At 41.5% G+C, this 288358-nt stretch overlaps 2 protein-coding genes across 2 annotated transcripts; both read right to left on the reverse strand.

Moving 5' to 3' along the window:
- Positions 1-26399: 26399 nt before the first annotated feature.
- Positions 26400-123953, reverse strand: GLI1 (GLI family zinc finger 1). The gene is made up of 12 exons (XM_075265732.1): positions 123395-123953; positions 38113-38254; positions 37659-37757; positions 35393-35588; positions 34948-35101; positions 34046-34153; positions 33117-33257; positions 32882-33031; positions 32303-32467; positions 31947-32207; positions 30678-30960; positions 26400-28964 (listed from the first exon to the last, which is right to left on the reverse strand). The coding sequence occupies exons 2-12, from the start codon at positions 38216-38218 to the stop codon at positions 26524-26526; spliced, it is 4104 nt and encodes a 1367-aa protein (XP_075121833.1). The 5' UTR covers positions 38219-38254; positions 123395-123953; the 3' UTR covers positions 26400-26523.
- Positions 123954-240956: 117003 nt separating this feature from the next.
- On the reverse strand, positions 240957-244405 carry LOC142195732 (inhibin beta B chain-like). Its single transcript, XM_075265749.1, has 2 exons — positions 243698-244405; positions 240957-242473 (listed from the first exon to the last, which is right to left on the reverse strand). The coding sequence occupies exons 1-2, from the start codon at positions 244053-244055 to the stop codon at positions 241728-241730; spliced, it is 1104 nt and encodes a 367-aa protein (XP_075121850.1). The 5' UTR covers positions 244056-244405; the 3' UTR covers positions 240957-241727.
- Between the last annotated feature and the right edge of the window lie 43953 nt (positions 244406-288358).

Genomic DNA, 288358 nt, shown 5'->3' on the forward strand with positions numbered 1-288358 from the left:
GTGAGTCATATCCCTGCACTTACCATCAAAGGCACTCCAACCACCATCAGGCTTAACACTACCATGGGGATCATACACCCTGGGGATCATACACCCTGCAAGCCCCCTAAGCAATGCACAAGGTTCTTAGTAGTACTGTAGCATTTGATAGAGATCCTTGCTGCCATGACCACTACTACGTTACTACAAATCCCTAGCTCCTGACCTTCCTCCCAAAGCAGTGCTGCAATTGCAGTATTACAGAGAGTCGACCTACCAATTTGATATTAATTTCCTATCTTAAAGCTGCACTCCCATCAGTTTTTTGAATCCCTAGTAGTAAAGAGCATAATGTAGTATAGTGAAGCGTGAGATCAGTCACCCAACATGCCCTTCATTTCCACACCTCCCAACTTTTGAAGAAAAGAAAGAGAGACAAAATGTGCGGCGTGGCAAACTTAGCTCCACCCACTTTTACATTGTCTCCTCCCATTCTCAGTCATTTTTTATGTGCCCCCACACAGTATAATACTCCTACAGTCACCTGTACATTATATCACCCCACGTTATAATGTTCCCTTCCAACCCTCTCCTGGCGCCCCAGTTTAAATTGGGGGAAACTAGAGGGGGATATGAAACTGGGACAGCTGGAGGGGGACAATAAATTAATGGCAGCTGAAGTGGGACATTAAACTGGGGGCAACTAGAGGGGAACATTAAACCATAGGGGTAGCTGGAGTGTGACATTAAACTGGGGGCAACTAGAGGAGGACAGGTCCCCCTCCAGCTACTCCCATGGTTTAATGTCTCCCTCCAGTTGTCTCCAGTTTAATGTCCCCCTTAATATTCACCCCAGTTTGACTGCCCCCCCCCTTCATCTATCCCCAGTTTCATGTTCCCCCTCCATCTGTGCCCCAAGTTTCATGTCACCCCCTCCTCATCATGTTCCCTCTCAATGTTTAACATAAAAAAGACTTACAGTGTTGGCCAAAACTATTGGCACCCCTGCAATTCTGTCAGATAATACTCAGTTTCGTCCAGAAAATGATTGCAAGCACAAACTCTTTGGTATTAATATCTTCATTTATTTTGCTTGCAATGAAAAAACACAAAAGAAAATGAAAAAAAAAACTCAAATCATTGATCATTTTAAACAAAACTCCAAAAATGGGCCGGACAAAAGTATTGTCACCCTCAGCCTAATACTTGGTAGCACAACCTTTAGACAAAATAACTGCGAACAACCGCTTCTGGTAACCATCAATGAGTTTCTTACAATGCCCTGAGATTTGAAGGGGGCTTTCTCCAAACTGCCATTTTGAGATCTCTCCACAGGTGTTCTATGGGATTCAGGTCTGGACTCATTGCTGGCCACTTTACAAGTCTCCAGGGCTTTCTCTCAAACCATTTCTAGTGCTTTTTGAAGTGTGTTTTGGGTCATTGTCCTGCTAGAAGACCCATGACCTCTGAGGCAGACCCAGCTTTCTCACACTGGGCCCTACATTATGCTGCAAAATTTGTTGATAGTCTTCAGACTTCATAATGCCATGCACACGGTCAAGCAGTTCGGTGCCAGAGGCAGCAAAGCAACCCCAAAACATCAGGGAACCTCCGCCATGTTTGACTGTAGGGACCGTGTTCTTTTCTTTGAAGGCCTCTTTTTTTTTTTTCCTGTAAACTCTATGTTGATGCCTTTTCCCAAAAAGCTCTACTTTTGTCTCATCTGAGCAGAGAACATTCTTCCAAAACGTTTTTGGCTTTCTCAGGTAAGTTTTGGCAAACTCCAGCCTGGCTTTTTTATGTCTCTGGGTAAGAAGTGGGGTCTTCCTGGGTATCCTACCATACAGTCCCTTCTCATTCAGACGCCGATGGATAGTACGGGTTGACACTGTTGTACCCTCGGACTGCAGGCAGGGTCGGACTGGCCCGCCGGAGCACCGGGGGATCCCCCGGTGGGCCCCCGGGCCCCGACTATACTACTAATCATCTTAGCATAGGCAGGGGCCCGATCGGGCCCCTAACCACCCCATTGATGATCGGACCCCTGCCTATGCTAAAATGATTTCAATCGGGCCCCTGCCCATGTCAGAGGAGGATTAGGGGAGGCGCTTAGGGCGCCTCCCCTAATCCTAAGAACCAGCGCAAGGAGAGCTACCGATCTCCTTGCGCTTGTTCAGCCATCTACGTATCAGCGTAGGCGGCGTCATCACGCCGCCTACGCTGATACACAGACGTCTGAGAGAAGATCATGCGGCAGCAGCAGCGCGCGGTCGGTCGGTAAGTATAATAACTTTTTTTTTGTTTTATAATAGGCCGCTGCCTTCTGGAGTATCTACCAGCAGGCAGCGGCCTATTTACCAACCCGGACCTGCTCACTGCCGCCCCCGCTTCCCCTTGTACTTTAGGCCGCGGTGGGCGGTAGTGAATAGGCCCGGGCCAGGCCGCGATCCCACTGCCGCTAATATTATACTCAGGGGTCTTTTCAGACCCCCGAGTATAATAATCGGGGCTCCAGTGGAGGTGAGAGAACATAATAAACAGTGTTACTCACCTCTCCGGGATCCGGTGTTACTCCTAGCTGGCTTCGGGGCTATATGGTAATGCCCAGACGTCACGTGGTCTGGAATATTACCATATAGGCCCGAAGCCTGTTCTAGCAGTAACATAGGCCCGAAACCTATGGGATTTAGTTATTGCCACCACCTGTTAGGTGCCTCAGGTAAGTAGCAGGTGCTGTTAATTACACAAATTAGAGAAGCATCACATGATTTTTCAAACAGTACCAATACTTTTGTCCACCCCCTTTTTTATGTTTGGTGTGGAATTATATACAATTTGGCTTTTTGACAATTCATTTTGTGGTTTTCCTTCGAAGACAAATTAAATGAGGATAATAATACCAAAGAATTTGTGATTGCAATCATTTTCTGGAAGAAAATGAGTATTATCTGACAGAATTGCAGGGGTGCCAATACTTTTGGCCAACCCTGTATGTTTAGTGTAATATGATGTTTGGGAGTATTACACTATAGGCCTGTAAGATGTATCAGTAATACTGTATCATATTCACCATTGCTATATAGAATACAGGAAACCCATCACAGAGAACCGAAAGCAGTTAGTATATAATGTGCACATACAACACACATTAAAAACACTCTCATTATGACTGTAGAATCCTCAAGATGTTTAGGTTTACTTTTTATTAAGATCTTTGAGTAGAACATTGAATTTAATGTTCAGTTCCGCCTTTTCTTGCTTCCATCTAAATGTGCCTAGTCAGAATATAGATTGTTGGAAAATTGTCCATAGAAAGTGACCATCAAAGCTGACTGTGGGTTATTACGTTCCGACACTGGCAGTGACAGTCTTACAGGTGACTGCTGTAGGCCAAGCACGTGCTGGATACTGGTGACATCATTGCTAATACATCACTGGCACCCATGTGACTACTGAGGCCAGTGATTGGCCACAGCGGTCACATGAGCCACTTTACTTCTAGAGTTGGTATGGAATGGGGAACCTGATGGTGGAAGGCTGGGGTTAAGAGAGTACGGCTTTTTTAAATTTTACTCCACCAATGCCCCCCTCCCTTCCAAAATCCATATTTTGTTTATTACTCTGCTTACAGAGCCACGTGAGGACTGATTCTACATCCTAATGGCAACATTTACTATTCGGTGTAATGTACTGGGAAGCTAATGTGGTGGGAATGGAAATAAAATGGGATTGCCCCATTTTATTATGTGATTTGTTTTTATGGTGTTAAAAATTACATATTCTCTGGGTCGGTATCACAGCGATACCAAACTCATATAACTTTTTTCCAGTTTTAATACCTGTAAAAAAATTAACAACTTTGAAAGAAACTATTTCTTTGCATCGTCGAATTGTGACACCTATACATTTTTTATGTTTTCATTTTTTTGAATGACAAGATGCAGTTTTTACTGATACCAGAAGTTTTGATCACTTTGTGGTACATTTTTGCAGGCAGCAAAACAGTGGGAAAAAAAAAAAAAAATAGTACAAGGATTTTTCGGACACATTGCTATCCACTATGTTTTTTTTGTTTTTTTTTATGTAGATTGTGAGCCCCACATAGAGCTCACAATGTACATTTTTCCCTATCAGTATGTCTTTTTTTGGAATATGGGATGGAAATCCATGCAAACACGGGGAGAACATAAAAACTCCTTGCAGATGTTTTTTTTGCCCATGGCGGGATTTGAACACCAGGACTCCAGTGCTGCAAGGCTGTAGTGCTAACCACTGAGCCACTGTGTGGCCCCCAATTATCCACTATGTTTATATCTTATGTATTAATTAATTTATTTTTATTTTTTATTAATTTTTATTTTTTTCTATCAGTTTTTATTTTTTTCTATCAGTATGTCTTTGTAGTATTGGAGGAAATCCACGCAAACACAGGGAGAGCATACAAACTCTTTGCAGATGTTGTTCATGGCAGGATTCAAACTCAGGACTCCAGCACTGCAAGGCTGCAGTGTTAACCACTGAGCCACCGTGTTGCCCCCTTATGTATTAATTTTTATGTTGATTTTTTACCATTTTTTATAGTTTACATGGCCCTGTACAAAGATTGTCCATGTACCTGAATAATGTATGGTACTCTTTGATATTTGTATTGTGGAAAGTGACATTAGTATTATTGGTATTGCATTTTGTGACCTATTTGTAATTAGTGTTCATTTCAATGTGAACACTGTTCTATCTTCCTGCCAGAGGTGTAACATGAAGCTTCTGGCCCCTGATGCAAAATCTGTACCAGATCCCCCAACTATACTGTATATAATTTATAGCACTGGTATAGTATGTCTAAATTTATAGTACTAGTCTCCTCATATTGACAACTTATGGACCCCTAAGAATCCTGGTCCCAGGTGTACCCTCTGCAGCCCGTCAGGTTATACCCTTGCTTGCTGCCCAATGAGAATACATCTGCAGATTCTCTGTACGGTAAAGTGATCTGTCCGTAACAGAGGGTCATTTCACTTTTGGATAACCTGTGATTATAGTGTTCAAGGTTTATTTGTTGGTATTATACAGTTTTATATAATAATATAACATTTCCTTACGTACATGGGAAAAGATCTTACAATTGATGCTTTTAACCAACTGACATTAGAATACAGACATAAAATAAAAATCAATGGAAATTAAATGACATGAATAGAAATCTCAATGTGCATATATTGGAAAATGGATATTGATTTTGAATCTACAGGTTACTGTATGGAGATACTGCTTTAGTCAATTGTTATACGGGCCCATACACATAGAATTTACCTATACCCATCACTGCAGGAACTATGCTATGGATACTGTGATATTGTTGGCAATGGTGTGTCGCCTCTGTATTCTAACCATGTAGCAATGCTTTCTATATCATACATCATACCATGGACCATGCCGCAATCTTTTTTGTCTTTTAGTCTCGGATGGGCATGGAGATTTGTAAAATCTGAGATGCCGTATGAGTCCATGGATCCTCAATACAGATGCATGCATGTGCAAATTTGTGTGTGTATAGATATATACGTATTATACTATATACATTCTAGAATACTATAGGCTTATTGAAGATCATTAAATATATTAATTAAATAATGTGAACCTTTTAAAAGACTGAAATTTATTTTGCTTAACCACAAAGACTTCACTACCCCGGACATATCTATGTTTGGCAGTCTGAGCGAATTATACTATGGTAACATCGATGATAGATAACCACAAACATACAAGAAGCTGTGAACTTTTGCTTTACTGCAGTTCATGGAAAAAAATGTGAATGTCACAAAAGCAGTGAAGAGCGTGTTACATGCAGAGCAGAGCGCCGGCGCTTTGTGGTCAGTTATGTGGTAGACAGGTGGGACTGCTCACCTTGACTTCTCTTAGGCTGGGCTTGTTTTCTGCGCTTCTCCTTCAGATCCTCGGACATGGTACATGTGTTTTAGACAGTAACTCATCCAATATGAGCTGAAGTTTCTGCAGCTTTCTGTTTCTGACTCTGACACACACATGCTAGGGAGTACCCCACAACTCCCTGTATGATGTCACATGTGGAGGGGCTGTCCTCCGACAAATGAAAAGCCCAAAATGAATTGCTGCCCAATATGCATTAACCCTTTTCATAAAACTGAGGCTAACCATGTGTTCTTGTGGATTTTGTGTATTACTAATTTGTACACTCATGACTTGTCAGAAGAAATTACAGATGGTTTGCTGGTGTGATAAAATCCTGTAAGTTATCTGTGTGCAGTGATATCAGCGTTTCTTACTATATGTAGATCTGTTACCCCCTTCCTGTATATGATAATACATCTCATGCAATGCTTATATCAGCCAAGTATGGGAGAATTCTGCAAAACCACGTGTACTTATAGGAGATAAGAAGATTAACAAGAATGTACGAGATATTCTAACAGATGTGCGGAGTTACTCCTTACTCATAGGCACTGCTAAACTGAACTATGGAGACATATGTATATGTTTTGCAGTACACCATGCTTCTTATGATGAGAACCTGTGTACATGTATTCCCCATGAAATTCCCATTCTACAGTATCTATTCATATAAGGGCTCGTTCACATCTGCGGCCCGGCACTCCGTACTTAGGTTTCCGTTTCCTGCCTAAAACACAGGCAGGATACGGAAACCTGCAGGAGTCTCTCTCACCCATTCATTTGAATGGGTGAGAGAGATGTCCGGCCGTGCGCGGCGGTGAGCGTTTTAGGCTCTCCGCCGCGAAACCGGGTTATATAATCCGGACACAGAGTCGGACATGCAGTACTCTGTGTCCGGATAAAAAAATCCGGGTTCGTGGCGGAGAGCCTAAAACGCTCACCGCCGCGCACGGCCGGACCCGGTCTATGGTTTCCGTCTTCTGGCATGCAGAAGACGGAAACCATAGAATGGAGACCCCAAACGCAGGTGTGAACCCAGCGTAACTTTTTACAGTACTGTTCCTTTTGTTATACCTCCTAAAAATGTATTTTGAATAAATTGTAAAATGGGTTATCAGTCAGGGTGGGGGGATGATGGAGGGCCAAATACTGACAGTCAAACACTGTCCAATGTGAGCTTACAGCAGGGGTGAACCTAGCCTCTCTGCTGCCTGAGGCAAACTATAAAAAGGTGTCCCCTTCAAAAAAGATACCCAACCCGGCTATCTTTGGTTGCATGATGGAGCCGTCCTAATTAAAATTGTAGAACAAGCCCCCCTATTTGCTGATCAAAAAATCCCAATTTGGCCCCTACACAGTACACAACCACCACATAGTATATGTCCCTCTTTTTTGCCCACCCCCACAATATCTGATCCCCTTTTTTGCCCCCCTCCCACAGTATATGACCCTCTTTTACAGTCCCCCACACAGTATGTGCCCCCTCCACAATATATGACCCCTTTATACTGCACCCACTGTATATGACCTCCTCTTTTGGCTTTATGGTTAACGCTCAGTATGTTGCTGTAATGCCATAGGCACAGGAGCTGTAAAACAGCTGAGGACCGGGACCTGCAATAGTGATCATGGCATCCAGAGGTCCGGAGGCAAGATCGCCTCCCTTGTTGCCCCTCAGTCCCCAACGATAAAAATGGAGGGTTTTGAGGGGTTGCCATGGCAGAAAGGAGGCCAGGCCAAGGCCTTCTGTCTGCCTATGCATAGTAATGGGAACAACTGTGCAATGTTCTGCGATACTATTAGAGATGAGCGAGTACTGTTCGGATCAGCCGATCCAAACAGCACGCTCCATAGAAATGAATTGATGCACCTGGTACTTCCGCTTTGACGGTGGCCGGCCGCTTAACCCCCCGCGTGCTGGCTACGTCCATTCATTTCTATGCGTGCATGCTGTTTGGATCGGCTGATCCGAACAGTACTCTCTCATCTCTAGATACTATGTATTGCAGTACATTGCACAGGGGATTTGGGATCCCAGCTTCAAGTCCCCTTGTGATGATTGTAAAAAGTGAAAAAAATCCCACATAAACAAGCAGTAAAACTACACACAAATAAATAATAAAAAGTTTATATTTAAAAAATATATAATGTAAGCAACATAAATAAACATGTTAGGTATCCCCACATGCTTATAAGGCCCCACTATACAAAAATAGCATTAATTATACAGTATGGTGAACATCGTAAATAAATATTGCGCAATGCACAATGTGCAATGCAATTAACATATTTTGGTCACTTTGCTTTCCCCAAAACATAATAATAAAAGTGATCAGAAAGTCATATATACCAAACATTGGTGCTACTAAAAAGCATGACTTGCCCTGCAAATAAAGAACTCTGACATATCTCCATCAACAGTACAGTAAAAAAGTTATAGGAGTCAGAATACGGTGACCGCAGGAAAATCGTTTTTTTCAAAAAGCGAAGTTTTATTTGTAAAAGTGGTAAACCATAATAAAAACCAATATAACTATGATATCGCCACTATTGCAAATTGCACTATTGTCATTTTTAATACAGAGTACACTGTAAAAACAAAAAGCAAAAAATTTTGACCAAATTGTGTGTTATTTTACATTACAATAAAAACAATCCTTTTCTGTTTGAACCTTTAAACTTTCTCTAAGGATATTGATGCTAGAGGAGGAATGACCATGTCTCCACTACTTGGCTTTTCTTTCTGTCTTAGCCTTTATGCACTCCTTTTGTTCTCATAGTTACCAGTTGTCCTAAATTTGCCTTTCAGGACAGTCCCCAATTTTCAGAAAGAGTCCCAGAAACTGTAGCCGTGTCCAGTGGTGTAACTAGGAATGGCGGGGCCTCAAGGCAAACATATGACATGGGGGCCCCCCAGCACCCTGAGCTCCCCCTACACACAAACCGCATTCCTGCACACACTATTATGTCCCATAGTGGCCCCTGCACACAGTATTATGCCCCATAGTGGCCCCAGCACCGCACCTCCCATGAAGCGACCTGAAGCGATCGTTTCAGGCGGCACTATGCCAGGGCCACAGGGAGGACAGCATTTTTGCTTACCTAAGCCAGTCCAGGACAAGCTGTCCTGGACTGGCTTAGCACCGAGCGGTGGTTTGGGGAGGCCTCTGGAGCAGCGCTGCTCCAGCAGCCTCCTCTCACGCTCAGGCAGAGAGCAGGTCCTCTCCGTGCCTGCTCTCTGCCTGCGAACGGTGCTAAGCCCCACCCCCTCCGAGGGGGCCGGCACTAAGCCCTGCCCCCTTTGTGCTGCCACGCCCCCGTCAAACTGCCATGCCCCCTCGGCTCCACCCCCTCCTCATGGGGGGGCAGCTTTCTGTAGTTTGCCTCGGGCGGCGAAAGGGGTAGGTTCACCCCTGAGTGGCCCCTACACACAGTATTATGCCCCATAGTGGCCCCTACACACAGTATTATGTCCCATAGTGACCCCTACACACAGTATTATGCCCCATAGTGGCCCCTATACACAGTATTATGTCCCATAGTGGCCCCTTCACACTGTAATATGCCCCATTGTGGACCACCCATGAACAATTATTATACTCTGAGGACTTTTCAGACCTCAGAATATAACGATCAGAGACCCAGGGGAGGATACAAACATAAAAAACACTGTTACTTTCCTCTCCCTGGCTCCGGCGCACTTCCTGCAGATCTCTTCTTTGCTGGACCAGACGTCACCTGACCCAGGCTGGTGTCGTGATACATAATGATGCTGGCCTGGGCCATGTGAGATCTGTGACGTCACCAAACAGGCTCAAAGATTGCCCAGGAGTCGTAAGTAATACTGTTTTTTAAGTTCCCTCACCTCCCCTGGCCCAACGATCATTATACTCTGGGGTCTGAAAAGACCCCAGAGTATAATGATAGCAGCATGTGTGGGTTTCGCGAGCCCGCGGCCTCACTTACCTCGCTCCTATTCACAGCTGCATCCACAGAAGGGAAAGGTGTCTGTGAGCAGGAGTGAGGATCGGTAAGTAAATAGAGCCCGTTATTTGCTGGGGTTACTCCTAACGTCCCGGGCCCTGTGGCAGCCACTACCCCGGTAGTTACGCCCCTGGCCAAGTTAAAAATGAAGCATGGCTTACAAAAACTCTCTAAAATGGTTGTATTTTTTTAATCTGAGGGCAGTCTGAGGGATCAGTACTCAAATGGGTTCTCCAGTGACTGTTATAAATAACTAATAAATGAATGCTGCAATGCTATGAGGCTAGTTTTCCCTCTATTTGTAATTTTTGTTTTCCATGTCCCTGTTGTTCTGGCTGCACTGCCACTGGACTTCCTAGTATGGACTTTTTCCCCTACCAAGTCCCAGCATTTTCAATTTACCCAGGTTCCTGTGCTGTATCCATCTAGTTCTCCTCTGCCATCTTCTCTAGCTCTGATGCTTCATTGTACTGGCCCACATTATTTATTTGATTCCTTCTCAAAGCATTTCTATTCGGCCCGCTGCTTCTCTAGCCCTGCAATGCTGGTCAAGCCCCACTGTGTCTGATGTTTCGCTTCAAGCTACCTCTTTTATTCTGCCTTCTTTCTCTTCTGTTCCACCCCCTGTATTCTGTATTACTCCTCATTTTTCAGCTTGAGGAAAAAAGAAGTGTCATGATTTGAGATGAGTGAACAGTAAAATGTCTGAGGTTCGATATTCGTTTCGAGTAGCTCCTCAATATTCGACTACTCGAATCGAATATTGAACCCTATTACAGTCTGTGGGGGGAAAATGCTCGTTTCAGGGGTAGGCAACGTTCGATCAAATTATACCTACTTACCAAGTCCACGAGTGAGGGTCGGGCTGGATCCTCTGTGCAGTCTTCTCCTTGCAGCGTCCCCGCGGCGTCTTCCGGCTCTTCATTCACTCTGCCAGGCATCGGGCCTGGGCAAAGCCGACTGCGCATGCCTGCACTACAAGCGGACATGCGCAGTCGGCTCTGCCCAGGCCCAATGCCTGGTCGAGTGAATTAAGAGCCGGAAGACGCTGCGGGGAAGCTGCACGGAGAAGACTTCTAAAGGTAGGAGAAGAACCAGCGTTGATTGGCCGACTCTATAGCATTCGGCCAATCAATGCTGGTTCTGCATCGAACTTTTACATTCGAATAGCCAGTGGTACTCGATCGAGTACGAGTATTTCGAATACCGTAGTATTCGATTGAATACCTACTCGATTGAGTACTACTCGCTCATCTCTAGTCATGATCAATCTTTAGGCAGGTTCTGCCTTGCAAACCCCATTGAAATTAATGAGAGGCATTAAAAACCTTAGCACTTTTTTGGGGCATTTTTTATTTTGTAAAAACCATTGCATAAAACCCCTGCTAAAAAAATTAATGGGATAGTTGGGAGGTGATTTGAGGCAGAAATTTGAAGTTCAAAAATCTTCCAGCAAAAAACTGTGTGAACGTACCCTTAGCGAGTGCAAGGGACTGGCTGTTTTTACCAGCGCTTTGCAAATGTCAACCACCGGATCATAATATACTTGCAGGGCTTAGCCAACCCTGTGCAATTACAAGCAGCTGCTGGCTATTCTGGGATTGGCTCATTTAAATGTAATGCTAAAGCACCTGCTTTGGCACTAAATTCAAATGGACCAATCACAGGAGATAACAGGACTACCACTGGTAATTGTGCCAGTGGTCCCACCATTATGTATCCCTGTGCTGTGACAATGATGTCACAGAACAGGGATAGCAAATAAAATTGGTGATAGTCTTTAATCCCTTCCCAACATCTGCCATAATAGTAAGTAAGGGGTCTGAAGCAGAGCGGCTGCCATAGCCATCGGGTCTCTGTTGTATTGCACAGTGTAGACCTGGAGCTAATGTCCACAAAATTTATATCATCCCTTCTTTCCATAGATTTGAAATACAATTAAAATAAAATAAAAAATAATAAATAACAAACATAAACCAATTATTCAACTTGTGTCGGAAAATGGGCAGTCTATATAAAGATATCGTTCCAATACGACAAATGTAGTAGTGCCTCCCATAAAAATTTGAATAAAAAGAGATCAATGCATCAGACAAAAAAAGACGTCTTATACAGCCCCGTACACGTAAATATTAAAAGTTACGGGTGTTAGACTATGCCAACTACAAGAAATTTTTATATGTTCGCAAAGTTTTGTGTTTTTTTTAAAGGGCTTACAACATAAAAAAAACCTGTATAAATGTGGTATCCCTGGAATCGTATGGACGGCTAGAATACAGGTGACATGTAATTTTGGCTGCACAATGAACGTTGTAAAAACAAAGCCAAACATTAAGTATTCATATAGCTCTGTGAAAGGAAAAATAAGGCAGGGACCACTGCTGACAATAGTGGTGGTAGTCCCACTTTCTGTTGCTTCCATGTGAGTCATCCATTTGAATTTAACCCCAAAGTGGGTGCTTTAGCGATAAATTCGAATGGGCCAACCACAGGAGAGCTGGCAAATGCTATTTATTTCAATAGCTGAAGTTGTTCTTCTTTAATTGGTCCATCTAAATTTAGCACCAAAGCTCCAAACCTCAGAGGTGTAACAAGTGTCTTTTGGGCCCGGGTGCAAACTTTTATCCAAGGCCCCATCAGCACCCTTCCTCCACCACAGCACCCCCATGCCCACAGCGGTGGCCCCAACTGGGATTATATGCCCAGCAGTGCACCCCACACAATATTACATACCTCCCAACTATCTCAATTTCCGCGGGACATTCACGATTTGGGTGACATGTCCCGCGGTCCCAGTTGGTGGGAGGCATGTCCCGATTTCAACTCAGATCTGCGTCCAGAGGACGCAGATCTGAGTTGGACACATATGCGGCTGAAGCAAGGAGCTGACACAGGTCCGCTCCTTGCTTCGCCGCTGCACGCCGCCTAGTGGCTTGTAGATGCGATGTGATGACGTCACATCGCGTCTACAACTGTGCGCCAGTGAAAGAGAGAGGCGCGCAGAGAGCAGCGGGGGAACGAAGGAGAAGGTAAGTGTAAGTGGAGGTGGAACGTGTAACTGGGGGCAGATGAAGGAGAGGACGGCATGACACTGGGGGCAGAGATGTGGGAACATGACTCTGGGGGCAGAGATGGAGGGGACATGAATCTGGGGGCAGAGATGGAGGGGACATGAATCTGGGGGCAGAGATGGGGGGGACATGAATCTGGGGGCAGAGATGGAGGGACATGAATCTGGGGCAGAGATGGAGGGGACATGAATCTGGGGGCAGAGATGGAGGGGACATGAATCTGGGGGCAGAGATGGAGGGACATGTATCTGGGGCAGAGATGGAGGGGACATGAATCTGGGGGCAGAGATGGAGGGACATGTATCTGGGGCAGAGATGGAGAGGACATGAATCTGGGGGCAGAGATGGAGGGGACATGAATCTGGGGGCAGAGATGGAGGGGACATGAATCTGGGGGCAGAGATGGAGAGGACATGAATCTGGGGGCAGAGATGGGGGGAACATGAATCTGGGGGCAGAGATGGAGGGACATGAATCTGGGGGCAGAGATGGAGGGGACATGAATCTGGGGGCAGAGATGGGGGGACATGAATCTGGGGACAGAGATGGAGGGACATGAATCTGGGGGCAGAGATGGAGGGGACATGAATCTGGGGACAGAGATGGAGGGGACATGAAACTGGGGGCAGAGATGGAGGGGACATGAAACTGGGGGCAGATGAAGGGTGTATATGAAACTGGGGGCGAGATAGAGGGGGAACATATAATTTACGGGTGATTGTAGGAGGATTATACTGTGTGCAGGCACATGAAAAATTAATGAGTGGGCGGAGTCAACACAAAAGTGGGCGGGGCGGTCCCGCTTTCTGTTCTTCAAAAGTTGGGAGGGATGATATTGTATGCCCAGCAGTGTCCCCCATACAGTATATGCCCAGCAGTGTTTCGCCACACAGTATTATAGGCCCAGCAGTGTCCCCCCACAGTTTTATATACTCCCAACAGACCCCTCTGCTCTGGTGCTATTATTTTACTCTGGGGTCTCTTCAGACCCCAGAGTATAATAATCAGAGGCCCAGGGAAGGAGAATAAAAATAACAAACACTGATACTCACTTTGCCTCCCCTTTCCTGGGCATCCTGGGGCTCAGACTGTCTGCAGCATCTTCAACATCTTCGGCCATCTTCCCGACGTCTCTGCTGAGGCCTGTGATTGGTCCTCAGAGGTCACGTGGGGTTGCACTGACGTCATTATGCCGCTGCACTCCATGGGACCACTGGGGCCTGATCACAGGCCTCTGTCATGTGACGGAAAATCGCCGGAGAGGTGAGTATATGTGTTTATTATTTTCAGTCACTTCCCCTGGCTAGTACCTATTGAAAAGGGGCCCGGCGAAATGCCAGGGCCTCTTTTCATTTACAATATGTATAGCGTTTGGGGAACCAGGCTTAGTGGTACCGAGCACCGGCCATCTGCAGCTGGCCGCGAGCCCTGTACCTTGCCGGGCCCAGTCACGGTCACACTCCCTGTGACCACAATCGTTACACCCCTGCCAAAGCTCCTGTTTTGGTGCTAAACTCAAAGACTTAAAGGGCCAAATTGTAGTGGGGCTACCGCCAATGTTTCCTTTACTATCCCCGTACTGTGTCACAATACAGGGATAGATCATAGCAGGACCGCCACCACTATTACAGGCAATAGAAGAGCTTTCATAGAAGGGCTGCTTCCCCTATTGAATTCAATAAGGGCAACAGCTCTTCTGTGATTCATCCATTTGAATTTAGAGTCAAAGCTCCTGTTTTGGCATTAAATTCAAATGGCCATGGTGTCTATTCATAGCGGGGTGGGTTTTTTTTAACCCCTTCTTGCTGCAGGCACTTTTCGATTTTCATTCTTGACTCTTCGCCTTTTGACTTTCTCCGACTGCTTTGGCGCTAAATTCAAATGTCGAATCAAAGGAGAGACGTTACCACTATTTAATTCAATAGGGGCAGTGGCTCTTCTGTGATAGTGGGACCACTGCTGGTAATAGTGTTGGTGGTCCTGCTATAATCATCCTTGTGCAGTTGACACAATGATTTCCTTGGTGGCAGTGGCTGAAAAACATCTACCACTTAATTCAAATGTCCAAAGCATGTATACATAGCGGTGCCGCCACTGGTGATAGCAGTGGCAGTTCCATTATTCTACTGTCACTATTGCTATTTACTATCCCTGTACTGTAAGATCATATTGTCACAACACAAGGAGAGATCATAGTGGGGCCACTGCTGCTATACAGCAGAAGGATAGATTATAATGGGATCACCGCTGCTATTACCAATGGTGGCCCCACTATCACATAAGACATATCTCCATAGTTCTCCATAGTTCTATTTATCCCCATGTGACATCTTCTCTGAGCATAGATCTCTTTCCTTTTCTTCTCCATTAGGTCCAGATCAACATGATGTCTTGTCCTTCCGATAGTGGAATTTGCTGCAGAGAGATCTTTTTTCTGCTGCTAATCCCAGTTTCTTCGGTAATTGAAATTCAGTCAGTAGACTGGACATATACAGTAAATAACCGGGTCAGATAATAGACTGGACTTCAGAAAATATAAACACCAATTATTGGAGAGGGGTCAAGGCTATCATGGAAAATCTATTTTTGCAGCCAGTTCCACTGGACCCCATGCTTTACTTGCTCAACTTGCTGCTAAAGAAGTTAGGAAAGAAATCATCTAAGCTCTTTCTCTGTACTGTGGCTTAGGTCCTCATAACCTTCCACTGGAAATGAGTCTCAGACCTTGTTCACATCTACATTTATCTGCGGTGTGCAGTGAAATCACATGGACCCCATATACTATAATGGGGTCTGTGTGCTTTCAGCACGGTCTCCGCACGAGTCATGCAGACAGGAAAGTAGATCGTGAACTACTTTTCTGTTCTGTGCGGACACCATGCGGAAAGCACATGGACCCCATTATAGTCTATGGGGTCTGTGTACTTTCACTGCACACCGCTTGCCAACACGTTCGGTAGTCCATTTGGGGGGTCTCCATGCGGAATTCCCCAAACGTATTACCGACTCAGATGTGAACCAGGCCTCACCCTTTCCTATTCCATTCCGTTCTTCCCTTTTGCCTGTTTTCCCCATAGACTATTTGTTTATTTAATCCCTTTTGTTACTTTGGTTTACTTTTGTGGTTTACCTTGTTACTATAGATCTCTCTTTATGGGCATGACCTGAGCTATGAAGTAGTTCTGCCATTATACTTTGTTATGGGATTTGTTTCCCCTCCTTTGTTATATATATCGAACAATTTAATAAACACACAGTTAAAAATTAATAAAAGGAGGGGATTGAATACTTGGGATTTCCTCTGTGGACTTTTTGTCCCTATTATACCTATACAGAAAACTGGCGATAAGCACTTGTGTCTTCCTGTATCAATTGGCTTTAAACATCTTACAAATTAACATTGAATTCTTGTTTCACAACACTCTTGGATCTAACAGAGCAGGAGACATTCTTGTACAGCATCTTCTGGATCATAAGCGGAATCTTGGGCAGGGAGCTTCTTCTATGACTTCTATGTGTCTTGAAATAGCTTATAGGCAGGTGGTGTTTCTATGAAATAGGGGTATGCTTTCAACATAGAGTTAACAAGAATTAACAAGTTGCCCAACCAGTGTCTAAACCAATATATGTACTTCTAAACCTAAAATAATCTATTAGATCTGACCAACGCAAGGGCTCATACCACAAACAGCCACATGTAGTGAGGGTGTCATTTTTTTGTGTTAGATTCTATTCACACTTGAGTCATGGTTCCGCATTACTATGTTTCCATTGTTTATTATAATAGATATTATGCAGTTCATATCTATCTATCTATCTATCTATCTATCTATCTATCTATCTATCTATCTATCATCTATCTATCTATCTATCTATCTATCTATCTATCTATTTATCTCCTATCTATCTATCTATCTATCTATCTATCTATCTATCTATCTATCTATCTATCTATCATATAAAAGAAAAAAAATTCCTTTCCTAGATTTACAGATAATATGAAGTTTGTGTACTTGAGACTTGTATAGTAACTAGTCCTGTAATTTGCTGCCTATATTTGCTTACTACAGAGGGCACTATTGGGGGCTTCATAAGAATTTTTCATGGTGTTAGTGAGAGTTCTGCGCTCTCGTGTGCTGAGATGGCTGCACATTATTATACTTTGGTGTCACCTAGTGGTATAAAGTAAAATCCATGAAATAAGACATGCACACAACAGAGCCATACTGTATGTGGGCCATATGCTTGTTTTCTACTGTAGGCACAATACCTTACATATAGCATACAACACGGGATATGTCAGTATGATTTTCTGTTGGATTTGTACAGAATCCAACACAAAAATATATAAAATCAGAGGTATCCAGAAGAGAAGAGTCCTTTAGCTACTGAATGAGAGTCCTAATAAGACCCTATATGAAACAGAGCAGTAATAAAGCAATCCGCTTGCTGAAAACTTTACAGGGGTCTCTTGGATGTTTGGCTGCAGCCATATTTTAGTTTTTCTATTTTCATTTTTTTTGTCCCCGCTTTCCAAAAGCCTTAGCACATTTACTTATTCATTCACAGAGCTGTATCAGTTTTTTTTTTTTTCCAGAAAATTTGTCATAGTAATAGCATTTACATACCTCCCAACTTTTGAAGAAGTGAAAGAGGGACAAAGTGTGTGGCATGCGTAGCACGCCGAGGTAAATTTAGCTCCACCAACTTTTATGTTGCCTCCGCCCATTCTCTTTCATTTTTCATGTGCTCCCACACAGTATAATCCTCCTACAGTCAACCGTAAACTATATGTCCCCCCTCCATCTCTCCCCCAGTTTCATGTCCCCCCATCTCTGCCCCAGATTCATGTCCCCCCATCTCTGCCCCCAGATTCATGTCCCCCATCTCTGCCCATAGTTTCATGTGCTCCCATCTCTGCCCCCAGAATCATATCCCCCCTTCTCTTCCCCCAGATTCATGTCCTCCCCATCTCTGTCCCCAGTTTCATGCCCCCCCCCATCTCTGCCCCCTGTTTCATGTCCCCCATCTCTGCCCCCAGATTCATGTCCATCTCTGCCCCCAGATTCATGTCCTCCCCATCTCTGTCCCCAGTTTCATGTCCCCCCCATCTCTGCCCCCTGTTTCATGTCCCCCATCTCTGCCCCAGATTCATGTCCATCTCTGCCCCCAGATTCATGTCCCCCATCTCTGCCCCCAGATTCATGTATACCCATCTCTGCCCCCAGATTCATGTCCACCATCTTTTCCCCCAGATTCATGTCCCCCAATCTCTGCCCACAGTTTCATGTCCCCCCATCTCTGCCCCCAGATTCATGTCCCCCCATCTCTGCCCCCAGATTTGTCCCCTCTATCTCTGCACAGTTTCATGCTGTTCTCCCCCCCCCCCTTCATTATGTTCCACCTCAGTGTTTAACACAAAAAACTACTTATACTCACCTTTCAACACTCCCCCGCCACTCTCTCCGCAGTCTCACTAAGGGCGGGTTCACATTAGCGCTTGTCTCCAGAAGGAGTCCGCAGGAGGACCCCCCCGAACTGAATACCAGCGCAACTGCGCTAGACAGTTAAACACGGACCCCATAGCATATAATGGGCTCCGTGTGCTTGCCGCGCACTGCCTGCACGCAGATCTGAGTTGAAATTGGGACATACCTCCTGCTGACCGGGACTGCGGGACAGGACACCGAAATCGTGAATGTCCTGCGGAAATCAGGACGGTTGGGAGGTATGCATTTAATGTTCCATACAATGTACTGGGAAGCTACAAAAAAAAAATTCTTAAAGGGGCTCTATCATTGGGAAAAGTCATTTTTAGATAAGCACATCTTTTCATAGCCTTTAGAAAAGATAGTTCACACCTACCTTTTGTATGTAAATTGCCTCAGTGGTCTTTGAATAAGTCTGGTTTTATTCATATGCTAATTAGCCTTCTCCATGCACCCCGGATGTCTCACTGTGCACTCCTCTCTGCTATTCTTTATGTGTATGTAACACCCCCTTTGGCCACACCCCGGGTAGTGGGGCGTTTGGATAAGTATGAGTTGCCGTTTTACCTTGCTTAGCGCAGTGCCTCCACCCTTGTCGGTGATATGCTGGTGCTTCCAGGTTGCCAGTGCCTTTCTTCAGATCTTTGCCCGAGGCTTGACAAGCGAAAGCCCTGCCCACACCAGCACACTAGAGAGTATTGTGGTATAAACAAAGAAACTTTTATATGGAACTTAATAAAAGTAATGGTGAAGTACAATATGTAATAACATTCACAGCATCAATAAGAGGTTGTAATTTAAGCAATAAACCTATCTAGAAAATGGCAAGTCTATGTGGCAAAGCCCTAGGACAATGTATAACAATCAAAAAGCTCAGTCTTATTACAAGGCCTGTTGCCGCGGTTCTGGGAAAATCTTCGTTTGTTGATGCACATGAGGTATGTCAGAAATTAACAATGCTTCTTTAATTCCTAGCAGCGTAATATTCCTTGGTTCAGAAGATTTAGTACACTGCAGAAAATCCAGTACTGTCTACAATCATCTATCAGCAGCAGCAGGCTCTATCCCTTGTAATATGACATGGTAGCACAGCAGATGTATGTATGCAACAAGTCTCTTTTACTCCTTCTGCAGTGCTTCAGTTTAAGCAGTTATACTAGTCAAGGACAATTTACTCCTGGATCATAGGATGCAGTCCAAATAAGAATGCTGATGGTACACTTACAGTCCCAGCGGGATTAACCCCGTCCCGTCCAACAGGCTGCCAAAGGGTTAAGTCTGGAAGAGCAGAGCCCAAACAGCACATGGCCTTGTGTTACACACACAAACTCCTACCGCGCTGTCTCAGCTCTGCTACATCTGGCAATTTGGTTTACAGGGGTTGTCTTGTGTGAGAGTGGAAAAAATCAGTGGTACCGCACACTATTTTTGTCTTATGTGGTCCTAACAAAAAAGGTCCTTCGACCCCTTAGTATCAGTAAAGAATAAATTTGTTGCACACACTATTTGGATTCGTGAAAAGAATAGTGTTTTATTTTAATGTCTTGACATTACTCCTGTCCTCCTGCTATGCTAGCTCCATCATACTAGATCGCACCCACCCCGTGCTTTTGCCTGAAATTCTACCTCTACAACATATAGATAATTTCTGAGGAAGGTCTAGGGACCGAAACGTCAAATAAGATTGCGGATCTAGTTCATTATCAGCATTCTTTTGCAATGTGTCAATGGCGTTAACAATTTTTGTATAAATAAAACACTATTCTTTTCACGAATCCAAATAGTGTGTGCAACAAATTTATTCTTTACTGTCTTGTGTGAGAGTGTCTAAGCAGCTTCTATGTTACAAACAGCTGAACGGATGTTGCTGAAATGTGCCACAGTTCTCCCCCCTCCCCCATCAGAGGTAGAACAACACATTCCCCGTCGTACTCACTGAAACTCTACACCCAATATACTCCTCTTGTCCAGACACAGCCTACATGTTCGGTAGTCTCCTGATCTTCCATGAGACTCCATTTTTTTCAGCTTTCACACTGCCCAGCTTCATCTAATATAGCTCTGCCCACAAATTAGTGTGTAGCTCCGCCTACCACATAGCCTGATCCTATCAGAGAATGGTTCAAGGACCTGTGATGATATCACCACAGGTCCTTTAGTGTTGTGTGAACCTAAATTCCTTCATAGTAGTTATATAGGGAAGTCATTTACTGGGATAAAAAGTAGCCTATGTTTTAATTGGGTTTCCTATCTATGTATGTGGCAAATTTCAGGCAAATCCATTCGTTTTTGAGTGATTGAGGAACAAACATCCAAACATCCAAACACACAAACATCCAAACACACAAACTTTCACATTTATTGTATCAGTAGGATAGGATAAAGTATCCTCTCTTTTTTCACCATATTTTTGGGAGCACTATCTGATTTTCTTTTCTTATTTGATAGTGCCAGTAGCCTGTACCCTTAGGCTGGCGCCCACTGCTTGATACTAGAGCTGTCTTTCTTACTTATCATACTGGTTATATCAGCTATACTGCTGAGCATCCTACTTGCCTTCCCTGTTGTGATCCAAAGCTCCTTTGTCTTCTGATGTCCTTGCCAAAGGCGATTTAACAACGCTTGTTCAATTGTTCATTCCTGACAATTAACTTGTCACTTGTCCATTAATGCTGACAGTCACCCGAAGAACAAGCGTTTGCTCTTCATTTTGAGATCGGCTTATTTCAGCACTGCAAAAAAATCTTCGTCCAAAGCATCATCATACTGTCTAATATGGGCTCTGATGATGATGGACATTGAAACTATATGCTGGGGAACGATCCTTGTAGTGATTCTTCCCCCTCCAAGGCATCTGCATTAGCCTGGGTAATATCTTTAGGTCTAAAAGAACCTTTATACAGAGCAGCCAATATGAGGCTCATATTGGGGTTCATATTAATGTTCATATTACATTTGGAAATATTGAACTTCAGTTTTCATAGTTTGGATCATTCATGCAGTAAAGCTAGATCTTTTTCCAATGTAAAAAACGATCTGGGAGTATCAACCCTATTACACAGCTTTGTATCATAGACAAACAGGCCAATCTGTCTCCTCTGTTACCTGTAAAATAATAAACGGAATAGGATCCAAGATGGACAGACCTCTGAGGTAACCATTTGTGACTCCTCTGTCCTCTGCTCTCCATTGACAACAATACTTTGGTCTATTTCTCAGCCAATTGCAAATCCAAAGAGCTGTCCAGGGATTAAGTTCAGTCTTCAATGACTTATCTATCAATTCTTTATGCGAAACCCTGCCAAAGGCCTTGCTGAAATCCAGGTAGGCGATATCCTCGCAGCACATTCAGTCAAGACTTTTTGTGACATAGTCAAAGAAATCAACAATAATTCATTTAACATGATTTACTGTTTGTGTATTGACTTGTGGTTTTGGGTCCAGCAAAGTTTTGGTTTTCACTTGGTCAATTATCTATTTTTTGGTCAACAAACTCCAGTCCAAACCCTCTAAATGAATACCAACCTCCACCCATTTCCATCCAGTATATCACTAGGGGAAGTACACATGGCATATGGTGGCTGTGGCAGGGGACATTCCAGTAGGTCCATTCATACATGGCTTTTAATGTAGACTGACATTATTGGAGGTATACATGAGGAACATTAACTTCCAACAGAATTGGGATTGAGAACTATATGTGGAGCTCATCGCAAGGGCCAAATTTATGAATGTATTTTGTAAATGGTGCAGTCATTCCACAATCTAATGTAAACCTTCCTACCATTCAGTCCATACTATCGTGTAAATGCTGCCACCAGTCAGTGCACTGGGTACTATAAACACAGAATATTAAAGGAAAGCAATATGTGGGCTGGGGTCCTGGGGAGGAGATAGTGGTTTACGGGAACTCTGTAGGAGAATTCAGGGGAGCACATACAAAATCTGACCCTATCTATAGGACAGACAGACTGTATCATGCTGTCCTATAGAGTCAGATTTTTTATGAGACTACTTCTTTTCCTCAGATCTTGCAGAGCAGGGAAAGTGTAGAACTCCAGGGGCTGCATGTACCCGATTGGTAAACTGGCCTTTAGGTAACATGAGAGGTTTCAAGGTACCTGCATATTCAGGGTGGGCCATAAGTATGGATGCACCCAGATAAAATGGAAGTGGTTGCTGTGTTGTGACACTCATGGTGGCCATCTGCAAAGCCGCCATTTTGGATTCAACTTTACTTTTTTTCAATGGGAAGGGGGTCATGTGACACATCAAACACATGGAGAATTGCACAATGCTGTGCTAATTTTTAACATAGCTTTATTTATTATCATTAGAGATGAGCGAACACTGTTTGGATCAGCCGATCCGAACAGCACGCTCCTATAGAAATGAATGGAAGCACCTGTGACGCTGACTTTGCTGGCGTCTGGCCGGCGTCACAGGTGCTTCCATTTTTTTCTGTGTGAGCGTGCTGTTCGGATCGGCTGATCCGAACAGTGTTCGCTCATCTCTAATTATCATTGTATCTTGTATGCGTTGTTTCAGGTGCCCCACATCCTGGATCTTCACAGAGTACACCATAGCCTTCAAATGGCCCCAGAGATAGAACTCCAAGGGAGTGAGATCCGGAGACCTTGGGTATATCCATATCTGGGTGTCCACACTTATGGCCCACCTGGGTGTATCCATACTTATGGCCCACCGTGTAAGTATGTACCGTATATGTTACATACATCTCACTAATGGCTTTTTTGTGAGTTGTTTTCAGATATAAAAGGTCTGTAGTAGGATTGAAAAGCAGCCACTCTATCTCTGTCTTTGACATCCATTGTAAAATAACATATAACGCACAATATACAGTTTTTAGTGTGACCCTTTGCATAGGTAAGCATTGTAGTTATTCAGTTGCAAATCTCACACAACTTTTAAATAAAACACAGCTGTCAAAAAAGACATTTTATTGTCTCATGAAAAAGGCTAGTAAAATGAATTTACAAGTACAAAAATACACACTGTACAAAACAGGCAAGGGATTTACAACCTTCCCTCAAACTGTTAAAAATATATTTTTGTTTTATTTTTACATAAAACATTCTTTTTTAAAAAAAAAAACCTTGAATGTGAAATTAGAAAGTTCTAGTGTCTGCAATAGTTACTTCCATTGTCTACATTATATTTATATAATTTTTTTTCCCAAATACAGTACAATAAAATATACAGTAACATAGAGACAAATTGTGAATTTTTAGGAAATATTTTCTTTGGTTTTAAGTTATTATATTTTTTAAATTTTAAATGGTAAAAATGGAATTCAAATAAAAATATCTGAGCAGAAAAAAAAACACTGTTTTTTTTACTTCATTATTTTACTTCTTTTTTTCATGAATAGGCACAAACCAAAGAGTTGGCATTGTATATGACTGTGATATTGTCCTTCAAAATCAGGGACAGCCTTATCTTTCAACTAGATAATGCTTTGGAACTGGGTCAACATGGAAACTTGTGATTCATAAAGTATTAGCAGTCATTCTGTGGACTGGCCCTGTGTTTATGGAATTTGGCCCATTTTTTGCAGAACCCATGACATCACATATGTCCTTAACATGCTCGAGATCATAGTGTCTTCTTCTAAAAATCTAATCCCCTAGAATATTGTACATAATCACAGAGAATACCTGCAAAATAGTTACTGTCTAAAACCATAACTATTAGAGATGAGCGAGTAGTATTCGATCGAATACCTTGCTCCCATAGGAATGCGTGTAAGCGGCCGAACACCAAGGGGTTAAGCCCAGTCGCTTCCATAGGAATGCGTGTAAGCGGCCGAACACCAAGGAGTTAAGCGCAGTGAATATTCAATGCGCTTAACCCCTTGGTGTTTGGCCGCTTACACGCATTCCTATGGGAGCGAGGTATTCGTTGGAATACTACTCGCTCATCTCTAATAGCTATAGGTTTATGCAAAAGTTTACTTTGGCGGGGGGGAGCTGCAAAGTAAGAACGCTTTAAAAAAAGTGTTAATATTTAATTTTTGTCAAACAACAAAATAAAGTGAATGAACAAAAGAGAAATATAAATCACATCAATATTCGGTGTGACCGCCCTTTCCTTCAAACCAGCATCAACTCTTCTAGATACACTTGCACACAATTTTTGAAGGAACTCGACAGGGAGGTTGTTCCAAACATCTTGCAAAATTATCTACAGATCTTTTGTGGTTGTAGGTGTTATCAAATCCTTCTGTCTCCTCATGTAATCCCAGACAGACTGGATACCGTTGCGATCAGGGCTCCGTAGGGGCCATATCATCATTTCCAGGACTCCTCCTCTAAAGGGCGATCGCAGCAAATATTGATGTGATTTAGATTCCTGAATTTATATTGTGAATTGACAAGAACAAACAATTAACACGTCTGTCTTTGAAAGCATTTATACTTTGCAGCATCTTTCCCACACATGCCTATAACTTTTACACAGGCATAACTTTGATTCCTATTTTAGACATCTTTCCCTTTACAAAGGTTAAATTATGCAGCTTTTTTTTTGCAACAATATAAATAAAGAACTCTATAGCACTAGTCTGAATAGAGTCCTCCAAGAGTGGAGGTTTATATTACTATGAGCCCCATCTATTGGTAATGATGTAGATATTGCCCCGCTACCCACCCTTCCTAGTGAAGGAATGGTGAAAGAGAAAGGCGGAAGGATGGTTTTCAGTATGTGTGAGGTGCTTTTGGAAAAGATAGACCTTAGGGCGCTACATGGTGGCTCAGTGGTTAGCAGTGCTGGGTCCTGGTGTTCAAATCCCGCCAAGGGCAAAAAACCATCTGCAAGGAGTTGGTATGTTCTCCCTGTGTTTGCATGGATTTCCATCCCATATCCCAAAAGACATACTGATAGGGAAAAATGTACATTGTGATCCCTATATGGGGCTCACAATCTACATTTAAAAAAAAAAAAAAAAGATAGACCTTGTATGGATCTACATCACCTGGAGAACTTGAGTCCAGTTGCGGTGTCTTCTCTACATTCACCAGGTACTAAGGTTGACTGTATGGCATTCGTTTCTTACTAGATTTCATTTAGAACCTCAAGAAATATATCCCCCTTGTAACAAGTTTTTTTTTTAATCAAAAGGCACTTAAAATTGCTGAATGGTGAATGGCATATAGTAATTTTTTATACTGGACATGGCATGATTTATTACAACTATACATTCTCAAATGGTCCAAAAAACTAAGGTACTGACCACTGGAGAACACCTAGAACCAGTGGATGATAAATGGAGTCAATTTGTAGGCTGAAACATTAATCCAAATGTGTATCTTGCATAGTATGATGCAGAGTCAGTACTAGGGCCACCCTAGGGCTACAGTAAACCATCCTCATGTGTGGCAGAGGTGAAAGGGCCAAATACTTGCGTAGAAAGCCACTTATTGTATGGGCCAAATTTGTGCTGGATTTGTTAAAGCCCTTGGGTACCTGAGTCCCGGGTTAGACAACAACCTCTATAATCTCTAATATTATACCTTTTACTATCTTTATAGTAGTAATAATTATGCATACAAATATCTCCTAATCTTTTAGTTGGGTTACTCAGTAAGGCTATTTGAAATACTCTGAATCCCATTACCAGGATGTCAAACTGGTAAACTGGAGAGTCATAGGTAATAATGCGATGAAACCGGATAGCAAATTGAAACCGAAATGTGTCAGCTAAACTAGTTAGCAGGTCTATGCTTTGTGTTTAATAACTAGGTAACAAAAGACTATCCTATATTGTACAGTCATAATACAAAAATAGCTGTAGGATATGTGCAAATTTGTCACACTAAAAGGTCCATGATAAAATAAAAAGAATATTTGGAGAAAGTTTTAATGAAAAATATATCAAGTGATCTTTTCTGTGTCAGCAAAACGTAAGACTTGCATTTTTTAAGCACACGGTATAATAAAGTCCCAGCATCTGAAGAAAGGAGGCAGGATTATGAACAAGCGCTGCACCATGTGTGATCGGCTTGATCTGGGCAGTTGTCATACAGGTCCATTGTACTAAAGCTTTATGGTACTCAGGAAATAGTGTTGAGGAACTTATTTTCTCCTGCTAAGGAGGACAGCATAGAGTTCAGGTCTGACACGGCCATATTTGGAACCATGGCAGCTGGATTACGGGGTGTGCTCAAATGGGAGGAAGGTTGAGATGATCCTGATAGACCACTTTCAGTTAAACTATGTGGCATCAGAGATGTGTGGTCAGTGTCATCGATGATGGCCGCAAAATCAATCTGAGTGTTTTCCAAATCCAAACTGTCTAAGGTATTAGATGCTGGACATGAGCTACTATATGGTATGGTGTCTGGTTTCACGAAACCCAGGTTGGAACCATACTGTCCATGCTGATGTCCATCACAACTGCCTTGGGGGTGATTTAGTGTTGTGGCAATCTTTTGGCTTCCTGTTTTCCCATGATGCATTTCAACTTGACCTGAGTAGTACATCATGCCAGTGGTGTCATTGGTGTCAGACTGAGAGTGAATAGGAGGCAGAGCAGGCATTCTCCTAGGGCTAGATTCTGCTGAATGGTAAGATGGACTAAGCTGAGAAGGGCTGCCCATGTATGTTGACTGGCTGGTCATGCTGTGCTGTCGGCTTAAAGGTTTTGGGCCACAAGGAGGATGTGGCATCATATCTGCACCATAACTCTGATTTCCCGGGCTCCTCATGATTTTAGAGTGGTTTGACTGGCTATCATGTGGGTTTGGACTCAATAAGCTGTTTTGAGGGTTCCTGTTCTGATAATTCATGTATTTGGGGCTCATATATGCCGATGCATGAGGTGTATTTCTGTGCTGGTTCTGCCCAGTATCGACATCCTCCCCAGGGCTGTTGACCATAGGCACATTTTTGGGCTGCTGCTGCTCCCACATTAGTGCTTGCTGGGATTGAACATAATTTCTGACCATCATTTCTTTGACTTGCATCATTGGTGTCTGTGACCTTCGTCCCTGAGGGCTTAGCATGTTTGGGTTAAGGCCGGCATTGTAGCAAAGGTTTGGTTGATTTTCCTGATGTCCTTGGTAGTCGCAGTTAGGATTCCCAGGAGATAAGGCCACTGTATTTGACTGGTTATAAGTATGCGGCTGCATTGTATGCGGCTTCATGTTCTGACAGGACATCATTGGGGGCATGGACTGATGAAATTGTTGTTCTGGTTTGATCTGAACTTGACCCAAGTGGTTATACCTTTCATTATTTACATACATACCCTGCTGTTGACAGGAATTGCTGTTTCCAAGGGAAGCTTGTTTGGTTGTTTCAGAAGCTGGACTTGAGTATTGGTTATGACACTGATTCCCTGGTGACATATTTGGTGATACCACCTGATGGTTTGCACTCTGGCCATCAGACATGTCCATGGTCGCTGAACTTACCTCGTGCCACTGCACAGGTAAATTGGAGCTGCCAGTAATTTGCCTTGTATTCTGGAAAGATGGATTATGAGCTGTCATTTGACATTGGTTTAATTCTGAATGACTCAATACATTGCTCTGACAGGAATGGTTATTCGTATTCATGTGTATACTGCCTACTGTTCTCTGAGGACTGGCGTATGCATTTTGATTTTGCATGTCTAACCCATGAAGTTGATGGTTAAAATTCATGTGGTTATTGGTAGTCATTTGAGGTCCTTGGCCTTGATAGTTCATATAGTGCTGCATTTCAGTACCAAGCATCATATGTTCCTTATTTTGAGATGTTGAATCGGTGCTTGCTGTCTCCATGAACACATTCTCGCTGATGCTGGGTGGACGGGGTGAAAAAATATGTCTTTGTAAATTCACATCAGATCCTCCATATGGTTGTTGATGTCCAAGAGTCTGCCGACCCATCATTGATGTGTTCATGTTTGACATACTCTTGAACCGCTGTACCTTGGGTATTACTTGAGGATCTCCACTAGGTCTTGCTGGGTCACTGGCCCTTCTTATTCCAGCTCCTGGTGCCTGAGAGGGATGAATAATTCCTGCACCATAACTATGATATTCATTGTTGCTGTGTCTTCTTTGGATGTTATTAGATAATGCTGAAGAGACAGAAGATCCACGGTAGTCACTGACTGCGAAAGCCATACGATTATTAGCACTCATTCTCTCCATGTTAGGAAGAGGAGTAGGTGGAGGTCCTCCAATAGCAGCAGCATACTTTGCCTTAAGTCTGTACTGCTGAGCTGGGGTAAGGCCTGGAAGGCCATTCATATTGGAATGTCTTGAGGTATCAGATGCAGTTTGGTCATATGTGTCCACCATGTTCCCTACCTCACCTTGCCTCTGATTGGAAAGATATGGCGACACCACTGAAGATCTACGACTCACTGTATAAGCTGAGCTCACTGTACTAGTTGTGCTGTTACGTCTGTCATTCATTTGGCTTATATGTTCGCTAGATGTCATCTCCATGATGTTATTATTGTGGGGCACACCACAAATACTAGGCAATTCTCCCTGAGAAACTGAAAAAAAAGACAAAAAAATACTCAAATTAATTCCAAGAAAGCTGTACATAGATATAGAGTTTGCAAGAATGATTTTTGATAAGATGTTGTACATATTAAAGACAACTTTGGTTCGTCAGGCAATAACCACTGAAGGACTTTGTTTGTTAGAAGAAATGCCCTGAATTATGAATTTATTCCCGTCTCTTTTTGTAAATAATATACATATACAATGAAGAATATATTTTTTAAATTGTTTAATGCTGGGACATGGCATAAACACCGCGCGCAGTTTGGACTTACAGTCACTGCAAAGTGGATGGGATTCTAGTGAATCCCATCCACACCTTGCAGAAAAATATATGTGCTGCGATTTCCAAAAATGTTGCGAGTTTGGGTATTACAGCATGTCAATTACACCTATGGAAACGCTGGCGGTTTTTCTATAGGTATACTGGAAGCATAAAGTCGACTGTCTGTGAAAAGTGCTGTGGGAAAAACTGTGTTGCCTTGCCTTGCTTTTTTGCTGCGACCCAATACATGGGGCCTTAGCCTAAACTGGTATTGCTTGATATCCTGTTGGTTTTAAGTTGCTTCCAATTGTTCACTGAATTCGTTTGGACATTCAGATTCCGAGGTTTAACAGATTATAGACTATAATCTAGATTGCAATCACAGATGTAATATAGCCATATAAATTAGAATATAGCTTGCCTTTGCTTGTCTGAAATGAACTGTGGTTGTTGTTCACATGGCTGACTGTTCCAAACACATGAACAACCACGAACCTTTCAGCGAACATTTGACCACCTCAAACACTTGGAAATTTAACAGATGAAAGACATTCAATGTTAATGAAGTGGTGACAGCAGAAAATGACGTACACTTTGTGAGTGTGTATTGGTAGTACAGCAACATGCCCACAATAAAAAAATCACCAACAGGTAAGTTTAGACCTTATACTCTGTCTACCAATAAGTATTTGGATACCCGGTAAAGTTCGGCGGAGGTTGAGATATGGAGTTATGGTCTGGGGGTGTTTCTCCTGGTATGGACTGGGACCCTTGATCCCAGTGCATGGTAAACGCAATGCAGACATCTATTGCACTATTTTAGATAACAGTGTGCTTCCTACATTATGGCAATTCTATGGGTCGGACGAATGTTACTTCTAGGATGACAATGCCAGCTATCATGTAGCGAGGTCTACCATGGCTTGGTACAGTGACAATCTGGTTAACTGACTGGACTGGCCTGCCCAGAGCCAGATTTGAACCCAGCAAGGACCTCTGGGACGAGTTGGATCGCCAAATACTTGTTGGTAGACAGTGTACAACAGATTACACAACATATTTTGGTTGTGACCGACTTTAGTTGCTGGTTGGCTGTAATAGATGAATTTTCAATGGATTATGCACAAACAACCATCAATGTGTATATGAACAACAATATAATGTGTGTATAGCCGGCTTAAAGACAGTTCAAGATAGCAGAAATAGAAAAATACAGGGAACTGGAGGTGAAATTGAAGTTAAATTATCCTACAATACAAATTCTTCACACATCTTCTCTGTACCACATGACTCCTGTATTTGCATTACCAACTGTGATATATTGCACATGTACATGTTTTTGGAATAATCCAATAAGAATGATAGATAAAAGAAACATTTAAGTTAGTGATATAACCTTATATTTTGTAGCTACTTAAACTGAATTAAATGTATTTACCTGCATTGTGGATTGCAGGCAGTTTTACAGACTTTCCAGAAGATGGCCCTTTTCGCATTTGATTCAACTTGTCGATCCTAAGGTTCTCTAGTTTCCTTAGAGCTGAAGCTCCTGCAGTGCCAATAGACTCCACTGAAGGAATATCATCCAGGTTGGAAAGGTCCTCAAAACTGCCTCCTGTGTTGGCATTCATTTCGACTCCACTGTCATTGTTGTTGGTGCTTCCCAAGGGCGACCTCTCGCTACTGCAAGATGACTGTCCACCAGGGCTCGCTTGGGACTTCTGCACAAAATAAAACCAAAATAGGCACAAGAATCAATGAAAATGTTAATTTTGTTAAGGGATGTGTATTTACAGGACTTTGAGATTGATAGCCTGTCCTTAGGAAAGGTCAATGTCAGATTGGTAGGGGTTGAACTACTGGCACTCTCACTGATCAGGTGATTGAAGATGATGCAGCTCCTGCATTGTCTACCAGGCAGACCTGTACATTTTGTAATGGCGGGGCCAGGTATTGCAACTCAACCCATTCACTACAATGGGATTGAGTGGTATTGAGCTGTATTATCAGGGTCTCACCTGCTAAAAATAAAGGTGCAAAGCTTTGTCTGCTAAAAGATGACGTCGAGAATCGGAATCCTGTTGATCTGATATTGATGACTGTTAGGGCCCCTTCACACGGCGGATACGCTCACTGCTTTGGAGCGTGTAAACGTTCCGTAGCAGCGGCGTCTAAAGCAGTTCCCATTGTTTTCTATGGGAGCCGGCATACGTGTGCTCCCCATAGAAATGAATGGAAAAAGCAGCCCATTCATTTTTATGGCGAGCGCGCGTCTGCCGGCTCCCATAGAAAACAATGCGATCTGCTTTTAGACGCCGCTGCTACGGAACGTTTACATGCTCCAAAGCAGTGAGCGTATCCGCCGTGTGAAGGGGCCCTTAAAGGGGCTTTCTGGGACTTTTAATTGATGATCTATGACCTTAGGATAGGTCATAAGTTGAAGATCCATGGGTTTTCAAAACCCAGGAGCCGCATGGATCAGCTTTTGCCATGTGATATAATGTTCATTGGTCACATGGCCTGATCGCAGTTTTGTCCCATTCAAGTGGATGGGCTGAGCTGTGATACCAAGCATACCTGTTCGATTCGGGTCCTGGGTGTTGGACTCTTGATGATCTTTAATTGATAGTGTATCCCAAGTATACAGTAGGTCATCCTTTATTTAGACTGGAAAACCTTTTAAATACTCACAAGAAAGATTTCTTACCAAGGACATATCTGGCACAGTCAGTCTTCCTTCCTCTTTTCGGACCTGAGAAGAGCTTGATTCCAAATCTTGCGGGATATCGCTCTTAATTCCTTGGGCCATGCCACCTTCATGTGGTGCATGACTCCTAGGCTGCCCATCACCTCGGTGTTTCTTTGTAATGTGCGCCTCAGGACCATGAACTGTCTTCACATGCTTTCTGAGCGAACTAGGATCTGTGTATCTCTTGGTACATCCTGGGATCTTGCAGACATAGGGTTTCTAAATATAAGGTAAAGATTGTTGAGCTGTGCTTACATGAGTTACAATATTAACATCTGGGCATGTTTAACATTGTCATAGACAATCCATCATACCTCATTAGAGTGAGTGCGATTCTGGTGCTTGGCCCGGTCAGAGGCATTAGAAAAGGCCTTGTTACAGCCTTCATGTTCACATACATAAGGCTTCTCCCCAGTGTGGGACCGTAGGTGTGTTTTCAGGTTCTCAAGGCGTGAGTAAGCTTTGTTGCAACCCTCAAACTTCAAGAACAAAACAACAGACAAAGATTTGTTTAGTTTCCATTGCTTATATAATATAGTGCCACATTTCATTTCTCTTTCTTAGGTATGTGCATGTCTCAAATGTCTCTCTTAGTTGTTGGGTGTACTTGGAGCTGGACCGGGGACAATACACTGCTGTATTATCAAAGGGTCGTTCGCGACAAGACAACCCCTTTAAACTAAAAGCAGTAAATGAATGTATAGGAGGCAAGTAATGCAAGTATGAACACCAAGCAGGATCATTGTCTGAGATCACTTTGTATAAATTTCCATAACAAAAACCGTATCAAGCTAACTAATGTCTGCCACCTTATCTGCGTTTTAACCCATATTTGAAGCACATGTTCTCACAGCTCAGGGCATGTTGCACTTGTCTATTTCCAGATGACTTACGGTGCACTTGTGAGGTTTCTCTCCAGTATGTCTCCTCATGTGGACCACTAACATGTATTGGGCCTTGAATGGTCTGAGTTCCCGAGAACAGTCCTGCCAGTGACATACAAACTCTTTCTTCTCCCCGTGGATATGTTCATTGTTTATGTGCTGTTAGAGAGTCATGGCATTAGTTTAATGATACAGATTTATCTTTAATCTGGTAATGTATGAGAGGTATCTGTAGCTGCCTTACATGGACAAGATGTTCCTGGGTATCAAACTCTTTTGTGCAGCTCTCCCAATGGCAGTTTGTCTCATAAACAGTTTCAGGCTCGTGTTTCCCATCTTCTTTTTCCAAGTCATCCCGTCCATCCAGCAGTCCTAATAATGGATCCTTTTTTTATATTGAAAAAAAAAAAAAAAAGACTTAAAGGGGTTGTCTGGATTTCCAAATGCATTATCAGTGAATACATTAGCATCTTTTTGTCTTAGCAGTAACAGTGGCTGTAGGGTCTCTCTCGGCTTTGCACGGACAGACAATTGATTTTAGTGGGTCGCTTCATTTTCCCATTAGTAGTGTTATAATGAAATACTTGCTAGGTTTCCCCATACATCAGAACTGATCACTGGGGGCTTCCAGTACTAGGACTCCCTGTGATCAGCTTCTAATAAAAACTATTTCTGGACAACCCTCTTTAAGATGGTCTTGGACTATACTCCCAAACACTTGAATCCTTGTATTTTTGTATCCTTCCCAGTAGAGATCTTAAGAGTTATTCTAGCAGTACTGACAGGCCATTTATTATAGTATCATGTGGCCAATCCATATAGAGTTGCAGCGCACCTCTGGTGGCATTTATGTCCCAGCAAAACAAAGGATAGGTCATAATTAACCTGTTGTTCACCTAATGGCATACTTTGAGGGCCATGGGGCCAGCACCGTAGACACAAGCTCCTCTGAGAGTAAGCTCATGTCTATTTTCAGCTTCATAGTGGTACAAAGTAATTTTTTGTGTCCATTTATTAACCTTCAATTTTTTGCAAAAATGTACCTAAGCACAACCTAGTTTCTAAGTAATATCATGCTTGCTGTTTTACTTTCTTTCAAAATATCAGTTTGCTTGTGACTGTTGATAAATTGTCAGTAGGTTATTGAAGAGAATACTGCTAATATCAACCTACCTGTGTCCCAGTAGAAGCTGGACTTGAGATGTCACCCTCTGATCCATCTTCTAGGCGTTTACTATTCATAGCTTCTAAGCCTGTACTAGATAGTGGCTCTGACTTCAGCTACAACAAGAAACAAATCTTATAAAGTTATCCATCCAATATGTGATATACTAAAAAGTATTAACTAGATGTTTACAATGTGTAAAAACAATACATTTATGCAGTGTTTTTTTAATAAATATTTTCTGTAAAAATGTACAATTTACTAAGCTGTCTTTAAAGGTTTGTCTCCTTTTGCATCCATTTTTCCAATGCGTTTTTATTATGCATAGTGAATACTAAAATAAATCAAGTCCTGTTGCCTTGGTTAACAATATCCAGACATTTTGTCTATATACCTTATATGCATACCTATGTATCATTGAGGTTACACAGGTGACAAACTCCTTGTAATCTGATTCTACAGTCATGTTACAGTCTTCATGTTAGTAGATGACGCTAGGTTCACACCCCATGCAGACCTGAATGATGGAGAGCCTGTCCGCTTAAAAAGTGGTTACCCGAGGACATCGGCGGGCCCCATATAAAGCCAGCAGAGAGAATAGTCCTCCTTGCAGTCTCCTATGGAGACTCCAACGCAGATGTGAACCTATTCTGAGGAATAAGAGGTGGTAGAACATAGTCTGATCTAGCACATGACTGCAAAGAGTTCATTTGTAGTCTGTGACCAAGGAGACACATCAGTTATAGATACTAAATGGTTGTTTTTTTTTAATTCTCAGTTTTTATTGAATTTTTTTTTAAATAAAGACTTTATGTGCTTGATTTTTCAGTTCAGCTACACAGGAGAAAAACAATTTTTTTTACATACATGTGTGCAAAGTACTCTAAAAAGCTAGGCAATAGATACCAACCTGACAGTGCTTGATAGAGGAGCGAGACTGCAGAACTCCCATTCCTCTGCTGGACAAGTGCTCATGTGAATTGTAAGACATTAAAGGGTTTGATCCATAAGCTACCCCTTGTGGTCTCTGATGATTAAGGCAATTTGGATAGCCAAGTGAAGGGCTGCAAAACAATACAATACAATATAAGCACCAGAGTAGTCATTCAATAACTTACATAGACAACACATTCTAAGCAACACAGGGATATGCTAAAATTGCTTAATATATGAACATCCACATATACAGAAACAATGTAAGCAGAAATAAAGACAATACATAATAGATATAATGGCATGTTTCCTTGGGATTATCAGCATATTCTTTGCTCAGACCATATCAGATGTCCATCATGAAGTAGATACTATGTTAGCTGTGGTAAGTTATTTTACAGAATAATTTTGTACTTTTATACCTGATTGTTCCTATTGACAAGTGACCGTAGGAACCATTGGCTGAGGAACATCTGGAGTTGATAAATGCCACCAATGAGTTAGGAGAAGTACGGATCATGGTCTGCAGGTCAATACTGGCATCTGATAGTGGAGATATAGACATCGCTCTCTTCTTGCTGAGCTTCACTGAACTTCTAGGGGTGGAGAAACGAGATCCTGAACAGAGAAAAACACCAAGTTTAAGTTTTTGTTGGGACCGAGTGGCACTTCTAAGACTATACCATAGTATTTTACACCAGAAAATTGATGCTAAAAAAAAAAAAAAAGAATTTTATATGCCATTTGTGCAAAACCTCTAAGTCTGTACCAACGGTATTTTTTACTCCTTTCTCACCACTTCTCAAAAAGAGGTTGTGGTGATGGTGTCCCGTGGATGGATTTATCATCATCATCTATGCCGTCTGGCCTAAATAATATCAGAAATCTATGCCAGCTACATAGAATTCAGTCTAAGCACATGGAGTGCTGGAAGAGGCCCTTGATTTATCATGACGTCCACAGCATCTGCCATCAGGGACACATTAGTAGGCCCCATCAGATAGTTGGTCTGTCCTGAACAACTATAAAGCTAATGTTTATAGCCAGCTTAAAGGTTTTTCTCTGGCTAAAGATGACCTATCCTAAGGTAAATGTAATTGTAATCTAAAGGATCTTTCTAGAACCTGCTCTATTCTCTGTGCATCAGCTAATGAGAACCGAACATAGATAGGGTACCGGATGTTGGACTCCCATTGATCTGATATAAATTACCTATCCTTAGTATAAATCATGAATATTTTTAGTTTGTAAAACTCTTTGAAGTGCTAGTCTGTAAGCTAAAGAGCTTGGACTCCAGGTTGATATGTTGTATTTAAACTGGTACCTAAAACAAAATTGTCAAGAGATGTATGCTACAGATTAGTATTATTAGAGGATTTCATAGGCTGCGCCTGCGCACAATCCTTAACTATGAGTATAAGCAGTGGCGTAACTACAGGGCCCGGGACATTAGGGGCCAGGTGACAGCTGCTAGCACTGCTATCATTATACTCGGGGGTCTTTTCCGACCCCGAGTATAATGATTGGCAGACCGGGAGAGGTAAGAAACATAAAAAAACACTGTTACTTACCTCTCCACGATCCTGCCAGGCCTCTTTCCTGATGTCCCTTCTGACGTCTCTGACATCACATGAACCCAGCCTGCGTCCCGGGTCATGTGACGTTCAACGTCATTGAAGAAGGACCGCAGCAGAGGCGTAGGAGCATAGGAGCTGGGGGACAGGTAAGAAACAGTAGTTTTTTATGTTTTTATTCCCCCGGGTGTCCGATTATTATACTCTGGGGTCTGAAAAGAGTATAATAATTGTTTATGGGTGTCCACTATGGGGTATAATACTGTGTGCAGGGGCCACTATGGGGGATAATACTGTGTGCAGGGGCCACTATGGGGTATAATACTGTGTGCAGGGGCCACTATGGGGTATAATACTGTGTGCAGGGGCCACTATGGGGGATAATACTGTGTGCAGGGGCCACTATGGCGGATAATACTGTGTGCAGGGGCCACTATGGGGGATAATGCTGTGGGCAGGAGCCACTATGGAGGATAATACTGTGTGCAGGGGCCACTAAGGGACATAATACTGTGTGCAGGGGCCACTATGGGGGATAATACGGTGTGCAGGGGTCACTATGGGGGATAATACTGTGTGCAGGGGCAACTATGGGGGATAATATTGTGTGCAGGGGCAACTATGGGGCATAATAGAATGCACAGGAATGTGTAGGAGGGGGTCGGTCGAGGTCTTCGGTGTCGGTCGGGGGGTGGGGGGGCCATGTCAAAAGTTCGCCACGGGGCCCCGCCTTTCCTAGTTATGCCACTGAGTATAAGGAAAAAGTATGTTTTTGTACTATGTTAGTCAGTGGGTATGAAATATAAAAAACAAAAAGCTTGAGAGTCTTCAGTAGTTGATAAATTTTTTAATGGCTCACTAATAATGATGACAGATTATAAGCTTTCGGGATAAATCTGATCCCTTTCTCAGGGATCAGAGTTTCTGAAGACTCTCAAGTTTTTGGTTTTTTATATAACTATGAGTAGTATTAGGTCTATACAGGGGTTTCAGGCTATGTTGTGAAAATTGTGCAAAGATTTGTCATAGAATTTGCATTGCGGCCCAAGGACGTCAAGTTCACCTCTTCATTATTTAACCATACATCTTAAATATTTTCCAGGAAGATACTCACCATCTCCTGAAGCCATCTGCTCATTGCTTTGTGCAAGACTAAAACCATGTTGGCTGGTCATGAGGTTGTTCTGATGGCAGTAGGGGATCTCATTCATCCCTGGAAGTCACATTACACAGAGATGAAGACACAACAGTTCTCTAGTCATAGTGCACATTATGCGCACAACAATAATGATAATTGATAAAACAACATTTCAGATCAGAGTTTACATGACATTTATAGCCAGACAGTATAAGAGCAGCATTAGAACATGAGCGCCTTGTTTGATGCTAATCCAGAAGAACAGTAATTACCAGACAATGGAAAGCTCTCAACGCAACGTCTATTTACTGAATCATCCCATGGCTGGCTGCCGTCAGGCTTGTCTTAAGAAGTGGGAAAACTATGACCTTTGTGTGACCTTTACTCCCATAATCTGCACCTAGCTGTCTCATCATGACCAGATACTGACCTTCAGCCATGACATTGGGTGACCTCAGGTAGCAATGTTCAACATAACTGTTCATAGGAGGGTTCATGGCATTGAACATCGCAGGCGGGCACTGGCGGGACGCCATTATGAGAGCAATCTCTAGTCAGTGGTACATTTATCTCTACAAAACAAAAACAAAAAGCAAAACATGTCATACAAAAGTGCAGCAAACTGTATAATATACACAAAGCTTCAGCAGACGGTTATAAATCATGTGCTGCTGAGGGGAAGATGGGGTCACCAAATAATGTGGTCATCTCCTTCATTGATGACCATATATGAACATAGGATATTTTCTGCAGCTAGTTCCATTTTCTTGCTAGAGATCATGACACATGTAACAATGCTAAAGGGGTTTCCCATAAATATAAATTTGTAGATAATTAGAAAATAATAAACATTTTTGCAACTATAAATAATTATTAAGAATTTTTCATAGGTTTAACAATGTTTTCTAATCCTCTCAGTGGTGACATCTTTTGTCTTGATCAGTTGTCAATGGCTATGACCATGAACAAAGGAACATTCTCTGGTCTGAGAGGAACTTTCTTCCAGTTGTGGTTTCCTTATTGTGGCCAAGTTATCTTTTTATTCATATAGTGTCCCTGCCTGATAACCCGTCCAACCAGAGGAAATCATGGCTGGATTTTTGACAAGTCTCTGACCATAGAAAGTTTCTGCAGTCATGCTTGTATCCACTAGCCACTGATAAAGACTGTCACCATTAAGATGGATAGAGAAAATATTTAGAGGGATGATCCACTTTCTAATATTGATGGTGGAACTTTAATGATTTAAGCATTACTGGGAACTGTAGCCGATCTGCGGTGGTCCTGGGTGTCGGACATTCGCAGATCTAAAATTGATTATCTATTCTAAAGAATATTATAAAATGGATCACAACTTTAAAACTCTGCAAACTTCTTACTTATACTTGCAAAAATGTTTACCTTAGAATTGTCTACACATTGTTACGTTCATGGGGAAATCTTTCCACTATACATACACCAGTAAGACATAATGATCCAACCATGGACAGATAACATTAATAACATTGATTATCATATTACAATGGCACCTCTCAAATGATTGGATATATTAGTTATAATGGATATATTAGACAGTAAATCAATACTTTAAGTTGATGTGTAGGAAGCCAGAAATATGGGCAAGTGTAAGGATCTGAGCAACTTTGACAAGAACCTAATTGTGATGACAAGATGACCAAAGAATCTCCAAAAGAAGATCAAGCAAGACAACCTGTGAACCAGTGATGGCTCAATGAAGTAGATAAGGAAACCCAGGATAGCTATCTAGTCCAAGCTTACAAAAGAGATACTGTAGCACAGTGGTCCCCAGCCTTTTTTACATCGGGGACTGGCTTCAAGCAAACCCATTTTTACATGTCCCAGTGGGGTGGGGCTTCAGTCATATGGGGCGGAGTTATAGGCGGGCTCCACCGTGTGGACGGGAAGGCTCTCGGCTGTAATGCTCTGCGGGGCAGGCGGGCGTGACAAGAGCATCTGAGTGGACGTGGCGAATCGCTAGACACCGAGGCTGGATACTTTGTGCTAGGCCACGTTGCGCGCATTCTTAGCATCTACAGGACGCTGCACTACCCGATAGCTTACACGTTACCATAGCAATGTGGCCTAGTATGAAGTATCCAGCAAAAACTGAGGTCAGCCCACTGCTCTGCCCTGCGGACCGGCAAAAAATCCATGGCCCGGTCCCGGTCCGCAGACCGATGGTTGCTTTAGCACACACAGCTGAAAAGCTCACTACTGGCTTTAATAGAAAGGAGTCAGAACATACATAGTACATCAATCCTACTGGCTCCACATAGGACCCTGTAGCTGCAGACCCCTCACAGTGACCATGCTGACTTCTGTTGTCTGCTGAAAGTGCTTACAATAGACACATGAATATCAGGACTAAATCATGGACAATGGAAGGAGATGGCGTATTCTGATGCATCTGGTTTACTTCCAATATCATATGGATGGTTTGGCGCAATTGCATTGCTTAAACGGGAAAGAGAGAGCACCATAATGCACTATGGGAACTTTTTGGCATTCATTTGGATGTTACTTTAATACACACTCCGCACCCAAAGATGATTCTAAACCTAGTATATACCTTCATCCATCGAGGGTCCATCGAGGGTCCACATAGCAACTTATGAGATAGAATTCTGCTGCTGCTAACAAATTGCCCTATAGTGTCAGACTATCCAGTGCTATCTGCAATTACACCAGTAGGTGGCAGTACAATAGTACATGTACTTAGTTGGCAAAGTAAGTGAAAGGAAAGTAGCAGAAAATGTTCTTAACTAATGTAACATCTGTAACAAGATGGAATTATTGAACCCGTCCTGATGATACTTGGAATATTCAGTCCATGAAATGTAGGTGGTCTATGTAAAACTAGACAGTAGCTGGAGATGTTAATGTCAATTGAAACTTTTAATTCTTTAGTATTAAATATATAAACCATAGAAGTAATACTAATGGAAGTAACAGCAAAAAAGCAGAAAACACACAGATCATAATTTACTCAGACACTACACTCATATGAGATCTACCAGACAGCAATATGATGGATGGGTTATTGTTACTGCTCTTCAATAGGAGAGACACCAGGTCTTTTCTAGCCACCCACACACACTGTGCAGCTTTTCTTGTCTATGTTCTATTTTTAACCCTTAATGGCACTTGCATGCACGCAAACTGCTTTAATTTTGGATTTTACTTAGTAGGTATCATAAAGGTTTGGCTGAGTTTACATATATAAATGTTTATGTAGTTTCTTAATCTAAAACCAAGAGTGGAGTTAAAATAAAAAGAAATACCATCTGTGCTTAGATTCTCTGCCTTTATGTTCCACATCTATTTTTAGCTTAAGGGTGAGGACATACAATGTGGCCAGCACCACATTCATTGCCTTGTACCCGCTCAAACACAGTGGCCAATGGCCAAATAATGTAGTGAGTAAATCTAATGCCACCCAGCTGTCCTAGATTCAGTCACAGATTTCAGGTGCTCTCTTGCAGTACCACGCAGTGGAAGATATGTCCTGGCTTCAACCCTATCTGTATCCGAGGGAGTTGTATACAGTGGTGAAGCCATCTGCACCCTGCTTCATCATACATCCGGCATTATATTGTAGAGCCACAATTAGGGTAACATGACACTGTATTGGGGTCACTAAAGGGGCATTTTACTGTGTGGAGGCACAACAATACATGGCTAGGAATGGGAAGGACCAGGGACAAGGTTGGAGGCATGGCTTATGTTACCCAGATTCTGTTGGGAAGTATGTTAACTTGCCACAACATGTGCCCATTGGTGATTGCAGGCGGTCAAGGCTTCAGATGCAGTGTTGTCCACAACTAACCTTAAAAAACCTTATCGTGTAAGAGAACTTGAAGCAATGGATACCATGTGTCACACTGGATACAACTGTGCAAATCTGTTCCATCAGCTGTAACTTGTGTGAGCTGAGCTTTAACATGTTTCTCGGTCACTAGTAGTTCTTACCACCATGGTAGAATTGAACAACAATTGTCAGATCTTTTCTTAAGCCTGAGCAATTTTTCATGGCAAAAGTATAGCAAAATATCTCTGCACGTCTGTTGTACAAGAATGAATTCTTCAATAATGAGAAAATATGGGAAGACTCGTCTATTCGGAATTCTTTGTACCTTCGGCCAGCATAAGTCATGGTTTACAGTTGGCGCCTTTTATATCATTTCGAATAAGCTGATGTTCCTCAGGCTTTTTTTGTGAGAAGCCCGTATACATATGGCACACACCAGTGTCAGATAGTAACATGAGATTACCACGGCTGGCTTAATGTACGTCAGCCAAATAATACGCTGAAATTAAACAGGCTGCCTGAAAACTGTGGAATGTACTTTCCCTGCGTTTTTATAGGGTGTTGTAAGTTATTGAAGGAATGGAAAGCAGTTTGGCTTTGGTTACCACATCATACAACAACTCGACAAAGCTGAGACTAACTGACTAGAACCCAGTGCAAGCAGCAAACTCCACATATGGCAGCCCGGGCGGCAGATCTCTGCATGGTGAACACGTATCCGTCTGTGGGCAATTACTGTATTTACAGGAACTATTTGGCTAGGTCAAAGGAGGTCAAAGAGGGACAGTTATGTTGCAGGCTTGAGCTGTTCAACAGCTGAGATGCTTCATAATGAGGAACAGGTCAGCTGACATTTCTACTACGCTCCTCTTTCTACTTGGGTGGTAGAAGGGAAGACTGAGAGAAGCCAGGCATCCAGTCAGCCAGCATAACAATGGACAAGCTGCATTCAGCAGCTCCCTGAAGGGATCTCTCACTTCCTGACAAGCTGGAATCGGAGAGTCCTAGATGATGTTATTCTTTTTCCACTAGTCCTCCCAGCTGGACTGCTCCTACATATTCTGACTTGTATGCCCACCTGACGTCACCCATACCTTCCAATATCACCCTGTAATACTATTGTGGACCCTCATTGTCTAATCCTCTGGACATGACCAGGACGGTTTTATATACTATTTCTAAATCCTGCGAGTCAGTGGTGTAACTAAAGTCTTGTAGGCCCCGGTGCAGTCTTTTGTCCGAGGCCCCCTATCTCATCCCTACAGAGAATTCTTGATAGTGAAGGTTACAAGTGCTAAGGAGTTTAACCATACTTAGTGTGGTTAGGGTAATCTGTAGGTCTCCTTGGCTTATGGGTCAGATGGAAGCTGCAATCTCAATACTGATGCCAGTGCTTATGGGCCCCCTAAGGCTCCTGGGCGCTTGTGTGACTGCACCCTCTGCACGCCCTCAAGTTATCCCCCTGCTGTGAGGTATGGATGGTGATGTCTGCTTCTACAGTTAGTATTTGGGACCCACATGCTTATAAATCTTATCCATTACCCTATCCTTTATTATGTTTAGTGGAAAATTAGGCAGTCACTAAGAAGGAAGTCAACCTTTCATAAAACCTCTTAAAGGGGTTTTCCAAAAGTTATATATTGATGATCTCAATATCTGATTATTGGTCCAATAACCCGGACTCTCACAGATCAGCAACTAAATGCTTCTGCTTTACAGGCCTGTAACGTCACATTCATTTGTCACATGCCCTGTTTGTAACTAAGTAAATGGGACTGAACCCAAGCACAGCCCCTATGCAATGTACAGCACTGTGCTTGATATTCGGTAAAGAGGCCTCAGCACTCATCCAAATGCTGCAGTCTTTTCAAACAGCTGATTGATGGGGATCCAGGGTGTGAGACCCCTAACCAATCTGTTATCGATAATCTATCCTATGGGTAGGCAACATGGTGGCTCAGTGGTTGACCGTGATGCTTTGCAGTGCTAGAGTTCTGGGTTTGAGTCCAGCCAAGGACAACATCTACAAGGAGTTTGTATGATTTCCTGGTGTTTGTGTGGTTTCCTCCCACGCTCCAAAGACATACTGATAAGGAGTTTTGATCATACACCCTACTTGGGGTAATGTTAACAGTATTTCTGTGAAGTACTGCGGAATATGATGGCGCTATAAAGTAATAAAAATAAATATTTAACATCCAAAACCCACTTTTACATTCAACTCCAACATTAACCAATCTTTATCTTTTACCTAAAAAGGGAAAGTCTTAAACCTATTCCTATGGCAAGTTTCATGATGAACCTTCATTGTCACTGAGACATCTGTATGAACTAATTCAAAGGGAGCCCATCATGTTTAATCAATGGGCACCATGCTATAGAGAAGTGGTTTTCAATCTGTGATATTTACACACGGCATAGCAGGGAAGCACTACTCTAGATGTGGCGGATTTAGTGAGTGCCCAGGTGCTAAGTCTCCTGGGGGGCTAGTGCCACCCAAACTGCCCACCACCCTCAAATACAGAGCCACAGTGACTTCAAAACTGAGGCAGATGTCGGGTGAGGGTTAAGGGAGCGGGTGCAGTGGGTAGTCTGTGCTGAATAGGCAGATAGCTTCTGAGTGATAAACTGTGACATCACTGTGTGTATTATGGCTGTACTGTGACATCACTGTGTGTATTATGGCTGTACTGTGACATCACTGTGTGTATTATGGCTGTACTGTGACATCACTGTGTGTATTATGGCTGTACTGTGAGTTCACTGTTTCTATAATCCTGCACTGTAATATCACTGTTTTCATTATCCCTGTGTGCTATGTCCATTACCTGTACTGTAAAATCACGATATGAATTGTCCCAGTGTTTAATGGACACCAAACAAATTATACACTTTTCAAGTTCTGAACTTGAAGTTTAAGGTGTCATGATAGAGTGGGACCCCATTACAAGTTTTGCTATGGGCCCCTTAGTTACTTGTCATGCCTATGACTGCGGATCCTCATTCTGTTAGTTATCTGAAGCCCCAAGGGCTGGACATTGTCAGGCAAAACATTGATCATATGTTCCAGAGCTCGGCCACCATATTTTATCCCTTTTAAATATTACTTTATGAAATACCTGAAATACAGGACATTAGCGCACAAGATCAGGTGTTAAAGAGAATCCATGACATTCCACAGGAGGATCAGGGTTAATTTTCATCTACCCTGGATCTTCCTCTAATGCTTGTGTCTTGTGTTTTCTATAGGAACCAGACACAGACTATTCTGATGAGGTCTGTTCACCATATGATGAAGAATACAACTGTAGTGTCACCATACACCGCCTTGTCCATCCTATAATCGTTAGCTATAAAACCTTCAAAACTGGTGATCATTGTTAGGAGGCTTATGTTATATATAAATGACGGGGGAACTATATATTATACAATGATTTAGCTGTCAGTCATGCTAAAAATATAACTAAAAGGATCATTACACTCTTGTGTCTATGGGAAGGGTTCGAGTGAAAGCCAAAAAACTTCCTTACATGGATCCACTTCTGTTCTGAGTTATGCTGATACCTGAATACACGACTATATATCTATTCTGCGAGGCTCTATTACTTTCCAGGATACAAAATATGCATCTTTGACTGTATAACATGCAATATTACTTTAACAGGACTGTAATATGGCTGCATTTTCAGTATAATAAATGATACAAAAAACAGTGGGTCAGTCATTTTTAGTGTGATAGAGATATTAATTATTGTTAATGATAATTATTTTCCTTTTTATGTCAATGTCCTCCTTTAGTGAGCTACCTTATGATATCCAATGTTCAGTTTGTCCCTAGACAGTTGACTAGATTGCTTATATTGGATTTAAAGAATTCTTATAAACTGTGACAATGACACATTACCGCATAAGAAAATTTTCTTTACTGGTTAGGTTTACATGGTGACATAAGATCGTAATGTTGCACTACTACTTCACACCTAATGATAGTGAATGGGATCACGTTGTAAACTGCATGTTGCTATGACTATACCCCAACAGTCACCAGAAATCGAATTCTTCTGGATTTCTGTACAACCACATTCATAATAATTATTTTCAAGTGCCCCCTATAGATCCTGGTACTGTACTAATAAAAATCTGATTTATTTAAGCATAACCACGGTCTGGAGTACGGTTCTATATTGTATAATTGAAGTTTCCTATGGTGGAGAGGTGGTCAGCCCCTCTCGGAACCAGCACCCGTGTGTTAGGATTGGGTCCCGCAGGGTCCACTCTCAGCGCACAGCGCCACCTGCGGGTCAATCTAACCCTCGCCCTCGGTCTCATGGAGTGAGGTGTCTGGAGTGTAAGTCCAGATTTTGGCCCACTGAGCATGCTCAGGCCTATTGGAGTCGCTCACAGGCTAAGTGCCACTTCTTGCCTACTGAGCATGAGCAGTGAGGTCATAGCCACCGCCCTGTTGGGAGGGGACTCCCCTTTAAAAAGTGTGAGCCGACGCCCGCCCGGCGCTCACAATTTGTATCTGAAAGACTGAATGACAGTTGTTGCAGGGAAAGGCTCCAGTGTCCAGGCAGGATTCCAGACTAGGCCTCAGTGTGGGGTTCCTCTGCTGTTATCTGGGTACTGGGTAGTTAGGACTGGTAAATCCTGAATTTCTGTCAGCTCTACACCAAGGCTAGGAGCAGTAGAGACTGTTCCAGCCTGTAGAGTTGCAGCAGGTTGGTCTCAGGAGATAGCCTTACTGCACTGTCACACTTCAGTGTTTAAACTCCTAGCTGTTGCAGGAACATTTGTGTTGCTGACCAGGGGTGGCGTTAACCCTTGGCGGCCTTGTTACTTCCGCAGTACAGGTGCACCTGGCCAGTGAGTTTAACTGGCAGGTTTTGGTTGCACCCTGTACACATTCGGAGCTGCACCGTCGCTTCTGCTCAGTGAACTTAACTGGCGTTTGTGTGTTGCTCCTTGTGCACACTGTGCTGTACTGCCATATTGTTGCACTCAGGCAGACGGCCGCCCATCATAGGGCCTGTGGACCTCGCTGCAGTGCCTTGCAGCCCAGAGGTTCTGTTGTTTAAAAATTATTTTATTTATATACACAGAACCGTAACACCGTGAAGCTCGCCCTATATATGCTGCCTCTATACACTGTTGTGACTCCTATAGATCCAGTCTTAGTATTGTGTGGCCACAAGTTACTATGTAATCCTAGTCTAAGGCGTACATGCACAACCTGTACCCAAGGATCATATGCAGCTTATAGTGGTATTCAGTTGTGCTCCTCGTGGGAGGGCTCTGAAGAAATGTGTATCCCCTATTTTACCTATTAGTGTTAAATCCAGAATTTAATTGAGTTGTCAAGTTTAAAAGGGTTTTCTGGGCTAAAAATGTTAATCAATTCTAAGGCTATGTCAGCAATATAAGATCTGACATTTGGTACCTCACATTTGGCACCCACACCGATCAGCTTTTCTTAGCAGCTGAATGGAGCAGGAAGCAGATGGTGCTGTTCAATATATAGTGGTTGAATCATGCAAGTGCACCTTAGCCCCCTATCTAGTGAATGGGAGGTGATCTGCAGTAACTTGGTATGGACACTACACAGTAAAGAAAGGGCTACTTCCTGCCCATTGTCTGTGTTCCAGCTGCTGAAAACAACCCCCACCAATCTTAGATAAGTCATCAGTATTTTCACCTTTCAATTTGGATTAGATAAGTTAACTTTGTATAGCGGTTTTTGGACAACTGTCCAGGGATGTCTTTGAGGCTCCTTAAAAACTGGCCCCCGAAGAGCAAGCAGAGAGTGTAGAGGTAAAACTTTATAGAGTGGGCAATATATCAGTGTTATTTCAGGACTGTATAGTAGTATTACTTGGATACTATCTGGTGGAATTACAATATCTGGGCACTTTATAGCTATATTGCTTAGCTACAGTGTTTATATATGGTATAATGTCATACTAATACTTATTAATACAAATCTTCTCAACCTCTATTTCAATCGGGCTTGCTCCCTAGATCAGATCTAGGCCAAGTTTAGCCATGTGTATGGGTTATAACAGACAGTGTGGTGCCATTTGCCCATTACATAAACTTTATAAATCTGTATGTGTGACAGAATCCAGCAACCAGCTCTCTTACAAGACTGCAGCAAGGCAATTTACAAGTCCAGGATTCCGAACATGTAAATAAATGAGCAAAATCTTTGGAACTGGCGCTTCAGCATTAGCGATTGTGATCTGTAAATGTAGTGTTCTCATGTGCACAACCTGCAAGCTGGTATTCCAATAACAGGGATTACTCTGTGTTATTTCAGGAAATTAACTCTTATTAAATTGTGTTAATAACGTTCAGTTCCAAGCACTGCTCCTGGTGTGAAGTATCTGCAACTAATTTTCCAAGATGAAAAGAAGCAGTGCTATTATAAGGTATTACATCAGTGAATAGGTGTATTAAATTCTATGTGACACACTTTAAAGGGAACCTGTCAGGCCGATGAAACCACCTGGCACGTTATACCACCCACAGGTCCTTATAGAGCAGGGGTCAGGTGTCCCAAATTGCCTTGTATTAAATCCATCCATCCAGTGTTGTAAATACATGTATACCTGGAGACAAGTCCAAAGAGCATCTCCTGATCTGAAAAACTTGCAGTGACCATGAAGGCAATGAGTACTATCTAATTTGATATTTCCATATAAAACATTGGATAACCTGATGATAATGGAAGAGACACCTTATAAGGGGGCTCTCCTGCACAAACTTCTTTTACGCTATACTGTACATACCCTTGGCCTGCTGAGAACCTGCCAATTTGCGCAACAAAATTGCTATTTATTCCTCTTATGAGATACCTTATAAGTGATGAAAGACTGTCACAAATTTTAGCTATTTCAACAAATAAATTCAGTATTTATATATGGGACCAATAACTCAAAATGGTCTAAAATGTTAATATTTTTTATTGATAAACCTCATGGTATTCTGAAAGCAGACACCCCTGCTTACTAGCGGCCAATGTCATAGTTGTATACTGCTCATCATTCGTCTGTACCAGGTCTGGGGTAGTTAGTAGCACTGGTTATATTACTGTACATAATTCTTATCTGTTATAAATAGATGTGACACTCCAGTCCTTTTTAGGAAGTGCAGTGAACCTAGAATTATGATGCATTAACCAGACGTATAGTTGATGGCAGTGTTATGGGGGCACCATCGGGTGAGCCATCTATGCACAATTGGTGTCAGGTAGGGTCAAAGCTGCTGATGTCTCACTGTATAGGACAGCACCTTATAACTTTGTGCGAATAACATTATATCATATTACTGTAATACAGTTATAGCGCTGTTTTAACATCAGATTTTAACAAAATTTTCCTTTCCATCCTAAGCTATAAGTAGTTTCACGTACATTGCCCACACAACCAGTTTCACACGCGTCAGCAAGGTTTTATGGTCAATTCAGCCTCTCCATATCGTGTTATTACATAAGATTAGTTTATACACACAGAAACTTATTTTCTTTAGAATAAACTGGAGCCGAACAGGTTCCTCTCGTTGGAAAGAAAACGTTCATACTCACCATAATACACTGTATTATATGCAGCATACAGAACTTTGGTATCAAATTCCAAAGTTATTTTACTCAACAAATCTACTGAGTATATAGCTACAGATAGTGTACATTCTCTTAAAGGTAAAATCTATAAGCACGTAGATCTCATGGCTCTAAAACTACCCCCATAGTTTATTGAAGAGGTTGGTCCATGTGAACAACTGCTTTTGAAGATGAGAAGACACTGATGCTGGGGGTGGTTCAGCACTTTATGTAGTGGCCATGTGGTATTGCAAGGTGACCACTTCAGACACTGTACACACTAGTTCCTCACTCGAAGTAATAGTTGCAGGGGTCCTCAGCAGAGGACTTACAATGACAACATATTTCTGGAGAGAGAAGGAATGGGCTGTTGGATGTCAACATCCCTGCTAATTCAGTTCTCAGGGAAATAATCTGCAACGCAGGACTCTGCCAGTGGCTTAGGCTTACTCCAATCTCTACATTAAGAACAAGCTGAGCATCCAAGTATATAAGAAGACAGAGCTAGCCGATCACTGAGCACTACTTAAAAGGATTGTACCAACTTTAGATGTTTTTCCTTATTGAAAGGGTAGGGGGTAACTTCATGATCAGTGAGGTCAGACCACTCAGGCCTCCACTGATCCCAAGAATGGGGGTCCAGTTGACCATCCTTATGGAGCAGCAGGCCAAGCATGCACCCTTCTGCTCTTTTCATTCTCTAAAGGAGTGCTGGCTATATCCCCCATCAATAGGCAATAACTTCCAAAGTTAGTAAAACCCCTTTAAGGCAAACTAAGTCAAATCAATAGAATGGAAAACGGCTATACACCTTAGAAATCCTTCAGCCAAATACTCCTGGAAAGACGGGGTACAGCCCTTATTGAACCTATCCAATGGCAAGAACTACTCGATGTTATTTCTGTATATTAACTCTTATTAAGTTGTTTTAGTAATGTTCAGTTCCAAGCAAAGCTCCTGGTGTGAAATATCTGCAAGCAATTCTCCAAGATGACAAGAAGTAGTGACATTTTAAGCTATTATGTAGGTGAATAGGTCATATTAAGGTCTACACACTTTACTGGATAGGACCCTCACATCATTAGTCTGACCTTATTTTAGTGAAGTGGATGGGGGGAGTAATAGTGACGATCCGTTTTCAGAAATGGGGAAACGGATCGTCACCGGATTGTTAGAAAATGTCCCTAGGGTGGTCATGTGACCGCCCCAGGGATATGGGTAAATATACATTTTTTATTAACTATGTTATTTAGAAAGTAGAAGGAAGGTGTTTAGAGTAGTGTAGGGATTTCATATTATCCCAGACAACTCCTTTAATGGATTTACAGTCTGCAAATACTGAGCGGCAATCCTCATGAGCATGTCTGCATTGAATCACTATGCCCAAAATCGCAGATCCTGTATGATTTCCTACACTGATCTGTGTTTCAATTGTGGCCAAAAAAACAGACATGCTTCATAATTTGTGGTTCTTAAATACGGAATGGACATACGGCCCTAAAAATTGCAGTTATGTGTCTGGGCTTGTAGAAATTTCTGGGACTGTACTTTTATTATGGTCATGTGCATGAGGCCTTACCGTTTATTCACACCTAAGCCAATCTTAGGAGGCAGTACTTCAGAGGGGAGGGAGAGTCTGAACCAATAAGGAGATAGGTGTGTCTCGGACCACCTTAGACTCCCTTTAGCCTCACACTACCACCGCTGTTTGCCCAAGGGTTTCCCTCCTATACTTGTGAAAACTCGACAGGGGACGGCTTGCCGGCGGTCAGCAAATGAATGGTTTTTAAAGTTGACCGCTGACAAGCCATCCCGGTTCAGTTTCCTGGGGTTTAGGACGGAAACCCCTGGGTAGACAGTGGAGGTACCAGGAACACCTCCTAAGCTGTGGTGCAAGACTCAACTCTTCCATAAAGGATATGAGCAGCAAGTAGTAAGAAAGATAAATAGCAATACCCTGTAGACACTAACCTATCATTTTTGTGCCCCTGATTGGATGACCAAAAAAAATCTCCGATACTATGGTTTGTAGACCTGATTTTCGATTCTCTGACAGTTAAGCATGTTATTAGTTTGCTATACGTGTATTAATAGGTCAAAATCCTTCAGTAAAGTTGCGATAAAATAAATGGGTTCACTGTAAAAGTAGTGGACGTAAACCCATAGCAACTAGTCAAATTCACTTGTTATAAAGATATATGGCTGGTCTGTGGAAACATTTTACCTGCACCTTAGACAGTCTCAAAATGTCATCTGAACAGGGCGAACTAAGGAAAAATGTTTTTAGCCAATTGCACTTTGTTTAACGATGACCGAAAGGCCATGGACATACAAGGAATATGTTTAGACTAGCTACTGCCTGGCCCACGACAATTCCAAAAAATATATTTATTTTACCAAAATATACTCTTAAGTAACATTAAAAAATAAGAAGGTAGGAGCATGAAACGTTGCTAGGGTAACAAATGTGCTGAGATGACATTCCTAAAAACCACTTAATGGACTGAGGCAGGAAAGGAAGAGGCCTCAGAGCTGCGAGAGAGGACGCTGACACCCTACATCTGCATTCCTGCTCAGCCACCCAGCACGAAGAGAGGGATAGACACAGTATGGGACCAAAAACTGCAAGTATAGTATCAAAAAAGAGTAGGCTGAGGATGCAAACTCTGGAACATTATGTCAAAAAATCACATTAGAGGACAATGAAGGAAAGAGACAGAGCAGAAAGAGACAAATAAATGGACTGCTAAGCATGAAAACATAAGCAGGGCGCTCAATGGAGACATAAACACTTTGATAACACATAGCACGAATGGGTTCCTATGTCAGATTAAGCGAGTAAGCAATAGAAGTCGATGCAAAGTCCTGTTATTTTACTAATTTCGTTACATGCGAGGTGGGTGTTCGCGGCTAGTTATGGTTTGGAATCAGATATTATAAAGACAGCCATGGGCAGACTTGCCGCTGCAGTTCTGTTATGACATAGCACAAGCTGGGTTTGCTTTGGGAAGAAGCCAAGCCAATAACTGATGGCTAGTAATTATTTCAGAAGTACTTAACCAAAACGGCCCAAAGAGATTTTGTGCAACAGAGAATAGTTGTTCATGGTAAGAATACGAAGGACTGATATTATACTCATTTCCAATGGATTTCTACTGGATTTCCCTTGTAGATCCTTTAGTTTTTCTATCTATCTATAGCATAGGTTTCCCTGGTGGAAAGCAGGAACGTAAAGGACCAGAAGCCCACCTTATTTGGTCTGTGGTCAGCTGCTAGCAGTAAATTCTCCTGTGTGGCCAGGGTTAGTATTTGAGGTGGTCAAAAGAGTTTACTTATGGCCCAGTTGTTTGTAGGTTTCTAATGACATGAGAACGCTATAGTCCCCCGGAACCATGAGAGTGAGACGCAGGACTGTCAGGACTAGTGGCCATTCACATGAAGTAAAGATCAAAGGATCAAATCTGTAAGGGTGATAGAAGAATACGATAGTGCTACACAGACAAGGGTATGTGACTACATGTAGACTTAGTTGTTGCAAAACCCCAATATCATTTCTAGAGATAAAATGAGATAGCAGCAGCTATGACTAACTACGCGCTATTCAGTGGAAGTACAGTGAATCTGGCTTCATCCTGTATACTTGAATGGGACAAAGCTGAAATATCCTGCTCCACCAATAGAAAGCAGGTAATGTGCAGGTAGAAAAACAAAATCATTCACAAGGCCAAAATGATCTGTCAAGTGCTGCAGACAGTTAAAACAGCTGATCAATGGGGTGCTGAAGGTTGGACCTCGACTTAATGACAGCGAAAGGCTGAAGTGGCCACATAAACCTGCATTTTCTAGTATAAATTCATTTCATCAAAAGTATTACTTGACTGGGCTCTTACAGTCATCAGGAGACATACAGGACACTATAGGACACCTAAGAGTAACGGTTATCAGATTAACCCCGATTTATTACATATCACACAAAAATATTTAAAAAGTTACTGAACTTGAACTATCCAAATATATAAATAGGGAATATATCTAAAAGAAGGACAATGATAACCATGTAAATGAATCACCAATGTCCAATATATTATATTTGGTCTGTTAATTTTGATATACAGTTATTCATACAATATGATGGTTTTGATATACAATATAAGTCTATATAAGTGTCTATTACTTTCCAATATTGTTAATCGAAAAAAGAAAAGAAAAAAGAACATTATTGTTGTCCTGTTCAACCTCTATGTGACTATTACTATACTTAAATGGGTGTGGTTTAAAACAATTATTCTCAATGTTATGAACCACCATTATCAATTAAATGCAAATATTTCATATAGTCACATGAAGCAAGGACTTTCGCCAGAAGAAGCCCTGGGGCACTGCTGGACCTGATAGCTGCGAGGAACACGAGAGCAAATGGGACAAGTGAGATTTTTTTTTTTACCTTTCCCAGCCTCCTTGCAGAAAATTGTATATCCTGGACAACCCTTTTAAGAGCCAATTTATCTAAAATCAAAATAATACTGATAATAATTGTTTAGAATTATGTTTTACACTTCAGTGGATATTTTAGATAATATTGATCCACTCAAATTCCAAAAAATTGAAAGCAGAAGTGCAGCAATGCACATGGAGAAGAAGTTGGAACTTGTGGACCTTTGTCACGGTTAGCTTCACGGTGGCTGTAGTCATCTCCACCAAAATCTCTTGAACTCTTTAGGCCATTGAATGTTGGTGTTCATCATTTTTCCCTGGGGCACAACATGTAGTAATGTCTTGCCTGGAGGCGGCTGGGGTGCCCTTGAAGGTGAGGTGCAGCGTTCATGAAGAACTCCGTAGACAATAGATAAAGCTGTAGGCCACTCATGGATCTCCGCTATAACTCCTGCAAAGCACATCAACCTCCAGATACACAAACATTCACCCACAAAATGGAGATACAGCTTCTTGAAACTGGGCTGGAACAAAGGCATATAGATGATTGTCCCTGAGTCAACAAGCAGGATTTCTTGGGATGGCAAATTCTCTCTCTCTCAAATTGTGCTTGAATTTCATTCATTTTTCAGTTCTACAAAACTACCTGTAATGCCTGGCTGCAGGGCGCAAGTTTCATCTAGAGTGCTAGACCTAGTCAAATGGCCCAGTGGTGTCTTTGAGACATGTCATAGATTGTCCTCACAAACTTTTTCATGCACACATCCAAAAACATGAGTTTTCAAGATGATTTCTTACAATGGTTTACAGGAAATGATCTGACCTGGAGCTTCCGGGATTTGGCAGTCTAACTTTACACTTCAGTTTACTAACTCCTCTCTTAATCTAAGAGAAAGGGCAATCCTTGTGGGATTCTCTCTAAAATTGAAAGTAGGTTCCATCTGCTTTTCTCCAGCCACCATGGTACAGTCCAAATTACGGAACATAACAGAACAGTATATTAAGTAAATAAGTCAGGAACATGTCTCCAAGTGCAAAATCCATCAATTATCATCAATTAAGTCTTTAGCAGTGTTCCTTTGGAGTAATGCAGAAGTCTGGGGACAAAGAACTAAAACTCCTTTAACTTACAGCAATAGTGACATGTTTTGCATTAATATTTTTTGTTGCACAATCTTCCTCAGTATGTTTGTCTTTCAACAAACCATAAGGGTCTATTTATGATGGACTATTGGAATTTTACTGAAAATAAAATCCCTCTCTAAGCCATAAGTCAGCTATAACAGTCAGCTATAACAGTTTCTAAGCCATAACAGTCAGCTATAACAGTCTCTAAGCCATAACAGTAAGCTATAACAGCTATAACAGTTTCTAAGCTTGAACAGGAAAAGCAAAAAAAGAGAGATCCCGAGCAGATCATGTATTATCACAGGGTTGATAGGCAGAAGTGTAGGGACAGACAAATGCATGCTCACCTGCATAGGTTGTGATGGGGTCACAACAACCCAAGAAGGCCTTCAACACAAGTAAATCCTGGGCAGGGTACAGGGCAGCAGCAGAAGGTACGTTTCGGGAATGTGATATGAACCAACAAGTAGTGGACCAACCTGATAGGACAGCGCTCACCCAAACAATTACAGGAATTCTTCTGTATTGATAATGAAACATGGCACAATGCGTTTCGGACACAAAATAGTCCTTTATCAAGAGCACAATCACAGGTCTAGTCTCCGGGGGGGCGCTGTCCTCCTCCTCCTCGCCCCCCGGAGACTAGACCTGTGATTGTGCACTTGATAAAGGATCACTTCATGTCTGAAATGCGTTGTGCCATGTTTCATTTATCAATAAAGAAGAATTCCTGTAATTGTTTGGGTGAGCACTGTCCTTTTGGCCTGAATTCCTATTGGGTTGGTCCACTACTTGCTGGTTCTAAGCTTTAACACTCAGCTATAGCAGTCTCTAAGCTTTCACAGTCAGGTATAACAGTCTCTAAGCCATAACACTCAGCTATAACAGTCTCTAAGCCATAATAGTCAGCTATAACAGTCTTTAAGCCATAACAGTCAGCTATAACAGTCTCTAAACCATGACAATTAGCTATAACAGTCTCTAAGCTATAACAGTCAGCTATAACAGTCTCTAAGCCATAACACTCATCCATAACAATCTCTTAGCCATAACAGTCAGCTACAAACAGTCTCTAAACCATGACAATTAGCTATAACAGTCTCTAAGCTATAACAGTCAGCTATAACAGTCTCTAAAACATAACAATCAGCTATAACAGTATCTAAGCTATAACAGTCAGCTAAACATGACAATTATTTTCCTCATGGCACTAGGACTGGCTAAAACAAATGTTCCCTTTTCAGTAAGGAAATCAATCTATATTTTGCACTTCTGAAGGCTGGCATTCCTTTCATGGAACAAACTTGTCCTGAAAGGTTTTGTGTGATAAAGAGCATTCATGCAAAACATCTCTCGTATTCAGAAGAACATATTTAACGCCCAGGTTTTCCTCCCACAATAGCTATTGACTCGCAGCTCTACAGACTAATTACTAATCATTAGGTGTCATTGTTAGGAAAACAAATGGCAACTGCACACGACATACAATTCATAGGACCAGAAAAGAGCCATGAATTCAGACATTACAAATAGCTTTAACTGATACATATATATATCCATTAATAGGACCAACAAGACTGGACACAGAAGTAAGAACTGAAGGTTATAGATTCTTAGTCTCAAAGGGATTATCTAGGCAGGTGTTAAAACAAGGAGGGCCCACTGGAAAGAAAAAAGAAGATACTAAACTCAGATTAATGGCTCATGCGCATTGCACACAGAGCGGCTTTGGCTCTGTACTGATGCTGATCATAATATAGATGTTGGATTAATGCTTGTTCCAATTGACCAACATCTGTCTTACACGATCCTTCAATAGACATGCAGGCTCGGCTCAGTTGAGCAGTGCATGTGCATTCAATAGTTAGAAGGGAGAAGGTCTGTACCAGACTCTGGCAGCAGTGTATCTCCCCAAGAACAAAAGATGTTGAAATTCCACTTCCTGATCCTTATCTTCATAACATACATGACAGAAAGCCCCATACACATTAAATGGTCAGTCAGTTCTGCAAAATTGTAATATTTGGCTGCCAATCCTCGAATGTATATGGCCAGCTTCATGGTTTACACATACTCCATGGACTATAGAATGGTGCCTCCAAATGGTGGCATATTCTGGAGTTGTCCATGATGTTTCCAGATTAGAAAACCTCTGTAACACAGTGTCCGATGGAGTATGCCATATTTTTATGTAAAATTATCTGACATGCTTCTGCTGGAGTTGGTGACATCGACTTAGCACAGGAAACAGTCTGGGAATAATTTTTTGATTATCTTATATTCAAATTCACATTAACAATGGTTAAATAATAATGGCTATCATTGTCTTTGTCAAATCAAGTATTGCCTACTCACAGCTCTTTTTTCCAATATGTGTCTCAAACCTATTCTGTAAGATCAATTTAGTAACATGGATATCTATAGTTTGAGCATTAGTCCTATGGAGGCTTCTTCAGACTTACGTTTCTGACATACCTGATGAATACTATTCTTATGGAATTGGATTGAAATTGCCCAAAAATGTTTAATATGTATTGCAATACTGCAATAAATATCAAAACTAACAAGCTCACCATAGTTACTTTGTGTAATCCTATTTTGACTATTTGATCTGTCAGGTAACAGGCATTATAGCATTAAACGTGTTAGCAACACAAGTTATATTCCAGTAGATCACATAGTTGAGCTTATCAATACATTATGGGTTTCCCATTGAGTTAGAATTGTGTTATCAATAAGCGGAGTTTCACAACTTCTATTCATAATCATATGATAGAACCGTTTCAAACAGATGCCTACAAATCCTGATGGTATCCATTAATTCATACAGCAGCTTTGGCCGTGGCTCCCATTGCATGACCAAGGAGAGCCATGTTGCCCTGCAACTTGTTTAACAAAGTAAGTGAATGGAGTTGCGTTGTGACCCTGACGATGCTGCAACTTTAAGATGCTAAACAATCCATCAGTACTGAATCCCTTTGCAGCTACCTTGTTGGCGCAATGTGACTCCATTTACTTACATATGTGAAAGATTCACAGGGCAACATGGTGACTTTTGTTGTGCAGTGGAAGTTGTGTCCACAGTCTCTGTGTAGTCCCAGCCTTATAGAGTTTATCAGGTTTCTAACAGGTTTCAGGAATTTTTTTTTATGGAAAGTGTAGTACTGAAGACATTGGGAGATTCATGTATTAACCCATCCATGCCAGTTTTCTAGCATAAATGGGTGATAATGTGACACATCAAGGGCTCACGGACCTTTGAAATAGGTGTACAGAATTGCGGAATATGTTGGCGCCATATCAATAATAGGATATAAAAATCTACAGTATCAGCTCCATGACTAGGCTTTATGTCCATGCAGTATGTACATGTGCATACGTCTTCGGTGCCGTGTGTGTACTGTGCTCAAAAAAGTTACAAGGCCTAGTAATTGATGTCAGCTCTGCCTAAAATACCCAGAAACAGATGGTGACAGGTAGGACCGTTCATAAGCGCTCCACTGTCCATGTGAGAGTAGCTGTAGGTTTTTATAACCCGTCTGGCTACGTACAAATAGGCTAGCCAAAGTTGTGAAAATTGTTGCATTGTTTTTAAAAACACGCGCATTCATTTTTGGGAAAGCGACTTCCATCTGATTACATTTGTCTCCAATTAATCTCCAAGCACACAACGAGCTGCAGCTGCATGTAAAGGCAAATTGGAAAAATCTGTGAAGTGGGGGAAGGGAGAAAGTCTGTGTGTGGCATTGCAAGACCTCAATGATTCACTGGCTGCCCTCCCTCCCTCCCTCCCCCACCCCACCCCTGCCGCAAGCCTGGAAAAAGAAAGCGTAAAAGAAATATAAAACGTAGTGGGAGAGTGAAAGGGGGAGAGGAAAAGGCCCAAACTCTGCAGAAAGGAGAGAGAGAGAGAAAAGGATGAAAATAAAAGCGTTTTCAGGGCATTTTAATGCGTGCTATCTCCTTTTCAAGGCTTGTCTGGTACCATTGTGATCCTGCGCTCTGAATAAGGGATAAAACTAGAGGGGAAGGGGTAGCTTTACAGGGAGGGGGAGAGGTTAGGGCAAGAAGGAAAATAACGTTGAATAATATTAGAAGAGCTAGAATTCGGAGAGACACTTAACACATTAACTGCTGAGCGAGCTGCTAAAAGACACATTAAGGGTAGAGCTGCGGGTTAGTAGTTACAGCATTTTCGCTCTTGGTTTTCCTTAATAGACTACAAGGGCTGATAATTGCCGGTAAATCTTGTCTTCTAAGTGTTTTGCCTACATTTTCTTGCATAGCTCAAAGCATCCTTTCTACCATCAAGTAGCAGCAAATGGTTGTACGGCTCGGCCTTCTTTGATCCCCCATAGCTTTACAGATACTCTTTGTTAACAATTTGTCCATCCATCCCCAGTCTTTAAGTAAATCGATTCTCGTATGCCAACTTACTTCTACTTAGGAGAACACATTTGTGTAGTTTTTGATATTTTTACCCAAGGCCAGGAGTGAATACCAATGAATTAAGGAAAGATTTGATACCTCTCTTTTTTTGGTCTGTATTGTAATAGAAATATTTCAAATCCACCGTAAAAGCAGTTTGTGTGATTTATATGTTCTTTTGAACGTCGCGAAGAAAAACTATGTTGATCCTTATGTGCGATAATATTCTCTAAGGCTGGTTTCACAGCGCCAAGTTTGGGCAGTTGAAGGAGCATTCACATGGAGTGACGCGGCGCTGATTCTGGCACGATAACTTGTGTAAGAATCAGCACTGCAGAATAGAATCCCATTGACTTCAATGGGTTCCGTTTAACAGCCGTAACACATTGAAATTAATGGGAGACTTTTTAACCCATTGACTTCAAGGTGTTACGTGCATTAAACGGAACCCATTGAAGTCAACAGGATTCTGTTTTGCAGCGCTGATTTTTATGAGTGTTATCGTGCCAGAATCAGCGCCGTGTTACTCCCTGTGAATGCACCCTAAGTTTGGTCTGTGTTTAGGCAGATATACTTGCTCAAACAAGCATCTGTACTCAGGGTAATATACACTGTCTATCAATAAGTATAAAGACACCCTTGCAAATAAAGATATCTGTGGTCGTGAGGTACATCACGCCTGCCGCCGTTAAATATTGTGTAGGAAACAGCATTGGCATTAGTCGCATGTAAGATGCCACGATGTGCAGAGTTGTTTCGAGAAAGGGGTAATCGTGGGGTGCCACAGAAATGGTGGATCCTTAAGGGACATAGCAAGTGAACTGAATTACCCAAAATCAATAGTGGCCTATGTGATTGCAAAGTGGAAGGTAAGCGTTGAATGTCGGAATGTGCCCTTAGTCAGCAGCTCCCCGAAACTGGGAGATAGACACCGATGAGTGCTGGCCAGAGAAACTGCATCCGTCCGATGGCTCACATACACCAGGAGTTTCACCAGGCATCCGGAGTATTGTGTTGATCAATACCATCCGTAAGGAAGCATCTGCTGGGATCAATCAACTATTGTATATGAATAAATGTTGTTTTTCTATTCTACCACAGATGTCCAAATACCTATTGGTAGGCAGTGTATGTAGCTGATACATGGACTGATTTTCCTGGCCCGAACTTGGCTGTGTGAAAGTGGCCTTAGGCTATGGCTACACTTTGTGTGACATTTGTAAGGACACCAATTCTTTTTTTTCCAGTATTGAAATTTTGAGATCGTGTTATGGCAATGCATATAACCATATGCTTAACACTATAGTGGGTGCAGAGTCACATTCAGGTCCTGGGAATCATGAAGCAAACACTAGTGCTGTCAATGGGACATGGTGGCTATGCGGCCTAGTTACAGATTTTGTATTGGGCCCAAGAGCTTTAAGATCTATTTCCACTTGAATCAATATACAATCCTGTTTGGTTCTCTCTGTCCTGTTGTTTGCTTCTGGTAAGGAATTTCTTGTGAAATCTCACCCTACATTGCAGTTTCTTCTGTCAAGGATCCCATATACGGTCATGTACAGGAGGGCATACATGAACTTATTTTTTTACCCTTCAGCAGACACTCCTGTTTTTTGTATTTTAATAAACTCATGTAGTAGTATTAATTCAGACCCCTCTATAAGCATAGTGGTGAAGGCCGACCTGTGATAAAGGGAGACCAATTGCATCAGATTTTTTAAAGAAATAATTGAACCCGTTGTTGGACATAGAGAGAAGGTCTCATAGAAAAGTGATAGATAATTATATAAGTGATAGGTTGTATTATACATGTATACTTCAATGATGATATGACCTTACAGGGTGTGTAGCATTTGCTACTGCCCATGTGTCACCAGGGAAAGGAAACGATCACGTCAACTAATCATACATCTACATGTGTATGGGCTGCATTGTGTTTTCTGCATCTTACATGACTCCCTGAAATGTCTTCACAATGGGTTAGTACTAAAGTGCAATAAAAGTGGATGGACCTGGTGAGAGTGAAAGTGGGAGATAATTCCCAGTAAAGAGGATTGGATAGGTATGGCCTTTGTCATGCTAAATGTGTACTCAGTCCTTGTGGTCGGAATTGCAAATGTTCATAATTAGAAGTGAATGTGGTATAGGGCTTTATTTGTACATCATTAAATAGGAAGTATCACTTCCCACACTTGGGATGCAGCTGTTCCTTGGCATTCCTTTTCCATTGAGGTCTATTTACAGGTATTTGTAAATAAGAAAATCCTTAAAATGTGCATAGATTGATCCCAATGCAAAACATCGCCATGCAAAGTGATGATGTCACCGACCAATGATTGTACCAAACAGCATTCATACCATTGTTGTGTATATCAGCTTATATAGCTCAAAACACACTGTAATATTACAAAGGATTGCATGTGATCCTAAAGGCTTGTTTACACACTGCCGTTACCTTCAGGTTCTGAACTTTTCAGAATATTTCTTGTAGATTGTAAGCTCTTGTGAGCAGGGCCCTCAGTCCCATTGTGTGAAGTGACCATTTCATTGTAATGTACCTTTTTGTCTATATTTGAACCCTACAAATTGTACAGTGCTGCGGATTATGTTGGCGCTATAAATAAAATATAAATAAAATATAAACCCAATGTAGTTACAGCCTTCCTTAGATAGAAACCTAGGAAATCAGAGCTGCAAAGCAACCAGTGAGCAACTACTGTATGTAACATGTAAATGGATGTCCTACAACCAATATACAGTAATAACTCATGGTAGTAGTAAATAGAGCTAAATAGGAGATCTTATGATTCTAAAGCTGACCAAACACATTATATGAATGTCGGTTCAACCCATTATTTTTGGCAGGACTGGAGGATTCTTAATGTGTATTGGGGCTACCTGAACTCTCCCCCAATGGCAGATGTTGAGAAGAGAATAATCAAGGAATTGGATTTCAACATGTTTATCCTTTTGTTCTAAAAGAATATAAGCTGCTACAAGTGGAGTATGGCAGCAGCTTGCTAATGCCTTCTTAGCTGAGACAAGTATACATGTATATGGGAGATTCAGAAGGAACAGCTGTCTAATGTGCCTAATCCTGGGGTGTATGGCGGAGGTAGGATGAGGTTCCCCGGGGTGGCTGAGCTCCCAAAACACACTATAGTTCTCACCGAGTGACCCCACACAGTATAATACTTCCCACATGATATAATGTCCACTTTACAGTATAATGCCTCCTTGCGCATCTACACAGTATGTCTAAACTCAGTCCCCAATCATTATATTGTCCCAGCCCCACATACTATATGGCACTAAGCCTCCACACAGTATAATGCCTTCAGATCTCACACAGTATAATGGCTCCAAGGATTGAGCGTGTTTCTCAAGTTAGATGTTTGAGCCTAAACAAATGATGGGTGCATATGTCTAATAACATAGGCAAAAGAAATTGTTCAAGAGTTTGTATTGATGACCTCACCTTTATCAAGATCAGATCGGTGGTCATCCAACACCTAGTATGCCCTTCAATCAGCTGATGTGGCTTGTGGATCTGCACAGTGTACAGAGCCAGGAGCAGATGGCGCCATACACTGTATAGTGGCTGTGTCAGAGTACTGCCACTCAGCTCTCATTCAAGTGAATGGGAACAAAACTGCTGTATTGCTACAGTGTACAGAGCTGTCTGCGTAGTAGATTTAGCAGCAGAATACAATATGTTCCTATAACGTTACATAACACACAGAGAATGGTAAGTGCACAGTATATCTAAAGATGCAGCTGTGTCTCTGTGACTTGTAACTTTTCCTGATCAGTCAGTCTGAATAATATTACATAATACATCTTGGTTTTCCTAATAACTCTAAAATGTACTGTATATTTGTTCATGATAAAGTAATTGTAGTAACGGTAATACTATACTAACATAATACATAAGATACTATTGTACAGGAGATTTGGCCATAGATGTGATGTCCATGGACGTCTCAGGAGGATCCCCATGATCTGACAAGATACTGTTGTGTTTGAGAGATGGGTTGTACATGACTAGGCACACTCCATTCTAAGTACAGATTCTTATTCCACATGCCAACAGTCCTGCAATTTTTTTTTCAGAAACTACAAGCTTACTCCATGGAACAAGGAGCGAAACGGAGCCAAGATTAGCAAACATATGGGCTGCGTTGGGCTTCATTATTGGTGTGGCTCTCTTAATTATATAATTTATTAATTCATTTAGAATAATTTATGTAAATTGTTAGAACTTAGACCGTATAACTAATGAAGAATTCAACAGTATTAAAGGGTTAATTGCCCTGTTGACTTTTGCTGAGCAAATCTCTTCAACAGCAAAGTGGGTGCCAATGAATTGCCGCTTTAGAAGTCAGGACAGCAGAGCCAAAGCCTTAAAATCATACAGTTAAACCCAAGGCACTCCAAGATCCTCCAAGCAGTTTGCAGGGCCACTTAGAAAGTTTGTCTTGTAATTGAGTAAATTGTTTACTCTTTTCTTCCAACTTTCTCCTCCCTATCTTTGCTGGCGTTGTCTTGAATACCCCCCTTTTTGTCCCACTGGTCAGCATTCTGCACAGACATATAACCATGCCAAACAGCCCTCTGCATGACAATGGTTGGGCTCTTCTGTGTCTTGTAATTGGACGGGGCTAAGGGTCGGTTTTATTAGCTGTGTGATTTAAAGCTAAACCGTTGTGACTGTCTTTTTAACACAAGCCTGTGCAAGCAGCGGGCGTGGGTTGAATCATAATGACAGGGGAAATATGCCAAAAGAGGAGGGGTGATGCCTTGTACTAGTGTTCCCTCGATATAGATTGTGAGCTTCATAGGAGAGATCAACATAGTCCTTCCATAACCTTCTAATATGATGGAGTTCCATTTTTACAGAATATATAGTTTTCCATTAATAAAGACATCAGTGATTGGATGCAACCAGTTTATAGAATTTAGCAACCGGGGCCTACGTAGGCCGTACCTAGAGTATGGGAATGCCCATTGGATAACAAATGCGAGCTGGGTCAAATTTACCATTTTTAGCAATATATAAATAAATTGACCATTTTGTACTTTTTTGTCCTAATCATAATATTAGATTCTAGTGAGTTTACTATATTCAGCGGCGAAGATATAAGTGGTTCGAGGTAGCAGTCATACCCAAGCCCTAGAGATCTTGTGGAGTCAAAAGAGGCCACCGACATTTGTTTAACCTGGCCATTGGTGCAACCAATCATCCAACTATATCTATGAAGATGTCATTGTAAACATATATAATCATACATAGACAAAACATACCAGATGTAGTAAGAAGAACACCATTGCTTAAAATGTACATAGTGTTTAATCTACCTTTAAATGGTTAATCTTCAGCCAAGGAAATCCAAATTTTTGAAACATGCTCAACATGGAGGCATGGCTTAGCTGCAATAGGAACGTGGCTTGTAATTTTATTGAGCTAAAAGTTGTCTAAATTAAGCCAAACAAGAAGTCTAAGGATATGCCAGATTTATCGTCCAGCATGAGCCAAAGTGAAATATTTGATGCACCTAGTCTAGTTTCAAGCTGTCTAAGGTTAAGACATTGTCAATAAATCTGCTCATTGGAAAGTTTTATACATTTTTTTCTGTTTTTGCTGAACTTCTGACTTTGGCTTACAAATAATGATGCAAAAAACTTTCTCAATACTGACTGTGCGAAAGTGAAATGATGGAGACAACCAGATCCATGTTACCGCTATCAGTACAGATGTACCATATTCATTTTGGATAAATTCATGTTCTAGAAACTGGTAATATTCATATACAGAATTCCAGTGAATATTTTAGGAGGTTATTTCTTTACTAAAAACACACTGACCCTCGTAGACACACAGTCAGGAAGGTTGACGTATTTTACACTGGTCTCGATGTCCTCTGCCTCATCATGAATTAGGGGCATCTTCCGGACACCTATGCACCTAGGCACAGATCTACTCCAGCCCCATGGTAATTAATTTGATATGGGTGGTAGCCTCACCAACATCCCATCCCAGATCCCACCATGTTATGAGACCAGCTCAAAGACGTCACATGGAACTATTTTAGCAAATCACCAAATTTTACTCCATTAATCTGACATAACCACAACGATAAATCCCACCCAGTTATGAATCCAGTCATTTGGATATTGTAGGAAAATAGTCACTGACTGTCAATTGCCCACCTTTCCAGTGGCCCCAATCTTCTGGATCAGGACTCAGTATATATGTGTTTTATTAGATTAATAATATTCACAGAATATGCCCTTTCGGCTGGAAGGCTACTGCTGGGCCTGAATGGCCCTTTGCTGTGTGATGAGTGGGAAGCAGAGACTGTCGGAGGAATGGGAGAGGCCAGGGATCGGTGTTTTTAACCCTTTGTGAAACATAAAAATTCTCCCTCCTAAAATCCCATTTACCTCTGAAGCACAGAGAGAAGCGATGTTGTGCATACAAGCCAATATTCAGACAGCTCAGAAAGTAATATCATGTTTTACTTTCTCATCACTGTCCTATTGTACTAAGATTATTCTCATACTCTCAACACACTAGGCAGATGTCAAATGTAGAAACACTTGGAAAACTCACATTGCCGTGGCTGCCAATTTACTTCAACTTACTCAACTTCATAGTTATTTCTGGAGTCGCTCATTGTTATGCTAGCACTGGATATAGTATAGTATTTTTAGCTTTACCTATCACTTCATTTTGGAGTTTATTTTAAGTTTTAACTTTTGTTATAATAATCCTTCTAACCATAACCTTTAACCCTTTTATTGCTGAGTCTTACTAGTGTTTAGCTGCCAGGCAGGTATTATGGCTTGTCTTGGATGACTCATATGCTATGTTAGGTCGAGTCTTCAATGATCTTGTCACAGTTGTCAATGTGCTAATTTATATCTTTCATCTAGATGACCTTTGACAGTAGAACCAGTAGTAAAACCAGAACCTCGGAGACAGTGATGACATGAGGTTCACCAATTCTAATTAAGGCTGAGGCCCCACATTGAGGAAATGCAGCTTTTTTTCTTGCAGATTTTTTTTTGCAGTTTTTTGAGCCAACCCCAAGAATGGCTATAAAAGGAATGGGTAATACATAGGAAGCTCTTATACTTTTGACCTCTACTCAATCCATTTCTGGCTTTGGTTCAAAAAATTGCAACAAAATCTGCAACAAAAAAAGCTGTGTAAAAGTCTGCAACAAAAAAGCAGCCTGAGGCTAAAGGCCAACATTGCGAAAATGCTGCGTTTTACAGTGCCACCAAAGAGAATGAAATTCTAGCTAAAGCTAATCCCATGCACACATTGTGGAAAAAAAATGCTGCGGAAAAAGTTCTTAGCAATTTTACCTGCGGAAACACTTGTGTTTTCCCTAGAGACTTAATATGGGAAGAAAAACAGCAGAGAATGCAATAAAAAAATGCTGCAGAAAAAACACAATGCGTTTCCGCTGCATTTTTTTTCCGCAGTGTTTTTTAGTTGCATTCTGCAATGGGAGACCTTAGCCTAAAGTGGTATTCGTAGAAATCACCATAACTGTACCTGTAAAATGGTGTTAAATTTGTGTCAGATTTAAAGAGGACCTTTCACCACTTTTGGGCACATGCAGTGTTATATACTGCCAGAAAGCCGACAGTGCGCTGATTTCAGCGCACTGTCGGCTTTCCCGATCTGTGCCCGGTGTAAAGAGCTTACGGTGCCAGTACTGTAGTGCTCTATGGTCAGAAGGGCGTTTCTGACCATTAGCCAGAGACATCCTTCTGCCTCGCGGCGCCTATCGCGCTGTGCTGTGGAGCGGGGAGGAACGCCCCCCTCCCTCTGCTCACACAGCTCGTCCATAGACGAGTATTATCAGGAGTGGGAGGGGGGAGTTCCTCCCCGCTCCACAGCACAGCACGATAGGCGCCGCGAGGCAGAAGGATGTCTCTGGCTAATGGTCAGAAACGCCCTTCTGACCATAGAGCACTACAGTACTGGCACCGTAAGCTCTTTACACCGGGCACAGATCGGGAAAGCCGACAGTGCGCTGAAATCAGCGCACTGTCGGCTTTCTGGCAGTATATAACACTGCATGTGCCCAAAAGTGGTGAAAGGTCCTCTTTAACAATTTCACATATGTATTGTTACATCTTCATGGTCAGGCATTATAATGAAATGATGTCACCTTGGAAGTTACATCACTTTGTACTAATGACAGTAAATGACTTATGGGGGAGGGGGAGGGCCACAAATAATAATCTAAGAATATTTATCAGATGCTCATCCTTGTATTATAGACATGATAAGGGTGCAAATAAATATTCACATTATTTTACCTAGAAAAACAGGTACCGTATATACTCGAGTATAAGCCGAATTTTTCAGCCCAGTTTTTGTGTTGAAAAAGTCCCCCTCGGCTTATACTCGAGTCAGCAAAAAAAAAAAAAATGTTTTATTTTTTTTTAAGGGGGGGGGGGGGGGGGTCTATGACCAGCCACAATATTAATGTATAGAATCTCCCATAAAATAGTGCAAAAAAAAAAAAAAAAAAAAAAGATTTTAAAAAAATAAAAGTTCTAAATCCCTCCTTTCCCTAGAATACATACAAAAGTAGAAAATGACTGTGAAACACATACACATTGGGTATCCCTGTGTCTGAAAGTGCCCGGTCTACTGAATATAGTGTATCTGCAGTGCTCCTGTTCCGTCGGGAAGGGGTTAATAGGAGCACTGCAGATACCCCATATTCAGCCAGGCTGAATTCCAAGTGAGGGAAGAAAAACAGTCCTCAAGCTCACGGAAGTGGCAGACAGACAACCAAAGCACCCGCTCCCCTTTCCCAGCAACTACTGCACCCAAAAACTCCACCCATTTTAATTTTTGAAATTTTCCAGTAGCTGCTACATTTCCCCCCCCTAGGCTTATACTCGAGTCAATAAGTTTTCTCAGTTTTTTGTGGAAAAATTAGGGGGGGGGGGCGGCTTATATTTGGGTCGGCTTATACTCGAGTATATACGGTATATACCTAGAGAGAAAATGGCGGAACATGTGCCCTGGGTACCAGGTGCAACGCAGATATGTGCCAGTAAGCTTCTACTCCTTTGCCATAGTATTAAGATGCAGGAATTTATTCGAAAGTATATATTTTCAATGTTTTTCATCTAATAGGCTGAGGCTATGTTGAGATGTATTTCCCACAGCAGATATATTTGACATGAATGCGCTGAATTTTCATTCACCAGGGCAATTCCTTCTAAGTATCACACCAATTCTGATGCATATTTTTTTTTCACTAAAATTCCATCTGGAAAATTTAATTTTGATTTCATGTTGGTTTCACATGCAACAATACATGTCAAATCCTGCATGAAAAATATTTTGTGTGAACATTGCGTAAGGCTGAGGCCCCATGTTCTGGAAATGCAGCTTTTCTTTTGCAGATTTTGATACCTTTGAGCCAAAGCCAAGAATGGCTACAAAAGGAATGGCAAATATATAGGAAGCTCTTATACAGGTACTACTGCCTTCTGCTCAATCCATTCCTGGCTTTGACTCAAAAACTGCAACAAAAAAAGCTGTGTTTCTGCAAAGTGGGGCCTCAGCCTAAGCATTTTGGCTGCGACGGACACGTTATGGAAAATAACGCAGCATTTTACATTGCCTGCAAAGTGGATGGGATTCTGGCTTATCCCATCCACGCATTGTAGAAAAAAATCTACAGCGAAAAAGCTGCAATTTCAAAAACATTTTTGTAAATTACAGCATGTCAATTATATCTACGGAAAAGCTAGCGTTTTCCATATAGGTATAATAGGGACAGCAAGTCTGTAGAGGAAAACTGTAGACTTTCTGTAAAAACATTGCAGAAAAAAACATGATGCATTTCCACTGCTAGCTTTTACACAGTATTTTTTGTCTGCGGCTCTCTATGTGGGGCCTCGGCCTGAATGTGTTTTTCGTTACATCTCATATTAAGATGTGTTTTGCCTCCTGCCATGTTGACCACACAAATTCATTAGGACTTCCTACTGACACATTGGTAAAGATTTCACACCTAGCACCTGGTGACAAAGCTGTGTCCTCTTGTGTAGAAGCAATGAGCACAAGGCCATTAACTGAATCATATGTCCGGTGGGACAAAGATATATCCGTACAAGCTCCTCTTCTGACAGATTACACCTCATGCGACGTGTCAGATTATGTGGGTTACACAACACTGTGAGGGAGAGGGGCTTTCCTGTCACTGTTACGGTATAGCACTTGGACACTTTGCAGTTTTGAGGACTATAGATGCTTTGGTTCCACCTTGAGAGATCTTCTGACTCACTAGAGGTCCACACAACTTATTTTGCGTTTGTATTGTGTATTAGATTCTACATTTCTCCACTTGGTATACCAGTAAATTCAATATGTTGAGCGATAAGTATGAGAGAAAAGGATAGTTAAGGATAAGCCCAATTCTGAATCATTATTGGTACATGGCTACTTCATACTTGGCAGCTTGGAGGACCCTAATGAATGTTACAGACAGTTCTCAATGAGATTAAATCTTTGTCGAGAAGAATGCTAAGATGTAATGACTAGAGATGAGCGAACAGTGTTCTATCGAACACATGTTCGATCGGATATCAGGGTGTTCGCCATGTTCGAATCGAATCGAACACCACGTGGTAAAGTGCGCCAAAATTCGATTCCCCTCCCACCTTCCCTGGCGCCTTTTTTGCACCAATAACAGCGCAGGGGAGGTGGGACAGGAACTACGACACTGGGGGCATTGAAAAAAATTGGAAAAAGTCATTGGCTGCCGAAATCAGGTGACCTCCATTTTAGACGAATAGTGGATTTCAAATCCGGGTCATATGAGAATGTGAACTTTGTGACTATGAGACAGGGATAGCTGTACAGGCAGGGATAGCTAGGGATAACCTTTATTTAGGGGGGAATGTTATTAAAAATAACTTTTTGGGGCTCTATCGGGTGTGTAATTGTGATTTTTGTGAGATAAACTTTTTCCCATAGGGATGCATTGGCCAGCGCTGATTGGCCGAATTCCGTACTCTGGCCAATCAGTGCTGGCCAATGCATTCTATTAGCTTGATGAAGCAGAGTGTGCACAAGGGTTCAAGCGCACCCTCGGCTCTGATGTAGCAGAGCCGAGGCTGCACAAGGGTTCAAGCGCACCCTCGGCTCTGATGTAGGAGAGCCGAGGGTGCACTTGAACCCTTGTGCACCCTCAGCTCTGCTACATCAGAGCCGAGGGTGCGCTTGAACCCTTGTGCACACTCTGCTTCATCAAGCTAATAGAATGCATTGGCCAGCGCTGATTGGCCAATGTATTCTATTAGCCTGATGAAGTAGAGCTGAATGTGTGTGCTAAGCACACACATTCAGCTCTACTTCATCGGGCTAATAGAATGCATTGGCCAGCGCTGATTGGCCAGAGTACGGAACTCGACCAATCAGCGCTGGCTCTGCTGGAGGAGGCGGAGTCTAAGATCGCTCCACACCAGTCTCCATTCAGGTCCGACCTTAGACTCCGCCTCCTCCGGCAGAGCCAGCGCTGATTGGCCGAAGGCTGGCCAATGCATTCCTATGCGAATGCAGAGACTTAGCAGTGCTGAGTCAGTTTTGCTCAACTACACATCTGATGCACACTCGGCACTGCTACATCAGATGTAGCAATCTGATGTAGCAGAGCCGAGGGTGCACTAGAACCCCTGTGCAAACTCAGTTCACGCTAATAGAATGCATTGGCCAGCGCTGATTGGCCAATGCATTCTATTAGCCCGATGAAGTAGAGCTGAATGTGTGTGCTAAGCACACACATTCAGCACTGCTTCATCAAGCCAATACAATGCATTAGCCAGTGCTGATTGGCCAGAGTACGGAATTCGGCCAATCAGCGCTGGCTCTGCTGGAGGAGGCGGAGTCTAAGGTCGCTCCACACCAGTCTCCATTCAGGTCCGACCTTAGACTCCGCCTCCTCCGGCAGAGCCAGCGCTGATTGGCCGAAGGCTGGCCAATGCATTCCTATGCGAATGCATACTTAGCAGTGCTGAGTCAGTTTTGCTCAACTACACATCTGATGCACACTCGGCACTGCTACATCAGATGTAGCAATCTGATGTAGCAGAGCCGAGGGTGCACTAGAACCCCTGTGCAAACTCAGTTCACGCTAATAGAATGCATTGGCCAGCGCTGATTGGCCAATGCATTCTATTAGCCCGATGAAGTAGAGCTGAATGTGTGTGCTAAGCACACACATTCAGCACTGCTTCATCAAGCCAATACAATGCATTAGCCAGTGCTGATTGGCCAGAGTACGGAATTCGGCCAATCAGCGCTGGCTCTGCTGGAGGAGGCGGAGTCTAAGGTCGGACCTGAATGGAGACTGGTGTGGAGCGATCTTAGACTCCGCCTCCTCCAGCAGAGCCAGCGCTGATTGGTCGAGTTCCGTACTCTGGCCAATCAGCGCTGGCCAATGCATTCTATTAGCCCGATGAAGTAGAGCTGAATGTGTGTGCTTAGCACACACATTCAGCTCTACTTCATCAGGCTAATAGAATACATTGGCCAATCAGCGCTGGCCAATGCATTCTATTAGCTTGATGAAGCAGAGTGTGCACAAGGGTTCAAGCGCACCCTCGGCTCTGATGTAGCAGAGCTGAGGGTGCACAAGGGTTCAAGTGCACCCTCGGCTCTCCTACATCAGAGCCGAGGGTGCGCTTGAACCCTTGTGCACACTCTGCTTCATCAAGCTAATAGAATGCATTGGCCAGCACTGATTGGCCAGAGTACGGAATTCGGCCAATCAGCGCTGGCCAATGCATTCTATTAGCCCGATGAAGTAGAGCTGAATGTGTGTGCTAAGCACACACATTCAGCACTGCTTCATCACGCCAATACAATGCATTAGCCAGTGCTGATTGGCCAGAGTACGGAATTCGGCCAATCAGCGCTGGCTCTGCTGGAGGAGGCGGAGTCTAAGATCGCTCCACACCAGTCTCCATTCAGGTCCGACCTTAGACTCCGCCTCCTCCAGCAGAGCCAGCGCTGATTGGTCGAGTTCCGTACTCTGGCCAATCAGCGCTGGCCAATGCATTCTATTAGCCCGATGAAGTAGAGCTGAATGTGTGTGCTTAGCACACACATTCAGCTCTACTTCATCGGGCTAATAGAATGCATTGGCCAGCGCTGATTGGCCGAATTCCGTACTCTGGCCAATCAGCACTGGCTAATGCATTGTATTGGCTTGATGAAGCAGTGCTGAATGTGTGTGCTTAGCACACACATTCAGCTCTACTTCATCGGGCTAATAGAATGCATTGGCCAATCAGCGCTGGCCAATGCATTCTATTAGCGTGAACTGAGTTTGCACAGGGGTTCTAGTGCACCCTCGGCTCTGCTACATCAGATTGCTACATCTGATGTAGCAGTGCCGAGTGTGCATCAGATGTGTAGTTGAGCAAAACTGACTCAGCACTGCTAAGTCTGCATTCGCATAGGAATGCATTGGCCAGCCTTCGGCCAATCAGCGCTGGCTCTGCCGGAGGAGGCGGAGTCTAAGGTCGGACCTGAATGGAGACTGGTGTGGAGCGACCTTAGACTCCGCCTCCTCCAGCAGAGCCAGCGCTGATTGGCCGAATTCCGTACTCTGGCCAATCAGCACTGGCTAATGCATTGTATTGGCTTGATGAAGCAGTGCTGAATGTGTGTGCTTAGCACACACATTCAGCTCTACTTCATCGGGCTAATAGAATGCATTGGCCAGCGCTGATTGGCCGAATTCCGTACTCTGGCCAATCAGCACTGGCTAATGCATTGTATTGGCTTGATGAAGCAGTGCTGAATGTGTGTGCTTAGCACACACATTCAGCTCTACTTCATCGGGCTAATAGAATGCATTGGCCAATCAGCGCTGGCCAATGCATTCTATTAGCGTGAACTGAGTTTGCACAGGGGTTCTAGTGCACCCTCGGCTCTGCTACATCAGATTGCTACATCTGATGTAGCAGTGCCGAGTGTGCATCAGATGTGTAGTTGAGCAAAACTGACTCAGCACTGCTAAGTCTGCATTCGCATAGGAATGCATTGGCCAGCCTTCGGCCAATCAGCGCTGGCTCTGCCGGAGGAGGCGGAGTCTAAGGTCGGACCTGAATGGAGACTGGTGTGGAGCGACCTTAGACTCCGCCTCCTCCAGCAGAGCCAGCGCTGATTGGCCGAATTCCGTACTCTGGCCAATCAGCACTGGCTAATGCATTGTATTGGCTTGATGAAGCAGTGCTGAATGTGTGTGCTTAGCACACACATTCAGCTCTACTTCATCGGGCTAATAGAATGCATTGGCCAGCGCTGATTGGCCGAATTCCGTACTCTGGCCAATCAGCACTGGCTAATGCATTGTATTGGCTTGATGAAGCAGTGCTGAATGTGTGTGCTTAGCACACACATTCAGCTCTACTTCATCGGGCTAATAGAATGCATTGGCCAATCAGCGCTGGCCAATGCATTCTATTAGCGTGAACTGAGTTTGCACAGGGGTTCTAGTGCACCCTCGGCTCTGCTACATCAGATTGCTACATCTGATGTAGCAGTGCCGAGTGTGCATCAGATGTGTAGTTGAGCAAAACTGACTCAGCACTGCTAAGTCTGCATTCGCATAGGAATGCATTGGCCAGCCTTCGGCCAATCAGCGCTGGCTCTGCCGGAGGAGGCGGAGTCTAAGGTCGGACCTGAATGGAGACTGGTGTGGAGCGACCTTAGACTCCGCCTCCTCCAGCAGAGCCAGCGCTGATTGGCCGAATTCCGTACTCTGGCCAATCAGCACTGGCTAATGCATTGTATTGGCTTGATGAAGCAGTGCTGAATGTGTGTGCTTAGCACACACATTCAGCTCTACTTCATCGGGCTAATAGAATGCATTGGCCAGCGCTGATTGGCCGAATTCCGTACTCTGGCCAATCAGCACTGGCTAATGCATTGTATTGGCTTGATGAAGCAGTGCTGAATGTGTGTGCTTAGCACACACATTCAGCTCTACTTCATCGGGCTAATAGAATGCATTGGCCAATCAGCGCTGGCCAATGCATTCTATTAGCGTGAACTGAGTTTGCACAGGGGTTCTAGTGCACCCTCGGCTCTGCTACATCAGATTGCTACATCTGATGTAGCAGTGCCGAGTGTGCATCAGATGTGTAGTTGAGCAAAACTGACTCAGCACTGCTAAGTCTGCATTCGCATAGGAATGCATTGGCCAGCCTTCGGCCAATCAGCGCTGGCTCTGCCGGAGGAGGCGGAGTCTAAGGTCGGACCTGAATGGAGACTGGTGTGGAGCGACCTTAGACTCCGCCTCCTCCAGCAGAGCCAGCGCTGATTGGCCGAATTCCGTACTCTGGCCAATCAGCACTGGCTAATGCATTGTATTGGCTTGATGAAGCAGTGCTGAATGTGTGTGCTTAGCACACACATTCAGCTCTACTTCATCGGGCTAATAGAATGCATTGGCCAGCGCTGATTGGCCGAATTCCGTACTCTGGCCAATCAGCACTGGCTAATGCATTGTATTGGCTTGATGAAGCAGTGCTGAATGTGTGTGCTTAGCACACACATTCAGCTCTACTTCATCGGGCTAATAGAATGCATTGGCCAATCAGCGCTGGCCAATGCATTCTATTAGCGTGAACTGAGTTTGCACAGGGGTTCTAGTGCACCCTCGGCTCTGCTACATCAGATTGCTACATCTGATGTAGCAGTGCCGAGTGTGCATCAGATGTGTAGTTGAGCAAAACTGACTCAGCACTGCTAAGTCTGCATTCGCATAGGAATGCATTGGCCAGCCTTCGGCCAATCAGCGCTGGCTCTGCCGGAGGAGGCGGAGTCTAAGGTCGGACCTGAATGGAGACTGGTGTGGAGCTATCTTAGACTCCGCCTCCTCCAGCAGAGCCAGCGCTGATTGGTCGAGTTCCGTACTCTGGCCAATCAGCACTGGCCAATGCATTTCTATGGGGAAAAGTTAGCTTGCGAAAATCGCAAACTGACAGGGATTTCCATGAAATAAAGTGACTTTTATGCCCCCAGACATGCTTCCCCTGCTGTCCCAGTGTCATTCCAGGGTGTTGGTATCATTTCCTGGGGTGTCATAGTGGACTTGGTGACCCTCCAGACACGAATTTGGGTTTCCCCCTTAACGAGTTTATGTTCCCCATAGACTATAATGGGGTTCGAAACCCATTCGAACACTCGAACAGTGAGCGGCTGTTCGAATCGAATTTCGAACCTCGAACATTTTAGTGTTCGCTCATCTCTAGTAATGACTGATTAAAATACTGAAATGCATAGTGTGTGTGAATCTTTCTTCGTTCATTTACTCGCCTACTTTAGGCCACTTCTTATTGTTATCTCAACCTTACCTAACATTTGATATAATTATTTTGTTTAGATCCTTCAGCTAGTCGGTAACAACCAGGAACCCAAGTGCATGAAATACCTTGTGGAGAACTGAAAGCCATTAGATATAGAACAGAACCTGGACTTCAATGTCATCTTGAGCTCCGCAGCCACTTTAGCTTTCTCGATAGCTTTTCAAATCCTAATTATTTCATTTTGTTTGTCTCTTAAGAGCATCTCAAGAAGCTGTTCCCTCTGGCATTCGACCTTAAGTGCTGAATTTTGTATGTGAGAGACTGGAAGGTTGAGATTGTATGTTTTGAGAGACTTCTTTTTTATTGTTAATTTCGCTTTGCTCCTTGAATGTTCAGTGCCTCTTCACTTGGCCCTTATTCATACGGTGCATCATATTAGCTGTTTTATAGGAACACAGGATAATAAACCTGCTGACTAAAATGCGTAACAGTCATACTAGTGAGCATATTCTTAGATGACATTTTTCATTTCTTAAACTTAAGATGATCCTTTGTATTGACTAACAGCAATGTTTCGAGCACCTGACTAGGGACCCATGTCACCTTCCACTTGGTGACTCAAGCATTTTTAGATTTTAACATCCCTACCGGTTAAGTAAAAAGGGTGGTCATATATTAACTGGTTTAGAACATCACGTTTATTCTTCAGGGTACTGTTCCTTGACATGGCTAAAAAAGCACCATGTGTGTAAAGCCTAGGCAACATTTTTCAGGAGCAAGCAACTCTTGGCCAGCTGTTGCCTTACATTCTGCTAAGCAAGCACATGGTGCATGCATACTTTTCATTTATTTTTGGTAAATTTTACTTGTAGTGTGCCTATAGGGTAACTATGCACCTGTGCGACAATTAAATGGGCGTTATACTGTATATCTTTTCCCCACCGCCTTTGCCAACAATACCAAACATTACAACACAAAGGGGATATATATGGTCAGTGAGATATTGGTTGTGGGTGACTTACATAAGTTTTAGAGTTCTGCGCATGTTTCCATGACCCATTATAAGTATCTATTCACTAAGTACTTCGTCCTTACAAATACAGTATAGGCATATACTATTCACAATAACCTTTGATATACATATAATGGCTTTCTGGATTTAGTCATTGCTCGGAGTTCTGTCCTTTTGTATATTTTAGCTCTGCAGTTCAGAATTCTGTTCTTGTCTTTCAACATGGCGTACAAGACTGACATCTACTGTGTACTGAGATAAATGCTTCCCATGATTGACATTCCCTTCCGATGACTAAAGGCAGACATTCAAGAGACGGAAGAAGAATGAAATTTCCATGAGCCCCAAGTCTAAAGGTTCCTGCCATTTTATGTCCTGAATGAAGTTATAATTCCACTTACTTAATTCTTTCATACCAGTGGTGCGCTTTAATGGAAATGATGAAAAATGCTGAAATTTTTTGTTAAAATTTGGTACCGAAAAGTTTAAAATGGAATAAACAGTTGTGTTTGGTATTAAAAGCAATATCCATGAAGTATATAAGTTCTTGCAGTGTATTCACTTTAGTGGACAGTCTCACTTACTAATATACATGCTGCTCATCTGTCATGTCGATTCTCACTTTTTCTGGTTCGGTCTCCTCTGATGACGTACTAACTCTGGTACTACGCCAATCTATTCTGAGGACAAGCAGGAAGGGTAGAGTGAGGTTGGTCATGTTATCTAGAAATGGTGTATCAGCAGAGGAAGCAGAACTAGAAAACTTCAATAAAAACCTTGGAAACTGGGAATATTATCAAGTATTCCCTGTATTTTAGATTGAATAGTCAATATATAGATTCATAATACGTGAAATGATTTATTTTTCTTTTCTCATGTGGGATATTATATTTATACTTGTGGTATAGTAAGAAAATAATACATAATACAAGTTTACACAGTTGGAAACGTTTCCAGTTGATCGAATATGGTAGCATATGGTGGCTCAGTGGTTAGCACTTAAAGCACTGGAATCCTAGGTTCGAATCCAGCCAAGAACAAAATCTACATGGAGTTTGTATGTTCTCCCCATGTGAACACACAAACTCAAAGACATACTGATAGAGAATATATATTGTGAGAACAGAGTGTTCTTAATATCATTAAAAGCGCTGCAGAATCTGATAGTGCTATATACAGTCCTATGAAAAAGTTTGGGCACCCCTATTAATCTTAATCATTTTTAGTTCTAAATATTTTGGTATTTGCAACAGCCATTTCAGTTTGATATATCTAATAACTGATGGACACAGTAATATTTCAGGATTGAAATGAGGTTTATTGTACTAACAGAAAATGTGCAATATGCATTAAACCAAAATTTGACCGGTGCAAAAGTATGGGCACCTCAACAGAAAAGTGACATTAATATTTAGTAGATCCTCCTTTTGCAAAGATAACAGCCTCTAGTCGCTTCCTGTAGCTTTTAATCAGTTCCTGGATCCTGGATAAAGGTATTTTGGACAAACAATTCAAGTTCAGTTAAGTTAGATGGTCGCCGAGCATGGACAGCCCGCTTCAAATCATCCCACAGATGTTCAATGATATTCAGGTCTGGGGACTGGGATGGCCATTCCAGAACATTGTAATTGTTCCTCTGCATGAATGCCTGAGGATTTGGAGCGGTGTTTTGGATCATTGTCTTGCTGAAATATCCATCCCCGGCGTAACTTCAACTTTGTCACTGATTCTTGAACATTATTCTCAAGAATCTGCTGATACTGAGTGGAATCCATGTGACCCTCAACTTTAACAAGATTTCCGATGCCGGCATTGGCCACACAGCCCCAAAGCATGATGGAACCTCCACCAAATTTTACAGTGGGTAGCAAGTGTTTTTCTTGGAATGCTGTTTCTTTTTGGACGCCATGCATAACGCCTTTTTTTTTATAACCAAACAACTCAATTTTTGTTTCCAAAATGAAGCTGCCTTGTCCAAATGTGCTTTTTCATACCTCAGGCGACTCTGTTTGTGGCGTACGTGCAGAAACGGCTTCTTTCTCATCACTCTCCCATACAGCTTCTCCTTGTGCAAAGTGCGCTGTATTGCTGACTGATGCACAGTGACACCATCTGCAGCAAGATGATGCTGCAGCTCTTTGGAGGTGGTCTGTGGATTGTCCTTGACTGTTCTCACCATTCTTCTTCTCTGCCTTTCTGATATTTTTCTTGGCCTGCCACTTCTGGGCTTAACAAGAACTGTCCCTGTGCTCTTCCATTTCCTTACTATGTTCCTCACAGTGGAAACTGACAGGTTAAATCTCTGAGACAACGTTTTGTATCCTTCCCCTGAACAACTATGTTGAACAATCTTTGTTTTCAGATCATTTGAGAGCGGGCTGTCCATGTTCGGCAACCATCTAACTTAACTGAACTTGAATTGTTTTGTAGAAAGAAATGGTCCAAAATACCTTCATCCAGGATCCAGGAACTGATTAAAAGCTACAGGAAGCGACTAGAGGCTGTTATCTTTGCAAAAGGAGGATCTACTAAATATTAATGTCACTTTTCTGTTGAGGTGCCCATATTTTTGCACCGGTCAAATTTTGGTTTAATGCATATTGCGCATTTTCTGTTAGTACAATAAACCTCATTTCAATCCTGAAATATTACTGTGTCCATCAGTTATTAAATATATCAAACTGAAATGGCTGTTGCAAACACCAAAATATTTAGAACTAAAAATGATTAAGATTAATAGGGGTGCCCAAACTTTTTCATAGGACTGTATGTAAAATAAATAATATAATACCCACTGGTTGGCCAAACATTTTACCAAGCACCAAGAGGAAAGGGTTGTCTAAAGGAGAGCCTAGATCTAGGCTAGGTTCACATCAGCGTTTGGGTTTGCATTCAGGGTCTGCTTGAGCACAACCCCGAATGGGAACCCAATTCGTTTAAAAAAGCAGTTACCTGTGAAAACCCGCGGATCCCATAGACTATAATGGGGTCCACGTGGTTTTCACCTGAAAAGGGCAAAAAATGCAGAGAGGGGACCAGAATCCCCATACAGAGAGTCAGCACTGATGTGAACCCAGACTTAATTTTATTTGGGAAAACAACCATAAGTCTATCATCTACAACCATCTAGCCACAATGAGTACTTGAGAAAAAAACATGGAAACAAAGTCTGTTGAGGTTATAGTGCAAATGTCATATTACAGAAGGTGATTCCTATTTTAGATGGGATCTAGTAGCCATTCCAGCTAATGTCTAATGTGTGGGCTGCGGTAAAACAAATACATCTAAATAACAGCGAAGGAATGTTAAATGCTGAACTGAAATAAATAGAGATGTCTGAATACCGCTACATCATACAAATTCCTATCAAAGCCTTTATTTGCCCTTACGCGTACCTGCCAGGGGTTTTGGGATGCACTAAATGTCCATGACTTCTGCCAGCTTTTGCATGTTACTGAAAGGCTGTGACATATTTTATAATTAGGTTAGTAATTCTTTAGTGACGTTGTGGTCCTTGAGAGGGGATTTCTTCCAAGAGTAATAACCGGAGCTCCATGACACACACCAACCTTTATGGAGAGCTTAGGTGGAAACCTTGAGCTCTGGGAACTCAAGTAGCGAACTACTGTACTTGCAGACACTCACATCTGATATGCGTCTGAAATAGGTTCCACGGGAACCAGATGAAGGGTGGTTTAATTTGTTTGCAGAGGTGGACTAGCTGCTCTGCCTGTTCCTGTGCCATATATTCAGGGTGGTTTGCTATGTTATTCCAGGTGGTGACATTTTCTCTCCTAGACGGTTAGAAGCTTTTTTTTTTTTGCCTCTTTTTACGAGGTCCTAGTAATTCTTAACTCATTTGGTGCTGTAAGTCATGGTGGTGTCTTAATGATGGCAGTTTTTTTACGTCAGCGTGTTTTGCTATAGCATTTCATGAGATTTTGATCGGTTTCTTGTAGTTTATTATGCATTCCCTCTGCAGGCTGAATATATGAGGAATGTGGAAGTTACATTTTCTAATGTAATCCATAAGGGTTGGTGACTAAATGTAAAATTAGTAGTAACTCTAAGTAATCCTTCATCATCTTTTCAATATTTTCTAAAATATTTAGAAAATTAAAAAAAAACTATACTCCTTTCACCAATTCCCCATTGCTTCCTTTTCCCCTGTCTCTCCAATCCTCCTGCTCCAGAATAAAATCCCAACATCCACTGTCTATAGCAGTGTCAATACCACTGAAGTCAACAATGTTGCATGTGATTGGCTGCAGCAGTCACATACTAGTGTCTCAATGACATTTTTGGAGCAGGAAGTGCACACACCAGTAGAGGTCCGGGAGGTGCTGAAACGGGAGCAACAGTAGGATGATGATGACTTTTATAATAATTTTACAATATTCCAAGCAGTTTGCAAAAGAAAACATGCCTTAATCCCCCCTTCTAAGTACGACATACTTCATGCCAATAAATGGCTGCTCTCTGATATAAATGGGTTTTATCCAATAAAATGGCTGTCTATGCTCTACACAAGACATTAAGTATGGCTTGTATTCATAGTTCACTCAGTGTCAATAATATATATATATATATATATATATATATATATATATATATATATATTGAGCAATTCCTTGCTCAAAGTAACAATGGCTATGACAGATCCAACTACTGGACTGCAAGCGACTATTTTCAAAAGTGGATGTCGCATGAAAATGCACTTTTGGGGATAGTTCACATGTAGTAAAAGATGTTACTCCTGAATTTTATAAGTTTTTTTTTACATTGTTCTAAATATGGCTGTTGACGCACCTAGACTATGTAAAAACAATACCTGCATCAACACCGAGTGACTTCACTAAAAGGAATCTTAGATACATCTCTTAAAGTCAACTATACTATGATAAGAGAGAACACGCTGTATGTTTATTGATATACTTCACAGTATATTCTAGGTATTCCGGCAATTCATGTCTGCCAGACTCTTCAAATGAGTCAAGAAAATGGCTCACCATTGAAAACTAATATTTACTGCCCAAACCTTTATGGAAACCAGCCGAAAACTCTTAGGAGTCACAGTAATGTGTCCTACATAATTGTTACCATATTTATTACTAGAACAGATGTTGGTTTGGTAGACGAGACCAAGGAAGGAATTCCCTACTATAAGGTCCAGTCATGTCCACTTGCTATGGTTGTAAAGTTGTTCTGTCAATAAATCCACTTGTGATGTAATAAGGCAGCACATTTTGGCACATGCCATATTTGAGCTATAATTTGCACCCTTTTTGGCTCTTGTCACTATTAGAATAGTACACAGAAGAGTTAGAATAGTACACAGGGTAAATCGGGGAAGATGGAGTCACAGTCGATCTGATAGATTTATTGTTAAGCATGATAGAAATAGCTGCAAAGGACTAAATCTGCTCATAATAGGAGCAAATTAAAATTGCTATCACTAGAGTAGTCCAAAATGTGGTGGATTTAGTAAGTGACCACATCTTACCCTAACACATTTTGGTTTAAGACAGGTACAGTCCTATGAAAAAGTTTGGGCACCCCTATTAATCTTAATCATTTTTAGTTCTAAATATTTTGGTATTTGCAACAGCCATTTCAGTTTGATATATCTAATAACTGATGGACACAGTAATATTTCAGGATTGAAATGAGGTTTATTGTACTAACAGAAAATGTGCAATATGCATTAAACCAAAATTTGACCGGTGCAAAAGTATGGGCACCTCAACAGAAAAGTGACATTAATATTTAGTAGATCCTCCTTTTGCAAAGATAACAGCCTCCAGTCGCTTCCTGTAGCTTTTAATCAGTTCCTGGATCCTGGATAAAGGTATTTTGGACAAACAATTCAAGTTCAGTTAAGTTAGATGGTCGCCGAGCATGGACAGCCCGCTTCAAATCATCCCACAGATGTTCAATGATATTCAGGTCTGGGGACTGGGATGGCCATTCCAGAACATTGTAATTGTTCCTCTGCATGAATGCCTGAGTTGATTTGGAGCGGTGTTTTGGATCATTGTCTTGCTGAAATATCCATCCCCGGCGTAACTTCAACTTCGTCACTGATTCTTGAACATTATTCTCAAGAATCTGCTGATACTGAGTGGAATCCATGCGACTCTCAACTTTAACAAGATTCCCGATGCCGGCATTGGCCACACAGCCCCAAAGCATGATGGAACCTCCACCAAATTTTACAGTGGGTAGCATGTGTTTTTCTTGGAATGCTGTTTCTTTTTGGACGCCATGCATAACGCCTTTTTTTATAACCAAACAACTCAATTTTTGTTTCCAAAATGAAGCTGCCTTGTCCAAATGTGCTTTTTCATACCTCAGGCAACTCTATTTGTGGCGTACGTGCAGAAACGGCTTCTTTCTCATCACTCTCCCATACAGCTTCTATTTGTGCAAAGTGCGCTGTATTGTTGACCGATGCACAGTGACACCATCTGCAGCAAGATGATGCTGCAGCTCTTTGGAGGTGGTCTGTGGATTGTCCTTGACTGTTCTCACCATTCTTCTTCTCTGCCTTTCTGATATTTTTCTTGGCCTGCCACTTCTGGGCTTAACAAGAACTGTCCCTGTGGTCTTCCATTTCCTTACTATGTTCCTCACAGTGGAAACTGACAGGTTAAATCTCTGAGACAACTTTTTGTATCCTTCCCCTGAACAACTATGTTGAACAATCTTTGTTTTCAGATCATTTGAGAGTTGTTTTGAGTAGCCCATGATGCCACTCTTCAGAGGAGATTCAAATAGGAGATCAACTTGCAATTGGCCACCTTAAATACCTTTTCTTATGATTGGATACATCTGGCTATGAAGTTCAAAGCTCACTGAGGTTACAAAACCAATTTTGTGCTTCAGTAAGTCAGTAAAAAGTAGTTAGGGGAATTCAAATCAATAAAATGATAAGGGTGCCCATACTTTTGCACCGGTCAAATTTTGGTTTAATGCATATTGCACATTTTCTGTTAGTACAATAAACCTCATTTCAATCCTGAAATATTACTGTGTCCATCAGTTATTAGATATATCAAACTGAAATGGCTGTTGCAAACACCAAAATATTTAGAACAAAAAATGATTAAGATTAATAGGGGTGCCCAAACTTTTTCATAGGACTGTATATGTAACGCCAGTCTTAATAGATCTCTCCGAGAACAATTTCAATGGTATAAACATATTCATATCAACGCTGAACATAAAGGATAAAGGGGGATTTTTTTTTCCTATGCCAGTCTTAATTCATTACACTGCTAGCAAGAGATATGCCTGAATTATTGAGAAACCCCTTAATAATTCTGTCACATCTTGTGAGGTCTTGTGCACCATGGACTCTTACATTTCAGGTATAGTTACAGAAGATCACGTCGCTCCTTTATAAATGTGTATAAACATGAACTTGCTTTATTGATATGTAGCACCAAATAATCCATCGAGATCCAAGATTCACACTAGTGTTTGGATTTCTGTTTTTCAGGGCCTTTTGGGTACCCGAAAAACAGAAACCCTATCTGCTTAAAAAAAGCTTAGACTATTATGGGGTTTGTTGGGTTTCCACCTAGTTTCCGTCTGAAATTGGTGGAGAGAAAAGTCCTACTTGCAGGACTTTTCTCTCTACATATTTTAAGCGGAATAGGGGATGGAGTCACCAAATGCTAGTGTGAACCGACCATTCATAATACAGGATATTCTCTATATGTGAACATTTCGGTATATTCCACCTTCTTCAGTGAATAGCTCTCAATGCAGATAAAGGGACCTGGGATCTATGAAGTTGTACTGGAATATGGTCATCCAGTAGATCTATTACTAGTACTAGAGTAGTACTGCTTTGGCAATGAGTTATATGGGCTCTTTGATGGGGGTCTTTCACCAGGGTACAGTATCGTAAGCCAACACCAGTTAGATATATCAGGCTCACCTAAATGTAGTTTGTATCCCCATGAAAATTGTGCCCTCTTTGCTGCAATATTCAGTTATTACACAATATGCAAATGAGCGATCTGGAGCCCCGAGGGCAGCTCAGTTGCTCCAAACCTCTAAGGTCAACACTGGCCATGAACATCCTCTTTCCTTCCTCCCTTCTTTGAGTCACATAGACAGGGCGCTGAAATCTTACCTGTGTTCTCTTGTTCAGGCCAGCATATTAGAGCAGTGTGGCGCATAGTAGTTTGGAGAAACGGAGCTGCCTTCAGTCCACCCAATTTCAGGTATAGTTTTGTTTTGCAGTGTCAACTTTCCAGATGGAAAAACTGCAGTGGGGTGGTCTTGTGTGAAGCCAGCCTTATAGAGTGATTTACATATATCTGTGGTTCCGAAATTATCTATGAATTGAACAATAGTATGGTATGTTATATTAGGAATAACAGCCTTGGCGAATATATTACCATGTTATAGCTACGCAATGTACTCTGATTTTTGTCGGTGTTGTTCACCTGCTAATTAGATTTCCCATAAAAACAACTGGAACCTTTACATGGACAGATGTAAAACAATACAAACGATTTGGCATTGGCGCACATAATCCGGACGGGTTTTACTGTTTTCCACTAAAGTAAGAAATGTAACATATCAAAACAGAAGGTGAAGAGTAATTAAAAAACATAAAAAAAAGTTTTCTGTTGAATTGGATTTTTCATTAGAGCCCCGGAATTATAATCCTCCCTTTTTGATTAAATCCCTAAGAAAAGATTTAGCATGTGGAAGAATAGGCTAACCATGGTGAGAAGCAGGTTGCTGTAATGTATGATGGAAGAGAATATAATACAGCTAAGCCTGGACCGGCTACTGAATGGAAGGGGCCACTAAGGAATTGTTAGCTACAAGGAAGGGTCTCAGTATTATCGGCTTTGATCTCCGACTTAGAGGGTTTTGAATGGCTGGGAGAAATGTTAATCTTCCAGACCACACCTTCTATCCATTTTTCCTCACTATGACACATAAGAAGAGGACAGACGGTAGTCTTTTAGCAATGAGGAAAATCAATGATAAAGTGTGGTGCTTTATGGCTATTACAATACAGTAATCGGGGATTAAATGACTTGAAAGTCTCTATTGCTACACATGTAGCCGGCCTCATAGCTAGTATTTACCACAGCTACTTTATTTACTTTCCATACAAAACATGAATAGTCATCTACAAGACTAATATACCTGAATATCAAGGGTGACATTCATCATAAGACACATCAGGCATGTTCGGGCCAACGCCATAGTCTAGGTGAAATCTTTCCCCGCACCTCATACATGTCAAACTTTTATGACTTCATTTGCAAATATAAAACTGTACTTAATAAACTCAACTGATTGAAAATGTAAAAAATATCACATTCCTACAGGTAAGGCTATATGTACAATTTGTGCTTTTCTATGCAATTGTTGCAAGTTAACAAGTGAAAGGTAGTTAGCTTTTTGTAGTCGCATAATATAGGTATACAAAATTTACCATTCTCCTATATTAAATTCATTAGTTAACTATGGGTGGAATCAGGGGTGTAACTTGAAGGGGGTGCAGTTGCAGCAGGGCCCATAAGCACTGGCATCAGTATTGAGATTGCAGCTTCCATCTGGCCCATAAACCAAGGAGACCCACAGATTACCCTAACCACACTAAGGGGGATTATACTCCTTAGCACCCGTAACCATCACTATCAAGAATTAGGGGCCCCGGACAAAAGATTGCATCGGGGCCCACAAGACCATAATTATGCCACTGGATGGAATGCCATTCTTTCCCTTACCTGCGGAGGCGCTGCAGGGGCTAAGCATGGTTCAGCATTTAGATGAGCTGATTAGGAAGCTCACCTCTGACCATAAGGACTCATACCTGAAATTTCCCCTACCTATAGGTGCTTCATGTTCTGTAGTGATTCAAGCCACAAAATAGGAGGAATGATGTAGCAGATATTAATTAATTGTTCTAAATTATTGTGCATTAATTGACGCAAGCCTTAAGCGAACATCCATATAATCTAGTGTTTAGTAAGCTCCTTTTTCCTAACTAGTGGTAATTGTAGGTGTTGCACAGTATAATATAAGATGCACCAATATAATGAAATCAAAGGGCCGACAACAGTGAAGAATTTTCGATTGTACATAGCCCATGTCGCCTGCTATACTATAAGGACAAAAGGCGACCCCACCTGTTCACGCATGTGTGGATCCCTTCAGTGACAGCTATGGGGACAGGTGGTGCCTGAGTTTCTGTGTGTTTTCTCACCATAGTAAACATCTCCCAGGTGGGAAATGTACTTCTTAACAGCCTCTCCAAGACAATATGGAGGGAGGGGACATGAGAAAGCTTCCTCTGAAAGGCAACATATGTTACCTTTCTGCTAGTAACACTGGTTTATATTAACTGGGCCCAAAATATGGATATGTGGACATTAGAGTTTTCTTATCTCTTTGTGGAAATTCAGCTTTTTATTAAAGCCAGTCTTCTAAACACCGTAAATCCCCATATAGTAACCGTATAGTTGGGTTTACATTTCTCTGACACAATGCTAAACTTAAAGATTCATCGCTCACTACAGATCATCCGTATACTGTAGTATGAAAAAGTTAGAAATCACTCAGAAATGTTTGTTTTTGATGGAATTTAATGATGTTAGTACAGCTTTATTCCATTAGTACTGAAAATTGCCTTTCCTTAGGTTACATAGTAATCGGTGTACAGGAATTTTAGGGTAAGAATATACGTGGTGACCATGATATGGTAACCTACCACAAAGCAGCGTGTGCCACCCATGCAAAAAAGTTTTTGGGGAAAAACTGCGGTGGCAACGCATCATTTTTACAGCAGTGCTTTTCACGGAAAGCTTGCATAGGTTTCCTCTGCGGACTTTCTGTTTCAATTATACCTATAGGGAAACCGCCGGTGTTTCCGTAGTTATTAGAGATGAGCAAACACTAAAATGTCCGAGGTTCGAAATCCGATTCGAACAGCCGCACACTGTTCGGCTGTTTGAACGGATTTCGAACCCCATTATAGTCTATGGGGGGAAATGCTCGTTTCAGAGGTAGGCGTCTTCCGGCTGGAATCCACTCTGCCTAGGCATCGGGGCCTAGGCAGAGCCGACTGTGCATGCACGGTCGGCTCTGCCCGGCCTGACGCCTGAGCAGAGCCGACTGCGCATGCGAGGGCATGCCCGCACATGCGCAGTCGGCTCTGCCTAGGCCGGATGCCTAGGCAGAGTGAATTCCACCCGGAAGAAGACGCAGGGATGCAGTGTGGAGAAGACTTCAGAAAGGTAAGAGAAGAACCAGCATTGATTGGCAGAATGTATAGTATTCTGCCAATCAACGCTGGTTCTGCATCGAACCTTAAACTTGGAACAGCTAGTAGTGTTCGATCGAGTACGAGTATCTCGAATACCGTAGTATTCGATCAAACACCTACTCGATCGAACACTACTCGCTCATCTCTAGTAGTTATAATTGACATACTGCAAATGCTAAACTGTAAAAAACTGCACTTACGCCACATAGGCCCCGGCCTAAAGTGTGTTTATGGCTTGACTAAATAAATAACATATGTCAGCTCACCCACAGATCTTCTGATTTAAAAAGAAAAAAAAAATGTCCATTACCTTATGAAGAAAGGAAGGTGCTCGGAAAATTCGGCCTCTCAGCCCAAGGTGTAAGTACAAGCGTCCATGAATTGAAAAAATCCAGCATCTATTCCTTTGTATAAAACGTAACTTTTATTATGAAAAAGTTTTCCGGAGCATGAGCCGCTCCATAAAATCAAATACAAGTATGCATGATGGCAGAGATGAAATGACGTCTGACTGACGCGTTTCGGGGCGTTATTGTAGCCCCTTAATCATAGTCTGTTTATGGCTTGTCAATTGTTAATGGTGGGGCAGTTTTACCAAAATGAAGTATTATCCGTGCACAAACCTGTTAAAGGTTTTTTTTCCCCAGAATTATGACATTGGGGGAATTTATAAATTGCAAATTTTTGGTGCCCTTGTTGCCTTGTTAATATGTACGTGTAATTTCTTAAAAAGGTGAATGTGTTGTAAATTTTGCACAAAAATTGCCTCATGGAAATTGGAAATTATTTCAAGCTTTTTTTTCACTATGTTTTGTAGTGCAGTTTTGCCTTTTTAAACAGGTGCACGTTGGCAATTTGTCGTGAAAATGTACTCAAAATAGGCCCCGCATCCGTTTCACGTGAAAATCTCAAACTGGTGAGGGAACTGATTTTGCAGAGAAAACAGGCATAAAGGATTAATAAATCTTCTTCAAGCATGGATATTCAAGAGAAAACAAGGAAAACTAAACCTAAAAAGTGCAAAAGGTTTGATACATGACCTCCACTATCTATATACAGGATAGATAATACAGTCTGATCTCTGGAGTTTCGTGGTTAAGAGTTCCATTGATCACAAAAATGGTGGTCCCATGTCCCCCATATGGAGTGAGCAGCAAAGTCTATGGGTGAAACAAAGATAGCTGAAAGCTGTTTTTTGCTATTTTTGTAGTCCCATTGAGAGAGAATGGAGTGATAACTTATCCTTGTGATCATAGGGGTGAATCCTAGAGGTAAGACCCCAGCTGTCCTCTATTCTCTGGACAAAAGTGTCCACTATTGTCTTTAACAGAAGTGGGTATTGGATTTAAGAAGGATATAGAAATAAGAGAGAGGGCTAGGGACACCACTCTACAAGAGAATAAGTCCATTAAAGTCTATAGTATATAGACCATAGTTACTCTATAGTCTTGAGTAACAGACGCCTTACAGGTCCTTAGTTAGCATCTTCCTCAAATAGTACACACCAAATGCCAGTGTCATCTGCAACAGTAAAAAGATGACTCTGGAATGTCGGTCGCAATCGTAAAGTTATAAAGAAAGCCATAATTGAAACTAGAAACATAAAGCTCTATGGGAAACAGAAAACAGATATTTGATGGTGGATGACTAGAAGAGAATATGATGGATCAGTTTGGATAGAAGAGGAGAATAATACATGACTTATGTCAAGCATAGTGGTGGAACTGTAATGGGATGAGGAAGGTTTGGATCCGATAAGTTGGCCTAGGAAGGTTCAAGATATAGATGATATGGGTAGAAAAATCCGTCAAGTTGCAGGTGAAGAAATATTTTATTATATATGGTCATTTTTTATCATTTGTGGTCATTTACCATTCTATAACGGCTCCATTTCCCATTGGTTGTAATGACTTTTGCAGCCTGGTGTATGAGTGAGTGTCTTTGTCTCTACCTGGGTGTAGTTGTTCTGGGTCAATATGTACTTTACACTGTGGCTTGCCTACAAATTATTCTACAAACGTTCCCCAAAAATACGACTATAAAGGCTAAACTTGAAATATTGAAAAATATGAATGAAGAAATTGAAAATACAAAGCCTAGTTCATACTGAATATTTGTATGCGGGGTAAAAAGGTAAACACGCCACAGATCTTGTTTTGTGCCTTAAGCTTCATTTATTAGCATTTACTGGCGGCAAACCAGGGCAAACAGTAGAGCAAATAAAAAACTTTGAATACATTACTTTATCAAACAATCATTCAGTGTCTTCTTCCCAGGTAAATCCTTTACTACATTCCTCTACTCTGTGATGGAGCTATCCTGGAAAAGAATTTCATTTGGTTATATATCGATATGTAATAGGATGGTGTTGGATAAACATATAAATCCTCTTTGCAGGCTTTATAAACCTCTACAGTACTAAAGTGAGTTATATGATGGACTCGCTATGAATATATCATGTGCGGCTGTCATAGATGCAGGTTGTTGAGTTAGTGGACTGCTTGTATCAATAAGCCTCTGTTCACATCTGCATCGGAGTGTCTGTTCACAGCTTACTTCATGTTTAACAGGAAAAGTATTGCTTCATGTGAATAATGATGGATGTCCTGGCGGAACCCAAAAGACCCAGGTGGTATATGTAATATGTGAACATAGCCTAATATCGGCTTGTGGTTCAAATAGCAATACATTGAACCAATAGAGGTGTAACTTGAAGCTTCTATACCTCATTTTTATAGGATCCCTGTCTACTATGTACCAGTTAAAATATTGATGCCTACTTATTTGGGAATCAGTACTCTGGGAGGATATTGACCCCCACAATCACAGGCTTCAAGAAGGCCCTGAAGACTCACCTATTCAGGAAGGCCTACAACCTCCAATACCACGATCACCGCAACGCCATCTGTACAGTCTCCCCCTCTCCTTCTGTCTCTACCCCCTTCCCTCATAGATTGTAAGCCCTGGCGGGCAGGGCCCTCTACCCCACCGTGCCAGTTGGTCATTGTTAGTATTATATCTGCCTGTATATTTTGTGTACTGTATGTAACCCCCAAATGTAAAGCACCATGGAATTAATGGTGCTATATAAATAAACAATAATAAAAACAATACTATCTCTACACCTCCTATAGCTACAGCCCTGACAATTTTTGAGAAGTTTATTGAGTATATTGAAAATATATTCCACTACGGACTTATATCATGAACTTATAATGATGCCAATCATTTCCTATAATCAGGCCACAGACAATAGAGAGCAGCCCCAAAAGACTTATTATCTGAGGCCATGATAATGCTATACCTCTATGAACAAAAGCAACACTGGCTCTGAAAGGGTGGATCCATGCTGTTAGCCTAAAGGCCCCAGAGGAAATCTGTGGACAGCAGTGTTTAGACTGCAAGCAGGCTATGGTAAATATGAAATATTCATGTCCTTCAAGGGCCTGTGATGCAAATCCCAACCCGTAGCCAGCGCTCTCTACCCCGATTTTCCAGCCACTGCCCCTCCTGCCAGAAAATAAAATAAACCCTCTTTGTTGCTATAACCTTTTAACAGTGATGTTTATGTTTTTTACAGTCATTCGACTTTTTATAGGTTTGTAATGGAATAGCTATGCTTTCTAGATATGTCCGCTGTTTTTGTGAGAGGAGGAAGAAAGCGCTGGATCTTCTTTACATACCGCCCTTTGTTCCTAAAATTTATAAGCAGTGCTGAGGAATAAGCTAAGGAATCTGGAGAAGTAGAAATATGCAGTGAATGATGGAGAACTTGGCTCTAAGTTTGGGAAACACTAATATTGTCCGTCCAATGTGAATACTAAACTAATAGTACGGAATATTGGGGTAGATATGGAGCATAAGCCAACATTTTGATCTAGGTACCACTGGTTTAATGTTGTCCATGACATCGCCAATTTACCATTCTACTAAATACCATTGATTTAAGGGGCAGAAATCAACATATCCATATGTGCTTGGTGAACTTCCCTTAGAAGAGGCCATTATATGGAGTTTGCCCACACATTGCTCCTGTAGCAATTTCCCCTCTTACAGTAAGACATTTTGTTAAATTTCAGAATATGACTATGATCATCGGTAACCATTCATCCACAGAACTAAGAGTTAGGTTGGGCTTCAATGTTGAGTCATAAATCTTGGCTCACATTTGGTGTTCTAGTTTAAATGGGCTGTCCAGCCCTCTGAATTCTCCTCAAAATAAAACAGTACACTGAGTTAGGCTTCTTGTACATGACTGGGACTTTTTTGACGAATCTAACATCTATTAAAAACGGACATTAGTGTCCATTTTTGATGGGCGTTTTGCATTTATTCCATTCGGTTTTTTTTCCCCCTATCAGTATGTCTTTTTGGAATATGGGATGGAAATCCATGCAAACACAGGGAGAACATACAAACTCAAGATAGTTTTTTGCCCTTGGCGGGATTTGAACACCAGGACCCAGCACTGCAAGGCTGCAGTGCTAACCACTGAGCCACCGTGTGGCCCCTGGTTTCATTGTTTTTGATGGCCATTTGCATCTGTTTTTAAGAGTCGGAACCATTTCATTGGTCTTTCTTTTTTGACTCAAGTCAACTGATCAATTTTTAACAGATGTAAAATGGACAACAATCCATTTTATCCCCCGTTCACATCTGTGTTCGGTATTTCGTTCGGGGACTTCACATGGGGATCCCCGAACGGAATACTGAACGCAACCGGAAGTGGTGTGCAGTAAAAGCACACGGACCCAATAGACTATAATGGGGTCTATGTGCTTGCCATGCACGAATCATGCAGGCAGGAAATTAGATTGTGAACTACTTTCCTGTCCACATGATCCCTGTTGGCAAGCACACAGACTCCATTATAGTTTAAGGGGTCCGTGTGCTTTCACTAGCATACCGCTTGCAGTTGCATTTGATATTCTGTTCGGGGGGGCCTCATGTGGACTCCCCTGGACAGAATACCAACGCTGATATGAACGAGGGCTTAGATTGTTAAATATGGATCCATTTATGTCTATTGAGTCTGTTTAGCCATGAAAATGGACAAAGACAGTGCATGTCAGTTTTTTTGATGGATGCAAAAAACCATGCCAAAACATCATTGTTAGCACTCAGAATACAAAGATTTGAGGGAACCTTGTAAACAGTGGCAAAAGTGGTGGTGGTGGGGGAGGGCTGTTAAAGTGGGTACCACTCAGTTTGATATTTTACACCATTATAAATTTTTGGAAAAAATTTACGGGGCTGGACAGCCCCTTGAACCCAAAGATGCTCTATGGGCTTCAGATCATGGACAGTCACATATCCCTGTTTACACACTAAATTAAGAACAACATAAGGTAATGCACAAATCTGTACAGTTACAAATAAGTGTAGTTTTTGGGACCAGAAGCATAATTTAGGCATTCAGTCCAATCTAATTCTAGAAGCCTGTGTGGCCTATGACTTTATAGATGAGCTGTTGTTGTTCTTAGGACGTTTCACTTCACATTAACACAACTTAGTGTTTCATTGCAGCTGGAGTAGAGAAGAAACCTGAAAAAAGTGACTTTTCGGAAAGTTGGCATCTTGTGACAGTGCCACGTTGAAGCTCTTTAGTCTGACCCATTGTGCTGCCTATGATGAATGTCTGCTTGAGTTCTAAGCGATGTTACTATAATGGCTAAACCCCGTAATTAGAAGTGGTGTCCACATACATTTAGCCATGTATTATATATTCTATATTATAGACAGCCCATTATTTCTGTGCACGTAGGCAGTACCTAAGATGTAAGTGCAGTCCAGCACTACTTGTTCTGAGTCATGACCAATAAATTACTATAGAAAATATGATGTTTAATAAATGAAATAAGTTGGACACACCAATGAAGTCTTTCCAAATTCCGAAAGGTAACACTGCTCTTATTTCAGCTATGTACTACAAACCACATTGTAGAACAAACCTCAGACATCCAAATACTGAACTCATGGCTGGTATAAAACACACCAGTGGATTTGTTTTTATCCTTGAATGTGCTCTGCCCTCCTATCTTACTTAGCTGCTCCTTGCCTGGTATTCCTGGAGGTGGAGGTACATCCCATTTCTTGGCAAGCGAGCTGAGGAGAGAGTGTGTCTCATTTTGGATTCTTGGCTGGGGAACAGGTAGGGGAAGAGCTTGCTTGCGTCTAAAGACCTCAGCACTGCTCTTAGATTTATGCCCATAGGCTTTCAACTTGTGTGGGCTATTCTGAAGTCTGAGCGAGAAACCTGGGAATGTACAAGCCTTAGCTCTATGCTGAACTGCTCATAAGTGGAAAGGGTGTGTGTGTATAAATATACAGTATATATATATATATATATATATATATATATATATATATATATTCTGTGTATACACACTGTTTTGGTATGTATATGCTATATATGTATCAAGCTACTATTTTCTATATACTTAGCTTTCTAAAGACTCATCATCTCTTTTTTGTTTTATTTGTAGCTATACTTACACTGAAGGTCTACCCTGGATAACATTTTACTTTTTATTTCATTATATATGAAAAAGTAAATCAATAAGTATGTGTAAGACGTCCTAAGACGTGATCATATGTAGCATTTAGCTGAGGCCAGATGGTCAGGTTGTTTTGTCAGGGAGTCAATCCCCTCACTATTTACAGGGACAAGAATACAGTATATTACCTACATAGACTCATAGCTAATAGTAACATAGCTCTATGGAGCTGTAGATCTCTATACTTTTTATTACAAACAATTACAAAAAAAATTTTGACCAAACTTTTTGCTCCTTGACACTAGTCAGGCTAGGCTCACATCTGCATAGGAGTCTCCACAAGAGGACTTTTCTAAAACCAGTGGAAAACCGACATATACCCAGTGGACTTCATTACAGTCTATGGGGTCTGAGGGAGTCCCCGAGTAACCGTTTTATAAGCAAACAGGCTAGTGTCACTTGGTTATTACACCAGGGACATATAACTGTCCTCTTATCAGAGAAGTTTCCATATAAAATTACTGGACAGAACATAATGTACAATTTACACTTTCCCATTAAAAACAATTGGAATAGGGTTTGAGCAGCAAATGAACCAGTTGTGAGATTTCTGCTCTGAAGCTAAAAGAAATACCGTATATACTCGAGTATAAGCCGAGACCCCTAATTTTACCACAAACAACTGGGAAAACTTATTGACTCGAGTATAAGCCTGGGGGGGAAGGGGGGGGGGGGGGTAATGCAGCAGCTACTGGAAAATTTCAAAAATTAAAATGGCTGGAATTTTTGGGTGCACTGGGTGCTGGGAAAAGGGATGTGGTGTTTTGGTTGTTTGTCTGCCCCTACCCTGAGCTTGAGGACCCATTATAGTCTATGGGGCCCGTGCGCTTGAACTGCAAAGCCATGCAGTTGCGCTTGTATTCCGTCCGGGAGGGTCCTCATGCGGACTCCTTATGGACAGAACACATCAGCATGTGTGAACCGCCACGCTACTACCCGGCGTGTGATGGAGCAGTGTGGGGGGGCGGGGTCTGTGTTCCTGGCCTGCTAGCAGAAAATTACCGTAATGACTCTAGTATTAGCCGAGCAGCACTTTTTCAGCACAAATATTTTGAAATCTCTATTTCTTCATATCTACTCTACTTATTAGATTGTGGCCTTTGTCTGATAGAAAAGCAGGTATCTGGATAAAATAAAGGAATAAAATGTTATTCACAGTTTCAATGTGCCATGTGCCTACCAGACTGGATGTGACATTATCTTTTTTGTCATCATGAGGCTGCCGTAGCCAGTCACTGGCCTCAGCACTCTCATTTGCATGAATGTCAAGTAACCGCTGAGGCCAATGATTGGCTGTAGTGATCATGTGGTGGTAAACAATGTGGGTGACTGGACTGGAATGGGGAACATTCCACAAGTGAGGATCCCTTTTTCTTATTTTATCCATGTCCCTGTTTTCATCTCATTTTTTAAACAAGATGGACAATCTACCTAAGGCTACGGTCACACTGGCGCTGTGTGTGCTTTTGGAGATTACTTCCTTCATTCCGCTTAACCCCTTCCCGACTTCCGCCGTAATAGTATGGCTCATGCCGGGTGTGTAACTATGGCGACCGCCCGGGAGCCAGGCGGGCCGCCATAGCCGCCTGGTGTCTACTACTTTAAGCAGTAGACAACTGGCGCTAATGTCTCCGATTGGTCCCCGGAGGCGCCATCTTTCCGGCGGTGCATGGGCGCCGCCATTTTTCCGGTGATCACCGGCGCCTGGAGCAAGCTCCAGGGCCGACGTCACGTTGCCATGACAGCCGGGAGCCTTGTTAAAGGATCCCGGCCAGTCTGCAATCTCTTTCTTTTGCAGGCTGGCATTGCCTTAGTGATCAGACCCCCTGGGGTTCAAGACCCCTAGGGGGTCTAATAAATGCAAAAAAATAAATAAATAAAAAGTTAATTTTTTTTTTTTTTTTTTAAGTATTAAAAATTCAAATCACCCCCGTAGAACACATATAAAAGTAGTTAAATACTGTGAAACACATACATGTTAGGTATCCCCGTGTCCGAAATCGCCCGCTCTACAAATCTATAAAAATATTTTTCCTGTTCGGTAAACGCCGTAGCAGGAAAAATAGTCAAAAGTGCCAAACCGCCGTTTTTTCACTGTTTTGATTCTGATAAAAATTTGAATAAAAAGTGATCAAAGCAATAGCATTTCCCAAAAATGGTAGAACTAAAAAGTACACCCGACCCCGCAAAAAAAGACGCCCTATGCATCCCCGTACACGGACGTATGAAAAAGTTACGGCTTTCAGAATATTTTTTAACACAGTTTTGGATTTTTTTTAAGGGGTCAAAATGTAAATAAAACCATATAAATTTGGTATCCTTGGAATCATACCGAAACACGGAATACAGGGGACATGTCATTTTGGCTGCACAGTGAACGCCGTAAAACCGAAACCTGTAAGAATGTCACAGAAATGCATTTTTTCTTCAAATCCACCCCATTCTGAATTATTTTCCAGCTTCCCAGTACATTATATAGAATAATTAATGGTGGCATTATGAAGAAAAATTTGTCCCACAAAGATTAAGACCTCATATGGCTCTGGCAACAGCGAAATAAAAAGTTATGGGGTTTAGAAGGAGGGCAGTCAAAAACGAAAAACGAAAATCAAAAAATGCCATCGGCGGGAAGGGGTTAAAATATGTGGAGAGAAACCTCCTACAAAACGATTTTGGGTGGAAACCGGGTGGACCTCAAGCCCAAATGCTAGTGTACACCAAGAGTAAATGTGGCAGTATGAATTTTGGCTGAAACTGCCCATTTTTGCAGGATCAGCGACCACCTATGTGCATGGTGGTGTCCAGACCTTACCCTGTTGTCAGATGTTGGGGGGGGAATGAAAACTTGTCTATTTCGACGTTTAACATGCCTAATCCTTTGTTCTCAACAGAGATAAGTTGTTGCCAGAGTTGTCAGATAAGAGCTTATTCTCTCTCTATAGAGAATACATTTATGGTCATCTCAAGCCAGAAAAGCCCTTGAATTATTTAGGCAAAATTCTGCAATGTACACGAAAAGGTTTTTAAAAAATTCTAAACTGCATGTTTCTAGATAAATAACATAAACCCTTGGGTTAGGCGCAAACCGCTCGCTTACATAATATCCAAAGGAGGATTGGTTGAAACATGATATCATGTCAGTGTCCGTACGTACAATAAGCAAGAACTTTGAGAGCTGATGGCTTATGTGTTGACTTCCAAAATTCTTAAACCATGGAGAGTGTTTATATAAATTGTGTGAAATCTCAGCAGGTGAACATTTACTGCACTTTCCCAGCACTAGTAAGATTAGCAGACCATCTGATCCATTGTAGACAGCCATAAACTTTATATCTTATAGTGATGTAGTGCCCGTAAACTAATGGCCATCGCTCTATTCCTCAATGAGCCTGGTGCACACGCACATACCATAGTTTAGAACATGTGTCCTCAGTTAATGTCATCTGCTAATGACTGATCCGAGTGACAGACTGTATGCTTCAGCTCACTGCATTGCCAGCCAGTGTATATACCATGATATTGTCAGGTTATGTCGCAATTCCTTCATATGCTTGACACACAAATATAGTAAATGTGTATCACTTTAGTTTTGTCCTTTAGTAGCTATTAATTTTTGAAGACCATTTTATAGTATGTATATCTATGTACTTCTGTATTTATAGTATATATGCCTCTGTAAGTAGGCTTTACTTATCAGATACTGATCTTGAATACTGGTTTGCTTAATGTCCTAGAGCTGCAATCACAATTCTGCTGGCTATTGGGAGCAGACAACAAGCAGGGACATTTAGCTTTCCCAGAATCACTTTAATGTATTTTCATTGGTGCACAGATAAGACTCTAAGAATGCAAGTTGTTAGAACTAACTCCCAACAGATATTCAATCAAAAAAGATTGATGGGGGAATTCAACTCTGAACTCTACAGAATACTGAATGTTGCTCTGGAATATAACATAAGCACAGTGGTGTAACTAGCAAATACTGCTACCCCCCCCCCCCTTGTGCCTACCAGATTGGATGTGACTATATCCTTTATGTTATCATGTGACTGGAGTAGCTCCCCCCCACTCACAGACACGGCATAGCACCCCCTTCCTGGCCCCCACACAGTATAACACCCCGTTTACACACACCGTAATGTCCCAAAGTGGCACATTAAATAAATGCAGTAAACCAGATGTTCTATCTTGCTCATTGATGATACGTGCAAATAAGCACTGAACTGGTGTAAATGGGAACGGTTGTGGTGCATTTTTTGACACAAAGCCCTTTTTTGCCCCAATGATGGGCTACTCTGCTCCCCACTTGCCACTTTTTACAAAATGGGTGGACTAAGGAAGAGACCAACAAGGCCCAGGGTGGGGATGGCTTGGCAGTACTGGATTGGTATAACTCATGCCAGAAAAATTGCTGCAGGCTAAGGCCCCTCGAGATGACCTGCAGTTATAAAACGCTGTAGGAAAAACCACGGCAGCAACGCAATGCGGTTCTTCCTGCAGAGTTTTCCCTTCGCAGACTTTCTATTTCAATTATATCTATAGGGAAACCACCAGTATTTCCATAGATATAATTGACATGCTGTGATTTCCAAAACCGCGTTGGATTTGGAAATCGCGGCATGTCCACACCATGGTTTCTACCGTAAAGTGGGCATGGGATTCGCAAGAATAGTTAGTTTAAAATGCCACGATTTTTTAAATTGTGGCGTTTCCGACCCATGAGGCCCCTGCCTTAGTTAGATAAGAGTATATGACAGTTCCTGACTGTTGTGGAACTCAATTCTAGAGCATGAGAGAGCGCCAGAATTATTAAGACGCAGGAGCTTCTTAAAGGGGCTGTGCACGATTAAGATTTTTATAGCTTATCACATAAATGCCTGATTGATACGGGTTGGCAGCTTGCCCCTGCTCCCATCATCCACAAATAATTGCTTTGAAATCAGTGGGAACAGAGCTGCAGTGATGGCGTCTGGCCACTATACAGTGGAAGGAGCTGTCTTCTGGCCCTGAATTGTGTAAAGGACAGGTGCCAGAAATGAATCCCCTTTCCTAAGAATAGGCCATAAAAACCTTAGCCCTGGACAACCCTTTGAATAACTCAAGTGCCTCTCAGGGTAAAAGGGAATTGATTAAGATTGGCGTATGAAATTCTAGTCTTAAAGGGGTTGTCCCATGAAATGAAGACCGCAGAACCTTTCTCCACTCCATATTCAACCTGTGCCGGGGCTGGTGGTGTTTGGCTGAAGTGAATGGGAGTGCCGAAGATAGTCAAAGTACAGCACTTTGCCATCTCCATTACTCCCATAGAAGTCAATGACCGCAATGACCACCACAGTCCTGCCTCAAGTTGAATGTGGATCGGTAGAAAGGTCCTGCAGTCTTCACTATGTGGAACAATCCCTTTAATAAATGTCTCCTACTATAATAAAAAAGATTCAAAGTAAAATTTCTATAAATTCAAAAACCATTATAACTGCACCTTTTGTACAAATCAGGGGCAATCCAGGGGAAACTGGTTACAGTCTGATGGGATTCTGGAAAATATGTAACTTCTCATCTCAGAACTCAAGCACAAGTGCCACTTGTTGTAGTATTTTATTTGACACTTTACACATATGCCTGCTTCGGTTTCTTGTGAAGGATCTAGCACTGACCCATATGCAAGATGGTTTTGATTGATATAAAGATATAATTTCAATAACACCCAAGAAAAAGAGAAAGCATACAAGGCTGGAGGAAGAGCAGGAAATAACTGGAGTCTTAGCTTATATATACCGAGGAATAATTTTACACTTTTATTGGACACTTTCCTGCCTTTCAATTTTTTATTTAGTACAAGTACAAATAAGAGTCTACCACTGGCTAATCTGAAAATCCTGTTAATATGGCAATTCACACTATCTAGTTTAGCTCTATATTAAATCAAAAATTAACCAGTTAGTGTTCTGATGGAAATATCAGGCTGATAGCTGGAAAGGACCGATTAGGGGTCCTAAGGACATATTCAAGAGAAAAGCACATCTGCAGAACTAGAGACCTGTTCATCTGTATTGACACCCCTAACATTTGTAATTTCGACACAATTTATAAAACGGGTGTAGAGAGACGATACTGAAGCGTACATTTGGCACAACACCCAAACATGCTCTTCAAGCCCGATCCGCACCATGCCCGCCACATTGCACGAATGTGGGCAGTGAGGGAGTTAGTCAAGGTGTCCACACTACACCCTGACAGATTTATTGACCTCACGCCAGATTTCTTGTGTAAGTTACAATGGAAATCCATGCCAGTTGTTTGCACTTTGGTGCAGGAACTGTAGACATCTTCGCAAATTTCCCTTTCCCTATGTCAATTGGGCTGTTTTTAAGATAAGATAAATCCTTTAATAGTCCCACCATGGGGAAATTCAGTGGGTTACACCAGCTTGGATAATACAATATATTACAAAAAATAACACATACAAGCTCATAACAGATAGAAAATATACCAGGAGTCATAGCAACTAAAAGAAAAAGAAAGACTTCAGGATCATTTAGTTCTCTGTGTGGCGTGATCTCTGCTTAGCCTGATGTTGATTATAAGACTGGAATACGATACGCCATTCTTATAAAATTTTCCTTTTGTGCTATTTTTAAAAAAATACTTTAAATGTGGGTGTATTTCTTTATTATTCTGAAATTTCCCCACTGTGGGACTATTAAAGGATTATTTTAGGATTATTTTATTTAGCTTACTTATATAGTGCCATCATATTCAGCAGCACTTTACAGAGATATTGTGTGGTTTACATGGTGCATAAGTGCTAAAATACTTCACTTGTAATCCGACATAATAAAATGCACCAAAAACTCTGAATGGCAGAACAAATTGCAACAAATTTATGAAGCAAAATGTGACATTTTGATAAATATTGTTGCAAAATGTTAAACTAAAAAATAAAATAAATAAATAAATAATAAATCAGTGCTTTCACAGTCACCCTGCTATGTGTTGGATCAGCCAAGAGCAATGGATTCCATGCAGAGTCCATAGAATATTCTGTGAAGATTTTGTGTATTTCACATGAATCAGAGGATCAGCAGAAATATATAGGTTGAGGCCACACGTTGTAGAAACGCTACATTTTTTTGTTGCAGATTTTGCAGTTTTTTGTTTTTTTGGTTTTTTTTTACCATAGCCAATAGTGGCTTCAAAGGGAATGGGAAATATAAGACAAGCTCGTATACGTTTCACTTTTGCTATATTCATTTTCTGTCTCTGGTTAAAAAAAAAAAAAATCACAGCAAAATCTGCAACAAAAATTGAGCTTTTTTTTTTTACCTCAGCCTAAAAAAGGTATTTCAATTATACATTTGTCATTTAATGTAATTGTATTGTGAAAGGGTCACTTTTAAAGACTATTGTCTTGTGTTTTATAAATTTTGGCAAAATTTCATATTTTACCGAAAACAGGCTGTGAAAATTTAAAAAAAACCCAAAACCCACTAGAACACCAGGTAGTACATAAAAGTGTTATTGTGAGCTGTAGGATCACTTTAAGACTGTACATTACAGTGTTCCTATAATGGGGCATGTTATGAAATAAACTATTTTTGAAGCTTTTTGCTAGATTAGGTAGAGGTTTCTGGTGATATATTCTGTAATTTCTACATATGTGCAGGTTATTTTGTAAAATCCAGGTTATGGGATACAAATACTGTATGTTTTTGAAAAGTTCAGCGATTCTAATAATCGATGAGTCTCTGGTCTGTGGTCACTAAGAAATGTCATTGCAGGTCATTGTGTGTGTGTGTTGTCCTCAGTAGCCCTTATACAAGACTGTGAATAACTTGGACAACCTATTCAGTTAAATCCTCCCCCTTCTTTCCCCATGGACAATTTCTAGTTGTGACCTCTGTTTTTTTCTTTTTTCTTCAACAACCCCCTGGGGTCAGTCTGATTGGTTTAACCCTAGGTGTCCTAGAAATAACATTTCCCTGTTTCCATGACCTGACTTCAGCCCACCCTGATTTGGTCTAGAATTCCACTTCCATTCTAATATTGCCTGGCCCCTGTGGTATGAAAATGACACATTTATTAACCTCTGTAAATATCAAGCCTAAATGGGTAATGACTTTCAACCAGATTTGGGTATCATTTAATAACAGGCTGAAGTTATGGTTCTGGGGTCTCCTTATGTGCTGGAAGGGCCTTCAGGCTCCAAAGGCATCAAGACCTGGGTGCAACTGCTATCAGTGAACCCCTCCTATAGATAGACTTCAGGGCACTGTACACCCAAGTAACCATTAAAGGTTGGCTGCATGCAATTCCAGAACACAGCCCTTATATAAAGGCATAAAAGGCGAGCACTCAGGCACTCAGGATTTGCAGGAGTATGGGACTTATAGTAATTCATAGATTATAAGCCCTCGTGGGCAGGGCCCTCTACCCCATCGTGCCAGTCGGTCATTGTTAGTATATCTACCTGTATATTTTGTGTATTGTATGTAAACCCCCAAATGTGAAGCACCATGGAATTAATGGTGCTATATAAATAAACAATAATAATAATAATAATAATAATTAGTATAATAAAACAATAAAAACAACAATAATAATGACATTTATAAAGGCCATAAACAAATGCATAGTGTATATACTGAACATCAAGCTCGGAAATTAGTTTTCTTAATTCAAGGCAAAATTCTTGGAATTTTACTGAATACACTGAATATCCTGTAAAAGCAAAAACAATAAAATAAGCAAACCGAGCAGGTAAAATAGAATGGATGGAAGAGGGAGGGAAGAAAGATGGAGAATGTTATAGCCCTCACATAGTAAACATCCGTAAAAATAATCAGCCTATAAATATTTCTCTATGGTGGAAGTGGAAAATTTTTCTAGGAGTCCAAGTCATCAAGAAATCAGATTTTTTTTTTTGCGAGCTTCCTGCATACGTACATTTATAGTGACGGTTATTATTGTTTCCTGACGATTTCAGATAGCGTGGAGATATTTGGAGATTTCCAGTACTGCGCTATTGAGGCTAGACTGATATAGCAGGTAACCAGTCTGAAAATAGGGGGAACTAAATTCATTTCGAAACTACAGGGATTGTTCAGGAGTAAGATTGACATGGGCTTCAATTATAATCTGAAATGAAGCAGAAACAGAACAAAATAAGGGGATGAGGAGTGTAGTAAGTACCAATCTGGCCACAACTTTAGCGATAGCAATGGATTGAACATTTTAGCCAGTTTAGCCAATGAAGTACCATTGGATCAAAAGTTTACAGTACAGATATAATGGGCTCTAGGCATTGTGCACCTGGTGGCTTATTTTTGCAGATGAGGTGAGCTGACCCTCAACTTCTTGTTATATATAACCCTTCTGAAAGGCATTTTGGGACCAGCTAAACAAACCACTGTGTCTTGTAGACTAAACTGTCCAACCTGAGATGGTATTTTCAGAGCCTATTTCTAGTATTTATTAGCCACATGTAATTGGTACCTCCTGAGCGGCCATAAGTATTAATGACAATGCATACTTTTCTGATGGTTCTAATTTACTATCCCTTTCCCTGTCAAAACACAGACTGCCTTGTGAACTTTCCTGGAAGTGTGGAAGGTACCCCCTCCCTCTCTTTTTTTCGGTGTGCCCCTCCTCAGAGCTCTCCTGAGCTACTAATCTCTGCAGGATAGACAGCTGCCTGAAAGCAGATTGTGTATGGTTCAGGGAGTCTGTAAGGAATTTGATCCTGTAGAGTAAAGGGGCACAGAGCCAGTGAGTATTCAGGGTGGTCCAAGAAGAGGGAAAAAAGGCAGATGAAAACAGGGCAGGTTATGTGTGTGTGTATTTGCCTGCCTATACATTATGCTTGTGCGTGTACTGTATAAGGGAGCATGTGCCTATGTGTACATTTTGAAAGATTACACGTATTAATGTGGATTTTGATCCTCCTGTTATTCCCATAGCTAACAGACTCTGATAGCGGTAGAAGTTCAGCCAAGTAGCAGCTTTTAACATTACTCACCCTCCTGTAAACCCCCCAAAAGTTCAAGTCAACCAGAACTGAAATTAACTAAAACAAAGCATCACCGTATCAGCTTTTACAGCTGAATAGCAAACGCACAACAGTGTATATAGCCGACTTGTTGCTCTGTTTTTGCCACATGACATTTTAAATACAATTGCTGCATCTTAGCAACAGACTACAGACTGCCACTTCTTAGTAATAGTCCATGCTGACGGATTATAGACTTTTGCTAAAGAGCAAATGAGATCATTTAAATAGCACTCTACAAAATTCTGACAATACTGCACTCCAAATATGATACGCTTATACTCCAAATGTGTACTAGGTCATTACTGGGTCACTACTTCCTACTAATTTCATGATAACAAAGACATGCCAGACTATGTCTACTTGGCCCGGCCGCTGATGCAGCGTCAGTGACTTAGCAGTCGTTTCCTATAGGTCCAGTGTCAGACTGAAGTTCCTTAGGCCCTTCATAATTCTGAGACCCACCGCCCAAAAAAACCATAGGAAACAGACCATAGTTCAATTCAAATTCGGGTGACTTCTGCTGCACCATTATTGTATTAAAGCAGTGATTCCCAAAGTGGTCTAGGTGGACCCCCAGGGGTCCACGGGAGACCCAAAACTCATCAAAAAATGTGAAGATTATATCTAACGTAGACCCCTGTCGAGTCTCCCATGGACCCCTGGGGGTCCATCCACGTTAGATCTAATCTTCACATTTTTGGACGAGTTTTGGGAATATGGTAGAAATGTAGCAGCAGGGGTCCACCGAAACCAGTAAAATTTTTAAAGTGGTCTACGAGAAAAAAAAGTTTGGGAACCTCTGTGTTAGAGCATGCGCCTGGACCAACTGGAAAATCTTATGGTACTCTAGTGGGCCAGCCTCACACTGTGTCCATCGGAAGGAATCAGAAATTAGAGATTAGCAGGCGACCCAGGCACTGTTAGAAAAGAAACGGCTAGGGGTTTGGTGAGGCGAGTAATGCTTATTTTAGGTTTTAACATATTCTGAATCAGTTTATAATAAAAATTCAACGCCCAGAAAAAATCCTGATCATTTAGACTTTAATCTCAAATGGACAGAACTCTCTCTCTTACTTTACTCTCAGATGAACTTTGATATGGTCACATAATTAAAGTCTGTATTGCAGCCACTATATGTAGATTTGTGATTTGCTTATGGCTAATCCCTCATGTAGCAGAAAAAAATGAGGTGCAACCGCAGGTATAATTAACGTGCTGCGATTTTCAAACATGCCGCCATTATTGACAAATCAGTTTTACCGCTATGGATTATTTTCTACAATGTGTGGATAGTGGTTAGCCAGAACGCCATCCACTTTGCAGGTTCTGTAAAACGCAGCATTTCTTGATGCAGCATTTCCGCCATGGCTGAAACGCTGCATTTTTGCAATCAGGGGCTTCTGCCTGAAATGGATTTTTTAACAGGCTCAAAATACTGTACAAAACCATTCTGGGGTCTCTCTTTCTTAGACCCTCTTGACATTCAGGAAATAATTTCTCACCAATAACTGGTTGCCAGTTAAACAAACTTAGACCTTCAATGGAATTTATTATCATCTAAGTCATGTGTAAATGCTTTTATCCCTGTTTTGTACTACAATGTTAAATTCTACAGATTATGGTGCTATAAAAATCCCTATCAATATTAACAATAATAATAATTACTGCCAATTCAAGGGCATTTAAAGAACACGGGTCACACACACACTACAGGTTTTAGAATTGTTGATAGAATTGCTGGTTTTAGTCGTATTCTGTACATTTATGTGATATTTATGTATCAGGTCTTCTTGAAGTTCCACAATAAGATCCCCAGAATGGGGACTGTTTTTGAAACTGCATAGAAATGAATGGAGAAGGCTACACAGGGGCGTAACTTGAGGGGGTGCAGAGGGTACAATCGCACCGAGGCCCAGGAGCCTTAGGGGGCCCATAAGCACTGCCATCTGGCACATAAGCCAAGGAGACCCACAGATCACCCTAACCACAGTAAGACTGATTAAACTCCTTAGTACTTGTAACCATCACTATCAAGAATTTGCTGTAGGAATGAGGTAGGGGCCCCAAATAAAAGATTGTATCGGGGCCCACAAGACTTTAGTTACGCCACTGGGGCTACACGTACTCAGCCACCTCTGTATAAACATTATGCGTGGCACTAGGCAGGGTAGGTAGACAGTGGATCCCCTAAATAAGCTCAGGTTCCCAAATATAGTAATACCAAAAATCATATATAATATTGAAAATGTTATAATTCTGGGCACATAGGAAACTCCCCATTGATACTAAAAAAAAATTATATAAAAAAAATTGAAAATAAATATTCAACACCTATATGTCTAAAGACGTGCGGGTAACATTCCTTGTGTGAATTCAGGTATGAACATGAAAAAAAAACAAGCCCAGATTTGGATTGATCACTTCTAACCCTTTTACTATGATGTATCAAGACTTCCTAACTTTAAATCGCTGTTTTTAGTCATCTTCTATATTTAAAGTCATGACAATGTTTCAGCTCCACAATTTAAGAACATTGCGAAATACCTTAAATATAGTATGTATGACGAATGATCTAGAATACACAAGGCAGGGTTGTAGGGTCTTTATACAAGGCAGGGTTTTAGCTGGAGTGGATAGCTAGAGGTTTATGTTGTCTGGGTGCTGCGTGTCAGTGGGGAAACCAGCATGCCATGTTGTATTTTGTATTTAGCAGTGGCGTGACTAAAGTCTTGTGGGCCCGGGTATAATCTTTTGTCCTGAGCCCCCTACCTTATCCCTATAGTGAATTCTTGATAGTGATGGTTACTGGTGATAAGGAGTTTTATCCCCCTTAGTGTGCTTAGGGTCATCTGTGGGTCTCCTTGGTTTATGGGCCAGATGGAAGCTGCAATCTCAATACTGATGCCAGTGCTTATGGGCTCCTGGTTCCCGATGCAACTGTACCCTCTGCACCCCCTCAAATTACACCCCTGGTATTTAGATATGGGGCTAAGGCATCTAGCTGAATGTTTTTCTATGTAAGGGAAAACCTACCTACATTTTTGGCACATGGCACTGTAATAGGGTTATTCATTAATAAAATCAGAAAAATATTGAAAAAAGTACTACAGCTAATATTTCTACATAACTCTGTTTCTCTGACTTTTCTTTGTGGCAGGAAGATATGTAACTTTGTCTTTAGCTATGGAACAATATAAAGTTAGTCTTACCCTGTACCATGTATGCTCTATGTTAACTTTTGGGTAAGACCTTAAAGGGGTACTCCCACGTCGCATACTCACCCGTCTTCGTTCCTCTAAAATCTTCTGGCTTTCTTTCGTCATTGGTGGGCAGGGTCACATATGCAAAGCCAAGTACTGCGGGTCTGTATTAGCATTGTGAAGGCTAGACTGGTGTATGAGCCGCTTGGCTTTGCATATGTGACCCCAGAGCGGAACAGCATCGCTTCTGCTGCTGCTGTCTTCATGCAGGGCAGAAGCATAGCGATGTGCCTGTGCCCGCGTCTAACAGTCCCCAGCATCCGCCTATTACAGCGGATGCCGGGGAGTTAGACGCTGGCACAGGTGAAGCCAGCAACATCTCTATGCTTCTGCCCTGCATGAAGACAGCAGCGGCAGAAGCGATGCTGTTATTCCGCTCCTTCGCCCCCCGCCCCGGAATAGCAGCATCGCTTCTGCCGCTGCTGTCTTCATGCAGGGCAGAAGCATAGAGATGTTGCTGGCTTCACCTGTCCCCCAAAGGGTAAACTACCCCCCCCTCCAGGCTCGCTCCCGTGTACTTAGCCCCTCCTCCCTCCCCCTGAGAGCAGCAGACACATCACTTGACTCAGGAGCAGCTAGGTCAGGGCTGTGGCCACAAAAAAATGAATAAAGTGAGATAGTGGCCAAACAAAGCAGTTTTGCTGAAGCAGTGTATTTAGGAAAAGTCTTACATTCACATTAATAAGCATTATAGATAGGATCCTTGTGATGGGACAACCCCTTTAAGTAAAGATCATACTCTGTCCTACAGTATAAGGAAGTCCTATATTTCCTGTGGTTTAGCAAATTATATCATTCCATTCTGAACTGTCCGCGAGCTAATAAGACATGACTTTGGACTTACATTTAATAGGTATTATCTGTCTGAGATCAGTTACCATCAAATTATCATCCCCTTATGAAGCAGATGCTTAGTGCGTAACAACATATAGGAAGAACGGCAGAGTCCCACCAGTTGTTCATGCCTTCCTAATAAGTTGACAAAAGGATTTAAGAGTTTATAATAGAAGGTTTCCGTCTAGAATTGGTGTGGTAGGGGTGTGCCATACAATTACTTATCTAGGTGTTTACACCACAATAATGAGGGATCTTTTTGGACTTTGGAGGGATTCTTTTTAAGCCCCCTCTAAGGGACACCAACCCTAATCAATGGGAAAATAAAGCCTTCTATCACCAGATGGTTGACAAATCTTAACAGGCGCCTCCAGTGATGTGAGGGCTCGGTAGGGATCGCTACTGAGTTATGTCTGATTTGTTCTCTACGTAAAATAATTCTAAATTATAACTGATGGTCTTATTTTATTATATCTAGATATGGTTCTGTCTGTAGAGACATATCTCAATATGGATTATTTGATGTTACATATTGCCACCAAAACAGTAAAAAAAATGTATGAATATAAAAAAAAATCTGCTACTTTCTTTAATATGTGTTTTACAAAGCTTATTTACCATCTGTTGCATGTTTCTTTCATGGCTGGAGTGGTGGACACGAACTTTACAATATCATGTTTGCTACGCAATTGCAAAAAAAAAAAGAACATGTTGCTTCCTGCTTGTTCAAAGGCTGAAAGTTGAGAGCGACATTTTGTCAATGAGCTGTGGAAACTCACATGTCATAACCTCCAAGACTGATGAATGAGCTCCATCCCGGCTTGTTTACAGACGATCTACAGACCCCAAAAATATACAAATAAAAACAAGAAGAAAGGCAAATGAACTTACAGGATAATGGTTAGCTGACCCAATACTGACAAGCTGAGCAACAATAGCCTATAGTGAAAAATGTCATATCCAGTATTCATAGTCAAATAAGAATGGATAACTCAGCAGATAAGTTTTCAGATTATTTAAGAATTTATTTATTTTTTTAAATCCCTGTACATGTATCAGTAATCGCACACGGCATTAGTATCATCCCATTTATCTGAACGTGACTTGTACAAATCAGTGTGCATGCACGTACCAGGGTAGCAGACACAGTGGTTGCTTTGGGCCCAGTGGCTAAATGGGCCCATTTCCACGTAGACCTACATTAATAATAGTAATAATAGTGGTGATTGGAAGATGATGTAAAAAAAATTACCTTTTTTGGCACATCCTGGCACATTTAAGGTACATCCACCTTTTCTGAGAATCCACACCCACATATGTTGAAAAATTTTAGCTTACGCTAGATATGCCAAGATGTACGACTCTCGGCCATGTTTACATCAGTGTCTACAATAGTAAATCTGGGCCATTTTGTGCTTAACCGAAACATCACTGTGTGCATTACCCCTGTACTGTGACATCACTGTGTGCATTACCCCTGTACTGTGACATCATTCTATGCATTACCCCTGTACTGTGACATCACTGTATGCATTACCCCTGTACTGTGACATCACTGTGTGCATTACCTCTGTACTGTGACATCACTGTATGCATTACCCCTGTACTGTGACATCACTCTATGCATTACCCCTGTACTGTGACATCACTGTGTGCATTACTCCTGTACTGTGACATCACTGTATGCATTACCCCTGTACTGTGACATCACTGTGTGCATTACCTCTGTAGTGTGATATCACTGCATACATCATCCCTGTACCCACCATGTCCACTTATATTGTACTGTAAAATCTTAATGTGCATTAATACTGTGGGAAAAGAAGACCAAAGTAAAATGTACACTTACAAGTTCTAACTTTCTGCTTAAGCTGGTGAACAACTCCCATCCCATGTTTGAGACCGTGACAGCACTGGGCAGCACTGTCAGTGACCGACTGCTTCACCCCAAGTGTGAGAAGGAGCGCTATCGCAGGTCCTTCCTCCCAACCGCGGTGAGGCTGTATAATCTACATCAGGCAAAGCAGAGATCACTCCGCACAGAGAACCAAATGATCCTGAACTGTTCTTTTCTTTTTAGTTGTTATGACTCCTGGTATCTTTTCTATGTGCTATTCTGAGCTTGTATGTGTCTTTCTTGTATTATATTACCGTATTATCCATGCTGGTGTAAGACACTGAATTTCCCCATGGAGGGGCTATTAAAGAATTATCTTATCTTCTCTTAAACGGGTCATGGTATGGTGGGGCCTTATAGCTACTTTTTATGCCCCTGTCTATGTGTAGAAACAAACCATGGACATGTATGGAACAAATTTTCAGTCACAGAAAATTCTGCAATAAATCTGCTGAGTGTAAATATAGCCTATAAACAAGGATAGACAGCGCAGTGTCTCAAGTTCAAGAAAAATATGCAGCTCTGTTGTTTTAGAGAGCGAACTGCTCTGCTCAACATAGAAGTCTTTCTAGCCAGTCCTTCAGTGATTTAATAATTTGTCTGATAGATTGTAACACGTCAGTAATTTTGAGTCATGAAAATAATTGTCATACATCTATGTGCAGTCAGGTAGACAGTAGCACCGTTTATTACGGTTATGGTAGAGGGAAACTTTGAGTACAGGGCCCTTGGTATGTGTGTCCCTGCCTAAGAATAGGAAGAGAGAGACACAATGATGGGATATTGTACAAAAAGTTTCAAATACAAAATAAAAATGCAGAAATGCAATTTTACATGTATAATAACTGGAACCAAATTTGTCAAGTTGCTAAAGTTGATGCTACCAGTCATGCAACAGTTATCTAAGGGGGCGTTCACACTTGCGCCCATGTCCGCCCTGTTTCATTCTGTCCTAAGCCTTGGCGAAACTGGACAGGGGATGGCTTCCCGGTAGTCAGTTTTAAAACCCATTCAGACATGCAGTACTTTGTGTCTGTCCAAATAAAACGGTTTCCCCATGGAGTGGCTGCAAACCGACACTGGTAGTTTTCTTTTAAAGCCCATTCAAATGAATGGGTTTTAAAACTGACTGCTGGGAAGCCATCCCCTGTCCAGGGCTTAGGACAGAAACCCAGCAGAATGGCACAGGGTGGACACGGGTGCAAGTGTGAAGCCCCCTAAGATGTACAAGCCATGAAAAAAAATCAAGGTCCATAATCTTTTGACAAGGTCCATAATCTCTATTGTAGCAAAAAGACAAATGGCCACAGTGGCAGCGGATTCCTTCAATGTTGCTATATACTTCTTGGTGTTTAAAGGGGGTGAAGTGGTCTGCAAGGCCATCTGGGATATATGGGAACCCACTTTTATAAACATAGAAACAGAACAATTCAGCTAGGGTAGGGTACATAAAACATAGCCAACTTCTTTAGTGAGACCACCATAACCATGTAGGTTAAAGTATGAACCTATAGAACCATAAAAATGCTTAAAAACCCAACACAACTTATAAGTTCAACTACAGAATTTGTCACCTAACACAATGAAACTTGGGTACAATGTAAAATACTATAGTAAATGGATGGTAAAAATTGTAAAAAAAAAAAAAAAGTCATAAAATAATGAAACTATTCATCTACTAGAGAATGCTACTACTATTATTATTACCAGTGAACTAGTCATAGCTGGGTCATAGAGACCAGTGGCACCATACTAAATGTATTTGTCTTCATAGCGCACTACTATAACCTTCACTATATCGGATTGTCAGTTTGGACTGATGGTATTGTTATTGCATAGATACTTGAGGTTGGAAAAGGATATCATGCTATTGAGCCAAGCATTTATAAGAGTTCCAAGTCCTATCCTTGTAAAAACAAGACAATCCAAGTTAAAAGAAAGCAAGGGCAAAGCTATGAGCGGAGTTTACTGTATATATGAATAGGATCAGCTCTTCAACACATAGGTCAGTGGAGAGGAGCCATTGCAAAGAGCCACTTAATCACTTGCCTCTAAAAAGCGATAACTTTACTGCAAAAGTATATAAGAAAGCAGGTCAACAAAGAGCATAAGAGAAAGCTGCTTCCCTTGTTGGTACTAAGTGTTTGTTGAAGGACTTAGCTCTTAGTGCCTGCAATACAAACACAAACACAGCACTCACAGAGCGAGAGAAGTGAAAGTTTCCTCTAAAATAACCTCTCACACGAGTGTTCTTCGGTGACGGGTACAGCTAAGGACACAAGTGGAAGATAAGGTTTTGGTCGTCTTCTCTGCAGTGCTTTCATTTGTGAGAAAGGAAGGTGATCGATGTCTAAACATTATGTCCTAAGTCTAATTCTATCACCTTGGTGTCTATACAATAATAATACAATGTTTAACCATCACACACAATCTGGAACCACAAAATTACAAAGAGTACCATGATGTTTATCAATTTGGGACCGATTTATTTAGCACGTTGATACATTAACACCCAAACTCCTAAGTTGGAAAATGCCAAACCAATGAATTATTTCACGTCATAATTTTAAGGGGGATATTTGCTAGTTTTTTCTTTTAATGGTACCAATATAAGCCTAATATAAGCCTAAGAATAAGCCAAGTCTGAACACTGCCCAACTCACATATATGGACAACAATCTCCAATTGTTTCCGGAAACAGTCCTGTTCAGGGATCCGAACCCCCTTGGCTTGGGGCAACGTTGTAAGGAAAGAAGCAAAAACCGGGTCCAGCAATCAAGGAGGAATCCAATAACAATTAACACTTAACTTTTAACGTTAATGCATGACTATAACTAAGGAACGAAAAGCTTCCGAAACGCATCAGGCTAACCCATGGACTGGTTTTTGATCATGGTTGTTTGCACATAACTTTTAATGTTGATGCATGAAAAAACAAGGTTAAGTTTTCATTTCTATGGGATTCCTCCCTGATTGCTGGACCCTTTTTTTTGCTTTTTCTTTTCCATAAAACCCAAGCTGTCCTTCCTCAGAACAGGTTAGAGACACCTGACCTCTCTCCACTTGTGATGGGAATTTGCAAGAAGAGATGAGAAAGGAGATGAAGGACAATGCATTGCTTCACTGGGAGGATGAATGACCAGCTGAAGAACAATGAAATCGATTACCATAATAGGCCAATGGAGAGATCCCAGACACTGTATGGGGGAGAGTCCTCTTTCATTGCCATATATGTGATGACAATTGGAACAGCTGAGTACACAAATTATATTATGTGCCCTTATATCTAACAAGCTGAAGTGATAACCTATAAGGACATTGCCTGTAAGACAGATTGACGAGTAGATAAGAAAAGATAAGAAAGCTAATAAAACATATTAAAATGGGAAAGTGAATTTGAGCTTTGGTGCAGGGAATTTGAAAAAAAATAAAATAAATCGGACATGGTGACAAAAAAAAATGTAATAAAAGGATGAAATACTATATAACTATAAAAATACTGTATAAATACCATCTATATTTCTATTAGGAAATAAGCAACAGGGATGGTCTCTGAGTAACCGAGTTATTGCTGTTTTTTTCTTGGCCTCAAAAATGTATAGGGCACAGAATTAAACAATAATCTATTTGTAAAGCCAGTATTGAATGGTATGGAAAACATTCTTTGTGGCAAAAAAAATATTAAGTCATTAGGATTGGGACCTGTGGTTTATCTTCATGGGAACTGGGGAAATTTTCTTTTTTCAGAATTTTGTGGTTTATTTTATGCCTATGTTAAAAAATATGAATGAAAAAATGAGAAAAAAAACCCTCAGGATATTATTTTTATCATAATTGAGCTACCATGTATTTCTATACATACATACAGTATACATATATGTATAGTTTATTAATCCAAATCCTCATAAAAGTGTTAATATTTTTCATATTTTAACTTTCTAGATACCATTTTTGCCCCTTTTTAAATGAGAATTTCTTTGGAAAGTGCTTGTCAATAAATGGAGGAGTGACAATGCTATTACTAATAGGTATATAGATATAACTAAATCATCTCAAATAAATCTATTTAACCATTTAATCTGCAGCTCTTTCCTGATCCCATTCACTGTGTGTAAATCTACATAAGGGTTTCCCCACCAATAGGCACAGGGCTTTCCTTACCAACACTAAAGAATTGAGGGTAAAGGAGAACCGGCCTTTCCTGTCCTGAAATAGAGGTGTGTGGATGGTATAGCACCAAATGCTTATTTTTGACTAGGACTCGTCTACTCTATGTGTACAATGTACTCTACTATCTACTATTTGTGAAGGTCTTAGTGGAATTGGCAAATCAGATTTCCAGCAATCCGCTAAAAGCAGAGGTAATATTGGCCCATTAGGAGGTTGTCTGGTTGGGACAGCTCCTTTAATTTTTTCATTTCATTTTCAAGACTCCACTGGAATATTTTAACATTAAGTAGAAGATTGTACCTGTATATTTTCAACGTACCTTCCAAACTATTCTACGAGACTATTGGTTACAGTCATATAAGGTTTACAGTACATAGTAACTGGCCATACACTCACATTTAACAGGTCTATAACAGACTTTTTTGGACATCTCTTAATTTGACTGTAGAGGTCATTTCCTAAACCTTTAAAAGTGACCTTGTCCCAACCTTTCCCAGCTTAAGTCTAGTCATTTCAAGAATGCCTGTTGCTCCCCTGGGCAGAGACCATCCTGTCTAAAGTATCCATGATGGCAATCAATATTCCAGAACCTCCCATCAGTTCATACAATGACTTCTCATCTCAATTAAGTACTTGACACCTCTCCTGAAGGCATAAGGTGAAGTCATACAGAAGTTGGGTTAATGCTGGAATGTCATGGGAGGGATGCCCATTAATTTGCAGCAGCAAGCTTCCTAATGTAGCCTTTTGTTATTCCTCTGATGGACATAGAGAAACAATAGACCCCTAGGGCAGGACTTTCCTTGCATGTGAATAGGTGTACAAATGGTTCCAGGTGTAGAGCAACAAGTGCCTGGGTAGTTCAGATTCATTTTTTTCTACTGATTTTTAAGTAGACTTCCTAAAAGTGTATCATGAGGAATAAGTCAAATGGAAGTACCCCAAAGATTTGTAAAGTAACCCTATGCCCTTTCCAAATGTTCCCAATAAACACTATCTATATATACTGTAGATGTAACATGGCAGACCTTCTCATTTGCAATATGATATATATTTATATATTATGTAATAAACTATAGAAACTGTCCAATGCATATAATGCCACTTATTCTTACCCTATGCTTGATATTTGTTGAACAGCTTCTTTTCAGACAAATAGTGTCCCCTATAGGGAGTAGGGCCCAGGTTGAAGAAACATTACACCTGTACCAGTTGTAGGGAGGCAAAACGTCTATAAATGGACTCCACATGCTAAAATTAAAGTGACAGGATAACAAAGACAACATGTCCCAACATCTATTTCTATGCTTCCTTCTTCAGTTTGAAGAACTCATAATGACCATGGGTCAAACTAAACTAGAGCTGTCGTGCAGGGGTCACAATGGGAGAACCAAGTCAGGACCAAACTGTAGGGGATTAACTATTTTATTTGTTCCTATTCTTTGTATAGTCTTATTCTAGAAGATTCATATGGAAATGTTAACAGTAGTAGTAGTAGTAGTAGTAGTAGTAGTAGTAGTATGCATGATATATAATAGTAAAACCCTATAAATGGCATGTCCACTTTCACAATAAAGAAGTATCATTTGTATATAGCATTAAATTACAAAATTCCATTTTTGTCTATGGCTCTTATTCAGGGCTATGCATCTCCATGGAAACAGACTACAAATAAATTGTGTGTAATCTGCACTCATTCTGTCTTTCATCCGTCCCCCACTTCTTGCAAAGCTACACAATGTTATTAGCAAAAAGTATGGGGAGGGGGGAGATTGAAGTGAAGGGAGTATGGCCTGGTTCACCTCTGCGTTCAGTATTCCGTTTGGGGGGATCCATGTGAGGTCCCCTGGAACAGAATACCGAACGCATTGGCAAGCGGTGAGCTTATGAAAGCACACGGACCCCCATAGACTATAATAGGGTCTGTGAGTTTTCCACGCGGTGTCTGTACGGAACATGCGGAGAGAAAAGTACTTCATGAACTACTTTCCTTTCCGCACGACTCATGTGGATACCGCGCGGAATACACACAGACCTCATTACAGTCTATGGGGGTCCGTGTGCTTTCATAAGCTCTCCGCTTTCCAATGCGTTTGGTATAAATACAAAATGATATAAAAAATTTTAATCAAGACCTAATTCAAAGTAGTTGTTAGGCCTATAAAATAAGACTTGTTTGCGAAGGAAGACTTAGCCTTTATATGGGCCTGCTTCTTACTTACACCACCTTGGATTCAATATCTATAATGTAAAGCTCCAAATTATATATCATTATATTTTACAAGATTTAATAAGACCTTTATAACTTAAATAAATAAATAAATCAAACGCTAAGATGTCTTTTATGATCTAAAATACACTGTAAGTAAATGTAATACGGACAAAGCAACCATCTAGATGCTTAACAACTAGATATTCGACAGGGAGAAAGTAGAGGATACATTCTGCAAAAAGCATAGCCAAACTCTTCTTTATTTAACCTTTCTTTGCCCTTGTATATAGAGAGGTATATTATAACAATTTATCAATATGTGAAAATATGACACATTGTTTTATATGGTATACAATATTGAGATGTGAAATAGTCGTATTACTACAAGACAGATTGAAATAAATAGGAGCACGTTCTTTCTTTGCTTATTTTTGACTCTTACCCTAAACAGCTACTTACTACAGACATATATAGTAGAGGGAAGGTGAAATCCAACAAATGCTTTGGGTATGTTTGTCAGACCAGACAGGGTTTAAAAATATGAAACGACATTGGCTGCGGTGTAACGCAACTCAGAATCTCCCACTTCACAGGCAACTGGTCTAACCACAAGGCCACCAGACCTAGTCCTTTAAAGCTGCTGCCATTTTACTTCTAAAAGTTGTTCTGAGACAGCCGCCTCTGTTTGTTTATGTAAGGAATCTGGACATATTTCCTGCAATGCGAAAAGAAAAAAAAAAATGCTTACTGTTTAACCCTACACCAGACTGGCTACAGTAACAATCCTGTATATAGGGTGCTAGATGAAGCGTCAGCTCCTTGGTTCAGATCAGTGCTTTTAGCCACTGCTTCCTCACACTGTGTTTGCATACAGCACGCCATAAGTGTCTTACAAACATGCACTGCACAACTATTGACAGAACAAACAGTATTGTCTATAGACCGGTCAATATTTGCTCTTTTTATTAACTATTTCTGTAGTTGTAGATGTATTAGCCTAAATCAACCTGGATTTTGATGTGAAAAGTGTCCACTTCTAAGAATATTGGTGACAACATAGCAAGACTTCCATATTGTACTTACATGCCTAGTACTGTATATCAAACAGGAAATCGTCCATTTTATAGGTTTATAGTCAGATCATTTATTGTAATTCCATTGAATATATTTCTATTTATTGTATATGCAAGCAGAAATAGCAAAACAGAGCTAAATTTATGCACGGGTCACTTTGGATACGTCAAATACGTCCATACCAGTTTTTCCATTATGGGGCATAGATGTGATAGTTAGATATCCTGCTTAGGCTAGCTTGTCATATATACATTTTTCAATACAAGGCCAACCATATATTACACAACCTTCATATGTTAATGGAAACAAGGATTCAAGGTCCCTGCCATCATTCATTATCATTGTCATCTCTTTTATCCTAGGTTTATAGCATATAATATACCCTAGTCCTATATAAATCTCTATATATGTTACATTATATATGGAGAAGTAGTGGTTTAATCAACATAGGAAAGGGTTTTCTACAGTAAGGGTAAGTTCACACAGGGTTTCTTGGTCAGGATTTTGAGGCCGTATGAGCCAGTTCTTTTTTCTGGGAGCCCTTTACGCTAGGAAAAATACGCAATATGCTCCTTTTTTCAGTCAGAATCACTTTGCGACCTCCGCCTGAAGACACTCCCTCCTGACTAGGCCCATTCATTTGGGTCTAATCCGGAGCGGAGTGCGTGACTGGATACCGATGCACTCCGCCTCAGGTTCCGGACCACAAAACCCTGTTTGAACTTACCCTTAGAGTGGTTAAACTAGCTATGATAAATCATACTTGCTAAGATTTGGTTAATGATGTATGGGCGTAGGGCATGCCCCCTCTTGACATCACCACACTCCTTTGGTATATCGCCATGCTCCCTTTCACGTGACATGGGCACTATGTCAGTCATTCACATTTAAATTGACTGCTACCCAAGATTTGCCTGCTCTTTTGGGAGTCCATGAGTTTGTCCCTTTTTCTTGAGACTTCCAAAGCTTCCCGAAGAGTTGGCAAGTATGTGATAAATACAATAGGATGGGGAATAACCACGACTGGCCTTTAGTAAACCAGTCTTCATAACCTTTTTGCCACTGGAGGGTGAGACCAATTTATGGTTAGTCTCATAAATCAGACACAGACACCGGCGCGGCTCAGCGCTGGAACTGCAATCACACTAGCTCCTGTAGGTTTCAGGCATCAGTCATGCCAATAAACTGGAATAAATGGTCGTAAATCAGACAGGTTGGTGACCCTGCCCATCACATGGCCTTCACCACACACTTATCAGGAAAGTGGAGAGGGCAGTGTAATAGACATAAATGGGCACAATCTGTTGTGCAAAACCCTGAGTAGTGCAGACTTGCAGCAGTCTCATGCCCTGTATACCAGAACAATGGCGTACAAGGCATGATGGACCCCCAAAGACTAAAGTCCAGCAAGGACTAGACATTTATCTCATGACTACTGATTTTGAGACTTACCCTATATTCACATGATAGTGAAAATCAGACATGTGGTAGTCATTTTTCTTTTAACGGCTGTCACATGGACGCTTTAATTTCAGTGTCTGATATTTTGATGGTCCATTGTCCATTGTCTGTTGTCACAGGCCGTTAAAATATAGGTCTTGAAAATGGCCACCCTTTGGATGCAAAACGGTCATGTGAATGTAGGCTCATATTCAAGGAATAGAATCTTTAATTCATGATCTCCAACAACTGTTTGCTCCAATATTCATCATGAATAATGTCCATTATGTTTCCTATTTTGCACACCCCATAGCTGTCAATAAATAAAGAGGCTGATGGGATTTCAGTAGAGATAGGCCACTTCCCTGGGAATTATTCCGATTGTCAGATTTGGAGTTGGGAAAGATGAAGAAAATTGCCGTAATAGATATAACTGGATGGATGGAAGTTTCCAGCTTTACAAACTATATCACTTTAATGTGTATTTCCTATGAAAATTATACCCATAATAAGTCCTCGAAATCCCGTCTCAGAACATGAACATGTGCTTGCCAAACATATCGCATTTGCAGTGTGTTACGTGCAATCTTTATGCGTTTTTTTGATTACTCCACTATAGCATGTGTGTGAACAAGACCTGAAATTTTACATATAATGATCCTAATCTGACTAATTACTGCTGTAAACATTTGCACCCTCTGTAGGGCCATAATAGGCCGTGTAGGGACTGAGGCGGTGTCCAGATCCTGGAATCTGATTTTTGTCAGTACTATAAATAATGTATGGTAGTTGGGGGGCCTGATACATATATTCTATTGGAACCCAGGATCTTCTAGTTACACCATTGACGTGACCAGATGATGTCATATTGTTCAAGAAATCACAAAAATGTATAACAAAAATAAATACGTTACATACATGAGATGAAGTAGATAATGTTGGTTTATAAGGCCGTCTCAGCCTCTACTAAGCTCCATAAAATCTGCAATTATTCTGATGGTATAGCAGCCAATGGAAACAAATAGTCTACACTCTACAGCAAGAGCGATTATTAATTTCTGCATATGTTTAATGTAAAAATAGCAGGGAAAGTTTTAAGAACTGTGGAATTCTTTTTAGCGACCAAGCCTTCCCATCCCACGTGTATTAGAAAAAATGTTGCAGCTATTTTTTAATAATAAAACACAATCAATGTATTGTGTAGAGTTTGGCTTGTATTTTAACAAGACTTCAGTACATAGAAAGATATTATCCAGCTGATATATTATATAATATGTTATTGGGGCTGTAATGGCTTTCATTCTAATTTTGCTATAGAAGTAAATGCGCTCTATCATCACATAGGGCTAACTCAAAGCTTCTGGACCCCATGCAAGAGTAACAGGACCTCCCACTATGAGGCTTCACTTATAGAGTTGATTTCTTTATATGGGATAGAGGGGCCAAAGGAAATTTTTGAGGGCCATGGCTTAACTGCTACCGTGGTCCCCTGAGTTATCTTGGAGACATTTGTCCAGAATGGTGAGGTCTATGCTAATATATATATATATATATATATATATATATATATATATATATATATATATATATATATATATATGTATTTATATTTATAACTTTACTTGAAACGTGAAGTTTCCGTTACATTATTTGTCTCCAGTATAAAACCTCCTTATTACATAACAGTTGTTATAACTCATCTGGCAGGAGCGTGTACTATGCTGACAAATCTACTTCATATGTGAAGAATATAAGTCCTACAACCCAGCCGTTAATATATGACCTCATACTAATGGATCCAATGTGTATATCTGATGCGCACTTTGTTTATTCCGACTTCTGAACTGTAAACATAGGGAAACAGTAGAGCAGCAGGCGCAAAATGGGAATCAAAGCAAATAATCCTAAAAAAGGCAATCGCAGCGATGAGTAGGCTAAAAAAAAAAAAAAAAAAAGAAAACTTCCGTTGATGTCGGGGTCAGATTATCCTGTTGTTTTTACAAACTACTGTCTTCATTTCTATGCTGTATAGTTTATAGGATGGATAGTCAGCGACAGAACTATATGTTATACCATATGGCTGCTGTTCAGATAACAAATCACAGAACAGATACATATATAGTATATATTATGACTCAATTCATGCAAGTATGAATGGAAATGTGACCAATAAACTGAAGACTGCCATTGTATTATTCTATACTGTGTGAATGTTGCAAGGACAAAAGGAATTTTGTCTATGTTGGAAACCAAGAGTCCTGCCCATTATTCAGTCGAAGAATACTGAGTGTAAGATATGGCGGTGCTCTGGTATGTATTTGTAACTCATGTTATTAAGGTCCTCTACATTACCAATGCAAATACATGTTAATTTCAATAGACTATGATAGGTCAGACTTAAGGAGCTCTTGACCATCGTCAGTCTTCTGAGTTAGAGTGCATTGCTATAAGAACCTTCACATGACCAGGACAACTCCTCCACATGGGTGTTACAAATATGGGCCCTCTTCACTCTCCCCACAATATGTCTCCTTAGGGCCATTGTTAGAAGAGGCATTGTGAGTCCGAAAAGTCTGAGAAATAGAACAAGGACATCCAAAAAGGCACAAAATCTGAATAGTCGAAGTGATGAAGAGGTTGGCCAAGTGGTCCTTCTCTGCCTCCGACATCTATCATAATAGTGACGCACTTTGGAGGGAAAGCATACTAATCATTGTTTACCAGTCAAGAACCCTCTTAAAGCTCGGCTTTACAACTTCAAATAAGGCCAGGATTACAAGAACACGGGGACAAGAAACTTTGCTTAGACAAATACTCATAACCAAAAGTAGGCAGAAAAAATAAAATAGGACTCGTGACAAAAACTAAGCAGATTGATGACTGATGGCAGGCTACTATATATACAGATGTAGCAGGGCTGTATGTGTCATTTAACACCTTTATGCAGCTTACTTTGATAACTCAATAGGTTAGCGAGCAGTTATGCGTAATATCAAAGCATAATATTATTTGGGCTTTGCACAAAGACTAACTCTGCTACATCTGTAAGGTATATATACCACTAAGACAATGGTCACCTATAGCAAGATATAATAAACACACGGCCTTCTTGAAAGACATAGTTTATAAATGAGAAGTTGGCATGCTGGGATATTGATTTGTAAACATTTGAGTCCATGGAGCGTACTCCGAAACTGCGAAAGTGAAAGGATCCTTAGGCAACTGCAAATGCTACTGGATACGGCTGATTATAGCCCGCACTTGCTATTTATTCTGACAGCACTGCTAAGGAGGCTGAAGAGTTATATCATTAGGCCTGTAATTGCACATTGCGGACCCCCCTGGAAGACAACAGGTGAAGTTTTACTAGCCAACACTGCGACTGGCAATCCAAAATTTACAGCGTTCTCACCAGCCCTCAAAATGCAACCATCAAGGAAGTAGATAAGTATATAATGGAGTATAGACAACTTTCTGAGAAATGATGGGAAGATAAATAGATAGATAGATGATTGATAGATGTATAGATGTATAGATAGATAGATAGATACTTAGATAGATAGATAGATAGAGATAGATAGATGATAGACATAAATAGATGGATGGATAGATGATAGATCAATCGATCGACAGACAGATAGGTAGAGAGATCCAGCATCATTTAGCTAATAACTGAAGAACATCATCTTATTTTCTCATCTGCTATTTTGCTATATATTATATTAGTGTTACAGTGGAAATAATTACAGATATAGCAGAACCGAGTTTGTCATTTCACATACTGTCATAGGATATAATGATGGTCGATCAATGGATCTGTGGTTTACCATAAGACTACAGGTAAGGGTAAGGTATTATTTGACTTGATTGAGTTATCTTGCCAAACATAGAAACCATTCCATGACAAGTTCAGCTCTGCTACATCTGTATACAAGTTATTTGCAGTAAAACATAGGGAAGCCCCATGTGTCTGAGTGTGCACAGTTTCTTGACAGCTCTACAACTTTATAAATGAACCCATGTAAGATATTCTCATTACCTAATAATGACATTTAGCCAGAAGAGTAGCCATAAAAGTCTTACTTTATCCTAAATCTTTCGTAAAGTCATTACTTGCCATACCTGACAATTATCACACCGTAATAATCTGCAAAACAATCCAGCTGCGAATCCAATATTACTCGCCGTCCAATTCTTCTTTACATGGAGACAAATGTTCCTTAAAAATCCACGTTTTACCAAGAGTTGAAAAAAGTGACACATCCAGGGTCAGATAAAAAGTGTCGGAAAAGATGAAATAATTTTCTAGTTCATTATTGCAATGGTTTGCGACCTCCTTTACCTTCTGGGATTTTAACCCTTAAGGACGAGGAGAGTTTTCAGGAAAGTTTGTGCTTGTTTTGTTCTCTGGCTGTAATTATAAATATTTCATTCTCGCAGGAGGACCACCCTGAAGCAAGAAAGGAGTGATCTGATTTCCATGAAATCTGCCTCCTCCTTAAGTCTCTAAGTGAAGCAGTAACTTTTCCTTCAGTTTCAGGATCCAGTTGTTGTTCACAGGGAAAAGGTGCTTGGATTTATCCGCTTTTTTGTCTCTTTTGCTCAGTTTTTAGGGATACGTTGCAGGCTGAGCAGTCAGACTAGGCACTGTGTGTGGTTGGGATGGGGAGACCCAGAGGATTCTCAGCTCTCAGCATGCTGTCTGTGGTTACTTGGGCTGGAAGGAAGATGTGGCATGGATAACATGTGGGATGCGGACTGGAATGCTCTAAAGTGAGGGGGAGGAGGAAGGCCCATTGAATGAACCACATTCCAGTGGGAGAAGCACAGACAAAAACAAGGCACAGAAAAATCTCAATTTATACATGATAACCTTTCTCAAAACCTCGACTGATGTTTAATAATTATTAAGTCAGGGTAGAGCTCATGAAAGTTACAAATATGACTATGACGAATATAACTTAAAATTATAGCTACATATTATATACAGTAAAATGCATCTATGTACATTATATATAGTGCTACACTATATTACATACACATGAATGATATTTCTCTATAAACCTCTATATACACAAGTACATTATAATACAAATATAAAGGCATTCTATATATAATAATCATAAATAATAGTAATTATTATTTATTAAGATTTTGTGATTTGCTCTCTCTCTCTCTCTCTCTCTCTCTCTCTCTATATATATATATATACACATACATATATGTACACACACACACGTCTATCTATCTGTCTATCTATCTATCTCTATCTATCTATCTATCTATCTATCTATCTATCTATCTATCTATTCTTTGCTATATACACGCAATGTATAGCCATATTATGTATTCTATACATATTATAAACATTATACTATATTACATACTATATAATGTGTGATATATATTTGAACACATAAATAGTGTGAGTTGTACTACGTATTGTGAACATGCATTATGTATCCTACTAATCCTATCCTACTAATATTATAATCCTACTAATCCTATCCTACTAATATTATAAATGTGAAAGTTTGTATGTTTGAATGTTTGTTCCTCAATCAAGCCAAAACGGATTTGCTTCAAATTTCATACATAGATAGAATGGAACCCAGATTAGAACATAGGCTGCTTACTATCCCTGTAAATGACCGGGCTTCACGACCGCAGCCTACAAATTTTTGCTTGGTGTAGGCTAAAGGACCCGAGATGACGTTCTTCGATAAAATCGTGCTATGGTGTGGGTGGAGCTAGATAGGATGAAGCCAGCCACAGAGCGAGCTGGAGAAAATGGCATCTCATGTGCGGGCACAAGGTGTGGATTGGGTGTACCGTTTCCGTGAGTACGCCGAGTGGGCAGGGGGAACAGGGGCAAAGTTTGGCAACATCCGTTTAGCCATCTCGCCCACGAGTGGTGGATGCAGCAGTAAATGGCGGGAGGTGGGGCACACCTGGGTATACTGCACAGTTACAGAGATGTAATAGCACCGACACACGGTGGATCAGTGCCAACTGCGATTGCAGACATATACGCAGGTCATCGCCAACAACACGTGAACAAAGTCAACAGGAAAATGCTAGTGCAATATATAGTTCAGTACAGTGCAATACTGTACATTATAGATAATGTGTAAAGCCCCTTCAAGACAACTATAGGATAGGTTGGTGTGCTATCTGGGTTTTTCCCGGATAGCACACTGATCTATTCATTTCTCTCGGGCCACGTACATGACTGTTTATTACACGGATCTGTGTGCGGGCTGACAGTCCGAGCCGCAAAACTCAGGACATGTTTTATTCCTGCCTGGTTGTGCGGGAGGGCTTCCTTGGACCCCATTCATTGAATGAATGGGCCTGCGAAAGCATGGTCGATGCATGGGCACTGGTTGCACCGTTCAATCATGGCGGGTGGCCCACACATGGTTGCTTGCAATGGGCCTAAATTATTAGAAGTTACTCAGGAGTTTTGTAACTATATGAAGGAATAAAGCCACCAATATAGGGCCTGAGAATGCATGCTGGAAAGTAGACATGATAAGTTATATGAGTAGTGTAACTTGTACATATATAGCACACACACATACATATACACTACCGTTCAAAAGTTTAGGGTCACTTAGAAATTTCCTTATTTTTGAAAGAAACGTTTTTTCAATGAAGATAACATTAAATGAATCAGAAATATACTCTATACATTGTTAATGTGGTAAATGACTATTATAGCTGCAAACGTCTGGTTTTTAATGCAATATCTATATAGGTGTACAGAGGCCCATTTCCAGCAACCATCACTCCAGTGAAAAGACTAATAGATGTTTAGAAAATCCTTGTGCAGGTATGTTAGCACAGCTGAAAACAGTTTTGCTGGTTAGAAAAGCTATAAAACTGACCTTCCTTTGAGCTAGTTGAGAATCTGGAGCATTACATTTGTTAGTTCGAATAAACTCTCAAAATGGCCAGAAAGAGAGAACTTTCATGTGAAACTCAACCGTCTATTCTTGTTCTTAGAAATGAAGGCTATTCCATGCGAGAAATTGCCAAGAAACTGAAGATTCCCTACAACAGTGTGTAGTACTCCCTTTAGAGAACAACACAAACAGGCTCTAACCAGAGTAGAAAGAGAATTGGGAGGCCTCAGTTGGACCGCTTTTGTGGCCACTTACTACAAGAGCTCACGTATGCGGCCACAAAAAAAATGGCTGCACGCAGGTGCGTCGGTTCTACTCGAGGCCCACTGGCAGAGCCCAACTGCGCATTCGTAGAAGATTGAAAGCCAGGCCAGAAGACGACTCGTAGAGGCTGGATGGAGGCAGCGCTGGAGGGTTCTCTCGCAGCACTGGGGCCCGCCCCTAGTGCTGTGAGAGAACTCATTTGCATAAAGATGAAAAACGGAATATCTATGCAACGTCGGTGCGGAGAAGACATCTAAAGGTAGGAGAAGAATAGCCTTTTCTTAAGGCTATTCCTACATGTTAGTTAGAAAAAAAGGGATTCTAATGATAGGATCCCTTTAACTGACAGTTTCATTAAATAGTACCTGCAAAACACCAGTGTCAAAGTCTACAGTGAAGAGGCAACTCCGGGATCCTGGCCTTCAGGGCAGAGTGGCAAAAAAAAAGCCATATCTGAGACTGGCTAATAAAAGGAAAAGATTAATATGGGCAAAAGTACACAGACATTGGACAGAGAAAGATTGTTATGTGTTATGGACAGACGAATTGAAGTTTGAGGTGTTTGGATCACACAGAAGAACATTTGTGAGATGCAGAATTGAAAAGATGCTGGAAGAGTCTGACGCCATCTGTGAAGCATGGTGGAGGTGATGTGATGGGCTGGGGTTGCTTTGGTGCTGGTAAAATGGGAGAGTTGTACAAGGTAAAAGGGATTTTGAATAAGGAAGGCTATCACTCCATTTTGCAACGCCATGCCATACCCTGTGGACAGCGCTTGATTGGAGCCAATTTCAACAGGACACTGACCCAAAACACACCTCCAAACTATGCAAGAACTATTTAGGGAAGGATCAGGCAGCTGGTATTCTATCTGTAATGAAGTGGCCAGCGCAGTCACCTGACCTCAACCCCATTGAGCTGTTGTGGGAGCAGCTTGACTGTATGGTACGCAAAAAGTGCCCATAAAGCCAATCCAACTTCCTGGGGTGAAATTTCTCCAGATTACCTCAGCAAATTAACAGCTAGAATGCCAAAGGTCTCCAAAGCTGTAATTGCTGCAAATGGAGCATTCTGTGACAAAAGCAAAGTTTGAAGGAGAAATTATTTCAAATAAAAATCATTATTTCTAACCTTGTCAATGTCTTGACTATATTTTCTATTCATTTTGCAACTCATTTGATAAAAGTGTGAGTTTTCATGGAAAACGTTAAATTGTCTGGGTGACCCCAAACTTTTGAATGGTAGTGTTTTTTTGCCTGTTGTATCTACATGCTGTGACCCCTCCTTGTGTCCTCCAACCACGGTCGGACTGTATTATTAACATCACTTCACACAGAGAACTAAATGATCCTGCAGTGTGTCTGTGTTTCTTTCTTTTTTTTTTTTTAGTTGCAATGATTCCTAGTATTTCTCTATCTGCCATGAGCTTGTATGTGTTTTTCTCTCTTGTTATATACTACTGGTCCATCCATGAAACTGTATCACTGAAATTTCCCCATTGTGGGACTATTAAAGGATTATCTTATCTTACATATACAGTACAGTTAGATGTACAAGCACTTGATAATCTTTATTTACATATCACCAACATATTCTGCAGCACTTGACACATTCTGAAGGCAAATGAACAAATATTAAAAGAAAAGGTCAGTACTGAAAAGAGCTGACAATCGGCAGAAGGAAAGTCCTTGACCATAAAAGCTTACAATCTAAATGAAATTGCAGTGATACAGTAGGGTCATTGTGTTATAAGAAAGGAATATCATTGTACCATGTAAGAGCCTTTTACATAGGACGATAAAATCAGCTGAATGAACTCTGTAGGAACGTTCTTCGTAATGTGCAAACATCTTCATGATAAATGCTCACTTGTCGCTTAATCTATTCTTTTATGCAGGAAGGAAGAAATGTGCTGTCGAAAGGAGTGTAGCAGTCACTACTAGAGATGGGAGAACCTTTCCAGATTTGCTTCATTTTGGGTGGTTCTCGACCAAAATTTGTTTCGGGTTGAACAAACCACACCTTGAATTGGCTTAAAATGTAGTATACAATATTCTTAGGGTAAGTTCACACAGCATTTTCTGCCTGCGGGCTACCCACGATGGGATCCTGATTCAGGGCATTGGTATTCCGTTGCAGCTTTCTGCTGCTGATTAGGCCCAGATGAATGGTCCTATTTAGCAGGGAGTCCCGAGCCATGGAATCCACATCGGAATCAGCCTCGATCCACAATTGAGCACGTGCTTTTTTTTGTTTGTTTGTTTTTTGTTTTTTTTTTGAAGCATTGTACTGTGATTTCTACCTCCCATTGAAAATAATGGGAGGCAGTATTTGGGCAGAATCCATGGCAAATTCCTCCATGTGAATGTACCCTTAGGGCTCTTAAGAACCTATCTATCTATCTATCTATCTATCTATCTATCTATCTATCTATCTATCTATCTATCTACAGTCCTATGAAAAAGTTTGGGCACCCCTATTAATCTTAATCATTTTTAGTTCTAAATATTTTGGTGTTTGCAACAGCCATTTCAGTTTGATATATCTAATAACTGATGGACACAGTAATATTTCAGGATTGAAATGAGGTTTATTGTACTAACAGAAAATGCGCAATATGCATTAAACCAAAATTTGACCGGTGCAAAAATATGGGCACCTCAACAGAAAAGTGACATTAATATTTAGTACATCCTCCTTTTGCAAAGATAACAGCCTCTAGTCGCTTCCTGTAGCTTTTAATCAGTTCCTGGATCCTGGATGAAGGTATTTTGGACCATTTCTTTCTACAAAACAATTCAAGTTCAGTTAAGTTTGATGGTCGCCGAACATGGACAGCCCACTCTCAAATGATCTGAAAACAAAGATTGTTCAACATAGTTGTTCAGGGGAAGGATACAAAACGTTGTCTCAGAGATTTAACCTGTCAGTTTCCACTGTGAGGAACATAGTAAGGAAATGGAAGACTACAGGGACAGTTCTTGTTAAGCCCAGAAGTGGCAGGCCAAGAAAAATATCAGAAAGGCAGAGAAGAAGAATGGTGAGAACAGTCAAGGACAATCCACAGACCACCTCCAAAGAGCTGCAGCATCATCTTGCTGCAGATGGTGTCACTGTGCATCGGTCAACTATACAGCGCACTTTGCACAAATAGAAGCTGTATGGGAGAGTGATGAGAAAGAAGCCGTTTCTGCACGTACGCCACAAATAGAGTTGCCTGAGGTATGAAAAAGCACATTTGGACAAGGCAGCTTCATTTTGGAAACAAAAATTGAGTTGTTTGGTTATAAAAAAAAAGGCGTTATGCATGGTGTCCAAAAAGAAACAGCATTCCAAGAAAAACACATGCTACCCACTGTAAAATTTGGTGGAGGTTCCATCATGCTTTGGGGCTGTGTGGCCAATGCCGGCATCGGGAATCTTGTTAAAGTTGAGAGTCGCATGGATTCCACTCAGTATCAGCAGATTCTTGAGAATAATGTTCAAGAATCAGTGACGAAGTTGAAGTTACGCCGGGGATGGAGATTTCAGCAAGACAATGATCCAAAACACCGCTCCAAATCCTCAGGCATTCATGCAGAGGAACAATTACAATGTTCTGGAATGGCCATCCCAGTCCCCAGACCTGAATATCATTGAACATCTGTGGGATGATTTGAAGCGGGCTGTCCATGCTCGGCGACCATCTAACTTAACTGAACTTGAATTGTTTGTCCAAAATACCTTTATCCAGGATCCAGGAACTGATTAAAAGCTACAGGAAGCGACTAGAGGCTGTTATCTTTGCAAAAGGAGGATCTACTAAATATTAATGTCACTTTTCTGTTGAGGTGCCCATACTTTTGCACCGGTCAAATTTTGGTTTAATGCATATTGCACATTTTCTGTTAGTACAATAAACCTCATTTCAATCCTGAAATATTACTGTGTCCAGCAGTTATTAGATATATCAAACTGAAATGGCTGTTGCAAATACCAAAATATTTAGAACTAAAAATGATTAAGATTAATAGGGGTGCCCAAACTTTTTCATAGGACTGTATCTATCTATCTATCTATCTATCCAATGTCTAGTTGTCTAAGGTAAACACAGCTGAAGTTATGTCAAAGTGAAGGTGACATGTATGTCTATTGAAAAACAAATGGAAAGCAGTGGATCAAACTCAGAGTTTAACCATACACTGTACTGACAATCGCCCTTACATATTATAACGTTTAAAATGCTCAAAAAGTTACCTCTTTTTGGGGTAAACGGTTCTTGCCTGTGTGTTGTGTGTTTTGTTTTGTTTTTTAGACATGTGGTGGATATATTACAGTAGTTACAGTGGTTATATTGCAGTGCAGCAGGGCAGAATATGATGGACCAAGCCACAGGACATGTCTGGGTGGTGGCAATGGCGGTAGCTGTTTAGGAGTAGCAGCCAGCATCAGCAGCAGTACAGTAAATGGAAGATGATAATAAAGGGAGATATGCCTGGCCCAGCATCTACAAAAGCTAGAATATATTTTGAAATGGGAAGGATTCTATAACCCTAAGACAACACTTGGGAGATAGAAAAGAACCTGGACATTCCTGCTGGTTATTCCTGTATGGCAGTAAATGCCACATCAGCATTGTGTTGGTGTAGTGACAATTGACAAAATTAACAGAAATTTTTTGGGCGCACGCATGCATGACCTGGCAGGTAGATGAAAAAGCTGGACTCTCTCTTAAAAGTGACCATTTTGTCTGTGGTTTGCTACTATCAGTGCCCATGCAATACCAACTAAAGTAGTGTGTGAGTGCCAACTGACATAATTTCAAAGAAAAATTTTGGGTATACAGTATAAGTATACCTACTGCCTAGCTTCAGCTGCTGTCGGTAGTGTTGCTGTTGCCATCCACATTTTTACTGTTACTAGTAATATTCGCACAACTGTTTTTCCCGGCCTGTTTTTTTTTTCCAGTCATTTTGGCATACTGCTTAGTGATTTGGCAACAACTGTGACACTGTGCTTTTTTGTTATTTAAAAATATTTAAAGAGAAATTACAGAGCACTAAAAGGGTCACCTGGTCAGTCAGCATTAGGTTAGATCACTAGAACTATGTAAGCTGTTGACAACAGTTATTTTTTTTCCAGATTAGCACAGGCTACAGTGTATATTGGGTGAACACATAACCCCCCCCCCACACTGAAATAATGGAGGTTCCTTTTTTAGTGGAGACTGCTCTATTGTGCCTGTATATATGCACACTTGTGCATACAGAGCAATGCTTAAGCAATTAATCTTTTTCAGATTAACAGCAGTGCTCTGTTACACTGTATTTAGTCACCAGAGTGGAAACCTCCCCCCTTCTTCCCCAGGAAATTACAAAATGATTTTTTTAAAGAGTTTAAAATGTATATTGGATGAACAACAAGAAACCACTTGTATATAGTTATTTTCACAGATGCAATCATCAATTTGCTGTTAAAACAGAAGTATGTATTTAGTGAAAAAATATTAAATGTTGTCCACAAGTCTTTAACAAATCATTTTTCACTAATAGAATCGTATTGTCATAAAAAGTATGTTTAAAGAATGTGTATAGAGATGACATCACGCTATTGCACCCCAGTAGAACAAAATTAGATTATTGGTAATGAAAGTATTAAATGTCTGTGTAAGCAGCAGCAGAAGAAACACAGATTTACCTAGTCACTGTCTATGAACCTATTCTATCTCTACTGAATTTTAGCTCTAATCTGCCTGTGTAATTGATTCTCTGAATTCTTCTAGTCCTCTAACTATTGCTAGAATTGCTATTGCTTTTTCTGACTGGTGATATAGCTTATGATGCAGTGTGATAGATCACAGATCTATTTGCACGTCCACCATTATGGCAACTAAAGGCTGATCACAAGTGTACAAACTTTTACACTTCATATGACATCAGCTCTGTAAGGTCCACCTACCACAGTCTACTGGCTGAGAAACTGTAAGGGAGCGTTCACACTACCGTCTGTGTCCGACAGGTAGTGTCTGCTCCTAGTGTCCGCTCAAAATCTGGCACGGACATTAGGAGCGGACACTAGCTGTGTCCGTGACACCTGTCATTTATTTAAATGGCGATCGGGTGCGATTTTTTGCACTCCGTGCCCTTCCTTCACTGTCCGCATGTAAAGATGTCCGACTTTTCAAGTGGACAGAAAAACCCGACATGTAGGGTTTTTCTGTCCACTTGAAAAGTCGGACATCTTTACATGCGGACAGTGAAGGAAGGGCACGGAGTGCAAAAGATCGCACCCGATCGCCATTTAAATAAATGACAGGTGTCACGGACACAGCTAGTGTCCGCTCCTAATGTCCGTGCCAGATTTTGAGCGGACACTAGGAGCGGACACTACCTGTCGGACACAGATGGTAGTGTGAATGCCCCTTAAGATGTAGCTATAACGACACAATGAATCACAGAGAGTGTTTGAGTCATTGAACATATGTCTGCTGGTCAAATACGTGGCACCAGTACAAGGCCCCAGACCTTGAGGGGGCCCTAAAGTTTCCTCTTCCACTTAAAGTATACAACTATTTTAAATTGTACACGGTAGGTAGAGGCCCCATTACAGACTTTTCATAGAGGCTCACAAGCTTCAGGTTGCGGAGGTGCAGGACCACATTAATGACCTATCTTAATTATTGATAATCAACATCCCATCCCATTATCTGATCCCAGAAAATCCCTTTAATTTCAGAGAAATTATTAATACAGAGAAATTATTTTCAGTGTTGCTTTAGGGGCACTATAAGCATAATACTGGTGATAGTTACATAAACATCCCCTGTGAGTAGTTCTTTTCCAGAATACAGGCTACCATGAACAGCACTTGTATTCTGTGACCCATGTAGACTCTACAAACTGTAAAAAATGTCCACAATTAGATTTTGGGAAGAATATGCAAATCTGTCTCCCATGATGTTAATATAGGGAGACAGTGCCTCAGTCATGCTGTCCATTAGGGGGAGCTCCCTTTAACATCATGCCCAACCTTCCCAGAGGCCTTTGCTGCATTGATGTGGGATTTTACCAAGTCAGTCTCTCAGCTGAGGACAGCTGTTTTGATTTGATTGGATCTCTTCAGCCCAGTGTGGAGAAGACTAACCTGGCAGAGGTGAGAGGCTTGAGACCAGTTAGTCTTCTCTGCGCCGGGCTGAAGAGATCCAATCAGATCGAAACAGCTTTCCTCGACTGAGAGACTGACTTGGTAAAATCCCACATCATTGCAGCAAAGGCCTCTGGGAAGGTCGGGCATTAGGTTATAGGGAGCGCCCCCTAGTGGGCTGCATGACTGAGGCACTGTCTCCCTATATTAACATCATGGATATATATCATAGACAGCAATACTTTTTAAAAGGCGTCCTTTGGGAGCCAAAGAGTCGGCTGTTTTTATTGAGCATATCAAAATGATCCAGCTCGCTAAAAAATGCTGAAGTTCCCTTCACTAGTCTCAGCACCAAGGAGGTGTTTTACTTGGCAACGGACAGTGAACAGCAAATTAAAAAGATAGGAGACCCCTAGTGACAGGACTTTCAAAACAGGGTGGAAAACATCAGATTTTTTATTGAAAGTGATTTGGTCAGCATGGGGCAGTCTAGGAAAAGTGGTAAGCATTTTTGATTACACAGCTTTTTTGCTGAAGATTTTTTTTAATGCATTGTGGGGAAAGGACTAAACAGAATTCCATCCACTTTGCAGACACTGTAAAAAGCAGCGTTTTAGGCCATGTTTTTTCCACTGCAGCCAAAACGCTACGTTTTCGCAATGTGGGGCCGCAGCCTAACAATCTTAAACTGTGTTAGTCTTAAACTGTCGTGTGATAAATCTGGTTTATGGTTAGACTATGTATTCTACCATTACAGCACTCTATAGTTGGCTTAAAAGTTCTTGGCGCATTTTTGGCACAAAGAGTCTCCATATTGACCATGCCCCTTTGCCTGAAGCCATTTCACAGTCTCGATAGGCCACACTAAATTTGAAAAAGTAAAAAGCATCTAAACATGATAAATACGGCGCTCAGCATGTTAGGTGTAAAGACTTCTGGTGCATTTTGCTTAATAAATCCCCCCCCCCCCCAATATGTTTTTACTAGAGATGAGCGGAAGGTATTCGATCAAATACCTCGCTCCCATAGGAATGCGTGTAAGCAGCCGAACACCAAGGGGTTAAGCACAGTGAAAATTCCATGCGCTTAACCCCTTGGTGTCCGGCTGCTTACACGCATTCCTATGGGAGCGAGGTATTCGAACAAATACTATTCGCTCATCTCTAGTTTTTACCACTGGGCCAGATCTAAGACTTTTATCTCCAGACTGCAACATCTGAGGTTCATTCTCAAAACTCCTGACAAAATCCTTGGAAAACAGTTCTGTCTCTTATTAGACATACTGGGGATTTTAGCTTTTATATCAGATAAGCACTTGGTTTCATTCATAGCTGGCTTTCCTCCAGACATTTACTGAATTGCGCTAGTCGTTCTTAAGAAGCATACGCTAAATGAATATATTACAGTAAGTTATTCTTTGTGAAAGAAGAAAAAGTTAGAGATTGATATGAAATAACAGATTTAAGTCATTTAGCCTTCGTTTTAGAAAAAGAGACATGGATCGCACATCTCAGTATTATGCATTGATCTATGCTTCTCTGTAAAATCTACAAAAATCAACTTGAGGTTCTTAGGACAGATTTTGAACTGGTTTTTAACTAAACCGAATAATTTGGGATTTGTCTTGGATGAACTAAAATGGCCACTGCAACATGTGGTAAATTTTTATACTCTGGAGTCTCTTCAGAGTATAACTTTCTGCTTCCATTATACCTATAGGGACACTGTTGGTGTTTCCGTAGGTATAATTGACATGCTGCAATTTCCAAAACTGCAACGGTTTTGGAAATCGCATCTTGTCCGCTGCGCATATTTTTCCACAATGTGGGGATAGGATTCGCTAGAATTGCCTCATCCTTTCAGTGACTGTAAAATGCTGTTTTTCTCTTCCCTGGTGTTTCTACCCAAACCTCAGCATTTACAAAACTGTGGAAAAGCTGAATTTTCAAAAACATTTGTGATTTTGAAAATTTCAGCACCACCAATGGGTCTTCCTGTTATCCTGGAAAATGCTTTTAACAATTAGGGAAGTGCTTAGCTGATACTAATATAAGGCTGGTGACTCATGGGCACAGTTGTTTGGTCTTACCCCATCGTGGTGCTCTACCTCTGCTTGGTTCTTCACAATGCCAGTTCCTGGCACTGTCGTTCCCCTGGGTGCACACCCTTCCGGTGTGCACTCATTCCTCACTGGTTACTGCTTCTCCTTTAGGCTAAGGCCCAACGTTGCGGAAACACAGCTTTTTTTGTTGCAGATTTTCTTGCGTTTTTTTGAGCCAAAGCCAGGAATGGATTGAGTAGAAAGTAGAAGTATAAACTTTTTATATATAATCCATTCCTTTGGCTCAAAAATCAAACAAAAATTGCAACAAAAAAAGCTGCGTTTCCGCAACGTGGGGCCTTAGCCTTAGAGTGCATATACTGGCCATCTCACTCACTTATGGATGCAGGGCAGAATAGCTGCTTGGTGACTTTTTCATATTTCCTTCCACACATTCTAAGGTTCATAACTTTTCTATTTTTCTGTCAACATAGCCATGTGAAAGCTTATTCTTTCATAGTGATGAATTTTACTTTTATCTGGCACCATTTTGGGGTACACATTTTTGATTAGTTTTTAATGTTTTTGGAGAGTTTGTGTGACAAAACCCAACAATTTTATCTTTTTTTTTTTTTTTGCATTCTGTTCCTATGGCATTCACTTTGCATTAAAAATTATATAGCAACTTTGGCAGGTCATTATGATTACAGTGTTACCATATTTATATCAGTGAAAAAAAATGTAAGAACCTGTCTTATTTTTGGAGAAGCAGGGTAGTACCACTCTCTCCATAGCAGATACATAGCCTGTGTTTAACATGCGTACACCGAGGTTTAACCGGTTCAGGCAGGCAATATTACCGTATTCTGCTTCATAAAACCATAAGCAATTCTTGATCGTTCCTGATAACTTTTCAGGTATATTTAGCCATGGATGTAAGGCTGAAGTGTCACTTGGTGTAAACACCATGGCTTTTTACAGTCCCTAGCGAATCCCATCTACACATTGGAGAAAAATACCTGCAGCAGAAATACTGCGATTTCCAGAACTCTTGTATTTTTGGAAGTTGCAGCCTGTCAATTTTACCTATGGAAATACAGGCTTTTTTCGTTTAGGTATAATAGAAGCAGAAAGTCCACAGAGGTATCTCTGTAGAGTATCTATGAAAAGTGCTTCCGCCATGGTTTTTTTCCACAGTGCTTTTTGGCTGTAGCCCGCTACTTGGGGCATACCTCCCAAACATCCCAGACTTTGGACGTGGACCTGGTTAACATGTCCTGGATTCAACTCATCTGCTATGGTAGCTCTTTTTATGCTAAATTTTGGAAGATGAAGAGGGACATTAAAAACTGGTGGGACAGACGGAGGTGAACAATAAACTTGGGGGCATATTAGGGGGACATTAAACTGGGAGGAATATGAAGAGGGACATTAACCTGTGGGGCATATGAGGGAACATTAAAGTTTGGGGCAGATAGAGAAAGACATTAAAGTAGGGGCAAATGGTGGGGGCATTAAACAGAGGGCAGATGAAGAGGGCATTAAAACATGGGGGGTAGCTGGAGGAAGACAATAAAATGGGGACAATTGGAGGAAGACATTAAACTGAGGGCAACTGGAGGAGGAAAGGACATTAATATCCCCCACCAGCTGTCCCCATGGTTTAATGTTCGCCACCAGCTAACCCTACTCTTTAATGTCCCTCTCCAACTGCCACAGTTTAATGTCCCCCTTTCGTTGCCCTCAGTTTAAACTTGGGCAGCTGGAGGAGAACATTAAACTATGGAGGAGCAGGAGACTTTATACTGTGACTTCAATTTGAGGAGAACATGATAATGTGGGGGCATATAATATTAGGGTGACTGTAGGGTCATTATACTGTGTGGACAGCACAAAGAGAAATGGATGGGAATGGGCAGAGTCAATTTAGAGGTGGATGGAGCTAGAACTGCCATGGTGCACTACACGCATTGCACGTCTTATCCATCTTTCTGTCATTTGAAAGTTAGGAGATATGACGTGGGACCTTAGCCTAAACTACACTGCATACCCCATAAATCCATTTTAGATGTGGAATTACTTCCTCTCCTTACAGTCCCACAACCTGGGCTTCTACATTTACTATTCACTCGAACCCTAAATACAGCTCATAGCGTATCTCTGTGTTTTCAGGACAACGTGTAATTAATGTACCTCCCGTGTATACCATGTATCTGTTAGTCACCGGCTTTCTGATGAGGCATGGTTCTCGCTAATGGAATGTTTAGTAATTACCTAGTACAGAATTACCCAAGAAAAGGATGAGAAGTACAATGGGAAACAAAAGGTAAACTGAATAAATTGGAGTATAAGGACTCACAAAATACTGCCACGCCTTGTTCTTTGCCCTGGGCAGAGAGCGAGGTGCCAAAATAGCATGCTTAAACCTTGTTATTTCAATTTTGTAAGTGTTTACATTTTTTACATGCTATGTGGGTGTTCTGTACGGTTCTTTTTGAGGGAGGGACAAGCAATTTTTAATTCTGGATGTTTAATACCCCGCTTAGTTTTATTCACTATTAATGTAATGTTCTCGTGAAACGTATAATTATGTAACATAATAATCTCATCATTTTCATAAGATAATTTAAATCTCAGTATAATACATAGGAAAATCTATTATATATCTATCTATCCATCCATCTCATTAGTTTTTAGTACTGTCCTGTCACCCGGGGCCCTAGAGAAAGATAAGATAAGAAAGAAAGATAAGACAACAGTATTTCTCAAGCAATATTTCAATGTAAGACTTGTATGTATTGGAGTAATTTTAGGGATTGACTTCAAAGAGCATGATTAACTGGAATCTATTATCATCATGTGTGGCCGCTGTATTTCTGCATGTATATATGTGTATAGATGGGAGGTGATGGCTTCCCCTATGAATACAGAGCTCTATGAGTCCACTATATGTTTTGACAGCTGCTATTAGTCAAATGGTACAATTTTATGGGCTGTTTGGACTTACTGTAGAATGGACGTTCCCCTGTAATATGTTGCCCTTAAGTAAATGAGTCAGATCAGCTTTAATGGATGAATTTACTACATTAATATGTAAAAGGGATCGCTGTAAGTCACAAGAAGCTTTATTTTATGCTGTTACTCATTTCCCCTTATGTACTGTAAAATCTTTGTTTTATTCTGGCACTATAAGTAAGATCCATCTCTCTGAAGAGGCTGAACAGGGAGAAAAAAAAAGAGGAAATTGTGCAATGAATAGAAAAATATTTGCGCTATATACTGTATTCCAAATGGTAAAATGTGTCATTATCAGAGCTACTAAAATCATATTTTGTATCCGTCTTCTCCCAAGAAACTAATGGAAATATCGACATTAATGGTGATGGAGATGAGAGGAAGGAGAACTCCAAGCTGACTATAAGCAAAGGTCTGGTAAGAGAGCACTTAGCCAAGTTACAGGAAACCAAGTCCCCAGGACCAGATGATTTACACCCTAGAGTCCTGAAAGAGATAGCAGAGGAAATAACAGAACCCCTTGCTATAATCTTCGGTAAGTCATGGGAAACAGGAGTGGTCCCTTTAGATTGGAAAAGGGCAAATGTTGTCCCCATCTACAAAAAGGGGAAAAGGGACGATCCAGGAAATTACAGGCCGGTAAGTCTGACCTCGATAGCAGGAAAAATCTTTGAGCAAACTGTCAAGGAACATTTACTTCGGTACCTGGATGGGAAGGCATTAATTAACCAGAGCCAGCACGGCTTTATGACCAATAAATCTTGTCAGACTAACCTGATTTCCTTCTACAACAAAATCACTGAATGGTTGGACCAAGGGAATGCCGTGGACATAGTATATCTTGACTTCAGTAAGGCATTTGATAAAGTATCACATAACCTTCTTATTGAAAAAATGATTAAGTATGGCTTTGACAAAAAATCAGTTAGGTGGATTCACAACTGGCTTAATGATCGGGCACAACGAGTAATACTAAATGGCTACACATCGAAATGGAAGAAAGTCAAAAGCGGGGTGCCGCAGGGCTCTGTTCTGGGCCCAGTACTTTTTAATATCTTTATAAATGATCTGGACGATGGAATTATTGGGGAACTCATAAAATTTGCAGATGATACGAAGATAGGAGGAATAGCCAACAGTAGAGAGGAGAGAGAGTGTATTCAAAAGGACTTAGACACACTGGAACAATGGGCTGAGGCGAACAAAATGGTATTTAACAGGGACAAATGCAAAGTTCTACATCTGGGTAACAGAAATGTAAAAAACATATATAGTATGGGAGGAATAGAACTAAGTGATAGCATAGGGGAAAAGGACTTGGGCATAATAGTAGATCACAAATTCAACATGAGCCAACAGTGCGGTGCTGCTGCAAAAAAGGCTAATACAATTCTGGGATGTATTAAGACAAGCATTGAATCTAGATCGAGAGGTCATTATTCCGCTGTACTCTTCCCTGGTCAGACCACACCTGGAATACTGTGTACAGTTCTGGGCGCCCCAATTCAAGAAAGACATCGATATATTGGAGCAAGTCCAGAGAAGAGCAACCAAAATGGTGGAAGGTCTGCAAACCATGTCCTATGAGGAGCGGCTAAAAGAACTGGGATTGTTTAGTTTGCAGAAGAGAAGGCTGAGGGGAGATTTAATAGCAGTCTACAAATATCTGAAAGGTAGTCACAGTGCAGAGGGATCTACCCTATTCTCATTAGCACAAGGAAGTACAAGAAGCAATGGGATGAAACTAAAGGGAAAGAGATACAGATTAGACATTAGGAAAATCTTTCTGACAGTGAGGGTAGTGAGAGAGTGGAATAGGCTGCCACGGGAGGTGGTGGGCGCTCCATCAATGGAAATCTTCAAGCGGAATCTGGATAAATATATAGCTGGGATGATTTAGGAAAACCTGCACTCGCAGGGGGTTGGACCCGATGGCCCTTGAGGTCCCTTCCAACTCTACCATAAGAATAAGAATACTGGAGCATCTTCTACTGAAATTCAATATTGTGACATTTCTCTATTATGTGCCTAGAACTATCTGAATACTGTAAATTGCCATCTAGGTATTATAGTAAAATTCCCTTCTCTTTAGTATCAGTGTGTATAAGGACACCCCCTACTGACACTGTAGCCAACATTTCCAGGAGGAGTAACAGAGGAAACGAACAATGCTGAGTTCTCAAACCTCAGCATTGTTATTGTACAAGGCATGTGAATAGCTTCTTTTACTGTATGTGATTTCTTGAACAGTGTTCTGAGAATTTGCATGAAATAGGTTCATATAGCGGAACTGTTAGGTGATATATTAGATGAGGAGCTTAAGTCATCTCTGTGCAAGTTTGTCAAGATGATCTTAGAAGGAATTTTGTTTCCATCTAGTTGCCATGATTTCATTCAGTCTTTCAGAAGAAAGCAGCTAAGGAATGAAGTTATGGAAAATAATATGTGCTCTAAAGGTTACTAAAAAAACCCTCGGAGTGCATTTCCATGAATACATGTTTTAGAAATTTACCTTAGCAAAAGTTGGTCTCCCTAATACTTGCATGTAGAGTAGATGCTTGAGCACAGAAATCAGAATTTCTTAAACACCATTGTGCCCCCTTTTGACCAGGAATGATCGCTATTACGCTATGTTCACATCTGTGCTGCAGTGTCCATTCTTGTGGTCCATCAGAGGATGAGGATATCGAAGACTAAAACAATGGACACCAATGGTATAATGGGATTGGTTGCGTGTTTTTCTCTTGTAAATGAGAACATACAAGTCTGACTTGCAGCACATTTTCATATGGTGATTTTTATTGGTCACTACAATAGTCTCCAAATTGAGACTCCGACGCAGATGTGAACCCTGCGTAAGGCTGGTTGCACACTAGTTTTTTGGTCATTTTTTAGGTTAAGGCCCCATGTGATCGTGGACATTAAGGTCACCAGCGCCTCGGTCAGCATTTTCCTGATGATGTAAAATTCAAAGCACTCCCTTTTCCCTAATAATAATAATAATAATAAATTTTATTTATATAGCGCCAACATATTCCGCAGCGCTGTCCCTAGAACATGTATAAAAGTAAAAAAATAAAGTGAAACACCTACATATCCAAAAATGCCCAGTCAACAAATTTATAAATTTTTTTCCCTATACAGTCAATGCCGTGGCAGGAAAAAAATTTCAAAAATGAACCACCTTTTTTTCACTGTTTTGCCTCCGATAAAATTTTTTAATGAACAATGATCAAAACAATAAGCATTCCACAAAGATGTATAACTAAAAAATACATCTAGACCTACAAAAAAAAAAAGACATCCTGTGCATCACCATATACAGAAATATCAAAAAGTCACGGGTGTCAGAATATGGCGACTCCAACTTTTTTTTTGGCAAAGTTTTGAATTTTTTTAAGAGTTTAAAATGTAAATATAACTATATAAATTTGGCATCCCCGGAATCTCACTGAACCATAGAATACAGGGGACATTTCATTTTGGCTGTAGAGTGAACGCTGTAAAAACGAAGCTCATCCCATTCTGAATTTTTTTCCAGCTTCCCAGTAAATCATACAGAATATTAATTGGTACCATTACAAAGTAAAATTTCTCTCACAAACATTATGCCCTCGTATGGCTCTCTCTTCGGGGAAAGATAAAAAAAAAAGTTGGGGTAAGCAGCCAAAAATGAAAATCCCTGCTACAGGAAGGGGTTAAGTATGATTTTTTGAAAAAACAAATATTATTAGCTAAAAGTGTAACCCAAATAAAAACTTATATATACCACACCAACTAAAAATAAAAGTTTAATATGTGCCGAGTTGATGTATACCACTAAGGTCTAAGTCTACATCAACATACTGTATAAAAATACCCAGACAAATAAATCTGCTTTTCAGCTAAAAATATTGAGAACCTAGAATCTCTAAAATCTAAACTCATGATTACAGTTGTTTTACATCTTATTGACAACCATGCCCACCTTCATGTAGCAAGAAATATTATAGACATATAATAGATTTAGATTTACCACATTAGCAAGAGATTCTTGTCTAAAAATACTTTAAAAAAAATTGTCCATACAATATTTGGCCATAATCCACCAAAATACAGTATTAAAAATATATAAGGCACACTATACACAGCTACTATACTACCAAAGTCTACATTTGCGCGAGTGTAGAGCACACCGTGTATGAAAATATAATGTAATAAATAATACACACAATTACTTCCTACAACTTTGTGGCTAATATTGGTTAGAAATAACATTTGCCATAAAAATGTGTATACATGCAGACCTGTTAGGCAAACAAAATGTATTCTTCAGAAAAGTGTTATTTATACATGCCACACATTTCTACACTCATAGGTACTGTAGGGGGTCCAGCTCACACGGTTGGGGAATGGCAATGACACAGTTCAGAAAGGCAGTGGGTTTCAAATCCAGGGGTGTTTTATTCACAAAAAAACACCAAACAAATGAAAACAAACAAAAAAAAAACCTAGGCCTGTCTATCTCTAGCTATACACTTGGTGTCCCTTACTAACCTAGTGCAGGTCGAGGCACACATTAGCAAATGTAGCAGCAAAAAATGTCACAAGCTGTCCCAGGAGTGTTTTCCTCTCACACACACTTCCAAACTGTCAGCCCTTCCTTTTTCTAGGCTTCCTTCCCCAGTAACCTATCAGGAAGCCTCACGTGTGAGCACCTGGGACCAAGGGAACAAACCCATAGTGGACCAGAGGTGTGGACCGGAAGACTCCCACTACCAACCTGCCCTCCAGTCTAAAAAATCCAACCCATATAATCTTACACAAAAGAGCCTTAGCAGACTGTGATCTGCAGCACATAACTTTCTGGATTTCTTTTATCTCACCTGGCTGAGGAAGATATACACCCCGTCCACCACTTTACCATACACTTTACCACAGTACATATGTTAAAGAAATGTCAAAACCACAGCCATCCAATTTTTATATGCAACTTAAAGAGTAACTGTTTTCAACCTTTTTGTAAATTAATAGTCCAGGTGAATATAACAAAAATGTATAATATATCTTATTAGAGCAAATTTACTCTATATCCTCCTGACTGCTAAACTGGTTTATTCACTGCCAAATTAGTCTTCATTGAAGTCAGGCCGCAGTTCATAAACAGTGAATTTGTACAGGTAAGAAAACAATTCATCCTTTTTGTTATCTTCCTTCTCCTAAGGGGGTGTTCACACTACCGTCGGTGTCCGACAGGTAGTGTCCGCTGCTAATGTCCGTTCAAAATCTTGCACGGACATTAGCAGCGGACACTACCTGTCGGACACCGACGGTAGTATGAACGTTCCCTAATTCATGAAGATAGGAGAGCCCAGTGGAGTTTCTTTGTATAATAATGCTCTTCAAGGTGCTTATGCCCTGGGCTTGGCTGCTTGGCCTAATGACTTTCTAATCCTTAGGAAGCTCAGCGGAGAACTCCCATATTGTATATTATTGTATGTTTGCAGTTTACTGCTGCAGTATCTAGTTAGTGTAGTGTCACTCAACTCATATGTAGTATAATACATGTACCAGCTGCAACATGTTTCCCTCCTCCAAGGAAAGTTCCCATGGTCCAGGGAAATACTGTATATATACTATATTTAATGCATTTACATATAAGGCAGAATTTATAGGAGATGCACATGAGTTATGACTTGCCATATAACAGAGCCCTCATCATGGGAATTATCACAATGTTTATGGTTTAACCAGAAGTGGCGGCTAAAAAAAAAAATGGACATATATAATCACCAAACCATCTGGGCCAACATGGTGGCTCAGTGTTTAGTACTGCAGCCTTGCAGCGCTGGAGTCCTGGGTTCAAATCCTGCCATGAACAACAAGGAGTTGTTGCAAGATATTTGTATGTACTCCCAGTGTTTGCGTGGATTTCCTCCCATACTACAAACACATATTGATTAGAGATGAGCGAGTAGGTATTCGATCGAATACTACGGTATTCGAAATACTCGTACTCGATCGAGTACCACTCGCTGTTCGAATGTAAAAGTTCGATGCAGAACCAGCATTGATTGGCCGAATGCTATACAGTCGGCCAATCAACGCTGGTTCTTCTCCTACCTTTAGAAGTCTCCTCCGTGCAGCTTCCCCGCGGCGTCTTCCGGCTCTGAATTCACTCTGCCAGGCATCGGGCCTGGGCAGAGACGACTGCGCATGTCCGCTTGTAGTCTGGGCATTCGCAGTCGGCTCTGCCCAGGCCCGATGCCTGGCAGAGTGAATTCAGAGCTGGAAGATGCTGCGGGGACGCTGCACAGAGAAGACTTCTCGGAGGATCCAGCCCGACCCTCACTCGTGGACTTGGTAAGTATAATTTGATTGAATGATGCCTACCCCTGAAACAAGCATTTTCCCCCCATAGACTATAATAGGGTTCGATATTCGATTCGAGTAGTTGAGTATTGAGGGGCTACTCGAAACGAATATCTAACTTCTTCACAAACCTATAGCCCACAGTATGTAGCTCCCACAAGGCACCAGCACCCCTGTGGGAAAGTAATAGTGCCCCCCCCCCCCCCATAGGATAGTACAGTTACCTTTGGGAGGACATATTAGGGCCCATTCAAATGGTGAAATCTGGTGTTGATTTGAGGTAGATTCTGACTCAAAATCAGCAGCAGATTCTGTCGTGACTCTGCCTCTCATTGTTTTCAATGGAAAGCAGAGATTTAAATAGGACTCTGAAAAATAAGCATCCTGCTCAGTCTTGCTGCCAATTATGTGACTGGCCCAATCGCTCAGTCTGCGGCATAAGATTCTCATTTTAGATAAACCCATTCATTTGAGCCTAATGTGCTTTGACTTTCTGATATTAGGTTGAATATGAAGGGATATCTGAGGTAGATGTCCTCAAATTCCTCTTCATTTTCCACCATCTAAATTTAGCCTTACTGTAATAGTGCTCTAACAGTGCCCCTCCACTGGTAATAGTTCCCTCCCACAGAGGTAATATCATCTCCCCAGGTAATAGTCCCATCTCATAAGTATTGTTGGAGGGGCACTATTACTGTAATAATGCCATAATAGCTTCTCTCCACATGTAATACTATTATTTATAGGTAGGTGATTTTCATACCTCCCAACTTTCAAAAGACAGGAAGAAGGACAAAATGTGCAGTGTGCTATGTGCGCTGCGGCAAATTTAGCTCCACCCACTTCTATGTTAACTTCTCCCATTCTCCTCCATTTTTCCATGTGCCTCCACACAGTATAATGCTCCTACAGTCACCCTAACATTATATGCCCCCACATTATAATGTTCCCCTCCAATGTCCCCACAGTATTAAGTCCCTCTCCTCGTGTTCCAGTTTAAATGGGTAGAAACTAGAGGGGGACATTAAACTGGGGCAACTGGAGGGGGACATTAAACTGGGGCAGCTGGAAGGGTACATTAAACTGGGGCAACTGGAGGGGGACATTAAACAGTGGAAGTAATTAGAAGGGGAAATTAAACTGGGGGCAACTAGAGGCAAACATGTCCCCCTCCAGCTACCCCCTACAGTTTAATGTCCTCCTCCAGTTGCTCTCAGTTTAATGTCACCTCCATCTGCCCCCCCAGTTTAAAGTCCACTCATTGATCTGTCCTCAGTTTAATGCCCCCCTCCATCTGTTCTCATTTTAATGCCCCCTCCATATGCCCCCAGTTTAATGTCCCCCTTCATCTGTCACCAATTTAATGTCCCCCCTCCATCTGTCACCAATTTAATTTCCCCACTCCATCTTGCCCCACTTTAATGTCCCTCCTTCATCTGCCACCAGCTTAATGTCTGCCCTTCATCTGCCACCAACTTAATGTCCCCCTTCATCTCTCACCAGCTTAATACCCCCTTCATCTGCCCCAGTTTAATTTCCCCTCCTACATCTACCACCAGTTTAATGCTCCCCTTCATCTTCCACCAGCTTAATGTCTTCCTTTATCTGCCCCAGTTTAATGCCCCTTCATCTACCTTCAGTTTAATTGCCCCTACATCTGCCCTCAGTTCCCCTGGTACTCACACATGCTGTCTCTTCTCTCCTCTTCACCTTCCATCAGTCTCCGTTCCCAGCAGCTTCCTTTCTGTGTAATACCGAACTGTAGTATCCAGAATAGCTTCGCCCACACAAGTCTGATCACATGGTCATGACGTCATAAAAGGTCCTTTAGCCCACTAGGAGTTAGCATCTACCATTTAGCCTTTACCTTACCCTGAGATAAGAGCTGGTACAACACTTCAAGGGCATAGCGGGACAAACCATAAGCTGTCCGGGACAGAGGGACAGCAATGTAAAATCTGGACTATCCCGCTGGATCCAGGATGGTTGGGACCTATGGATTTTTACTGTAATAATGCCCTAATAGTTGCCTCTTCACCTACATGATAAACTGATCTCTGTTGAACTGTATATAATAATCTATCCTGAGAACAAACCCTAAAGTGGTGTATATGGGAGCTGATGGGGCACATATCTTATGTACACTAAGTATACTGTCTATTCTTCTGACTCCTGGTATAATAGACAGTGCATACATGCTGTGTGCCCCAGTAGCTCCTATCAACTTTGCATCAGGGTTCTTTGCCTAGGTAGACGATTATTATATACAGTTCAGAATCACACTTTAAGGGTAAGTTCACACAGAGCATTTTGAAGGCGGATTTTGACATGGAATCCACCTCAAAATCCGCCTGCAAAAACGTCTTCCATTTATTTCAATGGGAGTCCTATGCTTTTTTTTCTGCTAGAGATTTTTTTTCAGCTAGCAGGAAAAAAAAAAGCGGCATTCCCTATCTTCCCGCAGATTCCGCGACTGAGTCAGCTGCGGAGTCCGTGACCTGAGACTCACTCCTGATTAGGCCCATTCATGCAGGCCTAATCAGGAGTGGGATGCCACGACTGGATGCCAATGTACTGCACCCTAATTGTGATGCAGGTACAATCCCAGGCAGTGAATTCAGCCTGTCCTGGCAGGGTACACATGGCACACACACATCACGATCTGCATACTTCCCCCCATTGTTCACCAGATTTCACCACCTTCGGTGAACGCCTGCTTTTAGCTACACTTTCATACAATTTTTGAAGGAACTTGGCAGGCAGGTTATACCATTGTGGAGAGCTAAGCACAGATCTGCTGTGGTTGTAGGCTTGCTCCAATCCTTCTGTCTATTCATGTTATCCCAGACAGACTGGATGATGTTGAGATTGTGGTTCTGTGGGGGACATGTCAGTTCCAGGACTTCTCCAAAGAGCAATCAAACCAAATATTGATGTGATTTAGATATAGATGATAGTAAGTCCTAAATGTAATATTAGAGATGGATTGGGCGACATGCAGGCTTGGGCAGATAAATGGCACATTAAGTTTAATGTGGATAATTGTAATGTGTATTTGGGCAAAGGAAGCAAAAAGTAAAATTATATATGAAATACAAGTAAAACACTGTATAAAATACTACTGAAAAAGGATGTTGATCCAGAGATTGCCATATGTGGAGTCAGAAAGGAATTCTTTCCCACTAATATGGTGTCATTGGCGTCCTCATCATAGGGATTTTTGTCTTCCTCTGGATTAACACTGTAGTATTACAGGTTAGACTTGAAGCTGTGTCTTCTTCAACTTTATCAAGAATGTAGCTATGTAATTATATGGGAACTTCAATAAGAAAAGTTCTAAGAAAAAAAATCCCCCCAAATTGTTATTTCTTGGAGAATACAAGTATTCACTAAAACAGACATGCCATGAGTACAATCATTTAGAAAAGTCTTCCTCAGTCTGGTACAGGTTGGTTGTCTTTGCTCTGAATATTCTGCCTCATATTGTATGTGCATATATTTTGTTCAGTGTACCTAAATGTTAAAAGGGGTCATCCAGGAATCAGAGGCAACCGGGGTGGGTGTAAAACAAACCAGTCATACTTATCTGTCTCATGTGTTCCATTGTACAGTTCCAGTCCCATTTCCCTGTTGTGCTGGGACTCAAAGGTTTACAAGTGTAGAGGTTCACTTGACTGCTGAGACCAGTCAGTGACTTCAGTGGTTGATGGTGCGGATTCGGAATGGACAGTTACTGATACAGAAATTGGATATAGGGATATACCCCTGGTTCACAATAGCGTATGTAGTCTGTCCGGTTAGAGTCCGCATGGAGACCCCCCCCCAGATGGAATACAACTGCAATTGCAATTGTTGTGCTGTCAAAGCACACGGACCCCATAGACTATAATGGGGTGCGTGTGCTTGCCTCGTACTGCCCGCACGAATGCGGACTCTAACCGGATGGAATACATACACAAATGTGAACCAACCCATAGGGTTCTGGTGAGGATGAAGAGGTGGTTTTAGGGGTGGAAAGGAATTATCATTATTATGCTGACTGTAAAGTGTGGGAATACAGGAAGAAAATTGTATTCAACATAAGAAGTGACATATTAGAAGTCCTGAATAGTAGTGTGAGACCCCTACAAATTGTCAGTGTGGAGGGAGACAAAACTCCTATAGGGCGAATAGCACCTATCCTATGTTAAGAGAAAAAATCTTCCAATGTTTAGATGTGACAAGCAGAAGAAATCGCTGCGTCAACTTCACATGTTGAAAAATTAATTTGTAGTTAGATTAATTATAACCCTCAATGTTATTAGGTAACCACCTAGCCCTTTTTTACATGCCGACAGTTTCCGCCTTTAGTACATCCTCGGGTTGGTCTTTCAATAGTCTGACTACTCTGATTGTAAAGAAGCCTTTCCTATATACAGTACATGCCTAATCTTCTTTTCCACCATTTGTATATAAAGTCTCCTGGGACTTTGTACACTTCTTGGACAGAATATCTCACGTTAGTTTTTTGTATTGACGTCAGAAATACATGTAAATCACATCAGCGCTAAGTCTTCTTTCGTTTTCAAAGCTTTCATTGTCAGACCTTCCATCCAATTTAATACTCTAGTTGCCCTCCTTTGATCCCCCTCCAGGTCTCCTATATCCCTTTTATAAAGGGGAACCCAAAAACTGAATTCCGTATTTCAGATATGATTTTACAAGCATCTTATAGAGGGGTAATACTGCATTAGAATCAGATTTTTTATTCTTTTCTTCATACACTCTAAAGTTACAGTATCTGCATTCGGAGCTGCTGCTTGACACTAAGAACAGCTGTATAGCTGTAAATTGTAAGAAGAATACCCAAGTCCTTGTCTTGTTCTGTAATCCCAAGTGTTGTTCCATTTAGTGTATATGTATTAGTATGATTGCCATGGCCTACATGCATTACTTTACATTTATCACTATTAATATTCTTTTGCCTTGTTCTTGCTTATGCTGGTTTTTAACACCAGCAAAGACTGATACTTTATTTTCTGTGCCCTCCACAAGGTGACTAATAAAGAGCTTAAAGAGAAATGGGCCTAACACAGATCTTTGTGGTACTTCACAAATGAGAATTTATGATTTATTGGCTCTGTTACTATTCACAGTTTGGATCAGTGATACATAACTCTCTTCTGGCAAACCTAAGACGCTTCAATAACTGCAGTCTGAATAACAAAACCCATGGTGGAATTGAATATGTGGTGTAACTGCCCCCTCTACTGGTGATATGGTATAAAACTTTGGCTAGATTAACATAGGACTAGATATGAGCGAGTAGTGAAATATTCGATAGTCGATTTGAATAGTCCCTCAATATTCGTCTCTTATATCGAATCCCATTATAGTCTATGGGGAAAAATGGTCATTTCAGGGGAAACCACTATTCGACTAAGGAGAGTCACCAAGTCCACTATGACACCTTAACAAATGATGCCAACACCCTGGAATGCAACTGGGACAGCAGGGGAAGCATGCCTGGGGGAATCTAACATGCCCAAGTCCCTGTATTATGCCACTAATAATGCGGGAGCTGACTTTTTCACATAGGAATGCATTGACCGTACTCTTGCATGTATCTCCGGCTGGCAAGGTCACAGTACTTGGGCAGTTTATGTGCAAACACATTGTGGCAGCCCATTATATGCTAGTTGGGAGAGCTGGCAGCTTGCGATATGCGGGAGCTGACTTTTTCTCATAGGAATGCATTGACCAGCGTTGATTGACTGAATGCTATACAGTGTACAGCATTCGGCCAATCAACGTTGGTTCTGCCAGAGGCTCGTCTTTTACAAGGCGTAGTCTAAGATCAGACCACAGCAGTCTTCATTGTGGTCCGATCTTAGACTCCGCCTCATCAAAGACGAACCTCTGGCAGAACCAGCATTGATTGGCCGAATGCTATACACTGTATAGGATTCAGCCAATCAATGCTGGTTCTGCAGGACGAGTAAGGGCCGGTTCACATTAGCGCTTGCCTCCCATCCAGAAGGAGTCTGCAGGAGGACCCCCCGAATGGAATATCTGCGCAACTGCAAGTGCTGGACAGTTAAGCACACGGACTCCATTATTATTATTATTATTGTATATATATATATATATATATATATATATATATATATATATATATATAAAGAGAGAGAGAGAGCGCACCATGGAATTAATGGTGCTATATAAATAATAATAATAATAATAATAATAATAATAATAATATATAAAACCATTAATTCCATGGTGCTTTACATTTGTGGGTTTACATACAATACACAAAATATACAGTTAAATATAATACTAACAGTGATCGGCTGGCACAGTGGGGTAGAGGGCCCTGCCCGCAAGGGCTTACAATCTATGAGGGAAGGGGGATAGAGACAGAAGGAGAGGGGGAATGGGCTCCGTGTGCTTACCGCGCACTGCCCGCACAAATGATTAATTCAGACTCCTTACGGACGGGAGACAAGTGCTAATGTGAACCGCCCCTAAAAGCAAAGTGGAAGGAGTAGGGCATAGCGCGGAGAGAATGATAGACCCGCAGGATAGTATTGTAGCATCCCTACTGCAGAACCAGCGTTGATTGGCTGAATCCTATACAGTGTATAGCATTCAACCAATCAACGCTGGTTCTGCAGAAGGCTCGTCTTTGACAAGGCGGAGTCTAAGATCAGACCACAATGAAGACTGCATATTTAACATTAGAGCAGTCTACATTGTGGTCCGATCTTAGACTCCGCCTCGTCAAAGACGAGTCTCCTACAGAACCAGCGTTGATTGGCTGAATGCTATACACTGTATAGGATTCAGCCAATCAACGCTGGTTCTGTAGGAGGGATGCTGCAATACTATCCTGCGGGTCTATCATTCATGTCCTACTCCTGCCACTTTGCTTTTACTCGTCCTGCAGAACCAGCATTGATTGGCCGAATGCTACTCACTGTATAGCATTCGGCCAATCAAGGCTGGTTCTGAATCTAATCTTTACTGCAAATAGCGAGTGGTATTCGATCGAGTACGAGTATTTCGAATACCATAGTATTCGATCGAATACCTACTCGATCGAATACTACTCGCTCATCTCTACATAGGACATTGGACAAAGCAAAACCATAAAGGAAAGATTAATACTTCTGTTTTGTATGCACTTTTTTTGTATGCACTGTGTAAGTCGTGTAAGTCTGGTCTAAAATTGGTATTAACATTTTTTGGGGGGTAGGAGGGGAGCAAGGGGGTCACATTGGTAGATGTAGCTGTAACAGGTAGCCTTAAATGGAGTCTATCATTGCAGTTTTGCATTTTTAAATAAGTCTTTCTTAATGTAGCTATTCTAGGCATACTTCTTTTCTGATCCTTGAAGCTGTTTTCCAAAAAAAAATGCTTTTATTAATATGCTAATTAGTCTTTAGGGAGCACAGGGGGCGCTCCCCTTGTGTTCTGAGCACATCAATGTCAACCATCCAGCGCCGCCTTTCTTCTGCTCCAGCGTCTATTCTCTTCCTCTTCTAACAGGAGACCATTGCAAAATGGCCAACAGAACAGCCGACTGCGCATGTCCGACGGCCATTTTGTGGTGGTCTCGTGTAGATACTCGGCATATATTACAGTCAAAAAAGTCAAAAGTCAGCAAATGCACCCAATAATGGGACTTTTGTTTTTAATATGTTGTCTTATGCCTGGGGTATGCTTTTACCAGTATAATAATATCATATCTTGCATATCATATCTTGCATAACTTTGCAGACCTTCTAGCCTAGCTTACAGATAATGGAACTTAGTGTGAAACTTAGTGTGTATTTACAGAGATACTAAAAATACTGTTAGGCTGAGGTCCCATGTTGCGAAAAGCATCTTTTTGGTTGCAGATTTTGCAGCATTTTTTGAGCCAAAGCCTTAGGCTGGGGCGCCACAAGCCAGAAATGCTGCAATTTACATGCAGCGGTAACGCCGCACTAAAAATCACAGCCTTATACAGTCTCAGCAAAGTGGATAGGATTCATTTGAATCCGATGCCCGCTTTGCATTAAAAATCCTCAGCGCGAACACGCTGCGATTTCCAAAATAGGCGCGGTTTTGGAAATTGCAAGATGTTAATTATATCTACAGAAATGCAGGCCCGCTCCCGTAGATATAATGGTAACAGAAAGTCTGCGGAGTAAAACTACGTGAACTTTCTATTCAAAGTGCTGTGGGAATAACCGTAATGTGTTCCCTCTGCGGTTGTTCCTGCAACACTGTAGTGCTGCATTTCTGGCTCGTGGGGCCTCAGCCTTATTGTGTTTTATTAATATAGTGTTATATTGTCACTTGACATTCATAAACATACAAACAGTCCAGCCAAGATACAGTCCTATGAAAAAGTTTTGGCACCCCTATTAATCTTAATCATTTTTAGTTCTAAATATTTTGGTGTTTGCAGCAGCCATTTCAGTTTGATATATCTAATAACTGATGGACACAGTAATATTTCAGGATTGAAATGAGGTTTATTGTACTAACAGAAAATGTGCAATATGCATTAAACCAAAATTTGACCGGTGCAAAAGTATGGGCACCTCAACAGAAAAGTGACATTAATATTTAGTAGATCCTCCTTTTGCAAAGATAACAGCCTCTAGTCGCTTCCTGTAGCTTTTAATCAGTTCCTGGATCCTGGATAAAGGGATTTTGGACAAACAATTCAAGTTCAGTTAAGTTAGATGGTCGCCGAGCATGGACAGCCCGCTTCAAATCATCCCACAGATGTTCAATGATATTCAGGTCTGGGGACTGGGATGGCCATTCCAGAACATTGTAATTGTTCCTCTACATGAATGCCTGAGGATTTGGAGCAGTGTTTTGGATCATTGTCTTGCTGAAACATCCATCCCCGGCGTAACTTCAACTTCGTCACTGATTCTTGAACATTATTCTCAAGAATCTGCTGATACTGAGTGGAATCCATGCGACTCTCAACTTTAACAAGATTCCCGGTGCCGGCATTGGCCACACAGCCCCAAAGCATGATGGAACCTCCACCAAATTTTACAGTGGGTAGCAAGTGTTTTTCTTGGAATGCTGTTTCTTTTTGGACGCCATGCATAACGCCTTTTTTTATAACCAAACAACTCAATCTTTGTTTCCAAAATGAAGCTGGCTTCTCCAAATGTGCTTTTGCATACCTCAGGCAACTCTATTTGTGGCGTACGTGCAGAAACGGCTTCTTTCTCATCACTCTCCCATACAGCTTCTATTTGTGCAAAGTGCGCTGTATAGTTGACCGATGCACAGTGACACCATCTGCAGCAAGATGATGCTGCAGCTCTTTGGAGGTGGTCTGTGGATTGTCCTTGACTGTTCTCACCATTCTTCTTCTCTGCCTTTCTGATATTTTTCTTGGCCTGCCACTTCTGGGCTTAACAAGAACTGTCCCTGTGGTCTTCCATTTCCTTACTATGTTCCTCACAGTGGAAACTGACAGGTTAAATCTCTGAGACAACGTTTTGTATCCTTCCCCTGAACAACTATGTTGAACAATCTTTGTTTTCAGATCATTTGAGAGCGGGCTGTCCATGTTCGGCGACCATCAAACTTAACTGAACTTGAATTGTTTTGTAGAAAGAAATGGTCCAAAATACCTTCATCCAGGATCCAGGAACTGATTAAAAGCTACAGGAAGCGACTAGAGGCTGTTATCTTTGCAAAAGGAGGATCTACTAAATATTAACCCCTTCCCGACATGCGCCGTAATAGTACGGCACGTGTCGGGTCTGTAACTATGGCGACCGCCCGGGAGCCGGGCGGCCGTCATAGCCGCCGGGTGTCTACTGCTTTAAGCAGTAGACAACCGGCTCTAATGCCTCCGATCGGTCCGGGGACCGATCGGAGGCATTAACCCCTCCGGCGCTGCTGTCAAAGGCGCCGGAGGCACCATTTTCCCGGCGGCGCATGGGCGCCGCCATTTTGGCAGGGATCGCCGGCTCCTGGAGCATGCTCCAGGGCCGACCCCCCGTTGCCATGACAGCCGGGAGCCTTGTTAAAGGCTCCCAGCCGGTCTGCAAATTTTCTCTTTTGTATACAGCCTGCAAAAGAGATGATGATTTTTTGCAATGCATTGCAATGCATTAGCATTGTAATGCATTGCATTAGTGATCAGACCCCCTGGGGTTCAACACCCCTAGGGGGTCTAATAAATGCAAAAAAAAAAATAAAAAAAAAGTAAAAAAAATATAAAAAGTATTAAAAGTTCAAATCACCCCCCTTTCCCTAGAACACATATAAAAGTAGTTAAAAACTGTGAAACATATACATGTTAGGTATCCCCGCGTCCGAAATCGCCCACTCTACAAATCTATAAAAATATTTTTCCTGTTCGGTAAACGCCGTAGCAGGAAAAATAGTCAAAAATGCCAAACCGCCGTTTTTTCACTGTTTTAATTCTGATAAAAATTTGAATAAAAAGTGATCAAAGCAATAACATTTCCCGAAAATGGTAGAACTAAAAAGTACACCCGGCCCCGCAAAAAAAGACGCCCTATGCATCCCCGTACACCTATGTATAAAAAAGTTACGGCCGTCGGAATATGGCGACTTCTAGAAAAAAAATTTTTTAACACCGTTTTGGAATTTTTTTTATGCTTAAACGGGTTTTATTAAAGATTTTTCAAAATAATACAGAACAAACAACAAAAATGAAGTCGAGCAATAATGAAAGAACATAACAGTCCGCGGACAGGGAGGCCAAAAAGACCCCCCTCCGCACAAGTCAAATACAGCCCAACGAGAAAGGGAAAAAGGGAAAAGGAATAGACAAGAAACAAACAAACAAACACAAAACGAAGACTAAAAGAACCACAACGGAAGCAAAAGAAGAAAAGAAGAAAAGGAGAAGAAAACAGATGGCCATGTCACACTCAAACAAAGGCAGAAGAGAAGGCAGACGACTCCTGGAACATAACCCAGGGACGCCAACGAAGTTCAAACTTGGAATAGTCAGGGGAATCTTCCGCCACCAAGGTCTCCATCCGCTGAATAAGAAGGAACTCCTGGAGGAGCTCAATCAAGGAGGGAGGGGTAGGGCTGCGCCAGTGCCTGGGGATGACGGTCCTGGCGGCCACGAGAAAGTGCCCCAGGAGGTCCCTCTTAATCTCCGACAGCTTACCAGGGATAACCGACAGAAGTGCCAGCTGGGGAGAGACAGTCACCGAGCGCCCACTGACCCTGGAATACAAAGAAAACACCGCGTCCCAAAAGGGGCGCAGAACGTCACAGTCCCACCATATGTGCAACATAGTACCCCTAGCGGAGCCACAGCGCCAACATAAGTCCGGAACAGCGGGAAAAATCCTATGGAGAAGCACTGGACACCTATACCACCGGGACAGAATCTTATAATTCCTCTCCTGAGCACTACAAGGGAGGGCCAGCTTGTGAGAGAGCAAAAAGGACTGGTCCCAATCCGCAGATGACAGACCCACAGGAAGGTCGGCGTTCCAAGCGGCGACGTAGGGAGGGAGTTCCGCAGTGACATCCGAAAGGAGAACATCATACAGAAGCGAAAGGGCACGAGAGGGGGAGGTCTGACGCCCGACATAGGATTCAAGGGCTAATGGAGGAGAAGAGAGGCGAGGAGTGAGCGAAAACTGCTTCAGAAAGGACTGGAGTTGAGCGTACTCCAACCATGAGAGGCGCAGGTCAGGGTGAGAACTACACAGCTGGGCGAACGGAAGGAGCGGAGAATCACCCGCCACCTCCTGAAGACAAGTAGAATCCGCTCGTTCCCAGCAGAGGAACCAGTCAACCGAGCAACCAGGAGGGAACATAGGGTTGTCGAAGAGGGGAGTCAAAGGGCCCGGGACACGGGCCAAGCGTTGGAATTTTTTTTAGGCGTCAAAATGTAAATAAAACCATATAAATTTGGTATCCCTGGAACTGTACCGGAACACAGAATATAGGGGACATGTCATTTTGGCTGCACAGTGAACGCCGTAAAACCAAAGCCCGTAAGAAAGTCGCAGAAATGCATTTTTTCTTCAAATCCACCCCATTCTGAATTTTTTTCCTGCTTCCCAGTACATTATATAGAATAATTAATGGTGGCATCATGAAGAAAAAATTGTCCCGCAAAAATTAAGACCTCATATGACTCTGGGAGCGGAGAAATAAAAAAGTTATGGGGTTTAGAAGGAGGGGAGTCAAAAACGAAAAACGAAAATCAAAAAATGCCATCGGCGGGAAGGGGTTAATGTCACTTTTCTGTTGAGGTGCCCATACTTTTGCACCGGTCAAATTTTGGTTTAATGCATATTGCGCATTTTCTGTTAGTACAATAAACCTCATTTCAATCCTGAAATATTACTGTGTCCATCAGTTATTAGATATATCAAACTGAAATGGCTGTTGCAAACACCAAAATATTTAGAACTAAAAATGATTAAGATTAATAGGGGTGCCCAAACTTTTTCATAGGACTGTAGTAAGTTATATTATACTCTTTAATAGCTACATTTCATTTTTTTGTACAGTACACTTGACTGTGGATCTTCACTATCTTACTATATTAACAACACTGTGTATAGATGAATCCCTGCTCCAAACTGCATCAACTAAAACAATGTTATAGAAATAGCAAACTATAGCTCATCATACAATTAATTTGTATAAATGACCAACTAAACATATATCATATTTTTTATTGTAAGAATACATCAATATATAGATGGAGATCCAGACACACAATATGACAATGGATTACATGAAATTGTAGAGCAATGTATGGAAATGCAAAAGATGATTTCTTTTAATTGCATCCATTGATTCGATTCTCATCACCAAACCAACAGAATGTACCGAGTCCGTAAAGTACAAACACAGATGCAGCTTTAGATTACAGAGCTATAAACAGCCTCATGCTAATCCGTATTTGCTCAGCCTAAAGTAAGCCAGAAATATAGCTTGAAGCACTTGGCAAGATCATTTTTATTACCTGAGTTGAGGATTAATGAAAAGTTGTAGCACAAGATTGTGATATTCATTCAGCATAACAGTATATATTATATAAATGGCATACTGTAGTATGAACATAAAGTCACAACAAGGCTGCAGGCTTCTGTAGTAAGTTCTAATATCCTTTTCTATAAGAAATATCATAGGTGCAATAATTTAGTTATAAAACACTGCAGGACCAGATATGAATACGATGTTCTTAAATGTACATGAGGCTAATAGAGATGAGCGAACAGTGTTCTATCGAACACATGTTCGATCGGATATCAGGGTGTTCGCCATGTTCGAATCGAATCGAACACCGCGTGGTAAAGTGCGCCAAAATTCGATTCCCCTCCCACCTTCCCTGGCGCCTTTTTTGCACCAATAACAGCGCAGGGGAGGTGGGACAGGAACTATGACACCGGGGGCATTGAAAAAAATTGGAAAAAGTCATTGGCTGCCGAAATCAGGTGACCTCCATTTTAGACGAATAGTGGATTTCAAATCCGGGTCATATGAGAATGTGAACTTTGTGACTATGAGACAGGGATAGCTGTACAGGCAGGGATAGCTAGGGATAACCTTTATTTAGGGGGGAATGTTATTAAAAATAACTTTTTGGGGCTCTATCGGGTGTGTAATTGTGATTTTTGTGAGATAAACTTTTTCCCATAGGGATGCATTGGCCAGCGCTGATTGGCCGAATTCCGTACTCTGGCCAATCAGTGCTGGCCAATGCACTCTATTAGCTTGATGAAGCAGAGTGTGCACAAGGGTTCAAGCGCACCCTCGGCTCTGATGTAGCAGAGCCGAGGCTGCACAAGGGTTCAAGCGCACCCTCGGCTCTGATGTAGGAGAGCCGAGGGTGCACTTGAACCCTTGTGCACCCTCGGCTCTGCTACATCAGAGCCGAGGGTGCGCTTGAACCCTTGTGCACACTCTGCTTCATCAAGCTAATAGAATGCATTGGCCAGCGCTGATTGGCCAATGCATTCTATTAGCCTGATGAAGTAGAGCTGAATGTGTGTGCTAAGCACACACATTCAGCTCTACTTCATCGGGCTAATAGAATGCATTGGCCAGCGCTGATTGGCCAGAGTACGGAATTCGGCCAATCAGCGCTGGCTCTGCTGGAGGAGGCGGAGTCTAAGATCGCTCCACACCAGTCTCCATTCAGGTCCGACCTTAGACTCCGCCTCCTCCAGCAGAGCCAGCGCTGATTGGCCGAATTCCGTACTCTGGCCAATCAGCACTGACTAATGCATTGTATTGGCGTGATGAAGCAGTGCTGAATGTGTGTGCTTAGCACACACATTCAGCTCTACTTCATCGGGCTAATAGAATGCATTGGCCAGCGCTGATTGGCCAGAGTACGGAATTCGGCCAATCAGCGCTGGCTCTGCTGGAGGAGGCGGAGTCTAAGATCGCTCCACACCAGTCTCCATTCAGGTCCGACCTTAGACTCCGCCTCCTCCAGCAGAGCCAGCGCTGATTGGCCGAATTCCGTACTCTGGCCAATCAGCACTGGCTAATGCATTGTATTGGCATGATGAAGCAGTGCTGAATGTGTGTGCTTAGCACACACATTCAGCTCTACTTCATCGGGCTAATAGAATGCATTGGCCAATCAGCGCTGGCCAATGCATTCTATTAGCGTGAACTGAGATTGCACAGGGGTTCTAGTGCACCCTCGGCTCTGCTACATCAGATTGCTACATCTGATGTAGCAGTGCCGAGTGTGCATCAGATGTGTAGTTGAGCAAAACTGACTCAGCACTGCTAAGTCTCTGCATTCGCATAGGAATGCATAGGCCAGCCTTCGGCCAATCAGCGCTGGCTCTGCGGGAGGAGGCGGAGTCTAAGGTCGGACCTGAATGGAGACTGGTGTGGAGCGATCTTAGACTCCGCCTCCTCCAGCAGAGCCAGCGCTGATTGGTCGAGTTCCGTACTCTGGCCAATCAGCACTGGCCAATGCATTTCTATGGGGAAAAGTTAGCTTGCGAAAATCGCAAACTGACAGGGATTTCCATGAAATAAAGTGACTTTTATGCCCCCAGACATGCTTCCCCTGCTGTCCCAGTGTCATTCCAGGGTGTTGATATCATTTCCTGGGGTGTCATAGTGGACTTGGTGACCCTCCAGACACGAATTTGGGTTTCCCCCTTAACGAGTTTATGTTCCCCATAGACTATAATGGGGTTCGAAACCCATTCGAACACTCGAACAGTGAGCGGCTGTTCGAATCGAATTTCGAACCTCGAACATTTTAGTGTTCGCTCATCTCTAGAGGCTAATGCAAGTTCTGCATGGACAAGGCTTGCAGCATTTCTCTCATTGCAAGAGCTACTTCTCTCCAGTGACTGACAGGAGTAGTCAGTGAACAAGATGGAGGGATATGGATCTGGAAAACATCACTCTTTGACCTGATGAGAACCACAGTCAGGGCAAGCACTCTGCTAAATGAATTAAGAGAAGGACCCCTTTATTGTGTAAGGCTCGGTTCACAACTGCGCATGGTTTCGTTTAGGGATTCCGTTCCCAATTCCACTTGAAAAATGTGGAGAGAAAGGTCCTCCAAGAAGTGCTTTTCTCTCCACATTTCTTGGACGGAAACTGAGAGGAAACCCAGCAGACACCATTTGGTGTATGGAGTCTGCGGGTAACCGCTTTATAAGTGGATTGGGTTTCTGTTTTTTCAGACCCAAAGAACGGAAACCTGAACGCAGCGGTGAACCTAGCGGCAGGAGGAAAATCTAGTGAAACGCAACTGGAGGACAGGATCTGCGTAGATTCTCCTGTTACATATACAGAGCAGGAATGAGCAATGGGTAGTGGCAATGGGGATGTCCTAGTTGTACCAAGCAGCTCATTAGAATATGAGAAAAGATGCTAATATCTCAGTAATGGTGGAACTGATCACAGAGCAGAGAAAAGTGATTTATTCACATGAGACTTGGCCACCTTACTGTGCTTATAGCTCAATAAACTCTCGCTGAAATCTTTTGAGACTTGAGTGAAACTCCTTTCTGTCTTAAGAAAGAGAAGATGCACATCTGTATCCTCTTTAGTGTTGTGCTTCAACTAACTTTTTACAGCTGAACAAAAGCCCCTGTAGCTGGGTTTTACAGCTCTCTCCAAGTAAGAAAGAGGTCATTGTTTAACCAAGGGGCAAAATGGATGCCGGTTATTCAATTGTCCTGTGTGCTCCATGCAACTGGAGAAACTCCAGCAGCTAGGAGAAGTTTGGGAGACCACCTTAGATCAAAAACAGAGGCGTAAGTTGAAGCTTCTGGGCCCCAGTGTGACATCTGTAATGGGGCCTGTACTTTCCATGTGCCATTTATAATAGTGGAACATTTTATGGGGCAGAGAGACTACTACATCAGCACCCCCTATAGGTACTACCCCTGGTCAAAAAAGTTTTTTTTTTTTTTTTTACAAGGTATTAGTTTTCTGACAACGGGCGTCAAGTTTCTCCACAGATACTGCCAGAATCATAAAATGCAGAGAGCTTCTTTGAATATTTCCTTATCAGAAAATTCCAGACCCCTCAGTTGCCATCTCTAGAATATCTATCTATCTCCTATCTATCTATCTATCTATCTCCTATCTATCTATCTATCTATCTATCTATCTATCTATCTATCTATCTATCTATCTATCTATCTATCTATCTATCTCTTATCTATCTATGATAGATATATAGATAGATAGATAGATTATCTATCTATCTCCTATCTATCTATCTATCTATCTATCTATCTATCTATCTATCTCGTATCTATCAGCTATCTATCTATCTATCTATCTATCTATCTATCTATCTATCTATCATCTATCTATCTATCTATCTATCTATCTATCTTTCTATCTATCTCCTATCTATCTATCTATCTATCTATCTATCTATCTATCTATCTATCTATCTATCTCCTATCTATGAAATATCTTCTTCAAAGTTAAAAGTGAACACTTTACATCAGCACCATCCCTTTTATTGTACCCTAATCTGTCCATAATCCACTATAGTGTTTGCTAGAGACTATGTCAACCTATAGTAAGAAGAATCTGAAATTCCTCCTAGATCCAGATTCTTTTTCTTGAAGGATATATTAATAGTAGATACCACTACCACTGATATTGGAGTTGTTTGGTAACATTAAGAACAGTTATTTCTCCAAGATCTCTATTGATCCAAAACTATATCAAAGAGGAAGATGAGTGAAGAACCATTATGAATGAAGCATGGATATTATGAATATCTTGTGAAGACCTTTGGTTTTTAGCAGTTTGTTAATGAAATATCCAGGAAAATGTATTACCGATATATCCTGACCTACTTTAATGGTATTCTTATCTACTCCAAGACTCAGCAACTGCAATTGTTATGTATTAAATCTTTAACTTTTTGAAAGTTTGTGGAATACCAAATTGGCCAAGTGTCTGAACAACAAGAGCAACCCTTCATTGGTTATATAATTGCTTCGGGGTTTTTAACATGGATCCTATCAAGGTCTACACTGGATGCTACCTGTGTGTCCTAAGGTTAAGGGAGGTGAGCAAACATAGCAAGAGTTGTCTGGCAGGTACAGATAGGGGCCAAGAGCTAAGGTGGTTTATTAAATGCTATGGGTTGGAGTTACCAGGGATCTTCCAATGGGCAGAAGAGGGACTGAGTTGAGTGCGGTAAGCTGCAAGGCAGACATGGGCCTCTCCATATTCTGCGCCGTGAGTGGTTGCACAGGAGACCAAGGGCTACCATCAAGACTCTGTTGATGTCTCTGTTTTATTCCAGTGCATTATGTTTTTAATGTGAAGAAATAAACTTTATCATTTTAATGGCGAGGGCTGTAATTCATTTTGATGAGATTATGTTTTAACCAACCAGAATAGTCTGTACACCACTGATTCTCCAATGGAAGATTGTGGTATTCATTGAGAAGATATATATTGGTGATAGTTGTGTGTGTGTGTGGGGGGGGGTTGCAACCAAGGAGAGTGACAGCCAGAAGCTAAAGTTACGTAGAAAGAATGCCACCTGGGGTTAAAGAGCCACCATAATTGCTGAACTACAGTGGTCCTGCTGAGCCGTAAATAATATGTGAGCATGCTTGAAGCTGTGTTAACCCTTTGAGGCTGGAGGGTTCACTGCAGTAAAAAAAACTTTGTGTAACATTTTTATTTGGGTTATTTTATCCATCTACTGTGACAAGCGAACCTGCCACTCACATGGTCATGTATCACACAAAATCACCAATGCACCTGATAAGTCCCATGTTCATTACAGGGTAATAGTCAGATGGAACAAACCAACCAGATACTCAAGGAATATATCGACATATGTGGAAATGCCCACCAGGATAATTTGTCTAAGCTATTAGCTTGGGCTGACATTGCCCACGGCAACTATGTCTTAGAGTCCTCAAGACTTTCTATGAATGAAGTGCATTTCTTTGATACCCTCTCAATCTATTGTTCTTGTTGTTGCAGATGTCTGGCAAGATATTCACGACATCTGGATAGAGATTCACAAGAATTTGGAGACCCCATGATTGTTTCAGAGGATAGAATCTGGTCGTCTTCAAAATATTCCCTTTATGGTGCATCCACTTGTACAGATTCCCCTCTGCAGATTTTTCACCATGGACTTTGTCACCAATACATGGCAATTTATGTAATTAATCTGGCAATTAATTGATCTGTCACAGTTTGCTTCAGATTTGCTGTGAAATGCACCTATTGGAGAAAGTGGCATTGAAAATATGCACCACAAATGACTTCCCTGCAGATTCTTTTGACATTGTGCTGGTACTGTAATGTAAACCCAGACCATCCTTCATGTGTAAATGTATCCTAAAGGTTCCCTACCCCTTTGATCCATGTTCATGCCCATTTCTTGTCAAAGATTGCACTTAACCTATTACTTTGCCTTGTTCCCATATTGTGGCTTCTGCTTCATTCTCTTCTTTTAGCTATCTTCTTCACTGTGGCCCTGTAGACGTCAGGTCTAGAAGCTTACTCATAAGGTTGTCATCCTGTCTTGTTTGCTGTTTGAAGTTCATTCTTTCCAGCTTTCCTTATTTTTGAAAGCTATTGTTGTCCTTAGTATTGAGCTTGATCCTGACCTTGGTTTTGTTCCTGACCTTACTCCTGCCTTGCTTCTCTGATTATTTCCCTGTAATTACTTGTAGTTCTACTTCTTTCTCTGACCCTTGCTTTGTTCCTGTGTTATACTTCTGTCTTGTCCTCTGGCTCTAGTGACAACCCTTGGCTATGTTATTGACCACACCACTGCTCCATCAGCACTACTGATGCCAAACCATAGGCCAGAGTCTAAAAGAAAAGCTATCTTTGATGACCGCAGCAACCAATCACAGCACAGCTGTGATACTGAAAATATTGAAGATATTGAAAATTAAGATGTTCTTTGGGTGGTTGCTGTGGGGAACTTTTCCTTTAGACAGTATCATAATGTCCCTCAGGACTGTTCTGGGCACTGTGACCTGGAAATCAAAAGAAAAGACCACAAAATTCTATATACTCTGCACCCCAGTCTAGACTGTGCCAAACAGTTTGCAGCTTAGAGAATCCAAGCTTGTATGTCTATAGTAGATTTGGAAGACAGAGCTGTGGGCAAATAGAAACCTCATGTTTATGCTTAAAGGGAATCACCAGCAACACAGTTAGATAGGTTAGACTCATCTTTTCACAGGGAAAAAGGTATTACATTAAAGGGGTATTCCCATAACTCTTGTTCTGCAGCCTGAAGGCTCTGTGCTCTCTTCACTTCCTGGATTTCTCGGCACATTGGTGGGTGGGGTTTCACTTGCTCTGCTATCTGCTATGTTTGCAGTCAGTAATGAGGGATTGGTTGTAAATGCATTACCACAGTCTAAAGCTGATGTGGAAATTGATGTAGCAGAGCTGGATTTGAGTCAGCTTGCATTACATACAGGGGTAACGGACTCCTTATCTCAGCCCTTATCAGCCAAATTCAATTAAACTGGCTGATAAGTAGAAAAGCTGAAGATAGACATATCTGAGGAGCCCCGTTATTTTATAACATTTTTCAGTAGCACTTTGTGTTATTAAATTAAAGAAAAAAGTGAAAAACAGACACGATTTCCTTCCTATTTTGTCTATCTTACCCGGATATAAAAAAAATTAAAACACACGCAAAGATAAAAACAACATAAAAATAAAGTCCTATGTGTCACTGAAAAAAGACACAGAAATTAGCTGAATAACACATATGATAAAAATGCTACATCCCTCAAAACCGCACATACAAAAAAAACCTAAAATGTGTTTGGTCCTGGACCACAAATTGGCCCGGTACTGAAGTGGTTAACATCAACAGCACTGTGCCTTCAAATCTCTGCTGTTAATTTTCATAAAATATAAAAAACAAAAAAACTTTGCAAGTCTTCAGTAGGTGATACCTTTTTTAATGGCTAACTCATAATGATGATAGAATATGACATTTCGAAGCTTTCCTCTGAGCTTCTTCTTCAGATATAACTAAAAAACACTTTCTAGAGGCTGCATATTTATGTACAACAGGACACATAGGGATAGGATTACAGGAGGGAGGGGGGAAGAGGCTTATTACTATATACGTATAACAACAAACAATCAATTGCCAGATCCCCCAGTTCTTATCTTAATGGCTGTCTTAATGATGTGTATAAAAAGACATAAACCCACGTGAGATGTTCATCCCATTGTCCAACGTCTGGAATAGGGTCATGGCCTTGTACTCATAAATCAGTCGCTGTTTCCTTGATTTAAAGTTCCCTTTTAAGATCAAGATTTTCATGTCATTGGTGATATTATGATCTTCCTGGCAAAAATGATTTGGCACGGGAAGATCAGTTCTCTGTTGTTTGATTGTATGGCGATGTGAATTAATTCTCATTCTGAGTTTCTGACCAGTCTCTCCAACATACAGATTTTCAGTGGAACATTTGGTGCAAATGATCAAATATACCACATTAGGTGTGTTACAGGTGAACGTACCTGGGATTTTATATTCCCTGTTAGAGTTTGGTATCTCTATCCTGTCACATCGCCATACAATCAAACAACAGAGAACTGATCTTCCCGTGCCAAATCATTTTTGCCAGGAAGATCATAATATCACCAATGACATGAAAATCTTGATCTTAAAAGGGAACTTTAAATCAAGGAAACAGCAACTGATTTATGAGTACAAGGCCATGACCCTATTCCAGACGTTGGACAATGGGATGAACATCTCACGTGGGTTTATGTCTTTTTATACACATCATTAAGACAGCCATTAAGATAAGAACTGGGGGATCTGGCAATTGATTGTTTGTTGTTATAAGTATATAGTAATAAGCCTCTTCCCCCCTCCCTCCTGTAATCCTATCCCTATGTGTCCTGTTGTACATAAATATGCAGCCTCTAGAAAGTGTTTTTTAGTTATATCTGAAGAAGAAGCTCAGAGGAAAGCTTCGAAACGTCATATTCTGTCATCATTATGAGTTAGCCATTAAAAAAGGTATCACCTACTGAAGACTTGCAAAGTTTTTTTGTTTTTTATATTTTATAACCACTGGCTAACACGGTAACAAAACAAACATTAATTTTCATGACATGGTTGCATGGACTGGACAACTGATACACAGCATCATGATACCCTTTGCTTCCACTCTCCAAGCCACAGAATGAAAATAACAAACAAACAAACTAGTTTTCCATTACATGGAGATACTAATAAGGGGAGCTAATTTGCACAGATTGCAGATCCTATGGAAGTTAGTAAATTCAATACATTTAGAGAATATATCCTTCTAGTGACAAATTCCAGTAGCCTTTGTTGGATACTAGCACACTCTACTGGAAGTTTGGGAGATCTTTCCGATATTTGACTCCCTGACAATCCCCATGACTGAATAAGTCAGAGAGTTTTAGCATAGGAATATACAGCTTCTATATAAATATATAATGAATATACACTTATAAAGGTCCCACTTTCTAATAGTGCTCCTTATAGATAATAATTCCTCTCTTATAACAATGCTCCTTAAATAAAACAGTTACTCCATTATAAATACTAGCTCCCTTATATATGTCTTCCCCTTATACAGTATATAATAGCTTCTGCCTGCGACTTCGTCTGCGTGGACTTCAGAATTGGGTCCAGAGAGAAATTAAAAATGTGTGAGTAATAAAAAAATTTGCCTGCTCCGGTGTTTCGCTAGCTCTCAAGCTGACCTGCCGCTGAACTTGTTCCTGGCACCGTGCCTGTGATTGGTCCTGCATCTCAGCAGCTCGGTGGGACACCATATAATGAGCTTGTTGTTGGTGTTGATGATCCGCGTGCTCCATTGTTTCGGGTGCTCTAAGAGCCGCTTGACGCCTAGCTTGCTCAATCCTCCTCAGCTCAGCTTTAGGAGAACTCTGTTGACTTCTGGCTACCTTCATAGCTCTCGTTTTTTGAGAATTTTGCGACACATTAGATTTTTGTTTTCCCAGCATGTTTGAAATTGAGCAACTGTCAATTTGTATTAAAAGGGTTTTCCCATCTCAGTGTGTCACCACACTGCCTAGAGTTTATTTGTCTCCCACCTCCTCCCTCTGGCTGAACAGGACACAGATAATATGCAGAAGCTTGTACAGAATGGACTCAGTGTTATCTCTGTGTTTACATAGAGAGATAACAGACTCGGCTTTATCAGCAAACTGCAATTAGCTGAATTGTCCTGCAATTTAACATAGTGTATTTACATAAATCCATAACAGTAGTGAGACCATGTCATTTACCGGGATAATAAGTATCCTATGTGTTAATCCAGGTTACAAACTATCTATGTGCTAAATTTCATCCAAATCCATTCTGCTGTTTTTGCGGGATTGAGTACCAAACATCCAAAAATTCAAACTTTCACATTTATAATATTAATAGAATTGTCTCCACTTATATTTAATAGCTCCTTATATATAATTCCTCTCTTATATTAGTGCCCCTTATGTATAATTATACATTATTAATATTCGTTCCCTTATATTAAAAAGTCTCCCCTTTATAATAGCCTCCTCATATATAACAGTCTCCCCCTTATAGCAGCCCCCAAATATATAATAGTTCTTTTATAAGAGCCCGTTCTATATAATAGTCCACTCTTATACTAGTGCCCTTAGATATAATAGCTCCCCCTTATACAGTGTTCGCCAAAAGTATTGGCACCCCTGCAATTCTGTCAGATAATACTCGTTTTCTTCCAGAAAATGATTGCAAGCACAAACTCTTTGGTATTAATATCTTCATTTATTTTGCTTGCAATGAAAAAACACAAAAGAGAATGAAAAAAGTCAAATCATTGATCATTTTACACAAAACTCCAAAAATGGGCCGGACAAAAGTATTGGCCCCCTCAGCCTAATACTTGGTAGCACAACCTTTAGACAAAATAACTGCGAACAACCGCTTCCGGTAACCATCAATGAGTTTCTTACAATGCTCTGCTGGAATTTTAGTCCATTCTTCTTTAGCGAACTGCTCCAGGTCCCTGAGATGTGAAAGGTGCCTTCTCCAAACTGCCATCACGAGATCTCTCCACAAGGTGTTCTATGGGATTCAGGTCTGGACTCATTGCTGGCCATTTTAGAAGTCTCCAGTGCTTTCTCTCAAACCATTTTCTAGTGCTTTTTGAAGTGTGTTTTGGGTCATTGTCCTGCTGGAAGACCCATGACCTCTGAGGGAGACACAGCTTTCTCACACTGGGCCCTACATTATGCTGCAAAATTTGTTGGTAGTCTTCAGACTTCATAATGCCATGCACATGGTCAAGCAGTCCAGTGCCAGAGGCAGCAAAGCAACCCCAAAACATCAGGGAACCTCCGCCATGTTTGACTGTAGGGACCGTGTTCTTTTCTTTGAAGGCCTCTTTTTTTTCCTGTACACTCTATGTTGATGCCTTTTCCCAAAAAGCTCTACTTTTGTCGCATCTGACCAGAGAACATTCTTCCAAAACGTTTTTGGCTTTCTCAGGTAAGTTTTGACAAACTCCAGCCTGGCTTTTTTATGTCTCTGGGTAAGAAGTGGGGTCTTCCTGGGTATCTTACCATACAGTCCCTTTTCATTCAGACGCCGATGGATAGTACTGGTTGACACTGTTGTACCCTCGGACTGCAGGCCAGCTTGAACTTGTTTGAATGTTAGTCAAGGTTCTTTATCCACCATCCGCACAATCTTGCGTTGAACTCTCTCATCAATTTTTCTTTTCCATCCACATCTAGGGAGGTTAGCCACAGTGCCATGGGCTTTAAACTTCTTGATGACACTGCGCACGGTAGACACAGGAACATTCAGGTCTTTGGAGATGGACTTGTAGCCTTGAGATTGCTCATGCTTCCTCACAATTTTGCTTCTCAAGTCCTCAGACAGTTCTTTGGTCTTCTTTCTTTTCTCCATGCTCAATGTGGTACACACAAGGACCAGGGCAGAGGTTGAGTCAACTTTAATCCATTTCAACTGGCTGCAAGTGTCATTTAGTTATTGCCACCACCTGTTAGGTGCCTCAGGTAAGTAACAGGTGCTGTTAATTACACAAATTAGAGAAGCATCACATGATTTTTCAAACAGTGCCAATACTTTTGTCCACCCCCTTTTTATGTTTGGTGTGGAATTATATCCAATTTGGCTTTTTGACTATTCTTTTTGAGGTTTTCCATTGAAGACAAATTAAATGATGATAATACCAAAGAATTTGTGATTGCAATCATTTTCTGGAAAAAAATGAGTATTATCTGACAGAATTGCAGGGGTGCCAATACTTTTGGCCAACACTGTATAATAGCTCCTCTTATAATAACCCCCTTATAATATATAATAGTTCCTCTTATAATAGCGCCTTTATATAAAATAGCTCCCCTATAATAGCCCAATTATATATAATATGTCATTTCTTATAATAACCCCTTATAAATAATATTCCACGCTTATATTTAATAGTTCCCCCACTATAAATATTAGCCCCCTTATAAATAATAGTTTGCCCCTTATTAGGTGATTCCTTTCCCTTCCAAGAAAGCAATAACTATTTTACTCACCTTACTGCGCTCCAACGATGAGCGGAGCAGCTGAAGATTTTCCCTGTTGTAGTGGCACAGGTGGTATGATATAGTGTCGGGCCCTAATAATGCCCTAATAAAGACCCTACATAGTATAATGTCCCCTTAGTGACCCCTATACATTATAATGCCTTAATAATGATCCTACATAGTATGCTGTCCCCTTAGTGCCCCATACACTTTATAATGCCCTAATAATGACCCTACATAGCATAATGTCCCTTTAGTGACCCCTACACATTATAATGCCCTAATAATGACCCTACATAGTATACTGTCCCCTTAGTGACCCCTACACATTATAATGCCCTAATAATGATCCTATATAGTATAAAGTTCCTTTAATGACCTCTACACATTATAATGCCCTAAAAATAACCCTACATAGTATAATATTTCCTTAGTGTCCATCACACATTAAATTGCCTCCTTAGTTACATTACCATACCATACCTTAATGCCCCTTTATGGCCCCTACAGTATAATTTCCGCTCATATTCCCCACACAGTATAATGCTTTGTTATGCCTGCTACACTCAAATACCTACAAAAAAAAAATAATACTGACCTTGCCCCATTCTCTGCATATTTCCTCTGCTCTCTGCTGTCACTGCAGAGCACCAGCTTCTTGCTTCGCAATAATGTTCAACTTTGTCTGCATCCTGAGGACACAGGGTTAAAATCAGGACACCTCCCTGCTTCACCATTATGTTCAACTCAGAGTTAAAGTTAGGACACTGCCTGGAACAATTGGGCACCTAGGATACTTGTCAACTCTTGCTGAAAAATTCGGGAGAGTTGGCAAGTAAGATTATGTGTATTATATGTTATTTAGGCATTTTACAATGATATGAAAGACACATACATATACAGATAGGGGTATGATGTTTAGTCTTTGTACTGCAGCTGAACCCCCTTCACTTAAATGGAGCTGAGCTGCAAAACCAAACACAACCCATGCAACAAAACAGCCATAATGTTGTTCTCTATGACATCCCCTTACATTGTGGTCTCCATTATGAGCAGAATCTAAGTGATCAGTCTGTGCCTGTCCTGAGATGTAAATCTGATAATGGTAATATCTATCCATCTATTGATACATCTGTTCAATATTGAACTATGTCATGTGGCTACAAATAGCCCGTCATAATTCACGTGGTAATGTGCACTTTCCAAAATCATGAAGACAGTATTTTTATACTTTTAGCTTCTTAAATGTGCTGTATCTCCATCTGTCTAAGAGCAGTACAAGAAGGCCATGAGCACATGTATGTTTATTTATACCTAGTTCACTCAGATAATGAAGGATTTACCTGTAGACAACATGGTCGCCCTAAATAAATACTTCACATCTGTTGTGCCAGCTCTATTTTCACGAACTCTTGGCTTAAGTTACTATAAGAGTAGAAGCATGTGCTATTTACACCTCAAGCCGATAAGTCAAAGCTATTTGCAAACGTGTTTTTTGTTATTTTTTTGCTCCTTCTGTACCTTTGAAGACCTTAACAGACTCTGTGCGGCTTTACCTTGTCTCAGGAGAGCAGAGGGAGCGACAGCCTGTTCCATATGCCATTGAGGATAGGACAGATGTTTCTATCACAAGGCAACCCGGTCATATAACAAGAGATTTTCTCTACAGATGGCCCTATGCATATGTCAAACAATCCATCTCTATGTATGGACTATAAATAGTCCTTGGCAGAATGAGAATAAATAGACCCGTGTGAGATGAATGGGATGCAGAGGGAGAATGGTTTGGATATTGCACATTGTGCTCGCTTTGCTCGATTTCTAGAATTTAGGGATATTAGACACATTTTAGATGTCTGCAATTTTTTGTTCATGCATGCAAGTATAGGTGTGCACCCCTCTAAATCCCAGTATAGTAAGGTGTCATAATGGATTTATATCTACATGCACGACTAGACCAGAATCCTGCAAGTTACTGATCAAGTTGAAGGTAAGAGCAATATATCTTTTATTTAAAATACTCTTCATGTTTTATATGATGTTTTATAGTGTTACACAGTTTAATTTGGTAACATTTTAATAATGTAAAATTTTGGGAATTTTTAGTCATGTGACTGGTACAGTCAGCAGATGCCAATCATATCACAGTGATACTATTCAGGCTTAGAATATGATATGCGGTACAGGATTACATCGGAGAACTAGTGGAAATCAATGAAATGCTTCTAGGTAATAGTTTAACATGTATCAGCAAATTTTGGTTTATCATTACTATAGCTGTTTGTATGAGATTGTGTTACACACACACACACACACAAACTGACATATATTCATTTAGCTATGCAGTTATTGTCATTGAATCAATCTTTTTATACTAGAGGTAGCAAAGTTTTATTGTCTTACTTACCTAAATGTAATGATGAACTATATTTCATACTAATGTGAACCCTAAAGTTCTTGTACAGAATGTTGCAGGGGCCAGTTTGGAGAAACTACTGGATACTTTTTATTTAAGCTTGACAACTATGCTGTCTATTCACTCACTTATATACACAGGTACATAGTTCTTCCACTATAAACTAATATTTTAGGGATGAGCCCAAAAATGCCCACGGGCCGGAAATGCGTTCCCGTCGTGGTTGTTCCCGCAATGCTTTAGCATGGCGTTTCTGGCCCGTGGGGCCTTAGCCTTATACTCCAATAACATAATTTTTTCAGTATTATGTTCAACCAAATATATAAGATTACAGGAATGTGAATTATCATGCACAGCTATTCTGTAGTGGATGTCTTGTGTGCTGCTCCTTATGTCCTCTTGCAATCCCCTTGCAGCTATATTGTTCCACTCTTGTAAGATAATATTTCTAAATGCTCTACACTATATATTGTAATAATGTACATGACACTATATGTTCTACAATGTGACTTATTTATTTTACATTACACAGAGCCTTACGGATATTGTCATCTCTCACTGTCCCGAATAGGGCTTACAATCTAATTTCCTATTAGTATGTTGTAGAGTGGAAGGAAACCCATGCAAGCATAGGAAGTAGGGGCATAATTATTGCATGACCACAACCAGGCCTGGAGGTGAAGGGGGCCTGCGTTGCCACTGCATGGCACATGACATTGCAGCCAGCAGTAGCAGGACAGTAGCAGTATGCAGTTCCCATGTTGTGTACTGCTGTCACTCACTGTCAGCAGCATAGAGCACCTTACATCTTACTGCTCTGCCTTTCTCCACAGGACTACACAAATGGAGCCTATTGTCAGGTCACTGTACAGTCTATCAGCTGCTGATGTCTAGTGCATGAGCCTGTATCCTGTGCTAAGGAAATGCTTGTTAAATGGATGAATAAATATGATGGAATACCCTTATATGTGTATTTTTACCATTCCTCATAATTTCAGGCTAATGCAATACTTCCTGGTATCTATTTCCTGGTTGTGGAAATGTCAGTGATTTTCTAGGCAGTCCCTTCTGCCCACTGAACCTTCTAGCAGTTTTTCATTCACACCCAGTATACATGATTACTTATTTCTTATCTCTTTATATTATAAAAATGAATTCCTGTCTGTCTGTCTATTTGTCTGTCTGTCTATCTGTCTGTCTCTCAGTTCTTTATGCGCGACCAAACGACTGGACTGATCTTCACCAAATTTGGCACACAGATACTTCAGGTGTCCGGGAAGGTTTGAGATGAGAACCCAACTAACTCGGACGTATCGTTCCGGAGATACAGCTTTCCCAAAACCCTGACCCCCATTAGCCAAAACAAACCTGCAAGTCTTTAAATCATATTCCAACTGCAATACACACGCTCACTCCACATGTACAATCCTACATGGATATTCAAGCTGAGATACACAGGTCAGCACACAGTATCACATGTTAGAGGATTAGATACGCGTGTCTGCACACAGTTCCACAAGCCGAAAGATTAGATACGCGCGTGTGCACACAGTTCCACATGCCAGAGAATTAGACACATGCGTCTACACAAAATACCACACACTGGAGGATTAGATACATAGGTCAGCCCACAGTATCACACGGTAATGGATTAGATACACGCGTCTGCACACAGTTCTACACACCAGAGGATTAGATACATGCATCTGCACAAAGTACCACACGCTGGAGGATTAGATACACAGGTCAGCACACAGTATCACACGCCAGAGGATTAGATACACAGGTCAGTACACAGTATCACACGTAGAGGATTAGATACGTGCATGTGCACACAGTGCTACATGCCAGAGGATTAAATATGCATATCTGCACAAAGTACCACATGCCAGAGGATTATATACACAGGTCAGCATACAGTATCACACGTCTGCATAAAGTACCACATGACTAAAGATTAGATATGCGCGTCTGCACACAGTCCCACATGCCAGAGGATTAGATACATGTGTTTGCACAAAGTACCAAATGCTGGAGGATTAAATACACAGGTCAGCACACATTATCACACGCCAGAGAATTAGATACATGAGTCTGCACAAAGTACCACACTATGGAGGATTACATATGCACGTCTGCACAAAGTACCACACGCCAAAAGATTAAATACATGCGTCTGCCCACAGTTCCACCTGCCAGAGGATTAGATACGCAGGTCAGTACACAGTATCACATGCCAGAGGATTAGATAGATGCGTCTGCAAACACTTTCACAGGCCAAAGGACTAGATAAGTGCGTTTCCACACAGTTCCACATGCCAGAGGATTAGATAAGCACGTCTGCACAAAGTACCACACACCATAGTATTAAATACACAAGACAGCATACAGTATCACACGCCAGAGGATTAGATACACGCATCTTAACACAGTACCACAAGCCGGCCGGAGGATTAGACATGTGCATCTGCATACAGTATCACACGCTGGAGGATTAGCTACGCACGTCTTCACACAATACCACATGCCAGAGGATTAGATACGCACCACTACACACAATATTGCATGCAGGAGGATTAGATACGCACAGCTGCACACAGTTCCATACGCCACAGGATTAGATATGCGCATCTGCACACATTTCCACATGCTGGAGGATTAGATACGTGAGTCTGCACACAGTTCCACACACCAGAGGATTAGATATGCACCTCAACACATAGTATCACACGCCAGAGGATTAGATACGCGCGTCTTCACACAGTTTTACACGCTGGAGGATTAGATACGTGCATCTATACACAGTTCCACATGCCGCAGGATTAGATATGCATGTCTTTACATAATACCACATGGTGCAGGATTAAATATGCATGTCTGCACACAATTCCACATGTTGGAGGATAAGATACACAAGTCAGCTCAGAGTATCACACAGCAGGGGATTAGATATGTGCGTCAGCACACAATACCACACGCCGGAGGATTAGATACGCATGTCTGCACACAGTACCACAAGCTGGAGGATTAGATACGCGCGTATGCACAAAGTACCAAGCGCCAGAGGATTAGTTACGTGCGTCTTCACACAATTCCACATGCTAGAGGATTAGATATGCACCACTGCACACAATACCACACGCCGGAGGATTAGATACACGGCTCTGCACATATTAGAGTTTTACTCCAGGTTTCCATAGCAACCCAGCCATTTTTCTTCACTGCTTTATGTCAGCTTTAAATGGGCAGGGCACTGTGGTGAACACTGTTACACAAGGTCACATACACACAGCTTTACTACAGGTCTCCATAACAACCAATCGCAGGTTTTTCATTGATATCCGAAATGAGATGCTTATTGACACACATACAAACGATATACAAAATACACTAGTGCAAAATTGGACAATTCCTATGGGGCCACTACACAAACAAAAAATGAAATATACCCATGCAAAGCCGGGTCCTCCTGCTAGTATATATATAAAAATGAGTTTCTGGTTGTCTGTCTGTCTATCTATGTGTCTGTCTGTTCTTTATGCATGACCTAGTGACTGGACCGATATTCACCAAATTTGGCACACAGATATTTCAGGTGTCCAGGAAAGTTTAAGACCAGGCCTCAACTCTCTCGGACGTACTGTTATTTGCAAAACAATAACCCCCATTAGCCAATACAAACCTGCAAATCTTTTACTCATATTCCAACTGCTGTACACACGGTCACTACACATGCACAATCCAACATTAATATACACAGTTCCACACGTCGGAGGATTAGATACGCATGTCTGCAAACATTTCCACATGCTGGAGGATTAGATACATGCAACTGCACACAGTTCCACACACCGGAGGATTAGATACGCACATCTGCACACAGTACCACACGCTGGAGGATTAGATAGGCGTGTCTGCATACAGTTCCACACACCGGAGGAATAGACACGTGCGTCTGCATACAGTTCCACGTGCCGGAGGATTAGATATGCGCATTTGCACACAGCTCCACACGCTGGAGGATTAGATGTGTGCGTCTGCACACAGTTCCACACACCAGAGAATTAGATATGTGCGCCTGCACACAGTTCCACACACTGGAGGAATAGATACGCACGTATGCACACAGTACCATACGCCAGAGGATTATATACACGCCTTTGCACGCAGTACCACACGCCGGAGGATTAGATATGCGCCTTTGCACACAGTACCACACGCCGGAGAAACAGATACGGACATCAGTGCACAGTACCACACGCCGGAGGATTACATATGCGCCTCTGCACACAGTATCACATGCTGGACGATTAGATAGGCGCGTCTGCACACAGTTCCACATGCTGGAGGATTAAATACGTGGATATGCACAGGAGACTACATGCCAGAGGATTAGATATGCGCATCTGCACACAATACCACATGCCGGAGCATTAGATACGTGCCTCTGCACATAGTACCACATGCCAGAGGATTAGATACACGACTCTGCACAGATCACCACATATCCACATTTCCATAGCAGCCCAGCCATTTTTCTTCGCTGCTGTATGTCAGCTTTAAAGGGGCAAGGCGCCTTGGATGACACTGTTACACAAGGTCACATTCACACGGATTTACTCCAGGCATCCATAATAACTGATTGCAGGTTTTTCACTGATATCCAAACTGAGATACACATAATCACATGACGCTTATGGACACACACAAACGACATACAAAATACACCAGTACAAAGCTGACCAATTCTTATGTGGCTACTACACAAACAAAAAATGAAATATACCTGTTTGCAGCCGGGTCCTCCTGCTATATATTTACTGCTTGAGAATGTCCTGCACTTATTGGACCGAAATGTTGCATTTGGAGTAAATCCACAAAATTAAGAGGCAGCTGCAAAATATTCAGTTTCTCTGATTTTTCTCTTTATTGGTATATTTTTGAGGAAAATGTACATTGTTCTTTTATTATATAAATTACTGACATGTCTCCGAGATTCATAGCAAAAAATTTTGTATTTAATTGGAGAAAATGAGAAATCGTCAAAATAATAAAAAAGAAGCAGTGGTGTCAGACCTCAAATAATGCAGAGAGAACAAGTTCATATTCATTTACAAACAACAATACTAATGTTTTAACTCGGGAAGGGTTCAGAAATCAATATTTGTTGTAATAACCATGATTTTTAATCACAGCTTTTATGCATCTTAGCATGCTTTCCACCAGTCGTTCACACTGCATTTGGGTAACCTTATGCCACCCTTGGCACAAAAATTTAAGCAGTTCTTCTTTGTTTGATGGCTTGTGACTATCCATCTTCCTCCTGATTACATTCCAGAGGTTTTCAGTGGGGTTTAGGTCTGGAGATTGGGCTGGCCCTGACAGGGTCTTGATGTTCCTGACATGACAGGGTCTATGCTCCTTCGTCCACACATTGATTGACCTAGCTGTGTGGCATGGCACATTGTCTTGCTGGAAAAACCAGTCCTCAGAGTTGGCGAACATTGCCTGAGCAGAAGGAAGCCTTTCATCAATGAGAAACAAAGGAGAGCCAGGCTGAAATTTGCCAAAGACCATGAGGATTGAACCATAGAGGACAGGACTAGCAGCCATAGCGTAACCATATGGAGCCTGCAACCTTAGGGGGCCCAGTGAGGCCCTGCTGTTTTTTTTTAATAGGCCGTTATTTGCTGTAGTAATCCCAGCAGGTAACGGGCCATATTTACTTACCAATCCCTGTTTCTGCTCATGGCCGCCTACTTTTCCACTTTTGCTCTCTTGTAGGAGAGAAGGGCTGGAAAAGGTGACTGCAAATAGGAGCAGGGACCAGTAAGTAAGGCTGTGGTCCAATGGCAAGAGTATTTGTTGGGCTACCACCAATAAATACTGCTATTATAATACCCTGGGGTCTCTTCAGATCTACGATTCTAATTATCGAAGGCCCATGGGTGGTGACAAACATAAAAACCAGAGTTACTCACCACTCCTTGGCTCTGGCGCAGCTCCATGCTGTCAGCCTCTCTAGTGACATCACAGGTGTCAGGTGGGTCAGACCAGTGTCACGACACATAATGACACCAGCGTCACCCACGTATGTAATGTTATTAAAGAGGTCCAAAACATCAGGAAGTTGCCCTGGAGCCTAGCAGGGGTGAGTACCACTGTTCTTTATGTTTATAACCTCCAATCATTATACTGTGTATAATAATAGTTTGTGGGTGGTATACCACAAAAATTTTGGGTTCTTCCTGAAAATTTTTTAAATATTTGCAATGAACAAAGTAGGGCCATGATGGGACATAATACTGTGTGGAGGGGATGATATGAAACATTATACTGTGTGGAAAGGCTGCTATGTGATAGTATACTGTGTGCAGGGGCCACTATGGGACAATATACTGTGTGGAAGGGGTCACTATGGAACATTATACTCTGTGGAGGGACCACTATGTGACATTATACTGTGTTCAGGGGCCACTATGGGACAATATACTATGTGGAAGGGGTGGTATAGGAAATTATATTGTTTGGGATGCTATGGGACATTATAGTGTGAGGAGTGGTTGTTATGGGATGTTGAACTGCCTGGAGGCCACTTTGGAGCATTATAGTGTGTAAATGGGGTGTTATTTTTTATTAAAAAAATAGCATAAATACTGGACATGTTCAGCTGTTGTTTAACTCAGTCCTTTACTTGATGGTGGAATTTGGTCAACGGATATTTACTAAAAGTAGTGGAATACCTTTGCTCTATCGGCATTGGGACCCCTGGACCAGGAGGTGCTATAGGAGTAGGTGTTCGTACTAAACCCCCATTCCATATCTTATGAATCCAACAATTGCCGTCTTCACTGGTGAATATACAGTACTTTAATATGGCCTTGGTAGTGGACAGTTGTCTCTTTGACAGTATCCATTACTAAGCTGGGGTTTAGTGTTAGCCAAGAATAAAGGCTACTACTAACCCTACATTATTACCCCAATACCCACCACCACCAGGGGTACTGGGAAGAGCAGGGTATGATCCAGTATGCAATGATCTAGAGATGGCCAGGTACTGGTGCGCCTGCAGTCTGGTGTTATTAGGCTGTCCAGAACCACAAAAAATGGGTTTTCCCACTCTGATAATGCCAGGCTGTTGTTGCTTTATTGTATCTGGCTGGTTATGAAAAATGTGGGGATTGCACATTGTTTGTTTTAAATAAATAGTTTTAAAAAAATCAAACAAAAGAGGTCACCTCCCTTCATAACCAGCCAGATACAGTAAAGCAGCAACAGCCTGTCAGCCAAAATATTTTGTGCCTTTCCTGCTTAATATCACCAGACGTCAGCTGCCCACGTATTCTACCTTCTCTAGATGGCCATGGACTGGACCATACCCAGCTCTTCCCCTGGGTGGTGGTGGGTACTAGGGTTAAAATAGGGGGTAAGTGGTAGCCTTTTTACTGATTAACACTTAGCCCTACCTTAATAATGAACACTGTCAATCAGACACCTGTCAATTACTAAGGTGGTAATAAAGTATTTAAAAAAACACAAATACATGATTCTTTTAATTGAAATAAAAACTCCCCACACACTCCTCTTTGACCATTATATTTAAATAAAAAAAATGGCAATCATCAACGGAGTTCAACAAATCTGAAGTAGTCCAAACAATCCTAAAAACCTGTAAACCTAGAAGAAAACAAAACAAAAAAAGCTAGTAACATAACCCTTCCTTGTGAATGTGGACAAAAGAGATTTGTGTGTTTTTAGTAGGCCAACTGTCTGATTTTTGATACCAGGAGATGGAGGAATGGGGTTTGTGGGAGGTAAGTACTTCCTCTTTGTGGATCATCATAGTAAAAACTGTTGACAATTGATGACAACTTATCTTTTTGTAGTAGAAGTTTGTAAAATAAAGTTTGATGACAACTGATGCATTTTTGACTTAAGGGAATGTTCACTTATGAACAGCGTTAATACCAGTTTCCCTCTGGTGTGGTGCACACAAGCCGGAAAGTGATGCCAGTACTGATCCCACAGTTCTGTGCCTCACCCAGATGGAAAATGCTACCTGCAGCATTTTTCCATTCAGCCTTAACCACATAAGGACCGCCGTTCGTAAATTTACGGACTGCGGTCCAGGTACCTAAAGACCGGACTATTGTCGAAATACATCCTGTCTTTAGGAACCTTCTTGGCGGGGGGAGGGGTGCGGGGGGGGGCAGGGGTTAGGTGTTACTAACACCTACCCCCCCCAATAACGTCCAGTCGGAACTGAGTCCGACTGGACGTTTTAAACCTTTCGATCGTGCCGTGAAACATCACGGCGTGATCGAAAGGGATCCGCCGAAAATTTAACCTGATCGTCACCCCCCGCGGCGAGATGGGGGGGGGGGGGGCGATATCAGTAAAAGGTAGCCTGGGGTCTGGCCAGTGACCCCAGACTACTGGAGCCCCCGCATACCTGGTTGATCCTGCCGACCGATGGAGGAAGTGAGCGATGAAGCTCACTTCCTCTGTAGCTTGCAGGACACTGAATGCTGTGTCCTGCAAGCTACAATGCAAAAATCAGTTGATGCTTTCATCAAAGCATCAACTGATTCAAGTGTCCTAAATGAACACATGAAAAAGTAAAAAAAAAAAAAAGTGAACAAATAAAATAGTGTATAAAAAAATTAATAAAGTTATAAACCCCCAAAATCTCTTTTTTTTTCTATAGAAAATGAATTATATAAAAAAAAAGCACTAAAAATTAATAAAAACTATGCATATCTGGTACCGCCGTGTCCGTAACAATCTGTACAATAAAACTGAAATAATATTTAATGTATACGGTGAACGTCTGAAAAAAAAAAATGGAAAAAACTCGCCGGAAGTAGTGATTTTTCGCCATCTCATCTTACAAAATATGCTATAAAAAGTGATCAAAAAGTCATATGCACCCCACAACAGTGCCAATAAAAAGCGCACATTGTCCCACAAAAAATAAACCCCAATCCAACACTGTCAACCGAAAAATAAAAATGTTACACCTCTCAGAAGATGGCGATGCAAAAAACATTGATTTATGTCCCCAAATGTGTTTTTGTTCTGCAGAATTAGTTATGCATAAAAAAATAACATAAATGAGGTATCGCCATAACCGTACCGACCCGCAGAATAAAGGACACATGTTACTTATACTGTACGCTGCATGGCGAAAAATTAAAAAGGTAAAACTCAATGCCAGGATTGATTTATTTTTTTTTTAAATCCAGCAAAAAAGAGTTAATAAAATGTATTCAATAGATTGTAGGCATCGAAGATGGTGTCAATACAAAATGCATCTCATCCCGCAAACAACAAGCCCTTATATGGCCACATCACCAGAAAAATAAAGAATTTATAGCATCTAGCAATGTGAAGACAAAATCGCCAAATCATTAGAACACGACTGGCTGCATCAGGAAGGGAATATATAAGCTGTGCAAGCGAATATCAGGGGACTAGAGATGAGCGAACAGTGTTCTATCGAACACATGTTCGATCGGATATCAGGGTGTTCGCCATGTTCGAATCGAATCGAACACCACGTGGTAAAGTGCGCCAAAATTCGATTCCCCTCCCACCTTCCCTGGCGCCTTTTTTGCACCAATAACAGCGCAGGGGAGGTGGGACAGGAACTACGACACCGGGGGCATTGAAAAAAATTGGAAAAAGTCATTGGCTGCCGAAAACAGGTGACCTCCATTTTAGACGAATAGTGGATTTCAAATCCGGGTCATATGAGAATGTGAACTTTGTGACTATGAGACAGGGATAGCTGTACAGGCAGGGATAGCTAGGGATAACCTTTATTTAGGGGGGAATGTTATTAAAAATAACTTTTTGGGGCTCTATCGGGTGTGTAATTGTGATTTTTGTGAGATAAACTTTTTCCCATAGGGATGCATTGGCCAGCGCTGATTGGCCGAATTCCGTACTCTGGCCAATCAGTGCTGGCCAATGCATTCTATTAGCTTGATGAAGCAGAGTGTGCACAAGGGTTCAAGCGCACCCTCGGCTCTGATGTAGCAGAGCCGAGGCTGCACAAGGGTTCAAGCGCACCCTCGGCTCTGATGTAGGAGAGCCGAGGGTGCACTTGAACCCTTGTGCACCCTCAGCTCTGCTACATCAGAGCCGAGGGTGCGCTTGAACCCTTGTGCACACTCTGCTTCATCAAGCTAATAGAATGCATTGGCCAGCGCTGATTGGCCAATGTATTCTATTAGCCTGATGAAGTAGAGCTGAATGTGTGTGCTAAGCACACACATTCAGCTCTACTTCATCGGGCTAATAGAATGCATTGGCCAGCGCTGATTGGCCAGAGTACGGAACTCGACCAATCAGCGCTGGCTCTGCTGGAGGAGGCGGAGTCTAAGATCGCTCCACACCAGTCTCCATTCAGGTCCGACCTTAGACTCCGCCTCCTCCGGCAGAGCCAGCGCTGATTGGCCGAAGGCTGGCCAATGCATTCCTATGCGAATGCAGAGACTTAGCAGTGCTGAGTCAGTTTTGCTCAACTACACATCTGATGCACACTCGGCACTGCTACATCAGATGTAGCAATCTGATGTAGCAGAGCCGAGGGTGCACTAGAACCCCTGTGCAAACTCAGTTCACGCTAATAGAATGCATTGGCCAGCGCTGATTGGCCAATGCATTCTATTAGCCCGATGAAGTAGAGCTGAATGTGTGTGCTAAGCACACACATTCAGCACTGCTTCATCACGCCAATACAATGCATTAGCCAGTGCTGATTGGCCAGAGTACGGAATTCGGCCAATCAGCGCTGGCCAATGCATTCTATTAGCCCGATGAAGTAGAGCTGAATGTGTGTGCTAAGCACACACATTCAGCACTGCTTCATCACGCCAATACAATGCATTAGCCAGTGCTGATTGGCCAGAGTACGGAATTCGGCCAATCAGCGCTGGCTCTGCTGGAGGAGGCGGAGTCTAAGATCGCTCCACACCAGTCTCCATTCAGGTCCGACCTTAGACTCCGCCTCCTCCGGCAGAGCCAGCGCTGATTGGCCGAAGGCTGGCCAATGCATTCCTATGCGAATGCAGACTTAGCAGTGCTGAGTCAGTTTTGCTCAACTACACATCTGATGCACACTCGGCACTGCTACATCAGATGTAGCAATCTGATGTAGCAGAGCCGAGGGTACACTAGAACCCCTGTGCAAACTCAGTTCACGCTAATAGAATGCATTGGCCAGCGCTGATTGGCCAATGCATTCTATTAGCCCGATGAAGTAGAGCTGAATGTGTGTGCTAAGCACACACATTCAGCACTGCTTCATCACGCCAATACAATGCATTAGCCAGTGCTGATTGGCCAGAGTACGGAATTCGGCCAATCAGCGCTGGCCAATGCATTCTATTAGCCCGATGAAGTAGAGCTGAATGTGTGTGCTAAGCACACACATTCAGCACTGCTTCATCACGCCAATACAATGCATTAGCCAGTGCTGATTGGCCAGAGTACGGAATTCGGCCAATCAGCGCTGGCTCTGCTGGAGGAGGCGGAGTCTAAGGTCGGACCTGAATGGAGACTGGTGTGGAGCGATCTTAGACTCCGCCTCCTCCAGCAGAGCCAGCGCTGATTGGCCGAATTCCGTACTCTGGCCAATCAGCACTGGCTAATGCATTGTATTGGCATGATGAAGCAGTGCTGAATGTGTGTGCTTGGCACACACATTCAGCTCTACTTCATCGGGCTAATAGAATGCATTGGCCAGCGCTGATTGGCCAGAGTACGGAATTCGGCCAATCAGCGCTGGCTCTGCTGGAGGAGGCGGAGTCTAAGATCGCTCCACACCAGTCTCCATTCAGGTCCGACCTTAGACTCCGCCTCCTCCAGCAGAGCCAGCGCTGATTGGCCGAATTCCGTACTCTGGCCAATCAGCACTGGCTAATGCATTGTATTGGCGTGATGAAGCAGTGCTGAATGTGTGTGCTTAGCACACACATTCAGCTCTACTTCATCGGGCTAATAGAATGCATTGGCCAATCAGCGCTGGCCAATGCATTCTATTAGCGTGAACTGAGTTTGCACAGGGGTTCTAGTGCACCCTCGGCTCTGCTACATCAGATTGCTACATCTGATGTAGCAGTGCCGAGTGTGCATCAGATGTGTAGTTGAGCAAAACTGACTCAGCACTGCTAAGTCTGCATTCGCATAGGAATGCATTGGCCAGCCTTCGGCCAATCAGCGCTGGCTCTGCCGGAGGAGGCGGAGTCTAAAGTCGGACCTGAATGGAGACTGGTGTGGAGCGATCTTAGACTCCGCCTCCTCCAGCAGAGCCAGCGCTGATTGGTCGAGTTCCGTACTCTGGCCAATCAGCACTGGCCAATGCATTTCTATGGGGAAAAGTTAGCTTGCGAAAATCGCAAACTGACAGGGATTTCCATGAAATAAAGTGACTTTTATGCCCCCAGACATGCTTCCCCTGCTGTCCCAGTGTCATTCCAGGGTGTTGGTATCATTTCCTGGGGTGTCATAGTGGACTTGGTGACCCTCCAGACACGAATTTGGGTTTCCCCCTTAACGAGTTTATGTTCCCCATAGACTATAATGGGGTTCGAAACCCATTCGAACACTCGAACAGTGAGCGGCTGTTCGAATCGAATTTCGAACCTCGAACATTTTAGTGTTCGCTCATCTCTACAGGGGACACCCCAGATTTACAGCTTATGAGGGAAAAGACACCAGAAGTGACTCCCAAAGTGACCCCCAGAGTGACTCCCCCAATCATAGGAGTTACTGGGACATAGTAGGAAATTTGGTGTTTGCAATGTACTCCGCATTGCTTATATATTCCCTCTTCACCATCCGCTGTGCAGTCACGTCTGGGATAGTAATACTCACTACACCCCCTGAGAAATTTTTGGAGGGGTGCAGTTTTCAAAATGGGGTCACTCCTTTGGGGAATCCACTTTTCTGGTACCTTACAGGCTCTACAAACATGACATCACGTCCAGATACCAAACATCTGAATCTGTACTCCAAAAGCCGCATTACGCTCCTTCCCTTCTGCACCCTGCTGTGCGCCCAAACTGCAGTTTATGCCACAGGTATGACACATGTATGACACTGGTGTACCCCGGATAATGCACGTAATGTCATATGTGGGTATAAACTGATATTAGGGCACAGCCGGATACAGAAGGGAAGAAGAGTTATTTGGTTTTTGGAGCACAGACGGTTTGGTTTTTGGATGCCATGACACTTTTGCAGAGCTGAAACGCCAGTAAAGTGGAATCCCCTGATATAAGACCTTATTTTGGAAACTACACCCCTGAAGGATTTATCCAGGGGTACAGAGAGCATTTTTAACCCCCAAGTGTTGCTATAACTTATTATCCATAAATGAATATGAAGCTGACTGTGAGAGGTGAAAATGACAATTTTTCCAGGAATACGTCATTTCAGTGCATAATATGTTGTGCCCGCCTTGTATCAATTGTGCAATTCTTCTTATTAATAAAATCTATTGGACCTGTGAGCGCCGTCCTGCCCTTTTCCTCTGCTGTTTCCCCGGTTGACACAACTGGTGCCTTTGAGACGTGCTGCTCCCCATACCTGGTATCATATACACCTTAGTACGGAGTTGTGAACGCTGTCACAACCAAACCAGGTGAGAGGCCACCAGGTCTGATACATTCATTACAATTATCCAAAAAGGTGAATCGACTATCTACACTATAACGTGTGCTCGGTGTTTTTCTATCTTTTGTATCAGAGATGAACGCTCTAAAATCTGTTGTGCCCCGGATACCCCCTACCAGTTTTTAAGTTGGGCACAACACATTGCGCACTGAATCTCATCAAAATTTTAATTTTTAACTTCTCATTATCAGTTGCGATTTCATTTCTGGAAACTAAATAAATGCAACACTCAGGGGTTAAAAATGCTCGCTATGCCACTTGATAAATCCCATCAGTGGGCTAGTGTCCAAAATGGGGTAACATGTCTGCGGATTCCACTTTATTGGCAATTCAGGGGCTTTACAAAAGTGGCATGGCGTCCAAAACCCAAACTGTGCTCCAAAAACCAAAATAGCGCTCCTTCCCTTCTGTGCGCGGCTGTGCCCAAACAGCCATTTCTAGCCACAAATGGCATTAAGTACGTTATCCGGGGTACACCAGTGTCATACATGTGGGCATACACCACCATTTGGGTGCACAGCAGGACGCAGATGTGAAGGAGCGATATGTGCTTTTGGAGTGCAGATTTAGATTCTTTGTTTTTGGACACCACGTCACATTTGCAGAGACCCTAAAATTGTCCCTACAAAATAAGGTCACTTCTTGGTGAATTCCAGTTTACTGTCACCTGTGTAGTTTCTAAAATGGGGTCACATTTGAGGGGTTTCCATTGTATTGGTACTTTAGGGGCTCTGCAAATGCGACATGGCACCAGAAAACTATTCCAGCAACATCTGCTTTCCAAAAGCCAAATAGTGCTCTTTCCATTCTGAGCCCCACCATGTACCCATACAGCAGATTATGGCCACATATGGGGTATTGCTGTGTTAAGAAGAAATTGTGTAACAAACTGTGGGGGCTTTTAATTCTTTAAGTACTTGCAAAATTAAAAATATGGCACTAAATGGACGATTTATTGGGAAAAAAAAGTAATTTTTAATTTTTACGTCCCATTGTTAATAAAATCTGTGAATCAGCTGTGTGGCCAAAATGCTCACCAAACCCCTAGATAAATTCTATGAGGGGTGTAGTTCCCAAAATGGGGTCACTTTTAGGGGGTTTCCACTGTATTGATACTTTAGGGGCTCTGCAAATGCGACATGGCACCTGAAAAATATTCCAGCAAAATCTGCCCTTCAAAAGCCAAATAGCGCTCTTTCCATTCTGAGCCCCACCATGTTCCCATACAGCAGATTATGACCACCTATGGGGCATTTCTGTGTTCAGGAGAAATTGTGTAACAAACTTTAGGAAACTTTTTCTCCTTTATCCTCTTATGAAAATGAAAAATTTGGGGCTAAATTGACAGTTTGTTGGAAAAAAAGTAAATTTTCATTTTCATGTCCCAATGTTAATAAAGTCTGTGAAACAGTTGTAGGGTCAAAATGCTCACTATACCCTTTGATATGTTCTGTGGGGGGTGTAGTCTCCAAAATGGGATCACTTTTAGGGGGTTTCCACTGTATTGGTACTCTAGGGGCTCTGCTAATGCGACATGGCACCTAAAAATTATTCCAGCAAAATCTGCCATCCAAAAGCCAAATAGGGCTCTTTCCATTCTGAGCCCCGCCATGTACCCATACAGCATACTATAACCACATATGGGGTATTGCCGTGTTCAGGATAAATTGTTTAACACATTGTGGGGGCTTTTACTCCTTTAACCCCTTGTGAAAATGAAAACTTTGGGGATAAAGTGACATTTTAGTAATTTTTCATTTACACATTCCAATGTTAGTAAAATCTGTGAAACAACTGTAGGGTCTAAATGCTCACTATACCCCTTGATGAATTCTGTGAAGGGTGTAGATTCTAAAATGGGGTCACTTTTGGGGGTTTCCATTGTTTTGGTACTCTAGGGGCTCTGCAAATGAGACATGGCGCCTGAAAATTATTCCAGCAAAATATGCTGTTCAAACACCCAGTGTCGCTCCTTCCCTTCCATGCACTGCGGTGTGCCCAAAAATCAGTTTACACCCACATGTGGGGTATTTCTGTGTACGGGAGAAATTGCATAACAAAATGTGAGATGCATTTTCTCCTTTAACCCTTTGTGAATGTGTTAAGTTTAGGTCTAAATGAATGTATTAGTGAAAAAAAATGAAAAGTCTAAATTTCACCTCCATATTATTTTTATTCTTATGAAATGCTTAAAGGGTTAACAAACATCCCAAATGCTGTTTTGAATAATTTGAGGGGGTGTAGTTTTGAAAATGGGGTGATTTATGGGGGTTTCTATTATACAGGCCTTTATAATTCCTTTCAGAACTGAAGTGGTCCCTAAAAAATTAGTTTGGGGAATTTTCTTGTAAATCTGGAAAATCGCTGTTAAACTTGTAAGTCTTGTAACGTCCTAAATAAATTAAAAGACAATCAAAAGATGATGCCAATGTAAAGCAGAGATATGGGAGATAATATTTATTCATGTATTTGGATGGTATGACTATCTGCCTAAAAAGCAGAGATTTTCACATTTTGAAAATTGCAATTTTTTCCAAATTTCCATCAAATTTCCTAGTTTTTTTTTATAAATAAATACAAAAATAATGATTAGTGTTTACCACTAACATGAAGTATAATGTGTTACGAAAAAACAATCTCAAAATCACTTGTGTAAGTTAAAGCGTCTCAAAGTTATTGCCATTTAAAGTGACACATGTCAGTTTTGAAAAAAGAGGCCCGGTTCTTAACACACTTCTGGGCCTGGTCCTTAACCGGTTAAAATTCCGGCAGCGCCAGTTGCATAGCGGGTGCTACCTGAAGATGGATGCAGCAGGAGCATTATGCAGAGGAGCTCCTGAATTGCTTCCTTTATAGTGCATCAGTTGACAGTAGCCAGCAATTGCTTACTTCACTACTATACCCAAGTAGGGACCACAGGCTTTCTAGACCCCTGCCTCCTGCTTCTTTCATTATGACAGCGGGCAGGAGAAACTTTTTGCTGTGTTTTTTTGAGCCAAAGCAAAGAATGGCTATAAAAGTAAAGGGAAAATATATAGGAAGCGTCTTATACTTTTCTATCTTCTGTTTAACCCCTTCCCGACATCCGCCGTAATAGTACGGCGCATGCCGGGTGTGTAAAGGCTTGTAAAGGCTCCCGGCTTGTCTGCAGTGATTTGCTTTTGCAGGCTGGTCTATGCAGACTGCAAAAGAAATGATGATTTTTTGCAATGCATTGCAATGCATTAGCATTGTAATGCATTGCATTAGTGATCAGACCCCCTGGGGTTCAGCACCCCTAGGGGTCTAATAAATGCAAAAAAAAAATAAAAAAAAATTAAAAAAGTAAAAAAATATATAAAAAAAATTAAAAAGTATTAAAAATTCAAATCGCCCCCCTTTCCCTAGAACACGTATAAAAGTAGTTAAATACTGTGAAACACATACAGTCCTATGAAAAAGTTTGGGCACCCCTATTAATCTTAATCATTTTTAGTTCTAAATATTTTGGTGTTTGCAACAGCCATTTCAGTTTGATATATCTAATAACTGATGGACACAGTAATATTTCAGGATTGAAATGATGTTTATTGTACTAACAGAAAATGCGCAATATGCATTAAACCAAAATTTGACCGGTGCAAAAATATGGGCACCTCAACAGAAAAGTGACATTAATATTTAGTAGATCCTCCTTTTGCAGAGATAACAGCCTCTAGTCGCTTCCTGTAGCTTTTAATCAGTTCCTGGATCCTGGATGAAGGTATTTTGGACCATTTCTTTCTACAAAACAATTCAAGTTCAGTTAAGTTTGATGGTCGCCGAACATGGACAGCCCGCTCTCAAATGATCTGAAAACAAAGATTGTTCAACATAGTTGTTCAGGGGAAGGATACAAAACGTTGTCTCAGAGATTTAACCTGTCAGTTTCCACTGTGAGGAACATAGTAAGGAAATGGAAGACCACAGGGACAGTTCTTGTTAAGCCCAGAAGTGGCAGGCCAAGAAAAATATCAGAAAGGCAGAGAAGAAGAATGGTGAGAACAGTCAAGGACAATCCACAGACCACCTCCAAAGAGCTGCAGCATGATCTTGCTGCAGATGGTGTCACTGTGCATCGGTCAACTATACAGCGCACTTTGCACAAATAGAAGCTGTATGGGAGAGTGATGAGAAAGAAGCCGTTTCTGCACGTACGCCACAAATAGAGTTGCCTGAGGTATGAAAAAGCACATTTGGACAAGGCAGCTTCATTTTGGAAACAAAAATTGAGTTGTTTGGTTATAAAAAAAGGCGTTATGCATGGCGTCCAAAAAGAAACAGCATTCCAAGAAAAACACATGCTACCCACTGTAAAATTTGGTGGAGGTTCCATCATGCTTTGGGGCTGTGTGGCCAATGCCGGCACCGGGAATCTTGTTAAAGTTGAGAGTCGCATGGATTCCACTCAGTATCAGCAGATTCTTGAGAATAATGTTCAAGAATCAGTGACGAAGTTGAAGTTACGCCGGGGATGGATATTTCAGCAAGACAATGATCCAAAACACCGCTCCAAATCCTCAGGCATTCATGCAGAGGAACAATTACAATGTTCTGGAATGGCCATCCCAGTCCCCAGACCTGAAAATCATTGAACATCTGTGGGATGATTTGAAGCGGGCTGTCCATGCTCGGCGACCATCTAACTTAACTGAACTTGAATTATTTGTCCAAAATACCTTTATCCAGGATCCAGGAACTGATTAAAAGCTACAGGAAGCGACTAGAGGCTGTTATCTCTGCAAAAGCAGGATCTACTAAATATTAATGTCACTTTTCTGTTGAGGTGCCCATATTTTTGCTCCGGTCAAATTTTGGTTTAATGCATATTGCGCATTTTCTGTTAGTACAATAAACCTCATTTCAATCCTGAAATATTACTGTGTCCATCAGTTATTAGATATATCAAACTGAAATGGCTGTTGCTAACACCAAAATATTTAGAACTAAAAATGATTAAGATTAATAGGGGTGCCCAAACTTTTTCATAGGACTGTACATGTTAGATATTCCCTTGTCCAAAATCACCCGCTCTACAAATCTATAAAAATATTTTTATAAACGCTGTAGCGGGAAAAATAGTCAAAAGTGCCAAACCACCGTTTTTTCATTGATAAAAATTTGAATAAAAAGATCAAAGCAATAGCATTTCCTGAAAATAGTATAACTAAAAAGTACACCTGGCCCCGCAAAAAAAGACGCCCTATGCATCCCTGTACACGGACGTATAAAAAAGTTACGGCTGTCAGAATATGGCGACTTTTAGAAAAAAAAACTTTTAACACAGTTTTGGATTTTTTTTAAGGGGGTCGAAATGTAAATAAAACCATATAAATTTGGTATCCTCGGAATCGGACCGAAACACAGAATACAGGGGACATGTCATTTTGGCTGCACAGTGAACGCCGTAAAACCCGAAGCCCATAAGAATGTCGCAGAAATGCATTTTTTTCTTCAAATCCACCCCATTCTGATTTTTTTTCCAGCTTCCCAGTACATTATACAGAATAATTAATGGCATCATGAAGAAAAATTTATCCCGCAAAGATTAAGACCTCATATGGCTCTGGGGGCGGAGAAATAAAAAAGTTATGGAGTTTAGAAAGAGGGGAGTCAAAAACGAAAAACTAAAATCAAAAAATGCGGGAAGGGGTTAATCCACTTCGAACTTTGGCTCAATCCCAGCAATAAAAAAAAGTTGCATTTTCGCAGTGGGGAGGAGGGGGTTGAATCATATATTTACATAGTACTGTATTATGGAGGATGTGAGGAATGGAAGTTATTGTACGGAGGACCTACTTATAGTAACCAGAGAATACCCCGAGACCAAGAACCTATCTACCTAGTTATCTATGATGCCAGGGGTCCCTTCTTCCAAGCAACATACTGTCCCATAATATAGGTTTTGTATGTCTGTGGTGCATGTAGGACTTTATCTTCTGTTACAAAAGTAAATAAATATGACAAAAGATAGTGTCTGTCATGTTTGCTTACATTGGTGTCAATGCAAATGGACATAAAATCAGTCTGTGATCATTCTCTGCAAAAGTTTATTGTGTGTTACTGACATCCTAGGATGGAAGACAGCAACATACATTAACAATGGTAGTGTGAACTAAGGCCTTATGCACATGGCTGTGACATTTTTCATGGATCTAATGTCTGTGACAAATGTCTGTGTCTATCTATGCAAGTCCATGGACAGAACTTATTCACATGACAGGGAATATGGCCATGTGGATATCTTCACTGATCCCTCATACATTGCAGTGCATATAACGCACTACCATTATGTGTATAATTTACCTAAATCGCTCCATTCACTGACAGTGAAATTAATGTGGCCATATGACTGGCTTTTGAATAAAAGCAAAGGTAGTGCATATCAGATTTTTTATTTTGATGGCCATAAAAAATGAATAGACACACAACATACTGTAGTTGTGATGAACCGTGATGAATATGTCTTGATGTGCCAAAAAATCCTCGATGACCCAACCAGTTATACGACTCTGAGCTCAGACCCTACCCCACTTTTTACATCCCAACTTATACATATCTTGGACCAAGCCAAGGAGGAAGGTCTCATTTCATTCAAAGAACATCAGTTTATGTGCCCTGATCACCCCCGGGTCCCCACGTTCTATTGTCTGCCGGAAATACACAAGGGGTATCCCCCCCCTTAAGGGCCGCCCCATCGTCTCGGGCATCAACGGGTTGACGCAGGGGGCGAGTGTTTATTTAGATACCATCCTTCACCCCTTTGTCTTAGCGCTCCCGTCGTATGTCCGGGACACCATGGATGTCCTCCGTCACCTGGAGGGTATCCTGGTTCCACTTTGGGCGGCCCTGGCGACTTTGGACGTGGAGGCGCTCTACAGCTCCATACCCCACGACAAGGGGTGTGGGGGTGTGGGGCCTTGGGGCGCTTCCTTAGGACCCGGGGGACACGTTTTGATCAGCACAACAGTTTTGTTCTGGAACTTCTACAATTTGTCCTGGCACATAATGCCTTCCCTTTCAATGGCCAGATTTACCACCAGTGGCAACTTACGCTAATCTGTATCTAGGGAGGTGGGAGGAGGATCAGGTTTTTGGAGAGGCGTATGAACAATGGGCCCCTAATATCACTGTATGGCTACGTTTCATAGACGATATCATTATCATATGGTCCGGAACAACACAGGCATTTGAGGAATTTGTAAGTTTTCTGAACAAGAATGATTTGAACCTTAGATTCATGTCCGCCATCCACCCAAGATCTATGTCATTCCTGGATATCCAGATTACCATTCTAGATTCAGGAAGATTAGAAACAACATCATTTAGGAAAGACACCGTGATGAATACGTTGCTCAGATGGGACAGTCTGAAGAAAGGAATACCAAAGGGACAGTTCCCCCGAGTTAGAAGGAACTGTTCCAATCTCACTGACTTTGATGCACAAAGTGAGTTGCTGATGAACCGCTTCTGTAATAGGGGTTATCCCCACCACCTACTTGAAGAAGTGAGGGAAATAGCAAGATCCACACCGAGAGAACAGCTATTAGTGCCCAAAAGGAAAGAACAGGAAAAACATACTATCAGAATGATAGGCACATATGACCAGCAATCTCGGGAAGTGGTCGAGATTTTGCAAAACTATTGGGGAATTTTACAATAGAGGGCAAACGGGGAAAGGAAAATGTATACTCAGCCACTTGTAGTAGTCCCAAATGTTTTTCCCATATATCACTTTCCACTAGAATTCCTGTGGACCCGGCTCGGATGTACGCTCCCTCGGTCCGAAGCAGACAAATAGCAAATCCAATGATAAAAATTAACTCCAGACTTTGAGAAAGGAGACCTATCCGAAACGCGTCAGTCAGATGCCACATTCCTGCTCCTGTTTCGTGTGTGTGTCAATATCGATTTCGAGTTTAAACAAATAAAGAAGAAGCTTTATATTTTCCGCTACGACCGGGCTGGAGTCAATTTTTATCATTGGATTTGCAATTTTACAACAAGACCCGGATATCAAAGCTGTCATCATTCCTAGGCCATCTGTGACCTTTAGATGGGGCCGTAACATCGGGGATATAGTGACACGTAGCCACCTTGAACCACTATCGAATGCCACTTGGCTAGGAAGCAACCAGCCACCTGGTACACATATATGCGGCACTTGTCGTGCAACATGAACTACATGGGCAAGACAAAGAGACAATTAAGGAGATGGGTGCTCGAATATGTTGGGGACATACTGAGGAGGACAGATACACCAGTGGCAAACCACGTGAGAGACAAACACGGAGGTGATGTGTTCAGCCTTAGATTTCAAGGAATTGAACGCATCAGGAAATCCATAAAACGGGGTAATTGGAATAATGTCATCCTACGAAGGGAAGCAGAGTGGATTTTTCGTTTCAAATGTTTAAAACCTAGAGGTCTGAATGAGGAGCTATCATTTGTGCCATTTGTTTGAGGTTACAGAGGATGAGTGGCCTCAGACATAACTAGTGAACTGTCCACTCATTACAAAGAACCCATGAAAGTGTCCTCCTCAATCTAACCCCCCACTCCCTCCCTCCTGGGCTCAGTGATCCCTAATCTGTAGGACCACTAACTCCTATATCTCTAAGTGTAACACCCTTTGAATGGATGGGTGATGGGGCCCTTTGTTCTAATTACTCTCTCCAAAACACTTATAACAAACAGTTTATGTGAACCAGAATAAATGAGAACTCTGAGCAATATGGATCTAATGCACAGGTCTTAGATCTAGGAGACATGGGATGATGACCCTATACATGGGATTAAAGCTTATTCGAGCCATACAACCCCACGCATGAGATTCATACAGCCTGTACTAGGATACTAATAGGCTGTATATATTTAGAACTAGGATGTCTTCTGTGTAAGATTATATATAAATGACGACTGCGAATGCTGGTAATAAAGTTCCCTTGCGGTAGAGGCAAAGAAAGTGTACTGCCCCTCTGTGTCTTCCTGTGGAAAGAAACTGTTTACACTTACCTTGATCAATACGCTGTCTGCCTCCTCCAGCGACGCATGGCCGGTGTTTACATTGAGGCCCCGCCCCTTCGCCATCCCCTGATGACGCGCTCGGACATGGCAAGATCTGATTGGCCGGGCGGGGGTGCGAAGAGTGGGCGGAGCTGATGCCCAGATCTCGGGGCTATATATACCTGGCAATAGTAGCATACAGGGTCGGACTTGCTGTGAGTACTGGGACCTACCACCAAGGTCCCAGAAAATACGGTTATTACCGCACATCTTTATTTATTTATTTGTCTCTCTTCCAATTTACAATCTCTCCTGATGAGCTAAGATGACTAGCGAAACGCGTTGAGAAAGACTAATACCTACAGCAATGGGCCGGACTAGGGCTTGACCACAGCGCACTGCAGGAGAGGAGGGGTATTACATTAGGGTTTGTCAATCAGAACAGTCTGACCCGGAGCTGCTTTATTGAGAGCTGACTGCTACACAGCAATTCACAGTCAGCGTGGCAGAATAGAATATCCCAGCCCCTATACTCCTCCAATATCTCATTATATATTGAGTCTGTGCATATGAATGGGTCAAGAATCACAGCCCTAGGTCATAATAGAGAGCAACTTGTGATTTATCAGCAGGAGTTATTAACCCCTTCTAACCCGCACATATACACACTTGTACATATACAAGTCTGAATAGGGGACTGAATAGGTTTGAAACACAGGGGGGGTTATCTGACATATACCTGCATAGAATATCATAGGAGAAAGATTGGGTATCCATTTGCTGAGAATCTTTGTCCAAAGAAAAACAAACAATTACCTTTTTACTCACGTTAGGGACACATCCCGTTTTTTATTTTTTAATGATCTAATAAAAGCTACGTTTTAATTAGTTTCCTGTTGAGGGTTACCCAAGTGGTCAAAATACAAATTGATGGTAATACCATACCCTGTGTACAATACATCTCAATCATCCCAGATTCAGCCGGACAGTCAACTGGAGGGGGGCATAAATGGTATGCCTAAGGCCTTATGCACACAACAGTGACATTTTTTACTGCCGTTTTCCATCTATTTTGTTCTGTTGTTCAGTCAGTAAAAGAAACGGATAAATTTAATTGGTCCTTCTTTTTTGACACAAGCTACTAATCCATTTTTAACATACGTAAAATGGATGTGAATCTGTTTTATTTTAGATAAAAATGGATCCATTGATTTATATTGTGAAAAAATGTAGCAAAGAAGAAATTTATGACTTTTTGAACTCGTGTGCAAATATCACAACATTTTACATTTTTACACCACTCACTCTAGTTATGAAAAGTGGGTCTGAAAGTGAGCATAGTTAGCCTGTATAGCTGCACGTACTCCAGATTTATCAACTACAACAATTCAACCCTTTCCTGTCATCCACCATAATAGTACGGAGGATGTCGGGTATTTATATATGGCGGCCACTCAGTAGCTGAGCGCCCGTCATAGCCACTGGGTCTTTGTTGTATTTTACAGCAGAGACCCAGCACTAATGCCCACAATCAGTGCGGGCACTGATCGCGGGCATTAAACCCCCTCTTCCCTGATGCCTCAGACAAAGATGACCGAGGCACCATTTTGCTGGGGATTGTCAGCACCTAGATCGAGATCTGAGGCTGGTATCCCATTGGCATGACAGCTGGGAGCCTGTTGAAGGCTCCCAGGTTTGTTTGCCGATCATTTGTATGGCAGGTTGCTTTATGCAACCTGCCAAACAAATGCTGATATTTTGCAATGCATTGCATTAGTGATCAGATCCCCTGGAGTTCAAGACCCCTATTGGGTCTAATAAGAGCAATAAAAACATTTTGTAAAAAATAAAATCTAAAAAAATAAAATATATTAAAATTGAAATCATCCCCCTGTCCCTAGAACATATATAAAAGTACTTCAATACTGTTACTGTAAACACCTACACATTAGGTAAAATAGCAAGTTACAAGGTTTGGGAGGTGGGGAGTCAAAAACTAAATAAAAAAAAATGTCACAGATGGGAAGAGGTTAAAATGGCATAAAATTGTCGCAATCTCCCTCCACCGAGTAGGTGGCATAGAAAACGTAGTAATATTTCAAGACGGAAGTCGAGATGTATCAAACATCCTTCACCTTTAATAAATTTGGTGCAAGTTATGCCAATGCGCACCCCAACAAAACTGGCTTTATAAATTCCTCTTATGAGAAATCTTCTCTTATAATATAAGTACAGTATAAAATAATTATACCAACATTGTAATTACTCTAAATTTCAGTCATAATGAAAAGCTTCAACCAGCAGATTATTTTTGAACGCTAACAAGTTCTGCACCACAAGGTGGCAGCATCTCCATTAGATCTGGTTGAAGTCATATACAGTATAACTTACCAGTCATTGATGATGCTCTGACTTTCTCTTGTATATACAATATGATTATAGTTGCCACCTTCTTCTCATCTCACGTTCTTAAACTCAGTATGGAGAAAATGGAGTTCATCATCTAGCTCTCACAACATGCACCCTCCTATTAAAGTTAAAGAGGTTGTGCAACATGGCTACTTTCTTCTTATCAGGAAGTGACATTGTGTCTGTTGGTGACATGGCCATGCTGAAGTTCTGTCTAGTTCATTTTAATGGGACTGAGCTTTAGTATTGCCATGTGACCAAAGGACATAAGGTTATTTCCTGAAAAGTATAAAGCAGACATGTTTTCTAATCTTGCACAAATCCCTTTAATAGCCCCATACTTACCCCTTTCCTCAAGCCCGTTGCCTTTGGTTCTGCCCTGTCCTTAAAGCATCACATCCAAACACTTAAAGGAATTCTATCATTGGGAAAACTCATTTTTATCTTAACAAGAGAAAAAGGGTGGAGCACTCAATGTCTCAATAATTGGTATAAAAATATAAAGTTTATTAAGGAACAAATACCAGCAGAAAAGGACAACTTGTGTCATGCTTGTGTCCTTGACTTGTGTCAAGGACACAAGCATGGATAATGTAGTTTACTAAGGGATGTTGATAGCAACACTCAATTGTTACAAAGTACGGGCACTCAAAATGCACATAGGGTATATACTCGAGTATAAGCCGACTTTTTAAGCACAGTTTTTATGCTGAAAAAGCCCCCCTCGGCTTATACTCGAGTCAGAGTCCAACTCAGGGTTGGACTGGCAAGGACCTGCATAAATTAAACAAAGGGGAAGTGTCCTTTAGTGCTACAGCAATTATATAGGACACTCCCCCTTCTCTAGCAAGAGAGATGAAAGCCCGGGAGGCCCCTACTGCTGCCCTGCATCGAGGAGAGGAAGCTTGAATAAAGTGAAAGTAAAACACACAGGTACCTGCTGGAGTTATTATTCCTAGTAATGTCAGGCATTTGGGGTTATTAATTTAGTTTCCTCACATTAAAGGGGCTCTATCACTGGGAAAAGTCATTTTTAACTAATCACATCCTTGCATAGCCTTTAGAAATGCTACTTCACACCTACCTTTAGTATGTAGCTTGCCTCAGTGGTGTCTGAATAAGTCCGTTTTTATTCATATGCACCAGTCTAATTAGCATATGAATAAAAACTGACTTATTCAGAAACCGCTGAAACAATCTACATACTAAAGGTAGGTGTGGAATAGACTTTCTAAGGGCTATGCAAGGATGTGATTAGTTAAAAATGACTTTTCCTAGTGATAGAGCCCCTTTAATAGCAGTTAAACCCCATCATGTCCCTCATATTAACCCCTGTGTGCCCCATATAAGGGTTACTAATACGTGAGACACATGGGGGTACTAATAAAGGACCTTAATTATGAAGAAACCTAATTATTACCTCCATATAGTCCACTGATCAGTAACTCTTATGTGAGGCACACAGGGGGGTTAATGTGAGAGACAGGATGGGGTTAACTGCTATTACTATGAGGCACATGGTTAAGGGATATCGTCACTCCTTAGGGAGAGACCACCATTTAGGTTTGTGGAGTCTTATTAAGCCATTTGTACTCCACTGTGAAGAATCTGCAAATCTGTCTTCACTGATGTAAATAGAAAGACAAAGCCTCAGTCATGCAGCCCAATAGAGGGCGCTCCCTTTAACATTATGCCTGACCTTCCCAGAGGCCTTTGCTACAAATGATGTGGGATTTTACCAAGCCAGTTTTCTCAGCCTCTCAGGACAGCTGTTTTGATCTGATTGGATCTCTTCAGCCCAGCACAGAGAAGACTGACCTGGCAGAGGTGAGAGGCTTCTAGACAGGGTTAAGGGAATATTGTCACTCCTTACGCTAGGTTCACACCTGCGTTCAGGGTCTCCATTCTGTGCTTTCCGTTTTCTACATGTAAGAAGACGGAAAGCACAGACCGGGTCCGGCCGTGAGCGGCGGTGAGCGTTTTATGCTCTCCGCCGCGAAACAGTTTTTTAAAATCCAGACACAGAGTAGTGCATGTCTGGATTAAAAAACCCGGTTTCGCGGCAGAAAGCGTAAAACTCTCACCGCCGCTCACGGCCGGACAGCTTTCTCACCCATTCAAATGAATGGATGAGAAAGAATCCTGCAGGTTTCCGTCTCCAGCTCTGTTTTATGCAGGAAACGGAAACCTGCATAACGGAGTGCCGGGCGCAGATGTGAACGAGCCCTTAGGGAGAGAACCACCATTTAGGTGTGTGGAGTCTTATTAAGCCATTTGCGCTCCACTGTGAAGAGGATCATGGGAAGAATATGCAAATCTGTCTTCCATGATGTAAATTGGAAGACGGTGCCTCAGTCATGCAGCCCAATAGAGGATGCTCCCTTTAACATCATGCCCACATGAAGCACATGGAGTTACTAAGCTGTAATGCACATGACCATTATGTCTCAGTTAATGTAATTTTATTGGTATCTATTTTAATTTTTGAAATTTTCCAGTAGCTGCTGCATCCCCCCCCCGGCTTATACTCGAGTCAATAAGTTTATCCAGTTTTTTGTGGTAAAATTAGGGGCCTCGGCTTATATTCAGATCGGCTTATACTCGAGTATATATGGTATGTATGTATAAAAAGCGCATGCAGTAGGAAAATATAAAATCATAATACAGTGTGGTATAGTACGAATATATGCCCAACAATAGGGTCCAAGCATATCAAAAAATACCTAAAGTAATACAGGCAATAAGGGGAATGACTGGTAACAGTAACATACTGCACTCCAACAGGAAACCTAACTACAGCACTAAATACCTCAGAATAAAGGTATACAAAAGTAGCACAACATACCCATGCTAGACATATAGCTCCACACCTGAGTTCCCCCGATCCATGGGCAATTAATTTATCACATCGAAATTACCCATGAATCGATTTGTAATAGGGCTCTTCTAATATATGAGATCTATTTTGGAGTTGAGAGAGAAAATCATTAGAGGACTACAGCACCAGGACTACAGCACTGCAAGGCTAACCACTGAGCCACCATGTGACCCCCTCCCTGGTGCTTTTTTTGCACCAATAACTGCGCAGGGGAGGTGGGACAGGAACTACGACAACGGAGGCATTGAAAAAAATCGGAAACAGTAATTGGCTGGCTAATTCAGGTGACCTCCAATTTATACGAACAGTGGATTTAATATCCGGTTCATATGAGACTGTGAACTATGTGACTGTGAGACAGGGATAGATGTACAGGCAGGGTTAGCTAGGGATTACCTTTATTTAGGTGGGAATGTCACTCACACAGCTCTTTGGGGCTCTATCTGGTTGGGATCCCTGTCAGCTTGAGATATGCGCGAGCTGACTTTTTCCAATAGGAATGCATTAATCAGTGTTGATTGGCCGAATGCCATACAGAGTACAGCATTCGGCCAATCAACGCTGGTTCTGCCGGAGGCTCGTCTGTGAGGAGGCGGAGTCTAAGATCGGACCAGAATGGATACTGCTGTGGACCAATCTTAGACTCTGCCTCCTCCGGCAGAACCAGCGTTGATTGGCCGAATGCTATACTCTGTATGGCATTCGGCCAATCAACGCTGGTCAGTGCATTCCTATGCCAAGATGTAGCAGTGCTGGCCATGCGCTCAGCAATGCTACACCAGAGATGAAGCAGAGCTGAGTGTGCGCTGAACCCTGCTGTACACTCAGCTCTGCTGAGATGCAGCAGAGTTGAGTGTGCAGCAGGGTTCAGCGCATCTCTGATACAGCAGAGCTAAGTGTGCAGCAGGGTTCACATCTCCGGTGTAGCAGTGCTGGCCGTGCGCTCATCTCGGCATAGGAATGCATTGACCAGCGTTGATTGGCCGAATGCCATACAGAGTACAGCATTCGGCCAATGAACGCTGGTCCTACCGGAGGAGGCGGAGTCTAAGATCGATCCACAGCACTCTACACAGCAGTCTCCATTCTGGTCCGATATTAGAGTCCGCCTCCTCACAGATGTTGATTGGCCGAATGCTGTACTCTGTATGGCATTTGGCCAATCAAAGCTGGTCAATGCATTCCTATGGGAGAAAGTCAGCTCCCGCATATCACAAGCTAACAGGGATCCCGACGTAATACAGTGACTTGGGCATGTTAGATGCTCCCAGACATGCTTTCCCTGCTGTCCCAGTTGCATTCCAGGGTGTTGGCATCATTTCCTGGGGTGTCATAGTAGACTTGGTGACCCTCCTGAGTCGAATAGTGGTTCCCCCTAAACGAGTATTTATTCCCCATAGACTATAATGGGGTTTGATGTTCGATCGAACAGACGAGTATTGAGCGGCTACTCGAATTGAACTTCGAACATTTCACTGTTCGCTCATCTCTAATTATATTCAATGTTTTTAAGATATTGTCACGTACCTCCCTTTCCAAGACAAACCCCAACTGGTTGAGGTTTACTATATATAATCAGAAAGGAGAAGTCTCACACTATTGACCCAGAGTTTCACTTAAAGCTTAAGATCAATGTTTAGTAGGCATGTTGGATGATAACTTGGGCACAGGCGAGGGTCTTTTCATGGTTTATAGAGGACCGCTACATGAGCCTCTATGGTCTGTGGAGGTAAGGAGTGAGTTGCAGAGTAACCATAAAACACCCTCAGGAGCAGTGAGGAGACGGAAGATAAAAACTGCTTATAAAATTTTTCTGAAATATATAAGGGCTTAGACGTCTGCTTCTGGGGAGAGAACATGTTGCCTTCTTGAACTCCTCTTTGGAGAACAATTCATCTAGGGCCACGTGTGAAGAGACAGTATTCCCCAAATATTATTATGGGCAGGAGCAGGATTCACAGAAATTCTTAAATGGGGCCATCTACATTATGCAATGAAGGTATTAGAGAATTGCCCGTTAAGCAATTCCCCAGTATCTGCTGCTGGAACCTGGAAGGAAGTGGGGAGATGGAGACAGTGAGCCTTGATGCTAGGCCTACCCATGTCCTCACCTGTTTTCCATGACTACCCTAGCGGCAGTGGACAACTGGATGACGGTCCCTTCCTATGATAAGTGAAACATAGAACGCAGACAAGACAAACAACAAGAATGAGAGGTCAAACTAGCCAAGGGGTCGGAACCAAACATGCAACTAGGTACACAATCAGAATCCAGAAGGGTAGTCAAAGGGTAGATCAAAGCGAAGGTCAGAATACAGAATATCAGAGGAAAATTAATAAGCTAATAGGCTCTAAGAGGCTAATAGCAAGCACCCACATGTGGACTAATGGGCTGTGTATGGGAAGCCTGGAATCTGCCCCAGACGTGATTGGAAGGCAAGATGTCAATCATAGAGCAACTAACATTACCTGTTCACAAACCAGAGAGAACTCAGAGTACTGGATGGGCTGATACACTGAAACATACTCTCAACTGTGCTAAAACAGAATACAAAAAAAGACCCAGGATCAGGGGATCATAAGTGGATACGTCTCCCGCGCTGTACTATGCCGCCGGAGGATGGTGCAGAAGTTTGAATGGATGGATATTACAGCAGAGTTGTAAGTGTGAAATTCCTCTGAGGACAGGTTGAGCTTGTGTGGAGAGGTTGAACTTGATGGTTAAGAGTCATAGGAATCTGATTCTGTACCTGCCAGGTTTTTAAAATGCTCTAGCTAACATGCGTCCACTCTTATCCCCATACTCTTAAAATCTACTATGACAGACCTATAGTGAACGTTTAGAGGCCTGTTCCAGCAGCTGCTATGACTCTTCACATGCTACTTATATGTCACGTAGGATTTCTGGGAGAGTACGCTTGTGTTGGCCAGTTAGAGAGATGATACACTATAGAGGACTCTATTAGTGATTAAAATTAGTGATCATATCGACCACCTCCCATACATATGCGTCATCTAGTAATAAGGATTTGTACGCAAACATCTGGAAGGAACAGATATTGCGCAATAAATGATTGTGTGGGTGGACCACAAAATGTTGTTTTTTTATATATTTATTAAATATTTTTATTATTATATTGCTTAAGACTACAATATTACTTTGTATTGCATCATATCCAATTTCTAATGTGTATGGCTAGCTTTACACCAATAAGTTTCGATGTGTACCAGTCTCCACCACTTCTGTCATCAGTTCTCTTGTTACAGAGTCCATCGTAATCTTTTTTTTTTTTTTTTAATCATTGAGGTTAGTGGGCGACAGATTGAAAAACTGATGCAAACTTACGTCATTTTGTCATCAGAATTTATAAACAGTTCTGATCAGTTGCAGAGACAAAAAAATGGGCTGCAAAAGACTAAGGTGTAAAGTTACCATCCATATACATGCTAAATCACTAAGGTACATAAGACAGTGAATAGTCACCATCCTCGTCACACGAATGCATCATTCTGCTCAGTTATTATACTGTCAGTACAGAGAAGGGATTGTGTTGCTTAACATGATTAAGTGACTCGCCAGCTATTACTTTCATGCTATATTTACACAGAAAGTTACCGTTTAATTGGAATTATCTGGCACTTGATATGTCCTAAAAAGCAAAGACGTCACACATAATCCAGACTATTATCAAAATCCTGGCTACAGGGACCCCTGAGCAGACAGGATAAATCACAGAGGGGACACGGCCTTGTCAGAATCCTATATGAGCGGCTGACCAAGTCACACTAAGTGACTGTATAATCCTTGTAAGATGCTTTATCTATGACATGACAGTCCCAATTGTGTGCTTGTTATTTGTTAGACTCTTGATGGTAAATGAGACTAATAGATTGTAAATGGTTTTAGTAAGTATTTACTTTACATTTTATAATCTACCATTGTATCTACAGGATATAACACATACAAGAAGTTACTTATAACTTATAAACAGAATTGGTATTCCAGTTGTGCAATATATTGAGGATCCTATGCTACATTTGTATTTCCTTTTTTCCCTTGCTTATACAGTAGCAACATATTCTGCATCACTTTACAGATATTGTCATCATTCACTGTCCCATACAGGGCTCACAATCTAAATTCCCCATCAATATGTCTTTGGAGTGTGGGAGGAAACTGGAGGACCAGGGGGACCTCACAAAAACATGGGGAGAATTTGCAAACTCTATACAGTATTGCACCCAGGACCTCAGTGCTATAAGACAAAAGTGCTAACCATTGGGTCACCATGTATGAAGTACATAATGGATAGACTGCCACTGAAGTATGGTGTTATGTGGGTTACTAAAATAGCTAATAGCGTTTGTCTACATACAGTCAGTAGGGGAGATCTATAAAATAAATGTGTATTTATACTTACATGTATCCTCCCCTCCATTCCTGCACTTGGAGAGCTGTCAGCATTGCTGCTTTGTTGGTATACAGAGTATCTGCAGCAGCGATAACGTTCTATACAGTATACAGCTGAGAGCAGACATGGCTGCATTTTTTTTTAGTTGACGCCACCACTGCAGTTGCGCTGTATAGAAATAGAGCAATGGATCTGATGGCCACCCAAGTGCAGGGACAGAGGGGAGGATGTAGGTAAGTATAAATGTACATTTATTTTAAAGGTCTCCCCTCCTGACTGCATGCCATTTTATAATGCTTGACAATGCTTTTAACTGCATGTCTGGCACTTTATTGGGTCACAGTATCAGTCTTTATAAAATATGGATTATGTCCCTACTTCATATGAAGCAGAGTGCAATGTCAGCTACGGCATGGCTATGTACTGTCATTTGTTCTCAGGTGTCCTTGGTGGGAATAGGAGGAGAGCCTGCCCTTTCTTTAGATTGTATTTGTGTCTAGTGGAATATTCTAGCATAGAATAATAGAAACTGCAATGCACAAAGTCTGCATGTATTGAACAAAGTGCAAGGTCCAATTTAATTTGTGTTTGTTTCATATTTGTAATGTTATATTTAGATCATTGACCTGATACCTATATCTGGTGGCATCAAAGGTCGCACTCCTGTTTTGTCAGCATAGATTAAATATGATCTGACTTATTCTAATTTTTTCTTATTTGCTCCTCTCCATATATCATATATGATTATCCTGTAGTATAGTTATGTGACAATCTATAGTATGTAAGTACACAGGACAGATATCCATGTCCAAAGAATATTTTTTTTTTCTGGTATGATGTCATCTTCCAAATCTGTATATTACAGAAACCTGTTAGCCATGCTAGCTATACTAAAGGGCTCCTTCACTGTATCTGTGAATTACGTGACTTGCCTGCTGCCACATCCTCACGCCATGCTGTAACTGGTGTTGCTGCCGTCTATTACACAACTGATACTATTTTAGTTCAAGGAATCATAAGCTTTATTTTCCCCTTCTGGTAAGCTTTACAAATGATTGACCCTTGGCCCTTTAAGAAAGTAAACTGACTTGGTCTGGACTGTCTCTGATTGGTTTGGGGGCCTAAGCCAGATTAAGGGTTTAGTACAATGCAGCCCTGGATGTCCCTAGATTTCTGGGTTAGTATGTCAGCATGTCAGTGAGTCATTAGGCCAATTGGTTTCTAACATATGAGTGGAATGAAATAATCAGGTAAGTTGTAAGATAACAAATATATCCTAAAATAGCACACATATGTGAATCTAGATATGGATCCAGGACTGCAAAGCAGGGGCATAACTAAAGGTTCATGGGCTCTGGTGCAAAAACTCAGCTTAGGTCCCATCACAACTTCTTTCATGTTTTTTTTTTTTTTTGTTTTTTTTTTTACTAAACTATGTGTCAATGGATGTTAATAAACCTCTAAAAAAAATAATACAAAAAAAAATATTTTTTGTAATCATCACAGGTGACTTTATACTTTTCTGAATCAGCTTTTTGTCCTGATTTCAAAAATGTATATAGTTTTTCTGTAGTACGTATTGTTTCCACGGAGCAGCATCATTATTATAAGGCATATATTAACCCCTCCTAGACATGCTGAGTATTTAAACATGGCGGATGCTTGGAAGCTGGGCGGCTGCCATAGATGCCGGGTGTCTACTGTTTTATACAGTAGACACCCAGTGCTAATGCCCACGATTCGTGCCAGCACTGATTGTGGGCATTAACCCCTTTGGTGCCTCGTTCAAAGCTGACCGAGGCGCCATTTTCCGGCGGCCCATGCATCGCCATTTTGCTGGCGATCGCCAGCACCCGGAGCAAGCTCCGGGGCTGGGATCGTGTTGTCATGACGGCCCTGTAAAGGCTTCCCATCCGTCATTTAATGGATTCTATTGCAGGCTATTCTATGTAGCCTGAAATAGAGGAGCTAGGTTTTTACTATGCAAATAATAAGAATTTAAATCATCCCCCTTTCCCTAAAACACATACAAAAGTACTTAAATATTGTGAAACACCTACACATTAGGTATCCCTGTCTGTAAAAACACATGGTCTACAAATCTATGAAAATATTTTTTCCATACAGTAAACGCCATAGCAGGAAAAAAAGTCAAAAGTGCCAAACCGCTGTTTTTTCACTGATTTGCCTCTGATAAAAATTTGAATAAAAAGTGATGAAAGCAAAAGCAATTCACCAAAATGGTATAACTGAAAAGTACACCTGGTATCGCAAAAAAAGACGCCCTAAGGCCTCGTTCACACGGTGTAACGTGCCGCGTGATGTGGCACGTGTACGCCGCGGGACCCTTTGCGTGCCGTACACGCTCCCATTCATTTCAATGGGAGCAGGGATCGTATGCGCCGTGCTAGTTTGCGGCCGTGCATTTATTTGCAAGATTGCAATTCTTTATTATTTAGAGTTACTTCAAACACATCATCTCTCATAAACTCTCTGATCTGAGGACCAACAAATATCCCTTCCTTCAGTTTTGATGTTGAAATGCTGAAGAATTTCGTGAAATGTACTGGAACCCTATTTAATTTGTCTTTGCGACTATATGTAGATATTTCTCCAGAGATGACAGAGGCAGCTTGTATTTACTTTACTGGAGGTAATCTGGTAGATAACTATATATACAGTAATTGCGAGGTAAATGGGTCAGCCTATTCCTTACAGGTGAACATTTGCAGACAGGCAGTCTCTCAGTGTAACGGTAAGTTCACATGGAGTTTTTTGGTCAGGGTTTTGAGGCAGTATTCCGTATTTCAATGGGAGCCGCTCAGGTCTTTTTTACGGGAGCCGTTTCGTCGGGCTCCCAGAAAAAAAGAAGCAACATGCTCATTCTTCAAGCCAAGTCGCTTCGGCCTGAAGAATGGGCCCACTCATTGGGCCTAATTCGGAGCAGAGTGCACCTGCTTTCAGTTGCGGCTACCCGGTTTTTGGATCTGAACCTGAGGAGGCCTCTGCCTCAGGTTCCGATTAAAAAAAAAACCCATGTAAACTTACCCTTATATTGGCTGCTTTCAGGTTCTGTCTCTGTGGAGACCCTCACTCAGTTACACCTCAGTGGTTGAGCTGTTTTCTTCCCTCTGAGGTGACTTGCCCTCACAGAAATGCAGTGAAATTCTTCTCTGTTCATATGAAGAATTTCTAAAAAAAATATTATTAATTAAAAAAAATAAAATAAATAAATGCAGTGAAAATCCTCTCACAATGGTGGGTGGTTGCTGCCTTCCCTTCTATCACATTGTGGCAAGGCTAAGATCTTTGTAGAGGACTGTTTCCTGTCAGAGTCTCACATACCAGTCCTTACTGCCATCACCAGCCTGTTGTGACTGACTCAAATTGCCAGAAGACGGCCTAAAAGTGCTTTGCTGGATAACCCACGAAAAGGCTGCCAGAGGCATAATTACCATTTTTATTGTATAAATTAAAAACATCAAGGCCAGGCCCCTACATGTATAGGAAACCTTTGCGAACTTTCTGTGAAAAGCTCAATGCCACCGTAATTTGCTAGAATCCCATGCATTTTGTCCTGACTGTAAATCGCAGTGTTTAGGTCCCCCCTGCCTTAGGCTGCCTTCACACGGAGTAACGCGGGGCTTGTAAAAATCCTCATTCACAGCTGTACACGCGAGCGCTGCGGAAGGCTCCTGAACACTTCCTATTCACTTCAATGGGAGCGCTCGTAACGCTGGCTTTACGAGCGCTCCCATTGAAGTGAATGGGAAGTGTTCGGGAGCCTTTCGCAGCGCTCGCGTGTACGGCTGTGAATGAGGATTTTTACAAGCCCCGCGTTACTCCATGTGAAGGCAGCCTTAAGTGGTTTTCCAGGATTAGAGGAATATGGTGATATTCTTCCAAAAATAGCACTAAACCTATCTACAGGCTGTGTGTGGTATTGTAGTTCTTTCCTTTTCAAAACAATGACCCTGAGATGCAGTACCACAGACAACCTGTACATAGGTGTAGCACTGTTTCTAAATCATCTATGTGCCTTTAATACTGCAAGCCCCTTTGGTATATAAGTAGTATTGATGCTATCAGTTGTTTTTTTGCATCAATTAGCTTTACGCAATTCTTCATTCTTTTTCTTGTACGTTCTTCAGGTGTGAAGACGAGACTGGCTGTATTGTACTAATATCCACAAGTATATACTATCTGTCTATAAGTCATTTTAGGCTGTAGAAGAAACACATTACATACACTATAAAGTTTACTGAAAACTCCATCACAGACTTACATCTCTTTACATGGACGTGAGACTGGCATTACCACCAATTACACAAAGGCAAGGTATACAGTAGCTGGAATTTGCTTTCCTTTGTACTCATAAGCTTGAAATAAACATTTATAGTGAATGACATGTCAGGACCGAATCAAAGGGCAATTGTTTGGGTAAATCTGACAGATAAATCTCTTTTTCTCTGGCAGCATTTGAACTAGGGAATCTTTTGGGCTCAGGTACAAGTAGGTGAAGGTTCAGGACATCGAGACGTGCTGGAGTTAAACTAACTCAGTGAACCCTATCGTCTCCTGGGGACATGTTGTTAACGGACCATTTGCAATAACAATACATGATTTTGCAAGAGTTCCATGAGACAATCTAAGACAGTAAGAGAAGTAATAGCTAGCAAATCTCTTCCATGCATGCCATGTTGGACTTTGCCATCCTTGGAAGAGTAGGTATAATGAATTCTTTTTATATTTTATAAGACGTTTGATTTTTCTTAGCTGGAGTCTTTAATTTGTAATAGATTTATTTAAGTTTCCAATTCCTACTTTTTTACATTTCTGTCAATGTAACTTTATGAGGGCTTGTTTTTTTTTTTGCAGTTTGAGTATTTGATGGTAGCATTTTGGGGTACATATATCTCATTGATGAACTTTTATTAACTCCTCCTGGGAAGCAATAGAAAAAAACTGCAATTCCGCTACTTTTTTATGTGATACATTCTGCGCTATTTACCATGTGGCTTAAAAAAACTGATAAATGTATTCAATGGGCAGGTTTACATTGATCCTAATTTCTGCAGTGTTTTAAGGTTTACTGTTTTTCTAACGCACACATACACACACATATATATAATTTTTCTTTTTTTTTTTTTTTTGCATCACCACATTCCAAGAACAATAATGTAATAATTTTTTTGTCAGCAGAATTATGTGAGGGCTCATTTTTTGCAGGAAGGCCTGACATTTTATTGATGCATTTGGATTAGGGAATCTTTTTGGCTCAGGTACAAGTAGGTGAAGGGTCGGCACATTGAGACGTGCTAGAATTAACATAACTCAGTGATCCCTATCGTATCCTGTGGACGTGCTGTGAAAGGACCATTTGCAATAATAATACATGATTTTGCAAAAGTTCCATGACACAATCTAAAAGTGTAAAGGAAGTAATAGCTAAAAATGTCCATGCATACCATGTTGGACTTAGGTCTATCATTCACCCACCTCACTTCACAAACCAGAATTGAATTCTTAGACCTATTAGTGTCTTTGGACCTCTGAACTGTCACAAGTACCTTGCGTAATACAAAAACCAAAATCTTCCACTGAACTTATTACTGATATCAGCTCTAAAAAACAGAAATTCAACTTCAAAACCACTTTTAACTCAGGTCATATAAAAATTCCGCTCCATTATTATTACAGATGAGTGAACAGTGAAATGTTCGAAGTTCGAATCGAGTAGTCGCTCAATACTCGACTGTTCAATCGAACATTGAACCCCATTATAGTCTATGGGAAATAAATACTCGTTCAGGGGGAAACCACTATTCGACTCAGGACAGTCACCAAGTCCACTATGACACCCCAGGAAATGATGCCAACACCCTGGAATGCAACTGGGACAGCAGGAGAAGCATGCCTGGGGGCATTTAACATGCCCAAGTCACTGTATTATGTCAAGATCCCTGTCAGCTTATGATGTGCGGGAGCTGACTTTTTCCCATAGGAATGCATTGACCAGTGTTGATATAGAGTACAGCATTCGGCCAATCAACGCTGGTTCTGCCGGAGGCTCGTCTGTGTGGAGGTGGAGTCTAAGATCGGACCAGAATAGAGACTGCTGTGGACCAATCTTAGACTCCGCCTCATCCGGCAGAACCAGCATTAATTGGCCGAATGCTGTACTCTATATGGCATTCGGCCAAACAACGATGGTCAATGCATTCCTATGCCGAGATGTAGCTCGCATACTCCGGAGATGCAGCCTAGCTGAGCGCACGGCCAGCACTGCTACACCAGAGAACCACTGCTACACCAGAGACCCGCTGTTACACCGGAGAACCGCTGAACCCTGCTGCACTCTCAGCTTTGCTGTATCAGAGATGCGCTGAACCTTGCTGCACACTCAGCTCTGCTGCATCAGAGATGCGCTGAACTCTGTTGCACACTCAGCACTGCTGCATCAGAGATGTAGCAGAGCTGAGTGTGCGCTAGGGTTCAGCGCATATCTGATGCAGCAGAGCTGAGTGTGCAGCAGGGTTCAGCGGTTCTCCGGTGTAGCAGTGGTCCTCCGGTGTAGCAGTGCTGGCTGTGCGCTCAGCTCGGCTGCATCTCCGGAGTATGCGAGCTACATCTCAGCATAGGAATGCATTAACCAGCATTGATTGGCTGAATGCCATATAGAGTACAGCATTCTGCCAATCAACACTGGTTCTGCCGGAGGAGGCGGAGTCTAAGATCGGTCCACAGCAGTCTCCATTCTGGTACAATCTTAGACTCCGCCTCCTCACAGATGAGCCTCCGGCAGAACCTGCGTTGATTGGCCAAATGCTGTACTCTGGCCGGGCCACACGGTGGCTCAGTGGTTAGCACTGCAGCCTTGCAGCGCTGGAGTCCTGGTGTTCAAATCCCGCCAAGGGCTTAAAACCATCTGCAAAGAGTTTGTATGTTCTCCCCGTGTTTGCATGGATTTCCATCCCATACTCCAAAAAGACATACTGATAGGGAAAAAATGTACATTGTGAGCCCTATGTGGGGCTCACAATCTACATTTAAAAAAAAAATAAAAATAAAAATGCTGTACTCTGTATGGCATTCGGCCAATCAACTCTGGTCAATGCATTCCTATGGGAAAAAATCAGCTTGCGCATATCGCAAGCTGACAGGGATCCAGACCAGATAGAGCCCAAAGAGCTGTGTGAGTGACATTCCCACCTAAATAAAGGTAATCCCTAGCTAACCCTGCCAGTACATCAGTCCCTGTCTCACAATCACATAGTTTACAGTCTCATATGAACCAGATATTAAATCCACTGTTCGTATAAATTGGAGGTCACCTGAATTAGCCAGCCAATTACTTTTTTCCGATTTTTTTTCGATGCCTCCGTTGTCATAGTTCCTGTCCCACCTCCCCTGCGCAGGTATTGGTGCAAAAAAAGCACCAGGGAAGGTGGGAGGAGAATCAAATTTTTAGTGAGTTTGCCACCTGGTGTTCAACTGGAATCAAACATCTCGAACAGCCTGATATCCGATCGAACATGTACTCGATCAAATGCTGTTCGCTCATCTCTACTTATTATACAGCATTGGCAAGTCCTCTTAAGCAATTGCCATCTCCAGCATCTTCCCGTATGTCCCCAATTTACATAGTGTAGGGCCACCACCCTTAGAAACCTATTGGCCCCTAGCAGGCTTTGTCCTGCTGACAATAAAATCAACAGCACATTGCCCTCCACATTGGGGATTTACTGATGTGGTAACCCCAGATGTGCATGTTGTCCAAACATCAAACACAGATTAACATATATCACTTCCACCACCACAAAAGTGGTCATCTATGTTCTCGAATGTCCGTGCAACCTGCAATATGTAGGACGCACAATACAACCCCTTGACAAACGAATGAACAGTCATCGTTTAAATGGGAATAAGGGTTTTGTAAAGCATAATCTATCATTACACTACTCTATAACACACCAATGTGATTTTAAAAACATTCTGATCACTCCCATTGAACAGATTCCTATTACATAACCATTATTTACAACCTAGCGTGAATCCTACTGGATTTACCACCTCCGTAATTTAGTTCCTCTTGGCCTCAATGACGTGGTTGAGTCCAATTTTTAATTTTCCATGTCCTTAGCTTACGGTAGGTTCACACCTGCATTCAGGGTCTCCGTTCTGTGGTTTCCGTCTTCTGCATGCCAGAAGACGGAAACCACAGACTGGGTCTGGCCGTGAGCGGCATTGAGCGTTTTATGCCGCGAAACCGTTTTTTTAAATCCGGACACAGAGTATTGCATGTCCGTCTCTGTGTCCGGATTATAAAACCCAGTTTCGCGGCGGAGAGCATAAAACGCTCACCGCCACTCACGGCCAGACAGCTTTCTCACCTATTCAAATGGGTGAGAAAGAGTCCTGTAGGTTTCCGTCTCCTGCCTCTGTTTTATGCAGGAAACGGAAACCTGCAGTACGGACAGCAGAACGCAGATGTGAACGAGCCCTTAGATCTATTTCTCTTACTACATCTCCAGTCATACCCTCCGCACCAATTTGCTCCTCACCATGGCTATTCCCTCTTATCTTTCTCTCATTCTGTTTATCTCACCTTCTCTTCATGGTTTTCTATCTTTTTCCCTTTTTCAATCTTTTTTCCCATCTCCCCTGCCTTCTCTCCTCACATTCTCCTTCCTCTTTTTTTTTCTTTCTCACCCTCCTATCTTCCCACCCTTTCCTCCCTTTCTTTTCTTCCTTTTTTCAGCACGCCTCCTTATCTACCTTATTGTCCCCATTATTTTCAATTTCTCTTCATCAACTCATTTCCCTTTTCTCATTCCATTCTCTTTTCTTTCCACACTTTGCCCTCTTTACCATTTCTTTGCCCTTCATCACCTTCCCTTCTGCTTGTCTTCCCCTCTCCCCATGTCTTCCCATTCTCCTAGCACTCTTACCTTGCTTGTCGTTAATGTATCCTGTCGCTCGTCATCACCCTTTCCTCCACACACGCGCAGTCTCGTCATGAGCTTACCATGTATCTGGCCCACTGCGTCTGCGTGCTCCACTCTCTCTCTTCCTCTATTCCTGTGCGCACGCACGCACACCTCCTTTGTCTCTCACCCTTCTGACTCTTGTGCGCACATGGTCAACTTTCTGCACTGACGAGTTTTCCTGTGATTCCTCCCCAGTCACTGCGCAGGTTCAGCATTATTCAAGCTGTCTACCCGCCAAATCTATATATTCCTGGGTCACTGACTCACATGCCACTGTTTGTTCCCACTTCACTCTATTTTGGTAAGTTCTGTCTTCCTACGTCATCAGGGGTGTAACTTGAGGGGGTGCACTTACATCGGGGCCCAGGAGTCTTAGGGGGCCCATAAGCCCTGGCATCAGTATTGAGATTGCAGCTTCCATCTGGCCCATAAACCAAGGAGACCCACAGATTACCCTAACCACACTAAGGTGGATTAAACTCCTTAGCACCCATAACCATCACTATCAAGAATTTTCTGTTGGGATGAGGTAGTGGGCCCCAAACAAAAGATTACACCCAGGCCCACAAGAATTTAGTTACACCACTGTATGCCATTCTGTATTGCCCTACCACAAGTGTATTACTTTATTTCTTGTTTGGCTGTTCTTTTTCCAAGGTTCACATATTTCCATACCAACATCTCCTTCCTTGCAATTGAGTATTTTCACTTTTTACTGCTTGGTGTCATATGCACCAATGCTTTGTTAACTTACCTACCATCTTACCACTGGCTAACCATGATTCTTCTATATCAACATAAGACCAGTCTCCCACCATATCCCATCTCAATGTATCGGTTGGCATTATATAGCGACCTGTCTTTCTCTCCCATGTTTGCACTTGATGGCAATATTATTGTATTAATTTAATACGCATAAGTCATTAGCTTCTATGATTATTACTGTGGCTACGTTTATTTAATATCATCCTATTATATACCTCCACTATGATTATGTGATACCGTTATTGGTATGATTATGATACAGTATTAATCATTTGACTATATTCTATTTATTCTTTTTTTTTTTCTTACACCATTTATTTATTATTTAATATGTGCTATTTTGGATGATTTCCATTATCATTTTTATTATTACTTTTATTATCACACTTTGGCTTTTTTAAAATACTAATTTATCTTCCTAATGTCTTGAACTAATACACTATTATCGATTGAAGTTTTTCTGATCTTTTATTATGACTGAAGTGGTCTTGTGATTGCTTTATTACTATTACATATTTCTGTGTTGTTTTATATTAATGTTTAGTTGGCCTGATAAAGATGTCCGCACGACATTGAAACGCATTGCCCATTGTGTAATTTTAAGAGAAGTCTTGTGGAATAAATTTGTTCTGTTTATCTGCAGACAGCATCATCATTTATTCATAGGAGCAGCGCTCAAGCCATACTGTTTTTTATCTTCCACCTTTCACTGGGCAGGTTTACATTGATACAAATTTTTGCATTTTCTTTTTTAAGGTTTCTTGCCTTTTTTAGACCATTTTCTAACACACATACACACACACACACTGTATCATCACATTCCAAGAACAATAGCGTAATGATTTTTGGGGATATCCCCTGACCCTGGTCTATAGTCTCTCACTTTGCCAAATCATTATCCCTACGCTATGCTGAGGATGGCCCAATAGGCCGAAACGGCGCTGTCCATAGCTGGCAATCTGTTCCTTTTGGGATAGAAATACTAATTTGGCAATTAAATCCACATCATGATTAAATAGACTTTATAACTGAGTCATGCATGATGTTAAGGATGCTGCCCTCTAGAGGGCGGCGTACAAAGTGCACTGCTTTCCTAATTACATCCTGGAGAATAGATTTGCATATTTTTTACCCTGTAATGATTTTTGTCAACCGAATTGTGTGAGGGCTCATTTTTTGCAGGAAGGCCTAAAATTTTATTGATGCATTTGGATTAGGGAATCTTATTGGCTCAGGTACAAGTAGGTGAAGGGTCGGTACATTGAGACGTGCTGGAGTTAAACCAACTCAGTGAACCCTATCGTATCCTGTGGACGTGTTGTGAAACGACCATTTGCAATAATAATACATGATTTTGCAAAAGTTCCATGACACAATCTAAGCATGTAAAGGAAGTAATAGCTAGCTAATGTCCATGCATACCATGTTGGACTTTGCCATCCTTGGATGAATAGGTACAATGAACTTCCTTTACATTTTATGAGACATTTGAGTCAAGTTACCAGCTGGAGTCTTCAAATTAGATTTTAATTTAATTTCCAATGCATAGATATAAATACTTTCTAGTAGAGTCAATACCGCACACATCCTGTAAAAAGGCAAGGCTTTTTTGGGGGGAAAAAGCAGTCATGTAATCCTGGAAAATCGCTTTAGGCTAGGGCCCCGCATAGCGAGTTGCAGTGAAAAAGAGCTGCGGAACAGACCACGGATGAAAAGCATCGTACAGAAAGTCCACAGATTTTCCTTTATGGACTTCTTGCTTCTACTGTATTAATAACTATACAGAAACTGCATTTCCCTAGGTATAATTAACATGCTGCGATTTTAAAAAATTCAACATTTTTTGAAATCACAGCATTTCCGCTGTGGATATTATCTGCAGTGATTGGATGGGATTAGGCAGAATTCCATCCACTTTGCAAGTACTGTAACACAACGTGGTTTTCTACATGGAGCATTTACACCATGAGGGGCCCTGGCTTTAAAGGGGTGATCCCATGAACATAATCATATCTATATTTGTAAATAATTAAAAGTTAAACATTTTTGCAAATATAAGTAGTTAAAAATTCTGCAGAGTTTTAAAGATTTTCTCTAACCATCTTAGTGGTGACGTCTGTTGCCTTGATCCATTGCCAATGGATACGAACACAAATGCAGAAACTTTCTATGGTCTGGGACTTGTCAGGAACCTAGCTATGATTTTCTTATTGTAGCAGAGTCATCAGACAGGGACACTACATGTATCAGAAGATATCCCAGCCACAATAAGGAAATCATGGCGGATTTTCTGACCTTAGAAAGTTCCTGCATTCATGGTCATATCCATTGGCAACCAATCAAGACAAAAAGACTGTGACCACAAGATATTTACAGAAAATCTTTACAACTCTGCAAAATGTTTAATTACTTATATTTGCAAAAATGTTTACATTTTAATTATCTACAAATTTAAAAATAGTTATGTTCGCAGGAAGATTTTTTATAATAGGTTTTGCATTTCCAGCCCATATTGCAGTTCCAAATCCTATTCTGACCTTGCCTTGATGACCTAAACTTAAAGGATTATTGCAGTGCCTTATTATTGTTATTCTCTGGATAGGTCATCAGTGAAAGTTTATTTGGATCTGATGTCCAGGACCCCTACTGATAAGTTGTTTGAAGGAACAGCATCACTCACATAAGACTCCTGCAATGTTTACATTGTATACCATCTGATTCATAGCGGCCATACAATGTAATTACAAGTTTGTCCCTTAGAAGTGAATGGGACAAAGCTGTTATTAATTTGCTCAATCGATATGAATCAGATGGCATGCAATGTAAACAGTAAACGATGCTGTTACTGTTCTTCTCAGAGCTCTCTCTCACCTGGAGAAACCCGGGAACTGCTTATAATTGCAAAAATGTTTAACTTTTAATTATCTACTATAACTATAAATATGAGTATGTTCATGGGAATACCCCTTTAAGTAAAAATTTGTACTCCTATTTATTTTAGGGAGGCGTTTGGGTGGAATCCGCCTGAAGATCCAGCAGAAGGTTTCTTATTTCTGATGGTGGAATTAGCAGGAAAAAAAATACATTTCTGCTCACCACTGAAATGAATAGCAGGTGGATTTTTTACAACAGATTCTATACTTCTGTTCTCCTCCCAACCCCTGGCTTCTGCTCTGTGGTACCACTGGAAGCCTGGAGGATAATAAAAGGTGCACATAGGTTGTATACCTCAGAAACTCTTAGGGTAGGTTCACATGGTTTTTTTGGCCGTATCTGTCTCAAAATCCTGATCAATAGGAGCCGGTCAGGTCTTTTTTTTTCCTGGAGCCGGAACAAAACGCTTCATTCTCAAAACAAAAAGAAGCGGGACGCTCATTCTTCAGGCCGATTTGCCTTACGATTCGGCCTGAAGACACTCCCTCCCGACTAGGCCTATTCATTGGGCCTAATCCGGAGCGGAGTACGCGACTGGATGCCGGTGCAGTGCACTGACATTCAGTCGTGGCTACCCGTATTTTGAACTGGACCCTCCGCCTCAGGTTCCGGTCCAAAAAAATACCATGTGAACTTACCCTAAGGCTCACTCTATTAGAACTCTATTAGAAGGCTTTTTTTTTGGAGGCTGATATTGAGGCAGATTCCTGACCAAATTCCTGACGAATTCTGGTTTTTTTGACCAGAACCTGAGGCGGAGTCTGCCTCAGGTTCCAGATCAAAAGCCGACTGCACCAGCTTCCAGCCGTGCACTCTGCTCCGGATTAGGCCTGATGAATGGGCCTAGTCCAGAGGAGGGTGTGTCTTCGAATCGCCTTAAAATCCTGATCAAAAATCTCTGTGTGAACTTACCCTTACGGTATAATATATTAATGCAGTTCAGAGTGCCATTTACACCGTGGGGGCAGGTGGTGCTCAGTGTACAGGATGTGGCTCATTGGCAGATAGTAATGTAAGGGCTCGTTCACATCTGCTTTTTCCTCTCCGTACTGGGATTGTAGCAAATTCTATCCATACATTGCAGAAAAATATGTGCAGCGGAAACGCTGAGACTTTCAAAACTGTTGCAATTTTGGAAATCGCAGTATGTCAATTATACCTATGGAAACGCAGGTAGTTTTACTATAGGTATAATGGAAGCCGAAAGTCCATAGAGGAAACTTCTGCTAATTTTCTTTTAAAGGGAATCTATCATTGGGAAAAGTCATTTTTAGGTAAGCACATCCTTGCATAGCCTTTAGAAAGGCTATTCCACACCTACCTTTTGTATGTAAATCGCCTCAGTAGTGTTTGAATAAGTCCGTTTTTATGCATATGCTAATGAGCTTCTACCGTAGAACCGAAAGTATCTGTGTGCACTGTCTGCTCTATGTGTATGTACAGCAGAGATAAGTCATCAGCACAGAAGCCTCTGCCATACATACATATAGAGCAGACAGTGCACACAGATACTTTTGGTGTACGGTAGAAGCTCATTCAAAATCTGCTGACGCAATTTACATGCAAAAAGTATGTGTGAAATAGTCTTTCTAAAGACTATGAAAGGAAATGACTTTTCCCAATGATAGAGCCCCTTTAAGCGCTGTTGGAATAACCGCGATCCATTGCTGTTGCTTTTTTCCCCCCAGGGCTTTTTTTCTTTTTTTTTTGCTGCGGTCTGCTTTGTGGGGCCTTAACCTAAGGGCCCCTTCACACAGAGTAGCTCAAGGGCCCTTAGATTAAGGGCCCCTTCACACGGAGCAAAAAGACGCACGTTATATGAACATGCCATTCAATGGCTAAATACATTTTACACGTGTATTTTTACACGTGTAAAATGTACAGAATACACCGAGCATACACAGAATACACGGAGCGCAAACTCCGTGTGAAGGGGCCATAAGAGAAGAGAACATGCATGTGTGTAAATTGGGGAGAGGTTAAAAGGGATTGATGTCGGCCAAATGAGATTGCCCCTGAGAGGCAAATAAAGAAGCAATAATGTCCGACTAAACAAATAAGTAACTTTGTAAGGCTTTGTAAATCCATTTTATCCTAACATGTACTTTCTTCTATCTGTATATGTACAGATATGAAAATTTTAATCTCTTCTTTCAAAAAACATTTTTCTATATAAATTATATCGATCTTAACTAAGAATTGTGAAATATTAACTCCACGCAGTGTTATATATCCATGATGTAAGGTGTACTTTGACTTTGTGTTCTTTAACACCTGCCATGCATTGGTCTCGTGAACAACCCAGATGGTTGTATGGGTGCAAAGGGAAAAATCTAATTTATCTGCCATTTATCTTATTACAATGCCAGTGACCTTTCAAAATATGTCACCTAGTAGGCACCAGGCCTAAACCACAGAAATTGATTCCCTGTTGTGGCTCTGCTGGTCAATGATAAACATGGAACTTTGTAAAGATTAGACAAATACAAAAACAGACAAGAGACTTGGACGGAGCGAGATGGATTTTTGCAAATTCAGAGAATGTTTCTGGAAAAGAAGTTTTTTAAAATTAACTCTTTGGTACGCTTAAAGGGTATTCCCAACATATCCACAGGGAATAATATAAATGTTTGATAGATGCAAGTCCCACCTCCGGGACCCAAACCTATTTGGAGAATTTACTGAAGGTGGCTATGTACTTGTACCTCCATTTTTCCATAGATTCTCCACCTGGAGAATCAGTCATTACTCTCAGGCTAGGCTCACGTCTGATCCCATTCAACATAGGTTTCAGTAAAAAAAAACAAAAAAAAACAACAAAACAATGGACCCCATTGTAATCAAAAGGAACCATTTATGTCCACTAATTTTGTGGTCCATTTTTCCGCTCTTCTGGTCCTGTGACAGATCAGAAGAATGGACAAGATCAGAAGAACAGGATACATCTGCCCAGCTGTATACTTTTTACAGCGATTCCCATTCCCACATTGCAGAGAAATATCCACAAGTGGAAATGCTGCAATTTCCAGAATGCCTGCATTTTCCCTATAAGTATAAATGAAGCAGAAAGTTCATAGAGGAAAAGAGACTTGATGCAAAAAGTGCTGTGGGAAGAGCCGCAATGCATTTTCACTTTTTGGGGCCTTAGCCTATTGGATCTGGTGGAATCTTGATGATGGACCTGGGTGTTCCGGTCTGCTTTTGATTACCAGGTTATGTGATCTGAACTAGCCCCTGACCCCTGGGTCGCTCTGCCCCATTACTCCTCTCCTGATTTTACAGGTACCTTTGCTATGGGGGCTTGCATTACAATAGTCAGACAGACCAGAGGAGGAGGGAAGGTGTGGACCACCTTTTGTCTTCCATCAATTCTTCTATGTGCACCCACAGCGAGGTTGTAGGCTTGCTCAAATCCTTCTGTCTCTATATATAAAACCCCAGACAGACTGGATGAAGTTGAAATCAAAGAACTGTGGGGGTCATATCATCACTTCTAGCCTCCTCCTCCAAAGAATATCACACTAAATATTGATGGCATTCTTACTAGAGATGAGCGAGTAGTACTCGATCGAGTAGGTATTCGATCGAATACTACGGTATTCGAAATACTCGTACTCAATCGAATACTACTCGCTATTCGAATGGAAAAGTTCGATGCAGAACCAGCATTGATTGGCCGAATGCTATAGAGTCGGCCAATCAACGATGGTTCTTCTCCTACCTTTAGAAGTCTTCTCCGTGCAGCTTCCCCGTGGCGTCTTCCAGCTCTGAATTCACTCTGCCAGGCATCGGACCTGGGCAGAGCCGACTGCGCATGTCCGCTTGTAGTGCGGGCATGTGCAGTCGGCTCTGCTCAGGCCTGATGCCTGGCAGAGTGAATTCAGAGCCGGAAGATGCCACAGGGACGCTGCACGGAGAAGACTGCTTGGAGGATCCAGCCCGACGCTCACTCATGGACTTGGTAAGTATAATTTGATCGAACGTTGCCTACCCCGAAATGAGCATTTCCCCCCCCCATAGACTATAATAGGGTTCGATATTCAATTTGAGTAGTCGAATATTGAGCGGCTACTCGAAACGAATATCGAACCTCGAACATTTTACTGTTCGCTCATCTCTAATTCTTACTATTAAGCATTTTTATACACCTGCCTAAAACTTTTGCATGTCACTGAAAAACTGTTTGTTATTTTTTATATATTTTTTTCTAATCCCCGTAATGAATTTATTACGGTTCTTTAGATGCTATTTTGAAGTGTGAATCTTGACAATAGATTGTAGATTTCCATGTTTTTCACATAATCGGTAGTCAATCACTTAAATCTGTTCTAAATTGTCAAATCTTTTTATAGAACTAGAACAGCAATTATCAAATGGAAAAAAACAGTCCACAGGGCAGATAATTAAATCACATAAATCGATTCTGAATTGCCAAATCTTTTCATGATCAGTAGAACAGATCAAATGGAAAAAAACAGGGTACATTGCATTCTTTTAGGTTTTAGTGAATATTCAACTACATATCCTGCAAAACTTGAAAGCATAGCAAAAATGCATCCATGCACTATATATCCCAATACAGCATAGCATAGCTATGTACGTATTATAACTATAATAATTTAAAGAGGTCCTTTCACGTCCTCAGGTACATGCGGTTTTATATACCGCTAGAAAGGCAACATTGTCGGTTTTCCCGTTATGTGCCCCAGGAAAATAGATATTGGTCCCATTACCCATATCTCTTCATTGTCAGAAGGGCGTTTCTGACAGTCTAGCTGGGAACACCCCTCCTTACACTACTGACCATAGCGCTGTACAGTCTGAGGGGTTATTCAGATTCAGGTTTTTGTTGTTGATTTTACCTTTTTGAGGGGCCAATTTTCAATATTTGCATAGCACTATATTGAAAGAAATTCAGCAAGAAATTCAGAGCAAATTTTTGAAGCAATGTGTGGATGGGATTTGTTTATCTATTACACTGGTAATGCATTTTGCATATACTTCTTAGATGAAATCCAGCAGCCATAAATATCTAAAATCCAGTGTTTATTAAACTTATACAATTAAAACATTAAAAAAAACTTTTTGTATGGCGGTAGTAACCCCCGTGAAAAAAGAAAAAAGGAGCGTTTTGGCTGATGCGTTTCGGAACTTGGTTCCTTAGTTGTAGCCTGGTACTAGATTGTAACAACGTACTTATATTGACATTCTACTCTAACCCTTAACAACAAAATTAACCCAACATTGTCCAAACACAAGTTAGCACATAAAAAACAATGCTCCATTACTTCAGATAAAAAACGCTTAATGTGAGTGCGGCCAATAGAATAAATACATTTTCATGGTTAAATTCCAAATATAAATATGGCCAAAATACTTGTTGGATAGTTGACACTGAAAGAATATCTTTGGCAAATTGTATACTACACACATTCATAACCTTAAATATCGTAATAATATAATATGATATTAGATAATATTGTGACTATAAAGACAAAGACATATCATCAAATGAATGCATGCGTCCCTGTCATCTGATGTTGCAGTACAAGCGTTAGTGTATATCTTGATAATAATATATAAATATACATCTAGGAGAAAAATTATGATGACCACTCAAACAACAGATTAACAGGTAAGTAATTCTCCATACTGATGTCAATATCTATAAACCAGATCATTTCTCTTATATAGCCCGTTGGGGTGTCTGGTATTTAATTTTGGAATCCATTCGGCTTCTCTAATTCTAAGTTTGTGTCTGCGATCCCCTCCCCTAATTGGTTTACGGACAAAATCAATTGCCTTAAATGAAAAAGAAGAAGTATCACCACCATGGACCTGGACAAAATGTTGGGATGCCCCCGTTAATTTGACAGAGTTGTTATTATTTATGCTACGACTAAGGAACCAAGTTCTGAAACCCGTCAGCCAAAACGCTCCTTTTTTCCTTTTTCACAGGGGTTACTACCGCCATACAAAAAGTTTTTTGTATGTTTTAATTGTACAATTTTAATAAACACTGGATTTTAGATACTTATGGCTGTTGTATTTCGTCTAAGTATATGCAAAATACATTACCAGTGTAATAGATGTTATTTAAACAAATCCCATCCACACATTGCTTCAAAAATTTGCTCTGAATTTCTTGCCGAATTTCTTTCAATATAGTGCTATGCAAATATTGAAAATTGGCCCGTCAAAGAGGTAAAATCAACAACAAAAACCTGTGCTTCAATCCTGTGCACCATATTTTCTTTGGAGGAAATAAGTGTACGATATAAATTCTAATTTTTACTAGCCAGTTCAAGTGGGCCGTGTTTTTCCCTCTCACCTTGCCCCATTATAATACATGTATTTTACATAACAGAAAAAAAAAACTCAACAAGCAAAAAATCAGCCCTAACCAAACTAAATTCAATGTAAAATGGTTTGGGCTTTTAGAAGTTGACAATACAAAAACAATGTATTAAAAAAGTGTTTTTTATAGTATAACACATAAAAAATTATATAATTTAGATCATGAATCTACTAAAAATCTAAGGCAATATTTATCCTATATGGTAAATGCTGCAAGAAATTTATTTTAAAAACATCATAAATTACAGTCAGCTTGCCTAAAAAAATGAAATAAAAAGGTATGAAAATGTAAAAACAAATGCTGACCTCCCCAAATGAGTTCTTGCAATATAACATTAGCTAAACGTGAATATATATATATATATATATATATATATATATATATATATATATATATACAGTATATATATTTAGTAAAAGAAAAATATCCTTGTGCCGTGTTAGCCAGTGGATATGAAATGAAAGAAATTTTTTGAGAGAAGTCCTCAGTAGTTGATACCTTTTTTAATGGCTAACTTAAAAAGTTTTTTGCTGACATATTTCGAGCTTTCGGGACTACTATAAAGGTCCCTTCATCAGGATGGTATAATACAATTTCTGAAGGTAGGCATATATATACACAGAGGAGTGGGGTGTTAGGTGCAAAATAGATGGAGAACCACTCCTCTGTGTGTATATATGCCTACCTTCAGAAATTGTGTTATACCATCCCGATGAAGGGACCTTTATAGTAGTCCCGAAAGCTCGAAATATGTCAGCAAAAAACTTTTTGAGTTAGCCATTAAAAAAGGTATCAACTACTGAGGACTTCTCTCAAAACATTATATATTTAGTATAAATTATTGTGGGCGATATTATTAATACTCTACTATGGTCTATATTATGAGCCTTTTTATAATAGAAATATAGTGGCTATAGAGTTTAATTTAAGGGTATAATTATCGTAATTTCCGTTAAGTATAAAGTAAGTATATAAGTAACTAGATATCATCCCTATAAGTATTGTTCACATTTGGGATAAGATTTTGTGTTTCCTGTAAAGAAAAATGGACTCTTTTGTGCATTTATGTGTATTTGAACATGCACAATAGTTCTTATGGACATTGCCATTAGTAAAATAATCCATTCTACTACTTAAAATACATCTGCAAAAGCGCATCACTAAGCCATGGCATTCCCTACCCTAAGATGCCTGGTTTACGATCTTAATATAAACTGCACATGCGCAATTGATGAGCCCCAATTTCTTAACAACGGCGATTCATTTGATATGCCAGGAGGAGGAAAATTCTTCTGGCCATCTTCTTCAGGATTTACATCCAGACTTTGTATTGTAGTAGTGTGCTGCTTTGGACTTTCCTCTTTGATAGATAAATGGATCGATAGATGGATGGATGGATGGATGGATGGATGGATGGATAGATAGATAGATAGATAGATAGATAGATAGATAGATAAGGCATCACTGTATTCAATCATACAGCAAATGTAACATTTAACCCTTCTATGAATGACTTAAAATTTAGTCGATATGTTATAGACACCACAAAATAATGCCATTTAGAAATGTAAAGCTGAGTTCACAAAGAGTTTTTTGGACCGGATTTTGATACGGAATCCGTCTCAGAATCCAGCTCCAAAAAATGCCCCCCATTGAGGTTTTTTCCTGCTCGCGGAACAAAAGAACCGAGCTGCCCTATCTTGACACGGATTCGGCAGCACAAGACTCCCTCTCAACTAGGACCATTCATTTGGGCCTAATCCAGAGCGGAATGCCGTGACTGAATGCCGATGCACTGCACCAGCATCCACTCGCGCTAGCCGCTGGAGGCGTTTTTTGGAGTTGGATTCTGAGGCAGCCAACGCGTCAAAATCCAGTCCAAAAAACTCTGTGCGAAATCAGCTTTACTCATCTCAAAAAATATATCCACAAACGGCTAAATCGACAGAAAATTTAAAAATTATGACTTTCAATGAGACCATTAAAAAACTGAAAAACATTGCTGTATCATGAAGGTCAAACTGTCTATGTCTTTAATGCATACCTGAGTTTTCATCAAAAGTTGAAAGATCTTCAGGATCATGCAGGGCAATCTGTTATTTGGCTGTTCCGCAGTTTCCTATCAGTTTAATAGCCCCATTAAACAACATGTTTTGAATTAACAAGATGCCCAAAGATCTGCAAAATGGGTTAGTAAATTTTGTCCTGTTCTTGTTAACCATCTTCCATCCATTATTACTACAACTGGTTTCTTTACATGTAACTTTGCCAGAATTAACTGTAAAATAGTAAGCAACAAATAACTGAGAAAAGGCCAAATGAACATACAGTTGTATAGAAGATCCAGGGACACTGGTCTCCAAATCCAGGTTAGGCCCCTTGCACTTGACCTTGTGATAGTTCAGTATTTTTCCTGGATAGTAAACTGATCCATTCATTACTGTTGGCCCACGCACACTACCATGTATTACACAGTTCCGTGTGTGGGCCGACATTCTGCGCCTCAAAACTCAGGACAGGTCCTATTCCTGTCCTGTTTTGCAGTTATGCTACCGTGACCCCTATTCATTAAATGGGGTCCCGGAAGCTTGGCCACTGCAGGGGTGGAACATAGATGACTTCCGTGTGCCACTTGTGCACCGGCCTTGCTGTTCAATTCCTGTTAATGGAACTAAAAGAGCTAAAAAGATATCAAAAAGCTAATAGATCTGTGACACCGAAAAAGAGAGATCTGAGCACAATATGGAAACTACCTAGTGTCTATAACTAACAACCTATCAGTAATAACACAAACAGGGAGTCAGGCATTTGCAGTATAAGAAGTTGATAGACTCTCCTTAGCAGGAGAGGAGCCATAGGGGATGCAGATGTAGCACACTACTATTGTCAATGGCACAAGGTAGGTAGGGACTGGATATTGCGCGGGGGCCCAAGAATTTCAAGTTATGCCTCTGATCCTTGGAGCCACTTCTGTAGAGCTTCAGGGACTATGGCAAGCTGAAGATCCCTATCTGAGCTGTGTACAGGCAGGGAGCACATGCAGAGACTTCAGAGAAGAGCCAATAATAGACGAGAGCTTTGCCTCTCACTTCTCCACTTTCTGTGTTCCGTCTTGAGCTTCTTGGCTTTTATAGACAGACTTTCCCTAGTAAATTAGCGGGGAGAGAGACAACTAGTGGCAGGAAGGTGGTATAGTGCAGGGCCACTTCCTTTAAACTGTTTCTCCTTGTAAGCACAAGTTCCTGGTCCCAATTCAGATCAAATGGCTACATCATTAAACCAACTCTAGCATCATAAAATAATAGTTAAAGCACATGAATAATCATACAGACATGATAAAATAAGATAAAAAGATGAAACTAGAATGTACAGCACAGGCAGGAGAACGGCATATCCCGGGTGCAGTGGTCACATGACTTGGTTTCCCTTCAGACTCCAAAATATCCAGGAAGAAGAAATATCACTAGCATCCACTTTATTGCAAGACTTACTAAATCTTGAATAAGCCCTTTCATTTTTTTTTTAATAGTTTGCTGTATTATAGTTCCTTTATAAAATAATGCAATTGTTTTGCTAAGGGGGCGTTCACACTACCGTCAGTGTCCGACAGGTAGTGTCCGCTCCTAGTGTCCGTTCAAAATCTCGCACGGACATTAGGAGCGGACACTAGCTGTGTCCGTGACACTTGTCATTCATTTAAATGGCAATCGGGTGCGTTCTTTTGCACTCCGTGCCTGTCCTTCACTGTCCTCTTGTAAAGATGTCCGACTTTTCAAGTGGACAGAAAAAACCTACATGTCGGGTTTTTCTGTCCGCTTGAAAAATCGGACATCTTTACATGCGGACAGTGAAGGAAGGGCACGGAGTGCAAAAGAACGCACCCGATCGCCATTTAAATGAATGACAAGTGTCACGGACACAGCTAGTGTCCGCTCCTAATGTCCGTGCGAGATTTTGAACGGACACTAGGAGCGGACACTACCTGTCGGACACTGACGGTAGTGTGAATGCCCCCTAATTTTACTTACAGATCAGCAATAAAATTTGCAAACAAAAGGAGTTACTAAATTACAGCTGAATTAAAAATCTACAGCATTTCCCTAACAAATAGTATAGGCTGCAGATTTGATATACACGGCATGTCTAGAATTTGTTGCACTATTTTTGTGCTTTGAGTTACAACTGAAATTCTATAAGCTCTGTGCAGAGGCATGGCTAGGGGTTCAGCACAAGGGGAGCAAACATATCCAAGTGGGCCCTCAACTCAGGTATACCAATATTACTACCATACAGTGTCCATATAGTGGGAAATACTGGCTCTACATAATACTTTGCAGGCCATTTGATGTCAGATGACATTTGTCTTACTGGTGACATCTCTGACTGTAATTGTTCACATTTCCCTTCTCTCCCACCTGGATTGGACTGCCATGGCCACTTCTTTCAGCTTGTTTCTGTAAAGTTAGTCATCTTAGGCTCTTCACTTTTCCAGGCACGCAACCCACAATGTCCGCATGTATAATATAAAAATTCCCTGGAAATTAATAATACCCCTTTGTCCATCTTTACATTTATAATACCTTCTGTGTGCACCTTAATAAAGCCTCTGTGTGCCCCCTTAATAAAGCCCTTGTGTGCGGCCTTAATAAAGCCCCTGTGTCAGGAGTGTAACTTGGGGGGTGCAGAGAGTGTAGTCGCACTGGAGCCCAGGGGTCCATAATTGAAATTGCAGCCTCCATCTGCCCCATAAGCCAAGGAGACCCACAGATTAAACTAACCATACTAAGATTGATTAAACTGCTTAAGAATTTGCTGTAGGGATGAGGTAGGGGGGCCCAGACAAACTATTGCAACGGGGTCCACAAGACTTTAGTTACGGCACTGCCCTTCGTGCCCCCTTAACCCCTTCCCGCCGATGGCATTTTTTGATTTTCGTTTTTCGTTTTTGACTCCCCTCCTTCTAAACCCCATAACTTTTTTATTTCTCCGCTCCCAGAGCCCTATGAGGTCTTAATTTTTGCGGGACAAATTTTTCTTCATGATGCCACCATTAATTATTCTATATAATGTACTGGGAAGCTGAAAAAAAATCAGAATGGGGTGGATTTGAAGAAAAAGTGCATTTCTGCGACTTTCTTATGGGCTTCGGTTTTACAGCGTTCACTGTGCAGCCAAAATGACATGTCCCCTGTATTCTGTGTATCGGTACGGTTCCAGGGATACCAAATTTATATGGTTTTATTTACATTTTGACCCCCTAAAAAAAATCCAAAACTGTGTTAAAAAAATTTTTTTCTAAAAGTCGCCATATTCCGACGGACGTAACTTTTTTATACATAAGTGTATGGGGATGCATAGGGCATCTTTTTTTTTGCGGGGCTGGGTGTACTTGTTAGTTCTACCATTTTCGGGAAATGTTCTTGCTTTGATCACTTTTTATTCAAATTTTTATCAGAATCAAAACAGTGAAAAAACGGCGGTTTGGCACTTTTGACTATTTTTCCCTCTACGGCGTTTATCAAACAGGAAAAATATCTTTATAGATTTGTAGATCGGGCGATTTCGGACACGGGGATACCTAACGTAGAGGTTTCACAGTTTTTAACTACTTTTATATGTGTTCTAGGGAAAGGGGGGTGATTTGAACTTATAATACTTTTTATATTTTTTTATATTTTTTTTTTACTTTTTTAAAAAAATTTTTTTGCATTTATTAGACCCCCTAGGGGTCTCCTAATGCAATGCATCACAATGCTAATGCATTGCAATGCATTGCAAAAAATCATCCTCTCTTTTGCAGGCTGCATAGACCAGCCTGCAAAAGAGACAATTTGCAGACAAGCCTGGGAGCCTTGTACAGGCTCCCGGCTGTCATGGCAACGTGACGTCGGCCCTGGAGCATGCTGCAGGAGCCGGCGATCACCGGCAAAATGGCGGCACCCATGCGCCGCCGGGAAAATGGCGCCTCCGGCGCCTTTGACCGCGGCGCCGGAGGGGTTAATGCCTCCGATCGGTCCGGGGACCGATCGGAGGCATTAGAGCCGGTTGTGTACTGCTTAAAGCAGTAGACACCCGGCGGCTATGACGGCCGCCCGGCTCCCGGGCGGTCGCCATAGTTACAGACCCGACATGCGCCGTACTATTATGGCGCATGTCGGGAAGGGGTTAATAAAGCCCTGTGTGCCGCCTTAAATTAATTAAAGCACCTATGTGCCTCCTTAAATAAATAAAATCCCTGTGTGCCCTCTTAAATTCATAGATAAGATACCGTATATACTCGAGTATAAGCTGACCCGAATATAAGCCGAGGCCCCTAATTTTACCACAAAAAACTGGGAAAATTTATTGACTCGAGTATAAGCCTGGGGGGGGGGGGATTTCAAAAATGAAAATGGTCAGAGTTTTTGGGTGCAGTAGTTGCTGGGTGCTGGGGAAGGGGTGTTTTGGTTGTCTGTCTGCCCCTTCACTGAGCTTGAGGACTGCTTTTTTTTTTTTACCCCCACTTGGAACTCAGCGTGGCTGAATATAGGGGAGCTGCAGTGCTCCTATTAACCCCTTCCCAATGGAACAGGAGCACTGCAGATACCCTATATTCAGTAGACCGGGCACTTTCAGACACAGGGATACCTAATGTGTATGTGTTTCGCAGTCATTTTCTACTTTTATATGTATTCTATGGAAAGGAGGGATTTAGAACTTTTATTTACTTTATTTTTTTATTATATATTTTTTTAAAGCTTCTTTTTTTCATTATTTTATGGGAGATTCTATACATTACTATTGCGGCTGGTCATAGACACCCCCTCCCCAAAAGAATTTTTTTTTTTGCTTGACTCGAGTATAAGCCGAGGGGAGGGGGTTTCAGCACAAAAACTTTGCTGAAAAATTTGGCTTATACTCCAGTATATACGGTAATCCTTTAACAGTCCCACATTGGGGAAATTTCAGTATGTGACAGCAGCATATCGATACAGATACAGGATAATACACAGCAATATATTACGGAAGTAGACATACATACACTCACCGGCCACTTTATTAGGTACACCATGCTAGTAACGGGTTGGACCCCCTTTTGCCTTCAAAACTGCCTCAATTCTTCGTGGCATAGATTCAACAAGGTGCTGGAAGCATTCCTCAGAGATTTTGGTCCATATTGACATGATGGCATCACACAGTTGCCGCAGATTTGTCGGCTGCACATCCATGATGCGAATCTCCCGTTCCACCACATCCCAAAGATGCTCTATTGGATTGAGATCTGGTGACTGTGGAGGCCATTGGAGTACAGTGAACTCATTGTCATGTTCAAGAAACCAGTCTGAGATGATTCCAGCTTTATGACATGGCGCATTATCCTGCTGAAAGTAGCCATCAGATGTTGGGTACATTGTGGTCATAAAGGGATGGACATGGTCAGCAACAATACTCAGGTAGGCTTTGGCGTTGCAACGATGCTCAATTGGTACCAAGGGGCCCAAAGAGTGCCAAGAAAATATTCCCCACACCATGACACCACCACCACCAGCCTGAACCGTTGATACAAGGCAGGATGGATCCATGCTTTCATGTTGTTGACGCCAAATTCTGACCCTACCATCCGAATGTCGCAGCAGAAATCGAGACTCATCAGACCAGGCAACGTTTTTCCAATCTTCAATTGTCCAATTTCGATGAGCTTGTGCAAATTGTAGCCTCAGTTTCCTGTTCTTAGCTGAAAGGAGTGGCACCCGGTGTGGTCTTCTGCTGCTGTAGCCCATCTGCCTCAAAGTTCGACGTACTGTGCGTTCAGAGATGCTCTTCTGGCTACCTTGGTTGTAACGGGTGGCTATTTGAGTCACTGTTGCCTTTCTATCAGCTCGAACCAGTCTGGCCATTCTCCTCTGACCTCTGGCATCAACAACGCATTTCCGCCCACAGAACTGCCGCTCACTGGATGTTTTTTCTTTTTCGGACCATTCTCTGTAAACCCTAGAGATGGTTGTGCGTGAAAATCCCAGTAGATCAGCAGTTTCTGAAATACTCAGACCAGCCCTTCTGGCACCAACAACCATGCCACGTTCAAAGGCACTCAAATCACCTTTCTTCCCCATACTGATGCTCGGTTTGAACTGCAGGAGATTGTCTTGACCATGTCTACATGCCTAAATGCACTGAGTTGCCGCCATGTGATTGGCTGATTAGAAATTAAGTGTTAACGAGCAGTTGGACAGGTGTACCTAATAAAGTGGCCGGTGAGTGTATGCTGAGAAGAGAAGATATACTAGGAGTCCATAGCAGCTAAGGAAGAAAAGAAAGAAAGAAGGAAGACTTCAGTGCCTCTAAATTAATAATGCCCCCTGTGTGCCTTCTAATACTGTCCATATGCCCAATTCTACAGACATGAATGCCCACTAATATCCCTTATATTATGCCCCTGAACCTCCAGTGAATGAATGCTGCTCCCTAATGTCCTACCAGCTGCCTCCTCCACTACTTTGTATACAGAGTGGGTGCAGCACTGACGTCACATTGCCTATATACTCTGCTGAATGGCTTAACATCACGTCACTGCTGCCGCCCTTTGTATACTAACAGATCAGCAGGGAAGACAGCAGGCCCAGCACAGGAATGGAGGAGAGGATGCCGGTAAGTATACATACATTTTTATTTTTCACATATCCCCTGCTGTCTCCATACATTTTTTTTTTTAATCCTGGACATACCCTTTAATAATGGCTCCTAATGCACCCTTATATAAAAGATGCCCCTTTAATTTTTAGTGCCCCCTGATGTTCTCCTTGCATTGAGCAATTTAGTTGTGAATATTGATAGTGGGATCATATGTACATACAACCCCATCACAAATCAGACAGATGTCGTGCCAACCTTCTGAAATCGAATGTATGTGGCTGGCTTAAAGGTGCAGGACATATATACAGAATTTGCATGTATATATCTGACTCCAATCAAATCGGGATGTGTACAACGCTGATTTACATTTTAATAGAGGTATAGCCAACTGCGTATGAAAAGTGGATGTAACACAAAACTAAACAGCTTGATCGTAAAAAAATTGAATAATATAACATATTTTTGGTCTAAAATTTGCCTATAAAAGACATTTGCTTCACAGAATCACATGAGTACGTTATACTATACATGCACATTTTTTTTTACTAGATATTCACCGTAGATAGAATGTAGATATAGACTTTCATTTGGTTTATTTTCTTATCATTTTTTTATTTATTTATTTATTTTTTTTATTATCACATTGCTTAGATAGCACCATATTATTCCATAGTACTAGGTACAGATTGCCATCATAGGCATCAGTCCTTGTCCCCAATCTGCCTCATGATCTAACATCTAATGCTAATTTTGTAGGAAACCAATTACCTAATAAAGTATGGAGAGAAACCAAAGTGCCCAGAATAGACTCAAAAGTCAAACTAAAACCCAAGTACAGGAAGTCAACCACAGAACACCAATATATTTAGCAACATACCTAAATTTAGCTACATAAACACATCAACAATTGCAAACAGCGGAGGACTAAAGTAATTGCAGCAACGGCAGATGGTTGTTACAGTATTTATATAGAAGATTTGTGATGCAGGTGATCAACTAATTTCATGCAACATCTCCATTTGCATTTTCTAGCTACAGATACAGTATACTTCCTCACATAGTAACTGCTTCTGCATGTAAGAGTCTTCCAGTTCCAGCTAGAGCATTGTTGTATGTCCTGTTCATGCTGGCTGTTCACGATAAGGCGAGATAACGGGAACAAGGTGCATATTACATCATGGTTAGAGCAACAGAGAACTAAAAAAAAAAAAAAAAAATCAATGTTTTAGGTTTGCAGATAAGAGTTAGCCCTTCATATTTACCTGGGAATCCTTCATTACAATCATTACCTATGCACTAAAGTTTTAATTCAATATATATTGTGGGGAAGTTAGCTCGGTAGAAGCAGTGGTGCACACCCAACCAGTCAGATGGGGACACAAATCTTGCAGCTTAAACCGGTTTATTTAAAAAACAGCAAAATAAATAAACCTCTACGTCAGGCATAGGATAAGCAAAATAAAATACAGTCTTAAAGGGGCTCTATCATTGGGAAAAGTCATTTTTAACTAATCACATACTTGCATAGCCTTTAGAAAGGCTATTTCACACCTACCTTTTGTATGTAAATCGCCTCAGTGGTTTTTGAATGAGCCCGTTTTTATTCATATGCTAATTAGCCTCTTGGTGCACCCCGGAATTCTCATCATGCACTCATCTCTCCTATTCTTTCCTATGGTTGTATACAGTACAGGCTGCTGCTGATGATGACTCAGCTTCCTGCAGCACGTCCAAAGAGCACCGATCGGGTTACAATCGGGAAAGAGAATGATACGAAGAAGGCAATAGACCGCGCTCAAGGTCACAGTAGAATTTATTGGTTAAAAGGTGCACCTTTTAACCAATAAATTCTACTGTGACCTTGAGCGCGGTCTATTGCCTTCTTCGTATCATTGTTTGCATACACAGATAGGAGAGAATAGCAGAGAGGAGGCTGCTGGGAACTTCCTGTGCTGGCTGGAAGCTCATTAGCATATGAATGAAAATGGACTTATTCACAAACCACTGAGGCAATTTACATACAAAAGGTAGGTGTGAAATAGCCTTTCTAAAGTCTATGCAAGGATGTGATTAGCTAAAAATGACTTTTCCCAATGATAGAGGCCCTTTAACTTCAGGCAAAAAGGCAAAACAAAATCTGCTTGTCCGAGGGCTAACTAAACAGAAAATACTAACTGTACATGTGGATTACTATCAGCCACACGAATCAATCAAACAAACAACCAAACAAGCCACTTTCTCTCCTCCCAGGATCTGCCCTGAAGTGCAGGCTCTGCAGCCTTTTATGGCCCAGTAACAAGCCTGGGACCTACACCTGGGGCTGAGGCCTATTCCAGATCTGAGTATACCCTTTGTTGGGGATGTGATCAGCATATAACATACCTACATAGCATGTAACATGACAAAGAGCCTGACAGTTACAGGATCATTCCACCTAATGAAGGATGTCACCCCTCTTTATTGGAGCCTACTAGACATCTCAGGAAAGATATATATATATATATATATATATATATATATATATATATATATATATATATATATATATATTATGACTTTCACCCTAATATAGTATATTAGGGTGAAAGTCAAAACATTTTTGTGAAAATTAAGTCTCACCCCTGGGAATTATTTCTTTTGGTGTGATTGTAACACACAAAATTTTGTATCATTGCAACATTGTGTACTGGTGGATCATTCTCCACAAAACTAATAATTATTTGTATGAATGTCTTGCAGTAAAGTAAATGTACAATTTAGTGTTGTTTCACGGTGTCACTTTTTTTTTGCAAAGCACGCTTTATTTGGATCAGGATAGTCATGCTTCTCTACACACTGGAGAGTAAACTGTTTCTAGTCTTCTTGAGTGCTCAGTGACGAATTGAATGTACTCATGAGTGCAATAGAGCGTTCTGCGGTATCATTCACGATTTTCAATCTGGGGACTTTTGAGGATGCATCAATATAACTAGGATTAGTCTGTCACAGTCAAGGGTCTTGATGAAGAAAATCTTGGTTTATTTCCAGTTTCACAAACAGCTTTTTTTTGAGTTGGAAAATATGAAGAGATGAAGCTTCTTATCTGACCAAGGTACCAAGCCTTAAAGTATAAGCGGACAGTAAAAGTGCAAACGGAGATTGATGGAGATTTTTTAACTCTGTCACACTTACGCTAGGTTCACACCTGCGTTCTTCTTTCCGTTCTGTGCTTTCCGTCTTCTGCATGCCAGAAGACGGAAAGCACAGACCAGGTCCGGCCGTGAGTGGCGGTGAGCGTTTTATGCTCTCCGCCGCAAAACCGGATTTTTTTATCCGGACACAGAGTACTGCATGTCCGACTCTGTGTCCGGATTATAAAACCCGGTTTCGCGGCGGAGAGCATAAAACGCTCACCGCCGCTCACGGCCGGACATCTCTCTCACCCATTCAAATGAATGGGTGAGAGAGACTCCTGCAGGTTTCCGTCTCCTGCCTCTGTTTTAGGCAGGAAACGGAAACCTGCAGAACGGAGTTCACAACGCTGATGTGAACGAGCCCTTAAACTAAATTGATGACAAAATATGAAGGTCTCCGTAGCATATTTCAGTTTGGCCCGATGGCATGCGCCTCTGGATTGTTGATGTGTATGTCTGGGCTTGCCAGTGAACCAAGGAAGAGGAGTGCTAGTGTTAATAATTCCTTATCTCTTGGATGGCATTGTGCAAGCTGGTTGGTGAAAAATTCAACCAGACACTCTTTAAGTGGACCTAGCTCAGTTGAAACTATTATTTTCCATTCCAGCTGGAAACTTAGTTTTATACAGTACAAACCAAAAGTTTGGACACACCTTCTCATTCAAAGAGTTTTCTGTATTTTCATGACTATGACAATTGTAGATTCACACTGAAGGCACCAAAACTATGAATTAGCACATGTGGAATTATATACTTAACAAAAAAGTGTGAAACTGCTGAAAATATGTCTTATATTCTAGGTTCTTCAAAGTAGCCACCTTTTGCTTTGATTACTGCTTTGCACACTCTTGGCATTCTCTTGATGAGCTTCAAGAGGTAGTCACTTCACAGGTGTGCCCTGTCAGGGTTAATAAGTGGGATTTCTTGCCTTATAAATGGGGTTGGGACCATCAGTTGTGTTGTGCAGAAGTCAGGTGGATACACAGCTGATAGTCCTACTGAATAGACTGTTAGAATTTGTATTATGGCAAGAAAAAAAGCAGCTAAGTAAAGAAAAACGAGTGGCCATCATTACTTTAGGAAATGAAGGTCAGTCAGTCTGAAAAATTGGGAAAACCTTGAAAGTGCCATCGCTATGATTAAGAGACAGCAAGCCTTGAAACGTGTCTGCGGTTTCAGCATGTAAACGCAGGTTTTATATTTTTGCTGTTTTGGTATGTCACACTTACATTTTTTATTATTTTTCGCTCAGTGTCTCTGTGAATGTTTTTATGGACTTTTTGAATTAAAAACTACGTTTTATGAATTTCGGATCCCCTGATTTTTTTTGCTGGACAAGAACTTATTTTGTTCTTTCTGATCTGTTTGTCTGCCTTTCTTATATCCTGCAGCAGCTCAAAAAATTCAGAGAACGCTAAATACACTCTGTAGCACACACCTGATTATGGCATGTCTACTTCAACAGCGCACCTTGTTATTGAGACAAGTTGGCTCTACACATATTCATAACCCACATACATGATTACATTGGAGGTCAGAATACCCGAGGAATAGGTTGCTTATGTTGCATAAAGGGGACCACCATGATAGCGGTTGGGAACCCTTGTCCCCAACCACTATACATACTGCTAATGGAAAGGGGCTTAGCGATTGCCGGGCCCCTTTTCAATAGATGCCAACCCTGGGGAGGTGATTAAAAATAAAACAAAATACTTATACTCACCTGTCCTGTGATCAGCATCCACTCCGGGGCTCTTCAGGCTATTAACTGAGGTCCTGCTCCCCAGGCCTCACTGCTGGGGCCTGTGATTGAACCAGCATAACGATGTCATCGTGCTCCATGTGACCGCTGTGGCACAATCACAGGCCGCAGAGGTAACATCTGGGGAGCAGGACCTCAATCACAAGGCAGAAGAGGAGCGAGGATACCCAGGAGAGCTGAGGTAAGGTGAGCATAAGTGTTTATTATTTTTAATCACTTACCCTGGGCCTCTGATTATTATACTCTAGGGTCTGGTTAATATACTCTAGTGCTATTATTATACTCTAGGGGAGACAACAGAGTATAATAATAGCATCAGCTCAAGGGAGCATATAATACTGTGTGGGGGCCACTGTGGAGCATATAATGCCATGTGGGGGCCACTGCTGCTCCTATAATATTGTGTGATGGCCACTGCGGAGCCTATAATAATGTGTTCGGGCCACTGCAAAGACTGTACTGTATGGGGGCATCAGCGGCTGGGTGGGGGCCACTGTGGAGCCTGTAATACTGTATGGGGCCCACTGTGGAGCATATAATGCTGTCCGCCTCAAATTCCTCTTTACTTTCTGATGTCTGAACAGGTTGTATCTACAGTACTTGTATGGAGTGGACTGTATTACAGAAGTGTATTACAGTCCTCTCCTGCAGGTCTCCCTCAGCAAAAACACCCATTTTCGATTTTGTTTCTCTGCACTGCGCATGAGTTACTCCAAAAGGGATAGCTGGGGCTCTGTTGCCCAATGGCCCACACAAATCTGAAGCCAGTCCTGCTGATATGTAACAATAAAACTGTCAGTACTACAAACAATATCTCTGGGGCTTTTTAAAGCTTAAATAATATGATAATGATGCTTTTTAAAGCTTAAAAAAAATTTCTGAACTCTTGGTCTAAAAGATACAGGGAAAGTATGAATAAAATGTAGTACCCCTTATCACCACAAGATGGACACATGGAGGGACATCTTGGATTTAATCAATATTTTGTAGAATTAAATGTGTATATTATAATAGACACACCTCATTTTATACTTTACCATATCTATGCATTGCACATACACCTGTAACATACATAGGAAAGATGGAACACATTATTCTCCATTATAATTCCTCAACATCTTTGTACTATTACTGTCCATAACATAGTATGTGAGAATCCAAATGTGAGCAAAAACCCTGCATGCAGGGTTCCTCTGTCCGCTTGAGAAGTCGGACATCTTCTCTTGCGGACAGGGAAGGACGGGCATGGAGTGCAAAAGAACGCACCCGATGCCCATTCAAGTGAATGACAGGTGTCACGGACACATCTAGTGTCAGCAACTAGTGTCCGTGACAGATTTTGAGCGGACACTAGGAGCGGACACTACATGTCGGACACCGACGGTAGTGTGAACGCTCCCTAAGGGGACTTTTTAGAAGTAGGAAAAATTGTAAGCAATTAGGACAAGAACCAAATATTTTCATTCCGAGCGAACATCTCAGGGTGTGTTGGAAAACAGGTCTTATCTGTGCAGAGAACACCTTGCAACCTACAGGAATTAAAGGATCTACTGCTAATGTTAGGGTGCAAGGTATGAAAGCACACTTAAGCTGGCCATATACATTTGCGTGCCAAATGGATGAGAGGATGCTGTATATGGACAATCCCACCATCAATATTAGCAAAAAGGAAAGAAGTGCAGCGAGTCTGCAAAGTCTTAGGCAACAATCGCCTGAAAATTTTCAGCTTTGCCAATCTGCTTTTGGCAGTATTCTTTTTTTTTTTTGTTTTGTTTTTTGTTTTTTAAATGTAGATTGTGAGCCCCACATAGAGCTCACAATGTACATTTTTCCCTATCATTATGTCTTTTTTGGAATATGGGATGGAAATCCATGCAAACACGGGGAGAACATACAAACTCCTTCAGATGGTTTTATGCCCTTGGTGGGATTTGAACAACAGGACTCCAGCGCTGCAAGGCTACAGTGCTAACTACTGAGCCACCATGTGGCCCTTACTGCTTTTGGCAGTATTCTTTTGGCCAGCCGTAGAAGACCATTTGCAGCAGTCAGAGTGGCCAAAATCTGACATGTATGACTGACTTTAGAGGTACTTGCTTCAGTGGGTCAGAGCTACTATGCCTGCGTAAGGGAGAGCTACACAATATTAAAGGGACTCTATCATTATAATCCTGTTTTCAGCTAAATTCATGTCGAATAGCCTTAAGAAAGGCTATTCTTCTCCCACCATTAGATGTCTTCTCCATGCCACCGTTCCTTAGATATCCCGGTTTTCGTCTATATGCTAATTAGTTTTCTTGCAGCACTGGGGGCGGTCCTCAGCGCTCAAACAGGACAGAGGGCATCCCCAGTGCTGCGAGAAAACTATACAGCACCGCCTTCTTCTTGTTTGCCTCCTCTGACTCTTCTTCCTTGTCCCATCAAGTCTTCTTCTAAAAGCGTCGACTGCCCATATATCTGTCGGCCATTTTCCTGTGGCCGAACAGGAAAGAAGAGGCGGAGGCTGCGAACAAGAAGAAGGCGATGCTGAATAGTTTTCTCGCAGCACTGGGGATGCCCCCCAGTCCTTTTTGAGCATTGGGGACCGCCCGCAGTGCTGCAAGAAAACGAATTAGCATATGGATGAAAACCGGGATATTTAAGAATGGCGGTGCAGAGAAGACATCTAAAGTTAGGAGAAGAATAGCTTTTCTTAAAGATATTCCGACGTGGGTTTAGCTTAAAATGGGATTCTAATGATAGAATCCCTTTAAGCCGGTTGCACACTGGCTGCCATGAATGAAAGACACGGGCGGCGCCCAGATGTCACAGACGTCCCCTTTCATTCAATGAGTAGGAGCCACGGAAGCAAAATAGGGCAGGAATAGAATGTATTCCATATTTTATGGTATGGACTGTCAACCTGCACGCGTGATCGTGTAATTCACTGTCATGTGTACGGGACCATAGAAATAAATGGGCCATTCATACAGTTGTGTGCAAGGGGACTAAGCTAAGACAGGGCGTTGTATTCCTGACTGATATGTGTATAACTCAATATCTTCTATGAACTATTAGGCATGACATTTGTTTATTTTATCACAATATTTAGAAATCATATTGTCCAGGAGTGTGAATAGATTGTCTTATTTATTTTGTAGTAATCAATGTATATAGGTAACTGAGATGTCTTTATGATGAGATTGGGAACCACTGAAAAACATGTATGATAAGTATCATTAAGCCATATCGCAACTCCAGTACTAGATGTTGTGGGAGAAACACAATGTTCTGCTTTATTTTGTAAGAACCTCTGATGATTTGAAAGTGTAAGGTTTGGTCTATTGGTGTAAGGTGTAAGGCTTGTTCTATTTCATGGGATGGAGTCAATAGGTTTCTAAGACATAAACTGGGTACTAGTTGTGCAGTTTCCTTGTCTTTCTCTTGTATGGTTGAATTTCTACAGGTTATTGTTCTTAAATTCATGAATAAGGAATCCGTTCAATAAAGGATTTCTTAGTTTTATGTTTGTTTATTAAACAGTGTAAAGTAATAAAAATAATAATAATATACAAATAAAATATAAAATACAATACAAGTTGGTTGTGCTATATAATCTAGGCGATGCATGAAAAAAGACAGGTGAGCACTTAATGACATTCAGTTTTCATAAAGTGACATACAGCAGTTCTGTGGAATGGGGGCATTGCGTAAAATGTCCGTAAATGCGCCATTTCCTCTTTCCATATCTTCATTTTGGCACTTTTTGTAACAAGATCGCTGGAAAAACTGGATAGATTGTTATAGTCTCTCCACCCTCATGTAGAGCGTTGGGTGCTTGAACTCGGTGGTGTTCATTACATTGATCATAGCATTACTGGAAGAATACCAGGGATTAGCTTTATTCTTACATAAAGAGCTGGGATGTGTGGTGCATGTTACACAGTCTGAGCCTCAAATATCAAAATGCCTCAGAGAAAAAGCGCTGATGTGAGCAAGGAATCATTTTTCCATTCCAGTATACAAAATGAGAGCCCTGCCCAATTTTTCCATCAGTGGCGACTTTTTTTGCCGAGGCATTTTTTATAGATGAGCCTCGCTGTGATGGATTTGTACAGTCATAATGCATATGTTATGTGTATTGCAAAATTATCCAGTTGTCAAGTATTAAGAAGCCACATGCTAATCTTCAAGATTCCATGTGTGTTCCGGAAGCTAGTTCACTGTCTTTTTTTCCGCAAGCACAGAATGGCTAAGAGACAAGCCAGCTTCTCTCTGTTTTATTTCAGTACGGGTATACCCTTAGCTGCATCCACAAGCTTCTACGATCATATCAGGAATGTCAGTCTTAACAATGTTGTTATTTCTATCAAAGTAAAGCATGGACAGGGGACGTCTTTTTGTCGGAACACAACAGGAACTCACTGCTGTCTGGATATTGTTGGCTTTAATAAGATTGAAGACTGTGGTATGGAATGAGGCAGCCATGCCAGGTGCCCCAGCCACATGCATTGGACAAAGGCCCATGCAATAATTTATTTGGTATCCCTCTGGTTTTATAATCCAATCATTCCACCCAATGTCCTTGAACTCTACATAATAGTCTTTCCTGCAGCAAAGGTTAGAGTTCTGGTCACATTTGAGACTTCTTTTTGAAGCATGGTGGCTTCGCTCTCGTACTTTGGCTTGTGCTACGAGGAAGGGTTGGTAGGAATCATTGGTATTGAGAATGACGGGCATGTTCTCGCATCCTTCACAATCAAGTTCTAGTTTTAAGCTTTTATTTCCTTCATCAAAGAATGTCTGCAGCATTTGTTTCAATGGAAATGTTTGCCAACCAGTCCATCTTGGCTCTAGGAATTTCTCATTTAATAAAATACGTGTACCTTCGGACTCTTGCACCAAATATAACCTAATAGCCTGGTTGGCCTGGTTTGTTCGGTTGGACTTGAGGTAGACCCAAAGATGGGCTTGTAGAACATGTACGTTTTGTTCAATATCTCTAGTAAACTGGAAGGTCAGAGCTGTGCTGGACTTGTTATAGTTTTCTGTAGAAAGAAAGAAATGTAACGTTAATTCAGGGGGTTTTTTTGTCAATTTATCGGCATTCAGACAAAATGTATCTCAGCTGATTTGTGTAGGAAGTCTGTATTTCCAAAGTTACTCAGCACCTTGCACTTTTAGCACTGAACTTCCTTCAGAGGAGAAGAAGCATTTTGGTCACTCTTAAAGGAAACCTATAATATGAAAAATTGCTGTCGATAGGCAGCACGTTGTAGAGCAGGATTGAGCAGTTTGATGTATAATTTTGTGGATAAATATTCAGTATAACCTGTATATAATCCATTGAAACTTCTGCTCTTTCTATGTTGCGAAAAGTTGCTAAACTTTTTACAGTGTGAAGTCATGGTTGCGATGCACTAGGAGTCACAATACAACTTCATTCAATAACATTAGTGTTGCAGAGTGACCCAGCAATCTTTGGTTACATGATGGGAGCCACAGTCGCCATATAGACCTAGCCTTAGCTCCTCATATAGACAATATGAAGGATGATAGTTACAGGAGGCTCTTGTACCAAATTTAGAAAAAATATCAAGATTGTAGAACTGATTTTGAAGAGAATGTGTTGCATTTTATGTCACTCTTGCTCTTCTGCAACACATAGTCCCCAACTTTAGCTATTGGCATACTGAGTAGTTGGACACTCATATAGTTCTGTATAAAACTGATTCTTTTGGATTATCAGATGAGTTTATTACAAACTAAAGTCTTTGGCGTAGCATTGACCTCCTAGCGTAGCCTGGTAGCACAGACTGACCTGTGTTGTACTGTGTTGTGTCTAGACATTTGGTATGTCAGAGTCCGCTGTTCTGCTTGCTACATCCTCTAGTAGTTCAGGTTGACAGGTCGCCCTCATATAATATATCATAGGGTGCTTTTAATATCTATAGAAACGCTCTATGTTTGGGTATATTCTTTGCTACTTAAATTGTTTAACCCCTTAAATAACACGTAACACTTGCAGGCAATTTGACACTGCTAAATTGATAATATTGTATTTCACTACATGCTCCACATAATGTTATAACTCTTAGTGCTATATTCTATTACCATTAGAACACACCATTGTCATGTATATTGTGTGCAAGTTATATTAAATTACAAGCGCTATAACTATGCCAGAGACCACTATTTTTCTGGAAAAATAAACAATTAATTAAATAGGATGAAAATACAATTTGAAAATACCCAAACTATCAGAATCTTACCTGATTCAGCAAAGCTAATGATCTCGTAGCTTTGTTGTTCTGTCTCATAGTTCTCACTATTGCTGTCCCAGCTTGGAGACCCGAAAAGACCTTCCATTCTTGGCTTGGTTAAGTGCAGTCTGCGCAGAGCGTTGACTACTGCTGCTCTAGGAATGGGGTGTGTGATGTTTGGTCTTTCCTTTAGATGTAATTTTTGTAGTATCTGCTGCTTGGCCATCTCCATGATGGCATCTTTGTCTTGTACCCCACAGGACGGACATTCAGTCTTTCTACCTCCAGTCTGGGTAGAAGCTGCCCAAGCACCTAGTAGGGTAAGCAGATAAAAACAGACACCTTCTTTGTGGGTTCTTGAAGCCATCACAGATAAGTTCTTGAAAAGCAGAAGGAGAAAGTTGGAAGATGTTGACTTCAGTATGTCTCAGGTCTCTGTCACCAACACTTTCTTTAGCTCTTCCGCAGTTGTGGGTCCTGCACAGTGAGCATCCTGCTTTTATTAGAGATCTGGTCCAGCATTAGCTGTCATGTGGCTATTGAGTCTGGGATTAACTCCAAGACACCCCCTGTCAGATGATAGGTCAGAGATGTAGAATCAGTTCTAGAACTCCTGGTGCATCCAACAGGTTGATCTTGAGGAAAGGTCCAGTCCTGACTTGACTTTTCTATTATAGGACAGTCAATGAGAGTAACTCTTGCTTGATGTAAAGTCTTCCAGCATGTAGTATAGGATTCAGATACAGAGATTTCTGGCTGTCAGGCAGGGAAAGGTCCAGGAGTCACAGGCTGGATTTCTTCAATGTGTAGCTATTGTAGCAGAACAGGTAATGTTAAACACTTTTGAATTGCTCTAAGCCTCTCCCTCCTGTTACACTGCCCTATATACTGCGGCTGGTAATTACACTCTCCACCCCCTCCCCTTAGTGCTAGCAGCTCACAGAAGAGCAGGGTGTTAAATATTATTTGCCCTTTTGGCACAGTCGGTCATTTGGAAAGCACTGCCCTCTCTTATCATGTATTTATTGCTTCACCCCTCCACTTATTTACAGTCTCCCTCCTTTTCTAAACCAATAGCCACGTGGAGAACAAGGTGCTTGGCCCAGGGCAGAGATGTGGTATTGATGTCCAGAGTAAGGTTGATGCAATAAGGAAGGAGCAAATCCCCTTTTGCACACAACACAACTGCCTGTCAGTCCTGATGAGCGCAGGGCTCAGCAGTTCTAGTGATGACACCATCCCTATGTTTTCAGGTGCAGTAATCTTTCTCATTGGTGTAAAGTGCGTGTGTGCTGTTTTCTAACCCTGGGAATTTGCGAGATTTAAGTATGGATTTACATTTTTGTGATAGGTATTTGTTGAGTTCCATAAACTCCCATTCACACATTGCATATTTTAGCCAGGGGCAGCTACAATGCTTTATTGTATCAGCAGCATTTCATATAGAAAGTCTATAAACGTGGCAGATAGTTTGTCTTGAGATGATACTGATAGGAATCTGTCAATCTTAAATAATGGGAAGAGTCAAAATTAGCCTTATAGAAAATGACTGTACAAGCAAATGTCATTCTGCAATGCAATAATAAAGAAGAAAAAAGTCAATGTTAGAACTTTGGTATCCTAATTTATGTATACAGTTTATTTATGGTAAATTATATTCATGATTTCAACAAAGATGTTGAGTGATACAGAGAACTTTTTGCACTGATTTCATGAGTTTGATGATTTCATGAATTCATCTGATAAATACCATTTTTTGTAAATTAACACCGATCTCCTCCTAGGGTAATATACACTATGGTAATAACATGCCTGCAGTTATGTCTCAGGCAGATATGTCAATTATTATAGGTGTGGTCTAATTAGACTCTTAGTCTTGCCACAAGAGGGCGTAAAACTGCTTCTCGTGCTGCTCTACAAAAGGCTCTTAGAGGGTACTTTTGGGTAGCACGAGCATCTCCCACAGCTTCCAGGTTCACCATCCACTTTCATTACATACCCCTGTCTCTGCTCAGACTGTCTCCAGTATGTCAGAAAAGGAAATATGGTGTCACTGCGCCTATTATATGTTGTTGTTGATAGCCAGCCACCTTCGCTTTTGTTTGCAGTGGTGTGAATGAGAAACCTTGACTGTTATGGAGTAAAATCATACCATCTTTAGCGTCAAAAGCCGGTTCTGTTTGGCATCCAACTGTTGGTTTTGCATATGGAGGCTTTGTGGCGTTTGCTTCAATGCTGCCTTTGCTGTTGAGCAACACACTGCCCCAACCAAGTGCCAAACTTCCTTCACCTGCCTTGTTTCCAAATTTATAATTGACTGCTTGGACACCCGCTTGTGTACAGGATCAGACTGCAGCATCTGTAGGCAAATGTGCCGCAGGATATTATATCAAAGCTGTATTCAGGTTACAATTGGCCCAACAGGGTACTAGAGCCTCCTTTCTGTCATACAGTTTACCCCCAATAAATTTCTCCTTTCGATCTAATATTGTAATCACTTACATACATCATCATTACAGTCACACGTAGAAAGTTTTATTTGATTCCCAGAATTCCTCCTTGGTGCAATACTTTTTGTGTCAATGAGTGTCCAGACATTGTTTCATCTTGCATTATACTATAGTAGTCTATCTGCGTGATTCCTCAATCCTCACCGGATGTATAGTACACAGAATACAATGTCTTCTATCTTGTTTGATGTTCAGTGTTTGTTCTTTTGTATAAATATCTCTATAAATATTTATTTCTAAATTACTGGCAATAATAACCCACACATAAGCCAGAAACCTGATCTAGAGATAAGATATTAATATGTCATCCTAACCTCCTACGGATTCTTATAAATGTGAACTGGGGTGAATATGAATACGTCATTAGAAATGAAGTCTTTGTACCCTGGGTAAGTATGTTATCTCTAGCCATAGTGTGCACCAATGCTATTACTAGCAACATCGTCTTCATATAGTTCTTGGTGGTACATGGAGAACGTATTAGATTGAATAGCTTAGGATAAAAGAGTTTTGGCATTTTTTATTAAATGGCTTTCCTACTACATGTATTCCCTATCCACAACTATCTGTAGCAGTTCCATGGAGTGAATGGAGTGGTGACCGAGTATACGCACACTATATGATCACAAGCATTGGGATACACGTTTTAATCATTAAATTCTGTTGCAACTAACTCCACCAAGTCTAGTTGTTGCCTCTTTTGATAGGCTTCAATTAATTTTAGCATAGTTGTTTTATTCTCTAGCCTCCACCATTCCCAAGCAGGTTGCAGCTTTGGTGCCTAGTATATTATTTAGGCTCTGTACCATTGGTGGGCAGTGTCAGGAGCAGACAAGCGGATGATTCAGAACTGCAATGTGAGGTTGTCAGTGTCAGCTGTCAATCATTCCCCCTTGCCTGCTCCTGACACTGCCCACTATGACATATAAGGCACCAAAACCAGCTCTTCTGTTTGCTCAGGAACAATGGGGGATAGATAAAAAAAATTCATAAAATGTAACATTGTTTACAAAAGCGCACAAACCCCATAGACTTATTTTAGAGACAATACATCTGCACCTGTACAAAATCTATGTAAAAGATCTGAATGTAAAATATAGCGTAGACTGGAAAAAACACCAAAGCAGTTTAAGAAAGGGGTTACATTGTACTGTGTAGTACTGTAACATACAGAATTTCTGCTGCAAATTCCACAACACGGTGATCCCAACCTAAGGCCTCATGAGACCGCCATATTGAGATTCTGTATGACCAATGATTTGTATGGGCTAGTAATATAGTGCCCATGCAAGTGCCTGATTGTTTTTTATAACTATTTTTCCAGTACTAAAAACCTGTATGGCTTGTGTACCCTGCTCTATATGCAGCTTTGTACAGTGAGATTTGGTGTTACATCTGTAAACATGGGAGTATTTTTTTCTTGGCTAACAATATTATGTGTCAATATAATGAAAATGTTCTCCACCTTAACATCTTATCTCTTATATATATATATATATATATATATATATATATATATATATACATAACAATGAGTGTCTGTCTGTCTATCTGTCTGTCTGTCAACTGTCTGCCTGTTCTTTATGCGTGACCAAACGACTTGAACGATCTTCACCAAATTTGGCACACAGATACATCTGATGTCCTAGAAGGTTTTAGACCAGATCTCAGCTCTCTAGGATGTACCATTCTGGAGATACAGTATTTCCAAAACAATGACCCGCATTACCCAATATAAACCTGCAAGTCTTTCACTCATATTTCAACTGCCATACACACGGTCAATCCACATGCACACAGCATTACTTCAGGTGCATCCAACACTAATATCCAAACTGAGATACATGCATCACAAGATTAGATACAAAGCTCAGCACACAGCAACACACATCAAAGGATTAGATACACAGCTCAGTACACACCATCACATATCAGGGGATAAGATACACAGCTCAGCATACACCATTACACATTAGGGGACTGGATACACAGCTCAGCACGCAGTATTACACATCAGAGGATTAGCTACACAGCTCAGCACACACCATTACACATTAGGGGATTAGATACACAGCTCAGAACACAGTATTACACATCAAGGGATTAGATACACAGCTCAGCACACACCAGAGGATTAGATACACAGCTCAGCACACACTATCACACATCAGGGGATTAGATACACAGCTCAGTACACACCATCACACATTAAAGCTTTACTCCAGGTTTCCATAACAAATAACAACCCAGCCATTTTTCTTCACTGCTGTATGTCAGCTTTAAAGGGGCAAGGTGCTGTGGATGACACTGTTACACAAGGTCACATTCACACTGCTTTACTCCAGGTATTCATAACAAACAATTGCAGGTTTTTCACTGATATCCAAACTGAGATACACATGATCACATGACGCTTATGGACAGACAAACAACATACAAAATACACCGGTGCAAAACTGGGCAATTCTTATGGGGCCACTAAACAAACAAAAAAATGAAATGTACCTATGCGAAGCCGGGTCCTCCTGCTAGTTACATACAAAAATATATTACAGATGATATTCATTAAATTCTAAAATTATCTTTTCAGGATTGAGTGTAAGCCTTGCGGAGCAGTCTTGTGTCAGGTACCTGTGATGAGTATGGGTACAAAGTATAGTGCTAATGCAAACAGTGCAAGCTGTCTGACTCCTGCTGCTTTCTACCTATAATATACTGCATGTATGTGTCTTCATCAAGCAATGTATTTTCCAAAAACTTTTCATTTGATGATCCATATTTAATGCATAAATTGTATTCCAAAAAAAATAATAGGAAATGTCTCTTTCTCCTGCTATTTCAGGTCTGTGAATGTGTGACATACAGGATCGTGAGACTGCAAACAATTTATGGAACTAAAGGTAATTTTTCACAATTTATCATTCTATATATCACAAAAGAATTGATGTGTCTGTTTATGCTACTAGGCAATGTCATTATTATCCGCAATAGCAATAATGTATCATACAGGTGTATAAATGGAAAGAGTAACCCTAAAGCAAACCAATTAGGGTAGTTTAGCAAGCACATATCTGTGTACTCACATCTACACCTCGCCTTTTTAAGTACACAAGAAGAAGCACAGTCAGGATCAGTATATCCTAGTTAATTCTGAAATAGATTTGTTCTTATCATAGTGTTCAGCTGTAAGCTGTTTGAATAACACCTTTACGACTTAGGTTGTGTCATATATGATAACTACTGTTCCCCAAGCTCTGCGTTTACATGTGGTAGCACACGTAGGGTTACATTCATTGAATTCACTCCAAAGACATACTGATAGGGAATGTAGATTGTGAGCTCACTGACCACTTTGCAATGGCCCACCATAAATATACAAAGAAGGGGCGCAAGAGGAATATTGTGTGGGCTCATGAGGTGTTGACTTCATTTTCAAGTACCCTGGGGTGACTGCTTTTACTGAGTTTTGGAGCAGCGCCTAATAGACAAACACAAAGAGATGGAGGTGGTGAAAGGTCCTCTTTAATATTCACAAGTCCCACTACATATCATATAAGGCTGTATGTCACATAACTACTTTTTCCCCTCTTCTTAGGTTGGGTTTACATGGCACTTCTTTTTTAACTCAAGCAGTTTTTAATTGGAGTTATAAGTTGTACATTTGTACTGTGCCAGTAAACCAGAGGGTCAGGTGACCATTGCAACCAATCACTGGTTTCAGTGGTCTCATGTTGGGTATTGGTGACATCACTGCTGGCCTGGGCTGTATGTGCATGAGAACGGGGGACGCATCACTCAAATCAAGGACTTGGGTTAGGTGAATATTGCTTCTTTTTTATTTTACACCACCCCTTACCCCCAGTGAGTTTTGCATTTATCTTAGAAAACCCTTTAGGCTAAGCCCCCATGCAGAGAAATGCAGCTAAAAAAATTCTGCGGACAAAAATGCTGTTTATTTTTTCAGAATTTCTTTGCATTTCTGTGGGTTTTTTTGCGGCAGGTTTTGCTGCAGTTTTTTGAGCCAAAACCAAGGGTGGTTTAAGCAGAAGGAAGAAGTATAAAAACCTACTATATATTTCCCATACCTTTTGTAATCCTTCTTGGCTTGGCTCAAAAATTTGCAGCAAAATCTGCAACAAAAAAGTTGCGTTTCCACAACGTGTGGCCTTAGCCTAAAAGAAAGTGCCATGTAAAGCCAGTCTTATTGTGCAGAATACTAAAAAAAAAATTCAGAACAACATATTTTTTTATATTTCTTTCTATCATATAGGAGCATTTAAAAGAATTTCAGCTATAGTTTGCTTAAACATTCCATCGGGAGTGCAAAGGTTAAGAACATTTTTTCCAAGAGTCTGCATGCTGCTGTCACTTTTCTGCTGTTGCAAAACTGCTGATTATTTGCTGATATTTGCTAAGTAATGATCAAACTGAAAGATACCCTGGATATTGTCCTTACTGAACTTGCAGGTGGAAGACCAAGCTTAGTGACAAAGAGCAATGCTCTTTACATTGCTGTGTGATCTCTCGTTCACTTAAATGTTGTGTACATACTATATGGTAGTATAAGCAAAATATTCCACTATTCATATAAATTGGAGGTCACCTGATTTAGCCAGCCAATTACTTTTTCTGATTTTTTTTCGATGCCTCCGTTGTCGTAGTTCCTGTCCCACCTCTCCTGCGCAGTAATTGGTGCAAAAAAAGCGCCAGGGAAGGTGGGAGAGGATACAAATTTTTAGTGCGTTTGCCTCGTGTTATTCGATTGTAATCGAATACCTCGAACACCGTTCGCTCATCTCTATTCATTACAACACAATTGTCAAACATTTTTTTGTTGCAGGTTGTTTTGTATGTGACTTTGCATTATAGACAGCATTATTTATGACTTTTCTGGGATTTGGTTTATTTTTTATTTGAGAGACTTGTCTTAGGCCGGGTTCACACGATGTATTATGGCACGTAATGTGGTACGTAGACGGCGCGGGAGCTTTTGCGGGCCGTATATGCTCCCATTGTTTTCAATGGGAGCCGGTACCGTATACGCGGCGCTATTTTGTGGCCGCCGCAAAATCACGGCCGCAAAATAGCGCTGCGTATACGGTACCTGTTCCCATTGAAAACAATGGGAGCGTATATGGCTCACAAAAGCTCCCGAGCCGTCTACGTACCACATTACGTGCCATAATACATCGTGTGAACCCGGCCTTAGAATTTATGCCATGTGACCAAAGTCTCCAAGTAGCCCTGATATTAAAGTTACAGCTGGTTGTCAGATAAACGTTAGATAACTAATACACTGTACCAAGAACAATCTACCCTAAATTACTATTATGTCTTAAAGGTACAGCTACAAATTCAACAGAGGGATGAGGAGAACAAATTGCAGGGAGGACAGAGAGTGGAAGGAAAAATTAAGAAAAAAAAGGAGGGTGAGGACACGCAGGCTGTCAATCCCCCGCATCACTCGCAATCTCAGAGATCCATACTGTTATAATTGTAATACCTGGATTTGGCAATTGCCTCAGTAAATATAACTGTCAGGATTCTCTATCCAACTTCTGCACCTTTAATGTTACCTGGACAAGCTGGGAAGCTTTGCAGTTCCAGAGACTTCCTGGTTTGGTCCAGTTAGCAGCAGAGGAGGGCTATATAAGGCCACGCCCTCCTGACATGTGTGGACTATCAGCTCTGTTTGTGACTAGCTAGTTTGCTGCTCCAGTTTGTTCCTGACTTTGTATTGATTTTTCTATACTGACCTCTGGCTACATTTTTGGATTCCTCTCTGTCTGGCGATTTGGTTTTGGCGTTCCCATTTGGATTAGATTTTTTTTTTTTTTGTTGTTTAGGGGACCTGATTTTGTCTCACAATTTGCTTTCTCATCTCCCTCTTCAGTTGCTGACCTGTGATTTGATGACCATTCTGTGTTCCCTGTTCCTATGAAAAGTGTGTAGAATTTGGTGTTTGGTGTTCAGTGCATCTATTTGTAGGACACTTGATAAGGTCAAAGCCGGGTTTATGGCTAATTGACCAATAATCCCGGGTAACTGTCATCCTAATTGATATGAGCTAAGGGTTAGCAATGAGATATTGATACCAGGCACAAAGGTTGGTATGAACTCCTCTCTTAGCAGAGGAATGTGTGCTGACGCACTTTTATTTAAGACCACGGGGGATAAATAGTAGCAGAGATAACAACAATGTAAATTTTCATATTCATCACTGATTGGTATGGTACATCAAACAGAAAATGTTTAAGCAGTGCCATATATTGCCAGCTACTCCCGGTCCTGCGTGGTAACCTTGGGGAGCTGTCTTTTGGTAGCAAGCATTTGTTTTTCTTGCACACATCCTGGATGCAGGCGCCATCTTATCATATAACATTATACCAGTTTCAAATATAAGCAATTATATCTAGCATTCAGCTTTAAAGGATAACAATGTTTTTCATACATTACATGATTATAACCGTCACACACTTATCTGTTCTGGTCTTCAGATTCAGCCAAAGTCCATCTCTTCTTGCAAGGAGCTCTGGTGAAGGCATCTCAGGTTGGTGTTGGCTCGCAGAGGTGTGTTGCACTTAGGTAGCATATTCTGCTGCTTGCAGTTGTCAGCCCATTTCTGCTGCTGCTCTCCTAAAGCCTACATTTTATTAACCTGGTTAGTGTGGCCTTGCATCTGAATCCTAACAATAGCAGACAATAAAATTTCACAATAATTGTTAGGTATAGATAAGCAAAGAGGTTCATAACCAAATGAATTTGACCCAAAATTCCCAAAGAGAGAGAATATAAAAAACAAAAAACTTGAAAGTCTTCAGTAGGTGATACCTTTTTTAATGGCTAACTCATAATGATGACAGATTATAACGTTTCGAAGCTCTCGGCTTCTTCTTCAGATATAACTAAAAACAATTTCTGAAGGCTGCATATTTATGTACTACAGTTTGTATGTTCTCCCTTTGTTTGCGTGGATTTCCATCCCATACTCCAAAGACATACTGATAGGGAAAAATGTACATTGTGAACCCTATGTGGGGCTCACAAGCTACATAAAAAAAATTATTATGTCCTGCGGTTTTGCCATTTTCTCATTATGTCCTACTATACCTCATCAATGCAATGTATTATATATTGTACTATTGCCAGCCCAATTCTAAACCACCCTTAGAAGTCTGTAGTCATTTTCTTAATATTTAGCTGCTTTCCTCCCCCTTTTCTTCCCTTATTCTGTTTGTTTACCAGGAGTCTATATCCATATCCAGATCACACAAAGGGAAAGGGATAGGAGGAGCGGGAGGTTGATGATTGCCTCATTCTTTGCAATGATCAATTCTTATCTTGAAATGAAGCATGGCATTGTTAGAAGGGTTCCATTACTCAGTCAGGTCTGGCGCGAGCTGCTGGGGCTCAGAGCGCCTGGGGGGCCCTCTAAGATTTTAATATGAATACTTCCATCAATACAGTTGGAAATTCTCAGTCTACTAACAGAGCCAAGTGGTAAGTGCAGATTTCACTCTCACTTTCTGCTTGTAGCTTCTTGGATATCCACTCTTTCCCTGCTCAAGTGCTGACAGGGTTAAGTCTCCCAAAGCAGAGAAGAGTTGAGAGTCTGAGTAGCTACGAGTCGTAAGTGAGTGTGAAATTGTCAATTATGGATGGAGGTTTCTCCCATGGTTTTCAATCCTTGCAATGCAAATATTGAAAGGTACAGAAGAACTACAGCAGTCCATCAGCTCACTGCTGCAAAACTACCCAATTTCAGGTGTTTTTTGCTTCAGCACCTTTTAGAGGAATACATAGCACACATGAGTGTGCCCCAAAGGGGTCCACTGAGGCTCATTCGCCCAAGTCCCCATACAGACCTGGAGCCATCCTTGAGCTGAGTGTAGCAGTTGCAGCTATTAGTGTTACTTTTCCAGCAGGCTCCTCCTCCTCCTCCCCTCTTCATGGACAAATATGACAAGCGCAGTATCAGTAATGTCATTAATTTAATGTTTGTCTTACAGGGAGTCACACATTCAACAAGCATGGAAGAACAACGGTTGACAAAAGCTGCCCTGGGGCTGTTGGGGGTCCACAAAAACAATCTGGATGAATTGGAAGAGGGTGAGGAAATGGGTCTGGGTGGTGGTGGTCCTGGACTTGAGGAGGAGCAGGAAGAAGAGTTGGAGTAGGATGAGGAGGACATTAATATTTCTATAATTAGAGAGGCCATTAATATTTCTCAGTCAAGGGATAAGGCTGATGCTTACTTCTATAATTTACAAGGTAATTGCCTTTAAGATATAAACTCATTTATACAATAACCCAATAGAGGAAGTAAGATCATCTTTTATTTCATAAGACATAATTAATAATGCCTATCACTCTTTAATCTAATAGTTTATAGTACAGGTACATGAACCTAGTGATATGCAATCCAGCAGCTCGATTGAGTAAGATTTCTGCATGGCATTACGTCACCTTGGAACCTAGTCAAGTGTATTTCTCCAGGTTGACCTATGAGCCTAGACTGCAACAAGACATTGTGTGGACCTGGACACAGTGGACTTTTGGAAGTCGGTCATACACAGTATGATTGCTGTTAACTCTTTAATTTCTTATTTGATATCACCGTGGAATAATGGAATGAGTGTCTCGCTATTAATTAAATGGTACATTGTTAACCCCTACCCGCCGCAGGCATATTTTCGATTTTCATTTTTAACTCCTCCCCACCAGTTTGTTTCAAACCCATAACTTTATTAATTTTTTATTCATGATGCTACAATTAATTATTCTGTACAATGTATTGGGAAGCTGGAAAAAATTTCAGAATGGGGTGGATTTCAAGAAAAAGTGCATTTGTGTGACTTTCTTATGGACTTCATTTTTACGATGTTTACTCTGTAGCCAAAGTGACATGTCACCTGTATTCTATGTTTCTGTATGATTATGAGGATAACAAATTTATATGGTTTTATTTACATTTTAAACCCTTAGCAAAAATCCAAATCTGTGACAATTTTTTTTTTTCTAAAAGTTGCCATATTCTGACACCTGTAACTTTTTTATACTCCCGTGTATGGGAATGCATAGGGTGTCTTTTTTTGTAAGGCCGAGTGTAATTTTTAGTTATACCATTTAGGGAAATTGCTATTGCTTTGATCACTTTTTATAAAAATTTTTATCAGAGGCAAAACAGTGAAAAAAAACGGTGGTATAGCACTTCTGATTAATTAATTTATTTATTTATTTCTGCTAAGACGGCTACCATACGGGAAAAATATTTTTATACCTAAGGGATTAGCCTAATGCTAGCAGAAAAAGGAACCAATTGAAGTCAATGGGTTCAGGCTTCCACACCAAATTCCTCACCATTTTCCTCTGTGTGAATGGACCCTTAGTGGTGATGTACCATCATGTGGACAAGAAGCCTATAGAAAACCCGTTTACCTCCTTTAGAAGTTAGGTAGTATTCAGATTCAGCTAATTTATAAACATTGGGGTATGTTCACACAATTTTCTGATGGGTTTTCAGTGTTGCAATTATCATGGAAAAACATCTTATATCTATCTCACATTGTTTTTAATGTCAGTTAGCGTCCTGTTGCCCTTTTAGACCCATAGTAGTAACTACATCAGAAACCTTATGCTGAATCTTGTCGCACCAAAAATGCTTGTCAGATTTCTCCTATGTGAACATATCCTTCTAAAAATATACCTTTATGAGTAAAAACCTATTTGAATATACTGCACTATATAAATTTCTCAACATTGTAATTGCAGCACCAAGATGGACAAATTTTCAGGTAATGCAAATCAAGTAGCAAAGGGGTTATCCAGTTTTTAACAATGGGGCAGCGTTGCAATACCTACACTCTTCGCTACAGTTTGTAGTGAGCAGTGTGGCAATGTTAGACACCATATAACCCCTTTAAGATGTGCAAATGATCAAGCAACTGTCTCCAATCTGACATGTGGGAGGGTTATAAAAGCCAGATTGAAAGCAAGGTTTTTAGCCGCATGAAACCTCAAAAATTTGGATCAAGTTGTATTGGATGATTGTGCCTCCAGGTGGTCGACGCACCAGTTATCCCCACTTGTCAAAAATTGAGAGGGACAGTATCCTTAAATTTAGAGACCTTTGTGTATCACTCCACTACAGCAGAGTGCTACAAGTCTAGGCTGAGATGTCAGAACTGTTCAACTTTGCGTGTCTCAGCAGTTGTAATGGAAGTGGAATGATAGAAAGAAGTTAACACAAGTGAACCTCTGCATAGACATTGACATTGAGCTACGACTCTGACGGCCAGCTACAGGTGTTCCACTGACCTCATGCGACCGATGTAACAAGTTATCATGGTGTACAACAAGACAGTAATGGAGGAAGTCAATGAAAACTGAAAATTGGTCTTGAGACCACATGGGCGAGAGGTCTTCACAACGGACACTCCCATTGGTCCAACACCCAGCATTATAGTGTGGGGTGGCATAATATACAATAGCTGGACTCTGCTAGTCTTCATTTCAGGTCTACTAACAGCTCACCATTACATTGATTTGTTGGTATGGCCATCTCTCCAGAGTGTCCCAGGAGACAATTTTCTCAACAGGACAAGTTGCTTGTGCTACTGTGAGCAACCTGCATGATCTAAACCAGTGAGTATGGCCTGCAGTGTTTCCAGATTTGTCTGATTGGGCACAAGTGGGATGCTATTGGTCGGCTGCCAATGATTGTGGTGGTGATTTGTGTACCCAGGTGGCATAGCATTCCTCAGACAACTGTTAGTAAGCTGGGGAACGATAAGCAGCACTCTCATAGGTCAGGTTTTTGGATGAACAATTCCAAGAAGGACTGGCTGGACTCCTCCAAAGTAACTTAAATAATAAAGAAAGGAAGGACAGCACTCTGAATGCGTTTTCTGAGCTTGCTTATGTTATTGTTACTTATCAGAATCCATATATAATTTTAAGATGCATTCTAAAGTATACATAATCATAGAATGTGATTTGAGCAACGTTTCAGACCAAAGAAGCCCTTCATCAGGCCAGGTGAGGTGTCGCTAGAACTATGGATGCAAGGGCAGGATAGGGTCCTGGGTGGGAAACCCTATTAGACACCTGCCAATGCCTTTCTAAGGGTGAGTTCACACGGAGTAAAGTGCCGCGGGATGTGGCACGTATACGCGGCATGAGCTTTTGCGGGCTGTTCACGCTCCCATTGATTTTGTATACGCGGCGCTATTTTGCGGCCGCAAAATCAAGGCCGCAAAATAGCTCCATGTATACGATCCACGCTCCCATTGAAATCAATGGGAGCGTGAACGGCCCGCAAAAGCTCACGCGGCGTATACGTGCCACATCACGCGGCACTTTACTCTGTGTGAACTCACCCTAATAGGATTCTCTGCCTTTCTAATACTCTCTACATGGTTGCCTACCCCTGGATCTTATCCTGTTCTTCCATCCATCTACTAACAAAGACATACTCTCTGCTCACGTTACACAAATGTAAACGCTTTAGAGTTAGATTTACTTTTAATTTAGTTGATAGGCTGAATTGCAATATTGTTGTATATAACAGCAGTTTTCATTCCTTCTAGGCATAATAAAAATTAACTTGGCATGAAAAGGTTAAGCCAGGTAGACTCTCTAATCTACATTACCTCCATAAAACTTGATTTATCATCAGTAATAGGAAGAACTACAGACTTTGTAGCAGGACGCAGACAACATTTCCAGCCATGTGTGACATGTGCTGACACACATAATGTGCTACTGTATGAGGCTGGCAGTAGCAGCCACGTCTAAGGCAGTGACATGTTCAGTGGAGATAGAACACGAGTACCACACGTGATGGAGGACAGAGTCCCAACTTTGCACTTTGAAGTTTCAATTCTACTTGATGGTTTTCTTTACTTTGTATGCATCACATCAAGGGTATGTAATGAAAAGTTATAGAATTTTCCAATATACTTTCTCTATGTGCACCTGTATATCCATCACATGACCAAGGACTGATTTGAATTCTCTGGAAATAAACAATGATTGACAGCAAGCAGAGATCTAGAAAAATGTGAGGAATCGATGCAGAAAGTATATTGGAAAATTATGCAACTTTTCATTATATAAACATTTAACATTTACTGTATATGCTGATAATAGACCACCACTTTAGGCTGCTTCTTTAACGACTGGTTCACATCTGCGTTTGTATTCCGTCCTGGGAGTCTGCATGGGGACTCCCCTGAACGGAATACAGATCGAAATGGAAGCAGTGTGCAGTAAAAGCACAAGGACCCCATAGACTATAATGGGTCCGTGTGCTTGCTGCCAGTATCTCCGCAGGGATCATGAGGGCAGGAAAGTAGCTCGCAATCTACTTTCCTGCCCGCATAACTCGTGCGGCAGCGCGCGGCACGCACACGAACCCCATTATAGTCTATGGGGTGGATGTGCTTTTACTGCACAGCACTTCCAGTTGCGTTCGGTAATCCGTTCAGGGGGTCCCCATGTGGACTCCCCGAACAGAATACCAAACGCAGAACGAAGGGTAACCTCCATACAGTTCCAGGTACAACCCCCCCCAGTTAGAGATAACCGCTTAGTTTGCAGTGCATGCTCCTACTCCTGATAGAAGTTATGGAAACAGGGTAGAAGAGCCCATTGATCTGTTTCCGTACTCCCAGGTATCTTTGGCTGCTGCAGGTACCAGTATTCCAATCTCAAAGCCATAAAACAATGTGAGGCTTTAAGGGTTTTTTAGGGTTATCATTTTGATGACCTATCGATAAGATAGGTCATCAGTATAAGATTGGTGAGGGTTTGACACCCGGCACCCCAACAGATTAGCATTTGAAGAGGCTGCAGCATTTGGTGAAGTGCTCCGGCCTCTTCACTACAAACCAAGTATATCACCTTTCATTTTGTAGTGCCTGTGCTTGGATATTGCAGCCCAGTCTCATTCATATAAACAAGACTAAGCTGCAAACAAGCCATGTGACTCATGAACGTGACATCACAGGCCTGTGCAGCAAAAGTCTCAAGGTCCATGACCTCTTCAAGGAGTTGAATAGCAGGGGTACTGGGGTGTTGGATACCCACCAATCTGATGTTGATGACTAGGGTTGAGAGATCGGGATCAGGAAAGATCAGATCCTGATCGGTGATCGAGCAAATTTCACGATCGCGATCGGCTGGAAAATAATCGAAAATCGAATTTTAAAAACGATCCTGAAATCTCAAGATCGTTTCAACCTTATTCATGTATATATCATTAATAGGGTTGAGCGATCGGGAAAGATCAGATCCCGATCGGTGATCGAGCAAATTTCACGATCGCGATTGGCTGGAAAATGATCGAAAATTGGATTTTAAAAACGATCCTGAAATCTCAAGATCGTTTCAACCCTATTCATGTATATAATCATTAATTGGGTTAAGCGATCGGGAAAGATCAGATCCCGATCAGTGATCGAGCAAATTTCACGATCGCGATTGGGATTGGCTGGAAAATGATCGAAAATTGGATTTTAAAAATGATCCTGAAATCTCAAGATCGGCTCAACCCTACTGATGGCCTATAGTACCTAAGGATAGGTCTTCAATATTGAACAGCTTGAAAACCCTTCTACGCTATACAGTGTGAAGTTGCCTCATTATTTTTTTTCCTTCAGGCATCTTACTCTATAATGACTACATGTTGCAATGCAGGATGTGAACCTTTAACACACTTTCTGGTCCATCTGCTCTGCAAGTTGTCATTCTGCTGAGACCAGAATGCTTATGAAACATCATTCCTCAGGGTGACCTAGCAAGCAGTCATGAGGTGAATACTTTTACTGTTCTTTCATAGAAATTTGCTTATTTTTTTCTCCTAAGATATTGAGTTTCTAAGTTATCTTCATTTTGCATGTCCAAGTTTTATTAAAATTTTTGTGAGAAGGTAAATGATCTTTGTTATGTAATTTTTAAGTAAAGGTAAAGTCCAAAATAATTGCTGACATAAAATCACCATACCAAATCTGCTATTGACAATATATATACAATGTTGGCCAAAAGTATTGGCACCCCTGCAATTCTGTCAGATAATACTCAGTTTCTTCCAGAAAATGATTGCAATCACAAATTCTTTGGTATTATTATCTTCATTTAATTTGTCTTCAATGGAAAACCACAAAAAGCCAAATTGGATATAATTCCACAGCAAACACAAAAAAAGGGGGTGGACAAAAGTATTGGCACTGTTTGAAAAATCATGTGATGCTACTCTAATTTGTGTAATTAACAGCACCTGTTACTTACCTGAGGCACCTAACAGGTGGTGGCAATAACTAAATCACACTTGCAGCCAGTTGAAATGGATTAAAGTTGAATCAACCTCTGTCCTGTGTCCTTGTGTGTACCACATTGAGCATGGAGAAAAGAAAGAAGACCAAAGAACTGTCTGAGGACTTGAGAAGCAAAATTATGAGGAAGCATGAGCAATCTCAAGGCTAATCTCAAGTCCATCTCCAAAGACCTGAATGTTCCTGTGTCTACCATGCTCAGTGTCATCAAGAAGTTTAAAGCCCATGGCACTGTGGCTAACCTCCCTAGATGTGGACGGAGAAGAAAAATTGACGAGATATTTCAACGTAAGATTGTGCGGATGGTGGATAAAGAACCTCGACTAACATCCAAACAAGTTCAAGCTGCCCTGCAGTCCGAGGGTACAACAGTGTCAACCCGTACTATCTGTCGGCGTCTGAATGAAAAGGGACTGTATGGTAGGAGACCCAGGAAGACCCAACTTCTTACCCAGAGATATAAAAAAGCCAGGCTGGAGTTTGCCCAAACTTACCTGAAAAAGTGTAAAACGTTTTGGAAGAATGTTCTCTGGTCAGATGAGACAAAAGTAGAGCTTTTTGGGAAAAGGCATCAACATAGAGTTTACAGGGAAAAAAAAAGAGGCCTTCAAAGAAAAGAACACGGTCCCTACAGTCAAACATGGCGGAGGTTCCCTGATGTTTTGCTGCCTCTGGCACTGGACTGCTTGACCGTGTGCATGGCATTATGAAGTCTGAAGACTACTAACAAATTTTGCAGCATAATGTAGGGCCCAGTGTGAGAAAGCTGGGTCTCCCTCAGAGGTCATGGGTCTTCCAGCAGGACAATGACCCAAAACACACTTCAAAAAGCACTAGAAAATGGTTTGAGAGAAAGCACTGGACACTTCTATAGTGGCCAGCAATGAGTCCGGACCTGAATCCCATAGAACACCTGTGGAGAGATCTCAAAATGGCAGTTTGGAGAAGGCCCCCTTCACATCTCAGGGACCTGGAGCAGTTTGCCAAAGAAAAATGGTCTAAAATTCCAGCAGAGCATTGTAAGAAACTCATTGATGGTTACCGGAAGCGGTTGTGCGCAGTTATTTTGTCTAAAGGTTGTGCTACCAAGTATTAGGCTGAGGGTGCCAATACTTTTGCCCATTTTTGGAGTTTTGTGTAAAATGATCAATGATTTGATTTTTTTTTCATTCTCTTTTGTGTTTTTTTCATTGCAAGCAAAATAAATGAAGATATTAATACTAAAGAGTTTGTGCTTGCAATCATTTTCTGGAAGAAAACGAGTATTATCTGACAGAATTGCAGGGGTGCCAATGCTTTTGGCCAAAACTGTGTGTATGTATATATATATATATATATATATATATATATATATATATTTCTAACATGCTGTGTATTGTCTGTACTGAAATGCAAAGTTAAATACTCTTTCCAATATATAGATAAAAAAATAAAAAAATATCCTGCCTCACGTGGCCCAAATGTATGACAAAAGCTGTATGGATAATTTAATGTACATGATACATGTAGCAGTTTCCTATTCACAGCCAGGACCGTCATGCCCACCATCCAATACAGTCCTCTACCTTAGTGGCCCCTATGCCCAGCTTTGCTATCCCTAAATTTGGCCATACACTTGAGATTTTTACCTGTAACTCATTGGCAGATCCAGTTTATTTTAGTATTTTCATCAGTTTTTAATTTGTGTATGACCACCACATACATCAAATTCTCATCAGATTTCACCAGATTTAGTTAAATCTGACAGGTCTGCACATAAATATGTTGTGTATGGCCAACTTTACCCTAGAAACCCTAACCCTAACTTAATCTGTACTCATTTAGAACTGATAGTGTAAGGGAATTGCTAAGACAGCAATTCCCAGAACTGTTAAACCCTGGGAGGGGCACAAGAGACAGTGAGCCCTAAGCTGAAGCCCCCCGCTTTCCCTTCCTATTGCCAGGCCCTATCCTAGGTAATAGGCGACAACCACGAGGACAGTCCCTCCCTCAGTATGTGACACACAAAACGCAGACAAGACGAACAACAACAATGGGAAGTCAACTTAGCCAAGGGTCAGTAACAGTCGGGCAATACAGTACCAAAACGGAGTCCGAAAAGAGAAGTCAGTGAGGAAAGCCAAAGGTCAAGTATAATAGAGTAAACAAAACAGAGACAGTAAGAGCAGGTATGCGCACGGCAATAACAAACACTGGTGTGAATGGGAACCAAGGCTAAATAGGGAGGAAGAACCCGCCCATGGAGTTCACAGGAAGGCAGCTGTCAATCACAGGGCAAGGCCAGATTAACCACTTAATGGACAGAGGCAACCTTGGCAGAAGACGGGTGTGGTGCAAATCCAATTAAGGACTAGAGCCGTGTTCACACAGTGCAACTAAAAACTTTAAGCAGATTATCAAACTGCACGCGCCTCCGGCGCCGCAGCACGCGAGCAGAGGGTGGCGCAGAGGCCCGAACAGGCAGAGATGTTACAGATAGTTATTCAAATTCCACACTTCTCCATTGCAGCAGTACCCAGATCCCCACTTGTCTCCTACTTTGCCACGCCCCGATTTGTAGGCCACAGACCACATTGAGCCTTTGGCCTACAAGCTAATACTTGCCTGTCTGCTCTCCGGCACTTCTTGCTTTTTCTCTAGGGCGCACCTGACTTCACAACAATGTGCACAGAGCAGGGAGAAAACAGGAAAGTAATGACCCAAAACTGCTATAGGGGGGACCAGTGAAGGGGCCCTTTCACTATTCAGCCCCATACAGTGGCCATTACACTGATCCCCCTCCCCCATACAGTGGCTCCTTCACTGGTCCCCCATTCTTTATGGGAACCAATGAGGGGGCAGTGTTGGGGACTAATTTTTGAGCCAGACCCGGCCTATTTACTGCAGTTGAGAACTCCGTATGAGGGCCCCTTCACACGGAGTAAACGCGTGTGTATTTTAGCAAAATACACGTGTAAAAAATACACGTGTAAAGTAAGACTCTGATTGACTTCAATGACATTTTTTTTACACGTGTAAAAAGACACATCAAAATACACATCAAAATACACGTCAAAATACACGTGTAGAATGTCATTGAAGTCAATGAGAGTCTTATTTTTACATGTGTAATTTTTACAAGTGTATTTTGCCAAAATACACACGCGTTTACTCCGTGTGAAGGGGCCCTCACCCTTCATATTAGTGTAGGCAAGTTATTTGTTTAGTCTTCTGAGGTGAATAAATTCTAAAATCTCTGTGAATTGATTTTGGTCTTCATATATGAAAGGCAGAGAATTTAGTAAAGACTCAATTAGATGTATTTGTGTTTTGTGTGAAGAAATGAAAAGCATGCCAATTTCATAAAACAGTTCATCTGCATTTAATGTTAATGGTTAAAAGAATGTCAGGTTGAATGGTCGGCCCCACACGTTTTCACCTCACCAAACTGTCCCTCTCTGCAAAAAGTTTGGACACCTCTGCTGTAGGCCCTCTACAACTTTACAACTTGGCATTGCAGAGGTTGAAAACTGTAGATGAGACCTTAGGCAACTATTGACATATTGTCGGCTTAAAACTGCTGTGGTGTTAGTTTCAGCATGTGGACAAGATAGGTAGAAATCTCATCCAATATAATGCCTCCTTACACCTCACATACAGTATAATGTTCCCTTATTTCTCTACATACTGTGCCGTTCTTGTATAATGACTAGAGATGAGCGAGTAGTACTCGATCGAGTAGGTGTTCAATCGAATACTACGGTATTCGAAATACTCATACTCGATCGAGTACTACTAGCTGTTCGAAGTTAAGATTTGATACAGAACCAGCGTTGATTGGCAGAATGCTATACATTGCCAATCAACGCTGGTTCTTCTCTTACCTTTAGAAGTCTTCTCCCTGCGTAGCGCTCCCGCGTCCTCTTCCGGCTCTGCATTCACTCTGCCAGGCATCAGGCCTGGGCAGAGCCGACTGCGCATGTCTGCTTGTAGTGCGGGCATGCGCAGTCGGCTCTGCCCAGGTCCGATGCCTAACAGAGTGAATTCAAGGCCGGAAGAGGACGCAGGGACGCTGCGCAGGGAGAAGAATCCAGCCCGACCCTCACTCATGGACTTGGTAAGTAGAATTTGATCGAATGTTGCCTACCCCTGAAACAAGCATTTCCCCCCATAGACTATAATGGGGTTTGAAACCCGTTTGAACAGTCGAACAGTGTGCGGCTGTTCGAATCGGATTTCGAACCCCGAACATTTTAGTGTTCGCTCATCTCTAATAATGACCCTTTTTCCCCAACATAGTATAATCTCCTTACATGGTATAGTGCCCTTATATGATGCCCCCACATAATATAATGACCCTTAATGCCTCCACATGATGCCCGTACATCATGCAGATAGCTCTACATTCTAGCACAAATGGTTAATAACCATGTCAGAAAGCACATTAAAGAAAAGAAAGACACAGAAAGACACTATTTTGTATTAGCCTTCATACGGAGTAAACGCGCGTATAGTTTTGTAAAATACACATGTAAAAATAAGACTCCCATTGACTTCAATGATATTTTTTACACGTGTAAAAATATGCCTGTAAAAATACGCCTGTAAAATGTCATTGAAGTCAATGGGAGTCTTATTTTTACACGTGTATTTTTACACGTGTAGGGCCCCTTCACACGGAGGATACGCTGGCTGATTCTGAACGTGTAAACGTTCCGAATCAGTGGCGTTTAAATCTGATCCCATTGCTTTCTATGGGAGCCGGAATACATGCGCTCCCCATAGAAATGAATGGAAAAAAACAGCCCATTCATTTCTATGGGGAGCGCACGTATGCCGGCTCCCATAGAAAGCAATGGGATCTGTTTTAAACGCTGCTGACTTGGAACGTTTACACGTTCAGAATCAGCCAGCATACCCTCCGTGTGAAGGGGCCCTTGTTTTGCAAAAATACACGCGCGTTTACTCCATGTGAAGGCTCCCTAATTTAGAATGTACCAAATAAAAAGGCATCATCTGGGAATAATAGCCAAACCAGTATAACCTCCAGAAGGAAAGGGGTTCCCATCCGAAGACGGCTGTTCCAAGGATTTTGCCTCTCATTATTGCCAATGTAAGTGTAGAAACTAGAAGAGATCGCTGTTATACAGATCTGTGAACTTTGGATTTCTGTTAAATATCACTTTGATTCTTCTGATCATTATTTTATTCTCAGAAAGCATTGTCTTTCTCCTTCCAGTGACAACACATCTTACTTGCTCAGCTTACCAAAGGATGGAGATGAGAGCGAACGTTTACTGTGCGCTGACTCATTACATTCTGACATGGACTCTTACATGAGGCAAAGTTCAGACACGCTTTGGATATAATGCTGCTTGATTTTTGGCCTGAAAGTGAAGCAACGTGTAAATACGAAGAGCAACAGGTGCATTTGTCATAGATGCCAGTAATACTGAGCTGTACGGTAAGACAATGTTTATTAGACCCTTGGTGTGACACAAACGTCTCCACACAGTGATGTTGCTTCCTTAGTGTCTTCCCACAGTATGAATCCCATTTAATGTATAGATGCACTTCCATACAGCATAAGTTTGATACCCCTTTAGGGCTTCCACCCTCAGCTTGATGTCCCCTTAGTGCCCTTTAACACAATATGATGCTCCTTAATTCCCCAAATGGCTGCTCCCTGCAACAGTATAATGTTATTTTGGGTATCCCACACATCCGGGTGCCTCTTAGTGTCTCTGCCTTATCTAATGACTCCAATACATAACAGAATACAACTCTGTCTAAATTCACATCTATGCCAAACTTCTGTTGCAAAAACCATAGAAAATCGAAAGAGAGAGAAGTCTTGTCCGGAGGACTTTTGTCTCTGCCGCTTTACAGCACACACCTGGCGTACTCCATTATAGTCAGTGTGGTCCACCAGTCTCTGCATGTTCCCCGATGGACCTGAAGGATGGAAACCACAGCACAGATGTGAACTTAGCCTTACTACACTCTTCAACCATGTGCCGCAAAATACTGTACAACTCACATTTCATCCAATGAAGATCTAAAGTACAATCTTTATTTCTGTGCCTTTTAAATGCAATATATTTTACCAGAATGTTTACAAGCAATAGACAGTGTAACTTTTTGTATTTAAAAAGGTTTTTTTCTCTCATGGAGACACTACCTGTCGATATTGGGGCTAAGGACTACTCAGAACTTTCAGCATATATTAGCTTTTTTTTTTCCTGATTTCAAGCTGTGGTGTTGTTGCAGATATATAATTTCTTACATATTCTGGAAGTGCAGCATTCCAGTGGAGACTGCTTATACTGTTTTATATGTGTTTTCCTCTTTAATTGTATTGTTTTTGCAGCTTCCCTATATGTTATGTTTCCCCTTTTTAGGACCTTTCCGCTATGGCTTGGCACCCCTCTGTTTTAGAAGCCAGTCATTAAAGGATGGAGACTGTGAGTCTTCAGTGACTTAGTCAGTTGGGTAATGTGTCCTCTGCAACTCCTGAGGGAAAGTATCCAGCTATATGCCCAGTGGTCCAGCTACAGACCTGAGATGGGGAAGGGATGCTGCCAGCCCCTACAGAGGAGAAAAGTATGTCAAATATTGGAGAACGTTGAGATTGTGAAACCTACCAGCCAGGACCCATTCATCTGAAGGTATCTGGATTTCTCGTACTTCTGTTTATACAGTCCCTGTAGCCATAGTGGGAGAGGCAGAGACTATATATTCATTGGAATAAGAAAAAAACCCAACTACCATTTTATCAGGAAGCTGCACGTGTGACCAGTTACCTCAGCAAAGTACATCTGGGTTCAGCTGCGCTGCTGCCTCCTGCGTCATTCCTGCGCTTACCATCACGGCCTTTAAGGGCCCGGCGACAGCCACTACCGTTGCGTTTTTGTTTTTTTCTTAATAGGCCGTTATCGGCTGAAGTAACTCCAGCCGGTAATGGGCCCTATTTACTTACTGATTCTGGCAATGGCCAGGATCGGTAAGTGACTCCACGGGCCCCACAAACACTGTTATTATACTCGGGGCTCTTTCAGACCCCCCGACTATAATGATCAAAGGCCCGGGAGAGGTAGGGGAACATAAAAAACCACTGTTAATTACCTTTCCGGTTTCCAGGCAGGCTTTGGGCCTACTTCTGTCACGTCACAAGACCAGCACCTGCGTCCGGGTCATGTGACATCCCAAATGTCATTGAAGATGGCCGACACCACAGAGGAGCGCAATGGAGCCAGGGAGAGGTAAGTAACAGTGTTTTTTATGTTGGTATCCCCTCTCGGTCTCCAATTATTATACTCAGGGTCTTTTCAGACCCCAGAGTATAATAATTGTTCATGGGTGTTCACAATGGGGCATAATAGTGTGTGCAGGAGCCACTATGGGGCATAATAGTGTGTGAAGGGGCCACAATGGGGCATAATACTGTGTGCAGTGACCACTATGGGGCATAATACTGTGTGCAGTGACCACTATGGGGCATAATACTGTGTGCAGGGGCCACTATGGGGCATAATACTGTTTGCAGGAGCCATTATGGGGCATAATAGTGTGTGCAGGGGCCACAATGGGGCATAATACTGTTTGCAGGAGCCATTATGGGGCATAATACTGTGTGCAGGAGCCATTATGGGGCATAATACTGTGTGCAGGGGCCACTATGGGGCATAATACTGTTTGCAGGAGCCATTATGGGGCATAATACTGTGTGCAGGGGCCACTATGGGGCATAATACTGTTTGCAGGAGCCATTATGGGGCATAATAGTGTGTGCAGAGGCCACAATGGGGCATAATACTGTTTGCAGTGACCACTATGGGGCATAATAGAGCGTGCAGGAATGTGGGGGGAGGAGGGAGGGAGGGGCCTTCGTCGTCGGGGGGGGCATGTCAAAAGTTCGCCACCATTTCTAGTTACGCCACTGGGTAAATATATTCTTCGCTGCAATGTTTATAGTCCTATTCCTTTAATGAATTATTTTGGAGGGTGTGTGGTAAAGCATTACAGCATTAAGACCAGATTCATATACATCTGTTAATGTGGCGCATGTCTAATGAAGTTCAAACCAAAACTGATGCTTTAATTTTTTTAGCAATGTACTCCAATGAGACCTAATCAGGAAAGCAAAGTAATATTTAGTCTTGCTTTTAGCAGCTAGAACAAGAAGGTTGTAGAAGTGTGCTGAAAGTCTGCTTGACATCTATTGATACTGCACTATGTATGTCCAGATATATGCCAGCTATATAGGAAAATATGGCATGAGCTGAGCCTAACTCACTTAATCTAGCTGAATGTAGATGATGGTGGTTAGTACAGCAGAACTCTGCCGACGTGCACTTCTGCATTTTTCATTAGTGTTCAGAGGTTAATCAGAGGTAAGTTGTACATTGATGTCTGAGACGCCTTGACTAACACTTAGGTTTGATGTTTACTATATTGCCAAAGTTTGCTTAGTTTTTGATGTGGAACCAATTTAAGGATTCTGTCAGCTTTTTGTTGATCTTAATTTTTTTCTTTCTAAGCTGATAAACTCCAGGATGCAAAGGGCATGGAATATCCTTAACCCATTTTTTGGAAATATTGCTAGAACCTAGAACATTTCTATTAAGTGGGATATTTACCTTTTTTTTTTGTATTCACAGAAATACAGACAGTACAGCAATGAGTACTTTGGGGATCATTCACATTAAACCCTTATCAATGTGCCAAGCTTCTTGCTTAAGGACGGCATGTCAGAGCGTTACAGGTATCAGGTATAATCCATTGATTTCAATTATAAGTGTGTAATTCTGCATTTACCCTACAGGAGTGCTATAGTGGGGTGGAACACTTTATATATGGTTCTAAAGGAAAATAAATATGTTTATATTAAGTTCATTGGGGGTGTTATGGATGTGGAAATAAAGTAGGAAGAAATTCAGAACTATTTCCCGGTATAAATCCAGAGTAAGAAACAGAGACACGAGTCAATCTACCCAAAAAGGAACAATTGTCTTACAGATCAACACTCGATATTGTATTCATGTACATGTCCCCCCCGACTAAATAGTATTAATTATAGTAATCTTTGCTCCCACCTAAGATCCCATAGGTCCTTTATCAATGTAGTTGCTCTTTGTATCTTTTTAAACCCCAGGGTATCCTTACTACGAACCAATGCCCAGAAATAAACTGTGTAATCCAGATGGGGCCACACCAATGACTTGTAAGACATTAATACTGTGATACACAACACTGATCATAGAAAAGTACTACAAAACTGCAAAAAGTATGTCTATGGAGTTGGCAGGTCTTCCATTAATCTATCTACTTAGTAAATAGGACTTGCATTTTACATAACAAATCCCATATACTGAAGCAGAAGTTATCAAATATAATTTTGCTACATTTGCAGCTTTACAAAAGTGCTTAAGGCTGAGGCCGCACGTTGCAGAAGAGCAGCTTTTTTTGTTGCAGATTTTGCTGCGGTTTTTCGAGCCAAATACAGTAGTGGCTACAAAGGGAATGGGAAAGATAAAGGATGCTCTTATACTTTTCCCTTCTGATGAATCCACTCCTGATTTGGATTAAAAAAAAAAAAAAACACAACAAAATCTGCAACAAAAAAGCTGCATTTCTGCAATGTGGGGCCTTAAGCTAAGGCCCCACGGGCCGGAGCCACCGCGCTAAAGCGCTGCGGGAACAACCGCGTTGTAAACGCATCGCGGTTCTTCCCGTGGCGCTTTGAACAGAAAGTTCACTGAGTTTTCTTCCGTGGACTTTCTGTTACATTTATATCTATGGGAAAGCCACCGCTGTTTCCATAGATATAATTGACATGCTGCAATTTTCAAAACTGCGGCGGTTTTGGAAATTGCAGCGTGTGCGCTGCGATTTCTTCCACAAAGTGGGAATGGGATTCGCATGAATTCCATCCACTTTGCAAGTACTGTAAAACACCGCGACTTTAGCCTAAAAGGTCTTTGTACATGTCTTTGTAGCTCTTTGCTATGCAACATTATTTAACCTAGTTTGCTTCAGCTTGAACCAAAGGTATAAATAGCATACTGATGTTTGCTCAGAAAGTTATAACCTCTGATATCTGATGATACACCGGGCTAACCTAATAGAAATTTGGAAAGTGAAATCTTTCATTCAGTGTCACTGCATGAAAAGTGTTCTGTAAAGTTTCATAATCATGAGATTTCAGAAAAGTAATATAAACTGTATTTCAAATTTACAGCTTTTCATCCACCTGCTCCAAGAGATGGAAACAATATTTGTCAGGTCTCCAAGGGAAGCCTCCATGGAAGTCCATGTACATGGTGACCTATCTGTACAGCGCTTCAGCCTATAGGCCTCTTCACTTCCTAACGCTGCTGTTTGTGGATGACATGCTTCCAAGCTGGAATATCACTACCCACTGCCTGCAACCTTTAAAACTATTGTCATCTATCTATCTATCTATCTATCTTGCTATCATCTATCTATCTGGCTATCTATCTAATTTGTATTGTAAACTATAACTTTCATAGCTATAGAAAACATACAAGATGTCTGCGAAAATGTTTCTGATGCTGATTTCCTCTTCAGGTAGAGACACAAACAACAGTATAAAGATGACCGAGGAGGGGTCTCTCTTACTGGATATTTCTAATATACTTTTGTGGATAAGAGATTTTATGGTCCTCCAATCACAGAGTAATAGAATGAAGATCACTTGGATCTAGATATTACTTGGTACCAGATAATTTACCACTATCTACATACAAATGAGGTGACTTAGTTCCTGCCATATGGTGAAGGCTACAGCTTCTGATTTCCCTTTTCTGTGCACTAGTACATACCCAAACTTCATTCAGGAGCATAGTAGAAGCAGATTGATGTATATAATGTCATTCTACTCTCACATACAGTACATAGCCATATTTACTTTCTGTCATCACATTATCTGCCTTACATGTACATTCACTTGGCCCATTTTTCAGCTGAGGACTAATGAATCTGGGTCAGATAATTGCATAGAGTGACTGCTTTTAGCATTAATTCCTTTAAGCCTTGCTTACCTCATATCCTTTCCTATGCACCAGGTCACAGGAGCATAGTGTTGAATCCAAAACCTCTCATGAACCATCCTGTTTTCTTAGCTTCTTTATTACTTGATGTTCCAATTGAAAGACTCCCATACACCCTGGGGTTACAGGAGACATAACCTGTATAACCAGTGCAATCTGGTCAAAAGACTTAAAGAACAGCCCTATCTTTGAATAGTATGCACATCAGTTTGGTGATTCATTTATTGTACTAGTACAGAGTTATACAAGGTGTAGATAGAGGTTTAAAGCAGGCTGTATGCTAACAGATCTAGCAGAGGTCAATAATACTATTGATATTACCTAAATAATAAATATGGTTGGTTCTTAATGAGGACTTTACATGCCCTCGAGCATATGTTGGTATTATATACTGCTAGAAAGCTGAGTGGTGAGGAACACGCCCTTCCTCCTGACAGTACTCGTCCATAAACTAGTATTGGGGGGGAAGGGCGTTCCGCACAGCTCAGCTTCATGACTGGGTCGTAAAGAACACCCCCTCTGATAGTACAGCGCTATGGACTCTACTGTCAGGAGGGGCGTTCCTCACAGACTGTCAGAAAACCCCTTCTAACACTGAAGAGCTGTCGGTAACGGCAATGATAGCTCTTCACCAGGCGCACATAACTGGAAAGCCAATGTGCGTTGAATTCAGCGCACTGTCGGCTTTCTAGAGGTATATAAAACTGCATGTGCCCGAGGATATGAAAGGTCCTCTTTAAAGAATGTGCCTTTGCAATTTACTAACAATTTAAAGCATTGGCCCCCATAACAAGCATGGTTTTGCATGCCTCACACTTGGCAACACATCTTACTTTATGGACAAGCTATATTAAAATAATATGGCACCTTCATGATGAATCTGTTACTAAATTCTTGTTCTAGCCTCATGATTAGTGAGGGTGCAGCACCTAGCACCTGAACCGATCAGCTCTTCTCAGCTGCCACTGGGAACTTAGACTTTACAATGACCAGAGCCAGAAGGTTCCATTCACTGTAGTGACTAGAGGACCGGCCAACAATATAAAATGCATAGAAAACATTTTTTGATTTTTTTAACATCCAACTTACCAGTTCGGAAGATTTCAGGACTTTTAAACATGGTGCTTGCTCAGGAACTAAGCAGGGACCACAGCCGCCAGGTCTCCACTATTTTACACAGCGTCGAGCTACCAGCAATGATTGTGATCAGAATTCTCTGCGATCACAGATATTAAGTCTTCGTCTAAGATAAGATGCTTCAGAAATGTTATGTCATGGGAATTACAAGGATTTACTAAAACAGACATATCGGGAGAATGGACAGACCCTCTTTACTAGAAATACATCATATTGAGGCAGATAACCTAGTCCAAATGTGTCAGAATTTTAGCATAAATCATGTTTTTGATACGTTTTAATCATTTCGGGGCCTTGTCTAACAAGTGGGTGGGGCTTATCAGTGAAGGGGTGTGGCTTGTGGAAAGGTGTGGTTTGTTATGTGATCAAGTGCACCAAGAATGCTCCAAAATTGTAAAGCATTTTTTAGGTTACACTGGGTAAGGCTACAGACTAGTCTACCATGGAGTGAACGAGTAGTCCTTGAGTGCACCACCTCCTTACCCAGACCTCATTTTCTGTTATGGATTTTTAATTTTCCATATGAACCAGTTTCATCACCTCCTTAGAATACCACGTTTTAATGAAGTCAAGGACCATCAACTGTTAAAACAAAATTAATATTAAAATAAAATTAATAAAGTGTACCAAAACACTGTTATATAAAAACAAATATATATGTATACATATATATACACATATATACATATCATGGGTCAAAAATACAACAAATTCTTTCAATCTGTACTCTCAGCTTTGGTTTGTTTGTTATTTTCTATGATGGATCTCCTAGTGTCCTAATGGTTGTATACAGATAGGTCAGGGGTGAACCATGGGTTTCTGCCGACTGAGGCGGACGTCAGAAAGCCGCAGGGGCGGGGGTGAGCTGAAGGGGGCGGGGCCATACAGAGGGGCGGGTCTAGCGGAGGGCGTGGGGCCGAGCGGAGCGAGCGTCTTTAGCAGGCAGAGAGCAGGCATGGAGAGGACCTGCTCTCTGCCTGAGCGTGAGGGGCGGCCGCTGGAGCAGCGCTGCTCCAGTGGCCTCCCCAATCCACCGCTCAGTGACGGTGACCCTAAGCCAATCCAGGACAACTTGTCCTGGACTGGCTTAGGTCAGCAAAAATGCCGCCCCACCCGGGGCCCTGGCATAGCGCCGCCTGAAGCGGTCGCTTCAGGTCGCCTCATTGGAGGTGCGGCGCTGAGATAGGTGTATATATTTTCTGCACTAAACCTTCTATGTAAGCAACAATGTATCTGGTAGGTAGTAGATTATAATTAGTAGAGGGCTAAAGTAAATATTAGCTCTCTCTTCTGAGTGTCCTGGGTAGTGACTCCTCTTGTTACATCCACAAATTTGTGAGTAGCAAAGTAATAGTAAATAGTAAATACGTCCGAAGACCATTCGCTTACCTCCTTCTTCCGGCTGGAGAAATGCTGGCCACTCCGAGGTAAGCACATTTAATTCATTGGTGGGAGTGGTTTCAGCGCTTCCTGCGCTGATGGAGTGGTGCACGCGCATTGTAATGCACGTGCAGCCGTTCCCGGGCTTTTCCTCGGCGTCCCTCAACACCGGACCATGCATGCGCGGGGAAAATGGCCCGCGCACACGCACTCCGTGGTCGCATCAATTTGCCATCCGGAGTGACTGAGCCAGGCAGTATGGTGGTTGTGATCCTTCACAACCCGGCCAGGTGAGAATAACCATTAAACTGGATTTTATTCTCACTTTACTTACTTACTACACTATATACAGCGCGGTGCTGTCCCTCTCTTTTTTCTTTTACATGTTTTAATTAAGTCGGAGTGGTCGTTTTAACCCCTTCCCGCCGATGGCATTTTTTGATTTTCGTTTTTCGTTTTTGACTCCCCTCCTTCTAAACCCCATAACTTTTTTATTTCTCCGCTCCCAGAGCCATATGAGGTCTTAATTTTTGCGGGACAAATTTTTCTTCATGATGCCACCATTAATTATTCTATATAATGTACTGGGAAGCAGGAAAAAAAATTCAGAATCGGTGGATTTGAAGAAAAAATGCAATTTCTGCACCTTTCTTACGGGCTTTGGTTTTACGGCGATCACTGTGCAGCCAAAATGACATGTCCCCTATATTCTGTGTTTCGGTACGGTTCCAGGGATACCAAATTTATATGGTTTTATTTACATTTTGACCCCTAAAAAAAATTCCAAAACTGTGTTAAAAATTTTTTTTTCTAAAAGTCGCCATATTCCGACGGCCGTAACTTTTTTATACGTAAGTGTACGGGGATGCATAGGGCGTCTTTTTTTGCGGGGCCGGGTGTACTATTTAGTTCTACCATTTTCGGGAAATGTTATTGCTTTGATCACTTTTTATTCAAATTTTTATCAGAATCAAAACAGTGAAAAAACGGCGGTTTGGCACTTTCGACTATTTTTCCTGCTACGGCGTTTACCGAACAGGAAAAATATTTTTATAGATTTGTAGAGCGGGCAATTTCGGACGCGGGGATACCTAACATGTATATGTTTCACAGTTTTTAACTACTTTTATATGTGTTCTAGGGAAAGGGGGGTGATTTGAACTTTTAATTCTTTTTATATTTTTTTATATTTTTTTTTTAACTTTTTTTTTTTTTTTTTTTTTTTCCATTTATTAGACCCCCTAGGGGTGTTGAACCCCAGGGGGTCTGATCACTAATGCAATGCATTACAATGCTAATGCATTGCAATGCATTGCAAAAAAGCATCCTTTCTTTTGCAGGCTGCATAGACCAGCCTGCAAAAGAGAGGCTTTGCAGACAAGCCTGGGAGCCTGTACAAGGCTCCCGGCTGTCATGGCAACGTGACGTCAGCCCTGGAGCATGCTCCAGGAGCCGGTGATCCCTGCCAAAATGGCGGCGCCCATGCGCCGCCGGGAAAATGGCGCCTCCGGCACCTTTGACCGCGGCGCCGGAGGGGTTAATGCCTCCGATCGGTCCAGGGACCAATCGGAGGCATTAGAGCCGGTTGTCTACTGCTTAAAGCAGTAGACACCCGGCGGCTATGGCGGCCGCCCGGCTCCCGGGCCATAGTTACAGACACGACATGCGCCGTACTATTACGGCGCATGTCAGGAAGGAGTTAAAAAGGTTTCATTTTATATAATTATGCTAGCAGCTACTAATATTAAAAGTAATCTGTCAGGCTGCCTGGAACCACTAATCTACCACCATGCCGTAAAAGAGTATTTTTTACCATGTCCACCAACTCCAGTTCTTAGCATTTGTTAATAGGAACTGCTCCACCAATATTCTAGCACAATTAGAATTTTTTCTCTAGCCCCAAGCAATCAATGCAATTAGTTTTGGTGCCCGGTATGCTATTTAGGCTCTGTACTGTCAGGAGGGCGGTGTCAGGCAGGAGCAGACCAGGTGTGTGACTCTGAGCTCTGACACTGGCTGCCTTGGATTGAAGCTCAATAATATACAGCAGGGCAGATGGATTTAGCCAAAGACACAGACAAAATAGACACGTAGAACAAATAGCATAAGGTGTTTATGCTGAATCCTATAGTATAAATTCAGGTAAATCCAATATGAATATATGGAATAGCAGAATTCTGTTATATTCACCGTAGAGTATTATTAATATATAACAATATTCAAAATATGTGACCCATAGATGTAGATATACAGTATTATGTCATTGCATTGTTAATAGCAATGGGAAACACATCAAGATTTTGTTACACAAAATTGAGCATGAAAATGATAGGTAGCTATAAAAATACTATTCTCATTGGCAAAAGTATAGCACCCATAAGATCATACATAAATATGCCCAACCACCTTCAAATTAAGGAAGGTAAGGAACAACTCCCATATACCCAACAGCAGGCATTGTTGCCACGTCCACAGTCTCAAAGACCTATTGGCACAATGTAATTTTGTCATAATCTTTTAAATTTTGTAGCCCAGGGGCCATACTTGTTCTGCTTTCTTTGATAGTGGCCATGAGATGAGCGAGTAGTGAAATATTCAAGATTCGATATTCGTTTCGAGTAGAGCCTCAATATTCGACTACTCGATCAAATATCGAATCCCATTATAGTCTATGGGAAAAAATGCTCATTTCAGGGGAAACCACTATTCGACTAAAGGAGAGCTTACTTTTTCTTATAGGTAAGCATTGACCAGCGTTGATTGGCCAGTGTACAGTATTCAGCCAATCAACGCTGGTTCTGCCGGAGGCTCGTCTGTGAGGAGGCGGAGTCTAAAATCGGACCACAATGGAGACTGCTGTGGTCCGATCTTAGACTCCGCCTCCTCATAGACGAGCCACCGGCAGAACCAGCGTTGATTGGCCGAATGCTGTACACTGGCCAATCAACGCTGGTCAATGCATTCCTATGAGAAAAAGTAAGTTCCCTCGTAACAGCAAGCTGCCATCTCTCTGCCGACTAGCAAGAACGAGCCTGCTGCAGAACCAGCGTTGATTTGCTGAATGCTATAGCATTCAGCAAATCAATGCTGGTTCTGAATCTAATCTTTACTGCGAATAGCGATAGTATTTGAACGAGTACGAGTATTTCGAATACGGTATATTCATTTGAATATCTACTCTATTGAATACTACTCGCTCATCTCTAGTCATGAACGATTACAGCACGGTGGCTCAGGAGAAGCACAGTGGATCAGTGGTTTGCATATTTGCCTTGCATTGATGGGGTCCTGGGTTTGAAATTCCAGGCAATATCTGCTTGGAGTTTGTATATTCTCTCCATGTTTGAGTGCCAAGAGTATACACATGGGCTAAATTTCTGTATACTATTCTGTTACTGATCAATCTTTATTTAAGCTGTAACTATGTAAGAAAGATGCCCGGCACCCTCTGGATGTGACTGAACAGTGGGTGTATATCAGTGCCTAATATACAAGGGGCTCTGTCATCCATTGAGCTATTGCATCATTTGGAACCACAGAAAAATATTCTCTATTTTTTATTTATTAAAAACGTATTATTTTATTATACTCTGAGGTTTATAGTCATTCTTTCACGATATTTAAGTTAAGCTAAAAAGACTTGTTTGCCTATAGTGCCGTATTTATTTCTGCTTGCTACATCACTGGTCTGCTCTCCTGCGCCCTGATGATAAGTGTACCATTCTATAAATGTACATTACCTTAAAATAGCAAAATAATATAGAATTATAATCTAAATAGAGATGTGATCATGTTAAACACTGTCCAGGAGTAACAACTAAAAAATCTCTCTAAAGACGGTGGTGGAAACACGTTACGGATCTTTCCGCAGTGTTTTTCACAGAACGTCTGCAGAGGTACATCAACATGTCCCATGGAGGGAAATGTTCAATGACTTACCTAGTGACCGCCGGAATGTTTGCAAGTCTTCTGACTAAATAATTTATAAATAATGTAAAATCACCTCGTAAAAACAGTGGTTGTGGGCTATTTCAATTCCAAGATTCCTATATGGAAAAATTGTAGCTCTTCTTTATTTGATCATACGTACCATACCAATTCTTACTATGCAGTGATCGTCCCAGCACTGGGCAGTTTTGAGGATAATTTTGCAAAGAAATTGCAGTATTCCCTTTTTATGCCTATTACAACTCCTAAGGTAAGTTAAGATGTTATCATCCTAAAGCTGAGGCCCCACGTTACGGAAACGCTGAGGCCCCACGTAGCTTCCTACAGCAAAAAAAGTGATGCGGGAAAAACTGCATCACGGTTTTTCCTGCAGTGCTTTTCACAAAAAAATTCACAGAGGTTTCTGCTTCAATTATGCCTATTGGGAAACCTATTGGGAAACCACTGGTGATATATTTGACATGGTATAATTGACATGCTGCGATTTCCAAAACCACAACAGTTTTGGAAATCTTAGCATCTCTGCCGTGCACATTTTACCACTTTTTTGTTGCAGATTTTGCTGCGGTTTTTGAGCCAAAGCCAAGATGGATTGAGCAGAAGGGAGAAGTATAAAAGCTTCCAATATATTTCCAATTCCTTTTGTAGTCACTCTTGGCTTTGGCTTAAAAAAACTGAGCAAAATCTGCAACAAAAAAAACAGCTTTTTTGCAATGTGCGGCCTTAGCCTAAAGGTGTTATTTATATGAACTTGTGATTCAAAGAAAGGAAATTTCAAAAAAAGTGTCCCTGTAGTTTGCAGGAGGATGATTTGGGCTCCTGCTGCATTTGCCTATTCTATAAGATTAAGCATTATATGATTTATTTTTCTTCCCATAGATACCGCTACATAATGAATATATTATAACAGTATAAAGGCAGGTAGTTATCTTACCTTTTTTCCGCTTTATCTATCTAAACCACCAGTTCAAAATATGTATTATAATATAGATACTGACACGTGCTCGTACAGATCATCTTAATGCAGTACTATTTTTAGCCACTATAAGGCAGCATAGTATTGTATTTGTTCTCCAGCACTCTTGGGATTCTATAGTGATCCTTCTTCATCTTAGGCTATGTTCACATCGTCGCTGGGTATCTGCCTGCTGTGAATCCATATATTAAAAAAATAGATTTTTGAAAAAACGGTCCCAAAAGGTTACACAGCGCATAACACAGTCCGTCTTTTTTGACGAATTAGTTGATGTATGTCTGGCAAAAAACTGTCCCATTGTGTCAATTTTTGACAAATTATTATTATTATTATTATTATTATTATTATTATTATTATTATTATTATTTTCTTCCCCTTCTTCATTCTGAGCATGCACAAAGAAGAATGAAGTGGGACAAATGAATTACAAAATGAACACAAATAGATAGATTAGTATCCATTGGTAATCCATTTGTGTATTCTGCCTTCCATAGACCTCAATGTTAAAAAAAAAAAAAAATGGATTTGTTGCTGTTCGTCGTGTATCCTTACTTTTTGGACGGAGCAAAAGTGTTGCAAGTCCGACTTCTGTCTCCGTCCAAAGGAGCGGATACACGATGGAAATGCTCAACATGCATACTTGCGGATTGTTTTAGAATCCCTTTGAAATCAATGTTTTGGGTTTTTTTTAACAACCTGTTCCAAATCAGTTTTTATGATAGAGATCAGAAAATCTGATTCCATATGGAGACCACAACGCAAGTGTGAACCCAGCCTTGTCAATGAAATGCTAATTCTAATGTAGACATAATAAGAAATGCCCATATGTATCTATATGTTTATTATTGTGTCCAAAAAGTGGAATATTTTAAATTAATGCATGCTAGTGTTGCCAACCATTGGTGAATGACAAATATCTTAAAGGGGTATTCCCACCTCACATACTCAGCAGTCTTCACTCTTGTAAAATCTTCTTTCTTCCTGGTTTCTTGCATCATTTGGTGGGCGGGGTTTCACAGGCAACCTGCCGTTTAGCTCCGCCCCAAATTCACGTGTAGTTCCGCCCACCCACATTGGACTATGAAGTACAGGCAGCAGCAACTCCATTCTGTGTTACATACAGAGACTGCCTGTCTCTGCCATAATGAACACAATTGAATTAGCTAACCTGATAACTGGGAGAACAGAAGAAATGAAAGCAGCTCCTCTATCTGAGTGCAGGACCTAGGTCACGTGGTGTAGACACAGGATTAGCTAGATACACAGGCTCGCTCCCGTGCACTTAGCCCCCCCCCTCCCCCCTGAGAGCAGCAGATACATCACTTGACTCAGGAGCAGCTAGGTCAGGGCTGTGGCCACAAAGAATTGAATAAAGTAAGAGAGTGGACAAACAAAGCAGTTTTGCTGAAGCAGTGTATTTAGGAAAAGTCTTACATCCACATTAACAAGCAGTATAGATAGGATCCTTGTGATGGGACAACCCCTTTAACAATGATATTCCTACCTACTAATTCTAAGAATGGGGATAATGTGCCTCATGTGGCTACTCTAAACCGAGGGTAAAAAATGAGAGAGAGAACTGGCAACTGTATAAATCCCTCACATGATAAAAACGTAGTGGGGTATCCTGCACTTCCATCCCATAGTAGTCAGACAGCTTGCAGATGATATGTTTAAAGTGAGGTATCAGAATTGTTTAGCAGAAGCATGGTCAAATCTGTGTTCAGAGTTGGCAGAGTTCATGAAACATGATAAGAAAGACACAGGTCAGAGCAGGCAACGATCAAAAGGCATAGTCAGGAAACAGTCCAGGTCAAATCTGGCAATGCAAACAAATAAACACCATCCCAAGTAAACAGGGATCTGAAACCATGTAGTTTAATTTAACAAGCACTGTCCTCTCCCCCCAGTGGCGTACCTGCAATGTAGGTAGACTGTGTGGGTTTTTATGTGCTCCGTGGAGCAGGACGCTCAGGCCTGGATTATTTCTTCCTCCCTACCTGATCGTAGTAAGGCCCTGCAGTTGCTGCAGGACACAGTCTGACCCGACAGGAAGGAAATAGAGTGGTGGTGGGGAGGGAGGATTCATGTTCACTGCACACTGCTATCCTCCTGCTTCTGCTGTAACAGCTATAAGGCTGAGTTCACACAGAGTTTTTTGGTCAGGATTTTGAGGCCAAATTCTCCTCAAAATACTGACCAAAAAGACGGCTCCCATTGAAATCAATAGGAGCCGGTCAGTTCTTTTTTCCGGGAGCCGTTTGTTCCAGCTCCCGGAAAAAAGAACAGACATGCTCATTCTTCAAGCGGATTTGCGAGGCGAAGACACTCCCTCCTCCCGACTAGGCCCATTCATTGGGCCTAATCCGGAGTAGAGTGCGCGGCTAGATGCCAGTGCACTGCACCAGCATCCAGTCGCATTTACCCATATTTTGGATCAGAACCTGAGGCGGCCTCTGCCTCAGATTGCGGTCCACAATACCCCTTGTGCACTCAGCCTTAAAGGAATTCTATCATTAGAATTCCCTTTTTGAACTAAGACCAAATCGGAATAGTCTTAAGAAAGGCTACTCTTCTTCCTTTATTATTCTGATCCGCACTGCCACTCCGATGTTATTTAGTTTTTTTCACCATATGCAAATGAGTCTTCAGAAAGCACAGGGGGTGTTCCCCCTTGTTCAAAAATAGAGATGAGCGAACAGTGTTCTATCGAACACATGTTCGATCGGATATCAGGGTGTTCGCCATGTTCGAATCGAATCGAACACCACGTGGTAAAGTGCGCCAAAATTTGATTCCCCTCCCACCTTCCCTGGCGCCTTTTTTGCACCAATAACAGCGCAGGGGAGGTGGGACAGGAACTACGACACTGGGGGCATTGAAAAAAATTGGAAAAAGTCATTGGCTGCCGAAATCAGGTGACCTCCATTTTAGACGAATAGTGGATTTCAAATCCGGGTCATATGAGAATGTGAACTTTGTGACTATGAGACAGGGATAGCTGTACAGGCAGGGATAGCTAGGGATAACCTTTATTTAGGGGGGAATGTTATTAAAAATAACTTTTTGGGGCTCTATCGGGTGTGTAATTGTGATTTTTGTGAGATAAACTTTTTCCCATAGGGATGCATTGGCCAGCGCTGATTGGCCGAATTCCGTACTCTGGCCAATCAGTGCTGGCCAATGCATTCTATTAGCTTGATGAAGCAGAGTGTGCACAAGGGTTCAAGCGCACCCTCGGCTCTGATGTAGCAGAGCCGAGGCTGCACAAGGGTTCAAGCGCACCCTCGGCTCTGATGTAGGAGAGCCGAGGGTGCACTTGAACCCTTGTGCACCCTCAGCTCTGCTACATCAGAGCCGAGGGTGCGCTTGAACCCTTGTGCACACTCTGCTTCATCAAGCTAATAGAATGCATTGGCCAGCGCTGATTGGCCAATGTATTCTATTAGCCTGATGAAGTAGAGCTGAATGTGTGTGCTAAGCACACACATTCAGCTCTACTTCATCGGGCTAATAGAATGCATTGGCCAGCGCTGATTGGCCAGAGTACGGAACTCGACCAATCAGCGCTGGCTCTGCTGGAGGAGGCGGAGTCTAAGATCGCTCCACACCAGTCTCCATTCAGGTCCGACCTTAGACTCCGCCTCCTCCGGCAGAGCCAGCGCTGATTGGCCGAAGGCTGGCCAATGCATTCCTATGCGAATGCAGACTTAGCAGTGCTGAGTCAGTTTTGCTCAACTACACATCTGATGCACACTCGGCACTGCTACATCAGATGTAGCAATCTGATGTAGCAGAGCCGAGGGTGCACTAGAACCCCTGTGCAAACTCAGTTCACGCTAATAGAATGCATTGGCCAGCGCTGATTGGCCAATGCATTCTATTAGCCCGATGAAGTAGAGCTGAATGTGTGTGCTAAGCACAAGGATTTCCATGAAATAAAGTGACTTTTATGCCCCCAGACATGCTTCCCCTGCTGTCCCAGTGTCATTCCAGGGTGTTGGTATCATTTCCTGGGGTGTCATAGTGGACTTGGTGACCCTCCAGACACGAATTTGGGTTTCCCCCTTAACGAGTTTATGTTCCCCATAGACTATAATGGGGTTCGAAACCCATTCGAACACTCGAACAGTGAGCGGCTGTTCGAATCGAATTTCGAACCTCGAACATTTTAGTGTTCGCTCATCTCTATTCAAAAAGCGTATATGTGCAGTCGGGTCTTTCGACTGATGACGTGTCCAATGACGCATCAATCAATAAAGTCAGATCTTTTCCTGTTACAAACTTACAAACCCCTCCAGGAATAAAACACTTTTTGGCAGATTAAAAATTTTTTTTACCAATCAAACCTTCATTTATGTTATGTACAAAAATATCAAAAAGAATAGGAGCCAGGACAGACCCTTGAGCGAGTGAGCCACAGTCGAAACACATTGCATTTTTTTCTCAATGTTTTTTACAGAAAGCCTGCAGAGTTCTCCTCTACAGACATTTTTCCCCTATTATACCTATATGGAAAACACCAGCGTTTCCATAGATATAATTTACATGCTGCGATTTACAAAAATGCAAAATTTTTGAAATCGCAGTATTTCCTCTTTTGTTTTGTTTTTTCTGCAATGTGTGGATAGGATTAGCCAGAATCTCATCCACTTTGCAGATAGCAAGTGGATAACGTTTTGAAAAGTGGAACCTCGGCCTCAATCCTTATAAGCTCTTGTGGGGGAGCCAGGCTCAGAGATAGCAGAAGCGGACCCAGACAGTCAGAGACAGACACCAAAATTAGGTTCATCAGGTTTTTAAGCCTGTGTATTTATCTTTGCAAAAAAAAAAAAAGAACTGGCAGAAAAATAAACAAGGCCTAGCTTCAGGCAAAAACAGTAACACAAAACCTGCTCGTCTGAGCAACTAACTAAACAAAGGTGTTTGGCATACAGTATATTACTCCATATATTACTACAACGTCACCAAGTACGAGGCCAAATGCAAATATGTGGTTAAAGTATAGCAACAACCATCTCCTGTAGGAGTCACAAATCAAAAGTATTATCATAGGTTAAGAGAGTGACACAGACGCTGGGGCAGCAGACTCCAGAGTTCACTGAGAAATTTCGAGAATTGAGTTTGCCCATAAAATCCATAGTTTATAGAATACAAATTTAAAAAGTAACTGATGTTTAATTTTTTTTTGATAATTCAATATTTCAAATGAATTGAAGAAACTTTGTAATATATTCTTACCACAGTAGAATTCTTCTGTTTCCTCTTATCAGCCCTTTCCTTCCTGCTAAACTGCTCAGTTTACTGTTCAGACCTGTTTTCAGGTTAAATTAGATGTCTCTGGAGAAGGGAGGAGAAGGAAAAGCCAAGTGAGTAAGAAACAGACAAAAGGATGTACTGTCCCAGACAACAGTAAGTGTAAGGCTCCATGCAGTGTAAACACCACGGTTTTGCTGTAATGTTGTACACAACGTTATACAGTCCAGGCCATCCACACACTGCAGAAAAATATGCGGAGAAGACACACTGTTGCAGTTTTGTAAATCACAGCAAGTCAATTATACCTACGGAAATGTCGGCAGCCTCTATACGTATAATAGTAGCAGAGAGTCCATAAAAGAAACCTTTTGGTGATAAGTGCTGCTGGAAAAACCATGATGCGTTGCTGTCGAGATTTTTCCCACAGTGCTTTTTTGATGGGGCCTTAACCTTAATTATTTTTTATAGGAGGTTTACAGCAGTTTTTCAAGTTTTAGTAGTACCAAGCAGTAAAGATGTAAAAAAAAGAAAATTGCAGAAAAAATCTGCAGTGGAAATAATGCAATTTCAAAAACACATCTGTTTTTGTAAAACATGGCATGTCAATTATGATATTATTATTATTGTTGTTTATTTAAATAGCACCATTAATTCCATGGTGCTTTACATTTGAGGGTTTACATATAGTTCACAAAATATACTAACAGATAAAATACTAACAATGACCAATTGGCATAGTGGGGTAGAGGGCCCTGCCCACAAGGGCTTACAATCTATGAGGGAAGAGGGATAGAGACAGAAGGTGAGGGGAGAGACTGTTCAGATGTTCCTCGCACCATGCCTGTGATTGTTCCAGCATCTCAGCAGCTCACTGGGACGCCATATAATGAGCATGTTGTTGGTGTCAATGATCTACCTCAGCTCCACTTGAGGAGAACTCTTTTGACTTCTGGCTACCTTCATAGCTTTCGATGTTTTAGAAATTTGCAACAAATTAGATTTTCTTTTTCCCCCGGCATGTTTAAAAGTAGCAAACTGCCAATTTGGATTAAAGGTATTTCCCCATCCAGTGTGTCAGCACTGTCTGAAATAAATCAGATAATATGCAGATGCATGTACACACTCCACTGAGGGTTAGCTGTGTGTTTACATAGAGAGACAACAGACCTGGCTTTATCAGAACCTGAGATAAGCTGCTGCAGGAGCAGTGTAATATAGTATGTGAAAATAAATTCATAACAGTTGTGAAGCCATGTCATTTAACGGGATAAAACGTAGCTTATGTTTTAATCGAAGTTATAAACTATCTATGTGCCAAAGTTCATCCAAATCCGTTCAGCCGTTTTGCGTGATTGAGGAACAAACATCCAAAAATCCCAACTTTCACATTTATAATATTAGTAGGATTCTTTGGCAATGCCAAATTGGTGAATATTTCTGACCTTTGTTTTCCAAATGATTCCCATTGTATTTTTCCAAAAGTTCTGCATTTCTCCAGAAATAACATTCCCCCTACGCCCAACAGCAGCACAACTGGGGTAATCCTGCCCCTATGAGCTGTTAGGACAGGTGGAATATTTAATTACCTAACAGCAATCAACCCCTATAAGAGGTCAGAGGACCAACTCCCCTTTGTGTTTTTTTCTGTCCTGTGGGACAGGACAGGTGGATGGGGGAGAGGTGCTCTGGCCTCTTACAGGGGCCCCCTCTCCCCCCCCCAAGTTTTTTACCTTGCTGCGTGGTCCGGATGAGTCTCTCCCCCTGCTCCGGTCCGGGTCCCCGCTGGAGCGTGTGCGGCGGCATCGCGGACGTCGGATACTGCAGGTGCCGGCAGGTAGGAACTTTCGTCTGCCGGCAGGGCCTGGGAACTAGTTTTTTGGTTCCCGGGTTCCGCCCGAGCCAGGGACCGTTTCCGGGGAAACCACGCATGCGCACACCGTGCGGCCAGAGTTACATGCCGCGGCTGTCGGATGACAGTGAAGATCAGCAGGTAAGCCACTGCTGGTGAGGTAGCCCCCCCCCTAGTGCTCAGGGAGGGGGGGTGAATAACTTTAAGGCTAATAGGAGGAAGTAGCTCGGACCCAGGTGGTGGGGGCGTGGCTCCGCCCCCTGTCCCTCCCCCAGCCGGCCTATTTAAACCCCCCTCCACCACAAGATGGTACCTGTCGCTCCAGTTACAGGTACTTCTGAAGCAGTGCTGCCTCAGGATTCAAAGCTCAAGAACTGGAACTGCTAGTTCGTGCTATCAAGGTTGGTGGAGGGGAGAGTGGGCTGGGGCTGTAACTGTGGTCCGGATTTTTTATATAGTGCTCCTTGGGTTCTTGTCTCTTTCCTTCCTACCTTTAGTATGTCCTCCTCATCATCCTCGACCCTCCCTCGGAGGAAGACCACGGCTAAGAGGAGACATTTGTCTTATGCCCAATGTAAAATTCCCCTCCCTGATGCCTGTGAATACAGGTACTGTCAGGGATGCAGAGCGCCTCCCTCTGAGGCTACCCCGATCAGAGAGATGGTCTCCTGGGTTAAGGACTTCGTGTCCCAGTCCATGAGAAAGGTGGACGAGACCATTTCCCACCTCGCCAAGAGGCCCCGGCTGGAGGCTTCGGAGCCCTCCCTCCCGCCTCTTGAGAGGCTTCACATCGGGGAGGTTGAGTCCTCTGAGGAGGACCCTGTGGAGGTGGAGAAGGAGGTGTTTCCCCTCGACAAGATGGGCAGACTTTTCAGAGTCCTCAGATCATGTGATCGGGAGGCAGGGGAAGGGCCAAGCAGGAGGGCTAAGTCCTTTAAGGCTAATACTGACCTGGTCCAGGTAATGGAGGGCGAGTGGAAGCGACCCGAGAAAGCATTTACACCTTCCGCTAGATTCAGGGCACTCTTCCCTATGTCAGAGTCCCAGCAGGGTGTCTGGGGACCACCGCCTAAAGTTGACGTGGCAGTGGCCAAACTATCCCGCCGGACAATCCTGCCAGCCGAGGACAGCTCAAGCCTGCAGGACCCGTTGGACCGCCGCGTAGAGGGGTCCCTGAGGTGAGCATACTCTGTCGCCTCGTCACAGGCCTCCGTGGCCATATCGGCTAATGAGGTGGTCTCTGCCCTACAGGCCGAACTATCTTCCCTTGCTAGGGACATAGACACGGGGGTCCACCGGGACGACCTCCTATCGGCTATGACCGATATTAATTTACTGGTGGACCACTTGGCTGAATCCTCCAGGTCGCAACTAAAACTCGCCTCCAAATCTATGGCCCTCACCACTGTGGCCAGGCGACCGTTGTGGGTTAAACCATGGAGGGTGGACAACGCCTCCAGACTAGGGCTTTGTACCCTGCCCTTTGAGCCAGGTAGGCTTTTTGGTAAAGCCCTGGACAAAATCATGGAGGATCTGGCGGACACTAAAACCAAAAATCTGCCGCAGCCGCCTGAAAGGAGAAGAACTGCCTTTCGGGGCCGAGGATCCTCCACCAGAGGCTTCAGGGGGCGTGGACGCTCCGCTCCCCAGGGCAGGGGTAGAGGACGCGGCACTTTCCGCGATCGTAAGAAGGATCCCTGACCCATCAGTGATCTGCCATCCTGGGAGAAATCGGGCCCATCCATCTAGGGCCCCGACGCAAAGGTCCCAGGGTCATTTGCTACATCAAGGCTCCACCGGCCGAGAGAACATCTTGCCCTTTTTAGGGCCCCAAACAACTTCATCTTTGAATACCCGTCCAGAAGGATCTCTCTCTAGGCTTCTTGGTTTCCAGAATCCTGGGCGAAGGACTCAGGTTCATCTTCGACCTAGACCGCTTCCGCCACGGGATGCGGTTTCCTTAAGGGACCTTCAGGCCAGGTATACTCGCAGGTTCTCTCATAGCTCGGCCCAGGACCTTAGATCAAAGGGACGAACACCCAGATGGAAAACCTTGTCCTCAAATTTCCACCCTCCCAGACGGCAGAACTTCAGCCCCCCCTATTTCCAGGGGAGTAGTATCCACGGGTCTTCCCCCAGCCCCCTAGTAAGGCTGGGGAGCCCTTTAATGGGACAGAGGGCTTCTCTAAGCCAGGATCAAGGAAGACCCGTTAGGATTTTTTACGAT

The sequence above is a fragment of the Leptodactylus fuscus genome, chromosome 2, assembly GCF_031893055.1.
Source record: "Leptodactylus fuscus isolate aLepFus1 chromosome 2, aLepFus1.hap2, whole genome shotgun sequence".
NCBI classification, from domain to species: domain Eukaryota; kingdom Metazoa; phylum Chordata; class Amphibia; order Anura; family Leptodactylidae; genus Leptodactylus; species Leptodactylus fuscus.

Excerpts from the sequence above, each read along its gene's own strand:
- GLI1 (XM_075265732.1), bottom strand. The coding sequence starts at position 38,218 with ATGGCGTCCCGCCAGTGCCCGCCTGCGATGTTCAATGCCATGAACCCT. Across the intron at positions 35,589-37,658 it reads GCAGATGGCTTCAGGAGATG|GATCTCGTTTCTCCACCCCT; the intron begins GTGAGTATCTTC and ends TTCTCTGTTCAG. Across the intron at positions 35,102-35,392 it reads TTGTCAATAGGAACAATCAG|CCCTTCACTTGGCTATCCAA; the intron begins GTATAAAAGTAC and ends ATTGTTTTGCAG.
- LOC142195732 (XM_075265749.1), bottom strand. The coding sequence starts at position 244,055 with ATGGCTTCAAGAACCCACAAAGAAGGTGTCTGTTTTTATCTGCTTACC. Across the intron at positions 242,474-243,697 it reads CATTAGCTTTGCTGAATCAG|AAAACTATAACAAGTCCAGC; the intron begins GTAAGATTCTGA and ends TTCTTTCTACAG.